This window comes from Bombyx mori, chromosome 21, assembly GCF_030269925.1.
Source record: "Bombyx mori chromosome 21, ASM3026992v2".
Classification (NCBI taxonomy): domain Eukaryota; kingdom Metazoa; phylum Arthropoda; class Insecta; order Lepidoptera; family Bombycidae; genus Bombyx; species Bombyx mori.
The window spans coordinates 15,096,944-15,380,000 of NC_085127.1; the positions used below are offsets into that span (position 1 = coordinate 15,096,944).

At 42.5% G+C, this 283,057-nt stretch overlaps 3 protein-coding genes, 2 long non-coding RNA genes and 1 other non-coding gene across 7 annotated transcripts; 2 read left to right on the forward strand and 4 right to left on the reverse strand.

Moving 5' to 3' along the window:
* The first annotated feature begins 60,399 nt into the window (after window positions 1–60,399).
* LOC101745031 (lachesin) lies at window positions 60,400–221,403 on the forward strand. Its single transcript, XM_012689479.4, has 9 exons — window positions 60,400–60,716; window positions 96,535–96,623; window positions 209,309–209,448; window positions 210,001–210,141; window positions 216,732–216,825; window positions 218,061–218,254; window positions 218,339–218,444; window positions 219,693–219,795; window positions 220,266–221,403. The coding sequence occupies exons 2-9, from the start codon at window positions 96,554–96,556 to the stop codon at window positions 220,297–220,299; spliced, it is 882 nt and encodes a 293-aa protein (XP_012544933.1). The 5' UTR covers window positions 60,400–60,716; window positions 96,535–96,553; the 3' UTR covers window positions 220,300–221,403.
* Window positions 69,966–72,485, reverse strand: LOC134200902 (uncharacterized). Its single transcript, XR_009976012.1, has 2 exons — window positions 72,276–72,485; window positions 69,966–71,048 (listed from the first exon to the last, which is right to left on the reverse strand). It is a non-coding gene; the product is annotated as an uncharacterized LOC134200902 (long non-coding RNA).
* Window positions 83,895–84,805, reverse strand: LOC134200909 (uncharacterized). Its single transcript, XR_009976021.1, has 2 exons — window positions 84,599–84,805; window positions 83,895–84,302 (listed from the first exon to the last, which is right to left on the reverse strand). It is a non-coding gene; the product is annotated as an uncharacterized LOC134200909 (long non-coding RNA).
* Window positions 172,171–180,583, reverse strand: LOC119630131 (uncharacterized). Of its 2 annotated transcripts, none has more exons than XM_062674787.1 (2): window positions 179,657–180,583; window positions 172,171–178,870 (listed from the first exon to the last, which is right to left on the reverse strand). In XM_062674787.1, the coding sequence occupies exons 1-2, from the start codon at window positions 180,003–180,005 to the stop codon at window positions 174,963–174,965; spliced, it is 4,257 nt and encodes a 1,418-aa protein (XP_062530771.1). In that variant the 5' UTR covers window positions 180,006–180,583; the 3' UTR covers window positions 172,171–174,962. The 2 variants fall into 2 exon arrangements, with proteins under 2 accessions (XP_062530771.1, XP_062530772.1); XM_062674788.1 differs by having other exon boundaries at window positions 172,171–173,639; window positions 178,677–180,583.
* Window positions 221,404–221,490: 87 nt separating the features above from the next.
* LOC101745180 (WD repeat, SAM and U-box domain-containing protein 1) lies at window positions 221,491–234,978 on the reverse strand. The gene is made up of 13 exons (XM_038018617.2): window positions 234,453–234,978; window positions 233,994–234,374; window positions 231,474–231,583; window positions 230,874–231,031; window positions 230,410–230,578; window positions 227,277–227,458; window positions 227,024–227,178; window positions 226,810–226,931; window positions 225,768–226,128; window positions 225,575–225,694; window positions 225,292–225,410; window positions 224,571–224,694; window positions 221,491–222,121 (listed from the first exon to the last, which is right to left on the reverse strand). Exons 1-13 carry the CDS (start codon window positions 234,976–234,978, stop codon window positions 222,009–222,011), a joined length of 2,640 nt encoding a protein of 879 aa, XP_037874545.1. The 3' UTR covers window positions 221,491–222,008.
* Window positions 234,979–238,218: 3,240 nt separating this feature from the next.
* Window positions 238,219–238,383, forward strand: LOC119630139 (U1 spliceosomal RNA). Its single transcript, XR_005245937.1, has one exon. It is a non-coding gene; the product is annotated as a U1 spliceosomal RNA (small nuclear RNA).
* Window positions 238,384–283,057: the final 44,674 nt, after the last annotated feature.

The following is a 283,057-nucleotide window of genomic DNA, read 5'->3' on the forward strand; positions in this document are numbered from 1 at the left end:
ATTTGCGTAATCACTGGTTATAGGACCTCTTGTGAGTCCGCACGGGTAGGTACCACCACCCCGCCTACTTCTGCCGTGACGCAGTAATGCGTTTCGATTTGAAGGGTGGGGCAGCCGTTGTGACTATACTGAGACCTTAGAACTATATCTCAAGTGGGTGGCGCATTTACGTTGTAGATGGGCTCCAGTATCCACTTAACACCGGGTGGGCTGTGAGGTCCTCCACCCATCTAAGCAATAAAAAAAAGACCAAGAAGAAAAATAGTGCATCCTCATTATTTAAAACGACGTAATGCGTCCACAGTGTCTTTCCTGCGACAGTGGGATTCTTCATTAAATGAGATTTGAAAAGCGTCCTTAGTTGTAGACAGACGGTGGCTGAGCGGCCCTCGTTCAGGGTTGCTGTTTACACGTCTTGACTTCAAAGGTTTGTTCGCTTCTCGTTGCGATGTCACACACACTATGTACCTACAGTAAATATTTTTAAATTACATATAACGATTATTATTATTATTAGTAAATCTTAGCATGTAAATTTTGTAATTCGGAAAAATGTTAGTGACTTACTATCCGAGGAGTGACCGGGTTATTAAATGAGTATTGTTAGTACAATAGTCGTGATTTTAATATATTTATAAATAATTATGCAGTTTACAATTATATCATTATCTATACTAATATTATAAAGCTAAAGAGTTTGTTTGTTTGAACGTGCTAATCTCAGGAAGTACTTTGAAAAAATTTTTCAGTGTTAGATACCCCATTTATCGAGGTAGGCTATGGGCTATATAAAATCACGCTAAGACCAATGCAAGCGGAGCACCAATAAAGAATGTTTCAAAATCGGGGTTTTTCCCTTTTGAGAGCTTCCACTGCATGCGCTGCAGAAGCAGTTAAAGTTTCGCTAAAGTAATGTATGAGAGAATTGTTCCCCTTTAAAAGATAAAAAAAAAAACTGCGACAACATATGCCTATATGCTAAGGTTGGCTCACTATAAAATATGTAAATGAAGTAAAATTTAGCGTTATGCCAAAGTAACTATTCCACGCGGACGAAGTCGCGGGCAAAAGCTAGTAATATAAGATATGTAGGTATCTATTTTCATTATTCTCGGTGTAAATGCCCCGAAGACCGTCTGCTCTCGAGCGCAGCCCGCCGGCTCGCGGCGACCGCACCGTAATACTGCGGCCGAACTTTTTACTTGTTTTTGATATAGCGGTTACCGAGCTTTACTCCACCTTTGTGCTGTAAATTAAAACTTAAAATACATTTTTATTTTAAAGTTTTTGTACGCGTTGTAGGTCTGTTTAGTTAATATAGAAAGTTAGTGTTAGTGTAGTTAGAGAAAAAATTTATTCATCATTATTCATATCCCATACATTTGTAGGATTTTAGAAATAGAACAATATTTAGTTTGTGGCATATTATTACAGATCTAATCTAGAAGCATGTATTGATTTTGTTATCCGACAAAATGTTAGTGGACACCTGTGAAACCAGAGTCGTGGTCAAACGACTGATGTCCACCTCTGAAGTGTTTGCTGGACGTGCTTTTAGCCCGCAAGGGTAGGTACAGCCGACCTGCCTTTTTCTGTTGCAAATCATATATGTATATATTAATAATACAGCATTCACAGGTTGGCTGCGTTCACGATCATATTCATGGGTTTCAATAACCGCTTCGTATCAGATGGACCATGGGCTCGATCACCCATCCATGCAATAAATAAATATAAAATAGTGTATATAAAACAGTTTTTATTCTTGTCTCTAGTCGTTATTTCACAAAGCATATATCTCGGAAAACAAAAAAATCTAGGAGGGTAACTATAAAGCCCGGCAGATGTTCAGTAGCGTCTGGTGTCCATGGACACCAGTATCCGATATCTGTCGTGAGTCTTGAGGTCGTCGTCTCAATTTTTTTGGAATATACTTCATGGTTGAAACAGGCAATAGGTTGATGTCAATAATCATGAGCCCACAACACGTCAGATCACGCGCCCGATCTGAATGCCTATAGTTCAACCTCCTGCTTGTTAGTAGTGTTATTGTAAGTTGTTGTTGTTGACATGCTAGTTGCATTTGTGAACTAATTACGGAGGTCGCAGCCTAAGGTCTTAAAAAAACGAAAATGAATCTAAAGTTTATTAAAAATTAAAAGGGTTACAATGAAACTTAAACTTAATTAATGCTACTGGTCTGTCTTCCGACGATGTGAGTTCAGAAGTGCGGGCCCCGTGGCTGGCTTCGAGGCTCCATGAGGTAAAGGTGCTGAATCGGCGTCTCCACAGTCATGTGCGTCAATGTGCCATTTACGTCAATGCACGGCTTCTAGGGTGTTGCAATGCTGTCTCAGCGTTCACAACAGTCACGTACGCCAATGTATAGGTATATAGGTATATGTGGTAAAATTCTTATTGCATATCGGCATATTACATAGAGCTAGGGCATATAACAATCTTAACAACGCATTTTGTTTTACGTTCATAAAACAATAAAATGACAACAGTAGGTACTCTAAATCTGGAATATAAATGTAGACAAAAGTTCAAAGTGCGTTTATTTACGTTTTCAACGTGATTAATGTGTGAACAGATGTACGTAACGTGAGCTTTGTTTGAGCTTTTACGTTACAATATAATTCCCTGTATTTGTGTAAATAACATACTGAGTTACGACCCCTTGTAGAGGTGCGGGTTTATATTGATCTCTACATTTCACTAAAATCAAATTAAATATTTGAACTAAATAAAAAACTTTGTTGTGTAAATGGTTAGTTTTTATAATTGCTTTTGTATTGATTTGAAAAAAACGTAATTGTCGGTAATACCAACAATTTCAACACATTTTAAATATGTTGCTAATTGTGAGCACTCATGAGTACACTATGCATACGTCAGGTACATAAGCTTACCATTTTAATCGAAATCTAGTGAAAGCTAGACGTACATTAATTAAGGACACTGGTGCGGGTCTCCGATTGGGGTCAATTGAATTTAGTTCCATTCACGTTCTTCATTTATACCATCTAGAACCGCTGCGTTTATCAACGGTGCGTTTCCAGAGACTATTTTTGCCACTTACCATCCGGAATCCATTCGGAATTAACTTTCCTTTGACATTCCCTGTTGACATCCATGAGTGACGGTAGCCACTTAGATGACCCACATGGTTGACCTGTCTACAAAGATAATAAAGGTATAATTAAAATAAGGACCCTTTTCCCATCTAGGGTGAATATGCGTTTCACTCGAAGGTAGCTGCAGTGGTAGCTTTGGCATTAAGAAGTCCAAAGAAAAACAGAATTATGCTAACGACATTTACAAAATAAGCTTGCATAATAAAAGTGTGGAAATTCTTTGGATAGGAGATCTTTCCCGTTCGTATTAGATTATATATATTATACCTATTGTGAGTCCGCGCGGCTAGGTACCACCGCCCTGCCTATTTCTGCCGTGAAGCAGTAATGCGTTTCGGTTTGAAGGGTAGGGCAGCCGTTACAACTATACTTAAGACCTTAGAACTTATATCTCAAGGTGGGTAGCGCATTTACGTCGTAGATGTCTATGGGCTCCAGTAACCACTTAACACCAGGTGGGCTGTGAGCTCGTCCACCCATATAGCAACAAAAAAAACGGTGTTGCAAGCCGTGAAGGTCTTGATTGCGAGAGGAGTAATCGTAACTAGGCGACAGTTAGATCATCTCAAGTAATTCACTCACGTTGTCAGGTCGCGCAATTACTGTTTGTCACGAAACTAGGAAGTAATGTCTCGGGTCGTTCAAGCCCGACTCACCAATTAACATGCCATAGGTCATCAACCCAAACATAGTTAAAGGTTAACACCGATCTCGCTATCTATCAGTACGTGCCTAGCATTGAGCCCAAGCTAGGGCGCTCAGGCCCGTTATGTCGCTGAGCAAGAAAATGACCTAATTAATTACAGGACTATGTTGTGACAATGCATAAAATTATCATTACAAAAAGTTCTCTTTTGTATACGAACGTGTTATGTTTTGTTTTGTCTTATGTCATAAACCGTGTCGAAATACGAATACAAAAACCGATTTTATTATTTTTATTATTTCGAAATTCATGTTTTAAATTGCTTTGATGGATTGCACTCACAGCCCATCCGTGATTAAGTGAATTCCTGAACCAGTAGATATCATAACGTGATGCTGCTACCCTCGATGAGAAATGGAGCGAAGTCCTAATTCTATTGAATAACCGCTATCTTTGAAATCGGTTCAATCAGCAGAAATAATCAGGTTAGTGCTATCTACCCATGCACACTTACCCTACGGACTTACCACCACCAAACATAATTACGTAATTTATGAATCTTGCTGGTCTAGAGTCTTCTTAAACGATGTTAGTTAACAAGCATTAGACATGTCGTATTATTGAAAACAACTATTAGATTCAAAACTCGCCGTAGTTACATCATTTGATACTAGGGCATCTGATGCTTTATCTTTAAGACCACGATGGCTTCTAGAGTGAAACGAACTCACAATAAAAGTTTATTTTAGAAAAACATTTAGAATACTATTGAAACCTTCACCAAGTGCTACTCATCTATCTAGAAACCAATCTAATATCTTTAATAATAAAACGCCTTAGTAAAGTTCATTAAACAGCTACAAATACACTTATTTAATTAACAATGCAATGTTATTTCTAAACACAATCCTTCAGTACACGTATGATAAATGTTTTCAATAATATTATTAAGCAAGCATTTATAGTCATGCATGTCTTCCTTATTTGGAAACAAAACATTTGAGTGAGCCATTCAAAGATTAGCAACAAAGTTGTCGACAAAACTTAAATGCCAGGTAATCCCATCACCTGAACGATAACTCGGGCCGGATCGGGTCATAACAGCGAACTGTTATGGACACTAAGCCGTAGTTTAGTTCAAATTATTATTATTGTCAGCCGTTACCGGAGACGATGCGATTGGCCTTTTGCTCTCCCGTAGAACCTTGATTAAAGCGTTCAATGTTATTGCGGCCCACACTCACTCAACATTTGATTTATAAGTTTTTGTGAGATTTCTTTTGATTTTGTACATGGGCTGTATACAAGTCTACGTTCTGTCACGTTATTTACTCGAGGGCTGAGTGCCTCTGAATCATCTTATATAATTTCAAATCGTTTCTAAGAATACGATCTATATAATTTATTACAACTGTATTTCTACTGATAGTAAAAACTATATTTCTTTATGCCGAACTATGTGCTAAAAACTCTATAACTGTCTGTTTGGTTGTATATGTTACAACAAACTTAGCCATTAGGGCTTCGGCCCATGCTCTGACTGAGATTATGTCACATTCAGTAGTACGTGAATAATAATATTCTAAGATACAGTACTCTACAATATATGCATGCACGTTACCTTCACATTCTCACCAAACAACAGAATCTATTGTTGATTGTGAAGGGTCGCAAGCGCGCGTCCTCACGTCTGAAGGCGAAGGTTTTTATTGATTTATAATACGCTAAAGTTATCAATCAATAGAAACTGTTTTTGATTCAAATGTAGATATGCGCATACATCGCAATTCTCTGGAACTCTTAATACATTCTGATATGCGAAAAATTCACTCATAAATTTTGAATGAAAGCAATAAAACTGTTTTAACACACGAACTTAAACCGAGATGTCGCAGTTAAACTAAAAATTTTCAAAAGTTTACAATCTTACTAAAACGTTGCTGAGGAAAATAAAATCTTACAAACATTCGTAAACTGAGAAATATAATAAAAGTAATCGACCAACTTCTGAGGAATTGTTGGAGATTTATAAGCAAATTTTTGTGTCAACAGAAAGTAGTCAGCAGTCGTTTTATGAATGCGGGGCTACATTAAGTGGAATATTAAAGTATAATATGTGAAATAGTAAGTCCCAATGAACCAACGGTATTATTAAATGACAGAGTCGCTCGTTTAAAATTGAATGTAAAATCTTATTTGAGTTTTTTTGAAAGCGTTTTTCATTATAATAAGGTAAGGTAAGGTAAAGCCCGACAATTTCTTTGCGGTTACAAAAGCAGATATGCAAGTGAATGCTGTCGCCCATCTTGCAACACTTACCGAAATCACAGCTACATTAAAATAACATTAAGCGCCTAACGGTATGTGTTGACGACTGACGGTAGCTTCTCAAATCAAGACGCACTACGAGTATTTAATATTTATTTATTACAGAAACTCCTCACTAGTAAATTACTTCTTATTCATTGCTTGCTTGCATATTTAATTGTATAATTACTTAATTAAAAATACTATTACGAAATATACGTAAAATTCGTTTCATAATTAAATCAATGGCTCGCGAAAACCAAAGAAAATTCTGTGTGATGTCTACTACATATATTTTCACTAATATATTATATTTTTAAATGAAATGGCAAATCCGTTTTTAGGCAGTAAAAACTATCTATATGCCATTGAACACTCTATAGGTGTACGTGTGTCCTGAACAAATAGCGAGTTCGTGGAGAGCAACAAACCGAGTGTCGCAGTGCGGCCTCCCACCGACACAGTGCCATCTACTCACAATACAACATACTCACTTCTTCAAGATTTTAAAATGAGACCCCTCCATACTCAGAGATAAAACATGGGATTCTCAAGTTTTAAATAACGTGAATTTATTAGTTGTTTTGAATCAAAATATCCATCCAAAAGAAACAATTTTTAATTAATTTTGTTTCTCTATTGTACACCATTTTTTCACATTTTCCATTAAAACATTCTTCTTCTTTATCTCCATCTTATCCCATTAAGTAGGGTCGCCACAAAAAAAATCTATTCCATTTTCCTCTATCAGCCCTCATCTCACTCACTCCTCTTTTTCTCATATCGTCATTCACACACTCCATCCATGTCATCTTCGGTCGACCTCTTCCACCTCTACCTTGCACTGCCATTTCCATACATCTCCTAGTCACATGCATCTCCTCTCTACGCATCATATGTCCATACCACGCTAACCGCCAAAAGCTATTTTCCTTTAAAACATTAATCCTCGTATTTTTATTAATATGTAACGTAGGCTTACTGTAGACTTACGGATGTATTTACTCTGTGCGCCGCGCGGTTCTATCTAATTGAAGCCGGGTGCAGCTGAGATGTTATTATCGCTTACTCGTAGACGGTCGTGATCTATCGATAGATTCAGAACTTAAGTCGGAGATTTGTTCCTGTTTGCAGAATTCATGATTGAGACCATTCGACGACTTAGTCAGCCTTGATCTAAAATCTATTAATCATTCAATGGCTTCACAGTTATAAAGTTGATACAAATAAAATAGAAGCATCTGTATATTCTTCAAAATTAAAAGTTTTGTTTTTAAGCTCCCAAGTTTATATGCACCTCATTGAAATAAAATAAAAATGAAATTCGATTCTCTAATCACTTTTATGGCATGTAAAGAATTTCTCCACAATTTTTTGGGCTTTTTTCCTAATTAAAAAAATATGTAGAATGTGATGTCATATCTATAAGATTTAATGTGGTGCTAGTGCTATTTATTACAATTCCTATGAGCACCGGTGATTATTTAACACTAAACGAACTGTAAGCGAATGTAGGTAGCTAAGGCTGCCCATTCAGGCAAAAAGACAACAAAAGTAAATATTAAATTTAATGTTATTCAAACAAAACGAATACAGAAAACAATGTTACAATTAAACTTACGAAATTATACCGCATTAGACTCGCAATACATCATACGTAAACTCACAAGACTTAGTGTAACACTAAGAACAAACGTAGCGCAGCGTATCAAGAACAATTGCGGTAACGTTACAAACAAAACGACGGAAAGCCGACAGACACCGAACAATAAAACAATCCGCAATCAAAAGATCTCGACAAACACTCAAACAATTACTTTGTAATATCAAACTTTTACTTTTGAGAAGTTTGAATGCCTCTTTCTGTCACTTGGAGCGTAGAACGAATATAGATGTGGCATTAATACGACTGGACTTTGTTTACCCGATTTGATGTATTTTATATTAAAATGTGTAGCAGATTAGTTTGTTCGCGTTCTAGGTATCTATAAATGTTTTGTGCAGCTGTTGTGGACAGTTCATGGTTACTAGTAGAGTAACATCAAAGAGCGTATCTTGTAATTTGGCTGCGCCCCTAGCCACACACATAGCACACACATCTCATCAGTTCTCGTTAAATAGATAATGTTAAAATCTTCGCAAATGAAAATAGAAAGTATAAATCAAAATATTAGGAAAATACGTTAACAAAAGTTATTTTAAAATAAACTCTACCGTTACACTTCTTCTTAAATTAGCTGCGATGTTCAAAGATGCATATCCATATTTTGTACATTGATATAATTGTACTCGAAAAGAACAGGAAGCAAAGGATTTTGCAATTAAGTAATTGCTCTTAAAATAAAGTTTGAGAACATGCGTTTGGGGTAACGGAATCTAATCGGATAAAATTTTTAGTAAAGAGCTTCAGACTACTTCTAGAATTTTGTCTATTAAAATTCTTCGAAAATAGTATACAGGATAAAATAATTTGTAATCAACTTTCCTATGAATATATATATATGTATATAAACTACATTCAATTGTTTCGCATCCTCTGACGTATGTACCTTACTTGCATATACCTTACCCGAGTAAATTACTAAGAAAACGCCGTAATGACCGCAACATATGGCTTCATTTCATTATAAATATATTTCTGGTGGAATAGAGCAATTTTGCGTCAGTAAGAAGCTAGTCTATGGACTGCTATGAATTAATGTGGTTTCAGCTATTACATGAGAATTAGCAGCTATTAAATTTTTCTCAGGAGTTGTATGGAACATATCCCCATCCGTATTTTCATCTACAATGCTCAATGCTCAGAAAAAAATAATTGTGGTGAAGAAGCTTAGGGCCCAGGGTAAAGTAGTTACCGGAGTTCAATGGAGACATCACAATATGAGGTAAAGCCACAATTATATTGCTCAATGGCTGCCCGAGTTTTGAAACCAGAACACATGAGTACTCCACCGCAAAAACATGCGTATGCATATATGCGTTTGAAATAGCACTACTCTGGTATAATACTGAGAGAGCGCTACTACCTATATTGCCATTGTTGCCTTTTACGAACCCCATGGGAAGATGTGCGTTGGAGCCATTCTAGGCCACACAGCTACATGTAATACAATATAATTTACGCGAAATTTAAGCATAAAACTTTGAATAATAAGTCTACGAATAAATCAGAAACACAAATAGTATCGTCGAGATGAAAGTGAGTCTCCTACAAAATAAAAAAAATATTTACAATTTCTATGACTTATCAATAAGTTATGTGTGTTATTTGAATGTATTTTTAGTTGTAAGTAACATAATATATAGAATTGTCATTTTTAAATCGTGTCGGATGCTAATCGTATGGTATAAACACTTGGCCCCCGTTAAGTACCGATCAATCAGCTCGACGGGCATTGATACGGGCCCTATTTCCTCTTATCACTAGAACCTGAAACGAATAATTTAAAAAGGCCTTGCGTAGAGGCTACGGCGTAGTGGGTCTACAGACGCGCTACGAAATTGTAAAGGTAAATTACGCTGACATTCACCAGTAATGACAACACATACCTGGTGTACAAATGAACTCAAGGTAAATACTATCACGATTATTTAAAAAAGAGGCCATAAATAGGAATAAGGAAGTTTTACGTTGTAGCTACCTTAGCTTAGGTAGATTTTTTCAATATATAATATTTTTTAGTGATGTATGTTCCGCAGGTAATCCTCTAAGGAAACGTATAAGATTCAATCATCTCCTTATTACTTTCGCATTGTAACTGCGTTTATCGTCAGTGTGTTTGAATTTTTGTAATGCATTATTCGGCTCTGCAACTAACTCCCCCCAATGAAGTTTCAGAGCGTCTGTAACATGTCGTTCTTCAGCGGAGGTTTCAAAAAGTCCTCAGCAGTGGGTAGCCTCGAAGCTATCGCTGTGTCTGGCTTTTTTAACCCCAGAATTTTATGTTCTCTATTAGTTCTATCTATGTTCTCTATTTCTTATAGATAATTATTATTTTAATTTGTACGAATCACACCAAAATCAAATGAATATATTAACTTGAAAAAAATATTCCCATATTGTTCCAATAAATGAACGCATTGAAAAAAATTGCATTAAAGTTTTATCTATTAAAAAACGAACATCCTAAAATAGCTACAGCATCAAGTTATGTCTAGTTTAATTTTACAAAACGCTGACCGACATAATGCAAATGCCGACATCGTTCAGTTGCCTCCGCCGGCCACTAGGCGGACCGGTCGGGTCGGGTTCTTGCCTCTAAAGCGGTAATGAGTTACGGTTTCAGAGACGGGATAGGCTTTTTAGGTGCTGATTATTTTGATGGCTCAAGGTCGCAAGGTCGCATTATTTTTAGCTGACCTAAAGAAAAGAGGTGTCAGCAAAAAAAAAAATACGGATTGATAGCATGCTAATTTAGAGGCTCGATTTAGTCGATTAAAAACAATGTTTTGTTTTTCAACGTGATTATTGTTTGTGGCCATCACCGGTATCTTTTCATAGGCTGTTAGCTCAACAATATATCAGAAAAAAATTGATGTATGACGTTTGTAGCATCACACCCAATAACATAACCTCACTATTAAAAACAATGCTAAAAATATTTACATAAATATGTAGCAATTACGTTAAAACTAATGAGTTAAATTCAAATTGTAATAACAAGCTTGCTAATATTATGCTTATTTTTAATTTACAAGTTCCTAAATTTGGTTTGAGGCATTAACCATTATACTTCTGAATCATATGCAATATCGATGACCCGCTACACTGCTACATTGCTGATGATCACTCACCATCAAATGGACCATACACTCGTCTACTTTTTTCGTTTAGTTCTGTAGGTGCAGAGCATTTTTAGTCGCCGCTTAACTTTAAGCGAACACTAATTTATGCAAGACTCGTCTCTCTTAATTAAACTCTTGCACTTTTCTCTACGAGAACTCTACGGGACTCTACTTAGAGATGTTGGCATTGCTATCTCTATTTCGTTATTGGACTTTTACTAAGGTTTCAGGAAGTTGTTGTTTGGGGATTGTACTTGACATTCTGTTTTCTTAGTACCTCCCAGCCTTCAACGCTTTCTACGTTATAATTTCATATCGCATTGTGGGTTCCAGAATAAAGGGTAGAATAGCGGCTATTCCTATAGAATTTGAACTCAAATTTCAGAGCAGACTTTGTGATATATTGTGTTTTATGAAGCTATCATGAAATGAATTAAATAACTAGATGGATTTTTGTTTTTATCAATTTTATTATTGGACCAAAACTTCTCAAAATTAATTTCACTCCGAAATTCTATTTTGAAATAAGGACGCTTCGCCGCATCCACTTTATTATTCGTTTAAAACTAATTCATAATTATCTGCTCGTTGAATAATCTAATTGATCTTTCGGTAACTCATTAAAATTCTTGCTTCGTGTCAACCTTTCGGGCGATTATTGACCTTAAAAAATGTTCATAACATTTATATACTATTTTTTCATGAAAATTGACTTTGAAAATTGAAACAGCTTAGCAGGCTCAGTAGATTAATAGCGATGTGTGACATGCTTATAAATGCTCCTTAATGTGTCTAGAGAAAATATAACTTCAAAAGTGTCAAATATTTTCTACTGAATTTGTGAACGTGAAAGAAAGAGATAAAAACTAGAAAACCCCACGAGTTCGAAGTATAATAATTACACCCGGTAATAAAACGTGAATAATGAAGTTTAAGGCTATGCTCTATTACTTACGATGCTGTCAAAGTAGCCGAAGACAGGGCAAGAAGGCCCTCAGACATTAGGAGCACGATCGAAAGAAGAAAGGGAGCTTTTTGGCCCGCACGGGTAGATACCACCATCTTGCCTAAATAGGGAAGATGGTGGTACCTGGTATCTGGTATCTGGTACCTGGTATCCTGTCTATTTAGGCAGCTTCGCGGCAGAAATCTGTCGCGTATTGCGTTCTAGTTTAAAGGGTGGGACAGCTATTATACTATACAATTGAAACTTCACGTCTCGACGTGGATGACGCTGTGATCCATACGGGCTCTGGTAGCCACTTAGCGCCAGGTGGGCCGGGAGTTCGTTGACCCTTCTGTGAAATAAAAACATATATTGAGGACATTAATATAATTGAACAGTAAAAATATAACCATCATGTCACTAAGTTTCACAAACAAAAACATATACATATAATGTTTTTTTTACATAAAAAATAAAACATTTTTGAAGGTGCACATTAGTCGGTTCGTTAGTGAAAGAATATTCAGCGGCTGAGTCGCGCCGCACACTGATTTAATTTTATGTCCAATAAAACCTGATGATGCAAGAGCGTGCTTTGTTATACTTAACTACATCGTATTTACTATGTTGATTTACTTTACGAAAAATGTTTGTGCTTGTTGCCTTTGATCGTCGCCATCTCTTGGTACAAGTACACCGGGCATCTTAATCAAAAGCCCACGAATGTTCGATGATAATGGTGATGGTATAGACGTGTGTCTTAAGTTCTTAGTGGTGGTAAGGCGTCTTGTAAGCTTGCATGGATAGTATAGCATCACTTTGCCTATTTCTACCGCGAAGCTTCCGGCTTCAAGGACAGTAAGGTATACATCTGATACTTCAAATTCAAGTTTGTCCATGTGCTCCGGTAGCCACTTATAATCCGGTAATAATAATAATTAATGTAATATCCCAAGCTACTATACTATTCCTGGGGGCGAGCGCTCTGCCGCACTAATCTCACTTGGCCAGGGCGCTCGCAACTCGATTTTGTTAAAAGAAACTGTTTTATTACTGGAGCTACTACGGGGGCGAGCGATTTTATTTTTTTACACTTTTTTTATTTTTTTACTGCCTTTATTAATTCATTGTCATTTGATTAATTGTTTTTAGTTAATTAAGTTCCGAGTGATTTGATTGATTTCTGATTAGGTTCGTGCATAGTTGTTGTCAAGTACGACAATAGGTGTTAAGCGTTAGCCAGAGGCTCGGCTGCGTCGCTTGTATTGCTGATTCCCATAAGCGATAGTGACAACTTTCCATCAGATGGGCTATATTATGTTGTCTGCCCACAAAAGCAATAAAAAACGTAGTGTGGTAGTTATTTAGTTTTGATAATCATAACAAATATATCAATCTCATATTATATTTTACGACTGTCAATAGAAAACCAACAAATAGAAGCTAAGCTTAATAGGTTAGCTTAGTAGCTATATGTTACTTTAATAGAGTAACATATATAATTTTTGTAAGCTTGGATCTTGAAGACGATGAATCTTCAAAGATGTAATTACCTAAAGACTGACGTTTTAATAGAAATAAAAGTCACATCCAGTTGAAACTTAATAATTCACAAATCCCAAGGTCAGATATTGGGCAATCCTAAAAATACTGAACGTAAGTTATTCTATCAAACAGCCTTCTTATGGTCACAAGACAGAAATGAGTTCCCCAGGGAGCCTTAACGCGGTATATTTCTTTAACCCACTGAAAGCCCGTTTTGGAAGATTGTTCTTTTAGTTAATACTAGTTGCCAAAAATATATTTTAGGCTTTAAAACTCAGAGTCCTAAAGTTCTTTTTCGGCAGTCATTTAGGAGATCCATGAATCCATGAATAATCACCAGTATTGTCATTTGTTGGGTATCAGATACGCAAACTTGGCTATCTCCGGTTTCTACTACTTTGATCATTGAAATTGTCCATTTTATTAGTACCATTATTCAATTGAGCTCTTTTTTGTCGGGTGGGGATCGAGCCTTATACATGAGGTTGCGACCTCTAAGGGGCGCACGTGGTATATGGGAATTGACGGTCTGCAAATGTTGGCCCTACCGCACCAAATCTCCCTTTGCAGTCCCTAAACCGACGTTGGATCTCCGCGCGGGGTCAGAACCCGGTCAGAGTAGGAGGCTCCCACAGTACCAGGCTGAGGCGATAGTCGAGAACCGACGATGCCGGTTTCCGCGGTACGGCGGCCTCACCAAGCCACCCGGGCGATGCCGCTGGTGTTCCGGGATAAACCTAATCTGAGACGACCGGACGGAACGCCTCGACGGTAATAAGGTGACACTGTACAAAACTTGCATACGCCCCGTCATGACGTATTCAAGTGCAGTGTTCGCTCACGCGGCCCGCACCAACCTGAAACTCCTTCAAGTCATTCAGTCCCGTTTTTACAGGATAACCGTCGGAATACCATGGTTCCTAAGGAACGTGGATCTCCATGATGACCTGGAGCTTGACTCAATCAGTAAGTACCTATTTACAGTTGGCATCATTGCCACTTTGAGAAGGCGGCACGACATGAAAACCCTCTTGTCGTGGCCGCCGGTAATTACATACCCGATCCGGTGGACCAAATGGTAAACAGGCGTCATCGCCCTAAACATTTCAGATCCTCCCGATCCATTAACGATGCTGTTAAATTCCTCAAGCACCGGTTACCGTTCTCGTGGAACCCGTCGCTTGCGATGAAGGGCTCGACGAGTAAATTAACCCACAGACACAGCCCACTGAGTTTCTCGCCGGATCTTCTCAGTGGGTCGCTTTTCCGATCCGTTAGTAGATTCTGCGAAGCACGGCTCTTGCTAAGGCCAATATTAGCAACACTCCCGGTTTGAGCCCCGTGAGCTCACCCGTTAGCTCGGTTAACCTAGAGTAGCCCTCGAGGTTACTAGATTAGGTAGGTAAAAAAAAGCTGGCAGCGCATGTCATAAAACATGACAGAGCTAGTACTACTGACCTGACCATTTATATAAATATTTAATAATCATAATAATATAATAATAAATAATTAAATATCTATATTTTTATAATAATATTTTTATTTTATTTTATATTATTTATATTATATTTTTATTATCACATATTAAGATAATCACAAAAATGTTAAATGAGTGTCGACAAAACTCATACACACTATTTTGTTGCACTTTAAACTCGGAAGATGCCTATCTAGAGAAAACTATATTACGACATTTTAGCAAATTATTTTCAATAAAAATCATTTCCCTTTCTAGGTATAGGAGAAAATAGGTCAAAATGTCTGTTTGTTTCTTTTCACAGACCCTTGTCCTTGAGTTCTAGGTCACGGTAACGAACAACTAAGTAAGTAAACAATATGAAACATCCAGCGAAAATAAAACTAAGAGTACTAAAGATACGAACAAATCAATAATTGTAATGTATAAGTATAGTGTGCCTGACCCTTTTGAAAAAAACATTAAAATACTGTCCATACGTCGGAGAAGCATTGTATATTAAAAAAAAGCCTTGGAAAATTGGATTTATACCAGTATGACTTGAAGTTATGTAATTTAACAATATCGGACACCAGTGGTCGCGGGCGCGCATAATGTGAGTCGGACTAGCGCAATATTTAGTAGATCTGTAGGGCTGTCATACATTGCAGTTTAAAGGTGATCTAAATTCCAATGTAATTGAGTTTTCGTTCTGATACTGGTGAACCGACATCTCCTCTGCCATCTGCCAGCACACGTTACAACATACCTTTTTTTTTTCAGACCGGGTGCCGAACCTGCGGCCCCGAGGTCCCCGCGCCTAGGGGGTGCACGGTATGTGAGACTTGACGATCTGCAGGTGTTGGGAACAGACCGCGGGCTCAAAGAATTTTAGGGCTCTACCGCACTAAGCAACTCCCCTGCACTCTTACACCCGACGTCCGATCTCCGTCCGGGGTCAGAACCCGGTCAGAGTAGGGGGGTTCCCGCGGTCAACACTACAACCAGACACGCGGCGCCACCCCGAGGACGCCCGACCGACGGGTCGTCGAGGCGATAGTCGACGACCAACGACGCCGGTCTCCACTGCACGGCTGCGCTGCCAGGCCGCCCGGGCGATGCCGCTGGTGTTCCGGGATACCCCGCTGGGCCAGAACCAGCCTACTGGGTCGGAACGCGATACACCGCCGACCGGGTTGCTCTTCCACAGTATGTTCGGCGACGACAATGCGGACGGCAAAAAAGCAGGCAGAATTAGGCAAGGAGGTGGTACCTATCCAAGCGGACTCACAAGATATCCTACTACCAGTGATTTGCCATCGCCAACATTATGGAGAGGATTTATTCCAGGGCTGGATGGCACGTGTTAATCTATTTAAATGTAAAATTGTAGATGAATTTAGCGATCAAAGTATTGACTAAGAAGTATTATAATTACTGATGATCTTTACGAAAGAGAACCATAGGCGATTCTAGAATCGGTAAAAGTAAAGAGTCAAAATCACCTTCAATAATTCCTAAGTGCACTCTCTATGGAACGTGGTACAGCAGACAGAGCGAGACTGACATCTCCGCAAGCTGACCTCTTAACAATTCCCTGTACTTTTCGGTAGGCAGCAGCTTGGGTCTGCCCCTGGCATTGCTGAAGTCCATGAGCGACGGTAACCACTCACCATCAGGTGGGCCGTATGCTCATCTGCCTACACGGGCAATAAAATAATAACCGTCATCACGTAGAATATACATTAGGCACTGTATAGCCATCATACTAAGACTATACATATATAATAAAAATCTTACGTTACGGACGTTTTTTCCCGGTTAGGGTACCCCTGCGCATCGTCCCATAAGAAACTTCGTTCCAAACAAAAAAAAGTACTAACCCTCACCATTTCAAAATTATTAATCAACCCACATACATATAATATTGAAGTGCTCGTATTCGGATAGAAGCGTTTCGATTTCATTAGCTAGTCGCTAATCCATCTAATATTTCAAAGCTTATTAATTACCGCGCATAGATGCTGTAAGGCGAACCAATACCAACGATATATTCATTACGTTCTAGGGGCTACGAGTACTACACGCTTAACACACAATGGTAATATAATCGCTCAATTAATTGCTTATTGCCATGCGATACGTTGCTTACCACCTATATGAAATTATGTTCGTGGCCTAACGAATAGAGATTTGTTCGAATTGAATGATGCGAATATACAGAGGTTTAAATTCGGAAGGCATGTTCAAATTTTTGTAAGCTTTAACTACACCAAAATCTTCAAAATAAATAAGGAAACTTTCTCCAAAAGTTTTTCTAAAAATATTTCAAGATAATTTATTTTATAGTTACCGCACAATCCGATTTCGATGAATCACTAAAGTTACAACAGGGTTCTATTGAAATCAATACATAAAAGTAGATAAATCAGAAGCCATATACAAAATTAAAGATATCCTTTCATTAGTCAGGTCATCGGTACCTTAATTGTATGTCGACGTGATTGGATTGAATCAGGGACTCCTGAGGCTTCACTAATGATACAATTATATCTATCATTCGTTTATAGGGCTTCCGATTGTCATTCATGCGTGATCCAAATGAATTAGAGCTTTGTAACGCGATTATAGCTTACACTGATTTCTATGGCCCTATATGCATAGTCGAGCTCACGGTCTATCTGGTGCTAAGTGGTTACCAGTGCCTCTACTCGTGACAAGGTAATTTTGCACAACAGCTTAAAACAAAACATAATTTAGACGCGTCGAAAAGTTTTAATTTTAAGTGAACGAAAATCGTATAATTAAAAATAGTTTTGTTTAGTGTCATTGATTTTGTGTTATTTGTGTCTGTTTGTACACAATCTTGCAGGAGCAGATGGCGGAGACAAGACAGAGCGTTTTTTCTCTCTTTTAACCAACTCGCCCTTGTTGAGCTAGGGGCTGGCATAGGGATTTCTGAAGACTGGCGAAGCAGAGGGAGGGAGACTTAAAAACGACTTTGGCTTCGAGTGACCGCAGTACTTGCCTTCGTTTACCACCATTGAATACATTATCTATATCGATCGTATCTATCTAATCGTATTTAATCGATATAGATATAGATAATAGACTATTTGTATTTCGGAATACATTATACATACGTTTAACCAAAAAAAAATATTACTATTACTCCATTTTATTTATCTTATAGCTATTAAAGCTGGACAGAGTCGAATATTACATTCTGTACAAGAATTTCCCATATAACTACTATACTATACTATCCCATATACTATCTACCTATGTATCTGTCTACTAATCTATCAGTTGGTTTCTCTGAAGATAAATAAAAGAACATGTCTGAACTCAAGCCTACAACTCCTAATTGATGTTCATATCCAGCGGGTCAAATTCTGTACTGAGATTACTGTTAACATTTTCGCATCAACTGAACAATTGAATGGATTTGCATTACAATACGCTGGCACGTCTACGCGTCTGTTGGAAGCTATACGAACGCTTCCGGTTCACTGATTATTTGATTAACTCAATTTATTTGTTCTATAATTATTTTAATTTTAGATTGATACTTTTTAAAATTGCTCGAAAGTACTTTACGCCATTTTATATTTACGAAAAGAAATAGCGCAAAAACCGATTTTGTCCATATTTGGCATTTAAGATTAATGACATTAAAATATTCCTAGTAAGAGTACAAAATAAATATCTTAAAAACAAATGCTAGAAAGCTTTAGTAATTTATTTTACAAAAGCGTAATAAGTTGAAAACCCCAAAACAATGACGTCACAATTAACCGTCACAAACCATCCAATAAAAGAGAACACAATAAATTAGATTTGCATGATATACGAGGCGAAGAGAAGTTTTTGTAACGTCCTGAAATAATTCGGACAAAACAAAACAGGGAATGACGATGGACGCAGTAAATTGTGGTGCGAGAGAGAAAGTGCGCACCCACGGGACTGAGACACAGTATACAACCAGCAGTGGGTTCAGTTCGCTCTGCATCTTAGCTCATTTCTGCTTAGATGACCAAACGTGCTGCATAATCTAACAGATAGTCATCCTGAATGCTGCTCCCTACCTCGAGACATGATCTCAAAGTTACGTAGTTACTGAAATAACAAGTATCGTTACTCGAATATTTTACTGCATCGCGACAGAAACAAGCAGAATGATGCCAACTATGAGATTTTTGAACAAAGAAACTAGTGCTCTATCTCGTATTAAATGACCAGCATAACCTGAGGGCTGCCTAAATCAACACTAGCTATCGAAATGAGTCCAGTAAGTATACTTGAGACTGCATTAAGTTGATGATGATGATAAAGTATACTTTTGGTAAGAAGTGAGTGGCAGGCTGATAGCACTGTTAGAACTGTTCCTGTTCGGACAACATCAAACGTGGCAACTTGACTGACAGTAAGAGTTGTCGTTATTTCAGAGATTTTGGCAGTTTATTACCATTGTTGAAAACATTCACATGGCTTGCTATACTCTAAATTCTGCGTATGCTACCAGAGGCGATTAAGGAGTGAGTAGGTTAGAAACTTTTGGACATTCAAGCCAAACCCTTGAAGAAAAGAAAGTAAGAAAATTTTTAAGACACTATATTTGAATCAAACATGTTGATTTCATATAAACAAAAACGTTCAACGATTGAAAAAAATAAATGATTTGTAAGAATCTCCTGCACAAAGTGCTATACCCTAAAGAGATTGCTCGCCTAAAAACGAATGGTAAAATAATAAAAAATTGTATAACCGTTTAAGAAAAACTATGCCTTAACTAAGGGGCATCTCGATTATCGGGAGTTGTAAACAAAAGAGAGCCGGCGAGCGCCGTAAGAATGCCCAAAGTGGCCCTAACGCGCTGCGAGACCTTGTACCGACGCCACACAACCCTTTGTACAGTTCATTACTTGAACAAAGGAACGAAACGTTCTCAACACTAATGCCATTAAAGTTTTATTTATTCCGAAATAAATTACATATTTTCCTTTTCAAGATCTATACGACTGGAAAAGACACAAGTAAGTCACACACACCCTCGTTGAAGTAATGAAACCACCGGTGTTCATTTTTAATCTAGATAGATTAAAAATCTTCATTTATGAACTCTGCCCACCTAGGCAGATAAGCTCACGATCTACATGGTGCTGCATACGTCACAATGTGAATATCCCACCCACTTCGAGATACGAAGGCAAAGTTTTAATTTTCTACTTCTAATGTCTGCCGCTCCCTGCGAATCCAAATACATAACTGATTTGCGACAGAAATATGCGGTAATAAATATTGTGTCTCAGTAGCTATTATACTCGTAGAGCAACAGATATTTTACACACGCTTCAATCATACTAACGATATTGGCCTGTTCATGTGGACTCATCATGGATATCAATACCATTCGCAAAACTTGAAACAAGAACATCAGTCGCCGTCGATAAGGATCCTCTCGTCATTTATAGCAAACTAAAGGTAATTTAAACCCCTTTAATGAACAGACAGCTCTTTATTAATAAGATAATAAACTAGGGTCATTTTCTGAATGCTTAATGAAATCTCAAAGTCAAACGCCTTCGTAACTTAAGGTCAAAGGGCAAAATGTGACCTCAAAAGTGTTCTCAAAAGAATTCTCAAAAGAATTTAGAGTTGGAATAAATTCATCTGTGCACATTTGAATAAAAGGTTTTGCATGAAACTATGTTAGAGTATTCAATGAAAATAAAAAAGGTTTTGTTTACTTTCCATGTGATTTTGTTATAAAATGTATTTATAGCAGATATGGTACTATTGTGACTCAAGGCAACTGGAATTAGGTAGCTGCCTAGCAACAGATAATATTCCGGCTCGTGTGCAATCTACGTACCTTTTCAAAAATTTTTTGGTAAACAGGTTTAGTGATTAATCTGTAAATAATTTAACTCTTAGAAACTCAAAAACTGTAAGCTTTGTAAGCAAAATCGGGAAAGCTATGAACTCAGTCGTAAAAAAACCTAACAACCTATGATTTTACTGACAGCAGTAAACCTACAAAGTGTGTTACGATGGCCACTATCTACCGTCCGACTTTATCATCCGAAGATCGTGCTCCACTTTCTGGACTTGGTGTCGATTTTATTTAAATCTCTTTTATGTGACTTAGCAAAGTAGTAAGGCTGCCTTATATTATTATAACCAACTTCTATTAATAGAACCTCATATTTTTTTTCCAAGTAGCAAAGTGTAATGCGAACTCCCAAATAAATCCCACCAGGTCAACTGGTACAATGACGTCAATACTGTATCGACCTTGAGACGTGAAATCTAAAACTCAATATTGATAATCCTATTGTATAAAGCAAAAGCAGGAACGGTTCACAGGAGTAGACTGGAGGACAGATCAGGACATGGCAGTGGCTACTACTTCATGTCTTCGACATTAAAGTGTGATTTGTCCTCTTGTAGCCGACCGCCATACAGTTACATTTCAAAGAGCCCGCCGATTGGGAGGACAGATAGTCGCGATGATGGCCGCCGCAGCGAGATGGTTTTCACACCGAAACCACGCCACCTTACGATTGCTCCCCTCTAAGCTCTAAGCTCTGTCTTCATAGTAATTGGATGCCTGTATAACGATGACAATGAAGGAATTCTTGTAGGATAAGCAATGAAGGATTAGTCAGGGTTGGAATCGGGTGATGGTGATACGGTGTCTAAGCCTACTGATATAAAAATGAAACGGCAGACTTATCCCTGTGGACTTCACATAATTGGCAGCAACAGTTTATCTCGTTAGGAAAACATTTCACTAGTTTTAGACTCAAGTAAATATCTTGCAATTAACTCCACGAAGTCTGTAATTGTCGTCGCCTAATGAGCTGTACGGGACACAGCTAGAAAATGAATTAGCAGTAGTTAGTAAGTAATGTTAGTGCATTGTACGGTTTTTATGTAATATGATTTATTTATTTAATGAAAAGGAGAAAGAAGCCTGCAGTCATTCATGTAGCTATCAAAATTAGACAGCTTTTACATGCCCATGCCACGAATACAATCTAAGCTATAATTATTTCTCTCATTGCTGTCATATTCGCTAATAATAGTTGTATCGAAAAAATCATGTTTGAAAGCTCTATCCAAAATTCGGAGTGATGTCTATGAGCTCTGGTAACCACTTAGCACCAAGTGGAATGTGAGTTCGTTTAATTATTTAAGATAATTGACACCAAGAGAATCGAAACAATTCACTGTGTGTATGGAACCGAAATGCGTTAACTAAATCAAAATTCTAGTATTAAAGAAAAAGACAGATTTCAAACCTGTAACATTGAGTCACGAACCCCATAGTATTAAACATTTGATATATCAATGACGTGATCATTACAGATTTTGCAGGGTGCGACCCTACTGTTTGTATAAGTAGAAACTTGTTTTACAAATCTAGCTCGTATTATTAAAACGAACAAATACGATTTTCGCTTGAAGAAACTGCAAGTTAGTTTGGACATTGGAGTACTGCAGAATTAAGGATGTCATTCTCCAAACGCAGACATTTATTTAGAATTTTATACACTTGTACACTAATAATTATTAGTATACTATTATAGTAGTTTGTATTATAGTGTCTACGTTTACTAATTATATGTATATTAGACATTTTTGGGTAGTAAAGTAGCACCCGACATGATTGGCTAGATGTGTCCCGCGCTTTCAATCGCATTTAATTTGTAATTCAGAAGGAATGAAGCAAGTAGCATTTTCTCATGAAAATGAACTGCTTATAGCCCTCTCTGATTCGTAAGCTACCAGCCGTTTTGTAGATCCATTATTGCATAATATCTTGAACCAGCAACCGATTTACTACCACAGTTTATACTACAACAGATATAATCCAGATAGTCCCTGAATCATGTCAATAAGCTCTAATACTTTCTGTGAGAACTGTTGAGATACGTGTGTTTTAACATAGTATCTTATGCGATCTTAATAAAGTTTAATTCTCATCACCTGGAACCAGTGCGTTCATACATAATTCGTCTCTAGTGCTCATTCTCCTGCCTGCTATTTGGCTCTAAGATAAGCTCCTCCCTTGGTGCTTCTTATGACTTTTGACTTGGTCTTGTTAAAACAAACCCTGAAACCGATCTAAGGGGTGCTCCACTTTTGAATATCACACGGTTTTCCCTTTAAAACCAAGACAACCAAAAATCTCACGATTTCAATATAAGAGACACTTTGAACGTGTGTTTCATAATAGAAATAAGCTTGCAGTAACGCCGTTGTATCCAAAAAAATCTACTTGAAAATTAATTTAAGCGCACCAACCCTAACCTATTGGCCCCCTGACAAGTGCATCGCGCAGTGGGACATGCCACATCTGTCGCTACACCTCGTCTGATGTATAGCGATGTTCGCACGTAATCGCTCGCACTGTAGGGGTGGCCTAATGTGAAAATTGCCTTCTTATTTATAAAATACTTTAACTATTCCCGTATTTGATATTGGGGTGGACTATGTTTGGTTCGGAATACACGAGGCAATTATTTTATTTTTCATAAAAACAAACAACTTAATCAGTATCTTAATGAATTATACTTTAATTGGATCTTAAATTTGGTCTTTTGTGTCTAGAAATTTCATTCTTTTTAGCATTTCAGTAATTAATTGTATAAAGTCTTTTATAGTTAGTGTTTAATGTGCAAAAACGTATAATTATTCAAAGTTATTTGTTTACCGCTGGTAGGAGCTTCGTAGAGTAATCTTTTTTTTTACCCAAATAAAACTTATGCAGATAAAACTTATACAGATAAACAGATTGATGTCAAGCGTTTTGATTCTATATGTTATGCGACGGCAGCACAGCACCCGACCAAAAACGGCTAAGAACGCCGCGTCAGTGTCGATTGTTGCTATGCAAGATTTTTTTGTTTTTTTTATTGCTTAGATGTGTGGACGAGCTCACAGCCCACCTGGTGTTAAGTGGTTACTGGAGCCCATTGACATCTACAACGTAAATGCGCCACACACCTTGAGATATAAGTTCTAAGGTATCAGTATAATTACAACGGCTGCCCCACCCTTCAAACCGAAACGCATTACTGCTTCACGGCAGAAATAGGCAGGGCGGTGGTACCTACCCGTGCGGACTCACAAGAGGTCCTAACACCAGTAAAAATTAAAGCTACGCTAAACGATACGTGCCAAACACGAAACTTTCGCGCTAAAGAATTTCTGCTACATTTACGATATAACCTAACCTAGCCTAATCTGCTCTCCTGAATCTCACAGCAGTATTTATTATAAACAAAAGACGTTGTGTTTTGGCCGCCACATATTGTGGTGTTGTTTACCGGACACAACCTCGATTAACTCTGAATTTAGCTATTCCCATGAGTTATAGTTCATATGTAAAAGTTAATAAATCAGGCTTAAACAAGAATACATAATACTGTTTTTTTTTATTAATATCAATTCCAAATATTGCAGTAACCTCGACGCAACATGAAAAACAAAACGTTCAATAAAGCTCACTCATAGTATGTGTGGTGTGAATTATTTACAAAGCTTCCGACCCCCTATGGATTAACTTGATTGAGCCAATGTGAGGGTTGAAATTTTATTGAACCAATCGGGATATACCTATGTCTGTTTATTGTGCCCGGCGATGTTATTGCAAGTTTAAAACGGCTCGTGGACTACACACAAACACGCTGAGCTGTACTCACCACACAGCGGCATATCGAATACATCTATGTATGTATAATAATAATAATAAATATTTACTAACAATCACGCCATGTCAACTGGTCCCGACCAGATAACGGTAATAAACGTACAATTTTTATTGGACACATACATATATTTAATATACATCCATAACCCTGAAAAAGACATTTTATATTTATCAAACAAATATCTTCCATTGGCGGGATTCGTTCCCGCGACCCCTTGTGCAATGACCATGTCACTTACCACTACACCAGACGGCCGTTGTATGTACGTATGTCACTTCGTTTACTGTAAAACTATACATCTCGGTGAACATGCTATTACATGATATTCAAATAATATAATAATGTCGTGATAATATCCTTAAAAACTAGGCGAAATGAACGTCAAGTATTTATAAAATACATATTATAAATAGATAGTTCGAAAAGATATTTCTTGTTCTCAACAGTCGCAGCTTAGCCTCGTGATATAATGCTGTGAAGTATCTGTACCACACCACACATTTGCAGTCATGAAATTGCACAAGCCGCCTCACTAAGCTCTCCTACGAGCCTTTGCTCATTGACATCATATTGCAATTTCATTCCCGACCACACGTCTATTTCTATTCAAAAACTTTTTAGTACTTCGCCTTTAACCACAACTAGTGGTCCCCCGGTAGCCGGAATTCGACTATAATTAATTGAAATTATAAGTTTGAACATTATTATATGTAATTCTACTGTCAAAGACTATTATTATACATACTTCTATAATCACAGCTTTCGCCAAGACTACACTATAGACAAATAATATTAAGGATAAACAGTATTAATCTATTCTCAAATTGACCACAGACTTTAGGCAATAACAAAAGTTTGACAGTAAACAAAGAGTAAAGTAGTATAGTATAGTAGATATATACTTCTAACTAAACTATAACTATGTCTATACTATGAGTATGTCGATGTTCGAATCCCGCAGGCGGATACCAATTTTTCTAATGAAATACGTACTAAAGAAATGTTTGAGATTTACTTCCGTGGTGAAGGAATAACATCGTGTAATAAAAAAATAAAATCCACAAAAACTATAATTTGCGTAATCACTGGTGGTAGGACGTCTGAGCCCGCACGGGTAGGCACCATCGCTATATTTATTTTTGTCGGGAAGCAGTAATTCGTTTCGATTTGAAGGCATGGGGCAGCTCTTGTACTATAAACACTGAGACTTAGAACTCAATCTTAAGATGGGTGGTGGCATTTACGTAGTTGATGTCCATTATCGTTGTTGATCCTTTAATCACTTAACAGCAGATAGGTCGTGAACTAGGCCAGTCACATAAACATCAAAAAAGCTCTGCAAAAATTTAGTGTATTTATTAATCGTTTTAACCCTGATGGTGGACATTATTCGAGGTGTCTCTACCTGTACTATTCTCTCTGAAACAGAGTCATGAAGAGAACGATTTTCTAGAAGATTCGCAGCTTTTTATTTAAAAAAGGTATACTGGCATTACCCTCGTCTAGATCATCGAACGATATAAGCCATTATTTGGATGAACTGAGGGCAGAAACCTCATGTGTCCAAGTGAACCAACTTGATGAACTTGATATCAATGGGCCGTGAACGAATATATACGTGCAATAAAAAAGATATATGAACAGAGATTGAAAGCTTTTTATTTTTGCCTACTGCCATTGCCACACACTGTCAACCTTTCAAGTGATATATTAAGCCGATCACGTAGAGACATACATATGTAGCTCATTATAATCAGGGAAAATACGCTATCGCGTTCGCTACATTTTAAATAGCCCAATTTATGTAATGAATTGCCTAGCGCACCACTTTCAGTTTGCTAGTAACTATGTACTTCCAGAAATTCTTTGAATTGATACCAACAGCCGTACAAAGCTACAGCTCAGTCAGTTGTCAGTCGGATAAACGATATTTCGATAAGTAGAATACTTCTTCAATGCAAAAAAACCTTTAAATGTTATATTACACACACACATATATTCTAAGCTGCCTGCTGTCGGTGACTTTTATTTTCTTAACTATTCGTTAATAGCCTAAGAGGCTATTCCGCCTATGCGCGGACCGGTTGGTGAGCTCACAGGCTCAACCTGATATAATTTCTAACACTGGCCCTAGCAAGAGTATTGCATCGCTGAATTTACCATCGAATCGGAATCTTCACCAACTTAGAAGATCTAGCGAGAAACTCACTGGGTTGTGTCTATGAGTTAAAACTATATAGAACAGATAAGGCTGTATGGGCTTAGATCCCCTTGCTTTTCCTTATAAGGAAAAATTGTACCAAAAAAAAATGTCTATGGGTTACTTCGTACGTCAAACTCTTTGTCGCAATCCACGAGTCTGACAGGGATAGTGATCGGTGCTTGAAGAGTCCAAAAGCACCAAAAATGAATCCGACAAGAGATGCTTTCGGCGACGGTGACTTTGCTTTGCCCCGTCGCCTGGGTTGGATTTAACTAGCGGCGGCCACGAAAAGTGAGTTACCGTGTTCGCCGCTTTCTCAAAGTAGCGTTCTGACGCTTCCTTAAGGTACTTACGTCTCCATTCTAGCTTTAAGTCGTCGTGAAGATGAACTCGGTGACTTTGATCCCTTCACACTATTTAAAGTGTAGAAGCGTTAAATCGCCAATACCCAATTAATTCCAGTAAAAAGCCGAAGTGTTCATTGTGATTATCTTTACAAGTACACAAGATAATTTAGTTGTCTACATTTGTTTCTGTTCCATAAGTGACTGCCAGGTCCATACATTCCTCTCCATTAGGCAATGGGATGTGGTGTACGTGAAATAGGGATAGAATTATATAGAACCAATAGGTTGAGCAAGGACGAACGATGATATTTATCGGGGGTCAAATGTTCAAACAATATTATCTTATTCGCATTCCCTTTATGCTTGTGCTCTGTTTTTGCAAGTGATACAGTTTGATAGAAAACAATAGGTTAAGTCTGAAACAAAAAAAAAGCGTTTGAGAGATTCAACAATTTCAATTTGTTTTTTAAAATTGGTATTTACGGCCTTTACGCCGATGACAAGATATTACATTTAAACAATGATAATTATGTGCTTTTAAATGGCACAGAAAGGTAGACGAGCTCACAGACCACTTCGTATCGAATAAAATCTAGAAACACCTATTCCGTCAACAATAGCACAACTGTCATCTTACAAATTATCCAATTACATTGGTGATTTACCGCGAATTATCTGTTCGGCTTCACTCTGCACTGTACATAGCTCCGTCGTCTTCTTTGGCTTAACTGTTGATAAATGAACTGTGCACATCATAACCTACCCTACATCTAAACAGTATTTCACAATAACGTTCGCTTTATTGAGAAAATCTATTTTATGAAATCACGTGTCGTATTCTTTATATTTAGTATTGTCGGACCCCACGAATTCGAGACATAGTTCTTGTAGTGTCACAAAACCAACACATAAATAAATTTTAGGATAATGCTTATTTTGGACACCAGGATGTATGTTTGTTTATAAGTAGTATACTGTAATAGTACAATTATATAAATGGTCAATAGATTTTCCTGAGCAGTAAAATTGCACAGGAGTTTAAAAGAGAACAGAGATTTAAATTTCAAAACAACTCGACGAACAAGCCATTTAGGCGTATAAATAACGAAAACATTTTCAACTCTATAATTTTTTATATATAAAATTTCAATAATAAAGCATGTTTTTATTCTAGTTAGGGGCCTATAGACCACAATGTGAATGCCGTTCTTAATCTACAACTGACCCGCTCTTTAAGCCGATACGCATTTATACTTTGTGATAGAAATAGGCAGCGCGGTGGTAGCCGTGCAGGCTTATAATAATTGCTCCAAAGGGCAGATAATAGATCAATTCAATATCGATCAGATAGGTTAGTAGCTTAAGAGTGCTCTGTGACTTTAAATGCAATTATCACTACATAGTATAAAACAAAGTCGCTTTCTCTGTCCCTATATGTGTCCCTATGTATGCTTAAATCTTTAAAACTACGCAACGGACTTTGATGCGGTTTTGTTTGAGGAATGTTTATATGTATAATAACATCCATTAAATAGTGGAGAAATGAATAATAAATCACAGTTTCCGAAGCGAAGCGAGGGCGGGTCGCTAGTACTTATATAAAATGCGAATGTTTATATTTACTTATTCCACACTATTTTCAGGTTCCCAATTCTATAATATTTGATAACAGAACTTGGGTCAAAAGCTCCGGGGATTAATTCATAAATTAGACTAACGGAGAGACAAATATTAAAAAGTTTGTTTTTAAATAAATCAAAATCTGTAACTTATAAAAAGATACAATTTAAGATTAACTAGATGCGATGACTATAGCAATATCAAAATGCCTCGTCATATTAAAGTTCAGAAGCTGTGTATGTAGCAAGCTACAGACAAACAGTTATCGGAGCACAGAGATATCGCAGAGTGTATGCCGTCATCGACCTTGAAGCAAGGTTAGTCACCTTTCGAACAGGGACGCACGAATACTCCTCTATAGAATTAGAATGGACCATGGAACTCTATATTCGTTTCCCCATTTTTGTGGTCATCGAATTTTTATTTTCAAAATATAAGATTTAATGCGACTTTAATGGTAAACGACCCCATAATATGTTTTTTTTTAATAACGCCTTCGGCGAGGCGGATTCATTTGTAAAACCCAACGGTAGGCCGCTTATTGAGGTCATAAAGTAACAATAATTTTTTTTTTTATATTTTCCAGAATTTCTGTAAATTAAACGGTTGTCTGGAAGAGATCTCTTTTAGCAATAAAACCGCCTATTGTACAAATGAATCTGCTTTTTGACTGTTTTTTGAATGTAATTTGGTTTTTTGGTGTGCAATAAAGTGTATTCTGTCTTTCTCTCTCTCTCTCTCTCTCTCTAAAAAATTCCAGGTAAAAACAATAACCATAAATATATTAACAGCAACCAACGCGCTTCAACCGGCCCACGTCTGAATCCACAATAAATTTATTGGAGCACATAATTTTATAACAAAACGACTCTCCAGCGTCAAATACAAACGCATATCTTACAGCTCGAGCGAATGTGAGAAACTAAAATGAGATGAAGAATATTACAAACGTGAAATTTCACGAAAGTTAATTATGAAAATGTTTTTGAAGATCACTTTTATTTTAGAGCTTACAAAAATGTATACGCTTATTACCGTTTGCGCACGATGACTGCTTGATTACTGAAAGCTTATTCTGCTGTTTATCAGACGCACGAGATGCAGATGTGGCTATCTGTAGATGAATTAAATTGCCCATTGGCAAGAACAACGAGTGTATTTTACTAGTGTTTAGTTAACTAGATCATTATTTAGATCAAAGGAAAAAGAGTTTTTGAAGTGAAACTTCCTTATCGGCGTTGGAAAAAAATTTACCGTCACGTTTTTCGGTTACGCGTCACTTTTTTCCGTTACGCGCCATCTTTTAATTAACGGCTGTATGTTCTGAAGTATGGATGCGCATTTGAGAAACCGACCTCATGTCTCAAGGTGGGTCACGGAATACATTTTGTAATTGCAATAATCCCAGGTAACCCACTTAATATCACGTGGACCGTGCTATTATTGTTATTACGTAAAATAATAGGAAGAAAAGTACCAGGGTATTATGATATCAAAGAGATGTATTATTATAACTTTACTCTGACGTACAGCCTTCTTTATTAATTAACGGCTGTATGTTCTGAAGTATGGATTCCGATTTGAGAAATTGACCTCATGTCTCCAGGTGGATTACGGAAATCATTTTGTAATTCCAATAATCTCAGGGAGCCCACTTAATAATATCACGTGGACCGTGCTATTTATTACTGTTATTACGTAAAATAATAGGAAGAAAAGTACCAGGGTATTATGATAGCAAAGAGATTTATTAATAATTAACGGCGGTATGTTCTGAAGCATGGTTTCGGATTTGAGAAATCGACCTCATGTCTCAAGGTGGGTCAAACTTCACGAACCTCAGGAACCCCATTTAACACCACGTGGACCGTGCTATTATTATTAATTTATAGGAAGAAAAGTACCAGGGTATTATGATATCAAAGAGATGTATTATTAAAATGCTGTAATAATCTTAGTAGCAAAAAGGTAAAGTGAAATAATTGTATTATTTGTATTCATGTCTATGATAATAAAATCCTTTTGTTTAAACTTTATCTAATTTAACTTTATTTAACCAATTTCTAGAAAGTTGCATGTAGATCATTTTTCGAAAAATAAGGCCATAAACAAGTTTCACTTCTTACGTGTGTACACTAGTACACGCACACATTTTTTTAAATTAATGTAGATGAACAGACAAACTGATTTGAAATGGCTACGGAAGTCCACATCATGTCTTACAATAACGTGGCTGTTCTGCTGCTACTTTTAGTGGTGGTAGGACCTCTTGTGAGTCCGCGCGCGTGGGTACCACCACCCTGCCTATTGCTGCCGTGAAGCAGTAATGCGTTTCGGCTTGAAGGGTGGGGCAGCTGTTGTAACTATACTGAGATCTTAAAACTTATATCTCAAGGTAGGTCGCGCATTTACGTTGTAGACGTCTATGGGCTCCAGTAACCACCTAACACCAGGTGGCCTGTGAGCTCATCCACACATATAAGCACATAACATAACAAAATATTACTATTAAATTGTTTATCTAAAGGTTTTGATTTTCTGATATTATTTATTCATCACTTTTGGTAAGTTATTGAGGTACTTCGTGATCTTTCTTGTTTTATATTGTTTTCCTTAAAACTAGTTTTGCTGTATTAAATAGTTTTCAGGAAAACCAAAGATTTTGCCTTGAAATTTATAAACTTCTCCGAGTCTGTGTAAAGTTCTGGATATCAGTAATTTGGCTACGCCCACTTCATAACTTGGTTAACTACAAATTTCAATATTGAAATAAATGTGAACTGTGATGTATGGCTTAATTTTAATTTCGGATTTACACTTAGGACTGTAACGCGAGAATGCTTCCACGCGGCTGAAATGCGAACGAAAATAGTGCCATCGTATGACGTCTGATAACATGTTCCACGTCTGATAATATTTGTGAAGCGCTAGGGGGCTCAGGTAGGACTTTCACGGGAAAGAGAAGCTCACTCTGGACGCTAGAGATGGTCAAGGTCCTGGAAACGCATATCTTGATGAAAAACGCATTGACTGCTATAATTGCCGAGTCCTTAAACTTAACCCTAGTTATGAAAACTAACAAACTTACAAATATGCGCCGCTAAATACAGGAGGGTAACTTGGCAACATCTAGTTACAAAATAATCACGTTCCAGCAATAATGAAGCGATACCTTGTCTGAAACCCAAAACAAAACTCCAAATAAACCCATTACTGAAATACCGAAAACAGTAAAAAACGTGATAGTAAACCGCCATATCAAACTGCAATGTTTTTAAGTTGATGTCAGAACTTTGCAGTGCGAGAGCTTAAAATTTACAACGCGATTAAGAGCTCTGTACCTATACGTTCATATAAAAGAGCGTGTAATTGAATCTGCAGTTCAAAGGAGCCGACTAATAAGCTTTACACAACCGGAGAATTCAATTCCAGAGCTTCGTTGGAGCTTTGCGGCGCCTCGTTTCCTTCATTTATATCTGTTTCAGACGGAGCTGAATGTCTAAATTTTAGTTTGTTTTTGTTACCTTCTGTTGACTACCAACTAACTATTTGAACACAATCGTGGCCAATGACATTATTATTGAAATATATAGCTAGGTCTGGTCAGATGAGGACACACTAATTTATTAACTTAATTTTTTCACCTTCGAAATAACGAAAAGCTTAAATATTGTCAGCTTGTGCATGCAGTGAGAAAAAAAAGAATCCGAATCACCCGCGCTAATTTTCATGTGTCCAAATATCCATCGCAGTACTATGTTGTTGTGCTAGTTATACCGATACTGAGTACTGGGAATATTATATTATGCCCACTTGCGTATTTTTGGATTTTTAGGTAGGAACAAAATGCGTACTAGTGTACTTGTAGTAGAACATCCTTGCGTTCTGATTATAAGTCAAGTTATTATTGTAATCATAATGTAATTGAGATTTCGATCTCATACATTAGCATGTACGAATACAGTATGCACGATGTCGGATTATGCACTGTGAACTCGTTCATTAAAGTAAGCGTGGCGGGGTGCCACACGTCGCCCCGTGACCGTCACCGAAGGAAAGCAAACAAATCACTTAATTTTCAATTTTTTATTTATTTAGTACTTTATATTTTTTAATTCTTATCCAAGGTATATTACCAAGACAATGTTTTAAGAACAAACGGATAAACTAAAAGGAGACAAAACTGCTTGACGCACAACAATACGTTAGGTTTATATAGTAGACTGTGGTGCACAATTAAACCAAAATTTCCACAAACAGAGACGAAATAATGCATCTAAAAAAATATAGTTAAAGATGTCCATAGATCATAGCATGAATTACACCAGGACGAGAGCAGATAGCATAGCTTTTGGAATAAGAGCACTCGCTGCGTGGCACGAGTTCTGTCTCAATTCTGTTACGAACAGTCTAATTATGCCACCATTGGAATCACACCAATTGAACTGACTGTGCCCATACTCGTCAGTACAAACCCAATTAAGGCAAAGGACTGAGAAGGCGCAGCGTGGTCTAAGAATTAAGTTCTGCTACCCTGAGCTAGCCGGTGGAATCTCAAAATCCGCGTAAATGCTATCACGGCTTTACCGGGATACTTCACCGTGCTCCAAAATACTTAGAATAGCTATCAAACAGGTATTAAAATACCGAATGAACGCGACGTTAAATATTCATACGAAATTCTAAGAAAACCAATCAGCCTATTTGTATGAGGCTTTGTCACCTGAGATATTTACTTTATATTTGATTAAGGATTTTATTTTTTCATTTATTTGTAGATAATAATATGTACAAAACATCCATGTCTTGATTTGAACTCTGTTCCGCAGTTGTGTGCCAGTTATGTGTGTTTTTACTATTTTAATTAAACAGATTTAAGCACGGACTCAAGCGGTGCTACCCACTCTTAGTTAAAAGTACTATTCAGTAGAATTCAAAACGATTAATCAAAGTAACAGATTTTTTTTTTTTTTTTTCCTACCTAAGCTGATAGCCCTAGCGGCTATGTCAGCGTAACCCTAACTTTAGTAGGTGAGCTCACGGGGCTCAAACCTGACGATGTTGCTAACACGAACCCTAGGAAGAGTCGTGCTTCGCAGAATCTACCACCGGATCGGAAACGCGACCCACTGAGAAGATCCGGCGAGAAACTCAGTGGGCTGTGTCTGAGAGTTAATTTACTCGTCGAGCCCTTCGTCGCAAGCGACGGGTTCGACGAGAACGGTGACCGGTAAGTAACAGAATAATTTAACATCGATTATCAAAATAACAATATATATTATAACTCTCAAAATTAACTGATTTTCACCATTTAAAAACGTCAAGCGCCGTTATAAATTGACTAAGGTGGCAATCGTTGTACTTTCAAATGAATTGCTTCGATCACAAAAAGCAATTTCCTTTGATAAAGTTGGTTTCATACCATCAGCAGACAGAATAGTAATCCAAACATAGAACTGGCAGAGGATACCAAAGACTAGACAAAGGTAGCCTTTGAGTTAACTCTCGGAGCCGCCAGCGAACGTCTTGCATAAGCTTTATGCGGGCTTTTAGCGATACACCGGAGTTAGAATAGATGCCACAATTTATTTTAATTTTAAAAGTCCAAGCAAGCAGTTAGTTATTTGATGAATCTTACACATTTCATATTATTTACTTGTAGAGAATTTATCTTACTCTGAATGAGCCTATAGAGAGATTTTGCTTCTCTGTGGGATTTGTATCGTATATTCCACGGGGAGTCCTCCGAAAAATTATTCGAGATGATCCTCATTTTATTAATGCACCACCCGACATTTGAACACAGTTCGTACCTACCACTTAGAACCACTCGTCCCGAATCCACGAACTATCTAGCGCTGGAATCAACTCCCTCCACACTATTCCCTGAGCATTATGGTTAGTGACGTACATGAGCCATCATTCCGATAGAGGCACCCGTCACGTGCGGACGTGCTCATCGACCACTCGATCGCCCGGTCTTTGTTCGCCCGGCTTTTGTTAGCCCGGCCATTGTTCGCGCGGCCTGTGTTCGTGGTACATCTGCCGACTAAGTGCTCTTCCTGGAAGTTTTTATTTGTTTTGTTTCCTTTTGTTGTTTCTGTGTTCGTGGTACATCTGCCGACAAACTGTTTTCCTGGAAGTGGTTAATTGTTCTGTTTCTTTTTGTTATTTCCGTTTTGTTGTGTTTTTTCTTTGTCCTGTAGTAATCGTGCCGCATCGCCACCTGTGTTCAATAAAACCGCTCAGGTCCGAGAAGTTGGGGCCTCGCCGCAAGGCGAGTGTTTTCAAGACCCGGGGCCGCCCCACCTGGGCACTCAGCGATCATGGACGCTGTATTCGCGGAATTCCTCCGACTTCGCCACCCACAGCTCGCCTCAGAGTTTCTGGCCTTCAAGGCCGATCACACCGCGAGCCCTCTCGTGGACTCCGCCGAGCTCGCTGCTCCTGCGTCGCCTGTACCTGCGTGCAAAGCTTCTGCATCGAGCACCGCAGCCTCCGTCGTGCCTGCCGTTCCCGCGTCGCCTATACTGGCGAGTAAAACTGCTGCGTCGTCCGCCGTGGCCACCGTTCCAGCAGCGCGATCATCCGCAGCCTCCGTCGTGCCCTCCAAAACACCTGCTCGTAGGTCACCTGCGCCCGCCTCCTCGTCCTCCGACTCTGACTCGGAGATGGAGATCGACCTCGCTCCCGCCTCATCGACGGATGGATTCACCCTGGTACAAAAGGGTAAGAAGCGTGCCGCGGAGTCTCGAGCTCCCGCGGTCGCTAAAATTAGCAAAGCCGCGAACGCGTCGCGCCCCCGCCCTCAGACTCCCGTTGCGCCTCCAGCCCGTGCCACTCCGTCGCCGCGTCCGGTGGCACAAAATAAAACCCAGACCCCTCCCCCGGTAATCCTCCAAGAGAAGGCAGCTTGGGATCGAGTCTCCCTGGCCCTTAAGGCCAAAAATATCAACTTCACGAATGCCCGTAACCTCGCGAACGGCATTCAAATTAAGGTTCGAACACCCGACGACCATAGGGCCCTCTCATCTTACCTCCGTAAGGAGCGTATAAGTTTCCACACGTATACGCTCCAGGAGGAGCGCGAACTCCGTGTCGTCATACGTGGCATCCCTAAAGAGTTGGATGCCGAGCTAGTCAAGGCCGACCTTCTCGAACAAGGCCTACCGGTTAACTCCGTACACCGCATGCACACAGGTCGCGGAAGGGAGCCATATAAAATGGTTCTCGTTGCCCTCCAGCCTACTCCCGAGGGTAAGCAAATATTCAACATCCGAACGGTCTGTAGCCTTTCCGGAATCGCCGTCGAAACCCCACACAAGAAAGGCACACCTAGCCAGTGCCATAACTTCCAATTATACGGGAATTCTTCCCGTAACTGTCACGCGCGCCCCCGATGCATCAAGTGTTTAGGAGATCACGCCACGGCCCTCTGCACTCGCGATCAAAAAACCGCGACGGAACCGCCTAGCTGCGTCCTGTGTCGTACACAGGGTCACCCCGCAAATTACCGCGGATGCCCCCGAGCCCCGAAAATAAATCGCCGCGTCGCCCGCCAAAACCGCCTCCGAGCTTCCGGCCCTGACATCAAAGCCTCGGCACCCTCTGTGTCGCAGGCTAAGCCAGCGTTCGTTCCGGCGCCGGTGCCCAGTGTCTCGGCTTGGGCGAAACCGCTGCCGTACACGAACACGGTTACAACTCCCTCCTCCGCGATTCGTCCCGCCCCCGCAACTCGTCCCTCTCCCGCGACTTGCCCTCCGACCGCGTCCGACAATCTCGCTTTAGCGATCGACTTCTTTCAGTCGATCAACTTTGAGCGCGTTAACGCTTTGGGCGACGCCATTCGCGCTGCCTCCACTGCACAACACTTTATCGCCGTTGTGCAAGAATACGCCGACGTATACGCTTCATTAAATACGTACGTCCTCCACTCACTCCGCCGGTAATCAATGGCGTATATAAGTAGAATAAAGCCCCTATCCGTAACGATAGGATTTTTTAACGCTTACGGTCTCGCAAATCAACGTGATCAGGTTTCTGACTTTTTGCGTGACCATCAAATTGATATCTTTTTAGTGCAGGAGACCCTACTTAAGCCCGCGCGCCGTGACCCTAAAATCGCGAACTATAACATGGTCAGGAACGACAGGCTCTCTGCTCGTGGTGGTGGTACCGTCATTTACTATAGAAGAGCCCTGCATTGCGTCCCGCTCGATCCTCCCGCGCTCGCTAATATCGAAGCATCAGTGTGCCGAATCTCACTGACGGGACACGCGCCGATCGTTATCGCGTCCGTTTATCTTCCACCGGATAAGATCGTTCTAAGCAGTGATATCGAGGCGCTGCTCGGCATGGGGAGCTCTGTCATTCTGGCGGGCGACCTAAATTGTAAACACATCAGGTGGAACTCACACACCACAACCCCGAATGGCAGGCGGCTTGACGCGTTAGTCGATGATCTCGCCTTCGATATCGTCGCTCCGCTAACACCGACTCACTACCCGCTAAATATCGCGCATCGCCCGGATATACTCGACATAGCGTTATTAAAAAACGTAACTCTGAGCGTACACTCGATCGAAGTAGTTTCAGAGTTAGATTCAGACCACCGTCCCGTCGTTATGAAGCTCGTTCGCGCTCCCGACTCCGTTCCCGTCACGAGGACTGTGGTGGATTGGCACACGCTGGGCATCAGCCTGGCTGAATCTGATCCACCATCCCTCCCGTTTAACCCGGACTCTACCCCGTCTCCTCAGGATACCGCTGAAGCCATAGACATCTTAACGTCACACATCACCTCAACATTAGATAGATCATCGAAACAAGTTGTAGCGGAGGACTTCCTTCACCGCTTCAAATTGTCCGATGATATTAGGGAGCTCCTTAGAGCTAAGAACGCCTCGATACGCGCCTACGACAGGTATCCTACCGCGGAAAATCGTATTCGAATGCGTGCCCTACAACGCGACGTAAAGTCTCGCATCGCCGAAGTCCGAGATGCCAGATGGTCTGATTTCTTAGAAGGACTCGCGCCCTCCCAAAGGTCTTACTACCGCTTAGCCCGTACTCTCAAATCGGATACGGTAGTAACTATGCCCCCCCTCGTAGGCCCCTCAGGCCGACTCGCGGCGTTTGATGATGACGAAAAAGCAGAGTTGCTGGCCGATACATTGCAAACCCAGTGCACGCCCAGCACTCAATCCGTGGACCCTGTTCATGTAGAATTAGTAGACAGTGAGATAGAACGCAGAGTCTCCTTGCCACCCTCGGATGCGTTACCACCCGTCACCCCGATGGAAGTTAAAGACTTGATCAAAGACCTACGTCCTCGCAAGGCTCCCGGTTCCGATGGTATATCCAACCGCGTTATTAAACTTCTACCCGTCCAACTCATCGTGATGTTGGCATCTATTTTCATTGCCGCTATGGCGAACTATATCTTTCCCGCGGTGTGGAAAGAAGCGGACGTTATCGGCATACATAAACCCGGTAAACCAAAAAATCATCCGACGAGCTACCGCCCGATTAGCCTCCTCATGTCTCTAGGCAAACTGTATGAGCGTCTGCTCTACAAACGCCTCAGAGACTTCGTCTCATCCAAGGGCATTCTCATCGATGAACAATTCGGATTCCGTACAAATCACTCATGCGTTCAACAGGTGCACCGCCTCACGGAGCACATTCTTGTGGGGCTTAATCGACCAAAACCGTTATACACGGGAGCTCTCTTCTTCGACGTCGCAAAAGCGTTCGACAAAGTCTGGCACAACGGTTTGATTTTCAAACTATTCAACATGGGTGTGCCGGATAGTCTCGTGCTCATCATACGGGACTTCTTGTCGAACCGCTCTTTTCGATATCGAGTCGAGGGAACCCGCTCCTCCCCACGACCTCTCACAGCTGGAGTCCCGCAAGGCTCTGTCCTTTCACCCCTCCTATTTAGCTTATTCGTTAACGATATTCCCCGGTCGCCGCCGACCCATTTAGCTTTATTCGCCGACGACACGACTGCTTACTATTCCAGTAGAAACAAGTCCCTAATCGCGAAGAAGCTTCAGAGCGCAGCCCTAGCCCTAGGACAGTGGTTCCGAAAATGGCGCATAGACATCAACCCAGCGAAAAGTACTGCGGTGCTATTTCAGAGGGGAAGCTCCACACGGATTTCCTCCCGTATTAGGAGGAGGAATCTCACACCCCCGATTACTCTCTTTAGTCAATCCATACCCTGGGCCAGGAAGGTCAAGTACCTGGGCGTTACCCTGGATGCATCGATGACATTCCGCCCGCATATAAAATCAGTCCGTGACCGTGCCGCGTTTATTCTCGGTAGACTCTACCCCATGATCTGTAAGCGGAGTAAAATGTCCCTTCGGAACAAGGTGACACTTTACAAAACTTGCATAAGGCCCGTCATGACTTACGCGAGTGTGGTGTTCGCTCATGCGGCCCGCACACACATAGACACCCTTCAATCTCTACAATCCCGCTTTTGCAGGTTAGCCGTCGGAGCTCCGTGGTTCGTGAGGAACGATGACCTACACGACGACCTGGGCCTCGAATCTATACAGAAATACATGAAGTCAGCGTCGGAACGGTACTTCGATAAGGCTATGCGTAATGATAATCGCCTTATCGTAGCCGCCGCTGACTACTCCCCGAATCCTGATCATGCAGGAGCCAGTCACCGTCGACGCCCTAGACACGTCCTTACGGATCCATCAGATCCAATAACCTTTGCACTAAACGCCTTCAGCTCTAGGAGCAGGCTTAGGGACCTCGGTAACCGTACTCGTCGAACTCGACAAAGAGTTCGCCGTGCAACCTAACCCATGAATCAGCTCGCTGAGTTTCTCGCCGGATCTTCTCAGTTGGTCGCGATTCCGATCCGGTAGTAGATTCATTCGCGAAGCAGCTACTCTTGAGTTGTTAGGTCTCCTTCGGAGGCGCTCGGGCAGCTGTTAGCAAATCCCACCCCTCCTGGCTGAGCCTTTGCTCGCCCACCTGTCCTGGTGAAACTGGAAAGGCCTCCGGGCCACCAGTAATCCTTCAATCATAAAAAAAAAAAAAAAAAAAACATGAGCCATAGAAGCCACTTATCACCAGCTTTCACAGCTCATCATAGAAAAAACTAAATATAACTAAACAACAAAAATAAACACTTCGAACAATATTACAACACACTTTATCATACATATCATACATACATATCATAGAATATCAGACAGAATATCGTAGACCTTATAGTTTATGTCAAATATAAAAGCTAACACACAAAATCTAGGATCAACATAATCTGAATAAATGGCAAAATATACGAAATTCTAAATTGATTTAAAATATCGATACAGGCTCCAGAACACTGTTGTATCTTTAGGCACGCACACATATACGCCTTTCTTCAAATAAACAACAATTCTGAACATCACACCTACAGAATTATGTTTTTCTTTGTGTTTAGATCAATTCTGAAATCTCATCACATACAATAAAGAACAGCTTTCTTTCACCGATCAATCAGTTAATATTTCATTACAAGGTTGACTGGAAATCAACCGAAACACCACCATACGCACGAGATTAAAAAAAAGTGAAAAACATTTTACTAAATTAATATTTAAGTAATACAAAGTATATGTAGTATATGAGAATATATTAACAGTACATTACGGACATTCCCCGAATTAGTTACATGATATGTCCAAAAAGTACTTAAGATTAAAGTAAGGATTAGAGTGTGTAAGTGTGAAGGTGTTCAATGAACCGAGCGGAACATGATCAAGCCTAATGTAAGAGATTTATGTAGAAACAGAAGTGAGTACACGTCCTTTTTAGTAAGTTGACTGAGTTAGTTTAGCAAGGATCAGTGTCTCTATAATTAAGATATCACAGTCATTTATTGATTTCTTGTATGAAGTCAATTTGGCTAAAATTGGAAGTAAGTATTTAGGAAGAAGTCTAAAATTAGCGCCAGTGGCAGAAAATGAAGAGTGGAAGGTTTTACTGGTGGTAGGACCTCTTGTAACTCCGCGCGGGTAGGTACCACCGCCCTGCCTATTTCTGCCGTGAAGCAGTAATGCGTTTCGGTTTGAAGGGTAGGGCAGCCGTTGTAAGTATACTTGAGACCTTAGAACTTATATCTCAAGATGGGTGGCGCATTTACGTTGTAGATGTCTATGGGCTCCAGTAACCACTTAACAGCAGGTGGGCTGTGAGCTCGTCCACCCATCTAAGCAATAAAAAAAACAATATCTTCTATTCTTTAGTTCTATAGTTCTTAGTTCTATAGTCACTTGGAAAAAAAACATTAAGGTACTTGGAAATTCAATTTAAATTTGACAGTACATGAACGATGTGCTCTAACCCTTTCGGCCTCAACGCAGCACAGATAAATCTTACTGATAGCTGTATCAAACACAATAAATACAGGTGATAGCGCCAACCGACTCACCCGTAATAACCGCTTATCGCAACTTACCGCCTTTGTGTATCCGACTGATAGTCCACCAGACCGCTTGAGACCATTCCACGACATATTTCAATTGTGCTTTTGAGCTTTTGAACATTGTATTGAAATTTTGTAGCAGTTTTATTTTCTGGTTTGACTAATGTATCGTCCACAGTGCTATTAATCATATCAAAGCGTTTCTAGCAGGCCGACGTCATACTTTATTTCAAGCTTTTTTTTGGCAGACTTCGACTTCAATTGTCTTAAGGTAGGTGGAGGCGATCGCGTTCTGATGTCCATGGGCTTCAGTGAATATTACACGCCAGGCTAGTCTATATAGAGCACAAATTAATAATAATTTAATAAGTACGCAGCGAGGTGAATTGTAATTATATAGTGTAATTTGAAGATGACTTGTAATATCCAACAATGTCGCCTCTTATAAACCTGCTATTTTCTTTAAGTTTTCTCACAGGATAATTTCGTATTTTTACAAACATTCTTCTGGAAGATTTAGAACATGAGATGTAGTTTAAACAGCATCCCGTGTTTATAGTGCACGAGGTCCCCGGCTCGCAATTACTCTCATATATTTACAGCGGCATAACTGCGAGGCGCCTAACGATACCCACGGACTCGTGAAATAGGGAACACGGTATCACAAACACACTGTCAGCATGCTTGTCCGACATTTATGGTTAAAATATATCAACGTTTCGCTGATGCAGGGAGCGCAGAGCCTGTCGTTTTGAGGAACTTTAAGGACATCTTTCAGATTATGCTGATGCTTTGCCAAGATACAAAATAGATGAAATATAGTCTTGTGTTGAAAACACCCGTGCTACACTATCAAATATCAAGAAAAAAAGGATAGCTTTAAAAGAAATTAGGGCTTTAGACACTAGTCTCCACATACTATCTTCGGTAAAACAGACAAAGCATTGTGCCAGGAAATAAAAGATTGTATTTATTGACATTAAGAAGTTTTCAATTATTAACCACAAAAATTAATTAATTTCAATCATGTGTTCTAGCTCGATCGATACCAATGTCATACGATACAGCCAGAGTCCAGGCCCCAGTAGACAGTAGGAGTGCCGTGAGCTTGGCTACTCAGCAAAACTCGTACATATGCAAGAATCGGTTGTAATTTACCACTATTAGTCTTGTTGTACTTTCTGTTTATCTGTATGTCTTTGTACAAAGTGTGCAATACATCTCGCGTAGACAATTCAATTTTACGTGCATGAGGTTCCCGTGATCTCTGCCACCCCTAATTAATATACATCAGCTTTATCTGGGAAGTTAATGTGTTGCCTTTAATTTAGGTACGTTAAAAAATCCAGGATGTACTAATGCAGAATCTAAGAAAAGAAACATTTGTTGAATTAATCGTGTGGCCACACCCTAATCTAAGTGTATGACACTACTAAAAAACAAATCAACGTGTATAAATAATATTCATTTCTTTATGAACGAATATTTACAGTATGTTGACTGTCACTGTATTGTATTATTGTGATAATAAAATATCTTCTATATCTCTAACATTATGGTTATGGTTTGTATCTACCATACCTCTAACATTATGGTAGACACACATGCTTTAAGTATCTTATTTGTGTAAATAATATCCTAGAAAGCCGCGGTAGCTGCTTTCATACTGGTAAAGTTGTTGTGCCCTATAACTTTTTACTGGTGGTAGAGCGTCTTGTGAGTCCGCGCGGGTAGCTATAACCACCCTGCCCGTTACTGCTGTGAAGCAGTTATGCGGTTTGATAGAGGTAGGGGGGTAATTTGGCAGCCGCTACAAAATAAAATAGAGATCTCGACCTAATGATTCACGTGAGCTTCCTATAATGCGGAAAAACTACTTTTAATATTACATAAAGTGCTCTCGCGGGCCCTCGCTTCGGCCTAACTCCAGTCACTACTAACACTAGCGCGCTACTGAATGACGGTGGTCACGCGGAGCTGTGACTCTATTTTGCATAACCGGCATGCGTAAGTATTTGTGGATGAGCGAACGGATGGCGATGTACCGTGTTCCTAACCCAGCGGCCTGGGTCTGGTCCTGGGTAGCCCGGGATACCACTGCCGGGGTGCCACTGTACCTTGACGGCCGACGTTGAGTCGTTGATTGTCACCGTGTCGATTCTGTCGACCCGGTTTTCTTGGCAGAAGCCGCTTGTTTGGTTATTTTGTGGATCGCGGGATCCTCCCTACGTACCCCTGACTTAAGCTCCGTTTTGGGCGGGATCGGATATTGAGAGATAGTGATCAATTACGCTTAGTCGGTAGTCGTTGTGGTGCCCGATCTAATCCGGCTTGATTGCCCATTGACCAAGAATACATAAATTGGATTTATTATTGTAAAAAGGGTACTACTACAGTATTTATATAAATATTAAGGTATTATCTAAAACTAATTTCCATCGTTCAATTTTAACCCCAAATTTGAAGTTAATTTTAAGTAAGGTATTTGAAACTTTTAGCCGAGAGGTATTATAATATTAGGGAAACTTTATTGAAGTTTCAAAGTTTTAGTTAAGCTTAAAACCAATAATAATTCACCAATAAAAATCTTTTACCAATTCTGAATTAATAATAATTTTTTTTTTAATTACTTAGGTGGGTAAACGGATTAATTAAGTGACCACTATCAGCTTCTCCCATCTTGTCCGGGAAGCAAACGCGACATTGTCTCTGGTAAAATGCTACCATAGTCCTTCAGTTCAAAGGTAGCATCACATCACATTCCATTTTATACCGAAAAAAACCCAGTAGGCATCCGTTAGATCGTAGTTTCGACACCGGACGTGATCCTATGCAGTTTACATTTTTTTAGTCATTGTATAGGCATGTTTACACATGAGGTGTCGTGGGTCCCTGACGGTTGGCGCCCTGTTAGCGACATTGACATTATAAGTTAAAGAGAACTAAGCCCAACGCTGTATCCACAGTCCCTAGCTCCCCTACATATATTCCGAAGGTACATTTGTTCGGCAACACCCCTGGGTAATATGGACAGACAACATTACTATTCCGTACACAATCAAATCTGATTAAACGAAGCTCGCACTCGCACTGACTACACCCTCAGGCATTACATGATATATTTGTTTAATCATTCTTTTACTTACGATTCTAATTAGATTTTTGTTTACTTTTTCTAGTGCAGTCCGTATTTGGTAAGATATCTTTGAGTAAACTTTAATCACTTTTTATCCAAAATGGCCAGGAAAGCCTAACATGTTTTTTTTTTATTGCTTAGCTGGGTGGACGAGCTCACAGCCCACCTGGTGTTAAGTGGTTACTGGAGCCCATAGACATCTAAAACGTAAATGCGCCACCCACCTTGAGATATTAGTTCTAAAGTCTCAGTATAGTTACAACGGCTGCCCCACCCTACAAACCGAAACGCATTACTGCTTCACGGCAGAAATAGGCGGGGTGGTGGTACCTACCCGTGCGGCTCACAAGAGGTCCTACCACCAGTAATTACGCAATTTTGCGGGTTTGATTTTTATTACACGATGTTATTCCTTCACTATGGAAGTCAATCGTGAACATTTGTTGAGTACGTATCTCATTAGAAAAATTGGTACCCGCCTGAAATTCGAACACCGGTGCATCGCTCAACACGAATGCACCGGAAGTCTTATCCTTTAGGCCACGACGACATCAATATGAAGACATGAAGCGGGTGTGCTATCCTTCAAGCTGGAATCTGTTAGCTTCAAGGCAAAATGGGCAGGATGGTGGTATCACGATGCTCCCTACAACTAGTGAGACTGATGTAGCGGAGAAATATCTTCGTCTAATTTAAAAATATATGAAATTATTATTTTTGGTATAATTATTAGTTACCGGGTCCAGAGACATCAGAATAGAGAATATTATATATTACTAGCTGACCCGGCAAACGTTGTGTTGCCTTAAATAAGATATCTAGGGAAATTCTACTGTAGAAAAAAAACCTCATTTAACCACATAATACCTCATTATAAATAAATAAAAAATATCCAAAAAATTAAAATAAAAAATAAATGTTTGGGGTGGACAACCCTTTTCACTTAGGGGTATGAAAAATAGATAGTAGCCGATTCTCAAACCTACTGAACATACTATTGATACACAAATAAAACCAAAAAAATATGGCTGAAAAATGTATAGTATTGTATAGCTCTCAAATATATTAAGTATATAATCTATGACGTATAGTGAGTAAGTAAGACAGGAGACCGGCTTCGTCCTCATCCCTACTAAGTGATGTTTGCTGGATGAGTGGTGACACCTGGCGGGGAAAGCTGATCGATTGATAGTTGATCAATAGTCGACCGGCGAGGCCGGAAGATCAAATTCAATTTTAAAAAAATCATAATTAAAGGAACTTGAAATTATAAATTCTGAATAAGAATTTATCGTACTACAATTATAATATTTGATTGCCATCTTGCAACCTTATTGCGGATCTGTGCATAGAAAAAAATATATAATCGGATGGAAAAATAGGGGTTGATCGTATAAGAGTGAAAATTGAGAGTAATATGATTTTTTTATTTTAAGTCATGACAAAATAAAATAAAAAACTTGCGAAAAAATTAAAGTTTATAATTAACAAATAAAAAATAGGGGTTGATCATAGAGGGATGAAAAATTTAGAGTAACATCAGATTTTTTATTTTAATTCATGACAAAATAAAAATAAAAATGAAAATCTTACCAAAAAAATTAAAGTTTATAATTAACAAATAAAAAATAGGGGTTGATCGTAGAGGGGTGAAAATTTAGGGTTGTATGTATTTTTGTACGCTGTATTATAAAAAAATAGAAATTAAAAATTTTGTCTAAAAAATAAAATAAAAATTTTTGGGGTGGACTACATTTAGGGGGATGAAAAATAGATGTTGGCCGATTCTCATAGATACTGGATAAGCACAAAAAATTTCATCAAAATCGGTCAAGCCGTTTCGGAGGAGTATGGCAACGAAAACTGTGACACGAGAATTTTATATATTAGATGTAGAGGCTTACATACATATGCATACTTCTCTCTTTCCTACTATTTGTCGTATTTAGCCAAAATTAGTCGCAGGACATGCCATGAACCCGCTCTGGTTACTGTGACCGTCCTGAGATTTTCGTCTCGTCAATCATGATAGTTGAACAGAGTGGTTAGGAATATTAGACTCACTGTAATACTAATAAAGTTTCAACTTAGGCAGCGAAATTAGCTTGCTAATAGTGTTGTCCATACACTACCGTAAATGATTTTGAATAAATAAATTTATAAAGTAGTTAATAGGTGTCTTGTTTGTACGGATTGTTTTATTGTAACTATACTTGAGACCTTAGAACTTATATCTCAAGGTGGGTGGCGCATTTACGTTGTGGATGTCTATGGGCTCCAGTGACCACTTAACACCAGGTGGGCTGTGAGCTCGTCCACCTATCTAAGCAATAAATAATAGAATAAAAATATTGCGGACTGCCTGTATAAATGTGTCAGTTAAGATTAAGTTTTTCTGTCCGTGATAGCGTTTTTGTTCTCTTGCGAATATATACTAATGTCACTCGTGAGCAAACTTATTATATTGAGTTTAAAAAGAAATCTAATAAGAGTTTTATTAAAATAGTGCTTTATTCCAATAAATATTAATCTCGTGCTTCGGTAAGTTTACATGGCTGTAGATAATCAAAATAATAATACCAACCAGCATTGCCAATTAGACGTATTTTTACTAACCAAACCTTAACACACATTTAAGTAATTACAAGTGCCAGAGCTAAATGTGGTATCGAAACTTGATAGAATGATTCAAGGAACAAAGGTAGTTCATCGATGGTTCTGGAGGTATTGTCTCGCCGAACAAAGCCCTAACATTTCTAATGAGCTCTCTATATTACTCTAATGCTCGCTAATAGAGGTCAAATTGAATTTCTATTACTATACCTAATGTCACCTAGACCATTTATACCATCTGAACCAAAATGAATCTTAGAGTTTGAAGACAATGTTAATTTTACATTATTAAGGTTTTATTTTAATACTTAATTTAACGGCTTAAAGTGTTTTAAGAAAAATCTATTTAAATGCTTCTTTAAATTTAAATCTTCTACTACGACTCCTAGTTAAAATTTTAGTGTGATGTTCTTAAAGTTGGTACTAATTACGATAAGTAGCGTAGTATGACTATAGGAATTACACTAAGCTGTCCCGCCTCGTCAAGCTCCCTGATTATTCTGATAAGTTTATTTACAGAACCTACTGCATCCCTACCAGTGGAAACCAGTGCATTCGTTATTCATCAACAGTACATTTAAAGTAATGATTTGCCACGTACCATACGGCTCTAGGATTTGCTCAACTCCATGGTATTTCCTGAGCGCTATGACATATACTTCTTCGGATAAATTTAAAAAGAGTCCTCAATGGTAGCTAGTAAGTTGATTGTACCCCTAGCGTTGCTAGTGCTATTAATGAGCGATGGTGATCACAAGTTTGTGTATGTATTGTTACGCCTGGGCTTCGGGATAAATAAATATTCTACCGAAGTACAAATTAAAACTGTATTAACACTTAGAACATCTAAAACACTTAACGAGCACATGAAAATTTTCAATTCACTTCTTCCGCTTCGCTTCAGGTGATCCGTTTGCTGTTTCGCTTCGAGTAGTTCCGATTACTGACTGACTTCGTGCCATCTCTGCAACGCTTTTAAAGTCGATACGGCATCCCTAGATTTATCGATGACATTCTGGGAAAGTCGAGTAACTTCGATGTGTGTTCCCGCTATCTGACAATAGATGGCGTTGTACTTTTCGAGCGCTCTAGAAACATCTATCGCAGAAACGAGTATCGAAGGATCTACTAACAACTAGATTCTTTGATACTCGTTTCTGCTATTCGGCAATAGATGGCGTTAATCTTATTGGCGTAACAGTATTTTGGCAATAAGAAACTGTTTGAACGTCAAAACTCATTTCATTTGTATATTTTGACGAGTCACGTCTTATTTTTTTCTAAAATTTCTTACTAAAATGAATACCTTATTTCCGATGCCAAACAAAGCAAGCCCTCGTACTGAGAATAAGCTCAATGTCAGCTGCTGTCTTTTTAAGGATCATAGGTAAATTAAATAAAACCCTTCAATTTCCTCGCCTGTCCCAGTGTCCAGCCATTTTCTTTGACCTTTTTTATTTATTTATGCATAGTTGGGTGGACGAGCTCACAGCACATCTAGTGTTAAGTGGTTACTGGAGCCCATAGACATCTACAGCGTAAATGCCGCCATCCACCTTGAGTTATAACTTCTAACATCTCAGTATATTATGTTCAACGGCTGCCCCACCCTTCAAGCCGAAACGCATTACTACTTCACGGCAAAAATAGGCAGAGCGATGGTACCTACCCGTCCGGACTGACAAGACGTCCTACCACCCCTTATTATGCAAATTATATTTTTTGCAGATTTGATTTTTTTATTACACGATGCTATTCCTTCAGTAAATCGCGAACATGTCATTAATGCGTATTTCATTAGAAAAATTGGTATCCGCCTGCGGTATTCGAACTTATCCCTTAGGCTACGACGACTAGACCTATACCTAGACCTTCTGATCTTTCATCGATGTGGCCTCATATCTCACTGAATGTGTTAAAACTGTCCTACAACAATAAAATTAATCAAGACGGTGGTCCCGGCGGTGCTCGCGGGACATTCATATGCGCCACGAGGAAAGTATCACGTTCTATTGCAAGTATATCCAACCCTTGAGTGGATCTTGGAGATAATGGTCCAGCTTTTGCTGAAAGTTCATTAAAGAGCTTGCAAGAGATATTTTTATTATTATTTGTTGATGCTTTTGGTTTTCCTTTATTATCAGTTTTTTGTAGTCTTCATTATTTTATATTACATACATATATGTACATACATATGTGGGAAGATTGCAATTTTTAGTTTGTTCATACTGACCCACTGGATTTGTTTTAAAAGAACATGAATATCCATGTGAGTCATCTATTGACATTACGATGTTACGTGTGGTTTTTTGAAAATAAGATTTTAAAGAAAACCTCCACTAGATTTCACCTTACGATCCCACACATATTATTTTAGTTGAAAAAACCTAATCTCTGACGACTTTTAACACAATCTACCTTATCGAAATTGTGTTTATATACATAACTGCATTGCCCTTTTTCTATTTAGGTTGAACGGCAATGCGTGTATGTATGTATATGCTATCGAACTATGTGGACCTAAAATAAAAAAATATGTACTTTTGGTTCAGAATTCGTTTTGTTTAAGAATTTGAATAAATTTTCCAAAAAATAATAACTTGACCTATAGATTTCTTAAGGAGTTTTAGGGAACATTTACAGTTCAACAATATTTAGAGATTAGCAACTTATTGAATAGTCTACTGTAAAGAAATCGTCTACTGTTTTCATTTGAAATTTAAATACAGAACCCTTTGCTACGCCTGCAACTCGCACTTGCTTGTCATCAATTTCTATTGTAGAAGCTCGTTCAATATCATTATTTCCAAGACATATCATATAATCTATTGAATGACAGGTCCTTGGATCAGTTCATATTTTTACAAATAATACAAAATAAATGCTAAGTAATGAGATTGTGTTGTGTACTGTTGTATGTATGAAGAATACAGCAGACTAATCATATCAGAATTTTCGAGAAATTCCATTACTACTGCTAGGACGTATTGTAATGTGTGTAAGCTTGCGCGGACTGTTACCACAGTCCTAACTATTTCTCCCCCACAGTAGTCATGCGTTCTGATTTCGAGCGCCAGACGCCCGCTATACAACACAATAGAGATCCCGAACTTATATCTCGAGGCATGTGGCGGCTTTCACGATTTCATCTCTATGGGTTCCGGTATCCACTTAACACCAGATGGACTGTAATCGCGTTCACATAACTACGCAATAAAAATATGTTTATTAAACCAAACTATTTCGTTCAAACAGCGAATTTAACTTTATGATAATATTTTTTTATTGCTTTTATGGGTGAACGAGCTCACAGCCCACCTGGTGTTAAGTGGTTACTGGAGTCCATAGACATCTACAACGTAAATACGCCACCCACTTAGAAATATAAGTTCTAAGGTCTCTATAGTTACAACGGCTGCCCCATCCTTCAAACCCAAACGCATTACTGCTTCACGGCAGAAATAGGCGGGGTAGTGGTACCTACCCGTGCGGACTCACATTAGGTTCTACCACCAGTAATTATAATTACGCAAATTATAATTTTGCAGCTTTGATTTTTATTACACTTTTCTTAGTTGCATTTGTATTTAATTATGCACTAAGTACCCTTACTTTTAGTTAAATTGTATTAAAGCTAAGCTTATATGATATGTTCTGGAATTAAACTCAAAAGCCTTCCTATCGTGAGTAGTAGTTAGAACTCACGATTCCATTTCTGATTTGATGTGTGAAAGCGGCCGTGATTGCACTAGTAGATAAACAAACAACTCAACTTAAATTTTGCTATCTATTTCAAGAGGCTTTTGTATCCTTCACACCAAAATAAATTAATGCTTCGAAGCTTTAGACGTCCTTTAACTAGTAATGATCAAATTCTATAATTTAAATTTCTTTGTTTATAATTTATAAGGATTATCAGTAGTTACTCGTGAGTATTACAATTAAATAGGTCTCCGGATGACCAGCTGAGCTTATCTACCGATTTAATACGGGGCTCAATAATTAGCACAATCACTCGTACAAGAAAAAGAAATCCAAATTTATGCCATGAGTAGGAGGATAAGACTCATATCAATTCCAAGTTTCCGCACAGTTCGTATCCACGCGCAAGACTTGTACAGCAAGCAGCGAGGCTCAGAGCGACACCGACACGGATTAAATTCAATTTTATCTCTACAAAGCCCTCTCTCCACTCCCTCCGAGTAGGTGCTCTGTTATGTATGCGCTTGTAGCACATGCTGTACACTGTAATTCGAAATTTATTGGATCATACCCGTCCTCTAGGAACGAAAATTGAAGACAAGTAAATGCCTATATATGCCTTAGTATATGCTATACGAAAATTTATATATAAAAAATATTCCGTAGGGTAACCCACTCTAACCGGCGCCATCTAGGCGGGCTTCGGACAGTCTGCCGACCGAGAGGGCTGGTGGTCGTGGCGCCGACGATCGCCAGTCCGGCGTCCCGAGGGGGAGGGTGATGGGAGAGATGTGCTCCGCACTAAACGCTTCACTTCCCCCCTTTGCCTTGTCATGAGTTCTGTCTCATGCGAGGTTTGGACGTTGGTTGTTGAGCGACAGGAGGTTTTAGTCAGTTCGACTATGACATACCCCGCCCAGTATCCCCAGAAAAGGGCGGAAGTCCGGCGATTTACTCCTGACCAAAAAAAAAAAAATGTAAATGCGGCAATCGTAAACACTTCGGCAAGCACTTCTTCCAAGGTCGCTAAACTAAGTTGCTGTATATACATATTTCCCGCCTTTTGTGAATTAATTTCCCGAAGTTTTGACAGTTCATAATAAAACACGCGTCTCTTTGGTACCACCAAACATGCACCCGAATCTAATCATATTTATTTTTTTATTGCTTAGATGGATGGACGAATCCACCGCCCACCTGATGTTAAGTGGTTAACGAAGCCCATAGATATCTACAGCATTAATGGCGCAACCTACCTTGAGATATGACTTTTAAGGTCATAGTCAATAGTTACAACGGCTGCCCCATCCTTTAAACCGAAACGCATTGCTGCTTCACGGCAGAAATAGGGAAGGTAGTGGTACCTACCCGTGCGGACTCATAGACGTCGTACCAAGAGTAAATGCGCTTGGTATTCTCAAAATACATCCACTTTTCATTGTAGCTGGACAATGACATCAATACTTTTTTTGTTCCGATCGAGCATACAGTTGCCTTTGCGCTTTTTACCTGAAAATTGGTCTGTTGATAAACTCTCACTAGTACACATCTACCATCTTCTGAATCATTCGCATCTCTCAATGCCGATTGGAATCAGTTTGTTGATGAACGCCCCACTGCCCATCGAGCTGTTCTTATATTTGCGAATCTTCTTGTGCTACAGTTGTCGCAATTTCACTTCTGATACTTATTGATGATACAATAAAATTGTGCAGTGCCATATGGCACAGACTGCGCATCATACCATATTTTATCTGGAATCCATATTTCCTATCGGTACACTCACCCAAACTATTATATGTACATTAAAAAAGCAAATATATTTTACAAACATAATTTTAAAGTAAACCCAACCTAATTATGATTGTGTTTGAAATGCAAAACCAATGAAGCGATGTAGAAAAAGTCATTTGAACGACTTGTTTCATTGAAACGAGATGAATATTCATCTGGGAGTTATTCCGTTTGAATATGTAGATTGGTATTTAATCTACCTTTTTTATTATTACATCTCTCTGGGATCAGCCAATTCTGATTGGAAATTTACATCGGAAAATAAGTCTTAGGTAATAGATTATACAATGTGTTTTTGCTTGTTTTGCCTTTGTTTTATTAAGTGAACTATTTTTTTAAAGATGGCGAGTTTTTAACTTTATGAAAAATGCTAGTTTTTCTTTTTATATACATACATACATATGTTTTAGTGTAGTGTGAATCCATAATTAAATGACAACAACAATTCTAATCGCCATAGTACTATCAATGAACCTATTTTTTCTAGGTCTACGAAAGGACTTCGGAGCTTTTTGTGTTTTGTATTTTTTATCACGCGGAGTACTCTGAGGAATTTGTCGACCTGGTACCTTTGTACCAATTGACGATATAACACTGACCGATGTCGGAGTGTAACTCATTCAAACAACCTCAAAGCACTACATTAATATGAATTGTGTTTTGATTTTTTTCTATTTACCAATCTTTTCCGGAATAAGTTCCAGGAGGCTTCCTGAGTCCTATCACAATATATCTTTCTTCGAAAGAGCCATTCTGCTACCCTGAGGAATTGTTCGAGATGATGCCGTCATCTCGTTTTTACCATCACACCGCCCGCCACCGGAGTAGAGTTCATCCATACTATCTGGAGCCACTGCGGTCATCCACAGTGAGTTTCCAGAGGTCTTTTTTGCCACGTATCATCCGGCTATACAATGAGCTCCCCTCCACGGTGTTTTCCGAGCACTATGACATGACCTTCTTCAAACGAGACTTGTGGAGAGTATTAAGCGGTAGGCAGCGGCTTAGCTCTGCACCTGGCATTGCTGAAGTCCATGGGCGACGGTAACCACTCACCATCAGGTGGGCCGTATGCTCGTCTGCCTACAAGGACAATAAAAAATTAAAAAAAATATCCACTAGAGACCCTGATCACCACAATCAGGTCTGCATTCTCATTTACCTTCGAAGATAATAAAAATACATGAAGTTACTACTTCTTCGGTGTCTGTTAAATTTAATAATTTGTTAAACAGCTCGCAATCGCTATTCTTCAAATTGTTTCATTTATGTTCAGCACTGGAGCTGGGGCCCGGCTCCTCGGCGGTGTACGGACTGCCACAATTGAATAACTAATGAACATTCGTTGAGGATATTTTCGGTAGATTTTCGATAATCATGCTATGGAAGTGCGCGCTTTTGAATACAAATAGAAACTTTTGTCGACTAATGACTTGGAATTTTTCGTGATAGAAAAGCAAAAAATAATAATGTGCTTATCGCGGGTACCCACCATACAACGCAAGATATTTGATAGATACCTGAATCTCGCTTACGACATTTTCAAGATAACCTTGCATATACTAGACTGCACTAAAAGTATCGGGAATGGAATATTTCCACTGTTCCTGTCATATTAAAATCTTTTTAATTGAAAACTCCTTGGTTTTAAAAATCGAATACCATTTATTTATTTAAAAAAAGATTCTCGGTCTTGTCACGAGGTTTTGTCAAACTTGTTTAGTCGTTGAGAAAATGGAATTGACTCGAGAAAATTCAAGAGCGATGATTTATTATGACTTTCGAAGTGATTTAACACAAAAACAGTGTGTTGACCGGATGATTTCTGCATTTGGTGATGAAGCCCCATCCAAAACCACAATTTATCGCTGGTTTGCTGAGTTTCAACGTGGACGTGTCAAGCTCAGTGATGATCCCCGTCAAGGTCGTCCAAAAACTGCAGTCACCCAAGAAAATGTTGATGCTGTGCGTAAGCTGATTGAGGAAGATCGACATGTGACATACCGCGAAATTCAGGCAGCTTTAGACATTGGCATGAGGCAAATACAAATAATCTTGCATGAACAATTAGGTGTAAAAAAGTTGTTTTCCCGATGGATACCGCATTCGCTCTGTGAAGAGCAAAAAGCGGCTCGCGTTACTTGGTGCGTCAGAACTCTCGAAAGATTCCACGCAGGATCCTCAAATGCTGTATACAACATTGTATCAGGTGACGAATCTTGGATATACGCGTACGAACCCGAAACAAAAAACCAGTCACGAGTTTGAGTGTTCGAAAATGAGTTAAAGCCAACAAAAATTGTTCGTTCACGGAGTGTTGCAAAAAAATGGTGGCCACGTTTGTCTCCAAAACCGGCCATGTTACGACTATTCCTCTTGAGGGACAAAGAACGGTTAATGCAAAATGGTATGCTAGCATTTGTTTTCCACAGGTCGTTTCTGAACTCCGTAAAGAGAACTGCAACCGCCGCATCATCCTCAATCACGACAATGCGAGCTCTCACACCGCGCACAGAACAAAAGAGTTTTTAGAGCAAGAAAGCATAGAATTATTAGACCATCCGCCGTACAGCCCCGACCCAAGCCCTAATTATTTCTATACTTTCCCTAAAATAAAGAATAAATTGCGTGGACAGAGATTTTCATCACCTGAAGAAGCTGTGGACGCCTACAAAACGGCCATTTTGGAGACCCCAACTTCCAAATGGAATGGTTGCTTCAAGGATTGGTTCCATCGTATGGAAAAATGTGTCAAATTTCGCGGAAAATACTTTGAAAAGCAATAAATACATTTTTAAATAGTAATGTTGTGTCACTTCGTTAATTCCCGAAATTTTCAGTACCGCCCTTACTATATACAAGCTTCGGACCGTAGGTCTACCGAGCAAATATCACCCGCTCGGTGGAATATCTTTCTTTCATCGTCTAAGCCTTCCTACATGTTAATTGTTCCTGAATTTAATTTGTTTCCTTTTTGACTGGCACTCCATGTCCTTCAGAAAAATATACGACACAGCAGTAGCGCCTTGATACCGAATATGTGACTTTCTTGAGTGAGATGCCCAGATACGTAGATCATGTTGTTGGACCATCTTCTATACACCAATAGTTGTATAGCCATCGAAACCAGCAGTGAGGCGTCCTTACAATGAAAGTAAGATCATTTAAAATCTTCGAAACAAATTGAGCAATAAAACAAAAACTTAGAGAGTCTTGATTTCCTCCGAACTCCGAAGTTCTTCCACATCCAATTGCAGTACAATTGTTTTTTAAAGTATTCTCCCTCCGCTCTCGAGAACTCTCGAGACAATCTCCATTATTAGATAACGTTTTCTTTCTATAATCAAAACAACGTTAATGTGAAAATCGTCCAGATTTTCAGCAACTCCCTGATTAAGTATGTATCATTGAAACAATTGAAGTCAACTTATTGATCGGGATATTTTTTTTCAAATTAACAAAAAGTGAAAAATGCAAATATCTCACCTTGATTCCCATTGTAAGCACCGCGTTTGAAGTCATCATTATTTAGAATAAATAGAATAACCATAGCTTTTTCTAATTTGAAAGTATTAAGTAATTATTTTATATGCACAGTACAGATAAGTCCTAAATAAATAAGCTCCGATACATCGTAGAAATCTCGGGGTCTACGAAGGGACCTAGAGCTACTTCTAAGTTTGGTACCATACGATCCCTGGGGATTGATTCAAGTACTGGAGGTGACTAGAGAAGACGCAACCTACGAACAAAACCAAAAAGTACTCAGAGCAATAAATAATTAATTAATAGCAGCACATAGCTATCGAATCTTCGAAAAAACACATTCCTAAAAGTCACCGAAGATTTCACAGTAGCTTATTTATCCTTTAATCCGGAATCTGAGAAGCTAATCCTACGTGACGCGAAGCCGATATTTATTTTATTCCCTTTGAAGACTTTAAGGCAAAAGGAATCCTATATCGTTCAGTTCAAGTTTTTAATATAATTCCGTGTTTCAAATAAGTTTGTGTTATTGTTCGGATGCGCGTCGATACTGCTGATAATTTTGTTTATGGTTTGGTCGGGTGATGGATCCCGACCGGAATGCTCGGCCCTCCCGAACCGTTTGTTCTACAAGATCAATATTGTGAAACGAAGTTATTGGCCTGTTTTATGTTTATCATTATTATACTCGTAAACAGGGCTTGCTTTTTGAAAATTTGATGTTGCGTGGTTTTTATGTTACTGTGGAAATCAAATATAAGGATGCGTATGTGTCTGTTGCTATGCTTAGTTTTTTTTTTGATCCCATATACATCTACAACGTAAATGCGCTACCCACCTTGAGATATAAGTTCTAAGGTCTCAGTATAGTTACAACGGCTGCCCCATCCTTCAAACTGAAACGCATTACTGCTTCACGGCAGAAATAGGCAGGGTGGTGGTACCTACCTGCGCGGACTCACAACAGGTCCTACCACCAGTAAGAAGTAGTCTCCGGATTATTTATTATTATACATAACAAGCAGTATTCAAGCTATTTTTCTACACACAGACGAAAATTGAGTGCGAGAGTGACGAGACAGTAGATGTCTGACAACATCTCCCTCGAGTTTTTTCTTTATTTCTTCTTTGATAGTACGAACAGTTCACACTTTGCTACTTAATTTGCACTTTCTCCTAATTCATAAGCAGACTTTGTCTCCAACAAGTACGGATCGTATCACCGAACTAGCCATCACAGTATTTGAAAAACGAGCACATCTATATATTTGGTAAGCGGTGGATTGGCTCTGCCTCTGGCATTGCTGACGTCCATGAGGAACGATAGCCGCTTACCATCAAGTGGGCCGTATGCTCATCTGCCTACAAAGGCAATAAAAAAATCTATCAGTCACGAACGTGAAACGTAATGTAATGTAATGAGTAAAATAAATAAACATAAAAGAATACTAATAAAATAGAGTAATGAGCTTAGCTGAAGCATTCAATAAAATTTCAATTTTGCCAACACTCAACCCGGAATGCATTATTGTGGCGGAAATAAGAAAACGTAACAGAACTTTATTGAGATTTTAAGTTGCGTAGTATAATACACGAATGCCTTGGAGGAAAACGGAAGCATTTGTAACTTTTGTTCTTTTGAATTATTATATTACATCACTACTATGTTTACTTAATTAAATAGCTTGAAAGTTGCTAAAGACGTCGTTATTTATTAAATTTTACGAAGGTCTACGGTAAAGTTAACTTACATTGAAAGTTAACTACAAGAAAAAGAAAAATATTCTGTTTAAGCAACTCTAAATTTGGACTGGAGACTCATAAGGTTTAGCTTCTGTGAACTTGTGTTATCAGATGATACCCATAATGTTGTGCGACCTAGATTAGACAGAAATGATTTTTTAGAATATTTGAACTTATTAACCGCGTGGGTCAGTAATATCGTTGGGCTGGTTATCGCCCTACGCCGAGCTAAATACATGCCTGTCTTCTCTTTTACACTAATAAAATAGAGTCAAACTGAAAACTTCCCTCATGTTGAAATAAGATAAAATGCTACGAATAATTAAAGCTCCTCTGCACTATTTGTGTTGTACTCGATACTCGAGAACGGTAGATCGCACTCGCCTTTATAAGCCTTTCATTTAAAAAGCGCTCATATCTCTTGTGAAGTGTTTGCGCTTGTTGTGTTCACGGGGAAAGCTTTCTAGAAAGCCAATTTACGTTTTGTAGCTTGCGGTAGTAATGCGGATTTACTATTGAATCGTTATTGTTTCGAGGAACTTTTTAAGTAGCATACAAGTGGACGTCGAAAAAGGCAAAGTGCCCTGTCAATTCGTAGTCATTTAAATCTGCAGGGTTTCGATCTACTATGCTTATATGATTTTTTACTCATCTTTTTGAGGACTAGTGACATCAGTTCTGGGGGAGTCTGAAACAAGTATCCACATAATATGGTATATGATTTCGTATAGGTATCATAGGAGGTACTTAGCATCAATAAAAATGAAAATAAAAAATAACAATATTTTTTTTAATCGTCAAAATCAGCGATGCTGTTTTCAATGCAGTGTCGATTAGCTTCGGTATCCGCTTAACATTAGGTGGGCTGTGAGCTCGTCTGCCCCTACGGCGGTACAAAAAAGATCTCAGAACCCATGAACACTCATCTACATCACTCTCATTACTAAACCATAACGACTTATTTAACGGCAAAATACCTCCTTCGTATTTTACAATAAGAAATAACATCTGAACAAATAAAAGCGTGCGCCGTAAATCCTTACAATATCTCGTGGCGTAAAAGAAATTCGTGAAATTAAATTCCGTAACGGCGACGTAAGCGTAACGTAAGCGGAGCGGGTTGGCTTGTTTGTCAAAGGAAGGCTTTAGCAAGACTCTTCCAGGCGCAGCCCAGTGGGGACACTGGAGTAGGAACCTTCAGAACAACAGGTTCAAAGCTTTACCAAAGCATCGAACAGTTGTTTATTCGCATCATGCCCATTTGTGTGGTAATACATCCCGCTATAGCTTCATTGTCCTCTAAATTTATTTTTTATTGAAGTGAAACTTCCTTATCGGCGTTGGAAAAAAATTTACCGTCACATTTTTCGGTTACGCGTCACATTTTTCCGTTACGCGCCATCTTTTTTGTATTCATGTCTATGATAATAAAATCCTTTTGTTTAAACTTTATCTAATTTAACTTTTTTGTATTCATGTCTATGATAATAAAATCCTTTTGTTTAAACTTTATCTAATTTAACTTTATTTAACCAATTTCTAGAAAGTTGCATGTAGATCATTTTTCGAAAAATAAGGCCATAAACAAGTTTCACTTCTTACGTGTGTACACTAGTACACGCACACATTTTTTTTCATTCCTTTACTTTTTAGGCTTCAGTCAAATCATTATGCTATGACATATATTATTAGTCTAGTAGTATTGTTATGGTTTTAATTTCGTTTTTATTGGCGACATGTTTGTAAGGCTTTATAGTATTTGTAGCTATTTTATCTACCTACTCGACTCTAACGGTAATGTTCTTTCATGTCGCTACAGATACACTTTGATGATCGAATTTGTAGTATACATACTATATACATGTAGCATACATATTGATTACAAGCTTTAGGCGAAAATTTAAATCGCGCTGACAATATTTACAAGAGCATTCAAAACGAGCAGATAAACCGTCTCAGTGAAAGGTATTTTCCTTCGTATTTGTGTATATGAACGAATCTGAAATGGTGCGACGGAATCTAGCATTTATGATATTAACAATCAGTAGCTCTGTGTAAACTTTGAAATACGAGGTGAAGGCTCAATTGTACCTATCGTATAACGATTGTTCCACCCTTCACACCGACACGCATGACTGCTTCATCAGAGAGAGACATTTTTATTAGCAGGATGTTGCATTATAAAATTTACAAATTTATTGCAGGAGAGACTATGTAAACACATCTTTCAAATCAAAACTGTTAAAGAAGTAACAATAACAGATCACAAAAAGCCCGTTCTGAAAGTCTACTGGGAAATTCGCCAGAATATTTATTCCGGGAAACTTTTACGATTGAACGTTACAATGTATTCGAAAGTGACATTCAGCCACTCGATAATCGGCCCGTAAAAAGAGTTGGGAGCTACGAGCGCGCGCTAACTCGACGCTGGCCCTCGACACGCGCGCTCCGAACGTAATCAAACTCGTCTCAGCCGAAGAGTTCGGCGCGTATCAATTTTCCCCGGAATAATTACGGGGCGCCAACAAAGGAAGCTCGGACTGGAATAATTTACAAAAAAATACCGCTCCTCAAAACACGACACCGGAACCGAGCCGGAACTCGTTCGGAGGCCGCTCGATCCAAAATTGAATTTCAATGTCACAACAGTGCAGATGTAAAAATCGCTCGACTCGCAGGCGATCGTTGTGCGTTGCGCGCGCAGGGGGTGGGTGCGGGGGAGGCGGGGGCGGGGGGGTGCGCGCGCTGTGCGGCGCCCCCGGCAGTGTCCCGGGCCGGCCGCGCCGTCCGCCCGCGTCGCGCCATGCCACCTCCTCGTGCGTCCGTGCTCCGATGCGACACGCGACTACTCGCGCTAGTGGCTACGCGCTGCGACAGCACTCCGACCCTCCTCGCTGCCCAGTAACCCCAGTGTGCTACGAGTTTTACGCCGGATTCAGTGCTACAAAGTGTCAGTGACAGTTCAAAAAAAGTTTGCTTTATCTTGCATCTCGGCGCGAGTTATCTGGCTACGACGGATCGAGGCCATCGGAACTGCCCTGAAAGCCTCCGATTGGGAGGCATTTCTTATATTTATCAAGGTATTATGTGAAAAAATGCTAGTGATTAATGATCTTTATTAAATATGTTTAAAATAAAGTTTAAAAGAAGAAAAACAAACTTGAAGAGCCTTAATAACTTTTGACGCTACTTCTATAACTCGATATTATGATCGAAATTCTTGGAACTCTCTAACTTTTAATGTAAATAAATTTATTGAGGATTATGCAAATTAAGATAAATTTGCATGTTCACCGCTGTCAGTGTTGGGCGCGGGTCGGAGTTCGCGGGAAACGCATTAATGAAGTAAGACGTCGGCCGGCGACCGTCGCGCGCCGCCTCAAACTTTACGATCTTTTTAAAACGAACATTATCCGCGCGGACACTCGCCACAGACAGCGCTGACTCCTGAATAAAACATTCAATCTCTGGGAAGAGCCACTCTACTTGATTGACGCCGTAATTACTCATATAACTCGCCGGGGCCCGATACTCGATAGATTTCAAGCGTTTATCTCGTCCGAACTTCTTGCTATTCGAAAACAACGAAGCAACCGTCGCGATAAAACAATAAACGAATACGAAATCTCATCTTGCTAGTGAAAATTGCGCCCTCACCGTCGGGAGGCTCTAAGAATGGAAATGATAAGCAATGGCTGAGTGGGATCTCTTTGAATCCGAACGCTGAGTCTGAATATGACGCGCGAGAATAGTTGTGGCCCGAGAGCAGGTCGGGGCCATTCAGCGGACGTCCGAGCCAACGTCGCCGGGATCGCTTTACCGAGGGTTGAATGGGATTAGCCCTTTCTAAGGGACGCGATAAACTAATATGCGGACTCGAATTGGCTTCGAATAACCCTGCTTAATGCGCAGTCCGATCCGAGCGAGCCCTATAATGTACCTCTCTGCTCCTTTATCCGTTATATGGCACACTCGGTCAAGTGAGAAACCAAAGGCGATTGATCTCGTTCGTTGCTTAGTCCGTATGTTGTGAATTCATTCAAATGCTTAGCTTTTTACCTCTCACTGCGGAAAATATAAAGGACAACTCTGCTTTCGTTACCCATGCTTGCCGAAAATACATTCGATGATTTTGTCACAACTCAATAGTTTTAGCAAAATATAAAATTAAAATTAATATATCATAAAAAGTTAGATCATATGAAATATAAGTTCGCAAACAGCCCAGGTTAACCCGCACCAATGATAAGAAGAAAGAAGCAGTCGCGTGCCCCGCTTCGACCGCCTTTGTACAATACAAATTGAGACATTGCTGAGCATCATTTTATGATTTCGGAGAAACCAGTTAATACCAGCTAGACTGTGAGCTTGTTCATCTATCTAAGGCATTATACATGAACAAGCTTAATTGCTTAGAGTCTAAGCAATTAAAAACTGTGGCGGCGCTTGAACTTTGATTAAAGTTCGACTAATAACATTAGCCGTCTTCGATACCACATTTATTTAATTTCAAGTAAAACTCACATCGGATCTTATTAAGTAATATAATATTTAAACTTAAATACTTAAAATGAATTAAGTGAAGCGTTCCGAAAATTATATGAAATTATCGCTAACTTCGTTTTAACGCTGGAGTGCTTAAGTATTTCGGTTTAGTAAATAATTGATGAACATTCAAAACGTTGGAAAGGCTATGCGGGTAAATAAAAAAATATATTATGCGAGAATATGTACGCGGTAAAGTTTACACGCTTCCGAGAACTTCGCAGCGTATTCCTTTTTTGGAATTTCATTCGCCAGCATTCTTCGATATCACAACCGAACAAAAATTACACAGTATTCAAAGCGTTTTCATTTTCGTGTCCATGGTCCATAGGAGCTTGAGCAGCTAGTAACGGCATCAATGAAGCGGACCGGCCGCAACCGTAAAAGATCACCTTTACTTGATCAAATGTATTTACGTTTCGTAATGTGTTTACTGATGTAAACAATGGATTTAAAATGAAATCATCATGTTATACAAAACATAACAACATGCCGATTCGTTACGCTTATTAATCATTTCGGTCCTTCTTCAAATAAATTACTAGTAATTGTGACGTCGAAATGACATGGATCTAAATTTTGAATAAAGTTCCACAAATGACTCTACCAACAATTTCGATAATTACTGAATATTTTAGTTTTCCTTCCTAAGTTCTTGAATAATAACTTCTGTTAAATATGTTCTGTTAATACAATAAGCTTGATATTCGCTTAAACACTTCTGTAATAAATCGCAAAGTGAATTTTGCGGGTGAACGAGCTGTCGACCCAGCTTGTGTTAAGGGATTCCGAAGCTTGTACACTGCCACCAGTCCAGCGTCATGACCTACTGGTATAATGCATTTTGTATTAAACAACATTGAAAGACAACTGGTTTTTCAAAATACGTTGAATTCCGTTGAAGCTGTTACAAAACGTAAAGTGATATCTGTCTGTTCGCCCCGTACATAAGACAATTTCACACGAATGCAATCCAACCTTACCTCGGATATGTCATAGCTGAGTAAACATACTGCAAGCCCAACTTTTATTTCCAAAATGTAAAGCTGATTGAATGAAGTTTTAGTTTCACTATGCCAAATCTGTCGATTTAGTGACAAAAAGATGTGTGATGTCGTGGGACACCGGATAGGAATGAAGTTCCTTATTATAATATAAAAATATTAATTTTAAGTTATATTCGAGGTATAAAGAATATAAAACTGGAAGTTTCGCAACAACCCACGGTCATTCGGTAACGTGCAAACTTATTGTGGTACACTTCATTCACGGTTGTTTGCATAAGACTTAGTGTATTGCGCAAACGAACGCTCTGAGATCGTGGTCAATGAATGATAAAAAAATGTTACTTTGGACGTTATTACAAAGTTAAGTCGTACACTGTGTGCATTACTTATAAAAATCTTACGTTACGGACGTTTTTTCCCAGTTAGGGTACCTCTCCGCATCGTCCCATACGGAACTTCGTTCCAATTAATTGAAGCTTTAATCCACGATTGTAAATCGCAAGACACCCGAAGAGAGCGATGTGCGTTTGAAACAGCAGCCATGAGCGCGGAACACATTTAGCCGGGGCCTGTCGAGTCGATCGCGGATCGGTCCCGAGGGAGCAGATAACGCCAATCCGCTACGTTCCGTGAGCCCTCACCGTTTTATGACGCGATCCAACGCCAACCGAAAGGTTACGGATAAAGTTATGTTTGTTGTTTTGCTCTGCACTATCTTAGTTTCGTAAAATACGATAAGAACGGTTCTTCGGTAAATATTAGAGGAGATAGCGTCGGTTCTATTGATTGGATATTCGCTTCTGTGCTCGGGCTGTAGTTTGGATTATGGCGCGCTTAACGTGTTGCCGAACGGATAACGTAATCAAACAAATACTCACGTGAGAACGAGGTTTTAGGGCAGCGAACATTTTCGATAGAAGTTATGGTGTTAGGCATCTCGATTTATAGTTCGACGCTACTCGATTGAGAGTCTCCTGTTCGGAGTTACAACGTATGCTATCTGAATGGGTGGTCTCGAAGTAACGAGATGAGGAAGAAGGCTAACAAAGTGAATAATGTTTATCTTTTCAAATCTGAAACAAAAGTAAGTTTTCATTAACGTTTACATTGTTCCGGAAAACAATGTAATTGTATTGTTTTAATTTTGTGTTGTTCGAACGGAACACATTTCGGGATTCGTGACTCCGTCGATTGCGGCCCCGCGCTAAAAGGAGTCGTTCATTTATTAACAATAACCGCAAGCGGACACAATGGCCACTCCGGTCGAATTGCGGTCGAAAGTAATCAATTTGTGTAATTAAATAATTGTCGTGTCATCCATCCGACACGGCCCGTTACGAAATCAGAATCATCAACTTATTACATCTCATGAATAGTTCACGTCAACGTGACGAGATCGTAACTCAATTATTAAACTGGAGATAATTTCCCTTACGATGTTTACCTCTGTTATTAACGTTTCATTCAGTGCAGATTATGATTGACATCTGTATAATTAATAAATTAATATTGTATTTATTTAAAGGGAATACAGATGTCTTAAATCTGTTCAATTAGTGATCATACTCAGTTATAGTTTGAAATAATGGGGGAACGAACATGTCAATCGACATTTTACTAAAAATGTATTGCTATAAAAATGTTGGTAAATATGTACTGAGTAATATACTAAATCACAATGTTTGAGAATTGATTGTTAGCTTCAAGAAATAATTATAGTGGCCATTAGTTAGCGTCGAGTAAATCTATAACCATATACATATGTATATAGAGTGGTCTTGCAACTTTCTACGTTCTATTTCTTGATTCCGTTGAGGGTCAGCCCGTAGATACCAGAAGGTTTAGACACCACACGCCTTAGAGGTCGAAATTGATTGATGTGTGAAAATGAGTGTTTGATCGTGTCTGTAAATCCAGGTTGGTGTGACCGAGCCGAGCGGGCTCACAGCACGCCCCGTCAATAAACATTTATTATTGTCATCCGCGAGCACAGACGACAACTGTAAAGTATTTGAAACGTCAGAAGTATTATGATGACAATAGAAACCGTGGGATTAAACCATAGCACTGGGTTCAATAATTATTTGGACGAGTCGCGAAAACCGGAAGAAATACTAAGTATGTAATTATCGATCAATCAATTGTGTAAAGGTTTTAAACGATAGCCGAGGTTCGAAAGTGCACCTTAAAAAAATGTATTCAACTTATATTTCTTTCCTACTTTAATTTCATTTTAAGTAAATATAGTAGGTACATTGATTTATATTAATTAAGAAATCAGTAAATTATTCATAATGTTCCTATAAAGCTTGCAAAAATAATTAAGGTAAAAGCTTCAATAAATTAATACTTTAATGAAAGCTTACGGGATAAATCGTTATGGGCTCTCCAGCGGTGCGAGATCCGCACCTCATATAAACGTTACATGCTTTAATGAGTTTCGAAAGTTTATTTTAATATTCATGATAATTATTCGATATAAATTTGCATCGCGCTATGAAGCTTAAATCACAACTTTGATTTTAAGAGTCTTATTCACATTGGCAGTTATTTAAACAATAACGCGTTTAATAACAACATGTAATGTTTATTGGCGTCGTGTTAAGACACGTCATATTAAGCTATTACATAAGTCGAGTGATGAGAACTAGGGAGGTAAGTGCTAATGCACTTGAGACGGGGAACCTTCCTCTTCAAGCCGGAATGTATGATGCAGTGAAATAAAGATGCAGGTCAAATAAAGAAGCAATATCCTTAATAACCTAATATAAGATAAACATCATATTCTTACTGGTGGTAGGACGTCTTTTTTGGCCGCACAGGTAGGTACCGCTACCTTGCCTATTTCTGCCGTGAAGGAGTAATGCGTTTCGGTTGTAAGGGTGGGACAGCCGTTGTACTGTTAAAACTTAGATTTTAGAATCCATGTCTCAAGATGTTACACTACGCCTACGTATAGTTTGTATGTATTTTTGTGTATACATAATAATATGTATTCTATGTGTTTATGCCAGTTAATATTGCAGTTTAATGCACCTACAATTTTTTGTGTGCACTATCGTTAGTTGACTGGTAGAGAACGCCTTAGTCACTATGTCCGCCGATGTAGATAAATACATGAAGTGTAATAAATAAATAAATTATGACGTGTGTATACTTTCATTCTGGAGAGTATTCACAAGCCATTATGATCAAACTTTTACTAGGTGTTAGGATTATCAACAGAAGGTGATCGCGATGACTTGCGTTAGAATAATTATTTTACTCCCTTAGTAGGTCGGTGTGCGGAACTATCGGATCACAATGACACCGACCGGTACGTATACATAACGTATACATAATACTACCCGTAACAACATTAACAATTAACATTATAACATTTGAGTTTAATAGCTCGAGAAAATTTAGCATACTGTGCACTAAAATCTGAGCTTTCACTTTATGATTAAACGATTCTCTGAATATTGTCTATAAAAATAGCAATAAAAGCTCCGTAAGTTTATTAAATAAAAATATTGATAACGAGTGGCAAGGAGTCGAGGTTCATCTGCTCTGTAAGATGACACGGGGGCGCCCGCCAACCTTCTCTATTTGTAATCGGGGTTTTTTCCTTAAGCTTTCCATGACCGCTCATTCCGAACGTCAAAATAATTGAATTTCTCAGTGTGTTTTTCTATTTTAACAATAACTCACCACGGCCACCCCGCGAGTTACGTGTATTGTTATGTACAAAGGATTAGTTGTGAAAATAAAATAAAAAAATGTGTGCGTGTACTAGTGTACACACGTAAGAAGTGAAACTTCTTTATGGCCTTATTTTTCGAAAAATGATCTACATGCAACTTTCTAGAAATTGGTTAAATAAAGTTAAATTAGATAAAGTTTAAACAAAAGGATTTTATTATCATAGACATGAATACAAATAATACAATTATTTCACTTTACCTTTTTGCTACTAAGATTATTACAGCATTTCATTAATTGTAATAGAATTATTACTATCATTGTCATTGTCATTATATATTTTTGTAATTAATGGCTTATGGTAACTGAAATATGAAATATATGGTTTACATTCCACGAAATTTAGTGACCGAGTAAAAACTCCATCAATTGTAGTGCCAGATCTTGTTGTTGACGTTTGAGGACTGTTTTTCATGGATAAATTCAATTTATCTTTCAGAAATTCAACTAGCTTCAAAGAATTTTCCGATGCAAAATTTACATTAAAATCTCCACTTAAAATCATCGGTATTTTATAATTATTGTTACCGAGTAAAGAGGCACCTTCACTTGTGTACGGCAACAATGAATGGTGAAGAAAATTAATAATATCGTCCAACTTCTGATTAGGAGATATATACAGTGCAACAATCAAAATTTTCATCCCATTTTCCATTTGGCATTGAGCCATACATAAATCACCAACTGCTGATGCTAGTGACCCATGAAAGTCAGGAGAAAAAACAGAAAAATCTATCGATGAAGTCACAACATTAACAACATCATTAGAATTATGATATATTCCTACACCTCCTGCTCTCGTGCTCAGCCGTTTAAATTTTGCAATGCATTTGAAATTAGTGATATTTACTTGACTGTCATTGTTCAGCCATGTTTCAGATAGAACTAAAACATTTGAATTTTTCACAATTGAATCATCCAGGTCATCTATATGAGCTCTAAGACTTTGACAATTGAAAATAAAAAGTGACAAACCTCTTCTTTTGTTCATGAACTTAATCAAATGTTCATTTATAGTTTCTACTTTATTCAGAGACAATCGTTTAAATTCCGCTTGTAAATCGATGGTGGACGTTGACGTTCTTCGACCATGATAAAATGTTTTGTCATTATTTGGAGTCGTTATATACAATCCTTCAATACTCGTAACACGGGATAAAGCAACATATAACAACGATTGGCTGTGATGTTTCTCATATTCATAAACAATTTCCGGAAATGTGCTGCCTTGTGATTTATGAATGGTAGTAGCACAAGCACAATTATATAACACACAACACACAAGCACAATTATAAAGCAAAAATTATATAACATATTTCAGAATTTATACTTTATGCCAATTAATTGATGTTCATTAAATTAGCAGTCGTATTAATTAATAAATACTATTTTAATGAAATCATATACATTGACCGATAGTTACAATCAGAAACTGAGGTTAACCTTAAATATCTTAAATTTAAAAAAATAAATACCACAATCCCACCCAAGTATTAGAAAAAGAGATATAATTACTTACTTTTGTTAAAAATCCACTGGAATTAGAATTAAAATAAAGCCTTTGATTTTGTTGATCACTTTAGTATTGATATATTATTTATCACGTCGCTATTGTGTTTCAGAAATAAATAAGGGTGCAAGAAAAAAACGTGGCTTGACCCTCTCACGATTCTAGGTGACTGGAAGGGGAGTGCACGTGTATTTTTGAACGGTAAAGTCTGGTGGTGGGAGTGAGTCCGCTTAAGCGACATGCTATCCCTACTCCGTTGGAGAAAGTGAAAGTACTCTTCGTCTGAACCAACCGTGGTAGGGGCAAGAAAAAGATGGCGCGTAACGGAAAAATGTGACGCGTAACCGAAAAATGTGACGGTAAATTTTTTTCCAACGCCGATAAAGAAGTTTCACTTCAAAATTCTCAACTGACGGCGTGAGAAGTCGGTTTCTTGGTAATTTCATTCAAAACGTTCTTCGTTGCTTCCATACTTTTTCTGAAAAAAGCAATCTGAGTTTTTTGTTACAAAAACAAAATTAAGACGCTCGACGTTTCCAAGCGACCCAGCCTAATCATAGAAAGATATCCTCGTACATTCAACATTACAAAATGTATATTTGTTCGAACTCCGCGAAGGCTACGCACGGCCTGAAATGTATGAGACAGTTAAACTTAAATCGGACGCTAATTTCCATGACGTTGATGAATCGCGGGCTCTTAATGTGTGTTAATTGACACAAACGATGGTAATACAATCCGGTAGAGAGTACGGCCCGTGACCGGCGGACCCGTGTCGGAGCGATGACAAACTGATAGATCGTCTTGCCTCATTGGACGCTAATAGTCCGCGTCTCGCAGGATCATATAACATCTGTTTGTTCGAGTAATTGTTCTTAGGGCAGGATCTAGATTGGACAATTCAACATTTTTTAGAGAACTAGTGGCCCCGCAGTAGTCGAGATTCGACTATAATTAATTGGAATTGTAAGTTTGTACACTATTATGATTGTATTTTATACTTCTATAATCACAAATTTCGCCAAGACTACACTATAAAAATATTAACAAAGACAAACAATATTTAATCTATTCTCAATTTGACAACAGACGTCAAGAACAAAAGTTGACAATAAATAGTATGCATGCGTGTGTGCGTCAAATACACGGTATGTAGTGTGTGTAATGTTTTCTTTATTGATTTAATGTATCTTTTATGCATTATTTAAAATAAATATTAGCATTGTGCACTTCTTCTCTATATTCTCTATAAGTGTGGAAAATTTCATACTCCTCCGGCCGCGCAAATTTCGTAAAAAGGGATACAAAGTTTTTGCTTCACGTATTAATATATAGATAAGTTATAATTAACGTTAAAACAAAATAACTTCCGATAATGGTTCTATTTTTATAGGATTGTCTTGGAATGAAGTGTTTTCTTGTGGTAGATCAAAAACAGTGGCCATTAACAAAGTTGATATACTGCTGCTGCAAAGATGATATACGGCTCTGCTCATTTAGGAAAGTTGTGAGAACTTGTAGATACTTGGGTGTAATAAGTTTATTGACAAATAATTACACTCAAAAGACTTTGTAAATGTTAAACTGAAAGTAAATTGATAAGTGATCAGGAACAAAGACAAAGCATTATTTAATAGTTTTGTACTTATAATGACAATAGTTAGGCGATAGGATCGGGGCTGATCGCCGCGCTGTGCTCTACATGTGTACCGACTCTATTTGTTAGACAAACATGGAATATAAACGTGACATGACGAGGTTAATTCATTAATAATGGACTCGTACTTAAATTGTGGATTCATTACATATTTTTAAAGCTCATCTAGTATTGATCGGTCACCAAAGACTTTGGAAAATGGACATTGGGTGATGCGACCACGTGGAGCTAGAGATCATACTACCCCTTAATACTAGTAGCAAACAATGATATCATACATAACACTACTAATAAACACTATATTTATAATATATATATATATGACACACTTGTAAACATAAAGGGTTTCCAAAGCTCCTTAGAAGCTAAACATAATAATAACACGAAGGGGCTTATAATGAGATCATATAAGTGTTACAAGCTTTAATCTAAATACAGTTTCGCTTTTACAAAGCTCAATTCGATTTAACTTGCTAAGTTATATCTAAGAACACCAAATTCTACTTCTAGTGGTTTAGTTTGCTCATTTAAAATCCTGACACCTTCACTGGTAGCAAAGCGAAGTGCGAGTGGGTAGTAAGTACGGATAGGTTACCGCTGCAAAGTCATTGTAAGTCACAATCGGAAAAAGAAGTATGTCTATAGAGTCCGTAGCTGCTCGACTCCAGCTGGTGTCTGCTGCGTACGATCCGGCTCTCTCTGTTTTCTGGCGCCATGGTAAATCGTTCTCGTATTTTATACTTTAATAAAGGAAGGTTTAGATTCGCGAATGTCTCTGTGCGTGAATATAAAGATGTAATTCCCTATTTCGATTCGTTTCATTCGACTTGGCAGCGAGTAATAATGGATGTAGTTTCCGCTCGTCTCGGACCCTATTTTCCGTCGGTTAGTGGTGGTCCTTACTATTCTTGGAGCGTTTGTCCCTTACTTATACGTTTTGATATTGATCTGAAAATATTTTATTAGAACGCTGTACCTTTGGCGGTTTCCATTATACTGTGGCAATTCCCTTTCAGGATATTGCTTTTATTCGGGTTGCTAACTTATTGAGATTGTGCTTTTAGAATTTCGTTCTTAGGTCGGTTTTTTTATATATTCTCATTGGCTGAAGAAATGTATAGTGCGGATGTCCTTTATACGACTCTGTATGATAGTTTGCATTAAGAGTTATTTATTACATTTCGCACAGTGCCTTTTTACATATTTAAATTATAAAATAAAACATTTATTCCATTTGAATTTCAAGTACAGTTAATACGGGCAACAGTGACCACAAATAAGACGGTTTCTACATATTTTGCGTAGATATATGTCATTTTTTTTCCCTGCTTTTGCTCATCGCCTTATAAATGTAAATGTTTACTGAAATATTTAGAATTACAGCTCAAGTGCCCCCGTCCCGCGCCCCCACCCCGCGCCCCTGTTCAGACATGAAGTCGAAGTCACAGTTGTATTGTATAACGGCCATCCCTCCCCACAAACAGGGGGTGACTGCTCGTACATGTTATAATCAGTAAGTGCTGGTTAGGGATCGCAATACGTTGATATAATACTTAATTCCCCGGTAAATTCTGTAATTGTCTCTTACGTCACTCCCGGGAAGGTGGTATTCTGACCTCTATCAAGATTTATACCTATTTTTTTTATGTTTAGAAGTTGCTCGATTGAGTTGGTCCATTTGCCGGACAAAACAAATAAACTTTTGAAGGTCAGATATCGGATAACAAAATAAGTACAAAATAAACCTCATACTATTATTTGAACATCGATGTCGGTGCTGTCTCATGCAAGGCGCGTTTAAAATGTACAGAATAGCTCGTTGGAATAATATTATCGAATCTCTGGGAGTCACGTACAGACACTTTTTCCCCTGACGGCGGAGGACGAGGGCCCTCGTTGACATCCCTCACAAAGAGTTCAAACCCTCAGTTGTCAAAAAGTGTGCAGGTGCGAGCGAATAATTAGCGAGCACTCGATGGAGTTCGAGAGGTGCTCCAAGGAATGTTCGAGATGCTTTTAATTGTATTTAATTTATTCGAGATCTTTCGGTTCAAAATCTTCGTTCAACGTGTTTTTGTAGAGATGTTTAAGCGCAACGGACAAATTTACTGTTTTCGAATTAAGTTGAAATGTTTTATTTTTACTGCGGAGTATGAGAAAGTGAATGAATTATACCTCAATGTGCCAAATTAAAAATAAGATCCTGGAATAGCATCACTCGAACTCTTCTCGTAGGTAGTATAACTAGTGACCAATAATGTCACCGCAGAACGCACAGCAGGGCTCTCTGAGTACTGCACGAGTACACTTCGACCGCCGGCCGGTATTTACTGGTGGTAAAAACCTACTGTAAGACCGCACGGGTAGCGACCACCATCCTCTGTGACAGCGAAAACTGTAAAGTACTGAAAACGTCATAAATATATGTCACTATATGACAGCAAAAAGGCGAGATTAAGTCGTATTTTCACTATACGGGGCGGTTAGTCACATTTGTGTCGGGATATCTATATGGATTCCAGCAACCGCTTTACACCAGATGTGACAATTGTAAACGATTTGTGCCCGTTCATTTCGTTTTGCGGTGCCGGCACACCGCCGCCCCGGTACTCAGGGCCCAGTCCGATGCTATCAGCTCGAAGAAAAGCAGTACTCGAGTACAGAGATAATCTACTGAAAAAGCAACACAAGCACTCGACCCTAACTAGCTCCTTCAATGAGACCATTAAAGCAATAGTCGAGCTCTCGGCACCTAGTCAGCCAAGTATTTATTGAGCTATAATATTCTTAAAGGTGAGACATGAATAAGAACATTAACATGGCTGTCAGTCTTCAATTAATTCATCTTTCAGTCATCTTGAAAATTTCACATGCCCTTCTGCCAGTCTAATTGCGACATCAACACTTATATACTCACGAAAAATACAAATATTTCACGTTCTGACAATTTACGAGAGCGAATTAAAGAAAATACGGAAGGAAAATACAGCCACGTTTTTTTCCTGCAGCAAAAGGCAGCTTAACCGTGAAACCGTAATAACAGACTATTCATGAAACATGAACCTGAAATTGGTGTGTAAACGAAAACAAGCCTTCTTATTAAGCTCCGAGCAAGCTCTGTTAAACCTAAAGCGAAATATCAAAGTTCGCGGTAAAAAGTTAATGTGTAAGTTAAAGAGCTTTTCAGGCAGTGTTAGTATTTCTTGCAAACTGTATGTATTTTTGTTGACAATTTTCTTCCAGCGGAACCTTCTGCGGAATTTACAGGGCGTGCGGCAAATGTGGAACACGGTGGCCAAATATGTTGAAGGCTCATCCACTAAAAGTCTCCCCTGCACTATTACTTGACTCCTGATCCCCGCGCGAGGTAGAGCCCCGGCATAGTAGGGGGTTATTGCAGTCTACATTTTACAAATGGACTCGTCGCGGCGATCAACAACTCTGCGTCGTCGCGATACGGCAGCCTGTTAGATACATCCAAGCGATGCCGTTAGTGTTTTGGAATCGGAATAGTCTTACTCTTCGTTTTTAGCTCGGTTAAATATTAGAGAACTAAATTGTTATTGTGCATCTGCATGTAAATTCACTCAGGAATTGGTAGCATCAGCTGATGTCGACCTTCATGTCGATCTGCAGTGAGTAAGCAGGCTATGATCAAACTGAACAACTAATTAATACTCGTAATGTCTTAACTCGTAGTACTTCAAATGTAAAATGGCGCTATTTTTCTTAACTCTACATACATTTTTCAATAACACGTTACAAGCTACTTTTCTTAATAGATTGAGCGTGTCGTAACTGGAATTGGCTGGTTAATTTGTCAGATAATCTGCGCCGTGCACTAAGCTGTGTAATTGACTTGTTTAGTACTTAACCCTGGAAACATTAATACAACTACACACAGGCTATTTATAGGCTGCACTGAGCAACAGTAGAACGTTATTCTTAGTGATTTTTGCGATTTTATATTGCTGAAAGAGCTGAGCTTACGTCCACTAAATGGCAGATGGTTACCGTTCCCGATTGATAAGTTTGAAGAAGGAAATTTAAAAATGACAACAAAGTATTGTGCGTAAATCTGCTATGAGCTTTTCCGATCGTGAGCTTAATTGAAATTGACCAGCAAATTAGAAACAAATAGGATAATGTCACCGAAACGTGTCTGCTTGTATACACTACGTAACATGCTTTACTATCCGCTGTCTCCTCTCAAAGTAAGCAGCTACGAGACAAGAGGTTACTACGGAGAGTAAAATAACACCGAATTTCACTATTTATAACTTCTATTTATAATCGAGTACTAATTAAGCACGGTCGTTACTGTCGCTTCACTTCCCCTGTCTTTGTAATGACTTCAAAATAGATTTTGATTCTGAATTTAAAAATAAATAGAGTATTTTTGTCCACTTCCTTTTCTATGTTTTCATAATATTGAATATTTTATAGTATGAATTTTAATCTTGTGATATAGTTCACGGTAGCTAAATGTAAAAGGGAGTAAAAAGTAAAAAAGCCTATTGGAGTCGCGAAGCGAAACGCATCACTCATCTTGAAAGAGATAGAAGTATAAGAATAGCAGTGAATAGTTTTAAACTGAAATACATGACCACTTCGCATGACCTGTACAGCTACACACTGCTCTACTACCGGGAATTGTGGAAACAAATGAACCACGACGGTTCGTCTTACGTATAGTTCAAGCAAGTATTTATTTGGTAAACCTAGAACAAAACCGTCACACTTGAAAATAAGCTGAAATATTTGCTAGATTACGGGTTAATTAATTTGTATTCGTTTATAGTTGTCAGTATATATGTATAGCTATCAGTAAATCTGTTTTTCATCAAATTTACCCTTGTACACCAGCTACCTGCCTTACTGCGACGATCGCCCATGCCCTTAATAATGCCTCATTATTAATGGGCTCATTATGATAGTCTTGAGCACTCCGGACTTTCATATATTTTTTTTATTTTTTACTTCTGTAATGGGTGGACGAGCTCACAGTCCATCTGGTGTTAAGTGGTTATTGGAGCCCATAGACATCTACAACGTAAATGCCGCCACCCACCTTGAGATATGAGTTCTAATGTCTCAGTATAGTTACAATGGCTACCCCACCCTTAAAATCGAAACGCATTACTGCTTCTCAGCAGAAATAGGCAGAGTGGTGGTACCTACCCATACGGACACGCACGAGGTCCTACCACCTGTAAAATTAAAAAAACAATATATCAACTGCAAACTGAAAAAAGACAGAGGAAGATAGGTGTAACTTGTTATAAATATATATAAATAGATGTACGGCGACGTCATCACCGGTGATACATCAAAGCGACTATTTGCAGAGCGGCCGAGTGTACCGAACCTCTACAGAGCACTAAGGGGCGCCACTTTAAACAAAAATAGCGCACACCCCGCGACTTTCCCCGTTGTTAATTTGGAATAAATAACGAGAGTTTTAACAACCAATTTTTGTTATATTTTCGTCTCTTCTCAATTTCAATCATGACGATGGAAGCTTTCAGAGCTACTGGCGAAGTCACAACCGGCTTATCGGAAGTTGCTAGAGTCGTTAATGACTGTAGACAACGCAGAGGACTTTAAGCGGCCCAAAGAGAACACTCAAGTGTCTCATAAACATCTCTAAGTAATTGCTAGCTGATTGAAGTTTATAATACGAGTATTTACGTTAAAGAAAAATTCAGTCTCGTTGAATCTGTGGCTTCACGTGTGAAAAACAGGTTGATACCTTGACTTCTGTGCGCTGCATTATGCTACGAACATAATATTATACTAATTAAAACAAGACCTTATATTAATTAAAATAACTAAATAAAATATATTAGAGAGAGAGAGAGAGAATTTGGTTTATGTAGGTGTACAATAGGCACTTGAGCAATTAAAATTATGGATTACCAAATTTCTGGAATCAATTAATTTAATATTTGCGCTTATTGGAGCTTATATTCCGCTATTATTGGTATTCACTGAAATTAGTTTTATAAGGTATTGTGTGTAATTTTAGATAAATTATTATATTATTGTGGGTGTAGTTATTAATACGAGCCATGATTTTTTACAATAAATCTGAAACTATGTTCGTTTACATAGAATATGCTTATCACGTCTGAGGGAACCCGTAACCTATTTTTTTCTGAGGCACTCCAGGTTGCCTCTGAAATTAGAGCCAGCGCGAGGTATGGGGGTTACCGCAGTCAACACTGCAACCAGACTCGCAGCTCACCCCCAAGGACACCCAGCCGATGGAACTTTTGAGGTGGAGCGAAGGTTCTGGAAGTCAGCCGTTTCAACCAAGTGGTGCCACTGGTGTCCCGGGATAGTCCGCTGGGTCACAACCAAGCTGCCGGGTCGGGATACGATACTTCACTAACCAGTCGCTCTTACGATATCACTCCTGAGCAGCACGATTTCAGGATGCGTGGCTGCCGAAGATCGTGGCGATAACGGTCTACAGCGACAGGTTCTCTCCGATGACCGCAACGAGGGCAGCGCGCTGTATCGAACGAAATAGCCGTAGACGGTGAGCACCTGCGTCCACTGGAAGGTAAGGCGTCCTCGGTCTCTGTCCATCCAGTCGAAAACGAGTAGACCACCTCGAAGGTTCGTAAGCCGTAGGACAGGTTCGTCAAACGGCGAGACTACGCCTTCAGGCTGGATCGTCGAGATTAGAGACTCCGCTCTCGAATCACCAGTTTTCCGGGGCGCCGTTTCCCTCTAGAGTTGAACACGCATCGTTTAGCAACACGATGCCTTTTTCGCAGCGAGTGCATTCGCTTCCAAGATCCAAGATGGCACCGCACTGTCTCCTTCGAGACAGTGTGGTATCCACGAAGCACCTTGACCACGATTGCCATATTTTTGCGGGACAGGGCGCGATACTAGACCGGTGCTACGTACAGTTTCTTGGACCGCAACACCCCCATGTAGAGGTGACACAACACAGGACGTCGGGAAGAAGTCGGCTTAATGAGCCGGTCGTCGCTATCAGAAGGGAACTAGTACCTTTTTTTTTTTTTTTTTTTTTTTTTTTCGGGTAGAGGGCCGAACCTCCTACGAGGTCCCCGCGCAAAAGGGGCGCGCGGGGTATGTGAGACTCAACGATCTGCATGGTGTTGTGAGCAGACCGCGGGCCCAAGGATTTTAGAGCCCACCCACTAAACGACTCCCCTGCACTCTTACACCCGACGTCCGATCCCCTCCGAGGTCAGAACCCCGATGAGGTAGGGGGGCTACCGCGGTCAACACTACAACCAGACGGCGCGGCTCACCCCAAGGACGCCCAGCCGACGGAGCCTTCGAGGCGAATCGAAGGCTCTGAAACGTCGGCCGTCTCGGTACGGCAGCCCGTCGGGCCGCCCAGACGGTGCCGCTGGTGTCCCGGAATACCCCGCTGGACCAGAACCAGCCTGCCGGGTCGGGACGCGATACACCGTCGACCGGTCGCTCTATTCACTCCACGGCAGCGCGCTAGAGTGCTGGTAGCGCGCCGCGCGGCCTCACCCCCTCAGGTCGCCCCTTGACCTTCACCGGGGGGAGGCCGCCACCTACAGGGGCCGGGACGTACGGGCGTATTCCCGCCTCCGGCCCCCGGCTCGACGGCGACGGATCGGTGCGGAAAGGGAAGAGCTCTCCCTCTCTCGCTCCGCCGCCTCCTTCTGCGAGATGGTGGACTCGCAGAAGTCGAGCATCGCCTTCCAGGACGCGTCGCTGCCGAGCATCGTAGCCACGACGCGCGGCAGCGAGAGGTCCTCTCCTATGACCGCGACGAGGGCGGCGCGTTGCTCGTCGAATCCAGAGCAACGCGCCAGCGTGTGTTCCGCTGTGTCTTCCTCGTCGCGGTCCGCGCAGTGGTGGCACTGCGCCGTCGGTTCCCTTCCGGCTATCTTGTGCAAGTACCGGCCGAAACAACCATGGCCGGTAAGCATCTGCGTTAGCCGGAAGGTGAGGCATCCGCGGTCGCGGCCCACCCAGTCCGCGAGAACCGGGCGGACCGCCTCGACGGTTCGGAGGCCGGCCGACGGGTCCGCCAAGCGGCGAGACCACGCCTCCAGCACGGACCGCCGAGAGTGGAGCCTCCGCGCTCGAACTACACCTTCGCCGGGGCGCCCTTCCCCCCTAGAGCGGAGGTCGCTACGCCACCTGTAATCGGCAGCGAGCGCCTCCGCCTCCAGGTCCCAGGGTGGCGCCCCGGCGAGCAAGCACGCCGCCTCGAAGGAGACGGTGCGGTATCCTCGGATCGCCCTGACCGCGATCGCACGCTGCGGACGTCGCAGAGCCGCGACGTTCTTGCGGGTCAGGGCGCGGCACCATACGGGAGCCCCGTATAGTGCCATCGACCGCACCACCCCCATGTAGAGGCGGCGCGCCACCTGATCGGGACCCCCGACGTTTGGAAGCAGCCGGCTCAGAGAGCCGGCCGTCGCCATCAGTCGAGGGCCCAACTTCTCAAAGTGAGCGCGGAAGTTCCACCGACTATCCAGTTCGAGGCCGAGGTACCGAAGACAGGGAACTAGTACCTACAAATGGTTGTTTTTTTTTTTAGATTTCAACCAGAGAATGCGATCTGTTCCCGTTATTTAAAATTGTAAACTTTATACCCTACAACTGATAGATTAAAAAACTGGTACAGTACAAATTTAACACTTTACCAACTAAGCGTAATTTGCGCTGATAATGGAAGTAAATATTGCTAGTGGTAGTGGTGGTGGCAGGGTATGAGCCGGCATTGGTGGTCTGCTTATCCTCTGCCTCGAAGCAGGCCACTGTTTGGTGTCATAATTTAGTTGGAACCTTGCATGATTGTGGCTGTAGCCACAAACTCCGCAACTACCTTAATACCTACCTTTATTTAAAACTTTGAAAAAAAAATCAAAGCAAGCGAGTCGTGTAGCTATTTTTGGTGTACGGTTTGACGACGTCCACCACACGTTCACATATCGTCTAGAATGAAAGTGGATACTAACACGAGTACGCCCGGGTACGTATTATTATTATGTGTATTTCGAGAAGGAGAGAGTAATTTTAACTTCAGTTGAGGGTCTCTCTTTGAAGATGTCACTGTGTGTTAATTATGTACAATTAATGTTCGTTTAATTAAAAAAGGCTAGCTATTCATTTGGTTAGAAATAATTTACTTGGTCCTTTATTAGTCGCAATAAGATGACACAGTTGGTTTAAGTTACTGCACTCGAATTTACTTGTCGTGTTGAATTGGCTTGTTTAGTTGACCTGGTGTTAAGTGTTACTGGAGCCCATAAACATTTACAACGTAAATGCGCTACCCACCTTGAGATATAAGTTCTAAGGTCTCAATATAGATACAACGGCTGCCCTACCCTTTAAGCCAAAACGCATTACTGCTTCACGGCAGAAATAGGCGGGGTGGTGGTACCTATCAGCGCGAACTCACAAGACGTCCTACCATCAGTATTCAGCATGACAGCCCTGGTGACAGGTGCGACACAGTGGCTGTTTTATGAGTGGGTACTCATCGAAATAATATTGCAATACCGTACAAGCCCTTGTAGTGAAGGGACGATACACTGTAGATTAATCCTGCACACTGTCTGATATATTTTATATTGGGTAGTAAGAAAATGAGTAAATGCGAAATTTATCTCTATATTTTCACATGATATTACTCAACCCACACTCTATTGTTGGTGGATCAAGCTGTGACGAGCCCAGAATGTAATAATGGTAATAAAATATTAATATTAAATCGAGACAGCTAAGCCCTCGTATGTCACATGGAAGCTAACATCAAACGAGCTATTGATGTCGACGTAGCGTTTTACATGTGTGTATTATATTTATGTAAATATTTCATTATTTTTATCACATATTCACATAAGCTCATTTATTGAGAAAAAGACTATCTAAACACTAGTGATAGCAAGTAGCGGAGGTAACAGAAGACACTAGGTTATGCTGCCAGCAATACACATCCAGGTTTTAGTTTAATGAGGAGATTATTTTTTCTTATCGCGATATTCGTTCATCAACCAATTTAAGTGTAAGATATAAATGTAAGATTTTTATTATACACATACATATATTTAATAGACATCCATAACCCTGGAAAAGACATTTATATTTATCATACAAATATCTTCCCTTGGCGGGATTCGAACCCGCGACGCCCTTGTGTAGTGACCATGTCACTTACCACTACACCAGACGGCCATAAAGATTTCAGAGCACCACATCAGATACACTTAGTTTACCAAGTCATAAAATAGTTTATCTTAAAAGCGAGAGTCGTTTTGTGGAGTGTGAATACCGCGACGCCGTCAGATGCACTTTATTCTTGCCATTACACTAATGAACTGTGAAATAGCGACTTCGCAGTGCGCGAGATGAAAAATATGGCGCAATTATTTCTTTTTTGCAAAGTGCCGCGATTGCGCCGTGACGTGACTCTACATCACATTCAACGACAGTGCTGTCTGTAGAGTCGATCTCACACTTAAGTACTCAGATTTTCAAAGCTGCATAGTGTTGGAAATTATTTTTAAATATGCAATCCAATTATGTCATACAACGCAATTTAATTTGGCCGAAAATAATCATGTTTCGGTTTTAATGTAATAAGTAACTGAAGGATTGCTCAATTTGATTTAACATGAAAACATTGTCCTATATAACCAACCATGTTCTTTATCCTATAAAAATAATGAAATTATGAGTATTGGTTACGACTATATTTTAAATATTATAAACCTATTTTATACCCTTATAAACTATTTCCTTAATAATATACCTTCCAAAAAATATTCTTATAAATATTTTTTTATGTTTGAGAACCACTGTCCCTATTTGTATAGTACTCACGCAAATGTATCGTTTTAGGACGCATTCTATTGTCTCCGCACGACTTTTGTACATAGTGTCGCACGTGCGCCTCTCAATTTAATGTTATGTTTGTGTGTACATATCTCTATATAGCTCCAACAAAAAGCACATGGTCCGAAATGCTCATAACTCTTCAACAGCAAAATATATCATCTAATACAAATAAGAATTACTGTAGGAATGTTTGTAGGAATATACGACAAAGGGAAGATCTTCCACCGAGCTGGTGATATTGCTCGGTAGACCGACGGTCCGAATGTTGTTGTTCGGAACTTGTATATATGCGTTTTATCTTGAAAATGTCGTAAGCGAGATTCAGGCATCTGTCAATTATCTTGCGTTGTATGATGGCTACCCGCCACATCACTCCCCTCCGAGACTGGAGGTCGTGTCATTTTTTAGTTAACGTTGTCCGTGCTGAGATTAGCTTGCAAGGGCCAGTGCTGCTCGAAGCCTGCGGTGAGTCGAGGCTGAGCTTGAATGCTGCGTGCGAGTCGCCAGTGCTGCTCGAAGTTTGCAGTGAGTCGAAACTGAGCTGAATGCTGCGTGATTGTCGCCAATGCTGCTCTGTCTGCGGTGAGTCGAGACTGAGCTTGAATGTTGCGTGCGTGTCGTGCGTAGTCCATGTGATACAGAGCTGCCACGCCGGAGATGTGTGACCCCAAGCGTTGATGATCCGGTCGTGGGCTGCGATGAACTGTAGCGGCGTGATGAGGCAGTGAAGTTGCGTGCCGTAGGACCAGGAAGCGCGGTGAGTCGGCTGCGATGGTCCTGTTGAGGCTGCGATGCTGGCTTGCTGTGGGACGACTGTCAATGACGTGCTTTTATCTGCGAGAATGCGGGGATTGTGGTAGCCGAAGTTCTTGATGCGCTGAAGATGAATCAGAAGGTTGTGCGTGTTCAAATCACGTCGGGGTCACCAGTTTGTAGGAATATACGACAAAGGGAAGATCTTCCACCGAGCTGGTGATATTGCTCGGTAGACCGACGGTCCGAATGTTGTTGTTCGGAACTTGTATATATGCGTTTTATCTTGAAAATGTCGTAAGCGAGATTCAGGCATCTGTCAATTATCTTGCGTTGTATGATGGCTACCCGCCACATTGGGCATCAATAAAACTCATAATTAGACAGTCAAAACTTACGTAAAATTAGGACCCATACAGATTTTTTTTTAAATTGGACAGCTATCCTCCGAGGATACTAACTGCAAATGCAATGTTTTACTGGTGGTAAGACCTCTTATGAGTCTGCGCGGGTAGGTACCACCACCGTGCCTATTTTTGCCTTGAAGGAGTAATGCATTTCGGTTTGAAAGGTGGGGCAGTCATTGTAGCTATACTGAGACCTTAGAACTTATATCTCATGGTGGGTGGCGTATTTAAGTTGTAGATATCTATAGGCTCCAGTAACCACTTCACACCAGGTCGGCTGTGAGCTCGTCCACCCATCTAAGAAAAAAAAATCGATGTTTAGATCTCATTTTTTAGATAAAATTTCAAGTAAACGAAAACACAAATAATACAAAAAAGAAATCAAGCAATAGGATTTTACATCTTATGAAGTTATCGTTATACAATACCGGCCATTTGAAATGTAATTTATGTATATCTTGCAATACATTCTACGCAATAATTTTTATGGAATTCTACATATTTTCAAAGTCAGTAATTTATCTGTTTATTAAGCGATAGTGAAGCTGACAATAATTAAATCTACCGCTGAGTTAACAGTAACTTTGAACGTTAGCATCAAAATAATATTGATCCATTTGCATCATATTGACAACGTAACAGAACTTAATAAGTGGGTGCCGCGCGAATCGTGTTGGTTAAACGCTGTCAATTCCTCAAAAGAAAACTTACCACTAAATAAGTCATAGTTGCTGTTTGGTAGTCTATTACAGGGAAATTCATCACAGCTTCTTACCAAATGACACCAAAATATCTAACCAGTTTTGGTTAATAGGTCGTCCTTGATGCTCCTACGCCATAACGCTCAATCTCATACGGCATAATAGACGGTTGAGAGTTGGAAATTTTGCGTCATTTACCGCACGCACCAGACCTTCCCCCGACAGACTTTTAACTATCCAAAGCTTGGACAACTTCTTCTCAGAGAAAAAATTCAATACCCAAGAGGCAGCACAAAATGCTTTGAAGAGTTAGGGAATAGAGATATTACCACTGCGCTGCCTGAGATGCATCGATATCGTATATTCATTATATATTATTAGAGGCGACTCCCTCTTAAGTCAAAGTCGATGGGCGGAGCCATTGACGACGAGCACTCACGTGGACTCGTGACGTCATCTGGAGGGGCAACCGACCGACCAGCGGGGACATCACACCACCTCGGATCACTTTTGCTGGAAGCGCGCACAGCGTTCACTTGTCTTAGATTTAATATTCTGTGTCGATCGTTCCTACCCACTTTTGTATTTTTTTATTTATTTAAATTATTAAGCCGTTGCTAAAAATATTATATTTTCAGTAAGAGAATTAAAAAAACATTTATACAAAATTACTTTCTGTTTATCTTCGATCAACAATAGTAACTAGATAAAGGGATACGTACAAAATTAAAGCAAAAACTGTCCGCGTGAATATATACTTATATAGCTACATTCGTTTACTAACAAACGGAGAAAAAAGTTTTGAAACACTTATACTTTCAAACTAATAACAACTATGGCACCGAGTAATAAAGTCACAAATCTCCAAAACATTATCTAATACTTACGATCATTCGTCACATAAAACGAGCAAAGCAATAAATTACTCCTGTCACTTACCAATAGAAAGACATATTTTAAACAACTTTTAATGTTAAATCAATCTTAAGGTGCAACAAATAAAGTAACTTTTCCCTTAATTGCTCTGAGAACTAACATCGTTCTGCTTTATTTATTTTTGCTTCTTGAAATGCCGATTTCTATTTACTACAGGAGGTAAGGGAGTCGCGCTTAACACTAAAATAATTTATTAATGAATTAAAGTAAAAGTTTAGTTGTTTACTTTTTATGTTTTGGAAATGTATGTTTGTTAGTATCTATACATTACTTATTATTTTATTAGCGTTACGTTTTTGTGTAATATATATTTTTAAGTTTTCGCGACCAGTGCACATAATAAAACAACGTTTAAACGGTTTCAAGCGTGGTATTTTTATTACAATGTTTCGGCCACATTTCAGTAGCCGTGAGCTCGGAAGGCAATGATGTCCAATGTCAATAAGCGGAGTTCTTAGCTGGCTTATTAAAGTCATCTCTTTTTTCTCTGGCGACAATCGAGATCCATTCTGCACACGTGATTGCTAGGAAAGCTAAAATAAAAATGGAAAGCTAAGTATCTAATGAGAGTCCAACAAACAGACACAAAAGCAGCATTAACCAATTTTAACCAACTAATTTTGAAGTGCTGCTAACAAATTTTAAAAAATTATTACAACACAAATCTACTCCATGCATTTACTGTTCTGTTAAGCAAAAGTTTGTCCATGTGTTGGCCGAGCCTTGGCCAACATTTGTAGCGGTGGTTAAAAATCGGTAATTTTGTTCAAAATTTAATATTATTTATAAGTTTAAAGCTTACAATATAGTTTATACTTCATGTACTTACCGAAAGTAAGATACTCCGGCCGTTAAATTGCTTTTTCGGGCCTTATTTTTGCAACTTTTGAATACACACTGCGGTATTGTGAGACGGGTTGACATTGGCTGTGTTTGAAGTGAACTAAACAAAATAAGAGCTCACATTTCAAGTGCGCTGTTATTTGACGAGACGGATTTTATGCACCGACCCGAAATCTAGTTACTATTGTTGATCGAAGCTGTTTATTAAACATCAGTGTCATTTGCAAAGCCGTAATATAACATAGTATTTCTATAGTGCGGTCTCACAGATCATGTTATTATATCGCTAATGTTAGTTCAACATTTATACAAAAATGATATACGCAAAAATACCAGCATACTTAATATGAGCTCACACATGTCACTGTGAGGATCACTTGTCGCACGTCTTATCTGTTTCAGCCAGCTTAAAAAAATTTTTTTTTTTTCGAAATCGTCGTGGCCTAAAGGATAAGACGTCCGGTGCATTCGTGCAATATAAATCAAACCCGCAAAATTATAATTTGCGTAATCACTGGTGGTAGGACCTCTTGGGAGTCCGCACGGGTGGGTACCACCACCCCACCTATTTCCGCCGTGAAGCAGTAATGCGTTTCGGTTCGAAGGGTAAGGTAGCCGTTGTAACTATACTGAGACCTTAGATCTCAAGGTGGGTGGCGCATTTACGTGGTAGGTGTCTATGGGCTCCAGTAACCACTTAACACCAGGTGGGCTGTGAGCTCGTCCACCCATCTAAGAAATAAAAAAAAAAGCTTAGAAAATAAATTTAGACTTCGATAATAGATAGACAGATAAACTTTCCACCACATGTTGTTGAAAGTTCAACCACATGTCTCAAAGTGGGTGCGGAATTTACCTCGTGGTATTTATTGTAACCAATACCAAATTACCAAAATACCAAAAAAACAGGTTGTAACCAAAACCAATGTTCACCACAGAGCTGTAGACTAAGCCTTTACAATTTTCTTCTGTAAACAGATATGACATTGTTTTCGCTAATGGGCTCTAACTTTGAGTGGGTTTATTGTGAGAAATTTATATTTTCGTGAAACTGATACCCGACTGCACTAACTATTCTCCCTAGAGCAACAGCTCTTATTTTCAATAATATTTACGTTTCATTCAAGTGAATTCACCTCATAATATTATTTAGACTTATACATATCAAGAGATACATAGCATAACTTATACATTTTACTAACAAGAGGAAAAACAAAATGGTTCAAAAAAACGATTACGACTCTCGACCTTATTTCCCCATCCTAAGAGCCATTGTTAGCTCCGTAAAAATACACGAGCTATCTAAGTTCAATATTCAATTTCCTGCTTTATAATAGCTGTTTTCGTCAGCTAAAAACATTCATTTCCTGCTACTAAGGTATTTGTTTCCGAGTCGGAGACGATCCCGAGGGACCTAAATAAATTGTTCCAAGTACATCGATCGTTTTGTCATGGAGAAAACGATTTTTAGGGTATAAATACGTAATGGACTGAGTAATTTTTCAGGTAGAGGGTTTTTTCGTTTGTCGTATACGTTTGAAGGCTTTTTTGTAATCGCATTAAGCAATTTACTGAATAAATATAATCAGAAATAAAATTCTAACAAAAACCTACTTTGTATGGAATCACCAATCTTTAATCATTAACGTTCAATATAAAGTACACCCGTTAAAGTATTCATATTTCTGGGGCTTACGTAAGATGATTAAATTAAAATACTTTTAGAGCTTAGTCCCGGATTCAAAATATTAATTCAACTATTAGCAAAGTTCGGTCGTGACGTAACAACCATTACTGTAAGCTAATGGAAATTGATCAGATTCCACAATTTCACGCTTCGATTTTGCGCTGGGGCCTTGGATCCATGTTTTTTTTTCTATACCGTATTGGGTGAACGAGCTGATGGTCCACCTGATGTTAAATGGTTACCGGAGCTCATAGACATCACAACTTGAATCCCGCGCTAATTTTGTGTCTCAAACAATGACGTCTAACTTTCATTTGTCAAATATGTATGAAATATATAAGGTGGTTGAAGCTTCCCTTACGGCCTCATAGGACGCTCTACAGAACAATATAGCGGTACCGTAAAAAATGTATACGTAAAGAAAAACCTTTATCATTTAAAGCCTTTAAAACTCTTTAGTTTTAAAAAAATATTTTTCTTAGACGTTATCGTTCATCTGTCTGACATTCAGTGAATAGAGAGCTCCGTTTTGTATAGTATAATAATACTGTGCACAATATTAATTTCAAAAGAGATTAAGGGCTTTAAATATTTTCTTGTTATAGCACACGCAATTAAATCTTTTATTGTTTATTTATTCTAAAGTATTCCATATCATTATACTATATTATATTTTAGTTTTTTTAAGGACATGATAATAGGACTCCATGTATGTATATCGTTAATGCCAGCGACAGTAATAGCACCGTCGCAAGTATAATATAATACTATCCTCAAATAGAAAATCGTGAAGATTAACCAGTAGTCTGTAAGTTCTCCGGACAGTAAAGTATGGTATAAACACGCGGCTCCCCTCAACTCTGCTGGAGTCACGTTCGCTCAAGTTTTGTATGCTGCTTGTACGCGAGGAAGCGCTTCCTGGCCCCTATATTGGATTTGTACTCTTTTTTTTGTAGACTGTACTTTGTTTAGGTTTTATTGTGACCCCGCATGAAGTGAAATTGTAGCTTAAGGTAAAAATGTTCTGTTCAGCGCTGCAGTTCTGCGTGTTTATGCCAAAAAGCCGGCTCACACTTTTTTCAATCCCACGTATGCTTTTACCGCATGTCTCAACGGAGTGATTACTAGTATTTTTGCCAATCACTTGATATGAGCATAGCATTCTACATCCTACATGGGTAACGGCATGAACATACCGTATTCTAAATTCCAACCGTGTAAAATTTTGATATTTCCGGAATAGGGTACAACGTGACAGCTCTACAAATTTATTGGAGTTTCTCAAATAAATTACTTAGAAATATTTCTCATACCAAAAGTCGCCATGAGTTATTTAAGCTCCAACAGAATCTTCACGATGAACGATTTATTGGAGCTTTGAACATTTACCTAAACTTTGAATGGGGCCATTTGTTTTGTTAAAGAAAATATTTAAGTTTACTAGATTATTGGAATTTGAAGAGCTTAATATTATGTTGGAGTGGCTTAAATATATAGTTTATATAGTATATAATAAATATATAATAGTTTTATGGTACATAGTTTTCAATTTGGACAAGAATTCAGCTCGTGACTTGTAAGTAACAATTAGATTAAGAACACGAGATTATTTTTTGTTAGAGCTACGAGTATGTACCTAAGCACAGTTATTGAAGACTTCACTCATTCAAGATACATTCATAATTTCCTTACAGTGTGTGTGTGTGCTCGTGTGTGTGGGAGACAGCGTGAGGCCGTGGATTTTGTATGTATTAATCGATATATTATTATGCGTAAATACGCGTGTACACAAATGTGTCCACAACACTATCAAGAAATTCCAATAAAAAGCTTTCTACCTGCTCGTAGGGCCCTACCTATCGTACGTATCGAATATACATAATATGTACGTTGAGAATGAGATTTATTAGGTTGTAAATAAATGAAGACTGACAAACGATATTCCGTTGGAAAAGCGATATACATAACCTTTATGAGATGTCTATGGACCAGGTAGGCCGTGAGCTCGTTCTCCCATCTATCCAATATAAAACTCCTAGTAACTCGTTAACAAAAAGCGCCAGATTAGGCAGACTACAATCTGCATTTCCGAAATTAGGTCGAGGAAGCTTTTTTTTTTTTTTTTTGTCAGGAGGAAATCACCGGACTTCCGCCCTCCACTGGGGATGGAGGGCGGGACATGTCGGAGTTGAACCGACTAAAACCTCCTGTCGCTCAACAACCAGCATCCAAACCTCGCATGAGACAGAACTCATGAAAAGGCAAAGGGGGGAAAGTGAAGCGTTTAGTGCGGAGCACATCTCTCCCATCACCCTCCCTCTCGGGACGCCGGACTGGCGGTCGTCGGCGCCACGACCACCAGTCCTCTCGGTCGGCAGGCTATCCGAAGCCCGCCTAGATGGCGCCGGTTAGATTGGTCTACCCTCGGAATACCCCGCTGGGTCAGAACCAGCGTGGGTTGAGGATAGCCGGCCTTCCATCACCCGGACGCTCTTGCATAAAACGCGTGCAGAGCAGCTTGCACGTCGTCTTCTTAGGTACCCTTCGCCGGTCCCCAGGCCGACATGTGAGAGAGACCCGAAACACTTAGAGGGCCAGGGCTTGGGCGAAATCCGCCTCCCTGGCCCCCGCTCGACGGCGGCGGGCCTGCGCGTCCCGCACGCGCCCCGCCGCCTCCTTCTGCGAGATGGTGCACTCGCAGAAGTCGAGCATCGCCTTCCACGACTCGTCGTCACCGAGCATTGATGCCACAACACCCGGCAACGACAAGTCGTTTCCTATTTTTGCGACAAGGACACGGCGCCACCCCTCCCATGCGGGGCAGGCGACGAGCGTGTGCTCCGCCGTGTCCAAGTCGCAACCACAATGGTGGCACTCTGCCGTCAGCTCGGCTCCGATCCGGTGCAGGAACTCACCGAAGCAACCATTCCCAGTGAGCACCTGCGTGAGCCGGAAAGTGAGGCGTCCTCTGTCACGATTCACCCAATTCACAAGAACCGGGCGAATCGCCTCGACGGTCCAGCCGAAGGATCAGCCAGCCGTCTGGACCATGACTCCAGCACGAACCGCCGAGATTGGGCCCTCCGCGCTCTGACCACACTGGGGCTGGGACGTGCCACGCCCTGTGCACGAAGGTCAGCCCGCCACTGATAGTCAGCGGCGAGCGCCTCCGCCTCCAGAACCCAAGGCGGCGTCCCAGCCAGTACACACGCCGCCTCGAAGGAGATGGTGCGATAGCCGCGGATGACCCTGACCGCGATGGTGCGTTGCGGCCGTTGCAGCAGCTTCGCTACCCCCACGGCCAGGGACTGGCCCCACACGGGCGCCCCGTATCGCACCACCCCTGTATAGAGACGGCGCGTCACCTGGTCAGGCCCCCCAACGTTGGGAAGAAGCCGGCTTAACACGCCAGCCACCCCCACCAGACGAGGGACCAGATTTTGAAAGTGAGCACGGAAGGTCCAACGACTGTCCAGAATGAGGCCGAGGTACTTCAACTGCACCCCGACCCCGATACGGACGCCTCCAACCACGATATGGGCATCGACAGGTGGCACTCTCCGGGGCCTGTGGAACCACATGGCCTCGGATTTACTGAGCGCCACGTCGAGGCCCAATCTCCTGATTTTGCCGACGACATGCGCTACCCCAGCGGTAGCAAGACGGGCAGACTCAGAAAAACTCCCCCCCCGGGCCACGACCAACGTGTCGTCTGCGTAACAGATTACGCTTAGGCCCGGGAGGAGGGCACCCCTCAGTACCCAGTCATACCCGATATTCCACAAAAGAGGGCCGAGCACCGACCCCTGTGGAACACCGCGCACGACCGGGAACCGGTGCACGATCCCACCGTGTCCGGTACACGTGACTAATCTGTCCTCCAAGTAGGAACCCACCAGCCGGCGAAGGTAGGGGGGCACTCCGTGTCGTTCCAGCGCCCCCCCTATCACGGACCAGGGCAAGGTCGAGGCAGCTGGCAGCATCGTGAACTGAAAGAGCCATGACGTGAAGCAGTGAAGAAGTTGTGAGGATTTTTGGAAGCTTTTGTCTCTAATAATACTGGTTTTACACTGACTAGTAAAATAATAGAAGCTCATTAGTTATGAGTAATGTTTTGAATTTAAGTTCTGTTACAAAAATGTTTTTTTTTTTTTAAATTAAGGAAAACTCTTGTCATTAACTAGGCAGCTGATTCAAGACCGCGTCGCATCGCGGTTTCCTGTACTGTCTGTTTTACCAGCTCCATAATTACGCTTTAACAAATTAAATATGTACTGTCACTTACCCACCCTCGAACAACCCCGAAGTCGTCGTGGCCTAAAGGATAAGACGTCCGGTGCATTCGTATGGAGCGATGCACTGGTGTTCGAATCTCGCTGGCGGGTACCAATTTTTCTAATGAAATACGTACTCAACAAATGTTCACGATTGACTTCCACGGTGAAGGAATAGCATCGTGCAATAAAAATCAAACCTGCAAAATTATAATTTGCGTAATTACTGGTGGTGGGACCTCTTGTGAGTCCGCACGGGTAGGTACCACCGCCCCGCCTATTTCTGCCGTGAAGCAGTAATGCGTTTCGGTTTGAAGGGTGGGGCAGCCGTTGTGACTATACTGAGACCTTAGAACTATATCTCAAGGTGTGTGGCGCATTTACGTTGTAGATGTCTATGGGCTCCAGTAACCACTTAACACCAGGTGGGCTGTGAGCTCGTCCACACATCTAATCAAAAAAAAAAAAAAAATGCCAATGCAAGGACAACAGTTCCCGGAGGCGGGAATACGCCCGTACGTCCCGGCCCCTGTAGGTGGCGGCCTCCCCCCGGTGAAGGTCAAGGGGCGACCTGAGGGGGTGAGGTCGCGCGGCGCGCTACCAGCACTCTAGCGCGCTGCCGTGGAGTGATTAGAGCGACCGGTCGACGGTGTATCGCGTCCCGAACCGGCAGGCTGGTTCTGGTCCAGCGGGGTATTCCGGGACACCAGCGGCACCGTCTGGGCGGCCCAACGGGCTGCCGTACCGAGACGGCCGACGTTTCAGAGCCTTCGATTCGCCTCGAAGGCTCCGTCGGCTGGGCGTCCTTGGGGTGAGCCGCGCCGTCTGGTTGTAGTGTTGACCGCGGTAGCCCCCCTACCTCATCCGGGTTCTGACCTCGGAGGGGATCGGACGTCGGATGTAAGAGTGCAGGGGAGTCGTTTAGTGGGTGGGTCCTAAAATCCTTGGGCCCGCGGTCTGCTCACAACACCATGCAGATCGTTGAGTCTCACATACCCCGCGCGCCCCTTTTGCGCGGGGACCTCGTAGGAGGTTCGGCCCTATACCCGAAAAAAACAAAAAAAAAAAAAAGGACAACAGTTCCCACAAGAATTAGAAAAGTAGTTTGAATGACAAAAAGTCAGCTGTAATCTGTCCGTTTACAGAACATAAAACATTCATGCAAACGTTTGTGAGTGTCCCGAATTAGCGAATTCCGCGAGGGCCCGCAATGTCCCGTAAAGTGGGTTATTATTTACGTTGGGGCCGGTTACACGAGGCAATTAACGACTGGTTAACAGCGTTTTAACCGCGCGATTGCGTGTCTTGTGATTAGCTCTACGTTATGGTGCCGCCTTAGGGTGTGTACTTTTGAAATTGCAAAAAAATGTTAAATGACCTTTAATATTGCGTAAGTTTTGGTAGATAATTAGTAATACTTTAAACACGTAAGATAAGAAACAATATTGAATTCTTATATACAACATAGGTCTTGTCTCGTAACATGTATTAGAGTTTAAAAACTTGTGGTAAGTCGTTTTGTGAGTGCGCACGAGTAGGTACCATCATCCTGTCTGTTCTGCCGTGAAACAGTCTGTTCTGCGTTTTATGATTTCAAGGGTGGAGCAGTCGTAGTAATATAAAAACTGAGATTTAGAACTCATTTTTCAAATCAGGTGGCGGCATTTATGTTGTTGATATCTACGGGTTGCGCTGATCACTTAGCACCAGGTAGACTGTGAGCCCGCCCACCCATCTAAGGAATAAAAAAGACAATGTTCATGTGTTCGCTACATATTCAATCATACACGAAGTCTTCGAGCTGCTATTCTCAATATAGTCATTATTTCAAAGCAACTGAAATTTAGTCTCAATTCTGAAGATTAGCGACTTGCATGTTGGGATAATATTTGGTTCCTTAACGATAGGAGGGCTATGATCTTCCTGGCATCTATAGTCGCAAACTTCCCTCGTGACCAAGATTAGTTATGCTTATTGTATAATATTGGAGAACTTCAGTGACTCGATACTTGACTGAATCATTAAAAATAATAATTATAAAAATCTGTAATAGTAAATGGAAACAATAGGACCAAAATGGCTCTGTATTTCTTTAAGCTTGTATTGGATAGGTTTGGTTGAAAGCATCCTTAGGGTTCAGGAGCACTGTGGCTGCCATCTTATCCGAACTGTCACAGGCTCTAAGCGGTGCACACATGTGTAACCGTATATTCATCGCAAGTGACAAGGTAATCAAATTGTTAATTACTCAAAATCCACATAAAAGTCTTCAAAGCACACACTTCAAGCCACATCATTTTACATTTGGTTAACACAAATTGAAATAAACTGCAACAGCCACAACAAGTTATTTGCAACACGATTTAACGGAAGTAGGCTTGTTAGTAATAAGGCAGCGCCCACCGGACACTGGAGCCCGCCCTCGACGACACTCTCAGCTTTTTATTCCCAAGTGTGGATTGTCGATACAGAAATTCTTATGGAGTAACAGTTAGACTTTTCTAACATTACGATAGCAGTTCATCGTTATGATTATTTTCAATTGTTTTTCCTTTAACGTTGTTGTTTATACAGAGCGAGACTCTCTCTCTCTCTCTCTCTCGAAAGAGAAATTTCGTTATTTTATTGCTTAGACGGGTGGTCGAGCTCACAGCCCACCTGATGTTAAGTGCCTACTAGAGCCCACTGACATTTACGATGTAAATGCGCCACCCACCTTGTGATATAAGTTCTTAGGTCTCAGTATAATTACAACGGCTGCCCCACCCTTCAAACTGAAACGCATTACTGCTTCACGGCAGAAATAGGCAGGTCTCACAAGAAGTCCTACCACCAGTAAAAGTTATCATGAAATAAAATTGAATGAAATTTGAAAGAAAATTGAAATGAGAAATTTAGATCATCAAAGACGAACAGACACCATTGCGGACTCCGCAATTATTTTGTTTTTATTACTATAACTCACAAATAGACTCAGCTCTTATAATAAATATTTTAATTTTACATTGTTGTGGCCTAGTATACAAACTCGTATATAGTGTGTTCACGCGCATGCCGCAAGATGATGACGTTGTACCAGCGCGTGGTGCCAAAGTCTGGGTCTGCGGAGGGACTTCGGTTCCCTCTGTATTTTGTACCGTATGTTCCATGGGGAGTGCTCTGAGGAATTGTTCGAGATGATACCAGCATCTCGTTTTTACCATCGCACCGCCCGCCACCGGAGTAGAGTTCATCCATACTACCTGGAGCCACTGCGATCATCCACAGTGCGTTTCCAGAGATCTTTTTTGCCACGTACCATCCGGCTATGGAATGAGCTCCCCTCCACGGTGTTTCCCGAGCGCTATGACATGTCCTTCTTCAAACGAGGCTTGTGGAGAGTATTAAGCGGTAGGCAGCGGCTTGGCTCTGCCCCTGGCATTGCTGAAGTCCATGGGCGACGGTAACCACTCACCATCAGGTGGGCCGTATGCCCGTCTGCCTACAAAGGCAATAAAAAAAAAAAAAAAAAAAAAGTCAGCCTCACGACGACGGCGAATGCTCGCGCAAGTGCCTCTGTCCATTTTCATACTATTTAATTTTGAATATTATCAAAAAACCATTGTAAAGCAATCAAAGTTGCTTAACTAACATAGTGCTAGTCTAGTACTGAGCTTTATATAGAAATACTAGCGACCCGCCTTCGCTTCGCTTAGGGGACTGTACTTTATTATTGATTTTATTGAATATTCTTTAACACAAATCTGGTCCTGACAGTAACAAAAATAGAACAAACAAAAAATCGAATCTTTCCTCTTCTTATATTAGTGGTTCACTATTTTGTCAAGGGATTTTTTGTAAGACTATTTGAGATAAGCATTTCCATTTTAGATTATAACGGTTTTTGCGGCGCACGCAAAAATAGCTCGCAGATAGCAGATTTTTTCCTTCTTACTTGACACTTATCGTTATATTTTGGGTAATTCACACTATATTTGTATAGATGTATTATTTTGATGAGTAAGCTTAGTGTCATATTTATTTATATCGAATCCACAGCCTATAAAATAACTTTCAAGCTGTTAGCTCTAAAAATGACCATACTTCCTCACAGCTCTTTATCCCTCCCTTTCAAACCTTTACAACCCTTTTTTCGTTTTAAAAAGTCCTATGTCGTTTCTCAGGCTCTGACTACCAAAATTCATTTAAATCGGTTCCGTAATTCTGGCGTGAAAGCGAGACAGACAGACAGAGTTACTTTCGCATTTATAATGTTAGTATGGATCATACTATTACATCAATAGCCTAGATAGGCAGATACGCTGAGGGCACAGAAGAGGTTATGCGATTATTGGAGCCAACTAACTCGATCCTGTCGCGAAACCTACACCTCGTAGTTCTAATTCCAACTGCACTTAATGTAGTAGTAAAATTATACAGGAAAACGGTACCATACAGGTTTATAACAAGTCTTTAACATAGGAATTAAGAGGTGGGAAAACAAACAAATGGGTTGACTAATAGCGCTCAAGCTCTGATTGCCCTAGAGGGCAGCTATACTGTGTACGTGTGTGTTTCTTTCCCTGAATTCAAATAATAGATCCCAATCCAAAATGACCGTCAGCGATGTGCCAAGTGAGTGCGCTAGCCGCGATGATCAGATATCTCACGGCCTCGATCCAAGTGTGACCTTCAGTTGCAGAAACCGCTCAATGAGGCTGCAAACCTTTTTGCATTTTATTGCACTAATTTAGTAAGCGAGCTCACGGCCCATCGGATGTTGAGTGGCTACAAGAGATCTAGACATGACAAAATGACGCCATCCTCCTGAAGACATGATGTGAAAGTCTCTATTTTATTGTATGTCGATCATCTCAATGTTTAAGTCGGAATGCATTACTGCTTCATGGCAGGAACAGGCAGGATGGCGGTGCCTACCCGTGCGAACTCACTCTCAACTCAACTATACTCCTTTTCACTGATTTCATTTATCATTTAAGTAATGTGTGTTTAAGTAATGACTCTACTAATGACTACAATATTTTTCAAAACATTACTCGTATAGCGTTCGTCCAACAAAGCTTCAATTCAATTGAATAATGAAACTGAATTTACATTCCATTGCCTAACTAAAAGCTCTGAACAAAAAGCTATTACAAATGTTGAAAAGTTAAATTTTTATTACAGTCAATATTCGGAGCTTCTAAAAGTATTTAGTGGAAACCGATTCAACGAACGAGTCCCATTTTTAGTAAAGCTCAACGAGAAAATTCATTTTATTTTTATTATAACACGAATTCGAGTGAAGAGCTTTCAGTTTTAAGCTATCACTATTTACCGAAATTATAAACGCACTTTAAATTATTTTAATTATCATCTTTGAAATTTGAACAAACTCCTTTGTGGTTATTTAACGATAAGTCCTCGCTCACTGCTGAGGCAGGTACGATTTTACAACGGATGTGACCCCCCTACTTGCTGACGAACAATGAAGAAAAACTATCATAATTTGTATGTTAGCATACACAATTGATGTGGTGATTATTGTGAACCACTATCTTGAATCTTTGAAGGAGTCGCATTTCGGCTTGAGAAGTGAGATAGCCAATGTAATTGACACTCTATCCTCACAACTCGAAGTAGGCCACCGCGTTGTTGTGGGGCTCCGACAACCTTCAATACAAGAAGTGCCACGATCGTGCACGAATGAAAAACATTTTTTTTTATTGCTTAGATGGGTGGACGATCTCACAGCCCACCTGGTGTTAAGTGGTTATTGAAGCCTATAGACATTTACAATGTAAATGCGCCACCCGCCTTGAGATATAAGTTCTAAGGTCTCAGTATAGTTAAAACGGCTGCCCCACCCTTCAAGCCGAAACGCATTACTGCTTCACGGCAGAAGTAGGCGCGGTGGTGGTACCTACCCGCGCGGACTCACAGAGGTCCTGCCACCAGTAAACATTGTTTGTATTATTCCAGGTGCGGTGCGCGGCGCAGGATGTGCGCTCGCTCGTGGCGGCTGCACGCCTTCACCGCCGCCCTAGTCCTCGCCGCACACCTCATCAAAGGTCAGTCGCGCGCTATACTATTACACCCTCTATGTCATGTCAGCATCCTATGCATCCGGTCTGCTGTAAAACAAACATCCGTTCTGGTTCGATCGCCTTTATGTTAATAAAATGTGAACTGTGAACTGGTGTCCTCTTAGACAGACACTGGCACTCACCGCATTGTGTCTACGAGCTCCAGTAGACATTCTACATAAAGCGTAAGCTACTTAATAAATGGCAAGCTTCCAGAAGCTGTTAAAAACAAGAAGAATAAGTTTGGTATTGTGAATGTAATTGAAATCAGTACTGATGTGTGTATTCTATATGAATGAATGATCGATCAAGCAGCTAGCGCTGCCATAAATATTGGAATGTGCATGTGTAAGCCTCACATTTCACGTAGGTACAGTGTAGAGTGTATGTATGACACCGCACGCGACACTGCGATCGGTTGCAGGTGTTCGGTGACGTGTCCCGGACATAAATAGCCCCGCGTCGGTAATGTTGTACCGCCTCATTCTTGATTTGTTCATTCCACTGTCTTTGTGACATACTGTATTTATTTGTATTTATTATTATTTCTACTATGACAAAACTTTCTTTAAAGGACGATTCAGCAGAATTTTTACCAATAAACAGCAGTAGCCCATCGACTACCTCGAACAGAGCTCGACCGCATGTTATGATTATTCAAACACTAATCGTATGATTGCAAAGTAAGTAAAAGGCAATTCAGTAACATTGTATAATACCACTGAAAAAAGTATGACTCACTTTATCGTCAGTGCGTTAGATATATTATATCTTATAAATTATATATATTAATATAATATAAATTATAATTTATAAATGATATTATATAAGTGAATGAATCGGTATCTCGTAATCATTTCAGATAATGAATATCCTTGGCACATATACAATTCATAGGGAAATCGAGTTCCCAACTGCAGGAGCGCTTCAAATGCTAATTTTAATTACAACGATTAATTAACATACAAATCGATTCGAAGGACCCGGTTTGTAGCCGGAATTAATTCGCCTATTGGAGTACATTGCGGGGCCGAAGATAATCTCGTAACATTCGACACTCAACTTCTGCTACGATATAACTTCATGGAACAGAATATTATCTATAACTCAAATTGATGTCGTCTGAACATTTAAATATTCATTAAGTGTAGTGCTTCTGGAATGTTCTCGAATAATCTGGAACGTTCTAGTGTTTACTGCGGTCATATATTACGAGGTAATATATGGCATTGCTGAAGTCCATGGGCGACGGTAACCACTCACCATCAGGTGGGCCGTATGCCCGTCTGCCTACAAAGGCAATAAAAAAAAAAAAAAAAAAAAACTTGAATTTATTTGAGTGCCTCTGTGCGATTTAATCGTGAAAAAGTTGAAATTAAATATCGATTACTTTCATCGAATCTTTCACTTTTTATTATAATACGCTTGCGCCCCGACATGTCTATAAGAAATCCTCAATAATTGAAGCTTATATCAATCTACACGGTTTGGACGGCAACTATTGCTCCCCAACCCAATATATAGGCTTTTTACATTACCTGACATTGCTGAAGTCCACGGGTGACAGTAACCCATGACCATCGTGTGGGCCGTACGCTCGTCTGCCTACAAGGGCAATATATAAAACAAAACTTAGCTGGCCTCGTTGGTGTGCTTATTCGAGATCCGTGTTAGATATCTTTTAGTATTTATTTGAGGATCTGGAAATATGTATTTGTTATTGTATCGTATGAATTAAGCATACCTTTTTTTATTGCCCTTGTAGGCAGACGAAGCATATGGCCCACCTGATGGTGAGTGGTTACCGTCGCCCATGGACTTCAGCAACGCCAGGGGCAGAGCCAAGCCGCTGCCTACCGCTTAATACTCTACACAAGCCTCGTTTGAAGAAAGACATGTCATAGCGCTCGGGAAACACCGTGGAGGGGAGCTCATTCCATAGCCGGATGGTACGTGACAAAAAAATATTCTGAAAACGCACTGTGGATGACCGCAGTGGCTCCAGGTAGTATGGATGAACTCTACTCCGGTGGCGGGCGGTGCGATGGTAAACCTATACCAATTGGGAAAAACTTAGCTCGACACCATTAAATGTAGGTTAAAATATTTCAATAAAGTAACGCTTTTTGACACAGTCTTCACTTACAAAGGCTTCCCCTTTTCAGTTTTTACGGACACAGAATATTTCACGTTTCACACGAGAGCCTAGGCCGGGAATCTATGAATTCTAAATTAGTTTTTGAATTTTTAAATACGCACTAGAATATTCAGTGCATATTTGGTAATTTTTTGTAGCACTATAATATTATATAGCATAATATGTACCTACATTCATATGTATATCTTGACTACATACTAAGAACTTGTTAGGAAGATTGCGACTCGCTCTTCGTGGAATGTTTTGTTTTGTTCTTCAATAGAATATTAATTCCAGGCTATTCTTTAATCGTAGAAGTTTTACTACATGTGCAGCGGCACAGATCCGTAATGTAGGTCAATCTCGGAAACCTAATATAATAAGACTAGCTTTTGCCCGTGACTCCGTCCGCGTGGAATAGTTACTTTGGTAGGTATTTACGTAGAAAGTAAAGATATGTTTGAATTATAGAATGTTACGGAGCTATTTAAACCCCTATTTTGAAACCTTCTTTATTGGTGCTCCACTTGTATTGGTCTTAACATGATGTTATAGCTTCCTCAATAAATGGGCTATCTAAAACTGAAAGAGTTTTTCAAATCGGACCTGTAGTTCTGAAAACGTGCGCCCCTGAGCTGACACCTGCGCTAACGCGTTTGTATCGCCTCTCTTATTACGCTAACAGGGTTCCGTCTTCATGGAAAACCGCCCACGTCCACCCTATCCCCAAGAAGGGTGACCGGTCGGACCCGTCGAGCTATAGGCCTATCGCGATAACTTCCTTGCTTTCCAAGGTGATGGAGCGAATAATAAATACACAACTCCTGAAGTATCTTGAGGATCACCAGCTGATCAGTGACCGACAGTACGGTTTCCGTCACGGTCGCTCAGCTGGCGATCTTCTTGTATACCTTACTCACAGGTGGGCTGAAGCCTTGGAGAGCAAGGGCGAGGCTCTTGCTGTGAGCCTTGATATCGCGAAGGCCTTCGACAGGGTCTGGCATAGGGCACTTCTATCGAAGCTACCATCTTACGGAATCCCCGAGGGTCTCTGCAAGTGGATCGCTAGCTTTTTGGATGGGCGGAGCATCACGGTCGTTGTAGACGGTGACTGTTCTGATACCATGACCATTAACGCTGGCGTTCCACAAGGTTCGGTGCTCTCTCCCACGCTTTTCATCCTGTATATCAATGACATGCTGTCTATTGATGGCATGCATTGCTATGCGGATGACAGCACGGGGGATGCGCGATATATCGGCCATCAGAGTCTCTCTCGGAGCGCGGTGCAAGAGAGACGATCAAAACTTGTGTCTGAAGTGGAGAACTCTCTGGGGCGAGTCTCCGAATGGGGTGAATTGAACTTGGTTCAATTCAACCCGATAAAGACACAAGTTTGCGCGTTCACTGCGAAGAAGGACCCCTTTGTCATGGCGCCGCAATTCCAAGGAGTATCCCTGCAACCTTCCGAGAGTATAGGGATACTTGGGGTCGACATTTCGAGCGATGTCCAGTTTCGGAGTCATTTGGAAGGCAAAGCCAAGTTGGCGTCCAAAATGCTGGGAGTCCTCAACAGAGCGAAGCGGTACTTCACGCCTGGACAAAGGCTTTTGCTTTATAAAGCACAAGTCCGGCCTCGCGTGGAGTACTGCTCCCATCTCTGGGCCGGGGCTCCCAAATACCAGCTTCTTCCATTTGACTCCATACAGAGGAGGGCCGTTCGGATTGTCGATAATCCCATTCTCACGGATCGTTTGGAGCCTCTGGGTCTGCGGAGGGACTTCGGTTCCCTCTGTATTTTGTACCGTATGTTCCATGGGGAGTGCTCTGAGGAGTTGTTCGAGATGATACCGGCATCTCGTTTTTACCATCGCACCGCCCGCCACCGGAGTAGAGTTCATCCATACTACCTGGAGCCACTGCGGTCATCCACAGTGCGTTTCCAGAGATCTTTTTTGCCACGTACCATCCGGCTATGGAATGAGCTCCCCTCCACGGTGTTTCCCGAGCACTATGACATGTCCTTCTTCAAACGAGGCTTGTGGAGAGTATTAAGCGGTAGGCAGCGGCTTGGCTCTGCCCCTGGCATTGCTGAAGTCCATGGGCGACGGTAACCACTCACCATCAGGTGGGCCGCATGCTCGTCTGCCTACAAGGGCAATAAAAAAAAAAAAAAAAAAAAAAAGTGTGTGTGTCCGCTCCGACGCACGACTGGAGTTTACTGGATATAAAAAATTAAACGAAACAATACGAGAAATAGTTCTATATTACGACAACACGATACACTACAGATTATTAACAAATTAACGAGACACAAAACAAACGACTAACAAATATATGAAAATACAATAATGAGAGAAACGCGCGATCAGTACGAGGCTTTGTGGCGGACTGCCGGCGCAGCAGCCCGGCGCGCATTTCGTGTGACATGCGCAATCAGGCGCATAACGCATTTCGTGTGACATGCTAGTACGATTTTGGTCCCCATAATTTTCATACCCCGGGCCTATATATGTAAATCGATTCTAAAGGAGTAAACTCCAAAAGTTCTTGAGATAAGCACGTTCAAACAAACAAACTCTTCAGCTTTATAATATTAGTATAGATGCTGAAATATACACAAATTAATTAAAAAGTACTTACAAATTGTTATTCTGAGTCCATGGCCCCGAGCGAGCAGCTACGAACACGAGCTGCGGATACGGCGCGGATATTTGCACAGTGTACTTACTTACCTGTCTAGTGATGTCATGTGCGGACATCGTCACAACTAAGTCAAAATATTATATTGAACTTTATTTAGTTCAAATATTCCTTGCGATTATGGTTCCTTATAATTGCCATTGTATACAGGGGAGCATATGGCCCACCTGATGGTCAGTGGTTAATGTTAATCAAGAACATCACCAATGCCGGGGACATAACCATATAGCTGTCTAAGAAAACTACGAACATATTTCCTTAGGCATTCACAGGTTGTAACTATCAGTGCAATCTTTACAATTTAGACATTCCCCAGTACTCCGCATCTTAGATACTGAACATTCTCGTGTGTTATGGACGAATACGAGTCTCTCACGAAAAATCTGAGAGAATACTGCACGATATTTATAACGAACTCATTTTACTGTTCCCCATCTAAAAAGTACATTAGACCGTAAAGTATTATATCGCGTGTGGATGTTCGCTAGCTAGTGAGTTCCTTACGCGACCGATCCACGGAACTGATTACCTTCATTCACGTCTCATTACGTCACTATGTTACCGCCCGTCGCCACGCCGCGGCGCCGCCACGTCACGCCAGCACGCCACGCCGCTGCCACGCCACGCCAGCACGCCACGCCGTCCGCAAATGCGACTGTTCGGGCAACAAGGCGCGCTGGTGACGGACGATATTGATATTATTATTAAAAAGTTTATGTCGCCATAGATAGATAGATAAATAGACAAATTTGATTGAAATATAATTCATCTCAAGGAGACTGACGTCAGGCATATTTTGCTACACCAGTAACCATGTCAGGTGGACGGGCATCTCGTCTGTTTGTCGACATGGGTTGAACTCTTAAATGCGTTTAAAATGACTATAAATGGGAACAAACCGATGAACAAAGCGTCACGTCAGGCCCCGCTCAAACACCCTCAGATCGTGCGTAACGCGAGCGCGGCGCCGCACCTTCAATTAACGATAATTGCGTTTGATTTGACACGCTTAATACATAATACACAGGTAGCCGTTGCTTTTTTTTACCTTAAATTTGGCGCTTTTTGAACAAAACCAATAGGAATATTTGCAAAAATATAAATGTAATATATACTTTCAGCGAAAATTTTACAAATATTCCTAACATATCCAATCAAAAAAATTTATTCAACATAAATGAAAGTAAATACTTGTTGAACCTCAAAAGAACTACCGCCAATTCACAAAATTGTGTAAAGGCCTATTTGTTTCGAAGGTACCCTATTAAAATTTCACTAATATTAGAAAGTTTATTCCCATTCGTGGTTCCAGCCGCATCATGCCTCCTGTTTAGAGGACATACATACAATACTACCACACTACACATACATTAGTAAGTTTCAGTTTCCCTGAACCGAAGCTCTTTCTTGCAAAATGTATTTTAATATGAGAAGCGTTTCTTATTGATTCCGAACTTAAGCAAAGAAATATGTTGTTAAAACTTAGTAACATATGAGCTGCATATGCATGGACCGCGCAGTCCACAGTGGACGGGCTTGAGACGTTCACTAGACACAAGATGGGACGTGAGTGATAGATTTGATTATATTAGCTTAAAGGCTGTGTAGGTCGAAAAATATGTATTTTGTGATTTTCAATATTATTTTTAAACTTACGTACTCGCAAAAGTTTTGTTTTACAAAGGATTTATCATGCAAGAATGGGTCGTTACAAAGGAAACATCAGTGAATTGTGATCAAAAGCTCCGTGTTTGGCCAGCCGGCCCCCGGGGTGATTACAGGGGACAAAGCTTACAGGTAAATTTACGCGAATTCAATATTACGTGAGCTTTTTAATTATGTTTTGGGGCCAAATAAACGTTTGAGTTTGTACCGGGAGAATGTAGGATCATCATCAAAGGATGAAAGCTCCAATATTTTCACTAACAACTTACTAATTTTGATTGGTTTATTTATTATTTTATTTTGTCAAGGGAGCAATTATCAATTTCTATTCTTATAGATTCATTAGTTAGCCGCGCTTAGTAATTCTGGCTACTGTACCTCACAGTCCGGGACCAATAGAGCTGGCAGCTTTAAAAAAAAAATTGACAGCTCGTGTTTGTATATACATAATATATTATTATGTATGTAGTTGTTCTTTGTTTTTGTTCGTTGTTTTTACCTTTATTTGTTTCCGGAACATTTGTGAAGCACAAGATTCTCCTAGATTGGAGAAATTCGCTGTCGAATACGGAGCGTAACATCGGGTAATCAAAATGAAACCTGCAAAAAAATTTTATTTTCGTAATTACTCATTTCATAATGTTTTCTGAACCGGTACGGATAGGTTCACCGTTTCTGCCGCAGTTTAAACGGTGAGAAAATCATTGAATCATGCAATTAACGTTGGCATTCACGTGTTGTTGTCTATGTAGCTTTTAGAAATTAGAAATCCGTTCATAAGCTTTTCAAAAAAATTGTTCAATTCTTTTCTGTATTGCCACGTAAAAATGTACCAACCAACAAGACCGCTCTCGCATTCAGAATTATTTTATGTTACAATTATCTTTTTTGCCACGTACCATCCGGCTATGGAATGAGCTCCCCTCTACGGTGTTTCCCGAGCGCTATGACATGTCCTTCTTCAAACGAGGCTTATGGAGAGTATTAAGCGGTAGGCAGCGGCTTGTCTCTGCCCCTGGCATTGCTGAAGTCCATGGGCGACGGTAACCACTCACCATCAGGTGGGCCATATGCTCGTCTACCCAGAAGGGCAATAAAAAAAAAATATAGAAAAAATGTTCAACAGAACAGTGGGTCTCGCTGTAAAATTAAAAAGAACAAAGACAATACAGACTTAATAAAACTAAAACATTTAATAAAATCTGTAAAACATTGTTAGTTAGTTCATTGTGAACTCGTAAAAGTTACAACCGCGAGTGCTACGCTTCAGCTACGCGGCTACGAGATTATTGCTCCGGTGCTACAAGTTCGCATTACTGTGGGATTAAGTAGAGCTGTAAGAGCAAAAATAGACTCAGCCGTTGTTGAAATTAGAATGATTTGATAGTGCGCTTCATTTACGCTAAACAATAACCGTTTCATGTAAAAATCACTACAACATAGTATAAAACAAAGTCGCTTTCTCTGTCCCTGTATCTGTCTGTCCCTATGTATGCTTAAATTATTAAAACTACGCAACGGATTTTGATGCGGTTTTTTTTAATAGATAGAGTGTTTAAAGAGGAAGGTTTATATGTATAATAATTAATAAATTAAATTTATTTATTATTATTTATTTATATGTATAATAATAAATAAATTTAATTTATTAACTATTATACATATAAACTCCATTGAATAGTGGAGAAATCAATAATAAATTACAGTTTCCGAAGCGAAACGAGGGCGGGTCGCTAGTATTATAATAAACAGATACAGTTTGAAAACTAATATGCTTTATCTCTATATGCTAATAGCCACCTCGGGGCCGGGGCTCCCAAATACCAGCTTTTTCTTTATTGCTTAGATGGGTCGACGAGCTCACGGCCCACCTTATGTTAAGTGGTTACCCGAGCCCATAGACATCTACAACGTAAATGCTTTTGAGATATGAGTTCTAAGGTCTCAGAATAGTACAAGGACTGCCCCGCCCGAAATGCATTACTGCTTCACGGCAGAAATAGACAGGTCGGACTCACTAGACGTCCTAGGACCAATAACACTTCCTACTACAGCTCTATTTGACTCCGTGCAGAAGAGGGCCGCTAGGATTATCGATAATCCCATTCTCACGGATCGTTGGAACCTCTCGGTCTACGGAGGGCCTTCGGTTCTCTCTGTGTTTTGTACCGTAAGTTCTATGGGGAGTGCTCTGAGGACCAATATGTCGTTTTTACCACTGGACCATTACTTGCGTTAACCTACAATGCGTTTCCAAAATCTCTTCTACCACGCACCATCCGGCTTTGGGATGTTCTCTCCTCCACGATGATTTCCGAGAGCTGTGGTATGTCGTTCTTCAAACGAGGCTCACGGAAAGTACCCAGCGGTAGGCAACGGCTTAGCTCTGCCCCTGGCATTGCGGTCGTCCATGAGCGAAGGTAACCACTCACCATCGAGTGGGCCGTATTCTCGTTTACACACAAGGGCACCAATAGAAATTTAAAAGCAAGCCGAGTTAAAACCTAATTATTTTTTTATTCTAGTGATTCTGGTCAGGATATTATGCCAAATTGATAAACTTTGTGCATTGTCATCTTTGATACGTCTTGAAGCTCGGTAAACATATGTTAAAAGATTTCGTGATATAAATAAATAGATCAAGCTAATAAATTACTATACAACTTAGTAAAGAATGCTATGTGGACTATTAAAAAGATGTCAAATAAGTGAACCATACATTATTTACATCGATGTTTGCACTTTCATCGATCACTGAAATATATTATGTAGGTAAGTAATGTTTTAAATAATTGATTCGTTAAGAGCGTTTTAATATTTTAAGATCAGAACATGAATGTATTAGATTTTATAAAAAGCCCCAGATTAAACCATAAAATTAATATTAAATAAGTGTCCAGCTCGCTAAAACCGAAGAAAATACTACATATAAGCACTGCCTTGTAGTAGGTATATACTTCGCTCAAGTCTCAATCGTTTCATTTTTAGCACTAGATGTGTATACGAGCTGTCGGCTCAGCTGATTTTAATGCTAATTTACATTGTACTACTACAACTCTCCTTAGCCGATTTCGGCCGTAGCGACCACTCCAAACTCCGTTTTTAATTGTCTAATTGTAAATATGCACAATGCGCGCTCGCACCAGTACCATTACTATTGTGATTTCATGTGCTACTAGGCTTGGACCGTCTGTTTATTTACAATCGTTAGCGAATAAAATATCAAACATTAGAAATGAATAAAAAACAAAAGTCTCGTTTATTACGACATGCCGCATCCATACACGCGATACACGACATCGTCAGCTATATCAATAAACCGTCAGTACAAGAGACCGCCGCCGACGAGCATAACAAACATTATCTCAAACAAAGAATTGAATCGACGGAGACCTTGGAGAGGCATTTATCGACAGCAAATATAAATAACTCGACGAACTAATCTTTATAATGGCTTCCAGTTTATTGTTCGGCCATAACTCAAGTTTTACGAGACCAAAGGTCATCTCATTGTTTGTGTCTATAATAAAAGGACATTTGGTTTAGTCCACAACCCACGCTAACATCACCCTCAAGAGCTTCGACGTATTTTACTGGGTCTGGTTTCACGAGTGCTTTTAGAAACTACTTTTTCTTTGTATATTATATTATAGAAAAGGATTATAGAAAAAATGCGCCAATAGTGAAGTAATTCAAAAAGTAGTTATGAAGACCTTTATTAAATATACTAATAATCAGTAAGATTAAGATAAATTTTAAATTTAAAAATAAAATCTACTAATTATTATTTTTCAACACTAACTTTCTTTTCAATGGTAATATGGCTAAATATACATACTACTAATATTACTCTTGGTTTTACAAAGGATTGCAGAGTAAGTCACAAAGGATGCTTGGTGGTCGACAGAAGCAATGCAAAATACAATTTAAAGAAAGAAAATTTAGAATTAGAAGAATATAAAATAATAAAGAAGGAGAACAAGAAAATAATAGTAGTGGAGTACGCAAATGACCAAGACAATGACAATGATGAATAATTAGAAAGCAAAGAAAGTAAAAATAGTATATACGTTTAAATAAATAAGCTTACTAAACAACGTTGTTAGAGCACAAAAGATACCGCTAGATGTAAAGCCGTTAAAGGTCCAAATGGAGAATGTCCTATTAGCCTGGCATCAATATTATCATCAGCTACTCAACCACTTTAGCTGCTACATAGTGTTAAAACATCAGTAGGAACATTTCAATACAACTTTAGCGGTAGCGATCATAGAACACAAGATATTTGATAGATGCCTAAATCTCGCTGACAACATTTTCAAGATAAGCTTGCGTACATATAATATTATACAAGTTCCGTACAACCGTAACATTCAGACCGTCGCGTCGGTCTTCCAAGCAATATCACCCGCTCGGTGGAGGATCTTCCCTTTGCCGTATACCTCCATACAACCAATACATCCCAGTGTGGTCCAAATAGCAGTGATTCAGAAAAATAAGAGTTGTCCTGTTTCCTATGGGTATGGTTCCTGTTTATCCTTCCTTATATGCATGACGTAGGAACATCAGTTGCTTACTTTCTTATTACGAACTAACTAACCTAACCTGTGCCCAAACGCACTCCCACTAAATATTTCTGTGAAAAATTTAGCAAAGTTACTTGACCAAACACGATACATGTATACAATATGATCAACATGGCTCCATCGCTAAAAATACAACTCTTAACTTTAGTTCATCTTATCTAACACTAAAAACATAATCCGGTCTGATAAATAAATAAGTGTATTGTTCTTGCAGAGCCCCTCGAGACTGAGACTCGATTTTCTAAACAAAGTTTTCGTGCCTAAAGCACTGAGCATTACACAGAATACGAAATGAGTAATCCTTTATTTTTCCCTCGAAAAATATACATACGCTTCGCCGATATATTCTGAGGCTGAATTAAAAGAACCCGAACAATACAAATAGGTTGGGTTTTTGTTCCGGCCCCCGAACGACCGCTGTCCTTTTTTGCGAGTTCGCATAATGCACGTAAATGTTTCAAGCTATTTCAGATAATTGTTGAAACAAAAGGTTTTTGTGTGTCGGAGCACTCGCGGCAGGATTACGGCGCCTTTGTGTGCGGGATGCGCCTTGTTGTAGCTAATTAATCAGCCGCCCCCGGGAGACTCAGAGTATTCTTTTTGTTTCTTTGTAAACTACCACATATGGGTCTGTGCTCTTTGGTTTGGACTTGACTCAGCTCTTTGTAATATTAAATAATGATTAGTATAACAAGTATTGTTACATATTATATAATAGTTTATAAACATTTACATTTCATTTCGAAATCGTATAATGACTACAAAAACGCGATATTAAACTGTAAAAATAGTTTTAATTATCTTCAGGAATTCGACTCGCGAAACCGAAGAACATAGAATGACATTTGTTTCCTGAAATGTTGTACCATAATATGAGTTGTAAGATAATAAATATAATAAAGAAAGAACACTCATTTATATAATTTTGATTAAGAAGAATCTTAAATGTACATCGCTAAGTATCTTCCCGATTGCTTGCTGCACTACTCGACTTTTAATTCGACAAGTATCGAACATTTGGTTCTAACCGAGATTTTATATATTTATGGTCCGATACTTTTATTTGATCCCAACAACGACGTTTTTTTTGGCTGAAATTTATTTAAGAGATATTCTTCACGCCTGCCTCCTATAGCATATTGTCTCGCCATTGCGTAGACTGTAAGCACGTTTGCTGCAGATGCTAATCAACAATAATGTTCAAGACCAATTTAAAAAGAGCCCATTACTACGCTTACTCCAGCATTAATTACAGGGCCCATTATGTGCTAGGTAGAATACTCGTGTCCATTGAACAAAGTGTAAACTGAAGCGGGAAAGTAGCCCAAGCAAAAGGCGGACGCGTAATGAGATCTCGTACGTTAACTTATTCAAGGGCCCTTCGTATTACATGTTTAACTTTGTTGTTTCTTCGTCATTCGCTCGATCTTTATGTGTTCAGTTCAGGCCCTAATATTAAATTAGTGGCGCAATACAGCTGTGTAACAATTACTGAAACAATTGTTTTGACAAAACCGTATTTGAGAGCAAGCTCTTCATGGATTATCCTAGCCGCTTATTTATGTGTGTACAAGTGCTCGTTATTAGCAAAATGAAAACAACCAGATAAAATATGTGTAATAGACTCTCCTGGACCATCAAGCCCATCCTTATAGTATATATAAATTTCCGGCAGATATTCGTCATAATTACTTCACCCATAAATGCAAACATGAGACCTTCAGTGTTCCCGAAAAGGTTACTAAAACCAAAGCTAATTCGTGTACGTCAGGCCCTGTGAGAGGCCAGTAGTATCTACCGTGTAATAAATACTCCGTTCGGGATATTCAACACCTTCCGCATCAGCCAATTCTCATTAGCCCAGGATAGTGGTGAGAGTCCTTTATCGATTGCAATACAAATACTTGAGACTTCACATCTAAAAATGGGAGACGTCGTTCACGTTTTGTTGAACCATGTCACTAATCAGTTGAGCTCATAACTCGCTCTCTGAGCTAAAAATTTAAAAAATGAATAGTGATTTAAAATAAATAATTAGTATCTACGTTTCTCCGCACTCATTGGAGACGTCAAAATGACAAAGTTCACGTTGTGATATCAACTACCGAGTGTTTCTGCTAACGGAGGGCTGATTACGATTAAAAACAGCTCATCGAACAAATTTAGCTTTTATGAGAAATGACTAAACACAAATTATTGCTCTTGGACAAAACGTATGAGATTATGGAATCAATAAACTAATATACACGATCCTAATTAAACTATTTATTTTTTGAAATCATATATTTTAGTTGAAACTTACGACATAATATACTCGTAATATAGATTATCCGTTATTGAAGATACAACAATGTAGCTGTCCATGCAGCTGGTTCTGATCTTACGTTATTGTTTCCTAAAGTCTTAATTAGTATAACATTATTCATCTAAACATTTATGTGTCCACAGCAGCAGTAGATTATGTAGTGTCCATAGCAACGACGTTGAAATAGATGTAATGTAATTAGTATTTACTGCATAGCCGCTGCAATGCTGAATTCATGTTAATTGTTTAGTTTAATTGTTAATGTTGATAGTTATTCGGTCAAGTGAGCATTACGAAGCTGTAAAATACATAGCATTACAAATAAAATATTCAAATACTTATTTAAAGTGAAAAAACGAGCTAATCGTTTCTACAGAGGTACTTCTTTTAGATTTGCTTTCGTAGAAATACCCTTAATTCAATGCTACAAATAAACCACCTTTACAAGCAAACTCTACGAAACATTCACCTTAATAAGACAGTTATTAAACCAAAGTCACCTACGAGCGCAGGATTTACTTTCCAAATACATTTAGAAACTTTTCCTGACCTCCTCCGAACGATCTACAAACGATTTTCGACTGTATACCTAAAGCATAAGGTGTGTTATCATCTTGTAAGTGGGTCTCGGAATTGTTAACATGTTGCTATCTTGTAGGACGTGATGGAATACTGATATAACTAGTTTTAAAGGAGAGGAGAGAGTTCGGGGAAGGTATTAGCGTCTAATAACTAGATTAAGACTAGCGGGAGTATCTCCAACCTTCCGGACTTGAGCGAGCCTCATGATTCTTTTATTCGGAATCAGCGGGAAATTTCTTGCGCAGGTTTATCTGACAGTTTTGTTTGAGGACTACTGTTATATTTGACTCACATTTACCTTCTGATACTTTGTGTAATGTGATCAATTACGCGACATCTGTAGTGTGCTCATGAGTTCTGACAGTCACTGTGACCTAGGAATATTATAGGGTGCGAAACCTTGTTAAATTATGGCTGTTGAGGGGCAGTCTGTAATATACACGACCAGCTGCGCATCTTGAGAAACGACATTGAAGTTTTCACAACGGAGCGATGGCCGTGCGGCCGCATAATGTTGTGTCACGGTGCATCCCCGGTCGCGCCAGGCCCGCGCCTCCCCACTGTGTGCTCAGCACACGCGGGGACGTGGCAGTCCATTACTGTAACCGGCTTGCGTCTCGGGGTCCTCAAATTAATTAACTGTTTGAACGGCTCCTAGTTTATTTTCACAATTAGTATTTTAATGCATGGATAATTAACTCACTGCCTAACTACTGTTAACTTATTATTATGTTTATTTTCGCTCAAAGTTCTAGTAAAATGAATACCTAATTATCTTGAAGCGTGAGGTCCGGAACGCATAGCTACTTCGTACCAACGATGGCCTCGAAATTTGCAAATTCCAACAAACAGATTTCGAGAAATTATTAAAGTAAATTAAGACATAATATACTATTTTGTACAACAGATCTTGATAATGTAGAGTTCTCTACCATTAGGTATTAAGGGAGCCCATGAAATCTAGTGAACGTAAATCACGCTATCGCGCCGTATTTACTGTGTTTATAGTCGAAATATGCAAAGTTCTAGCCCGATACATCGGTCCGCTGATCGTAAACTGACTTCATTAATAACTTGTAACGTGCCGCTCAAAACGCTGCTTTAAACGTGGATCATAGAGTCTGATATAGTTTGGCTGTAATGGCGAATTTGTGTTGGCATGTGTGCCAGTAACTTGATAAGGAAAATGTATGGAGTCTAACTTAACAGTCCGGTCGGCGGTTCGACTCGGCTCTGTGCTTGTTCTCTTTATAATTTAAGTAATTTTGGGTTGCGGTAGAATAGTTTAGTTATTCGTGTGCTGCTACTTCGATACGAGCGGTACATTGCTTCTTGTGTGTTTGCTTTATGGATGAATTACCACTATTATAATTTAGTACTGGACTACTTACAGTGTATGAAACATTAATAAAGTAAATATAAATTTGGAAATAAACAACGGATTGGAAGTTGACACAAAATTGGAATTTCTAAAGGAATAAGGAAAAAAGACAAAGATAGTGTTATTTCGTAAAGATGATTTGTAGTATATCTTAAATCGAAGTGGTCGTGGCTTAAAAGATAAGACATCCGGTGCATTCATGTTGAGCGATGCACCGGTGTTCGAATCCCAGGCGGGTACCAATTTTTCTAAAGAAATACGTACTTAACAAATTTTAATGTTCACGATTGACTTCCACGGTGAAGGAATCGTGTAAACATCGTGAAATAAACCTCAAACTCGCAAATCTATAATTTGCATAATTACTGGTGGTAAAACGTCTTGCGAGTCCGCACGGGTAGATACCACTACCCTGCCTATTTATGCTGTGAAGCAGTAATGCGTTCCGGTTTGAAAGGTGAAGCAGCCGTTGTAACTATACTAATACCTTAGAACTGATAACTCAAGGTGAGGGGCGGCATTTACGTTGTTGATATGTTTGGCTTTGGTAACCACTTAACATCAGGTGGGCTGTGAGCTCGTCATCTCAACTATGCAATGAAAAAAATAAAAAAGCTTTTTCCAAAGTTTGGATAACTTCTAAGTAGGGAAAAATATCAATACCCAAGAGGCAGTACAAAATGCCTTTGAAGAGTTTATTTCCTTTCGCACACCTGACTTCTTCAGGAAGGGCATTGAGATATTACCACTGGCAGAACTGCGTCGATACCGTATTTTTATTGACAAAAATAAAAGACATTTATAAAAAAAAAAACTTTTATATACTAAACAGCAATTTCGTAGGTAAAGACTTAAACATATTTCTACAGAAGAGTATCACAAAACTTCCTCACTTGAAAGACATGTAATAATAGAGTTCACGGGATGCTTTCCAAGTTCATTAACCCCTGTTACAACTGTCATATGAGTAACTAATCATCAACTCGACCCAATATTCTGTGCACAATTTACACTCACCTAATTACTAAAAGACATTCTACACAATAATCGTTAGGCGCAAAATACAGCCGTAGATTCTCACGGCAGAGGACTCATGCCTCTATCAATACCAAAACCTCTCGACAAAACCTGTACTACCTACCTTTCTACTTTAAGCAACTGACCGTAAAAATTACGTAATTTCCAGCGAGTTGTCAACTTCATTTAAAGAAGATAAAAAAACCTACATTTATTTAGTAGAGTCGCGTGCCGTTGGCTTGATTAACGCATAATTAGTTCATTACGGCGCAACAACGAGTTTACTTATTAAGTGGGCTGCGACGTCGCGACGCCCGAATTTAATCACGACCCATTCATTTGGCTTAAGGTTTTTATCAGTAAAAATAGGCTTTAGGAGTAACCTGATTCTTTGTGGGGCGTTTTAATTAGCAAATTCTGTGACGTGAAAATATCAGTTACGCCTTAAGGTGAAAATGAAGAAGTTCTCAAATGAAGAACTCAATTTTGTTGTAACATCGGTGTTGCATTTGTTTAGTGTCATCCCGTGGTTCAATGACTAGGTAGTCAGAGCCAATTATATTGAGTTCAACATTATAAGAACATAATAAGAAAAGATATAAAGTTTACATATTGGCCACAGACTATTATCATTCTCTCAACAGGCAATTAGGGGTTCAATGTTTGTTATAGCTTTGTCGGGCAATTGAATTAGCTGTTGTTGAACCATAGCACCTGGAAGATGCAGGCGGCGTATACCGAAGGCTGTTGCTGGCGCGTGGAAACAGGCGGCTGATTAAATAAAAACAAAAAGGAACAAAGGCTCGCAAACACGCGTGCGGTTATCTGGGGCTTATGTATTTTATTGGATTTGGTATATCATCCTGTGTGAAAAGGGTTCTATATTTAATGCCTTACAATATGCAGATAATATTAATGGAAACACAAGAATTTAATCAACATTATTCTCATATTCTATTATTTAAAAAGAAATTAAAGAAGTAGCCATTGTCCGTGCCCTCGTAGTGACTTCGTTAACAAGAACCAAACGCTTTACGTATTGTTAAACATAGTTATTTAATAATTATGTAATCACGCCTATCATTAAGTCCTAAGTAACTAGTTGAGAAACATGTATCCAGTGATGGGCAAATGATTAGGCTGATGTTAATGTTAGAATTACAGTAAAGTTTTACATCGCCAATCGGTTGTTGAGAAGCTACGGTTTTCCAGAACTGATTTTAAGCCAAGAGTACTAAAATTCGCTCGATTGTGATTATGGGCAATTTAGTGTTCTTGAATTTGTTTGTCAAATGTTTTGTAAGCAACAAAGAGCAGGAAAGATGGAATCATCTCAAGCAATTCTTCAGAGCACTGCCTTTTGAACTTAAGGTACAAAACAGCCACAGAGGGAGCCGAAATGCCTCCGTAGGATGCGTGGAACACGCGATGATAGATTTAATAGCAATGACAACAGTAGACGAACTATTTCAATCCTTCAATGCGCGTAGAAATGAAGTGACTACGGATTATGATTTCAAAATGATGTACGTACGAGATTTCTTTCATCAATCTACTAGTTATCTGGACTCTTTACCTCTTATTCTGATCTGGGTGATGCTCTGTGGCATGAAGCTGCTTTCAAAACTGTAGTATCGACTGACAGACTGTAGCAGCTCTACATCAGGTGGGGTGTAGTTTCGTCGGCTCTTCTATAAATATACCTAGACAATGACTCAAGAGGACTTTACAATTTACTTCATTAATTAAAGTAATTGGAGGATAAAATAGTCATCGTACTTTTTTTGAAATTGTTAAAAAATAAAGGGACAAAATTACATTGTACCAAATAGTATTCTATACAATTATCAAACACACATGTGACGTCAGAGAGGCCACGTTCATTTCGAAATAAATTTCTCGTGTTTTTCTGTTAAATTTTACAATGTTTCAGCGAGTTCATCGGACTGCGTTGCTCTCTTTGTTCTACTTTACTCACATTTTTTACTTTGTAGAGTCTGAACGAAAACGTAGCAGGGCTTCAGAAGGACGAAATATACCAACATTATTAATGGAGCGCGTAATCGTTTGTAATTAATTAATTAACTACAAACTCTTGCGAGGAACTTAATATTAAATTTTCAATAATTTAACTATCCTTGCTATAAATATAAATTATTACGAATTTTGTAAACTGTTTTAAAATGAAAATTAATATTCGTTCAAACTCTACAAAGTAAAAAATGTGAGTGAAGTAGAACAAAGAGAGCAACATACATTGGCAGGAATCAATTGAACTGTCTCTGGTATAAAACAGTGATGCGTATTTAATAGTAGTTCATGTTGTGTTTTCACATACTGCTTGCCTGTTTCTCGTTATTATCTTATACTCAAGCAAAATACTGAAAGAAGCACATAAATTAATGAAGAAGTCATCGTCGTAATGGTCCATCGCAGTAACGCAACAATCTCAGAGCTGGATGAGCGCGAACAATCTAGGATCCTGCCGTCTCATTCACTTCATTTGGATCTCGGCCAACAATCCTTATCAATTGAATATCATAAAATCGCTTATCTAAAAACGTTACATAACAAGCGTGTAGGTACCGGTGATTTATTATACTCAAATGGAACTCAACTTATATTGGTAATACTTGTTATAATAATATTCTCCCTTTGACTCTCGTCGTTTGTATCTAAATAAATCACATTCTTTTAAAAACGTCACGAAAAGTTGTTGTTGTGAATCCGTTGGCAGCCATTCCAACAATAAAACACACTGAATTTTCAGACGGTAGATCTGGAGTTGGGCTCATCCTCCCGTTTCGTAATAATTTTTTAATCATTTTTGAGGTAGAAGTTTTGAAGAATAATGAAATTTATGAAGAACACACTCTCTTAGGTCGTATGTATGTTTTTACATTCTTATCTCATTGAACAGATCCTAAAAGTTCCGTCCCTAAAAATTCCCCTTAAGCATTTCTGCTGTTATAAATCATTATATTTTCGTTTCAAACTTTAAAAGAATTAAGAAAAAAACTCCAATAATATGAAATAAAATGTTTGTTTTATTAAGGATATTATGTACCTACCTTTGAATATGAATTAACTTGGTTCCCCTTGAACACCCTATATTAATACATCACACAATATTCAAGGACTCGAATCCGTTTACTGCCATGCTGACAGCAACACATCAGTATACATTTGGACCTCAGTAGACTTCGATTCAGTTTTCGAAGGTCAGCACAAATCAATTTTCAACATTACTTTCTCAATTAGGATTTAATTATAATAACCCGGTCCTCGTAATACATACTATGTACATACTCGTAGAAGGATCTACATAATTAGTAGTGAAGGGCGAGTGCGGCGCAGGACGTAGGACGTCGGAATAGATAAAGTTTTAATTGAACAATTTGCGACTTGCGACGCTCAACGTAATTGAGATTTAATCTGTGGTCGTTCCAATTAATTGCTAACCAGTTATAAATATTCAATTAATTGGCCACAATGAAAACACTTTCAATTAATTGGACAGTCTGTATTCAGATGAACGTAGACTGCTACACATCATTTGAACGAACAATTCACCTGTCCGTTGCTACCGGAGAGACAGATACCTTTTTTTTTTTTTTTTTTTTTTTTTTTCGGGCCGGGGGCCGAACCTCCTCCGTGGTCCCCGCGCCTAGGGGGCGCGCGGGGTATGTGAGACTCAACGATCTGCAGGTGTTGAGAGCAGATCGCGGGCCCAAGGATTTTAGGGCCCACCCACTAAACGACTCCCCTGCACTCTTACACCCGACGTCCGATCTCCGTCCGGGGTCAGAACCCGTTCAGAGTAGGGGGGTTCCCGCGGTCAACACTACAACCAGACACGCGGCGCCACCCCGAGGACGCCCGACCGACGGGTCGTCGAGGCGATAGTCGACGACCAACGACGTCGGTCTCCGCGGTACGGCGGCCCTACCAGGCCGCCCGGGCGGTGCCGCTGGTGTTCCGGGATACCCCGCTGGGCCAGAACCAGCCTGCCGGGTCGGAACGCGATACACCGCCGACCGGGTTGCTCTTCAACAGTATGTTCGGCGACGACAGCGACGACGAAAATGCGGACCGCATCGCGGTCCGCAGCCGCCGACGCGCCGTCCCGTCCTCCTGGTGCCAGCGCGCTAGAGTGACGGTAGCGTGCGGCGCAGCCTCAACCCCCTTAGGTCGCCCCGTGACCATCACCGGGAGGAGACTGCCTCCTCATAGGGGCTGGAGCTGGACAAACGCCCTCCTCCGAACCCCGGCTCGACGGCGGCGGCAAGGCGCCGAGAGGGAAGAAGAGCTCTCCCTCTCCCGTTCCGCCGCCTCCTTCTGCGAGATGGTGGACTCGCAGAAGTCGAGCATCGCCTGCCAGGACTCGTCGCTGCCGAGCATCGTAGCCACGACGGTCGGAAGCGACAAGTCCGGTCCTATTTTTGCAACGAGGACGCGGCGCTGCTCCGCGAAAGCGGTGCAGTACGCGAGCGTGTGCTCCGCCGTGTCCTCGTTGCAGCCACTGCAGTGGTGGCACTTCGGCGTCGGCTCCCTCCGGGCGACGAGGTGCAGGTAGCGACCGAAACAGCCGTGTCCCGTGAGCACCTGCGTCGCTCGGAAGGTGAGACGTCCTCGGTCGCGATTCACCCAGTCCGAGAGGACCGGGCGGATCGCCTCGACAGTCCGTCGCCCGTAGGCGGGGTCCGCCAGGCGGCGAGACCACGCCTCGAGCACGGCACGCCGAGATTGAAGTTTCCGCGCTCGAACTTCCGCCGCGCCGGGACGCGGCTCCCCCCTGGAGCGGAGATCGCATCGCCACGCGTAATCCGCAGCGAGCGCCTCCGCTTCCAGGTCCCAGGGAGGCGTCCCAGCTAGCACGCACGCCGCCTCAAACGAGACGGTGCGGTATCCACGAACCGCCCTGACCGCAATCGCGCGCTGCGGACGTCGCAACGCCGCAACGTTGTCACGGGTCAGGGCGTGGCACCACACGGGAGCCCCGTACAGTGCCATCGACCGCACCACCCCCGTGTAGAGGCGGCGCACTACCACGTCAGGCCCCCCGACGTTCGGCAACAGCCGACTCAGCGAGCCGGCAGCCGCCATCAGTCGGGGACCTAATCTTTCAAAGTGAGCGCGGAAGCTCCAACGACCGTCCAGTACGAGACCGAGGTACCGCAACCCGGTTGCCTCGATCTCGACGCGAACGCCTCCGATCACGAGGTGGGCCCCCTGAGGCGGCGCTCTCCGGGCCCCGTGAAACAACAGGGCCTGGGATTTATCAAGCGCCACCTCCAGACCCAACCGTCGGATCCTGCCGATGACGAAGGCCACCCCCGCGCAGGAAAGACGAGCAGACTCGCGCAAATCCTTCCCCCGGGCCACGACCAAAGTGTCGTCCGCGTAGCAAACTATGCTTAGACCCGGGAGAGGAGCGCTAAGGGCGCTCCGCAGGACCCAATCATAGCCGATGTTCCACAAGAGAGGGCCAAGGACCGACCCTTGTGGAACACCGCGCTCAACGGGGAAGCGGAGCACCGTCCCACCGTGCCCGGTGCACACGACCGACCTATCCTCGAGGTAGGACCCGATCAGCCGACGGAGATACGCAGGGACGCCATGATACTGCAGCGCCCCCGCGATTACCGACCAGGGCAGGGTGTTGAACGCATTGGCGATGTCCAGGGACACCGCCAGTGCAACCCCACCCCGGCCGACAGCCTCATCAGAGAGGGCGCGCACGCGCATCACCGCGTCGATGGTCGAGCGGCCCTCCCTGAATCCGAACTGCTCCGCTGACAGATCAGGACCCACTCCCGTCAGGTGCTGGACGATGCGGGCGGCCACCACCCGCTCGAGCAGTTTTCCCGCTTCGTCCAGCAACACGATGGGACGATACCCCGCAGGTGAGTCCGCAGGGCGTCCCTCCTTCCTTAGCAGAACAAGTCTGCCCGTCTTCCACTGCTTTGGAAACCGCCCCGACTCGAGGCAGGCTTCAAAGAGCCGCACGAGCCGGTCCCCAAGGGCACCGAAGGCCAAATCCCAAACCCGACCGTGAACACCGTCAGGGCCGGGGGCCGCGTCTTTCCTCCGCATCCTCGACACGGCCGCACGAATCTCCTGCTCCGATATGCTCGGAGGAACCACCTCAGCAGGGGCATCACCGCTCACGTCAAGGCGTGGCGGCACGCCCATGAAGGGGGGCTCAAAGTCCCTCTCCATCCGCGGGAATAGCCCGGAGACAATATCCCGCAGCTGCTGAGGCTGGAGACGCTCCGTCACCGGGAGCGCCCACGGTCGCAATTTCTTGCGTACCGTCTGGTACGGGCGCCCCCAGGGATCCTGATCGAGCGTCTCCAGGAGCGTCTTCATGCTCTGAGACTTGGCCTCGCCGATGGCCCGCCGCAGAACCTCCTGCTTTTCACGGCAGTCGGCATGTAAGCGGGCCGCCACCTCCGCGAAATCCATACCGCGGAGACGGCGACGGCGGTGGCGGGCGCTTCGGCGGCGTGCCCGCACGCACTCCTCTCTGAGGAGTGCGATCTCGGGCGTCCACCAATACGCACCGCCACGTGGAGCGCGGCCGCTGACCCGGGGCATCGCAGCATCGCAGACGCGACGCATCGTACCCCGGAACCAATCGGCCTCCGACTCCACGTCCACTAGACGCGCGGGCATCGGCGCCCACGCGGCCACTGTGGCCGCCTCCACCGCGAGCACCTTATTCAGGCGCTTCAGTGCCCATCGTGGGAATGATCGGGGAGCGCTACGCGGGAGCTCCTCCTCGCCGCGGGCGTCTTCGGCCGGCGTATTCAACGAAGTGGAAACGGAGAGCTCAAATCGGACAAACCGATGGTCCGAGAGCGTCTCCGCCCCCTCGAGAACACGCCAGCCACGGACACGGCGTGCGGCGGACGGAGACGCGAACGACACGTCCACGTGTGATTCCCCGTTCCACCGCACGCAGGTCGCGACCGGACCTCTGTTCAGAAGACAGAGACCGGTCGCGAAAGCCCACTCCGACAGGAACTCGCCGCGCGAGTCCGTGCGGGGGGAGCCCCACGCTGTACATTTAGCGTTGAGGTCCCCCGCCAGTATCACCGGGCGAGACTCGAAGCGATGAACCAACGCCTCGAGCCCACCCAGGAACCGTTCGAACTCAGCGAGACTCCTGTTCGGAGAGAAGTACACCCCGATCACGACGGTTTCGTTGACCCTAACTACGACGTACCCGGATCCCCTGGCCACCATTCCAAGGGGGGGTAACGCCGCTGATTGTCGCATCACGATCGCCACGGAGCCATCAACATCTCCGGCCCAGGAATCCTCCCGGTCGGGAGGTACGAAGTATGGCTCCGCAACGATCGCGATGTCGATGAACCACTCCGCCATGGTGTGGACGAGGAGATCCTGCGCCCTGGCGGAGTGGTTCACGTTCGCTTGGAGGAAGCGATGGACGTGATCCATTATTGAGGTGTCACGTCCATCGCTCCCTCGTCTTCCGTCCCACCTTGCGGCCCGACGGCCGCGGTGGGAACTGACTGGCCGGCTGCTTTACACGCAGCCGGTTCTTCCTCTGTTATTTTCTTCTTTTTCCCGCCACGCCTCCTCTTTGTGGAGGAGGGGGCGGAAAGACAGGCCGGGCCCCCAGCCCGATGATCGGCCCGCCGCTTCGCCGCGTCGCATAGCACGCAGTGTGGCGCGGCGGCTGTGCAGGAGACCGCTTTGTGTCCGGGCTGGCCGCAGCGGAAACAAAGCCCGCTGCGGTCCACGGCCGATGGGCACCTGGCGAGGCCGTGCCCGGTGCCGAAGCACCGGAGGCATCGCCAGGGGCGGGCCTTCTGTAACTGCACGTGGGCCATCACCCAGCCCACGCGCAGCCTCCCTGGTGAGTCGGCGGGCCGACCTTGTGGAGGCGTAGCCAGGAGCGTGGCCGCCTGCATAGGGCAACGCGCCCACGCAGTGAAGGCTCCAGAGTAAGAGCTTCGCAGCTCTCCCACTCTGACCTGCGTGAGGGCGCAATTGCCCTGCGATGCAATGGCGGCGGCCACTTCCTCCTTTGTGGCGCATTCATCCAGGCCCGTCACTTTGACTTCTGCCATTTTGACGGGCCTGTCTATACGCACCACTTCTGGGTCCGGCAGGATTTCACGGAGCCGGGTTGCTAGCTTGTCCGCGGCCGCACTGGTGTTGGCACCAGGACACTCCAGCAACCGGGCCCCGCTGGCGGTGTGCCGGACTCGGAGGCCACCCTCCACGCCCATGGCATCCACGTCGACGCTAGCGCGCGCCCGGGCCATCACCTCCCCATAGGTGAGGCCCTTTTCCTTGGCAGCCGGCAGCAGCTCCAATACGACAGCCGCCGACCGCGGGGCGCGCGGTTTTCTTGCCTTGCGCCCTCCCTTTCTTTTCCCTTCAGTTGCTGCTCGACCCACTACCTGGGGAGCATTGACTGTCGGAACGGGACGGGGGTTAGGTACGTCTTGCGCCCTCCTTCGACCCCGCTTCACTACCGTCGTCCAGGCTGCGTCCATGTTGGACGGGGCGGGAGGCAATGGACGGGTCTGGGGGTGTTGCGCTGGCTGGGCGGCATTCACACACCCCTTTGGATTGTTGCGGCTTCTGCCAGGCCCCGCCTTCGCAGGCTGGGGCGGGGCAGAAGCAGCAGCCTGAGGCCTCTCAGGTTGGGCAGGTGTTCGTCGCCCAGCAGTCTTGGACCGTGTAGTCAGTTTGGCTGCAGTGGCGTTCGCGGGCGCCGGTGCAGCCGCGGTCTTAGGCGTTAGTGATGCTTGCGCTGGCCGCTCGTGTGCCAGCGGTGGCCTCGCGCGCACTACTGTAGAGGTGCGAGCCTCAAGAATGGCTAGGCGTCTCTTGAGGTCTTCGATCTCCTTATCTTTTTCCGCCACTATGGCCTCTTGCACTTGGGATGGTGGTGGTGGGGAAACTGAACTGCCCCGCTGTCTCCTTACACCATCAATGGCCACACGCATGGCGGCCATCTCTTCCCGCAACTTTACACTTTCCGCCCGAAGCTCTGCATTCTCACTCTGAACGCAGGCGTACAAAGCCTGTAGACTCTCCAGCTGCGACCGCAGGCCAGCTGTTTCCTCCGTGGCAGTGCGCTGGAGAAATGCCTCTAAGAGTCTACCCATGGCAGTGACCACGCAATTCAGGGCATGCACGTACGTGCCCTTTAAGGAGCCTGATTTGCTCGCCACCTTGGAGACAATATCCAGAGAGGTTTCAAAAGTTTTGTGGAGGTCAGTGGGTTCAGTCTCCATAAGGGAGCGGCACAACCGCTCAACCTCTCCCTCCCTGATTCGTTCGGCCTTCCCACAACGGGTTCTCCCGCCTCGCAGCGAGCCGGCTGCCAATCCGCCGCAGGTTATCCGAACATCCTGTTCTTTGGCAGACGACGCCGCAATAGTTGCCGTTCTTTCCTCGACCGCCAAAAACTTGGCGGGCGCGGGTTCAATTTCCGAGGAGTCGGAGGGAGCGGAAGTCACCGGTCTCTTGACCGTCTTCCGCTTCCTCCGAGTTTTCGCATCAGCGTTGGCTCTGCTGGCGAGCCGTCCGGTAGTATTCCGAAGCAAAAGCGGCGACTCTCGACCACTCGACGCGTAGCCCCTCGCAGAGCTTCGCGTCGAGCGCAGTGAGAGTGCACTGTCACAACGCTCAGGATGCACGAATAGATCTTTTTCGCGGCTCGTGCTGCCGCCTCCTTCCTCTAGGCAATTGTTGCCCCCCCCAGAATACGAGGGGCAGCGTGCCTCCGATTGCTCGGAGGCACGGAGGGATTCTCCTCCCGCTGAGCGGGAGGTACCCTCCTGGGGTAATACTGTTTCACAATTGTCCATATTCATTTTTTTTTTCCTTTCTTATTTAACCAGGGGTGAGGTCCCCTGGGATCAGGTGATGCCCTCGGGACTGGACTCCCTCCAGCCATTCATCCCTTCACCGGGCATCGGAGCTTGGGATTGGGGTATTTTTTATAGAGGTTTACGTCCTCGCGACCCCGTGCCTTGCGGCAGCGGCCACCGCCCCCCACTCAGTGAGGATTACGGGTTGGTCGGCAGCCCACCGGGTGCACAGGGCAACTCGGCAGACCACCGCCCCACGCTCGAAACGAGCAACCACGAAGCCACGCCGGCGAACCGGTACCCCCCATATCTGGGGGGCGTTCCCCTGTAGCCGAAGCCGGGGACATAGCAACCAGCGGTCAGCAGCTGCGAAAATGCAGCGCTGACTCACTTCCACGACTACGGGGCACAGGGTGCCACCGCTCACGGCAGGCCGGCGAACCAGTGCCGTCGGAAGCTGCGATCTCCAGAAGGAGCACTCTTCACTTAGTGAAGAGTGTGGAGAGCGCAGTCCTTCCGCTCCTCCTAGTGCTGATTTTGGTCCGCGTCATCCGATCTCTTTCGTTGCAAAGCCTATCTAAGCTATCCTAAGCCTAACCCTAAACCTAGGACCTTAACCTACATCTAAACCTAACCCTATACCTAGGACCTTAACCTACATCTAACCTAACCCTATACCTAGGACCTTAATCTACATCTAAACCTAACCCTAGACCTAGGACCTAAACCTAAGAATCCTTGCAACGAAAAAGATCGGACGATACCTCTGGGAATGTCGCCCAGAGGATCCCGTTATCCGCCACCTACGGACGCGCCACGGTGGAAGTCCAGCAAAACTCCCCCACAGACGGAGCCCCCGGCCACGCAGAGTGCGCACCGGGGGGCCCGCCCAGGTCCCGGGAGAGACAGATACCTAAGCCAACAAATATTCATTAACGCTTATTCGTAAAAGAAAATAGTGGTCGTGATTACTTGAAATTTCACTTTCGTTGCTTCAAAAATAAGCATACACTGGGTATCTTGATCTTCTGAACGATTACATTATCGACAACATGTCACTGCTCTCACTAGTACAAATGTATGTACATGCATGGGTACGCAGTTTACGAGATAAATACTTTGATCTAGAATAAAACTAAATATTCGTTTTGCAGCATCCGCACCATCGATACAACCACAACCACCCTGATAAGGGTCAGAGATAAAGTCCAAGAACACGTATGGATATGAGAACTTCTACTCATATACCTGAACCGGATCAATCTTCTATGTCACACTAATCAAATTCATACATCAGTTTCAGATAATTACGGAAAAAAAAAAGAAATAATCGATAAATAATTAACAATCGATTAAGTTTCAGTGAGCTCAATGTAAGTTCACTTAAAGCTCACGTAATGTAGAATCGGTCATGAAGTCACCGTTTAAAGTAATTCGATAGACGGGCTTAACAACCTAGGGCCAAGCGGCTATCAGAGCCAACAGACATACGTACATACATACATACAAACATACAATTCGAATACGCAAATAAACTTTGAGGCATAAGACCAAGTTGCTCAGTATAATAACTGCCCCTTCCTCCAAATCGGACCACATTACTGCTTCACGCTAGAAATCAGTACAGCATCACTAGAAGCGTTACCTCCAGTAAAGTATGAATGAACCATCATATGAAAACATGAAGTAAAAGTAAAGAATAACATGACGCTTTTTCGGAAGAAATTAATCTAATTTAATAATTGATTTTTGTCTCTCTTGGCGGGACCTGCCTCCCCGCAAGACACACCGGGCTAGACTGTGTTGAATATTATTGAATATTAATTTTATTTGTAAAGGGGCAGTTTCATCATCATCAGCCTTTATCTGCCCACTGCTGGACATAGGCCTTCCCCAATGCCTTCCACATAATGCGGTCCTCCGCCTTCCGCATCCAACGACTTCCCGCCGTGCGCACTAAGTCGTCAGTCCACCTGGTTGGAGGACGCCCCACGCTCCTTGTACCCATCCGTGGCCTCCATTCGAGGACAGTTTGAATGATGTAAATTATAAAATACAAGTGGCCCGCTCCGGCTTCGCTCGGAATTTTTAACAAAATTTTCAACGATAATTGACGTTTTTTTTATTTTTTTAAATAAAATAACACTTATTGCGGCATAACTATAATAGTTAATCATATTATGCTGTCGCGAAATTTTTTGTAAATAATAATGTGTTCTACAAACTTGTAGTACATTATTTTATTCTATCATCAATAGTTTTCGCAGGACACGCGATGTAAAGATTTTTTAGGTAATTTAGAACGAAGTTCCTTATGGGACGATGCGGAGGGGTACCCTAACCGTGAAAAATTGTCCGTAACGTAAGTTTTTTATTAGTAGTGCACACAGTGTACGACTTAACTTTGTAATAACGTACAAAAAATAACATATTTTTTTATCATTCATTGACCACGATCTCAGAGCGTTCGTTTGCGCAATACACTAACTCTCAAGCAAACAACCGTGAATGAAGTGTACCACAATAAGTTCGCACGTTACCGAATGACCGTGGGTTGTTGCGAAACCTCCAGTTTTATTTTCTTTATACCTCGAATAGAACTTTGAATTAATATTTTTATAATAAGGAACTTCGTTCCTATCCGGTGTCCCATGACACCACACTTTTTTTTTTACACCTTGGGTTACATTATTGGAGTTTTAGTAAGGATCCCTATTTTTTTTCAAAAAAGATTATAGCCTATGTCACTTGGGAATAGTGTAGCTTCCAAACAGTGAAAGAATTTTTCAAATCGGTTCAGTAGCTTCGGAGCGTATTCAATACAAACAAACAAACAAATCTTTCCTCTTTATAATATTAGTATAGATAATTGTAGGCCATCTGAACTTTTAGCTTATAACAATTATGAATAGATGCTAGCGTCGTGGGCGACGACCCCTTTGAAGCATGTAGTTTTTTTTCTGTAGCCGTCCAGTCTACTGGTTATTGAATCTCACAGGCACTAAGCTTTGAGCATAATCTTGATCTTACATTGCGGCAGCGACTGTCCTATCTTTCACACAGAAACCAGTGACTACCTCGACTGGGTGACACTGAGAAGGTGTGCGCACGGAACCAGTCGCACGAACTCACAATAAGTTCTATTGTGTTTCTCTTCAAACAACATTTTGAGACTAACATAACATAACACTTGCTCGCGGTCCCTAAACCTACTGGTGGTAGGACCTCTTATGAGTCCGCGCAGGTAGGTACCACCGCCCTGCCTGTTTCGTCCGTGAAGCAGTAATGCGTTTCAGCTTGAAGGGCGGGGCAGCCGTTGTAAATATACTGAGATCTTAAAACTTTTATCTCAAGGTGGGTGGCGCATTTACGTTGTAGATGACTATGGGCTCCAGTAACCTCTTAACACCAGGTAGGCTGTGAGCTCGTCCACCCATCTAAGCAATAAATAAATAAAAATAAACACGCTTAATTAAATTAGTAAAAGCTCATTAACGAAGCTCTAAGCGTACAACTAAAAATATACAGACTTTCCGTTTTTCCATAATAAGGGAAAAGCTGTGAAAATAGCGAACTCGTCTAGGAATTATTACGTTTTCCAATTATTGCGTAAAAGGAAAACGTGATGTTATTAATCCAAGTGGAAACAAGGATAATTCTATCCCGTCGTGTTAGACGGCAGCCCCGCCCTCCGAGGATTGTTCACTCAGTTATAAACTATTTACGGTTTCTCTTTAGCGGCTTTTAGTTAGCCATATTAATTTTAGTTACGTACATATTAATTATATACTTTTGTATTTATGTATTGCATTTTACTTTACTTTACCAAAGTTCATTATGCATTGTTTCTTTACTTTCATACCATCCTTGAAGCGTAGATCATAGGTAGAGCTGTATATTACCCGAGCCCATAGACTTTACTCCGTGGAGGTTGTCCCCATCCTGAAACCTTAAATCTCGCATCTTGTGTTAAGCCGTAAGATTTTTTCGGTAAAAACACTCGACATTAAGAATAATAAATGTAACATTTTCACATTTTTTTAAACCTACTCAATATCTTATCTCTATAAGCCGCGGTAGACCAGCTCATCAAACCGCAAAAAATTAAAATGTGGAAGAATAAAATGCGTCGAGTAAGGTTCGCTTCGGGCTCAACCCACTGAGTTTCTCACCAGACCTTCTCAGTGGGTCGCGATTCCGATCCGGTAGTAGATTCTGCGCAGCAGTGCTCTTACTAAGGCTATTGTTAGCAATCTCTCTCAGGCTGAGCCCGTGAGCTCACCCATCCGTCCGCGCGAAACTGGAACAGTCCCATAGATGACCAGCGTCTAGGTAGAGTAGAAAAAAACAGTTACTCGTAGCAGTCTAACTGGTCCCCATTTTGCAGAAGGCGATTTTTAGGGCTGGCCTTTGTACTAGCTCACTGATGTGTGACGGATTGTATGTGTGTGTTAAAGCGGAAGAGTCGCACGACGCCCGTTTAACTGTCATTACTTCAATCGAGGTCTCAGCCCACTGAGTTTCTCGCCGGATCTTCTCAGTAGGTCGCGTTTCCGATCCGGTGGTAGATGATAGAAGCTGCTAGGGTCAGTGTTAGCAACTCTCCAGCTTGAGCCCCACGAGCTCACCAGGTTACGCTGAAATAGCCTCTCAAGGCTATCAGATTAGGTAGGGAAAAAAAAAAGTCAATCGATTCCCTAATGACCACAGCTCTGTGTTACGTTAATACGATAGCTCTACAATTATCGAGAGCATTCTCGGTAAGGAAAGTAGCTTCGACATGTGTTTCTGCTATTTGGTAATAGATGGCGTTGCACTTCCCGAGCGTTCTCGATTTGACTAATTCTTTTGATATTCGTTTTTGCTATTCGATGACAGGTAGCGTCACTCTTACCGGTGTAAAACTATTATACTAAAACGTCAAAACTTTTATGGTTCTCGTTGTTGAAAACAAACGCCCCACAAACAAATATGTAGTAGATAACCATAGAATCTTCCTAATATACTCGCATGGTTTCTTTGAACACCTCGTGTCATACGATTCGCAATACCTAAGTTACTGAATGGGTCAAATTACCATGGGTACAAACCATTTTAAAACCAAAAAAGATAATTTTAATTTCGAGCCAGCAAATCCGCCCCGTCATCCCTGGCGCGGTAATTCACTCGGAAAATATATCTCATGAATATCCGCGTGAGCTCCATCATTCCGACTGTAACAAGGCATAAGATTAAATTATAAAAAACATCGCTCCGAAGAATCCGGTGCGTGATACGAATTCCGGAAAATTCTAGAATGTTCTTTGTCAGTGGGGTCGTCGCACGCGACTGACGACCTTGTGGTGTAGCCCCCGGGTGACGTCATGTGAAATATTGATGGATGTTCTGAGTATTAAACTAGGTAGTTACCGTTCGCTTGTTGGTGATTGGCTTGAGTTTGATATTGTGTTTACATTTGAATCATACAATATGCTAGAACTTTTCAATGTAGACTTCATCTCAGGTTTCCCAGGCAACAGTAAGTAACATGAAACTAAAAAACTTGTAACAGAGGTATAAGAAAGATGAAAAACACACAGTTAACGGCCAAACACATACTGCTAAGGTTCCCCAGAGATACTGTTGACTTGGCGACAGCTATGGTACTATGGTGCTATGGTACGCAAAGGAAGCACGAGGAGAGAACAGCTCTGTCGGCAACACTGTAGCTGGTGCTGTTAATGACCAAGAGTGGGGCCACACCACGAGCTCAGGCTCTTCTGTTTTCAACTGGGTTGCATTCAAACGCATAGATCATCCCGTACGATACGTATTATATCATTGAAAACTCAATATGCACATACATAATATATGTATATGGATAAATTGCTGATACGACTTGCTGATTAGTAGAGCGAGAGATAGAACGATACATTCTTGGAAGCTTAACTAAAAAGTTACATCAGAGAGTTTAATTTTCCTGATATCCTGTGTTGTGTACAATCGTGCGTGTACAATCAATCAGCTTCTGTTCGCTTTGATCTGCGAGCTTCGACCTCGCTGTCACACGCACTCATCAGAAATCTTATGTTCGCGGCAATAACAACTAAATGAAATTTGCGTTGAACGGTAAAGGATACAGGAGAGAAAATGTCGCACTCAAGGAAAGTGCGCAAACATGATAAAACGAGGTACGTATTGTTACTGAGAATTCAAACTACAGACGGAATATTTATTGTGGTACGTAGTTGACTTATCTGCATTATGTAGTGATGTCGATGCCTTGGTCGACCGGGAGGCTGAGTCTGTGCGGACCGAAACTTTCAATGAAGCTTCTGTTTCAGTTCCTTTGATTTATAAAATATTTATTTTCATACTTTTCGTACAGTTTTTACTGTTGCTTTTTGTTGTAATTTTTGTATTTTTGCTCTGTATAGATTTTAGTTTATTTTATTTCATTAGATTTAATTGAATTGTTATTTATTTGTTGCGATACTTCAATTCTGACTGCTGTAAATGCTTGTAATGGTGTCTCCCTCGACGTTTTACGACATCCGTATATTCCGTATATCCGTATATCCGTATATATATTTCTTTGTAAAAATGCTGATGGTGTACCTGTTAAGAAAATAAATAAGCGACCCATGGCGTATTAAACAATCCCTGGAGTCCCAGAACCACTTAGATATCTAACAACTTAGATCAAAACTTCAAATACATATCTGCATAATAGTTTTTCATCAATCCATGAAATTCGAAACATAAATATGAATATGACCAGCGCTACCCGCCCGTGTCCTAAAATCACAAACATTTTCAATTTGAAGTTGACTATTAAAATATCATTACCCTTTTTCCCTAAACACAACATCGGTCGCTTAAAAAACTAATCTCGAACAATGATTAATAGTGCGTTGGTGTGCGTGCTATAGTGGGTCAGGGCAGCGCGCGTCACTCCGCGTCACGACCGCGTCACTAGCGCGTGACCTGTCGCGACTGCTCTCTTATTTTCACGAAATAATTTCTTTTGTCATACAAAGTTATAGTTTTGAAATGATGACAACTATAATTTGTAAACTGATTCTGATTTATGCGAAATATGCCACATTGACTGCTGTAGGTATCGACGGCTAGTCTACGTTGGAGCTATTATGGTGACTTGTTACTGTCTCATATTTATGTTTCCGGAGAATCCTAGTTTAGTGCGGCTGGGTGTAGAGGTTTTTTTTGGGGTTAATATAATTAATCTGGGCATTACTGATACAAAATAGCTTCCTTCCTGGAAAAAGCGTCGAAGTCGAAGCTATACTCAAATAATGCGTGATAATTTGGCATCACAAACCGGTAGAACAATGGTAAAGGGCAGGGCAGATGTGAGCCGCTGTCCGATAGTGCCAGTAACTGTTGGGTTATGAAAGAATTACATTCCAAAACATTTTGAATTTCACACTCAGTTAACTTTTCAAATAGAAACTGTATTTTGCACATAAACTTGTCAACTAATGACCTCGTAAACCGTACAACCTTCGCAAGCCAATAAAAAACCTAATAAAAGTCAAGTCAAAAATCTTCTATCGCCAAAATATGCATAAAGTAAGTTGTAAGAGCCATTGACGCAGACAGACAGACGGCAAAGTGAAATTAATGGACCATTAGGGAGCACGCCTTCCGGACCGAGAGCCAGGTACAACGATTTCACAGAATCGTGACCCGAAATCTTATCGTGCTATTAAACGTCCCAGTGTCTTTGTCTACAATTTTTCATAAATTAAAATATAGGACGAGATGAACTGCGGTACTGAAACGGCTCGTAATAAAGTATGATATAATACGTCGATGAGAATGGTCCTTGTCGGTGGCACCGGACCTCGCCAGCGCCGCCGCTCTTGCCGAACAGCTCTTTACTAGTGTTGTTAAAGGAAATATATAAGTATTGTTATTCTGTTAAAATAATACTGACCCATTACTCACAACCAAAGTCACAAAAGTAAAATATAGGTATTTATAACTAGCGGCCCGCTCCGGCTGCGCTCGAGTCTTTAACAATTAATTTCAACGATATTTGACATTGTTTTATTTTTTGGAACGAAGTTCCTTACGGCTGGCTTGGAGGAGATAGGGATTTTGCTGCGCGACCGAACTGAAAAAAATGTTATAGTAAACCGTAAGAAAAAGTCCGTGGAATAAAACCGTTAAATGAGACGTGCACAGGCGCGACAGTCGTATACACGAGCGAGTAGTGTATAATACCTTTCTCCTTCTCCTTCTTTCTTTTCGTTCTCTCATCCCTTCTATCTCTATTACAACTCCACCCCGCCAATGCATAGTATATACTCATGAATTCATGGACAAGCACGTGGCGAACACTCACATTATAGATACATTTTACTCGTGAGTAGCCACGTTTATTATCATATAATTTCAAATCGTCAAAACAATAGTAAATATAGTAACAATGGCAAGTGAACTAACAGGTGACTTGAATGCAATTGACAGTGATAATATTTATTAGTAATGCACACAGTGTACGACTTAACTTTGTAATAACGTACAAAAAAAAAACATTATTTGTATCTATAAAAAAATAATTATAAAAAATGTATACCCGAATAATTATTTTCTTTATACCTCGAATATAACTTAAAATTAATATTGTTATAATAAGGAACTTCGTTCCTATCCGGTGTCCCACGACACCAAACATTTTATTTATATAAAAAAACACTTGCGGCATGTCTATAATAGTTTGACATATGATGTCGCGACACTTTTTGTAAATAATAAAGTATTCTACAAAGTCGTAGTACATTATTTTATTCTATTATCAATAGTTTTCGCAGGGCACGCGATGTAAATAATATTTTAGGTATTTTTTTTACATCTTGGGTTACATTATTGGAGTTTTAGTAAGGTTCCCTAATTTTTTTTAAAAAAGATTATAGCCTATGTCACTCGGGAATAGTGTAGCTTCCAAACAGTCAAATAATTTTTAAAATCGGTTCAGTATTTTCGGAGCCTATTCAATACAAACAAACATACAAATCTTTCCTCTTTATAATATTAGTATAGATTAGTATAGAAGTATAGATAATAATAACTCGGAACAAATAACGCACGGTCACGCGGCCTCAAATTAGGATTCTTTGGGTTATGGGTAAATATACACATATAATATAGATAACTAACACTCAGACGAAGAACGAACAAACCTGGACACGAATGTTTGTCCGATGCGGGAATCGAACCTGCGACCCTTTGCACAACGGTCAGGGCCGCTCTGAGAATGCGTTTGAGGTGATCCCATCACTTTCTACCATTGCATCGGCCGAAACCAATGCAAAGCTTATTCGAGCACAGTGTCTGGAGCCGTGGCGCTGCAGTGCGATTTCAGAAGTCCCGATTGTATTCATCGTTGAACGAATTTAGTGAAATGTCCTTACTTAGCAGTAAACAGCTCAAACAGGTTATACTCGTAACTGCCTCTAGTAGTGTCGATATTATTAAACGACGACAATTGCGACGTCATCAGACTACGTTAGATGGGCCGTGCTAGGCTGGACACCCTGTCAAGTCACTAAGCAAATCCAATACAGTTGAGATTTCAATCGTACAGCTTCTTCCATTTGACTCCATACAGAGGAGGGCCGTTCGGATTGTCGATAATCCCATTCTCTCGGATCGTTTGGAGCCTCTGGGTCTGCGGAGGGACTTCGGTTCCCTCTGTATTTTGTACCGTATGTTCCATGGGGAGTGCTCTGAGGAATTGTTCGAGATGATACCAGCATCTCGTTTTTACCATCGCACCGCCCGCCACCGGAGTAGAGTTCATCCATACTACCTGGAGCCACTGCGGTCATCCACAGTGCGTTTCCAGAGATCTTTTTTGCCACGTACCGTCCGGCTATGGAATGAGCTCCCCTCCACGGTGTTTCCCGAGCGCTATGACATGTCCTTCTTCAAACGAGGCTTATGGAGAGTATTAAGCGGTAGGCAGCGGCTTGGCTCTGCCCCTGGCATTGCTGAAGTCCATGGGCGACGGTAACCACTCACCATCAGGTGGGCCGTATGCCCGTCTGCCTACAAAGGCTATTAAAAAAAAAAAAAAAAATTTACATATTATGTCCCGAGATGAACAATATCAGGTTGTGATGCTCACGGGCTTAATAGCTTAACAATGAATGGGTCGTGAGCTCATTCGTCCACTCACAGCAGTCAACCAAATAATATTTTCGCGAGTCAACAACGTACTCGTAATTTGTTAAAACGTATTGTAAGTCATCTTGCATCTGTAAGTAGTCGGTCGAATCATTACTTTTCTTCAAATTACATGAAAGAAATAAGAACGCGTTTAAAATTGTTTCAATTAATTTGACACCTCATTATTATTTGTGAAGTCGCTAACGACCGACTTCAATTTAAGGCAAAATAAGTTAAGGTTTTTTTTTTTGGTGAATTCATAACATGAACCTGTAACCAGACACAAAGCCTCCCCGACAACGTTGCCCATTGTGTAACGCGTCATTATAACCAGAGAACAATAACCTTCATCGTCGTGTCGTTAATTAACGTAGCGAAATTACATAATTACAGGAGCTCCGCATACGCACCACCTAATACTCGTATTATCGACGCTCATTACATTTATAGGTCGTGGAAAGTGTTAAGGAAAAATTTATACTGAAATATTTGAAGATAAAGGCTAGGGTTACGGACTGAACTTATACGGTACCTCAACGAGAAGCTGCAAGCAAGCCAAACTTTAAATTTTCAGTAATTTGTGTAATTACTTAGTGGCAGCGCGTCGTGTGAACCCCCGAGAGTAGGTACCACCATCCGTCTATAATTGAACCTAGCAGTAATACCTTTTAACTGTAAACCCGTTATATAGTACAATTAAGAGTCATGTCTCGAGGCGAATAGCGACAGTCACATCGTAAAGTCCACGGACGCCGGTAACAGTTAAAATAAGATGGGCCCTAAGCCGTGGTTACGGATCATCTAGTTAAGGCTCTCAGAAATTATTTGAGATAATCCCGTCAACTAGCATTCATCGCCGCGACGCTCGACACCGGAGCGAGGTTTACCCATATTAGTTAAAACTGCTACTTGTGTTCTACTACAGGTATCTTTTTTTACCTCTACCACTCGGCTGCGGAACAAACTACCCCGAACGATGTTTTCTGAACGCTATCATACGCTCCTTTTCAGACGAAGTTTGTAAACAGTGCTCAACGGTAGACGCTAGCTTGGCTGTGCCCCTGGCATTGCTGACGTCCATGAGCGACAGTAACCACTAATCGTCAGATGGGCCTTATGCTCATCTACCTACAAAAGATAATAAAATTAAAATACTCATTCCCCGCTTCATATTTCTTAGAACACAGTGAGTCCACGATTGAGAAACAACAAATTCTATGTCAATAGTGCGATCCTCGTAGTATGTACCAACACGCTACATGAGCACCCGCTAAGTTCAATAGAAGAGTCCTAAAGAGAGACGACGATTTATCTCTGTCTCACGAAATTAAAGTACAAAATAAAGTACGAAGCAGAATTGTTTATTTAACACGTTAGCGCCGGGCTCGTGTCTAATGACAATTATACAGACAAAGAAAATAGAGCACCGACAGGAAATTGCCTTCTTCCACGAGCGCGGGGGTCATCGACGGAGAAGGGGGGGAAGCAGGGAATGTGACACAAACTATATTGTATAGAAGGGTTTCTATTAAGTTAAAATTTATGTTTGATGATTTAAGAATGAGCTTTAATTTAATTAAAGCTACTACTTTCATTTCGTCTCACAGATCTTGCTTGATGATGAGATTGAACTTAAAATGTAATTATTCAAACGTGAATGCCTTGAACATGTTCTTGTTCAAATGATGTTTGAAGGAAATCCTCAGCATTAGACAGCGGCTGGCCTGCACCGCGGACACCTTTACGACCACAACTATTATGTCAGAATAAGAAGTACAGATATACAGATCTCTGTCACAACAGGCAGTCTTGTCGCTGTTGAGAGACAATGAGCTTTGTGTACAAACGAGCTGTTACAGTTCGCTTCCTTACTCGTACTTAAAAGTAAGGCTGTGTTTGTCTCGCTCGCCGACAGTAACTGCACAATGTACTCAGCTCATCCAGATCTCTGATGTACGTACTGTGGCGGGTAGCCATCATACAACGCAAGATAATTGACAGATGCCTGAATCTCGCTTACGACATTTTCAAGATAAAGCGCATATATACAAGTTCCGAACAACAACATTTGGACCGTCGGTCTACCGAGCAATATCACCCGCTCGGTGGAAGATCTTCCCTTTGTCGTATACCCTACACGTACCACATTCAACGTATTTATTCGTCTCACAGCCTGATGGTTGCCAAATATCTACCGTTTTCTGCAATCCGTAATCATGTTTTTGTGTAACCTGAAGCTTCTTCATGGGAAGATAATACAAATATACAGGATTTGTATAGAGCCCTGACAGTCGCTTCGACTTTCTGCACGTTGTACATATTATATTGGCCACGGAATATTATGCTCATGTCCGCAACTCTCTTGGTCAAATGAAATTTCTATAAAAATTTCAACACATTCATTGGTGGTAGGACCTCTTGTGAGTCCACGCGGTTGGGTACCACCGCCCTGCCTTTTTCTGCCGTGAAGCAGTAATGCGTTTCTGCCTGAAGGGTGGGGCAGCCGTTGTAACTATACTTGAGATCTTAGAACTTATATCTCAAGGTAGGTGGCGCATTTACGTTGTAGATGTCTATGGGCTCCAGTAACCACTTAACACCAGGTGGGCTGTGAGCTCGTCCACCCAACTAAGCCATAAAAAAAACTGTAATTGCATAAGAATTTTAGGAAATCACAATTTAAAAACATCTTATCTATGCCATATCAGAAGTAAAATTACATTGTAATCGTGCTCTCTTAGTAACATGATGGTATTTTGTAAGCAAACACATCAAACAAGGTATTTGAACATTTTTTTCTTTATGCTCAGGTTTCAAAAAACTGTAAATTTAGAGACCAGTGCCGCATTATGATGCCGAAGTTACACAATATATGTACCTAACTACACAGCTCCTGTCGAATGTACTGACAGTTGGTCACTGGAGATCACCAACATCGGTGAAATTCAATGACCACTTAAAAGCAGGTGGGCTGTCTATAATGTTATCTATAAAGTCAAAAAATTTTTATTGATGTACTGTATTGACATGACAACACCTCAAACTCTTATTAGTAGTGAAGATGCAGACGAGCTGGCGCCCCACTTACTGATGCCGGACTCACAACGTGGCTGCCGCGCGCTTGAGACAGACGCGCTCCTCTCCTCCTCCCGTGTCTACAAGTGTATATATGAGTAGATATAGTATATTTGTGAAGCGTGTACAGCCGCGTCGGCTTCCTGCCTCGTTTGAACCGCGCCGGAACACACGAGATGATTGGAGCCTTCACAATACAAAGGATACTTTTGCACATTCTCTGTCCAATGTACGATTTTGTACAAACGATGTACATACGGGTTGAATTTGATTCTTTTATTTACGCAATTAAAACTATGCTTACTCGATATGAATAATTTAAATCAATTTACATTTCTTTGCACACAGAAAAAAAATACGAGTATCTTGAAACTTTTTTTTTTTTTTTTTTTTTTATGATTGAAAGTTTACTGGTGGCCCGAAGGCCTTTCCAGTTTCACCAGGACAGGTGGGCGAGCAAAGGCTCAGCCAAGAGGGGTGGGATTTGCTAACAACTGCCCGAGCGCCTCCGAAGGAGACCTAACAACTCAAGAGCAATTGTTTCGCGAATGAATCTACTACCGGATCGGAATCGCGACCCGCTGAGAAGATCCGGCGAGAAACTCAGCGGGCTGATGCATGAGTTAGGTTGCACGTCGATCTCTTTGTCGAGTTCGACGAGTACGGTTACCGGGGTCCCTAAGCCTGCCCCTAGTATTAGAGCTGAAGGCATCTAATGCAAAGGTTATTGGATCTGATGGATCCGTAAGGACGTGTCTAGGGCGTCGACGGTGACTGGCTCCTGCATGATCAGGATTCGGGGAGTAGTCAGCGGCGGCAACGATAAGGCGATTATCATGACGCATAGCCTTATCGAAGTATCGTTCCGACGCTGACTTCATGTATTTCCGAATTGATTCGAGGCCCAGGTCGTCGTGTAGGTCAACGTTCCTCACGAACCACGGAGCCCCGACAGCTAACCTGCAAAAGCGGGATTGTAGGGATTGGAGGGTGTCTATGTGTGTGCGGGCCGCGTGAGCGAACACCACACTCGCGTAAGTCATGACGGGCCTTATGCAAGTTTTGTAAAGTGTCACCTTGTTCCGAAGGGACATTTTACTCCGCTTACAGATCATGGGGTAGAGTCTACCGAGAATAAACGCGGCACGGTCACGGACTGATTTTATATGCGGGCGGAATGTCATCGATGCATCCAGGGTAACGCCTAGGTACTTGACCTTCCTGGCCCAGGGTATGGGTTGTCTAAAGAGAGTAATCGGGGGTGTGAGATTCCTCCTCCTAATCCGGGAGGAAATCCGTGTGGAGCTTCCCCTCTGAAATAGCACCGCAGTACTTTTCGCTGGGTTGATGTCTATGCGCCATTTTCGGAACCACTGTCCTAGGGCTAGGGCTGCGCTCTGAAGCTTCTTCGCGATTAGGGACTTATTTCTACTAGAATAGTAAACAGTCGTGTCGTCGGCGAATAAAGCTAAATGGGTCGGCGGCGACCGGGGAATATCGTTGACGAATAAGCTAAATAGGAGGGGTGAGAGGACAGAGCCTTGCGGGACTCCAGCTGTGAGAGGTCGTGGGGAGGAGCGGGTTCCCTCGACTCGATATCGAAAAGAGCGGTTCGACAAGAAGTCCCGTATGATGAGCACGAGACTATCCGGCACGCCCATGTTGAATAGTTTGAAAATCAAACCATTGTGCCAGACTTTGTCGAACGCTTTTGCGACGTCGAAGAAGAGAGCTCCCGTGTATAACGGTTTTGGTCGATTAAGCCCCACAAGAATGTGCTCCGTGAGGCGGTGCACCTGTTGAACGCATGAGTGATTTGTACGGAATCCGAATTGTTCATCGATAAGAATGCCCTTGGATGAGACGAAGTCTCTGAGGCGTTTGTAGAGCAGACGCTCATACAGTTTGCCTAGAGACATGAGGAGGCTAATCGGGCGGTAGCTCGTCGGATGATTTTTTGGTTTACCGGGTTTATGTATGCCGATAACGTCCGCTTCTTTCCACACCGCGGGAAAGATACAGTTCGCCATAGCGGCATTGAAAATAGATGCCAACATCACGATGAGTTGGACGGGTAGAAGTTTAATAACGCGGTTAGATATACAGTCGGAACCGGGAGCCTTGCGAGGACGTAGGTCTTTGATCAAGTCTTTAACTTCTATCGGGGTGACGGGTGGTAACGCATCCGATGGTGGCAAGGAGGCTCTGCGTTCTACCTCACTGTCTACTAATTCTACATGAACAGGGTCCACGGATTGAGTGCTGGGCGTGCACTGGGTTTGCAATGTATCGGCCAGCAGCTCTGCTTTTTCGTCATCATCGAACGCCGCGAGTCGACCTGAGGGGCCTACGAGGGGGGGCATAGTTACTACCGTATCCGATTTGAGAGTACGAGCTAAGCGGTAGTAAGACCTTTGGGAGGGCGCGAGTCCTTCTAAGAAATCAGACCATCTGGCATCTCGGACTTCGGCGATGCGAGACTTTACGTCGCGTTGTAGGGCACGCATTCGAATACGATTTTCCGCGGTAGGATACCTGTCGTAGGCGCGTATCGAGGCGTTCTTAGCTCTAAAGAGTTCCCTAATATCGTCGGACAATTTGAAGCGGTGAAGGAAGTCCTCCGCTACAACTTGTTTCGATGACCTATCTAATGTCGAGGTGATGTGTGACGTTAAGATGTCTATGGCTTCAGCGGTATCCTGAGGAGACGGGATAGAGTCCGGGTTAAACGGGAGCGATGGTGGATCAGATTCAGCCAGGCTGATGCCCAGCGTGTGCCAATCCACCACAGTCCTCGTGACGGGAACGGAATCGGGAGCGCGACCGAGCTTCATAACGACGGGACGGTGGTCTGAATCTAACTCTGAAACTACTTCGATCGAGTGTAAGCGCAGAGTTACGTTTTTTAATAACGCTATGTCGAGTATATCCGGGCGATGCGCGATATTTAGCGGGTAATGAGTCGGGGTTAGCGGAGCGACGATATCGAAGGCGAGATCATCGACTAACGCGTCAAGCCGCCTGCCATTCGGGGTTGTGGTGTGTGAGTTCCACCTGATGTGTTTACAATTTAGGTCGCCCGCCAGAATGACAGAGCTCCCCATACCGAGCAGCGCCTCGATATCACTGCTTAGAACGATCTTATCCGGTGGAAGATAAACGGACGCGATAACGATCGGCGCGTGTCCCGTCAGTGAGATTCGGCACACTGATGCTTCGATATTAGCGAGCGCGGGAGGATCGAGCGGGACGCAATGCAGGGCTCTTCTATAGTAAATGACGGTACCACCACCACGGGCAGAGAGCCTGTCGTTCCTGACCATGTTATAGTTCGCGATTTTAGGGTCACGGCGCGCGGGCTTAAGTAGGGTCTCCTGCACTAAAAAGATATCAATTTGGTGGTCACGCAAAAAGTCAGAAACCTGATCACGTTGATTTGCGAGACCGTAAGCGTTAAAAAATCCTATCGTTACGGATAGGGGCTTTATTCTACTTATAAACGCCATTGATTACCGGCGGAGTGAGGGGAGGACGTACGTATTTAATGACGCGTATACGTCGGCGTATTCCTGCACAACGGCGATAAAGTGTTGTGCAGTGGAGGCAGCGCGAATGGCGTCGCCCAAAGCGTTAACGCGCTCAAAGTTGATCGACTGAAAGAAGTCGATCGCTAAAGCGAGATTGTCGGACGCGGTCGGAGGGCAAGTCGCGGGAGAGGGACGAGTCGCGGGGGCGGGACGAATCGCGGAGGAGGGAGTTGTAGCCGTGTTCGTGTACGGCAGCGGTTTTGCCCAGGCCGAGACACTGGGCACCGCCGCCGGAACGAACGCTGGCTTAGCCTGCGACGCAGAGGGTGCCGAGGCTTTGATGTCTGGGCCGGAAGCTCGGAGGCGGTTTTGGCGGGCGACGCGGCGATTTATTTTAGGGGCTCGGGGGCAACCACGGTAATTCGCGGGGTGACCCTGTGTTCGACACAGGACGCAGCTAGGCGGTTCCGTCGCGGTTTTTTGGTCGCGAGCGCAGAGGGCCGTGGCGTGATCGCCCAAACACTTAACACATCGGGGGCGCGCGTGACAGTTACGGGAAGAGTGCCCGTACAATTGACAGTTATGGCACTGGCTAGGAGTGCCTTTTTTATGGGGGGCTTCGACAGCGATACCAGAGAGCCTACAGACGGTCTGTGTGTTAAAGATTTTCTTACCCTCGGGGGTAGGCTGGAGAGCGACTAGAACCATATTATATGGCTCCCTACCGCGACCGGTGTGCATACGGTGCACAGAATTCACTGGTAGGCCTTGTTCTAACAGGTCGGCTTTTACGAGCTCTACATCTAACTCTTTAGGGATTCCGCGTATTACAACGCGGAGTTCGCGCTCCTCCTGGAGCGTATACGTATGGAAACTTATACGCTCCTTACGGAGGTAAGAAGAGAGGGCCCTATGGTCGTCGGGTGTTTGAACCTTAATTTGAATGCCGTTCGCGAGGTTACGGGCATTCGTGAAATTTATATTTTTGGCCTTAAGGGCCAGGCAAACTCGATCCCAAGCTGCCTTCTCCTGAAGGATAACCGGGGGAGGGGTCTGGGTTTTATTTTGTGCCACCGGACGCGGCGACGGAGTGGCACGGGCTGGGGGCGCAACGGGAGTCTGAGGGCGGGGGCGCGACGCGTTCACGGCTTTGCTAATTTTAGCGGCCGCGGGAGCTCGAGACTCCGCGGCACGCTTCTTACCCTTCTGTACCAGGGTGAATCCATCCGTCGATGAGGCGGGGGCGAGGTCGACCTCCATGTCCGAGTCAGAGTCGGAGCACGAGGAGGCGGGTGCAGGCGACCTACGAGCAAGTGTAGGTGTTTTAGAGGGCGCGACGGAGGCCGCGGATAATCGCTCAGCTGAAACGATGGTCACGGCGGACGACGCAGCAGCTTTTCTCGCCAGTATAGGCGACACGGGAGCGGCAGGCACGACAGAGGCTGCGGTGCTCAATGCAGAAGCTCTGCACGCAGGTACAGGCGACGCAGGAGCAGCGAGCGCGGCGGAGTCCTCGAGAGGGCTCGCAGTGTGATTGGCTTTGAAGGCCAAAAACTCCGAGGCGAGCTGTGGGTGGCGAAGTCAGAGGAATTCCGCGAATACAGCGTCCATGATCGCTGAGTACCCAGGTGGGGCGGCCCCGGGTCTTGAAAACACTCGCCTTGCGGCGAGGCCCCAACTTCTCGGACCTGAGCGGTTCTATTGAACACAGGTGGCAATGCGGCGCGATTACTACAGGACAAAGAAAAAGCACAACAAAACAGAAATTACGAAAAGAAACAAAACAAATAAATACTTGCAGGAAACCACTTTGTCGGCAGATGTACCACGAACACAGAAACAACAAAAGGAAACAAAACAAATAAAAACTTCCAGAAAGAGCACTTAGTCGGCAGATGTACCACGAACACAGGCCGCGCGAACAATGGCCGGGCTAACAAAAGCCGGGCGAACAAAGACCGGGCGATCGAGTGGACGATGAGCACGTCCGCACGTGACGGGTGCCTCTATCGGAATGGATCTTGAAACTACAATATGACTGATCTATATTTACATTATGTACTGCTTACTGCTTTAATATTAATTTGTAAATTTAGTATGTTACATGTGCACTGTATGTATATTTCATTTGAAAATAGACAAACCCTTATTGACTCGATTATTTTTCTCACTGGCAAAAGAGCGTTCCGAACGGGAGGAAAAGTCACAGTGATTTAACAAGCGCATTTAGAGACCTACACGAATAAAACGGTTTTCGAAGTGTTAATATTTTGTTTGAGTTCTCTTTTTAACAATAAAATATTGCAAAGGTCATACAGTCGATTGAATTAATCTCCCGATTTAGCTTCACGTTAATTTACATAACGCGCTGGCATAGACTGTTTATCTTACTTATCGGAACGCGGCAAACCGTTTAACATAGTTGTAAACGCGCGATAAAGGCCCTTCAAGTGTTATTCATTATCGACATCTATGAACGAAGGAAAGAAAAGTAAGTACAGAAAATGAAAGTCGCTATTTGAGGACGACGCGACGCTTACCGACAATAGTCTATAAAAAGAAAATGCTCAGTATATTTCCAGTAATACGCGCACACATACAACGCACGTGGGGATACGAAAGCGTTCCCACGATTTCCAAGGAAAATAGTGTTTTGATGGAGTGCGAATGGGAGAAACAATATTACGTAGAATCATATACACATGTATTTATGTATGTAACGTATATATATTTATAATGGAAATAACGGTTGGTGGAAGAGATGACGGGACGCCAGCTTTCACGAGCTTTATCTTCATATTCTGCAAATTTCTCAGAAAGATTGGCACAAAAAACAGTTGGATAATATCGGGGATGTTATTTGTTAACATCGCAAATTGTATTTTGGGTTTCGATGTGTGTGTTTCAAGTTTATTTATTACGGTCAGTTATTTTCATCCTGTGTTATCAAAGGTGGAATTAATTTTGAATGAATGACATCATACGTAATAAATAGTACTCGTCGAATGTCCTGGTCAGCGCGCAGTGTCGTGATGCAGCCACACTCACTGAGTCTCACGTTCGTCGACGTGGTGAACGGTGAACGGTGAACAGTGAATGCAATCTCAGGGACCTATTTGAGCACTAAGCTGTTCACTTGATCTGTTGGTTGATTTTTACTCATAAACCCTGACTGTGTCTCATAAATTCACAAACCCGACGAACACAAAGATTTTCTCATCCAACTCCTCGGATGCGACGAAGGGTTTATCGAATGAATTAACGCTCAGATACAGCTCGGCAAGCACTGCTCTAGTCCAGGTCTAGTGTTAGCATTTTCGCCAGGCTGATTCTCGTGAGCTCGCCTACTGAACCTTGTTTTTTTTTCTCTTGACCTTGTAGGCAGACGAGCATACTGCCCACCTGATGGTGGGTGGTTACCGTCACCCATGGACTTCAGCAATGCCAGATGCAGAACCAAGTCGCTGCCGACCGCTAGCGGCTTAATACTCTCCACAATCCTCGTTTGAAGAAGGACATGTTATAGCGCTCGGGAAACACCGTGGAGGGGAGCTCATTCCATAGCCGGATGGTACGTGGCAAAAAAGACCTCTGGAAACGCACTGTGGATGACCGCAGTGGCTCCAGGTAGTATGGATGAACTCTACTCCGGTGGCGGGCGGTGCGATGGTAAAAACGAGATGCCGGTATCATCTCGAACAATTCCTCAGAGCACTCCAAAAAGCTGGTATAATCAACGCACCAGAAGCAGCGAAAGGGTCAAAAAGCTCCTCCGAAGTGTCAAACACAAAGTACAAAGTTTCAATTGAGTTTATCACTCCACATTACACTACCCTATAACTCACTTAAATTATTGACTATGTTCAAAGTGTTCGATGATACTCAGATAGTAAGTGTTACAATAATGTTAAATAAAACCGTTGCCCACCGTTGACGATACATATTAAGCTTCATGTGAATAATATATAGCGCGAGCTCCGCGGAGTAGGAGATGCTATAGCTTAAGTCTCCGTGTCTATGAACGGAGCCGCTTCCAGTGGGGGGCTAGCTGTGCTTCTGCAGTGAGGGGGCGGTGGCAACAGAGCACTTTATCGCGCATTATTTATGCTTTGCTTGATAAATAAATACTAATAAGCTTTTATTAGCTTCAGACGTATCTATGTTAGTATGTAACGGAATCTCTGAACATAATTTTGACCCCGATAACTTGATTAACTCGATATTTAGTATACTTATTAACAACCGTTAACTATTTAATATTCAAAAAATTTTTAAAAAAATTAATTTCAAACCAAATATGAATAATAAATAATAGTTTAAAAGAAATAACTAAATACGCTTTTATAGAAAATCCAACTAAAAAATAGAAAATAAATTTTAATAAATTTCAAAAATAGTGTAAGCAAAAATTATTTTATTGTAAAAAAAGCGCGGGGTGCTTTTCAGGATATTATCAAAATAACCCTTCTACTCATATCTAACTATCTAAATGCACTTAAACTGTAAATATAAATAAATGTATTGGTGTATATGTATTATGTACAACATATATTATAATCTCCAACAAAAAAAACTGACGAACATCTGTGCGCTACGAACGTCATAATTTTGTTTTCCAAATTTATTTAACAAGATTACTAACATGCGGATACGGCTCGATCCGGACCCCTTAAGGCGATGTAATTCAATAAGCAAACACCGCTCCTATATTATATCGTTGCCGCCTCTTACTCTCAGTAAAAATCAAATATTTAATGAGACGGCGCGATGTATGACAACTGCCGGCTCGAAGCCACACACTTGAGATATTTATATCAGCCGAGAAACTCGGTAATCAAATTACTGCGATAAATTTCAAAGCAGTCACTCGGAAGTTATTTAACATTACTTCAGATGTTATGGCGAAATGTAAATATTTTAAGGATTTCATGTGGTCACAGAGTAAAGAGTGTAGAAGAAGAACCCTTGTAGTCTTAACTTTTTACTAGCTAGAGTACTTTTTAGTTTCTTGCTTTTTTTTGTTGTTTTAGTAGGTCGACGAGTGCACAATCCACCTGATGTTAAGTGATTACGGGATCCCTTAGACATCAACAACATAAATGCCGTCATTTATCTTGAGATATGAATAAGTCTGAGTTTTACAATACACAGCTCCCTACCCTTCAAACCAAAACGGAATACTGCTTCACAGTAGAAATAAGCAGGGTGGTGATACCTACCCTTGCGAGCTCGCAAGACACTCTACCACCGATAATTAAGCAAATTATAATTTTGCGGGTTCGATTTTCGCTACACATCATGTTGTTCCTTCACCGTTGAAATAAATTGTGAACATCTGTTAAGTCCGTATTTTACTAGAAAAATTGGTACTCGCCTGCGGGATTCGAACACCGGCACAATCGCCAATGCACCGGACGTCTTATTCTTTAGGCCAGGACGGTTTGCAAAATAACGACTTACGAATAGTAATGAGTATAAGATGGAGTACACATTATGAACTACCTAGCTTGCTTAACTAGCTAGCGAGCTCGCTTAGACATAACGCAATGAATCCGTCATTTTACGTACATTAGGTAAATAATCAACAGCAGTAACATAAAATGCTATCCTTAAGGAGTTTATCTTCTTTAATAAAAAATATAATTATTTCGACTCACGACCCTCGGCGAAACAGTCAGGGCCGATAACTGCTAGTCAAAATAAACTATTACACAGAGTCAATTTCGACTTTATAAAAATTATAATATAAATTAATTTAACTTAATGACTTTTTGATCATATAACTTAATTAACTTAAGGGAGTCACAAAATGTTAATTGTTCAAAAAACCGTACGTTTTCTATACGAAAATAATTATTAGGGCTGCTAATAAATCGTAATGTGAAATTTTCCGTCAGTAACAAATACAATAACATAAAGTCGACGTTGTGTCACTGAGCTTTACCTGCACTGCTTCACTAAGCGGTAAGCTCCATTTATTACATCCTTTACAAAATACATAATAATGCTTCTCTCGTCTCCCGGAACAATATCTTAGGCCGGCTATACGGCTAACGCTATTGCGCTTACATTACAATTTAATACATAATTTCAATGTCCTCGGCTGACTGACGCCACAGTTTACACAGTTTATATTCTGAATTAAAAGTTACGGTTCTGGCGCAAGAAAAATATCGATAGTTTTATGTTTATAGCATTCAGCGTCAGATAAGTTTTATAAAAATATATATTCGCTTACGATCGTGTGGTTCAACTAAGACAGGTGGAGATCACGGCTAAGAGTAAGTCTGCAAGTCATTCATTTCACACATAGTTGTCCTATTTGGCACACTTCATTGATCAGTCTCGTTGAGGATACAAGTGTACCGGCATGATAGAGTCTGTACGGGCTCACTCTGCACCCTGCACACCGGTACGCCGCATATTCGGTGCTCTTAAAGGTAATAAACGATTACTAGTTGATGGTCACTGCTTAATAGCAGTAGCTCGAGGATAACAGACAGAAGACTATTGTCTTTTTTATGATCCTCCGATTTTATTTTAATTCTATTCACTGAAGCCCAAAGTGATCGCACCGTGTATTGAAACATGAGGTTAGTCTCAATTGTCCTGTATGACGGCTATCCTATCCGTACAACCGCAATGCATGGCTGCTTTGTGTCAGTAGGGGGAAGTAATGCTCCTGTGTGCACTTGGCCGCCGCTACGCAGCCACCGAACGTTCCTTTGTTTTTGACGTTTTAGACAGTCGAGTGTGTGACCGGCTTGTTACAACTCTGCATGTGCCTCGATCTCGGTTCGGTTTACTTTGTATTTAGCTCTATATCTTCTTCTCTCTGTTATAGTTCCTATACTGTACTAATTCTCTTAAGATATTCCTCCATACGGTCCCGCTGAGGCTTCTTTGATCGGCCTCTTGGTTTATTTAAAAAACCACTTGAAGACGAACTTTCCCTGGTGTTGCTAAGGAAACCAAAGATTTTGCAGAACAGTTTCTTTGAACGTACTTTAATTTCGACAAATATTTGTCTTTCTTTTTACTGAAAGAATAATACAACATTTCCCTATAAAATCTTTCATAATATAATACTTTAATTAAAATCACGTAACATCTGGTAGTGCTCTGTCGGACACAACGCGTGTGATCGGATCCCGCGGGACACAAAGCCTATTACGCGGCATCCACAATCCGATACTGAACTCGCATCGATTCCTAGTAGAGTCCGGTACGAGGGGTACTGATTCGTAATAACTATCTTTCTATCTTTTTCTGAACTATTATAAGTGTTCTGTGGTCGGTTCAACTTTGAAATAGCTTTGATTTTAATGTTAAGGCTATTTTCAATACCAAGTTTTGATTCGTGTTTGTCCCAGCAGTGTCGCTTCTACATAACGGTTATCAATCTACTTTCACTTCTTTATTGGCTGCTTAACATCCCGCAAGTTGCACGAGGAGGCGGCCTGCACCGACGTCCGGTCCAGGCTTGCAAGAAATAAATGATGCGTTTCAGTTTGAGGGGCCTTCTGAACCATCAATAAATAGAAACGGATTATAGCTATACTGCCTTTATTTTACTTTATCATACCATAAATAGCCGTAAAATTCATTAGTCTAGTCCTGATTGCTTTTAACTACTTTCATTCGAATAGTAATAACTCAATTAAATATTATTCATCATGAAATTTGATAGTCCGTATTCACGAACGAGTCCCACAATTAAGAAACATATTTTGTAATAAAATACAATCCCCGATATTGATTAAATTCTGTAGTTAATTTATATTATTAGCACCATCCTTTCGCTGTTGGTAGGTTGTGTTGTGAGCCCGCCCAGGCCGGTACAACCGTCCAGTCTGTTCCTGCCGCGAAGCAGTGAGCCGCCTTCCAGTTTGAAATGCGAGACAATGAAATTAAGCTTCTGCTTTGATCGCTCCGGGGGCTAGTACAGATTTTAAAACGAGCTAATACCAACATAACAAAATTGTATTTTTGTTTAACTTTCCCTTAACAAATAAATTTAATTTAATTCAAACCGCTTCTTAATTTCATTCTGTCCTTGTACATTCAGCAGAGAAAATTGTAATTAACTGAACTACCAAGCGATTTTATGCCTTACTGCAACGCTTTAAAGAGAAAATTGTAAATCTGATATCATTAAGTCGTTACCCGGCAAAGATTTGTATAGGGTTGTCATTTAACTGAGATAATATTGTGATTGTGAATGTTCGTACACTCGTTAATTATAAATATATTCACAGAGGACGGGTTCGTTATGACGAGTATTACAATGTGACCACTACAAAGAAGGAGCCGTAGATTGAAGTCTGAATATTAGAAAAATGTTTCCTAATCTATACATATAAATAAAATTGGAGTGTCTGTTTGTAATATTGAAATAACCGCTTTTTACTACATGCATATGAACATATATATGGTACATACACCAAAATAACATTTTTTCCAATTTTTGTCTGTCTGTCTGTTTGTACCGGCTAATCTCTGGAACGGCTAGACCGATTTTGACGGGACTTTCACTGATAGATAGCTCATGATATAAGGAGTAACTTAAGCTACTTTTTTTAGACTAGCTTCGCCCCGCGGCATTTCCCGCGATACGACAATAACCGCGGGTAACATCACGGGACTCAACTATCAATAATAAAATTTAATGTTTCCGCAGCGAAGCAAGGGCGGGTCGCTAGTTGAAAATAAAAGTATAGTATGGTATGGTATATACATATTTACATCTACATATTATATGTATATACTACATACTGTATAAGTGTGCTACTCTATAATATTTATATAGTTTGTCTTGGGTTAGCTCATTTATCAATAATCTTGCTAGGGTGTCTAAATTATGAAGCATAAGAAAATAAGTCTCTTATTTCGATTACTCAATCTTTTAAATATCCTCTCCCACGAGGTAGGCTCTTCTATCCAGAAGAAAATTCTTAAAAAAGATCGGAACGAATCCTCAATATTCTTAGTAATGATTACGAAGTTAATTTGTGCAATAACAGTGTGAGGCTATAGATGAGGTCCGTCGGTAATGCGTTTACGAAGGCGGGCGGTACCGCGGCAGTAATTGGAACGATAACACTCGCCGCCGCCGACCGCCGACCGCCATTACCGTCTTTACGCACCGATTCCGAAAGCGTCATCTCTGTACTCTCTCTCATTAGTGTTGCTAGCTTTTAGGATTATAGGCAGCTTCCGAACTTTTATTTCACGGGTTAAGGAAAGATTTTACGCTTCTGCTGGTACCTGAAGTATGCATGTAAATATGTCGGCTATTACGGATGTGTACGAGGAGTCCCTAGGGGACCTGTGGGCTCAGCTGGTGAGTGTGGCTGGTCGACGCCTCACGCGTGATGTGCAGTGCAGTGCTGACTTAGGATATATTACCAGGTTGTTCTCAAATACACAGTACGTTTTGAAAAGAGCAAGCCTTGAGGTTCGGCTCTTCACAGAAGCGAGGATGCATTCAGAATTAACGCTAAGCTTAGAACTTGTATAAAAATGCCTGCTTGAATAGAATAGGGGTTTTGTATTTTTCACTGTTTATTTTCTCTCCGAATTTGGAAAATCACTGATAGTAAAGGATGAACTGAACACTGACAGTGGTTGTCTTCTTGACAGGGCTAATACACATTCCCAAACTTTATTTCAGCAAATAAATTCTTCAATAAGCTAATATTTCAAACACGGTGCTTTTGTTCAAACGATTACCTTATTAAAAACTCCTCACTAACCAACTATGCAAATGTCATACAAGTAAGTGATATAATAAATATAATAAAATAATAAGTTAATGTTTAATATAATATATAAAATAAAATTAATAAAATTCCTCTAAACCTTGCGGTATCAGTGATTGTCGTCGATTTTAGACGAGTGCGCGAACATCGGTGATCATAAAAACTCAAAATAAAACCGAACTTTAGAGCTGACAGTGTGTAGCTCGCGGACTACATAGGCGCCCTGTAGCTTCTTTTTCGAAGTCTAATTATTTATATCGATGGTCATTCAAAAAAATGATGTGTGGTGTCGTGGGACACCGGATAGGAACGAAGTTCCTTATTATATAAATATTATTAATTTTAAGTTCTATTCGTTATTATTATTTTTTTATTGATATAAAAAATACTTTACAAAGTTATCAACTTTAGTTTATTTACAATGATTTATAAAAAATATATAATATTAATATACCAAGAAATAGCTATTTATATGAATAATAATAAAAAGAAAGAGAAAGAGAAAGGTATTATACACTACTCGCTTGTGTATGCGACTGTCGCGCCTGCGCACGTCTCATTTAACGGTTTTATTCCACGCACTTTTTTCCACGGATTTTTTCTTACGGTTTTACTATCACATTTTTTTCAGTTCGGTCGCGCAGCAAAATCCCTATCCCCTCCAAGCCTGCCGTAAGGAACTTCGTTCCAATTAATTTTACTTATCATAAATATAAATAATGTTGATTAGTAAATAATAATAAAAGTTCAACGTTAACCAATTAAGCGTATCAAACCATCAGCCAGCAAGCTTGCCGCCGCAGCATGACTGACGTTGTGTGAGGTTGGTAGTGTTTGCTGTGTACTTGACCTTGTGAACGCACGTCCAGTCGCCGAGTCCTGGGTATAGTCTGGATAACTACAGTACAGTAACCCCGTGATGGCTTGAATCAGCTTTAATAGAAATGAACTGAATGACTTATGTTGTTGTATTCATTACACGCGAGTTACAACACGTTACAAGCCGACATTAATCTGGGTACGTTTTCACCTAACTACTGTGCTATACAATATAATGTTTACAATACCTATACAAAGTGTACTTCTCATATAAATTAAATGTATACTACATATTTACACAATACTATACATGTTTTATCATAGTCATAGTAGATGGAAATGTTAATATTTACAGTGATCGTCCATTTGTCGTTTAAGCCGTGACCCAAAAGGACACGTTGGCAAAGCTCGTGCTCTGTCACTGAACATTCGTTCTACTACGAAGGAAGTTCATTTATTTTTCATCCTGGCAACCCCATTACCACTATTAGAGTACCAGATACCCATTACCGAGTTACTGAAGTGAATTCATTTTCCGTGACCGGCCTAATGTACAAGCCCTCGGGAATGTAGCGCTATTGTACTACGAATTTCATATGTTTTTCATTTACCTCGGGAACTATCGACAAATAGTATTAAAAGTGAATGAACCAATTATATTATTTCGTGCGTGTGTTTGGGAGTACGTATTCGTGCTAGACATAACCTTGTTCCGATGTATAAGATCGAATGTAAATAAAATTATTAACATTATCGCGTATTAACATATTTAGCTCTTTTTTTCATCTTATCTTATTTTAGCTTTGATAGGCTATACCAGCGTAACCGAGCGTATAAAAATTATACAGAAAATCAAAGAATTTTATTTCTGTCTATCAAAATATGCACCCATAGCTTCGACGCGCCTCTGCAAGCGCGCTGGTGATTGTTCAATACCAGTTTTGAAGAAGGCAGGTGTGCATAAGTCAACAAATTCATCAAAGGCACTTTGGTGCTACCTCTCGGTACAAAAGCTATCCAAACTTTGGGAAAAGTAGATGTCTCTCAGCACAAGGTCTGATGAGTATGAGTACGTTATATGACGCAAAACTTCCAACTCTAACTCTTGTAGCTTAGAGACCGTCTGCCGTGCTGTAGAAGGTTGTCAATTTGGCGCAAATGGATCAATATTGTTTTTATGCTAATATTGAAAACAGCTGCTCGCTCATCAGTAGATTGAGTATCGAGTTTTGAGTTGTTGACATTTTTCAGATCAAAAATTTAATGTCGGAAGTGTTCAAGCCAATAACGGGTCGCGCGTTGGTTCGTAGCGTTCACTCCGCACACGTCACTAATGTTGTGAGCCGTTTGTGCGGCATTGCTACCGCATACGAACTCGCCTTCTATAATTACTCGTATTTTTATCATGTATATATGGAAAAAAGATACAAGTGTAATGAAAACAAAACAGTAATCAGTAAACAAGTGATTAAATTTTAAAATAGAATCCCTTTTTTGACGTGACAACGTCTTATAATTCAATGGAGCCTGCTGCACGCACGAAAAAACATGAATCATTGAGGCGTTCCATTTAAGGCTTGAAGTGCAAGCGAGAGCGCGCAACGAGCGACAAAGAGGCACAATCGGCCTCCGCGTTCGGCAGCGTTCGACATCTGTCTCTCTCCTACTTGAGTGAGCGATGCATCCGCGTGGACAGCTGCTATACAATAATACATTTACATGTTTTCGTCAAGTATGAAGTTCAGTGAAAAGTGAATGTGGTGTCAATTGTCCATACAAAATATCTATCAAACAAATAAAATTAAAATTTTCTTTTGAAAAATGAAACCATTCCATCAGTATTTTCTTATGACGTTGTCACGTTCAACTATCGTCAGTAAGCCGACTTTACAGACAACCGATTTTTTTTATTTTATTCATTCGTTCATTTCAGTTAGATTTTTTTCCAGCCCTACACAAATAACGTTTTGTATGGCTAGGATTGCAAAACGGCAACTTCGTATGTAAAGATCTATTATTACATACACACATGAACTAATCTCAAAAAATATGCGAACACGATCACTAAAACCGACTGCAAGTAAGGTTCTAGTTTTTATTTGGTTAACGTTGGTCAACTAGACATTGATTCGGTACAACGGATGCATTAAGCATTGACAAAAACAAACAAAATAGCGTGGAGCACTGGCACAAATGAGTAATAGTCTATACACTACACGGTCAGCTGCTGCGAACTATAGGCGCCGCCATATTGACTGCTCTGACGAGCGCTTTTCATTTTATCCCTACTCCGCAGCCGACCGTCACGCAACATGCAACATACAGACGAAAAAGTTTGAGACGATGTAATAAAAGTTTCACTTAGACGAGCTGTTCTGGCTTTATCTCGAATCTGCGTCTTATTGGTTGCATGAGAAAGGTACTGCTGTACACACAGATTTAAGTGTAGATCTCTATTGAGACCGGCTAGTATAAAACAGAGACACTTCTCTTTTCAGACTGAAGTGCAATATCCGTGTATGCGAGTGGTCTGAGTTGCGCGGCGACGCGATGCTCTGCGCCCGATGTCGGGTCGACAGCTCCGATTGTGCTTCCGTAACAAACATCTAGTGTAATCGAAGGGAGCGTTATTAATGATCAGCTTCTTCCCCCTTTATCCGCTGCTCTTCCCCTTGCCCGCCCCCACCCCCCGCCCCTCTGAATATTAATTCTCTCGGAGGATGAATATTACATTGCTGTACCGAATCATATTTTCTCGACATCAACCTCACCGGGCTTCGATTGATTTATTTCGTTGCGGTGGAATCGCTTTAAAAGTTTTCCAATTCGGTTTTCAAGGTTCTAATATTGTAAATTGGCAGGAGCGCCTATTGTTATGAATTCGCCATTCACTACCGCTTGCACCACTGTCGTGGCTATTTCTATGAAAAAATAATTTAATATTATTTGTGGTCTGAAATAATTCGAGGGCAATTAAATCCTGGATCTAAGAGAACGACAGTACGTATTCCTAATAGCATAACTCATACAATTGGAACGTGTCAAGCTGAACTGTGACAAACACTCCGTGATGTTTGTGTGCATCGGAAAGCCTTACATAGGATGTGTGCCGTGCCCATGCGCTCACCCTTCTACTATAGTAGGATATAACTTGGACGTACTAGTATATGGCCCTTCAAACCGAAAGGCATTACTGCTTCACGCCAGAAATATGCATGGTAGTGGTGCCGACCCGGCCGGGCTCACACGCCCCTACTACTACTAGTATAGTGATTGTCGATCACAGCACCTGTTCTCCGAGTGAATCCTTTAGTCGTCTTTTAGGACACCCCCGGAAAGAGTTGGGATAGTATCCTTCTAGACACAGTCGAGTTGCGTATCATAATGTTGAGTTATTACATGGCTGTAACTCTTTCTATTCTCAATAAATTAACTCCTTTACCTTTGTAGCTTAGAGTAGCTGGAGCAGAGTCGATGCGTGTAATACTCGTATAGTCACTGGAGGCTCTGGGATTCATAGTTAAAATGTAATCACTTCTGAAATGTTATGTATATTATTAATCGATTTCGTCAATGTATTTATCTTTTTTTTATTGCTTTGATGAGTGAAAGAGCTCACAGCCCACCTGGTGTTAAGTGGCTACTGGAGCCCATAGACATCTACAACGTAAATGCGCCACCCACCTTCGGATATAAGTTCTAATGGTCTCAGTATAGTTACAACGGCTGCCCCACCCTTCAAACCGAAACGCATTACTGCTTCACGGCAGAAATAGGCGGGGTGGTGGTACCTACCCGCGCGGACTCACAAGAGGTCCTACCACCAATAATTACGCAAATTATAATTTTGCGGGTTTGATTTTTATTACACGATGTTATTCCTTCACCGTGGAAGTCAATCGTGAACAATTGTTAAGTACGTATTTCATTAGAAAAATTGGTACCCGCCTGGGATTCGAACACCGGTGCATCGCTCAACACGAATGCACCGGACGTCTTATCCATTAGTTAGTCCACGACGACGACTAAATCCGACTGGTCTAGCGCCGGCTGTCATGAATATAATACATCGCAGCTTTCTACCAACTGACACCGACCTTACTCTGGATATGTATGTGAGGAACTGGACACAATGATGAACAAGCTCTCGGATCTCCGGACAGCTTTGATGATTGAAAAATTATCACTCCGCTGACAGAGATGCATTTATTTTTTGATTGATAGACATAAAAAATTTATGTAAAAAAATACTTTATGTTTCTTCCTCTTGAACGAAACGGCAACATCGTAGGTAAAGAACTAATATATGGTTATGTTGTTATTACAAATTCTATACCAGTAGGAAAATAGTCGCCGTTCACTTTATGTTTGAAATGAACTTTGAACACGTGATTGATAGCCGATATACATGATGCATTATGTTGTGCCAAGAGACACATAACACATCCTAACTGTACCGACAGGGACTCAAACCGAGAACCCGCAACGAGCGCGGCGCCCGCACCAATTTACAATATACGTATTTTACAACCCATGAAAAAAACAAGGGAACAACCGACAAAATTGGCAGGGCCCCTAGATCGGTCTCCAGTGAACGTAAGACTGGTATTCCGTAATTTAGCCGGCTGTCCCGCCGGTCGAAGGGGAAACATGGCGATTTAGGAATTTATTCGCAAAATTTTTATATTTATGACGCACACTCCGCCCGTAAACGTGTTCACTAGAGATTGTATTTCTTTTTGAATCGATCTTCTCACAGTTCATTCCGTTATTGAATATTGCCTCAGTTTTATAGCCCGAAACAGAAAATCTAACTTTTGATGTGCTCAAACACTTTTCGAAGAAAATGGACGCGGCTTACTGGACGCAATGAAGGCATTCAATTCATTATTTGACTGGATTTTATCGTTTTACGACGAAGGTCTTGTCTCTGTCACGGACGGTGGCCGACGAGCCTCTCTGTTGCCTCAATTACTTAGAAAGATATCTCACTTCTCTAAAGTTGCATGTTTTTTGAAACTTTTATCAAGTATATAATTAGAACTTGAAAGAAAACCTCTAATATGGAAGTGAAGAGTTACTAAAACAGGTTTTGAGAGATGAGTTCAACTGATCACATACAAACCGTACATTCAGGCTTATCTGAGCTAGCCTCCAAATTCGAACGTAAGATGGTTTTGTGTTATGTACAACACGTAGTCTGCCTTTTTGTAAATAATAAATTATATGGCATGAGTATAAGTGAAGCGCACATACCCACGCCGTCCTATAATGTTTCACCAAATGTAGATGAGGAAATTTTATACTGTACATTATATTTATCCGGTAATTAGTGAAGTCGACACGAAGGCATACGAGTCGGATTCGAGTTTGAGGTCACTTCCAATAACAGTATGAATAATTACCGTCAATTAAGGCTAATGATCTGACTCCGGCCGCCATTTTTCTTCCAACTTGAAATTAATTCCGACGTCTTAGTTGCGAAGGGCTCCAACTGAAGCATCGACGCCGAGCAAGGACTATGAGTTTTATGGGCGGTCCTCCCTATTGGCGCACTCAAATATGTCATCACACACATTTCGTAGAGCTATTATTTAGACGTTGTATTCTATTAATATTTCAACCTCTTACTTCTGGCACGCTTCATAGATTCTTTTGTCATTCATGGATTATAGTAAAGTATATACTTGTAGAGTATAGTTTAGTATTCCTGTACAGAAATGTATATTTTATATTCCTGTACAGCAATCTTACTTATAGTATATATTATTGGAGTTTACTCCTTTAGAATCGATTTACATATATAGGCCCGGGGTATGAAAATTATGGGGACCAAAATCGTACTAGCATGTCACACGAAATGCGTTATGCGCATTTCGTGTGACATGCTAGTACATGCGCCGGCAGTCCGCCACAAAGCCTCGTACTGATCGCGCGTTTCTCTCATTATTGTATTTTCATATATTTGTTAGTCGTTTGTTTTGTGTCTCGTTAATTTGTTAATAATCTGTAGTGTATCGTGTTGTCGTAATATAGAACTATTTCTCGTATTGTTTCGTTTAATTTTTTATATCCAGTAAACTCCAGTCGTGCGTCGGAGCGGACACACACACTTTTTTTATTTTTATTTTTATTATACCTTTACACGAGCAATTCTCGGATACATATAATCAGAATCTCGGAAATGGCTCCAACAATTTTCATAAAATTTAGTATACATGGGATTACGGGGCCGATAAATCGATCTAGCTACGATTTATTTTCCGATAATGTTGTTTTATTCGTGTTTTCAATAATCAACTTTATCGATAATCAACTTTATGACTCTTCCCGACATCCGTTGGCGAATAATAATACTAATTTTCATATTTGAGAGCAACTAACTGCTTTAAAGACACAATAACACTTAAGCTATTTCAGCAGATGGCGTTGTTGAGCCACCCGAAGCCAATGAGTGTTTGGTTTAAGGTTAGACCAAGAAAATGAATTGTTTATTTATATTATTTGTGTCTTTTTAACTCACGTGTTCACTTAAAAATGCCTAAACGACCTTGGAACATTTCATCATTTTATCAATATGTAATTCGTATTTAAAAATAATTTCTAAAAAACAAAATAATAAAAAATAAAAAATGCCGAGCAAAGCTCGGTCATCATCTACTGTATACTTTATTGCACACCGACACATGATTTATGTACATTGAAACTTACTTTTTGTAACAAATAATATGTATTTACTGGTGGTAGGACCTCTTGTGAGTCCGCGCGGGTAGGTACCACCGCCCTGCCTATTTCTGCCGTGAAGCAGTAATGCGTTTCGGTTTGAAGGGTGGGGCAGCCGTTGTGACTATACTAAGACCTTAGAACTATATCTCAAGGTGTGTGGCGCATTTACGTTGTAGATGTCTATGGGCTCCAGTAACCACTTAACACCAGGTGTCCACACATCTAAGAAATAAATAAATAAATATATGTACGTATTGTCTTATATAAAATTCACAGTACTCTTTTTTGTTTGCTAATAAAGTTGTATTTATTATAACCATTATTGTAATATTCCAACTACATGTATAATTCTACTTTAAATAGAATGTTTTTTTAATAGAAAACTGTCTAATCAGAAATGATTTGCAGCCTACCACAGAGTAATCAACTTTTCTGTGTACAATCTTGATATTGGTCAACTATATCATCTCGATATCAAGTGGAAGCCTCGGTCATTTTACTGGGTAGGTTGGTGGGTGGGTGACTGAATTGTATTGCTTAGCGTCTGGGTTGGGCGAGAGTACCACTTACCACCGGATAGCTGGAATCGAACTGCTAAAATATGTTAGAGATGTACAAGCATAAAGTTTGTTAAATACAATGACATTACTGGTACATCTGGGCCGAGTGACGTCAGCGGGCCGCGCCACTAACTATAAGCTGAGCCCGAGACCGTCTCTCGAACTATTCCAAGGCAGTGCTGAGCCTCACGACGCGACGACGGGTCGCTTCACGGCCGTTTATTTGACTGCACTTTATCGCTTTCACTGGTTCGTCTCGACTTCAACTTTACTTTTTTCAACTTTACGTCAAAATTTGAGTCCCGGTCCCAGTTTAATTAAGTTCCAGTAGAATTGTCTCCGATCGTGAAAATAGAAATTTGTTTGAACCGATTACTCTTTGAAATAGTTCTGGAGAGACAAAACGAAATTCTGAACTTCTTAAATATTAAGGACTGAATTAAAGACACTCTTGAATTTAACTTGAAGTAATTTATTTGAATTATACAAGTTCTAAAGGGTTTTGTTGAATTATTTGTGCTATTTTAGGTACCGTTGGAAGCTTTTCGAACACAGATCCAAACTAGATGAGACAAAGTTCTCAGTAGCAGTTCTGAGAAAGTTGTTATTTTTCTTTTTCAAATACTTATCTTGGTATATAAAATGCAATGCAACCCTCAACATCGTACGTGTTTCTTTCACGAAGCTTAGTGTAATTATAAACGGGACGGTCGTCTGCTTCTAAGCCTCGACATGATTTTTGCATGAGCTATGAGACCCGCGATCTGTGTCTCGATCGGTTTGTACCAGAACGAGACCGTGAATGTGATCGTGATTCATCGCTTACATTAATTAAACGTTAAAATGAAACGAACCAAATCATATTGATAAGCTCATAAATGATTTTCTGCTGACTTTCATGACGGTCATTCGTTTTTTGTTAGCAAATGTCTGAAAAGACATGAAGCCGCAACAGTAAAGTAATCGTAACGTGAAAAATTGCACGTTGATATTAAATGATTCATCATCATTATCCTGCGCTTCTCCCAGTCACCTGGAGTCGGCGCAACATGTTTTCTTCTTCCATACTCTTCTATCATATACCATTTCTTCACTCACTCCCCTATTACCCATATCGTATTTCACGCAATCCATCCATTTCTTCTTAGATCTACCTCTTCCTCTATATTCTTAAATGATTATTGAATATAAAAATTGACCCGTAAAAGAGTTGCTGTCTGTATCTCGCGATTGCAACAGAAACACTGTAAGTATGTACCGTCGACCAGCTTTTAAAATAAGTATTTTTTCTCAAAGTCACAACGCGGTGACTTAGAATGAAGGAGTCCCGCAGCGCCGCCACCACAATATTACACACAGGTCGCCGACATTCGGCTGAGAGTTTTTCATCTCCTTTAATTACAATCTTCAGCTTCAGATCTTCGTTTCAGGTACTCTCGAGTGCTGTTTTTAACGTCTAATTTAAAATTAAAAACACTTAGTATTTGTTTTTTGTAATCTGGCATGCTACAATACGCAATAAAAATGTGAACACAGCTACTAATTGGACAGCGCCGTGGTCTTGCTTGGACGCGAATACTTATTGTAACTTGTGACAACTAGAGGTTGACACAGATTTGAAAGCCATTTTGTTGAACAGTTCCAAGTTAATTCATGAACCAACTGTGAGCGCTTACACAATGCAACAATGCTAGTGTTGGCGCACAATACTGTGCTTCTTCGTCGTAAAGGAAGGTTTCAAGGCGCCAGATGCATCTCCCTTCTTATGAGTATAGTAAAGTATTTGCAAGTTTTTGACAGTTCCCGGTGTTATTGCTCTGCTCAGTGGACAACTGCTGGGCGACCTGATGTGTGCCACGGAGAAACTCACTAGGCTTACTAACTTTAACACAGATGATTAGACACACATTTTTGAAACAAAAGTTAATGAAAAAACTGCATTGACAAGAAGATTATTTTTTGAAAATGAAATTTTTTTTTTTTATTGCTTGGATGTGTGGACGAGCTCACAGCCCACCTGGTGTTAAGTGGTTACTAGAGCCCATAGACATCTACAACGTAAATGCGCCACACACCTTGAGATATAGTTCTAAGGTCTCAGTATAGTCACAACGGCTACCCCACCCTTCAAACCGAAACGCATTACTGCTTCACGGCAGAAATAGGCGGGGCGGTGGCACCTACCCGTGTGGACTCACAAGAGGTCCTACCACCAGTAATTACGCAAATTATAATTTTGCGGGTTTGATTTTTACTGCACGATGTTATTCCTTCACCGTGGAAGTCAATCGTGAACATTTGTTGAGTACGTATTTCATTAGAAAAATTGGTACCCGCCAGCGAGATTCGAACACCGGTGCATCGCTCGATACGAATGCACCGGACGTCTTATCCTTTAGGCCACGACGACTTCAAATTCATGCACAAGCGGAATAAAATGTTTAGTTTGCAACGGTATTAATTGAAATATTTACCAACACATAGCACGGCGTGGTGTGTTGTAGTGTGGCATTGCACATGGCGAGGATAGCAACACGCACACATACACACCGATGATATAAATGTTAAAGAGTTTTATTTTTGATTAGAAATTGATTATCTCACCTACATTAGGCTATCGAGGACAATATAGAACAGCGACCCACCTCCGCCTCACGAGAGTAAGCCCCGACCGAACCAGTAATTGTAAATCAATTGCTTGATCTCCTAGTGTCTCCGCAAGCGACCATTAGCGCTCGGACACTGGCTGACACATTGCCGAGATTAGACACCGGTGTCCCGTCGCTTGGCGAGAGCGCACTGAGCTCAGCCGCTGTCAAAACCTAATTTGCAGCACATTGCTGTCCTGTCTGATCTAACCTTACATCGCTAGAATACAGTTCGGTCATAAATACTGGTGCAGTATTACACTTTAATCTGGAACAGGCTATCATCCTCATATTATGAATATTAATGATGTCTTTTCACCATTGATGGCATCGGTGGGTAGACGTGTTCTGCTGTTGACATGAGCAGATCTGTTTATCCACGTAGTGTTTATATATTACTAAAATTGCAATCACCGCGTTAAAGGGGGATTCAAAAAGATCCTATCCTAAAGCACAAGATTTGACTAGAGAGAGCTAAAGACTTGAATACAGTACCAAGAAACATGTCGCTTGTTTTAAAAGATATCTCAGGACGTGCAATTTATATGAGACTGAGAAAATTAAATAGCTTCTAAACACCATGATAATTTGGAGGCTCTAAAATATGCTGTAAGTTATAATATAGAGTGGCAAATTGTTCAAACGGAGACTTCATTGGATGACGCAATGCACACTTTTATTTTAAACTCGTACGAATTTTCGTAGAGCTGCGGCCCCCTAGAACTATTGCCAAGCAGCGCGCGCGTGTGTGCGTGTGTGCCCTTCCTTGTGCATTACGTTTCATTAACTAATTAATGACAATTGTTTTTAAGAGTCACTTAACACTAGATGGGTAAGGTCATGAAAATTATAAGAATTTAATTTAGCGAATAACTTAACTCCACCGAAGACTCTTCGAGACAAACAGACGATTACAAACATTTAATAATTTAATTTCAATATAAATTATAAATCTTACGTCGACTAATAATATTCGTCATTCTATTAGCTTATAAATATGGGTATTATTTAATCAATAAAATTGAATTGTAGCAAGAAGACAGCCTTCGTGACACGGTCGAGTGCCGCCCCCCGCGCCCCGCGCAGCACACGTCACGTCCGGCTCGAGTTGAACAATGCCTTCACTCTGGCGTGCTTCTGTTTCGTTTTTGTTTGAATGGGTGCTCTTGTGGGCGTACACAGGTACTCACTCCAAAGCAAGAGCAGTGCTCAGACAACTACAGCATCACTGCTTTTTGAGTTTAACTTGCCATACGATGTATTCACTTTTGGTCGTCTGGTGTCGGAGTGTCGGACAGTTGGAAAAGCGACTTGAAGATGGACACTAAGCAGTTGGTGGCGGTGACGATCTGTGTAAATACAAAACTGCGTTTTACTGGTGGTAGGACCTCTTGTGAGTCCGCACGGGTAGGTACCACCGCCCCGCCTATTTCTGCCGTGAAGCAGTAATGCGTTTCGGTTCGAAGGGCGGGGCAGCCGTTGTAACTATACTGAGAACTCCGAACTTATATCTCCAGGTGGGTGGCGCATTTACGTTGTAGATGTTTATGGGCTCCAGTAACCACTTAACACCAGGCGGGCTGCGAGCTCGCTAACTCATACAAGCAATAAATAAGAAATTAAAACTAAAACAATCAATTGTACCGATAATCGAGGTAGCATTTAATTTCGTACATTCTCGTCCGTTTACCGATCTTCTGAATTAATAATCACTTTGTTGATTCAACTAATAAAATAACATAAATAAATGCAACCAAACTCAAAATGGTTGGACGGCGATGCTCAAATGGGGTCTGGCTGGGAAAAAAACTGCATTGTACTATGGAAGGCTGTCCCTAAGTAATCGATGTAAAGACTCACGCTCAGCTGAATGATTGAGTCGAGTGAAGCTCAGTGAGTAGTTGATTGTGCCTCCTTGTCGCACCTTCTTTTAAAGAGTACTGTAGCTCTTGTCTGATGTTGACTTCGATCCTATGCCACAAGGCAACAGGACTCAAGAAACAAAACTCTGAGTCGAGTTCGTAGATGGAGCTCTGCGGCACACCTACATAGGCTGCAGTACAGGCTGGTGGACAAATTAGTGGCTTCAATAACGATCACCCGTATCGATACCCAATATAAATGCAGGCCGCTAACCCTGAATATAGTTTCTAACCAGCAGCTCCAGCACCGAGCCACGCACGGCTCCGCTAGATTGCCAGAGCGACTCAGGCTATGCTCTCAACCACCATAATGACTTTACCGACAGAAATATTTCCGTCTTCCTAATTATAAAGTTACTACAACAAATTTAGTAAATTGTATCAAATTAACAAAACACTTGAGAGCAGAGCTCGGTATAAATACGTAACGCTACAGTGCAAGCTAGAACAGACAATCAAGTCAGTTGGGTGCCGGCCCGGTGTGGTCTGGCCAACTGTAACGGTACTTCTCCGCGACATGCTGCACTACGTACCACTACGTACTAACATTATTGTAATACTTTCACAACGCGGCTCGAAGCTCGAACTTGTACTCGTAACTATATTTGATTTTGATTTTTTATGAAAGTTACTGAAACCTCGCAATAGTTGAATGTGTGTGTAAGAGACAGAATTGACCTGAAATAATGTAGGCATGTACATATGTACATACATGGGCGCGCGATTATCAACAAACATGACCACTTGTCTGCATATTTAGCGTTACAAGTGAATTATATATTTGTACCAAGTATCGAACCAACTACTTTCAACTTCAAGAAGCGCTAATAACCACCACGCTTTCATCATATTTATAATTTTCCTGCGCACAGAGACTCTTCACAAGCGAAGTTTCCAAACTATTTAGATTATTTGCATACCGCAACGTCTACATAATTTATGGCAGCTCTCTTTACAAAACGCTTCCTTTGGTGACAGCTTTATTATAACTGAAATTCAATATCTCTCTCTGGACATAAACAGAGTGAGGTGTACATCCTCTAACGCTCATTAACAAGTAAATGGAGTGTGCAATATGCACACCCCGTATTCCTGTTTAACTAAGTAGTTAATTCACTTAATGGACTCCCTCTGGACTCCCCTGGGTCCTCTGAGCTATATCCCAAATACCCAATCCAGGTGTACAGTGACTTAAAATAAAATGGGCAATCGGTACCATTAGAATCCGCTATTTTAATTTTTTTTTCATACTAACAACTTAAAGATTATAATCTAAATAAGTTTATGTTGCATCTAAATGTTTGCGGGTCAATAACAAAGGAATTTTAGTTCCCTGTGAACATATTATTATTAATATTAATGTGTTCACAAGTACCCAGGCCGGGTGCCTTGTGACAATGCCACTAACATCAACCAGTGGTCCAGGCAGCAGGTGGCGGATGTACAGATGCGACCCGTTGTTGGCTTCTTATCTCTTTTACTCTTTCAGTGGAATCTTGCATACAGACAGTAACACCTCTTAATCTAGTCTCGGAATGATTACTCGCGACACATCAGTCCTCCCGGGGTACAGAGGCGTGATCTCTCTTCTCCCAAACATAATCACGTTTGACAGTATACATCTCACGGATGCAACATGATCACTGATAATATCCGTGTAGTGTACTTGCTCTCTTAGATCGCACCGCATCACACACATCTTGATACACAGCAATGCAATCGATGCAATCTAGTTTTAATGATTGGATAAAACACATTCTAATTCACCGAAAGCTGGACGTGTTGCGACGTGTATTCATTTACATACATCACCTGTGCGGAGCGATGCATATGTAATTTTTAGAGGCACTCTCTCACACCCCGTCCCGCGCTCCCCCCGTCCGTCCCCCGCCTGTCCCCGGGGTGGCGAGTGCCGCTTGAAATGCACAAGCGTGGTTTTTCCGCAAATGCAACGGAGCACGGCGCACCAGAATATGTACGAGAAGGTACCACTTTTTCTTTTCAACTAATTTTTGGTAGTTTATAATATTTACGTTAGAGCCTTACGGTTAGGCGTGTGAACGTTCAGAATTAACAACCTGAGATTTTAGTTCTGTATTTCTTAATTAAACCATTGTGAACTTTTACAAAGTTACAGTTTTACAAGAGCAGATGGGTCCCTGGGGTGGACGAGTTTGCCGAAAATTATGGATAAATAATGTGAAGACAACTTAAGAATTCAAACATTAGGAATTTATTAGATGAGGAAGTCAGATGGTAAAAAATGTGTATATGTGTATGTGTCGTGAGACGCCAGGTAGGAACGAAGTTCCTTCGGCTAATGTAGAATCGACACAATTTGCAAAAAAAAACAGCAAGAAAGATAACCTAGAAAACCTTACATAGATTTTAGTATGTACACACAATATTAACCAATGTAAAATATTTTGTATTTATAAATAAAGTAATACTTACGTATTTAATTCTTTTGCACTGAATAATTTCCCACCATTATCACTGTCAATTGCATTCAAGTCACTTGTTAGTTCACTTGCCATTGTTACTATATTTATTATTGTTTTCACGATTTAAAATTATATGAAAATAAACGTGGCTACTCATGAGTAAAATGTATCTATAATGTGAGTATTCGCCACGTGCTTGTCCATGAATTCATGAGTATATACTATGCATTGGCGGGGTGGAGTGGTAATAGAGAGAGAAGGGATGAGAGAACGAAAAGAAAGAAAGAGAAAGGTATTATACACTACTCGCTTGTGTATACGACTGTCGCGCCTGCGCACGTCTCATTTAACGGTTTTATTCCTCGGACTTTTTCTTACGGTTTACTATCACATTTTTGGAACGAAGTTCCTTACGGTAGGCTTGGAGGAGATAGGGATTTTGCTGCGCGACCGAACTGAAAAAAATGTGATAGTAAAACCGTAAGAAAAAATCCGTCGAAAAAAGTGCGTGGGAAAAATCCGTGGAAAAAGTGCGTGGAATAAAACCGCTAAATGAGACGTGCGCAGGCGCGACGGTCGCATACACAAGCGAGTAGTGTATAATACCTTTCTCTTTCTCCTTCTTTCTTTTCGTTCTCTCATCCCTTCTCTCTCTATTTTGTAATTATTTCTATTTCTATGTAATTTTATGTTGTCAAACAAAAATAAAGAGACATATTTTGTTATTTTAATTGATAATTTGAATTACGATTTTATTTTTATTTTACGTAATTTATTATTTCCTAAAATACTGAATTTCCTAAATACTTTCCTGTACTTAAATAAAAACTAATCAGCAAAATTTAAGAGAAAAATCAAGAAAACCAACATAAAATTGAGCACGATTTTTTTTTTGCAAATTGTATCGATTCTACGTTAGCCGAAGGAACTTCGTTCCTACCTGGTGTCCCACGACACCACATTTTAATTTTTTTTCAGTTCGGTCGCGATGCAAAATCCCTATCTCCTCCAAGCCTGCCGTAAGGAACTTCGTTCCAAAAAGAAAAATATTTAAATATCTAACGAGACAGATGAAATAATATTAATTGCATTGACGGGCTAACGACCTATGACCCTTTTGTTAAGCAGTAGCTTGTTTAAAATGCAAAACATATACATAATATGCACTACATATACATAATATACACGCATAAAAAATATTCACAAAAATATTTTAGGCTGAGCCTACGCAATTATGAGAGTTCAGTTCTTTATTCTGAGATGCTAACTCATTATACATAGAACACTATTGACGTTTGCATAAGTGATATTAAAGTCAAAATGTAGCGCTGGATATTCGCTAAATTTAATCTATCAATGTATAATATGTTACATCGTTGTAAAGAATTAAGATGTACAATTACTAACCAATCACATCACATAGCTCAACAATTTAATGATAGCACATACTATAAGACATCTCGATTTAGTGCACCTTTACACAAATACCTGGTGCAGCCTGGGCCACGTTGTGTACAGAATATAATTACTAACACATAATGAGGCAGATCACTATGAAATATTCGTAGGTGTTCAATCTCGTCCGTATGTATACTAGTCGAGAAATTCATCGTAACCCACACATGACACTATATAATGAATTAGTACCTACATATGCATGTATGTATGTATGTATGTGTGTATATAGGAGTGTGTACGGGTGGGTACTGAACAGCACGTGTTTGAGCGTCGTTAGGTTAAGGTCACATTAGGGAGTGACGGCGCGGGCTCGAGCCCACATCCGCTGTTATCGGCCGCGCAGCTCATCAAGGGCTAGACCTCACTCGGGAGGCACTCGTCGAAAGGACGACCCTACGTTACGCAACTTTACTGCTGATGTTCAATTAACTCTGTGTGAGCTATAGACTAACAGACCTTTTGATCAACTTAAGGAACTTTCAAAGAAAAAGATTTATAGGTTTTCATATTTGGAATATGTGAGAATCTGTGAAAATTTGTAGATTTTGCGGTATTTGTACGTTTTATCTTGGATTTTAGTCGAACACATTCATTATTTTTGAAATAATTTTAGTGTATACGGTATGGCACCTACCGAAATTGATATCGACACTTCAAGCTACCTACTGTTATAATGTGCTTAAGAAAAATTTGTAAAGAAATAAAAGTTGCACTCTAGTAAAGTTCACGACACCAGTCGGCTACACGACGTTATCTCGTGCGAAGAAAATGTATGTACATAGGGACAGCCGGGGGCCGCCGCTAACGAGGCTGCTCACGTAAGGATTATCTGAGTAAACTTTAGTGAAGTCCATCTATAAACGGACTGACTTGTCAACTTTATCTACTAATATTATTTTTCGATGCCTCGTATCACAGATACATTAATGGGGCTTGTTTCTTGAGGAAATTTAGTTGTGCGTGAATACTTATCATGGTGGACCTAAAGAATAAGGTGAAACAATATTAATGTGCATTATTACTGGTGGTTAGGTTCGGCGCGGGTGTGAGCCGCTGTCGTGTCTATTTCTACTTCGAAGCAGTTATATATCTCAGTTTGAAGAGTTGATAAACTGGGTCTCGGAGCTCATGTCCACGAGAGCTTGGCGTCCTACCACTTCATTTCACGTGATTCCAACCCTTATCTCGTCTGCCAGTCCAAAGCAACTACAATAGTATGCAGAGACGATGCAGGCTGAACGTCCCTGCTTGTATCTACGTGCGGAATCTTTCTATATGTTTTCACCAATTTTCTTCTAACCGCCACTGAGACTGCACTCACACTGTATCTCTTACTTCCATTCCTTAACTATGCCGATGCCAACTATCTAGATCCAACCGAAATACAATTGGATAAACATCAGCGGCAACAAAATTTCTATATGAGATGCATATTTGGTTTACATAAATATTATCTTGTATCTGAATTCCGTGCCAAACTCAAGTTACCAATTCGCCTTCACCGTAATTTTCATGTCCTTTCTTTGCTATATTGTATTCTCTTTTATCCACATACCCCACTTGGAGTCGTCGTGGCCTAGAGGATAAGACGCCCGGTGCATTCGTGTCTAGCGACGCGACTGTGCCGGTGTTCGAATCCCGCAGGCGGGTACCATTTTTTCTAATGAAATACGTACTTAACAAATGTTCACCGTTGACTTCCACGGTGAACGAATAACATCATGTAACAAAAATCAAACCCAAAAAATTATAATTTTCGTAATTATTAGTGGTAGGACCTCTTGTGAGTCCGCACGGGCAGGTCCCACCACCGCAAGCAGTAATGCGTTTCGGTTTGAAGGGCGGGGCGGCCGTTGTAAATATACTGAGAGCTTAAAACTTATAACTCAAGGTAGGTGGCGCATTTACGTTGTAGATGTCTATGGGCTCCAGTAACCACTTAACACCAGGTGGGCTGTGGGCTCGTCCACCAATCTAAGCAATAAAAAAAAAAAAAAAGTTGTTTATGCTGCTGGCTACAGGAGCCTCTATATATTTTTTGTCTGCCGCTGTAGCACACTAGCCCACAGTCCCACTGACGGTAGGTAGTCTTCCTCGCTGATGGAGCTCAGCAATGCCAGGAGAACAGCAAAGCCACTGCCTAAATATCCAATCCACTTTGTCTCGACAAAGCAGACATGTATTTTAGTCTAAATATTACGAAAACTACATCTGTACACTCTACCACCGGGTAGGAAATACCGCTGCGGTGTCTTCTGAACTCTTTCTTGAAGAAGGTCATGTCACAGCGCTCTGAAGGATGCTGTGGAAAGCATTCTTGTCGTGACTCGAATGATACATAGACAGACAAACATTAACGACGTGACGAATAACGCATGTAAGAGAGTGTACGACGCGAGTAGCTCCGGTTTATAATTTGTATTTGTGGCCGAAGACAAGTGGAAACTTTACAAAAATAAAACTCCGCGCAAACACCATATTGGAAGTTTTTAACAAGAAAAAGCTTCGTAATCTCTATAGCTCCATAAAAATTATAACTCCTTAACATTAACCAAACAAAAAATTACAATAATTTCCATACGGACCTTACTGCCAGCAAATGTTCCATCGACATGCTACGGTCTACGATCGTCCGCTCCACACATCATTCAATTATCGCCATCACTACTATTGTTACAAGCTTTAAATTACTGTGGCATCAGCTTATTTGCAGCCCAGTAATGCGATATGTTTTAATGGCAGTAAATTGTTCTTTGTTTGCGTTATTTTGATGTGTTCGCAAATTAGCAGGGTTTTAGCATCGCGTGCGAAATATTTACATTGAAGAAGGAACAACTCTTTCGTAAAGTTCAGTTTTTATATTTATTTCAGTATACTTGTAATTATGTATTTAACGAAAATCCTTTCTTTAGTGGCTTTTGATAAAATAAAAAAATAAAAAAATTCCTTGTCTTCGTAGCTTAGGTTTATTTCGGTCTGTAGTTTGTAAACTTTGTGCTTACCTTGAAACATAGCCGTAAAAATAAACATATTTTATTTTGCTAATTCAAAAATGGTCATGCCACAGTAGGGGTAACACTTATGTGCCGAAATATTTACAAGGAATATAAAACTCAATCTGATTGATACCTGTTTTGTAGATAAGAAATTACTTTATTTTTATAAAACAACATATTAATTAAGTCTAAATCCCACTCAACTTCATTAAAATGATTAAGAATGATTAACAGTGACGTCGCCGAACAATTAATTGAGTGCACCTAGCTCTAGTCCCCGGGAAATTGACAAAGTTGCCGTAACTCCCGAGCTGAGTGTCCGCAAGACTGACTTCAGCTGGCTTCTGGCACTCGACAGCTTCACAGACAGTTGCACGTAGCTAATGTCACCCTTGTAAAGTACATACGTAGAATCTTACAAAGGAAGGTTTCCTCAAAACTGTATATTCAGAAGCGCGAAGGGCCAGTGAAAGCGCAGTGAAAGCGCAGTGATTGATTTCCACAAATTACTATCCTACTATATTATTTATTTTATATATTAATATATAATTATAATTATTATAATTATATATTAATATATACCTTATAATTTATTTTATATAATATAAAATAAATATTATAAGGTTAATTTCCATTTGTATTTGTACTATACCTTTAAGAGAGAAATACACACGTCGACGAGTTCCTGTTACTATAAAGTTGTTCGTCTTAAATGCAAGAGAGAATAAGAGTCTTAGTTAATGAACCTTGATTCCTTGACTCGAAAAATATTCTGCAGAACGATGTCTAAGTAGTTTTTTGTTGTAAATCTACGTATTTACTGTACAACGGCTGCCCCACCCTTCAAACCGAAACGCATTACTGCTTCACGACAGAAATAGGCAGGGTGGTGGCACCTACCCGTGCGGACTCACAAGACCCCTTACCACTAGTAATTACGCAAGTTAATGTATTTTCGGAATATTTTTTATTACACGACGTTATTCCTTCACCGTTCTGACACCTGGAACCCTCTTGTACTGAAGATGAAATTTCAAGTCAAACAAACTGCCGGACCTCAAAATAATATTAGTTTGCTCTGTGTGAGATGAAATATAAAACTTATAAATATTTAAAAAAAATTGACGGCAGTTAGCACAATCTTCCTTCTACGTTGTATACATATTTTTTTTTAATAAATATGTACATATATAAAGTACCTAACTGTGAATACTCAAATAATAACAAAAAAAAATGTTTCTTAGAAAAATCATAAAAACGTTTAACACAAAACGAGCGCCAAATTGTATTTCTTCTCAAAATATGTATGTGTGTATATTGTAATGTACGAGCGGATAAGTTCGTTAGGTCTGCGAGTGCGGATGCATCGAGATTTAGCCAGCCTTAATTACATCGTCGAAGCAGCGTCTAGTTTTTAAAATAACACCTCCGTCGCCGCCTTAATTAAGATGTAGTTGAAACAAATCCACACTATACTGGAGGTAAGTTGTCTACACGTAGGTAGGTATCACGCGCCGTCTACATGGTGTATTAGTATTCCATTTGCGACCGTTCTTTTCATTTTGTAGAACTCTAAAAATACCTTATAAAAACCAGAGATTTGACGAGTTCAATGAAGCACACTGTGGGATAATCTTGATAGAAAATTACAATTGCTAATGTTCGTATAAAATATAATCTTCTTATCAAAACACAACTGAGGTTTGTACAAAAAGACACCGAACATAATGTTAAGCGCACTCGTATATAATGTAAAGGGTCTTCGCAATGTATTAGGGAACTAAGTCCGGTGTTTCGATCCGAGTAAACCCTTTTTATAGGGGTCGAAATAAAACTGTTAGGGGCGGGAACGTAAACAATATTTTTATAGTCCGCCCTTGTACCTTGATCACCTCCACCTCGGCCGCTCAGAAACCTTCGAAGCCTTTTGTCTTATTGTTTATTGTACTCACCCGAAATACTTGGTAATGTATTTACATTAATGTATCAATTGTATTGTACATATAACAGCTGTCCCATGCTGGATTTGAAACTGAAATGCACGACAGCTTGACGACCGAAACAGCCAAGCCAGCACCCGCCCGCGCACTCTCACGGCACGCCATACCGGTGGATGCCGGCTTGTGATCACAGTATGCTTGAGGAGCACCGCTATCCGTTCACTGGTCGTGAGTCGGTCATCAGGCGCCTTCTCCGACGCCGATGGGAGCAAATGGAGTAGAGCAATTCTAGACCGACACCGCGGGGCCAATTCAATACCAACACAATTTAAGTATGTAACATTTATTTTAATCTCCTTATTCTTATTTAAGAGCTCAAATTAATTAAATATATAGTCCGAAATTCCGGCTATCTGAGATGTGTCTGAAGCTTTTTCTCTTTATATAATATGTATATCTGTATTGACGGAACAATTCTCTTAGTTCCGAGTACTATAGCTATGTATTGTTGAAGAGTTCAGTAGAGCTTCTGAGAAAGATTTCTACTTCGGTAATACGAGCAAACATTAAAGCTGCAGCTACTGCTATTAAACTTCTTTACGAACTTTTCATTAAAGTTTACTAAGAGAATGAAATGTATCACACAGATAACACAGTATTCTTGTTGTTACTTGTTAAGAATTCAGTAAACTTGGCACTTCATTAATTATTACGAAGCCAAATCATAATTTGAACAAGTACGGAGCTCACTCTAGGCAAGTCTATGCGGTGACCACATCTCAGATAGATAGTTTCGTTTAACGATCAGATGATCATACGCTTCGGTTCTCAATCCAAAACTAGAGTAGATACAATAGTAAAATAGGTATAATATCCCATTAATTCCTATTGTATTCTAGGCTTAAACAATAAAAATTTTAGTAGGTAAAAGCAGAACTTTTACAGTTTTGTTATATTATCACTGTAAGCAGTATAAGGCCCACCTGATAGTGAGTGGCTACCGCTCGTGGACCTCACCAATACTATAAATAAATATTTTCATCTACATTTTCTTTTATTATACTACGTGGTTAGACAATAAACTTAAATATATATTGAAAGGGGACCATCTGTAAGTGAATTATTTAAAGCCAACAGGTACCATTATTTAATATAGTCTTCAGCTTAGTAAATTTAACCTGAAACTAAATTCCTATAAGCGGGGATCCTCTCAACTTTCACAATGGTAGAGAAAAACAAAGATATTTCTTCCAAAACTAATTAAAATTTGTTAAAAGATAAGTGACGCTTAAATTGTGGTGACAAAGTGACCAGATCAGGTTAATAATAAATAACAAATCAGTATTTTCTTCGCTCCTTGCGAATCGTAAACTTAATTAAAACTACATATATGCTTCTCGCAGTCACGGACTACCAAAGCTGCAATTTCTAAACGTTGGAAATTATAAAATTAAAACAGTAAACGCGCGAAGCTTTTCGATTTTCATATAGACTAGTATTGTAACAGTACTCACTCTTCTAACTCTACAATATTTCTTATATAATATTGTTAAATATAAAAAACATTCTACCTTAAGTATTCTGTCAATAAATATTGTATAAATTGTCGCTCGCCGCAATTTATATAACAATGATAAATTGTTATTCAATATCTTTATAGAATGCAGCATCCCGAGTCAAACAGATGAGCGGGAAGAGCAATTGGTAGAGCAGTGGTAGAGCGCTTGATAAACTCTGTGCGGTTTATATTTTAATGAAAGCTTTGATTGCGACCTGATGCTATCGGCTATACCTCCTGACACTATCTTTTAAATTAAGACAAACTCTGTAAAAATATTAATTTATCAAATTATTTACGTAAATGGGAGAAATGAGTTTTATAAACAGCATAAATTTTGGCAGTCGGCGCCAAACAAGAACACTTATTGTGAATTTGTTGAATTGAATCGTCAAATCATGTCACATCACGACAACCTCGGCGCCTTGTCTCAAAATAACATTTAACATCTTCCATCAAAAGCTCCAAGTGTAGGTGTCGAATTCATAGCGGTTTGGTGAATTTGCCTGACCTCCAGAGTACGTTAAGAGCTTGTTGTGTCTTCATTATTTCTTACAAAGCTTACTCTAGTTATTATAAAAAGATACAGTTAAACTTATTTTTTCTCCCTGTCTAATCGCTACTAGCCTACGGATTTATTCCAGCTACGCTCGGACAGGATATATTATATTAACTACTGTTAACGAGGCTTCTTGATGTAACACGCGGCAGCAACTTGTGATGGCCGCGCGTGTTTTCTTGAATCACGGAGGCTCCTTTGTAATGGACGCTCCAACAAAAATTGTGTGCAGCGGGCGCGCGCGATCGCACGGCCGGTCGGTGGCGGAATGGGATGGCGGCGGCGCGCGCGCGTCCCGCAGCACGTAGAGGGGGGGCACCGCTTCGTTCGTTAACAGACTGGCCCTCTTGGAGCAGATGCATCTTTCTGGTCCAACATAACTGGTAATGGACAGAGCCTATTCCAAGCTCTGCGTAAGGTTCCTGAAGTAGTTTTTACGTCTGCCACCCGGTTGACGCCGTCAGCGCCTGGGTAAACTGTGGTGACACGTCCCAGCAGCCATCTATTGGGGGGCAGCCGATCATCTTTAATGAGAACCATCTCTCCTGGCTGTGGTTGTCCTCTATTTGTGCGCCATTTGTTTCGGATCTGCAATTCTGAAACGTACTCCTTGTAGTATCGATTCCAAAAATGTGTTTTTAATAATTGTATCCTTTTATATCTGGAAAGCATATGAACTGGAGTATCATCGACCTGGGGAGCAGGTAACATAGTGAGCGTTCGTCCAATCAAGAAATGCGCTGGTGTAAGAGGAACTAAATCTGATGGATCAGATGAAATTGGAGTGAGAGGTCTAGAATTCAGTATTGCCTCAATTTGAACCAATACAGTGTTCATCTCTTCATAATCCAAATGAGCCATTGACAATACATGAGTTAAATGTTTTTTAATTGATTTAACTGACCCTTCTGCTACGCCGTTAAAATGTGGACTGTAGGCTGGACTAAATTTGAAATTAATTTCGTTTTCAGCACCGTATGAAATAATATCGTTAGATTGATTTTTTAGAAACCTAACTATTTCGTTGCAAGCACCCACGAAATTAGTTCCGTTGTCGGAGTAGATCACAGCTGGCTTACCTCTGCGGGCAATAAATCTATTTAAGGCTGCAATGAAACCTTTAGAACTTAAGTCGGTGACGAGTTCTATGTGCATCGCTCTCACTGCCAGGCAAACAAAAACGGCAATATATGCCTTCTTCAACCGACAGCCACGACCTTTTCTGTTTGCCATCATGATGGGACCAGCATAGTCCACAGCTGTATTACTGAAAGGGTAGTCTGCTTGCAATCTTTGTAGAGGTAGGTTGCCCATGATAGGCTGATAAGTTTTGCCTGCAAATCTAAGGCAGGATATGCAATTTCGAGTAACATTTCTACAAAGATTACGACCATTGACTATCCAGTATTTATGTCGCAACGTTGATAACAACAGCTGTGGTCCAGCATGTAAAAGAATTTTGTGATAGTGTGTGACTAATATTTTAGTTATGTGATGTGATGCGTCTAGTAAGATAGGGTGCTTTGTGTTGTAATCATAGTGAGAGTTTGACAGTCTACCTCCTACTCGTATTATACCTGCATGGTCAATAAAAGGGTTTAATTTGAGAAGTTTGTCCTTAGGAGACAGCGGGCCTTTATTAAGTAATTGTGAGTATTGTTTACAGTATGAATCACATTGTACTTGTTTGCACAATAATTCTAATGCAGTATTTAGTTCTGTGACAGTCAAGGGACCTGATGTTTTATTGCGAGAATATTGACAGTTGGAAATGAATCTTTTTACATAAGCTATGATACGTTGTAATTTACTAAATTCAGAAAAATTGTTAAAATATTGAGAAATATTGAAATTCTGACAATGAAAGTCATCAGTTGACAGATGGCATTGATGTTTCATTTCTGGCAAACTAGCAATATTCACATCTTGTGGCTGTGTGGGCCACTGCACATCTGTTTGATGTAAGAAGTGCGGACCTCCCCACCACAAAGTGAAGATTGAAGTTGCGCTGCATTAAGACCGCGAGAACCAATGTCAGCCGGGTTCATATCTGTGGGAACGTAGTTCCATGAATTAGGATCAGAATTATTAGTGATCTCATTAATTCTATTGTATACAAATTGTTTTAGTTTTAACTTGCATGTTTTGATCCAGCCCAGCACAATAGTTGAGTCACACCAAAAAAATGTTGAGTCAATGTTTAAACGTAATGAATTTACTACCTTTTTTGTTAACCTTGTAGCGAGAAGGGCGCCGCAAAGCTCCAACCTTGGCATAGTCAGCCTTTGCTTCAATGGTGCCACTCTGCCCTTTGCAAGTATCAAATGTACTTGTACATTCCCAGTTTCAGACACTGAGCGTAGATATATACAAGCTGAATAGGCCTTAATGGAGGCATCAGAAAACGCGTGCAATTCGACCTTAACATACGAATTGCATAACACTCTACGAGGGATTTCTATTTTTGTAATTTCTGGTAAGTATTTAATAAAGTCGTGCCATTGTGACTCAACATCAGCAGGTAGCTGGTCATCCCATGTGATATTCTTAGCCCATAGTGTTTGTAATATGAGTTTTGCCTGTAACATGCAAGGATTAATTAAACCAAGTGGATCAAACACTTGAGCAATTGTGGATAAAATTGTACGTTTATTTGTGTTAGGCTGATTTGATATTTTATTTACTGCAAATAATAATGTGTCCTTTTTACAGGCCCAGAGTAAACCTAATGTTTTTGTGTAATCATGTTTGTTTAAGTTTAATAACTCGTCTGTATTATTTTCGCTAACAATATCATCCAGGATAGACGGTTGATTGGACAGCCATTTACGTAAATGAAAACGTGCGCCTTCTAACGTCTGAATGACGCCTTTACATATTTGTATTAAAGTTTTTTCATCATCATGCCCAGATATATAATCATCTACATAAAAATCGTGTAAAATTGCTTCCCGAACATCCTCATTGGTGCATTCTTGTCCCAGCTGTACCAGACATCTAGTTGCTAAATACGGTGCTGATGCGGTCCCATATGTGACTGTGTTTAATTTATATTGTTTAATTGGCTGGCTGGGGTGTGATCGCCAAAATATTTGTTGCAAACATCGTTGTTTATTGTTAACATAAATTTGTCTATACATTTTTTCTATATCTGACGTTACTACAAACTTATGCTGTCTAAATCGAATCAATATGCTAAGTAAATCATCTTGTACAGTGGGCCCAATATGTTGAATATCATTGAATGATAAACCCGTGCTTGTTACAGCTGAACAATCAAAGACTGTACGTAATTTTGTAGTGAGGCTGTTTTCCCGCAAAACGCCATGATGAGGCATGAAGTATGAAATGCAGTCGTTTTGTATTGTTTCATTTTCTGACATGTGACCTAAAGCCAAATATTCTTCAAGAAAATTTGTGTATTTTTCTTTGAACTCTGCGTTGCGTTTAAATTTACGTTCCAAAGATTGAAACCTAATTAGAGCTTGTTGTTTGGAATCCCCTAAAGATTCAGGTGATCCTTTTAATTGTTTTAGTTTTAACTTGCATGTTTTGATCCAGCCCAGCACAATAGTTGAGTCACACCAAAAAAATGTTGAGTCAATGTTTAAACGTAATGAATTTACTACCTTTTTTGTTAACCTTGTAGCGAGAAGGGCGCCGCAAAGCTCCAACCTTGGCATAGTCAGCCTTTGCTTCAATGGTGCCACTCTGCCCTTTGCAAGTATCAAATGTACTTGTACATTCCCAGTTTCAGACACTGAGCGTAGATATATACAAGCTGAATAGGCCTTAATGGAGGCATCAGAAAACGCGTGCAATTCGACCTTAACATACGAATTGCATAACACTCTACGAGGGATTTCTATTTTTGTAATTTCTGGTAAGTATTTAATAAAGTCGTGCCATTGTGACTCAACATCAGCAGGTAGCTGGTCATCCCATGTGATATTCTTAGCCCATAGTGTTTGTAATATGAGTTTTGCCTGTAACATGCAAGGATTAATTAAACCAAGTGGATCAAACACTTGAGCAATTGTGGATAAAATTGTACGTTTATTTGTGTTAGGCTGATTTGATATTTTATTTACTGCAAATAATAATGTGTCCTTTTTACAGGCCCAGAGTAAACCTAATGTTTTTGTATAATCATGTTTGTTTAAGTTTAATAACTCGTCTGTATTATTTTCGCTAACAATATCATCCAGGATAGACGGTTGATTGGACAGCCATTTACGTAAATGAAAACGTGCGCCTTCTAACGTCTGAATGACGCCTTTACATATTTGTATTAAAGTTTTTTCATCATCATGCCCAGATATATAATCATCTACATAAAAATCGTGTAAAATTGCTTCCCGAACATCCTCATTGGTGCATTCTTGTCCCAGCTGTACCAGACATCTAGTTGCTAAATACGGTGCTGATGCGGTCCCATATGTGACTGTGTTTAATTTATATTGTTTAATTGGCTGGCTGGGGTGTGATCGCCAAAATATTTGTTGCAAACATCGTTGTTTATTGTTAACATAAATTTGTCTATACATTTTTTCTATATCTGACGTTACTACAAACTTATGCTGTCTAAATCGAATCAATATGCTAAGTAAATCATCTTGTACAGTGGGCCCAATATGTTGAATATCATTGAATGATAAACCCGTGCTTGTTACAGCTGAACAATCAAAGACTGTACGTAATTTTGTAGTGAGGCTGTTTTCCCGCAAAACGCCATGATGAGGCATGAAGTATGAAATGCAGTCGTTTTGTATTGTTTCATTTTCTGACATGTGACCTAAAGCCAAATATTCTTCAAGAAAATTTGTGTATTTTTCTTTGAACTCTGCGTTGCGTTTAAATTTACGTTCCAAAGATTGAAACCTAATTAGAGCTTGTTGTTTGGAATCCCCTAAAGATTCAGGTGATCCTTTTAATGGAATGGTAACAATAAATTTGCCATCTGGGTGGCGCTTTGTTGTTTGTGTAAATATTTGTTCACACTCACTCTCACCTTTAGTATGGATTTGTTGAGCAGAGGGAACTGATTCTAGTTCGAAAAATTTGTCTAACTTCTCATCAAGCTCATTGTTGTTTAGAAAATGGCAATGGACTGTATTGTTGGTGTTAAATTTTGTGTTTGATCGTATAGAGCCGGTGACAAGCCACCCTAATGTTGTTTCAATCAGAGTTGGCTTGTTCTTTCCCAGGACAATATGATTGTTTTGAAGGACATCCCAAAAGATGTCCGCCCCCAGCAACATCTGCACCTCAGACGGCGTGGAGAAGGTTGGATCCGCGAGGTGGATGCGAGAGGGAATGAAAAAGAAATTGCAATTAATTTGTGAAGTAGGTATCAACTGAGTGATATGTGGTACAACAAAACAATTGACGTCAGTTGTATAACCACTGCTTGTGAGTGACGATATGGTGACGTCACATCTTTTTGTAATTTTTGAGGACTGATTGTTCAACCCTTGTACTAGTAGTGAAGTAGAATAACTGCGTATTCCTAATTTCGCTCGTAAAGTTTCTGTGACAAAACTAGATGTACTTCCATTGTCGAGTAGTACACGAACTTTATGTGTTTGACCATCACAGCCTTGTATATTGACCATAGCAGTGGATAGAAGTACCTGACTGTGATGTGTGGATGAGAGTGTGACACCACTCGATTCCTTTTGAGTCTGTTCCTGCACAGTGGGCAAGACTACACAGCCCGCTGATGAAGTTGAAGCTTCCGGAACAGTGTTTTTATTGTGTAACAGAGTGTTGTGGCGCTGTGTGCACAGCTTACAGGAACTGAGCCTACAGCGCTGTTCATCATGACCTGCACGCAAACAGTTTGTGCATAGATTTAATTGTTTAACTCGGTCAAGACGCATCTCAATCGGCATTGATTTGAATTTCATACATTGGTAAATTGCATGATTATTCTTGCACACAGGACATCTAAACAGCGCTTGTTTTTGTGTTTGGTTAACTACAAACGTCTTTGGACGGTTGTGAGTAATATCGCTGTGTCTGCGTTGTGATGGTTGCTGTTTTGTATATGTTGATGATTCTTCCACTGTCTCTAGTAAGTCAGCACGATTTTTTAGAAATGTGTGAAAATCTTGTAACGTAGGTAATCTCGTTAAATTATTGCGTTTCTCTTCCCAGTCACGTAGTGTGCCTGGGTCTAACTTACCAGACACCATGTGTATTATGATAATGTCCCAGTGCTCTGTAGGTAGATTCAGTGTTTTTAAAGCTCTTAAATTTCGATTAACTGAATCTATTGTACTTCTTAAAGCCTTGGACGATTCTTGAACTATTGTTGGTATGTTAAATATTGCTTGTATGTGATTATTGACCAAAATTCGATCGTTATTATATCGATCGCATAACAGATCCCATGCGATGTCATAATTTTCAGCGGAGAACTCTAGGGATTTAATAATATATGAAGCGCTCTCTTTTAATGTATTTCGTAAGTAGTGAAACTTATGGATTTTGGGAATGGTTGTGTTGTCGTGTATAAGGGATTTGTAAGTGTCGTGATATTCTAGCCATTCCTGATAGCGTCCAGAAAAGATCGGCAAATTTATAGTAGGTAATTTAATGTTTGGCCTACCAGACGGTCCAGTGTTAATATTAGAACCCGTCACCGACCCGGCATCCTGATCCGCAGAGGCAGCGCTGAGCATCTTCTGCGCAAAAGCCACGCAGCCGAAGTAGCTGTTCTCGAAAATCTCTCTTTCCTTGTGTTCATCATCTGAAATTTCCACAAGACTTTCTAAATCAGTCTGAACTGAATCGAACTCATTGTATAAATCTAGAATTTTATCTAAGCGAGCCTTTAATTCAAAAGCTTGTACCTCATTGACCCTTTTACTAGGCAAAAGTGAATCTATATATGTTTTAAATATGGTAAGCTTCGCCTTATGGCTAGATCTAGTTTTCTTTAATGATTTAATATCCATCGTGCAAATAAATAAGCAAATGACACCAACCGAAATCAATTTCAAATTTTTCAACTGAAAGCAATTAATAATTAGAAATAATTAGCGTGAGAGAAAAAAGGGAAGAATACAAAACAATACTTAAAGCAGAGAAGTTGCGACAGAAGCAATGCGAAGCAGAAAGGACAGGCGCGACTGCAGCTAGCCACGCGGCCGCGCGGCGTGGTCTAGCGTCGGATCGCTGGAATTTATAAAATCAAAATGATTTGCACTGTATTCGTAAAAACTGGCACAACACAGCAATATTTCTTGATTTGTTGTAGTCTTGTCTTGAATTTGTATGATTCACGCCGACGCGCCGCGAAGCAATCCGTGTCTCGATGTTTCTCGAATGACCTCGCCAATGTCGATATACTCCTTTGTTCCGTTTTGTCTTGAAACGATGTTCAAAGTTGTATCCGGCTCGAATCTTGGTAACGAGGCTTCTTGATGTAACACACGGCAGCAACTTGTGATGGCCGCGCGTGTTTTCTTGAATCACGGAGGCTCCTTTGTAATGGACGCGCCAACAAAAATTGTGTGCAGCGGGCGCGCGCGATCGCACGGCCGGTCGCTGGCGGAATGGGATGGCTGCGGCGCGCGCGCGTCCCGCAGCACGTAGAGGGGGGGCACCGCTTCGTTCGTTAACAACTACTATATATGTACATACATATCTACTGGTGGTAGGACCTCTTATTATTGGTGGAGGGACCTATTGTGAGTCCGCACGGCTAGGTACCACCACCCTGCCTATTTCTGCCGTGAAGCAGTAATGCGTTTCGGTTTGAAGGGTGGGGCAACCGTTGTAACTATACTGAGACCTTACAACTTATATATCAAGGTGGGTGGTGAATTTACGTTGTAGATGTGTATGGACTTCAGTAACCATTAAACATCAGGTGAGCTGTGAACTCGTTCACACATATAAGCAATAAAAAAACAATGTAGAGAGAACACAGATTTCAGCTGACAGACAGATAGAGGCCAAGAAAATTATGTATTATTTTAGAGAAAAAAATTAAAAAATATATCTTACATTATTCTATGAGTTTTTCATGTTGCAATCATTCGTTGAATAAGGTTGAAATCAACTAACCGAATATCAAGTTTAACCTCAGCGAGCGGTATAAGCCGCGTCCCTAAATATTATCTTAAGCTTATATAGTCATCGCCTACAATATTAATTTCAGAATGTCATTAAACACGCACAATAAGCTAATGAAATTCCTATTGGTTATCAAAATATGCTATGTTGACCATGCTCATTAGAAAATACATTAACAAACATATAGGACTTAAGAATTTCAAAGCTTAGTTATCTACGTACTCATTACACATATAAGATTTAAGACATGACGCATCACAAAGACCTAGTGACCCCGTGCGTACACAGGCACGCACACAGCACCAGTACTACAGGACACGAGGCGGACCACAGTACGTAGTGTAGCGGACCGTGATTCTTGCGATGGCCACTCTCTCCCCTCCCCTACGGTGGAATCCTCTCCCCAACGGTCACTATATTTGTTTCTACTTCGAGTGATCAAAGCTGCCTGTTTCTCTGGTTCATATTTTATCAAATTGTATAACATTACAATTACAACAAGTCTCTTCAAGTAGATAAGCATGTCCTGCTTCCATATTCTCGGAACTCTTCAAAACTGCCTGTGCTATCGACAATACTATTTAGATCTCATGTTCCAAGATAGACAGTAGCATTCACTTTGTGTTTCCCATGGACTCCAATAACCATTTAGTAAGCATTAGAATCGTGAGCTTATCTACCAAAAAACCTCATTCTGTAGTCTCATTATAAGAGTAGAGTTACATAAGTTGTAACGTACAGACATATGCATGTAAGGAAGGAATGAGAGGGTAAGGGTTGCGAGGTGCGGAGAGGGTGCGCCGTGATTTACATGCGGATACCGATTGACCTCGATCAGAATGGATCGCCGCCAAAACTGTTGAGAGCAGCTGTGCACCGCGACACGACGGACACCTCCTGCCAGGCTACAGACCATGTCTCATTCGACAATCAACGTTTACATTTTGTACAAACCTTTTAATACTGATTTTCTTACCTCGCTGAATTGGCTTAGCGGGGACTATGTAGACCCAGGCTAGGACTTATTGTTAGTAACTTATCTGGGTGAATGAACTCATGCAACTACTAATGAGAAATGATTATCGGATCCTTAATTAAAAGTCCGCTCACTTCGGAAGATGACGTAGAGTTTCAATTGAATCAAAATCACCGTCGTCCTTGCTTGGTCGGTAAACTCGCGGAGCTTACACCGCGTCCCTAATACGAGGACTAGTTGTTTATTACGTTCAGCTCCAAAAGTCTTTGCTTTAGACATATCGTAGTCAATACTTGCATCGTTGCCTTGAAAAGTAATTCAGCTATGGGTGTCCCGCAACTACGTGTCTGTTTTTAAATATACGCGATATTGTCTGCTTGTATTGGCTGTAAAAACTCATAATAGTAAGATTAAAGAACAACGAAAAATTAAATTTGGCAATCTCCATCGTCGACACAACCCATTGTACATATTTACATACCTACTCTTTGTACAATACACTTTCCGAGATCCTTTTATTGAAACAGTGCGTCCTATTACATAATACATTTAGAATTATATTTGTGAGTAGAATGCGTGTTGTGTTCAAGGCAATGCGTCCCACGATCATTATCAGAGTGTAATGGAGCTGTCATGCCGTACAACACGACGTGAAACAAAATACCAGACGCCAAAGTCTCTCAGACGACAGATCATGTTATAAACGTAATAAATTTATTATATACGACTATACGCACGACCTTGTTATAGAGAAGCTCAGTCGAAGAAAATATAAGTATACGACTATACTTAGTCTGGCCATAAATACTGTTACAATTAAAAATAAACAAAATATTACATTTGAATTTGGAATCTGTCATTTTTATATGATTGCTCATTGAGTTTTCTCATTTTGGCGCTAATACATTGTACAATATTTGCGATATTAAAATGGAGTAGGGTGATAAAGAAAACCGAATCGCTGTGATTGCATTACACAAAGTAGGTATAGAGCCAAATGCAATTTTCAAAACTCTCCATACGCTTGGTATTAGTAAAATGTTTGGGTACCGGGCTATTAATAGGTGCAATGAGACCTCCTCTGTTTGTGACAGAAAAAGATCTGGCCGTCCACGTAGTGTTCGTACGAAAAAGGTGGTCAAAGCAGTAAGGGAAAGAATTCGAAGAAATCCTGTCCGAAAGCAAAATATTTTATCTCGAGAGATGAAGATAGCACCTAGAACCATGTCGCGTATTTTAAAAGGTGACTTAGGACTTGCAGCCTATAAGAGACGTACTGGTCATTTCTTAACTGATAATTTAAAAGAGAATAGGGTGGTAAAATCGAAACAACTACTGAAGCGGTACGCAAAGGGAGGTCATAGAAAAAAATTGTTTACGGATGAGAAAATTTTTACAATTGAGCAACATTTGAACAAAAAAAATGACCGTATTTACGCTCAAAGCTCTAAAGAAGCGTCCCAATTAGTCGACAGAGTGCAGCATGGGCACTATCCGACTTCAGTGATGGTTTGGTGGGGTATTAGCTATGAAAGAGTGACTGGGCCATACTTTTGTGAAAAAGGTATCAAAACATCGGCACAAGTATATCAAGATACCATTCTTGAGAAGATAGTGAAGCCCCTTAACAACACCATGTTCAATAATCAAGAATGGTCTTTCCAGCAAGACTCTGCGCTAGGTGATAAAGCTCGGTCTGCGCAGTCTTGGTTGGAAACGAACGTTTCGGACTTCATCAGAGCTGAAGACTGGCCGTCGTCTAGTCCCGATCTTAATCCGTTGGATTATGATTTATGGTCAGTTTTAGAGAGTACGGCTTGCTCTAAACGCCATGATAATTTAGAGTTCCTAAAACAATCTGTACGATTGGCAGTGAAAAATGTTCCCATGGAAAGAGTGCGTGCTTCTATTGATAATTATTATTGGCCTCAACGTTTAAAGGACTGTATTGCAGCCAATGGAGACCACTTCGAATAACCATTTTATACCTTAAATTGTTTTATATTTATGTATTAAACTAACACACTGTAAAACTAATAAATGTTATTTGCAATAGATTTTTTTTTTCTTTTGTCTCAGTATTTATGGCAAGACTAGGTACATATACTTAGTATACTACGGGGCTATAGGTGTTTTGAAAACATTACGATACGGTCGGCCTCTTGTATGAAGCGCACACGATACGCTGCACGACTGTGTGACTTCAACAGCGTTCGAAGTCATTCAAAATATAATTGCATTACTTCAACCAAGTTAAGTAATCCTTCTCTATCTCAACACATTTTGAACGTCATGCTCGATGTTGGACCTAAATACATATGTATGTAGGATTATTAATTACAAAGCTCCTCCTTGTGTGTATAAAAGGTACATATATTCATAGTATTTTCTAGCATTTACTATACTGGTACCATAAGACTTACACCTTGTATATATAAGTTCCCTAAAAGTGAAAAACTATGTCTATATATTAGAGTTACGTTGATTAAAAAGCTCAAATTTTTTATAACTTTCTTCCGCCGTGGACTGTATTGGTTGAAACTAAGACCTACTTACGCCTTTACTTGATCCAACCTGCTGACCTGATGATGAGTGATAAGTGCTCCGTCTAAAAGCTGCCATCGCTACCAACTCATTATCACATCACGCTCAATGACTTCAAGTACATCAATTTTATTTTTGAAAGTGTTAGAAATAAAAAAAAACATTATTTAAAAATTATACAATCAATGTGAGCTATCTATTTCGCTTACATATTGTTGTAGCTACAATTACTTGCGGAGAACGGCTGTAATAAAGTTCGGTATGCCGATTATTTAAGTCTTTCGGAGGATATAAACCGGATAATGTCGAAAGTGAGCTGCGGAGAGAACACTGACTCCGACACGACTCCGACACGACTCCGCACGGACTCAAGTCGCTTTAATTGTCGATACTAAAATATGGACGGCTGATTCTTTTCGGATCCGGGAAATCGAAGCGGGAGTACGGAAATTTATGAAACCAAATTCGATTAGGAAAATAATTTTTCCCTTACTTGTGGGCACATACTCGGCTGTGGCATGGAATACCAAAAAATGCTACTGATCTTATTATGAAAGAAGTCTCGGGACAATCACTAATGCTGACATCGCTCGGCACTAGATACCACTTCCTTATAACATTATTATTTCCTCCCTCGTTGTACATCTCCAAAAAGGACACGTTTCGTACAAAATAAACGAAGACAATTTGTATTGTTAGAAGTGCGAGGTGTCGCGGAGATGTGCCCCTCCCCGCGCCCCGTGCCCCGCGCCCCGTGCCCCGCGCCCCGCGTCCCGCCTAGTCCCGTCGATACGTAATACATTACGTGCGTTATACCATATTTCATATCGGCGAATACACGCCTTTATGTCGCAGATACCATATTTTCTACGAGAGATTTATGTCGGGAAGCCGGCGCGGCGGAGCAGCAGGAGGAAGCGAGAGGGTGACACCTCACGAGCTTTGTCAAATTAATTTCTGCGAAAATTATTGTCATCATAATAAGCCTATACGGGAATATCGTGAATAATTGACGCTAGTCATGTACCCTTCATTACATTTCGTGATATTCTAAGAAATGTGTTCAGACGCGTGTGTAAGTCGGGCGACTTACGTACCCACGACACGTGTCGGATGTGAGAACAGCGTAAATATTAAGAAGCAAGTCTCCCTTCAAATATGAAGTTAAAAACGATGTCAACATTTGAGCGTGAATTGAACACTGATGTTTGTCTGGAGTACGTAATGGCTGATAATTATTCTTTTGGGCTCAAAGTATCGAGGCGGAGATACCCAGCCCTGGAGCTCCCAGCCACGACACAAGTGAGCCCCCGCGGCGCCGGTGCAGGATGCCGTGCTGTGCTATTTTCCCAAAACCAGTATTGATGCTTCGAAAATATTTTCAAAAATAACATCACTATGTAATGTAAACATTTATTGGCGCCCCCTGGAAATAATATCGTGCCGTATGTCGTGGCGGCAGACAGCATGCCGTCAGCGGTGCCATGCGGGGGAGACGGCACCGCTCTCGACGTCTGTCCGTGTGCGTGCGCACACCAACAGTGCGACGCGTGTACTGCGGGTAGCTTCGTCGTGGCCTAAAGGATAAGACGTCCAGGTGCATTCGTATCGAGCGATGCACCGGTGTTCGAATCTCGCTGGCGGGTACCAATTTTTCTAATGAAATACGTACTCAACAAATGTTCACGATTGACTTCCACGGTGAAGGAATAACATCGTGCAATAAAAATCAAACTCGCAAAATTATAATTTGCGTAATTACTGGTGGTAGGATCTCTTGTGAGACCGCACGGGTAGGTACCACCGCCCCGCCTATTTCTGCCGTGAAGCAGTAATGCGTTTCGGTTTGAAGGGTGGGGCAGCCGTTGTGACTATACTGAGACCTTAGAACTATATCTCAAAGTGTGTGGCGCATTTACGTTGTAGATGTCTATGGGCTCCAGTAACCACTTAACACCAAGTGGGCTGCGAGCTCGTCCACACATCTAAGCAATAAAAAAATAAAAATAAAGCTTTTGAACATCCCACACGTATTTGTTAAATCAAATCAAATCAAAAAAATATTCTACATAAATGAAAGTACATACTTGTTGAACGACAAAAAGAAGTACCGCGTGTACAACGTGCTTTAACGGATGCTTTCGGTTACTTGTTTACATTGCATTTGTTAAATAATGATATATAATAATATGCATTTGATAATGTCAAAAATAAATCTAGTAGCGGATACAGTGGCACTACCTTAAATTATGAGTTTCTGTTTAAAATATTTCTAAATCGATCTGTGAATGCGGTCGGTGGGGCTGCACCCGCCCGCGGCTCCTTTTTGCGATTTATTACTTTATATTCTTTTCGTTAATTGCATCTACGGGCGTTTAATGCCATAGCCTCAGTTCAGATCCTGATTTAGAGGGTTCCCTCCCGCAGTCAACCCCACCCACCCCTCTTCCTCTTTGCTCAACGCTTGCAGCGCGAGGTTTTCATAAAAATATTTTAAATTACTGTCGACGGTGCTAAATAGATTATCTAGGGAAGTGAACGATGCTAGTGTTAACGAAGTGAGCATTTTAATTTTTGTAATAAGATTAACTTGCGAACTGCCCATTAATATGTTAGTAAGATGTAGTACCTAGTGTAGCGAGGCCACAAACCTCTACAAAACTCAGATCGAACAATTCGTACAATAAAATAGTATTAGATCCCCTTGTTCTCTCGAAACGCATTGAATGTTATGTGGCTGGCTCACTACACAACCATATCTCGTTACTGTCAGCTCAGTGGGACAGCCCGCGCCGCCATGAGATGCGATCCGCACTCAATCCTGTTACAGACGACGCGACACTTACACAGTAACACTTGCACTTTGATCTCAGTCTCGACTTGCTTTCGTCCGCCCTCACCTGCCCCTCTCCTGCCCCTCGCTTGCCCCTGCGAGCTCCTACACGGCACTGCTGGAGTGTTCAGAGCAATCACTGATACACGTAAATGTTTTCCTTTGATGTACCGCTTCGCTTCTGAATACAGAGCAGCGATGCGACCCTGAGAATTGCATAAAGAACTCATTGACGCCGAACAGTGCTTTGATATTGAACTTGAACCTTTGAACTTGGTAAAAGCCTCACGGAGTCGGTACAGGACTCTGCAAGTGGGGGTCGTGATAATAATATATGTATATGCAAGCCTTCGCTATGTATACTTCATATATGAAAAATCTGTATATTTATCAAATTATATTCACACATTGTTACGGAAAAGCTCAAAGAAAGCTCCCACTGCGTAAAATCTGCTCACACACATTTATCATGTCAAACATGTAGGTAAAAGTTTATACCTATGAATCTAGGTCAAGCTTAATTATTTAAGCATTACCTAAATTCATTTTCAATAAATGACGTTGAATCATTGATTGCATCTCTTACAGGTATAGGTATAGGTATAGGTATAGGTATAGGTATAGGTATAGGTATAGGTATAGGTATAGGTATAGGTATAGGTATAGGTATAGGTATAGGTATAGGTATAGGTATAGGTATAGGTATAGGTATAGGTATAGGTATAGGTATAGGGTATAGGTATAGGTATAGGTATAGGTATAGGTATAGGTATAGGTATAGGTATAGGTATAGGTATAGGTATAGGTATAGGTATAGGTATAGGTATAGGTATAGGTATAGGTATAGGTATAGGTATAGGTATAGGTATAGGTATAGGTATAGGTATAGGTATAGGTATAGGTATAGGTATAGGTATACGACTACAAAACATAGAAATGAGTCGTTCAGATAGTCGATAACCCCATTCTCAGGGGACTTCGGTTCTCTCTGTATATTGTACTGTATGTTCTAAGTGGAGTGATCTAAATGGATGATCTCTTTATCTCGTTTTTACCATCGCGCCGGAGCAGAGTTCACCCATGCTACCTGGAACCGCTACGTTCATCGACAGTGCACTTTCAGAGATCTTTTTTCCACATGCCAAATGGCTCTGGAAAGAGCTCCCTTCCACGTCGTTTCCAGAGCGCTATCATGTGTCTTTAACGAGGCGAACTGCCCAGCACTGCGCGACGGCGCTGCGGGGCTGTACGTGCGGCAACGTGTCGTAGCATGCGTTCCTTGCATGTGGCTTGCAGTGTTGTCTATGCATCTATTTCCAAATCCAGCTCTTCTGCGTAAGCCTCACAACTTTTTATTTTAAGCCGAGATTAGACAGAGACTTGGCTGAATCTCTGTTAAAAGCGTACGTAAAGGGTAATAAACAGCAGTAAACGGGGACCCCGTAGCCTTCGTTTGTGAATCAAGCACGGGTGAGAACACCAGCTTTGGTTTTAAAAACTGTCAAATCTGAAAAGAAATGTACTCTTTGATTGTTACACTGACGATACATCTGCCATGATGGAGTTTCACCACTATCTCAAAAGCAATACTACCATACGATACTTTAGAAATATAAAATTTAACTGAACTACACTACATTGTCACAAGTACGCTACAGTATGATATTATAAAGTAGATTGTGACATAAGCAAACGTGAAATATATAAAGAGTGCGTTAAATAAACGATGTCTCATCTCTGCTCATCGCGGAGGAGAGTAATGCGCGACTGAACTCGATATAAAGACGCTAGAAGTGATGGCGCTCCCACTCTACACAGAGACTGTCTAACTAGAATATTTCTTCCTCTTAAATTGATTTATATGACCCACAATTAAGTCCTAACTTCGCCATCATATACCGGCTCATATAGTGAAGTCACATCAGTTTTGATTGTGAAAATTATCATTTATGGTGAATTTATAAACACTTTTTTTTACGTAATAAAGAGTAGTATAAAAAACAACGTGCATAATAATAAATAATGTAGCAACTCGCTTTGAAAAGAACTCATTTAGTAGATAGCTGTGTGCTGAGATCACTGATGCTAAATAGGACTTACGCTTTTTCATTTTAAGATAATGGAACAAGATAAAATCGAGGCGTACTTCCAGTAGATGTTTGTATATGGATGTAGAGAGCGGGATCATTACAAGTCGCTTTGTTACCACGGGAGACGACACCTGCCCTCTATTGGAGGAGCCACTCGCTCTGTTTGTTATCAGATCCACTGTCGGCACTCTGTCTGCCGTCAACGAGGACACGCTGCTCGCTCAAGCACCACAATCACGATCAATTTATTTCAAAATCATTTAAATAGAATAAAAAATAAAAAATAATCATAGAGACTGCCAATATTATTATTTTTCTACCTAACCCCTGGTAGTCTAATCTCGTCTGAGCGTAGCTAGAATGGGGACTATTCTAGCTACGCTCGGACGAGATTGACTTGTTATCTAACTCTCTGCAACATAAAGCACAGCTCTTCTATAATCTCTCGAAAACGAATGTCAAATTCGGCAACGGTTAAGAAACGACGAGACGAAGACGAATCAATCAAGTGTACAACATTCACTAAACTCAAACTCTAACGAAACAAACTAACAACATTGTTATCACAAGGGTAAAACGGAACAACGGCGCTAAGGCCAAACTCCTTCGTATAGCCAGCGCCAGCCCCACCCCTCGCTCGAGAACTGAGCGAGGCTCTAGCCAGCAACGTGAACATGGCGGATGGAACGACTTCATTAACTAACGCCAACAACAATAGAAATATTTTGATTACCCAACAGTATATCTGAAGAATTCAAGTAATAAATTTTCAAGGGGAGTAATTCATTATTAATGGCATCAAAGCAAGAGGGAGGAGAGAGGTAAGATGTAGTGCGGAGGCGTGGAAGGCAGGGAGGGAGGTAATGAATACTAGGCATTTGTTACAGCCGCAAAATCTAGGCCTTCGCAGCACCTAGAGATTCGTAATCCTTGTTTTGTCTGTATGTTTCTGCGCGAGGGACGCGCCCCGCTTCCTCTCGCCCTCACCGCTCGCGTGCGGAGACAGTTTGTTAATGTTCAACCAAAAGAATAATGTCTGTCATTATCTTTTCTCGCGCCGTTTCTTTCGGCTCGAAAATACTTGTGTTGCCCTTAATCGGCCGCGCCTCGGGTGCCTTTTATTTGGCTGAGTGGTCGAGTACAATGGTGTTGTGGAAGGAAGAGGGGTTGCACAGTATGAACGGAGAGGGGGTTGCACTGAGCGGATGACATTTGGCCAGCGACCCGGTGCCTCCCCCCCCAACTATACTTTCACGTTTAATAACTTCCAGATGCTGGGTCACAGATGGGCCGCCGTCTCGAAAGATGAGCTCAATCTTATCATTATTCCTGCAGCTCATTGTAGTTTTATTGTGATACATTTGATTGATCGTTGGAGTGTCGTGCGACGCGGTCATGTCGCGCGCGGCCGCCGCGCCACGCGTGCGCTATACGTTTCGTTAATGTTTCTATTGTAGTTCTACTCCACGCAGTTTCTCTAATGTCGGAGCTAGTGGGATTGACACCTATATCACTGTTTTCTATTAAGAGCCACGCTACCCGACGACCCGGTCTATAATACGCATTGACTGGCTCCGTTGCGTTAGTTGTAGAGCAGCTGGGCTGTCGCCGGTGGATCAAGATGACGCAACCAGCCATTAAATATTTACATAATATGCCGAGATGCAAACTATCCGAGAACGAGCTTGATGTTCCGGAACATCTAAAGGCCGGAGACAAGTGGTGCTGCCCTCTGACCTCGTATACTGTTGACATATCGCTAATGGTTCTCACGCTCCTGTTTATTTCCAACGGGAACACGGTAAAGGGAAGAGCTTCCACTGAACGAGCATGTTTGGTCCCGCCTTGTGTAGACCGGCAGCCCAAATATTGTATTAAGCGGTAGGCAGCGGCTTGACTCTGCCCCTGGCATTGTCGACGTCCATGGGCGACGGTAATCACTCACCATCAGGTGTGCCATGTGCTCGTTTGCCTACACGGGCAATAAAAAATAAAAAAGTTGAGGTTCCCAACTCATCTCTCAAGTCATACACCAGAGGACTTATGAAATCAACCGATGCTTCTGGACGCGCACGCTAATTTGCTGTCAGCTGTCAATCAGAATAGAGTACTGTCAGTGGAGTCTAATAATAACTGACTTTGTACAAGATGTCACTTAATCAAAAGATTAAAGCGAATTAAAATGAATTTAGATTGTGACTCCTTTTGCTCGCAACACGAGAGACAGTGTAGTCTTAAAGTCTGGCACCTAGACGGAAACTGAGAAGATCTGCAGCCCGGAGCAGCTTAATTACCTTGCACTGCGCGTTCTTGTGAGATGTATTCAACTCGCTGATAGGTTTGAAGTCCGGTGAGGCAACTATGGCAATGTTCAAATCCGCTAAGCAGGTAATTTTTTATTTAATGAAATACATGTTCACTCGTTTTCATGAATGACTTCCACGTAACATGTACCAACTCATGTAAAAACTCAAATCATGTAACAACAATCAAACCCATAAAAGATATAGTTTGCATATTCATTGCGATATATGCATTGTATTATTTGTGATATAGACCTCAAGTCTCAAGATGGGCGGCGACATCACGTTGTGATATCTATGAGTGGTATTAGCGTTTCACCAGATGGGCCGTGGGCTTGTTCACCTGTGTGCTATAATAAAGACAAATAGCCAGCTACTGCTACAGCACACACTATGTACTGGATCACGCGAAGATCACTTGTATCATGAATACCTATTTGAAAATAAAGGAAGCGGCGCACGCAACTTGATGTGGGCCTTATAAAGTTAATTTACAATTGATATAAAACATATCGAAATGACTGGTTAAATGTCACATTTTGCTCGAAAACTCAAATGAATTCAAAGAAAACACTTCATTTAATTAATTTAGACCCGAATCCTGTGTACCTTCATTTCCATTACACACCTCCCCTCCCCCTGCTGTCCCTCCTCGTCCTCCTCTATCCGCACTCAATCAGATAAAGCGGCATTCAACACTAACTCGTTTCCTTCCGTCGAGAAGCATAATTTATTAATGTTCCCTTTTGAATTTAAAACGTAATATGTAATTGTGATTCCAGGACGACATTCTGTTTCTCAAATATTTGTATTACATGAGCTCATTATGACTTCTACATTTTTACATAGTATATAAAATGAATAAATTTTTACTGGTGATAGGACCTCTTGTAAGTCCGCACGGGTAGGTACCACCATCCTGCCTTTTTCTGCCGTGAAGCAGTAATGCATTTCGGTTTGAAGGGTGCCGCTACCGTTGTAACTATACTGATACCTTAGAACTCATATCTCAAGGTGGGTGGCGACATTTACGTTGTAGATGTCTATGGGCTCCAGTAACCACTTAACACTAGGTGGGCTGTGAGCTCATTCACCCATTACAGCAATAAATAAAAAAATTAAAAAAATTCAATAAATGTTGTTTTATTACCACATTTTTAATTTATAATTATATTTAAACCTTCTTGAAAAGATAACAACTGATTTGCGTGATTTTGTTTTATTGCTTAAACGGATGGACGACCTCATGGCCCACTTCCTGTTAAGTGGTTACCGGAGCCCATAGACATCTACAACGTAAATACCGCCATCCACCTTGAAAGACGAGTTCTAAGGTTTCAATTTTGACAGTACAACGGCTGCCCCGTCTGCCCCGTCCTAATACTGAAACGCATTACTGCTTTATGGAAGAAATAGGCAGGGTGATGGTACCTACCTGCGTGGATCCACAAGAGGTCCTACCACCAGTAATTACTCAAATTATAATGTTGTCGATTTCATTTTTATGACACATTATTATTTCTTCACCGTGCAAGTAAATCGTGAATGTTTTTAAGCACATATTTGATTAAAATGATCGGTACCCGCCTGCGGGATTCGAACACCGGTGCATCGCTCGACACGTATGCACCGGACGTCTTTAGGCCACGACTCCGCGGCTTAATGAAAACGACTAAACTGAACCGCGCCCACGAGGTGGCTTCGGCTTTGATACAATATTATTCTATACTGCTTGTCCAATCAAATATTAAAGTAATAGAACCACAACCAAAACAACAATGCACCCATTTTCAATTAATTATTTAATATAAAATATTTGTTGAACTATGTATCAGCAACGGTGGATAACCATCATCCTGTGGGCCGTAAGCTTTTGAAGGACACGAGCGGCTTTAGTATTGGCTCTCTTTGTGTACAAGTACTATAAGGATACCAGTTGTATTTCAGCTGCTTCAAAACTACATTTCATCACAAGTCGAGTAATTTACCGGTGAAGCTCTCTACATTGCGGAGTCATCTAAGTCAATCTAAGAGAACGGACACCCCTTACTCTTGACATCGCTACAATGTAACTCTTCCAAATCTGTTTTATTTAACAAGTTCGTGTATAAACGTTGTGAAGAAATCTAACGTGAAGCTCCGCTCTACTGAGCAAGCAGCCTCTACACCGAACACAATGAGCATTCCATCATTGTGCATCAACTGCGGCACTGTGTGGTCGACGTGGGAGCGGAGCGCTCGCGATGACCGGCTGCTCTTTAGCGGAAACGCTAAATAATAATTTATTGTGGCTTTATCAAGTGGTCGTAGCAATACGTGTCGCTTTGTGTGTTGCTCGATAAGTGAAGGCGCATCACTTATTGATTAATGATTGAAGAGTTCCGCGGCCCGCGCCCTCAGCCCGATATCGAACTACAACTGCCTTTGTACAACAGGATCCATATTTATACAAATTGTTTCCTGCTAGATCTTTATCTAATTCCAATATGAGCGCTTTTAATGCTCTGTGGAGCTTAAAAAAAAGCGGCCAGTACATTGTTGTTGTACCGCGACAACAGATCTGGTTTGATGGTGCACTCCTAGACCGCGGCCGCGACCCCTTATCCCAGGGAGGGGGGAGGGTGGACGGCGTAGGGCGGTTGTATTCACGTTGAGCTATCTGCGAGCTATCTACGAGCTATGATAGCAGTTTACTGTTGATAGCAGGCGAACCGTGAGCTCACCTGACACTACGTCTGTGACCTTATACAAATGTAATTATATAATATATATAATACTATAACAGCTTTCTTGATGTATTCATGTCATGTTGACAGAGTGAATTGTGTCTTCAGAATAATATTTTGCAGTGACAGAATCCAGTGATTGGGGATTAAATATGAAGGGAAGTAACCAAATTAAACATATTCTTTTCACGAGATGCACCAGTAATACTGAAATAATTTCTCAGTGTAGGGTATACGACAAAGGAAGATCTTCCACCGAGCAGGTGATGTTGCTCGGTAGATCGACGCGACGATCCGATAGTTACTGTTGTACGGAATTTGTTTATTATTATATATATCGGCGCGATGGATGATTCACGCATTTAAAAGAATCTCTTTTAGTTACATAAGTCAAATAATCAATCAAGAAAACATCTTTTAACTGTTTAGAATCAATTGTGATGTAATGACACTCATTGTAATGTAAAACAACACGTGATTTATAATCACCACGTGTTATTTCATTATTTAACCTAAAAACTCAAACACGTGTTGATTTGCAAAAATCACTATAAATACCGGCCGCTCTGCCGACGACGATTCATTCGTGTTCGAGCCGTAGGACAGTACGGATCTCTCCGGAAAGTTGTTACGCTTGTAGCGAAATATAAACAGTGTTCGTAAAGTTCTCGTGAAGTTTTCGTTCAGAAGCCCGACATGAGTCATCATCATGAAAGTAATAACTGTGACGTCAGCAATGCTGACGTCACACTTTTTAAAAACAATACGGAGGTTAATGTTCCGTCATCAGAAGTGGGATCACATGCTGCCTCCGCTCAGCAACAACCTGAAGCTACATCACAAATAGAACCACACCATGGATTAAATACTACAGGCAATGCTGGGAGTTCCTTGGAACAGGAACAGGAACAGCCACAATCAGCATTGCTTAACGCACCGATGAGCAGCGTACCGCCAATTCATCATGCAGATGATGCATGTGATGCAGCAAATGTCGGAACGCTTAAGTACACCAGCAGAAACTAAGATACGTATAAATGATATTTACCTACCATCATTTGACCCCGATACTAGTGTGGGAGTACGTGAGTGGTGTCAACATATCGACAAAGCCATTGAGACTTATCGACTCAACGACTTTGACATACGCATGAAAGTTGGCAGCCTCCTAAAGGGAAGAGCGAAGATGTGGGTTGACGATTGGATGGTCACTGCAGCTTCGTGGGCTGAGCTGCGCAACAATCTTATCACGACATTCGAGCCAGAAAATCGCTATTCTCGAGACATAGCTCGATTTAGAGAACATATGTACGACTCTTCAAAGGACATCTCGGAGTTCTTGTCACGAGCTTGGGTCTTGTGGAGGAGGATCACCAAAGACAAACTACCTAATGAAGATGCAGTTGAAGCAGTTATTGGTTGCGTGAATGACGAGAAACTTAGGATCGAGCTACTGAACACAAGAGCCACAACAGTACCAGAATTGATATCTGTTGCATCATCAGTAAGAGCCATGAAGCGTTTTCACCAGGGCTCAAATAAGCTGAGTACAAATAAGCGTCCCCGTTTTTTGAATTCTACTTCATCAAATTCATCTTGCCATATCTGTAAAAGAACTAATCACACCACCAACGAATGCTACTACAAAATGGTTACCGAATCAAAGCCCGAACAAAGAAACAAAACAAAAACTGAGACAACGAAGGAAGTAACCTCCTACCAGAACGATAAAACAACAATCTGTTCATTCTGCAAAATACCAGGACACAGTTTTGAAACATGCTTCAAACGTGAACGAGCATTGACATCAAACGTAAATTACGTTGCTGGATCAAAACTAGCTCCGATTCAGGTGAAGTTTGGATCAAAGAGTTTTCAGGCAATCTTTGATAGTGGCGCAGAATGCTCACTTATGCGGGAATCCGTAGCAGCTCAAATACCCGGAAAAAGACTACAAACGGCAGATTACTTGAAAGGAATTGGACAATTTCCTGTACTATCAATAGCTACACTCGTAACGGTAGGTGTCATCGATAACATCAACGTTGAATTACAGTTTCACATAGTGGCAGATTACGAGATGACTACAGATATTTTAGTGGGTATGAACTTGATAAACAATACGAACCTAACTATGACGATCACTTCGGGCGGGACGAGGCTAGCACGTCAGCCACATGTTAATCAAGTTCAGTGTATAAATCCAATTTTCGATAAACTGGATTGTGATCTCACAAATGAAGAAGATATCGCAAAATTACGCACCCTTCTAAACAAATATCAGCACCTGTTTATCAGAGGGTATCCAACAACTCGTGTCAAGACAGGTGAACTGGAAATCCGCCTGAAGAATCCAAACAAATATGTAGAACGAAGACCTTACAGGCTCAGTCCAATCGAACGAGAAAGGGTGCGAGCCATTGTGAAAGAGTTGATGGAGCATGGCATTGTACGCGAAAGCAAGTCTCCATACTCCAGTCCCATCATCTTGGTGAAGAAGAAGAATGGTGACGATCGCATGTGCGTGGATTTCAGAGAACTTAACTCTAATACCTTACGGGACCATTACCCGCTGCCACTAATTTCAGACCAAATTGACCAATTGGCCAAGGGGCAATTCTTTACAACCTTTGACATGGCCGCAGGGTTTCACCAAATACCTATTGCAGAATCATCAATTGAAAAGACAGCCTTTGTCACACCGGATGGACTGTATGAATATACGACTATGCCATTTGGATTGAGTAATGCATGTTCAGTCTATCAACGATGCATCAACAGAGCTCTGAGCTCGTTAATAGGGAATGCAGCTCAAGTCTACGTCGATGACGTATTAAGCAGATGTGAAAATATCGCAGAAGGGCTGTCAAACATAGAACGTATTCTAATAGCACTACAAGATGCGGGTTTTTCCATTAATGCAGATAAATGCAGTTTTTTTAAGCGTTCAATCGAATATTTGGGTAACGTAGTATCTAATGGACAAGTCTGGCCAAGCCCACGGAAAATAGATGCTCTGGTAAAATCGCCGGTACCAACAACACCCAGACAAGTAAGACAATTTTGTGGATTGGCTGGCTACTTTAGAAAATTTATAGCAGACTTCTCACGCATAATGATACCACTATACGAGTTGACCAAATCAGGGGCTAAATGGGAGTGGGACGAGCGCCATGAGAAAGCAAGAGAGAATGTCATTCAGTGCTTAACATCAACTCCAGTACTTACACTATTCCAGGAGGAAGCACCTATTCAATTGTACACAGATGCAAGTAGTTTGGGATTCGGAGCAGTACTGGTACAAGTAATTGCGGGACGACAACATGCAGTTGCCTTTATGAGCATGAGAACTACTGAAACAGAAAGTCGCTATCACTCTTATGAATTAGAGACCTTGGCAGTAGTCCGAGCGATAAAACACTTTCGGCAGTATCTTTATGGACGTAAGTTTACAGTTATCACAGACTGTAATGCACTAAAAGCATCCAAACACAAAAAGGACTTACTCCCTAGAATCCACCGTTGGTGGGCATTTTTACAAAATTATAATTTTGAGGTTGAATACCGCAAGGGTCAACAGCTTCAACACGCAGACTACTTCAGTAGGAACCCAGTCGAACTCACAGTGAATATAATGACCAGAGATCTAGACTGGCTGAAAATTGAACAGCGACGTGATGAAACACTACGAGCTATAATGGATGGTATGAATAATAACAATCCAAGTAACGGCTATATGCTAGAAAACAATGTCCTCAAGCATATCGTACAAGATCCAACCTTCGGACACCGATACTGCACAGTGGTGCCCAGGTCCTTTCAGTGGAGTTTAATAAACTCCTTCCACACCGCACTGAAGCACCCTGGCTGGGAAAAGACGTTGCAGAAAATTAAGGACAGCCACTGGTTTGACAACATGAGCACGAAGGTACGAAAATTTGTTGATAATTGCGTGGTCTGCAGGACATCGAAAGGAGCATCTGGTGCGGTACAAGCTCAAATGCACCCGATTCAGAAACCGTCTGCTGCTTTTCAAGTAATACACATGGATATAACAGGCAAGATGGGAACATCCAACGACCAACAGTATGTGATTATCACCATAGATGCTTTTACGAAATACGTGCTATTCTATTATGCAACTAACAAAAATCCACCCAGCACATTAGCTGCCTTAAAGCGTACGGTTCATCTATTCGGTACTCCTGTCCAAATAATAGTCGACGGTGGAAGAGAGTTCCTCGGTGAATTCAAGACCTACTGCGATAGGGTAGGTATTGACATTCATGCTATAGCACCAGGAGTCAGCCGAGCAAATGGACAAGTAGAACGCGTCGTAGCTACACTAAAAAATGCTCTTACTATGATCAAGAATTACGAAACAGAAGAGTGGCACACAACGATTGCAGAACTTCAGCTAGCAATAAATTGCACTCCGCATCGTGTGACAGGCGTAGCTCCACTTACATTACTCACTCAGCGAAAGCATTGTGTTCCTCCAGAGCTACTTAAATTAGTAAATATTGACGAGCAGACTATTGATATTGAAGCACTCACTAACCATGTTCAACACAAGATGTCACAAAATGCAGAACAGGACAGGCAACGTTTCAATTCAAAAAAAGCTAGGATCCATCATTTCCAGCGTGGTGATTATGTGCTCATAAAAAATAATACTCGTAATCAAACTTCGTTGGATCTCAAATTCAGCGAGCCATATGAGATAACAAGAATCCTGGACAACGACCGCTATTTAGTAAAAAAGGTGGTTGGTTCAGAGCGTTCAAGAAAAGTAGCTCATCATCAACTCCGTCGGGCACCGCAACCTGGAGACCAGATAGCCGTATCGGCGGAAGAAGACGACCCTCCAGCATCAGCCGATGAACCTATATGAGCATGTTCGACAATCAACTGATTAATTAATACAAAGGTAAAAGTTTTTATTTTTGATTACCAAAATTACACCCCGACAAAAGTACCACAGTGTACGCCTCGACAAAAGTACCACAGTGTACGCCTCGACAAAAGTACCACAGTGTACGCCTCGACAAAAGTACCACAGTGTACGCCTCGACAAAAGTACCACAGTGTACGCCTCGACAAAAGTACCACAGTGTACGCCTCGGCAAAAGTACCACAGTGTACGCCTCGACAAAAGTACCACAGTGTACGCCTCGACAAAAGTACCACAGTGTACGCCTCGACAAAAGTACCACAGTGTACGCCTCGACAAAAGTACCACAGTGTACGCCTCGACAAAAGTACCACAGTGTACGCCACAATAAAACACTACACAAAATAAGTTACTTTCAAAGTAACCTAAAAAGGTACACAGATACCAATCTCAGAAAAAGAACATTCTACTATTTCAGATAGACTCCAAGAACTCTCTGGTGATTCACCATACATGAGCGGCTGGTGCAGAGCGCGCACCGCCTGTCAGTATGGCCGTATCGGCGCGATGGATGATTCACGCATTTAAAAGAATCTCTTTTAGTTACATAAGTCAAATAATCAATCAAGAAAACATCTTTTAACTGTTTAGAATCAATTGTGATGTAATGACACTCATTGTAATGTAAAACAACACGTGATTTATAATCACCACGTGTTATTTCATTATTTAACCTAAAAACTCAAACACGTGTTGATTTGCAAAAATCACTATAAATACCGGCCGCTCTGCCGACGACGATTCATTCGTGTTCGAGCCGTAGGACAGTACGGATCTCTCCGGAAAGTTGTTACGCTTGTAGCGAAATATAAACAGTGTTCGTAAAGTTCTCGTGAAGTTTTCGTTCAGAAGCCCGACATGAGTCATCATCATGAAAGTAATAACTGTGACGTCAGCAATGCTGACGTCACACTTTTTAAAAACAATACGGAGGTTAATGTTCCGTCATATATAATATGTATGCGAGCTTATCGTGAAAATGTCGTAAGTGAGATCCAGGCATCTGTCAAATATCTTGTGTTTGTATGATGGCTACCCGCCGCGCCCAGTATTATGTTGTTCTAAACGTCACGCTTACTGAAATAACATTGGCTTGTTATTTAAAATCGTAGTGTTCAATAACTTTTGTCTGTATTGGTCGAAAGTACCAGACAATAACGACTAAATCAATGTACAGACGAGTCGAAACAATCCATATCTCAATGAAATTATCAGCTCAGTGACGAGCAGAAGGAGAGAGCGAGCGACCTAAGTAAGCTGCACGGTTTGCATATTATTACGTTCCACAAGCATGTTATGCTTTCATTAATTAACTACGTTTCCTGCAAGTAAGGTTCTCCTAAATCCACACCACAGTACTACAGTCCCTCGTAGCACTCGTAGCAGACGCTGACACACTGAATGAAGCTACGACGTAGCGCATGCTCTACGACTGGAGCATCCATGTGTATTAATATCACATGTACGAGTACGTACATCTATCAATACCTATTCATTTATTACCACAGTGATCTCAAGGATAAAGACTAGTGAAGAATTCTTGTAGACTGTATCTACAGCCAAAATTTATACTAACTGTATTTATTTAACTGAACTGTCAGGTAATTATTTACATACATATACATATACCTAGTCGGGTCATAAGTATTGTCACACAGTAAAAACTTTTCTTTTAGAATGCTGGCCACAAAAAAGTTTATTGAATTCGAATTTCGAATTGTTCATGAAAATAAAAATGTATACTTTTAGAATTTTACTCATTTTTAAATATGGAGTGGACGCTTAAATAAGACCGTGTTGCAGTTATTGCGTTGCATCGTTGCGGTTACGCGCCAATTCAAATTTTTAACATACTGAAAAATTTGAATATAACCAAAAGATTCGTTTATCGTACGATACAATGAAGACTCTAGTGTAGATGACAGGTCAAGAAGTGGTCGCCCTCGATCTGTTAGGACTCCAGCAGTGATAAAAGCTGTGAAGGCGCGAATTCAAAGAAATCCCAAACGTAAGCAGAAACTGTTGGCCCTTCAGATGGGGTGAAGCAGAACCACGGTGAAAAGGGTGTTAAATGAAGACTTAGAGCTTCGGGCATATCGAAGAAAAACAGGACATCGTTTGAATGCTCGTCTAATGGACCTGAGACTGAAAAGATGACGCGCTTTGTTGAAGTGGTACGCGGGAAAAAAATATCGGGAAATTCTTTTTTCGGATGAAAAAATTTTTACCGTAGAAAAGAGCTACAACAAACAAAATGATAAGGTGTACGCACACAGTAGTGAAGAAGCAAGCAACCGTATTCCGCGTGTCCAACGAGGTCATTTTCCATCCTCGTTCATGGTATGGTTGGGAGTTTCTTATTGGGGCTTAACAGAGGTACATTTTTGTGAGAAAGGTGTAAAAACGAATGCAGTTGTGTATCAAAATACAGTCCTGACGAACCTTGTGGAACCTGTTTCTCATACCATGTTCAATAACAGGCACTGGGTATTCCAACAAGATTCGGCGCCAGCTCATAGAGCGAAGAGCATACAAGACTGGCTGGCGGTGCGTGAAATCGACTTCATCCGGCACGAAGACTAGCCCTCCTCCAGTCCAGATTTGAATCCGTTAGATTACAAGATATGGCAACACTTGGAGGAAAAGGCGTGCTCAAAGCCTCATCCCAATTTGGAGTCACTCAAGACATTCTTGATTAAGGCAGCCGCCGATATTGACATGGACCTCGTTCGTGCTGCGATAGACGACTGGCCGCGCAGATTGAAGGCCTGTATTCAAAATCGCGGAGGTCATTTTGAATAAACTTTAGTGTCATAAGAATCTATGTTTTGTTAAGTTTATTTTGGTATATGAATGGTCACATAATGAATAAACTTGTTTCAATTATTTTACATTAAACATATGACAGAATTTATGACCTGACTAGGTATACTTGCATGTAATCACAAACAGTCTTCACAATTGAACAAAAGCAAACTCTAGATCAAATTAGAGTCACAAAATTGAAAAGTATTCGTATTTAATGAATTCGTGTACCTCGCGTGCGTGTAGGTATGAGCGCGTGCGTGCGTGCGTGCATGCGTGCGTGCATGCTGTCACATGATCTGTGTCACCGACACGCGCCGCCACACACAGCCACGGAGTAGTATTCGACACCAGGCGGACTATGAGCACGTCTGTTCAATAATAATTATCTACTATTATAAGTATACTACTTGCAGTGACATCATGTCTTTCTGTTCGTTGAAACACCACTCATTGCTCAGTCATGTGTTCGTCCTGAGTCGCCATCACTTGTTTTACTGAATTATTTATTAAACTGGACCACGAAGTTCAGGAACTAGACCGAACAATGTCCATTTCAAGCTGACATAGAATCGTCGTTAAATTGTTCGTAAGCGGAGATCCCTACAAAGTAGATGCCTCAGCGTCCCGTAAAATGAACTCGCGTTAGTATTAAGAAATTCGCAGATACGGGCCAAGATATAGTGGACGTATTGTTGGAGGCAGACGTCAGACCCTCGATAAGTAGAGAGCCGACGGCGGCACGATCAAAGAACACTAGCGAACTGCGAACTGCGGACTGCGGTGTATTGATTTACTTGTTATTGCTTTTATGAGTTTCTTCATTAACAAGTATTTTGTGTACTTTCTCTAGGTTCCCTTTCTTCAATAGTTGTATGCTAGCCCCCTGAGTCATGGCCGTGCTCTATTGTGGTAGGTTTCAAAAACATACAATCATTTCTTGGTTCCCTTTTACTATGATGGATTTGTTTTGTTTGTTTTTGTTTGCTTAAATTTAAAGTTTATTGCCGCAGTAGCTTCGACTCTGTGTTGGTCTGTCACTCTATCCGTCAGACAGATAGACAGTCAGACAGATCAGTAATAAATATGAATAGATCTACGGACTTTCACATAAAATTACAAACAACAATGACAACTTTTAAAAACTAATTGTTTTCACAAATTCAAACTTGAAGTTGTCGTGGCGTAGAGGATAAAACGTCCTAACGACATTGTTACATTGACGTTGTAGATGTCTATGGGATCCGATAACTACTTAACACCGTGGGTGGGCCGTGAACTAAATTCAGAATATAAAATTGTACAAGTACAGTAGTAGAAGTCGCGTAACATACAGAACCTTTAAACATATTGTGAGATGCGTGTAGTTGATAGCCAAGCGTCTATAGTCCGTTACCTCTCAGGGTGAGCTTTACTCCGGAGCGAGCCAGCTGGCGCCCTCCCTGTGCCGTGGTGAGCACTCGCCGCCACTTACACTGCTCGTCGCTGTCCACTCTCAGTCGTGTATAAAAGACATTAACCATATTATTCTATAAATTGCATCAAGTGAATGTAACGGTGACGAACTGTGGATAAGCTTAGCTCCGGTGAGGAGTCGTCCAGCTGACGAGAACAGAAACAACATTTCGTTTCGTTGATTGTGTCATTACAGCCGCTACACAGTACAGAGAGATCCAAACTACCTAAATAATATACATACATATGAACATTCAGGCTGCAAACGATCTGTTAGTTCGTGACTCTATATGGAGTCAAATGTAAATAGCTGCTGTGTGTTTGCCACCAGTCCGCAGACAGGAACAGTCCCGGGACACGACGAGACCGGATCTGTGCTTTGTAAAGCAAACAGCTTTGTACAATCGTTATATTTGTTTGTGCTGTGCACTCGTAGACGGATCACTCGTTGGACTAAACAATTACTTATTGTTGCACAATTGCACGGTGCGCTAAATGTGGCCGTGTGCTAACACACACTCACACAGAGCGGAGTGTATTGGATATTAATTGTGTGCCGCGGACACTGTCACACAAATCAAGGTTGCGTTCCAGAGCACATTATAGTACGAACGATCAGTATCGCCTACGTTACATGAAGAAATACTTTGATTTTATTTTATTAATCTCTCTAATATTTAAGACGAAGTTCTGTTTATCTCCGACAATGTACCGTGACGATATTACACGCGTGGCTAACGCTGGCCAAATCTTCAGAGAAAAGAGATGAAGCTGCAAGCAGAAAACTTATATAGTATAGTATGTATAGTATGTATAGCTTTATACTGATATAATAATTGCTTATTTATTTCATAGATTCGTAAACGGGCTTTCGATAGTTCTGGCGCTAAGTGGTCTAACATCATGTGTGATCTAAGCCCCAGTTGCCTTATTGCAATATAATATAGATAAATTATTATAATCCATTTACAATAACATAGACTAGAAATAAATAATACTGTCTTTCGTTCTCAGAAAGATCTTCCTTGCACTTTTATCATAACTTCAATCTTAATATTGAAGCAAATGATATTAAAACCGTTGGAGGTGATTAATTTGCATATTTATTGGTGTGCGGAGTGCGCCCGCATTACTTGACAACATCGTGCCGATTGATATTAACTGACTAAGTACTGACGTACTTGAATAAGTGCCTCGCGGAGGGGAAGTGGGGGCAGCAGCGGGGAATGAGTTATATATTATAATGCAACAAATTATACTAATACAAATTATAAAATTCTTACAAACCTAAAACAAGACTCTTAGATTTAAATGTTATACCACAGAACTAAGGTTACCGTATCCATAAATCCATATATTCTATTCAAGTTTGTACTTACCAAGTGTATACAAAGATAAGCATTTAGAGCACACCGACCATTTTAGAGTAAAGACAATTAGTACGAGAAATTAAGAGTTGACATACCGTTCATCCGCATGCGACGCCGCGCGCCGAGCTTGTGCATAACCTATAAATAATTGCAAACCAATCCACATAAGAAACAGCTACCATACCAAATATGCTCCATATCTCTTCACAAAAATTCACTTTCGGAGAAATAAACAGAACAAATAGCCGATTACTCTATAAAAATAATAGTTGTCGGTCCTCGGCTGGCTGCGAGCCAACTCGAACGAACCGCGCTGCCTTACTCGTTCCCCAAACGACAATACCGTACTGACAAATTATTAAAACTATTGAAATTACATGTATCAGCAGAATATCAAACAGAAAGACTGGGAAGAGAAAACAAAAATGCATTCCATATCCGAACGCTGACGCTTTTCAAATATTCATAATGACGCCTGCGCTGGGTCGTGCATTGTGAGACGCGTTGCTTTAATTACTGAAGATGACAATAGACTTCTGACCTAAGTAATCCCAATTCTACGACTCGTTTGGAACCTCTAAATTTATTGAAAACTTCAATTCCTATTATTTATACCGTACGTTCCATGAGGAGTGCTTTAAAGGATCTTGGTTTTTTTTTTTATTCCGTAGATGGGTGGACAAGCTCACAGCCCACCTGGAGTTATATGGTTACCGGAAGACATAGACATCTATAACGTAAATACCGCCAGCCACCTTGAGATATGAGTTCTAAGGTCTCTGTATAATTACAACGCCTGCTCCACCCTTCAAACCGAAACTCGTCACTACTTCATGGCTGAAATAGGAAGGGTGGTGGCACCTACCCTTGTGGACTCACAAGAGGTCATTTCACGAGTAAAGATAGTGTCTACAAACAGGCCTGTGACTGTGGGCTTTCATACATAAGGCAGACCAAGAGATAGATTTCGGTAAGAGCTCAGGTGCACATTGCGGACGTGAAGATAACCAGTACACAAACCCGCAGCTTGTCAACATGCGCGCACCGTCATACCAGTCTCTGACATTTGACAAACCCCAACTAGTCACTAGACAAGCTATTTCCATCTTATGACGAGTGCGTAGGACCATTGAAATTAATAAAGCACCCAAATTAACTGCCAGACCTCAAGGTACTGTTAATTCTTTTTTTATGTGAAGAAACTCAAATGTCAAGAAATCCTTTATAGAAAATTTGACGGTAGTCTGCGTAATATTGAAATGTTGACATCAGATGGCAGCGCGCATCCGCGACCACGCAAACTGTACATTATTCGATACTTCGGAAATAATACGATTAAAGTAATGAACGGGGCATGCGCGCTCTCGTGTTATTATAACAATTATGAGATACAACACGAACATCAGAGTCAATTAATATGAATGGTCCGGCAAGGCTTTGGGATTCAATTACAAGTCGGCGCGTGAAGGTCTCGCACAATGAACGCCTTCATTTATATCTGTCGCCCAGCATTGAACGCGCACAGTTCATTAACTGCAGGCGCCGGATTAATGAGAAATAACTTATTCATTACAGATAACGAGATATTAACGATACTAGTGGTCGTCGACCGAAGAAATACGTAGCACCTACAGAGGCGGGTCGCGTCCTCATCCGTTAATTAATTAGATACGGATCTGCGGCCGTTCCCTCCACCCCAGCCCCCACTCGCCCGGGCCCTATGTATAGAGCCGCGAGGGAGCAGCGAGTTGGCCTAACATAAATCTCGTTTTTATTAGAGCCCGACTCCGGAAATCGAAAATGGAAATGAAGGTAACCGATCACCGGACACATGCTGCGGATACTCCCTCGGGCGAACTCTACGATATACTCACTACGTCGTAGCCGCTACGCCGTAGTCGCTACGGCGTAACTGCTTCAAGCTATTTATTCCTTGCCTTCGGTTGAAGTTGTGAACACACATTTTATATTTATGATGTTTCACTTTAAAGTTTTGTTTAAAATTAATTTAGTATTAGGTCATCAATCTAGTTATTGCTGGAAACTATTTAATTTTGACATGAATACAAATAACACAACATGACGTGCTGAAAGTAAATGAGGAAAAAAGAAATTCAATCAATTTAATCTAAGACTGTTCGTATTTGTAAATTCAAATATTAATAACTGTATCTATCGATCTTGTTAGATTCGTTTCGTTTTATACGAAATGCCGAACTAAGTACTTGATGTTAAACATTAAGTATCAAGCCTCTATGGCACGGGAGAAGTAACGAAAATTTATGATACAAAAAGCTATCAAAATTTCTGTTCCACCTGAGTAGAGAGGACCACACTCAACACGGATAATTAACTCATAGAAGAACTAGCAGGAAAACGATAAAAAGGGTAGTCACACTCATCCTCAGAACGAAGATGCAATCTACCCGAATGTCTCCTGAACCAAAAATATTGTTATCTCCCTTGCTCGACCGTTCATTCGTCTTCTCCCCCGGCAACTCCTGCGGCTTATCAAACAACTGATACTTTATGTACACGAGAGATATTAAATGCGCCGCAGAGAGAAGTAATCCCTCTTTACGACTCAGCTATTCATATTTTTTACGCACTAAATCTCACGTAAATTTCTTTGAATATCGCGCGGTGCTCTGACTCGACCTCACAGATCCTTCACCTCATTTGTTTTATTTTATTTCCACGATTCACTTTGAGTTGTTATGCTCAATGAATTACAACCACGATACATCATCATCACTTCGTGTTGACGATCTAACGCAAGATAACGTTAACCAAGATACACACAGTCATATCAACATGAGCTCACATTAAGCTGTAAAATGTATATTTAGAAGTCGTCGTCGGCTACAGGATAACAAGGCCGATGTACTCGTATATTATTATATCGTATATTCCCTATACTCTGAGAACTAGAAACCGATATACGTTTGAATCTATACACATACAGTTAATAACCCAAACAAAGAGCAAACAAACCTAATCATCACATGAGTATTTGCCCCATTTAAGGACCAAACGGGCCAGCAATCAGGAGCACTAATTACTGCACTACCAAGCCAATCGTCTGTCAGTCCGTCTGACTTACACGACGAAGTAATAGCATCACTAATTTAATAAAAACGAAACATGCTTAAATTACATGTTGCGTACTTACAAGTGGTAGACCGTCTTGGGAGTCAGCGCGAGTAGGTACCACCGCCAACTGCTTTTGCCTAGATTGGAATGTATTCCTGTTTGAAGGACTCTCCCGTCACACAACCGTTGTACTATAACATACGGTATGCTAAACTTATACCTCAGGCCTCAAGGTACATGGCCGCATTCATGTTGTGTTATCATAGGCTCCGTAACCACTTAACAACTTTGTGTGGCTCAGGGGCTCGACCAACTATTGTTGAAGTCTTCATATACCGGCTCTACTATATCGCTCAACAAACCAGAACGCATGACTACTCAACAGGATAGACTCCCTGCAGCTACTAGTTATCAGTCAAAACCAATTTGAGAATTCAATTTTCGCTAATAATTATGAAATTGGCAAAAAGCGTCTAGCGCAGGCCTGTGAAATATCATTTGTTTCTTTTCACTTAAAGTCCTGTTCTCACTACTATTCTCGTCCTTGTAGTAAATATTATCTGTTTCCCGGCTGTTACCTGGCTGTGTTTCTTCTCTGTGGGCAAGCTAAGTGACATTCCAGCCTAAGGAGGTTGGAATGTCACTTAGTTGAGTGACGCAGCACAGTTGATTACTCACTTTGTAACAAACGCCCGCTCCACGCAGACAATGTAATAGCATTCCACGATTACAATCATAATAACCGGTTCAATCCCTGAATACTACTGCAGCACCACATCTGCCTTTGGTCAGAGAGCTCACAGAACCTAGATATGATTATGTGGTACCGACACCGCCGTTCGGGGACTAGTACCACCGCTCTGCTCAAATCAGTTGTGAGTTGTTGTGAGGCGCTTTGAGGCGGCGTCAGAACTATCTCGTACTATAAATAAACGTTCAACGCAATGTAATCCGCGACTTCGAGTCCTACTATGATCTATATTATTTTTAATTCGTATAGATAATAGTAGTGTGTTGTTTGGTTGTTGCAGTGTTGTCGTGTGGCGAGGCCGGCGGCGGCGGGCGGCTCGTGAAGCGCTACGTGGGGCTCTACACGGGACCCTACTTCGACCCCTCGGCGCCCAACAACATAACCACGCAGCTCGGCACGCACGCCTATCTGCCCTGCAAGGTACCACTCGCTTACTTCACCGACACTCATCGGCAGCTGACATACCGCGGCGTCGGGAGGCCGGCCCGTATATAGTCGTCGGCCTACAAAGACAATTAAAAAAACCTTACCGCGTTGAACAAGCAATTGTTTGAGGAAGTGGCAGTACCCTCGCTGAGTTAATATGAAGAATATGTGGGACTCTACAAACTATTATTCGTTCAAACACCTAGCCTTTTTTTTTCAAATGAGCAATTTAATAAGAAAAAGTCGACTCATCAATAACGCGTTGAGACACCTTGTATTATTTATTATTGAATCTCTCGATATCGACTAAAATATTAACATCACTAGTCCACTTCGCTTCAAGGCGGTCGTAGTACTGATGTCACTGTAACACGGCGGCAGCGCTCCTAGAGCAGAGTCAGCCACGGCGGAGGAACCGTCACATCACGTGCTCTGCTTCAAAGTAGACACACTTGTCACTCCAAGCTCGATCAGTAACACAACACCCCCCAACACGCACAGTGCGCGCACGACGTAATGAGTAATGTGGCGAGGCGCTGGTCGCAGGTCCGTCAGCTGAGCAACAAGTCGGTGTCGTGGATCCGGCGCCGGGACGCACACATCCTCACCGTGGACCGGTTCACGTTCATCGCCGACGAGCGCTTCCAAGCCTTCCTGGTCGAGGCGACCGACACCTGGACCTTGCAGGTCAGTCACCGCCCCACCGTCGCCCTACCGCCGCCCTACCATCGCTCTGTACTGCATTCCAACGCAAGTCGCGGTACCCTATCGGTAGAATGACTATACTTATATAGTACTTGAGTACGATTCCTTAATGAACGTCCGATGCCCTGTTAAATATGTACTTTAATGTTCATGAGTGTTTCGTGGGTTACTTTGGAATAAAACGTCGAATAATCGTTCGAGAGGTTTAATGATTATGATTAACTTTAAAACAAACACTTTAAATCAATCTTACTATAAGCGCACGCGCACACACAAGGCGCAACAACAATAATACTTATAATACAAAAAATGGAGAACGTTTCAGCGCGTCGGCGTCAGTCCATCATGCGCAAGCGCAGTGGCGGCTTGCGATGGCGGCGCGGTCGCGGACCAATCACGGCCGGTTGAGGCGCGTTCCGAGGAACGCGCTGATGGGAATTAAGGGTGCGTTCGGAAATGTCCCGTCGCGTTATAGGCTCCCCCTCCAAGTTGGTAGCACGTCCCGGGTCCAACTTGGTATCTGACGGTTTAATACGCGGCCTACCCCTACCTTTCTTTGGAACAATGGGTGTGGTATCAGACGTTTGAGTAAAGGGGGTCAAGTCCGAACTGTGGTATTTTCCTATGACAGTGTCGTCGTCAGTCAAATTAGCGAGTATAAAGGTAGTGGGAGTTATAACACGTTTAACGCGATATGGGCCATCTCGTTTTGGCATGAATTTGCTGGTAGTTCCTTTCGAGGCATTGCTCAGTGCGTGGGTTTTGACCAAGACCAAATCATTTTCTTTATAAGGAGGCATAGGACGGCGTGCAGTATCACCTATCTCCTTACGCTGATCTTGCTTCTTCTCAACACGATCACGAATATCCTGTAGGGTACGTATGAAGGAGCGCAAATATGGAGTGGCCGAAGGAACGAAGTTCTCTTTATCTAATATTGCACGTAAATCATGGTGCATCTCATAAGGTGTGCGAAGCTCGCGTGCGAACGTTAAAAAGGCTGGAGTCTTCCCAGTGGTGGAACAGACGGCGCTGTTCATAGCGAACCGAACATGGGCAAGATATTTAGGCCAGTTCCGGTGCTCGGTTTTTACTAATAAAGACAGTTGTACTTTGAGATCCCGATTCTTGCGCTCGACGGGATTAGCCTCAGGGTGGTAAACTGGGATGAGCTCTTGTTTAATACCTAAAATAAACATTGAAAGTTGCATCACTGAGGATATGAATTGAGTCCCGTTGTCGGACACAACTCGGCGTGGCAATCCATATCTGAGGAAGTATTCCTCTATAAGAAGCTTGGCGCAATTTTCTGCTGTGGCCTCCACAAGCGAGAACAGCTCCACCCACCTGGTAGCTACGTCTTCAACAATAAGGACCCAACGTTGTCCTTGATCTCCTTCAGGCAGGGGGCCGAAAAGATCCATCGCCAGGACTTCAGATCTTTGTTGGAGGACGGGTGTCTGGAGGAGACCAGCTGGTTTCTGGTTTGCGGCTTTATACCTGAGACAGTCCACACAGTTCTTTAGGTACTCTGTGACGTAACGACGCATTCCGGGAAAAAAGAAGTGCTCACGGATGCGTTGTAGAGTCCGCTCAATACCCTGGTGGCCTGCAGTTGGCGAATCGTGAAACGACTTTAAAATTTCTTTCCTTTTTGAAATTGGCACTACCATCTGCGCTTCTTCAGAGTCGTTATCTGGATCATAACGGTATAGCACGCCCTGCTGCAGTACATATCCACGTTCCAGCCACCGAGTAGAGGTAAGTTCGTCTACGCTTTCTAGGTCTTGTATAATTTTAGCCACTTCTGGATCTTCAAGCTGCTCGGCTCGTAGCTGGCTCGGCAGTGCTTGAGGGTAGTCGACGGTCACGGAGCACACTTCGCAATCGTTGGTACCGTCACAGGTAGGTCGACTCAAAGTATCAGCCAAGGTATTAACTTTACCTGGAGAGTATTCTATCTTGAGATCAAACGCCTGGAGTTTTAGTGCCCATCGGATGAGACGACCACTTGGGGACTTGAGTGTAAGCAACCACTTAAGTGGCTGGTGGTCACTTTTGACTATGCATAGATGGCCATCAATGTATCCCCTGAACTTTTCCACTGCCCAGACGACTGCGAGCGCTTCCCGCTCGGTGGTAGAGTAATTCCTCTCGGCTGACGTCAGAAGTCTGCTGGCGTATTCGATTGGTTTTTCATTGTTATTGTTACCTTGTAACAGTGCAGCCCCTATAGCATAATTGCTGGCGTCGGTGCGCAGCAAGAAGGGCTGAGTGTAGTCGGCCTGTATCAAAATAGGAGCGCTAGTAAGCTTACTCTTTAGCAGGTCGAAGGCGCGTTGTTGTGCTTCACCCCAGGTCCACGCTTCGTTTTTGCGGGTAAGTTTCGTCAGAGGTTCAGCAATACGCGAGAAGTCAGGAATGAATTTCCTAAACCAGGAACAGGTCTGTAAAAATGATTTCAAATGTTTGAGATTGTGCGGTTCCTTCATTTTCAGGACGGCGTCGACTTTGGTGCTATCCGGCTTGATTCCTTTGGGTGTGATCACATGGCCTAAGTATGTTACCTCTTGGCGAGCAAAGTGACATTTGGCGCGGTTCGCGTGGAGTCCAAAGTGACGCAGTCTGTCAAACACCTTGTCGAGGTCCTGAAGGTGGTCTTGAAAGCTTCCCTGTGTAATCAATAAGAGGTCGTCCAAATAAGCCAGCAGAAAGATGTCCTGCAGCGACGAGCTTGAGCGGAAACGATCGATGAGTCGCTGGAAGGTAGACGGTGCGTTCTTTAAGCCGAACGGCATGCGCTTGAACCTATACGTACCAAAAGGACTTATAAAAGCGGTTTTGTCTCTGTCTTTTTCAGCTACATTGACCTGCCAATATCCGGCGCGCAGGTCAATGGTGGACATGTGACAGTCCCGTCTAGTCATCTGCAATAAATCATCGATTAAGGGAATTGGATAACTGTCGGTCTTAGTAATCGCATTAAGACGACGGTAGTCGACGCAAAATCTGAAAGATCCGTCCTTCTTCGGGACAAGAAGAGCAGGCGCAGACCACGCAGACTCACACTCTTCGATCACGTCGTCAGCTAACATTTTCTCCAACTCTGCCTTCATCACCTCTCTTTTTGCTGGAGTGAGCCTATACGGTGGAACGGCAATAGGAGCGTTATCGCCGGTGTCGATGTGATGCTCTGCGTACGGAGTCGGCCCTCCCCCTGGTTCGAACAGGTCTTCGTTCTGTTTCAGAAAGTCGGACAACAGCAGTCTCTCCTTAGGATGCAGCATAACTCCTTCCTCTTCACGTAGGAAATCTGCAGAGGATACGGACACGCATGGTCTGGAAAGTTCAAATTCCAATGGGTAAGTCACCTCATCCCCAGAGAAATACCAAATTGAAGCAGCGAAATCAATCACCATACCCGCTGAGGCAATAAAATCCATACCAAGAATAGTATCATTGGATTTGGTCTCTGGAAAAATAATGAACTCCAAACATAGCAGTTTATTTTTCATTTTCACATGCAGGTTAGTAACCAACAACTCACGAATCTGCACGGAGCCATCAGCGAGACGAACGCGTTTAGTGGTTTCTTGGCAGGGATGATTATGTTTAAGCAACACCTGATATAAGGAAGCACCCGCAATACACCCTTTAGCACCTGTATCCAATAGTGCGGTACCCCTTACTCCTAGAATTTCCACTCCTAGAATCGGTCTCCGTTGTGATTGACAAGTGTCTGGCACTTGTGGATGAGCGTCTAAATTAGTTGAGTCAAGAGTCGACAGAGAAATGTTCGAACATGTGGTCGTTCTATTTAAAAAAAATTGTGACTCGACATTAGAAAATAATTTTTGATTACTATTACAATCGTCCTGCATGGTCAACCTAGTAGACTTAGTAAGTTTCTTTTTCAAATTATTTATATTTCCGGATTGTCCACGAAAAACATTCGTCATGGTCACCCTAACATCAGTGTTCAGTTTCCGCGGATGTTCGGAAAAAATCATAGTCACCCTACTCTTATCATCAGATGTTGAAAATGATTTTGATTTGGTTGTGGTCAAATTGCACTTACTTATAGAACAATCACCAAGCACGTTAGTGAGCTTAGAAGCCGGAGGAGGCACATAGTGTGACATGCACTCAAACCTATTGGTATCACGACTTAAATTAAAGACACACCCATTATCACAAAGAAAGTATTGATATGGCAAAAATGCAGTAAAATCAATAGGCAAAAACTCTATGTGATCAATGTTAGCATAAAATAACTCAGGTAACACAGATGTAAATTGGTTAGGTAAATACTCTGTGTGATTATTTTTAGTATGAAACAATTCAGGTAAAGCAGATTTGAATTGAGCAGGCAAAAAAATATCAGAGCATTCCCGTGCAATATTATTTACTAATAACAGCTTATGGTTTAATGAATCAAAATTGGACTCTGGTAGTGATAGCATGCTCGAGGGGGAACCTTTATGAGACACACTGTTATAAGATGAAGTGGAGCTCACCTGGGTCTCATCCTTATTACAAGATGATTTGATAACAGTGGTGGAGTACCTTGTACCGTAAATTCCCATCAGCGCGCCTTTCGGACCGTCGTATTCACACGCAGAGAAGTCCGAATTGCATTTAGCACACTGTGATCGAGTGACACCTTTCTCGTTGCATCCGTAACACGACGGGACGGGGTCGGCGGCGTTATCGATGTCCTGTCTGCCTTTAGCTGCTAACCTACGACACTCTTCACGTGTATGTCCATAGTTCTTGCAATAGAAACAATATCGACGTCTGGCGTTCACGAACTGAGTAGAAGAGCCGTGGGGTTGTGGAGACGACGGTGGGGGCGGCACCACGGAGCAGCGAAGAGAACGGCGATAGGTGCCGTGGGCGCTGGACTCAACGGCGGGCGCAGGCGGCTTAGGCGCGCTCTGCGGTGGTAGTGGTGGCGCGGTCGTTGACCCCTGGACAGCGGCGATGCTTGCGGCGTGACGAGGCGGTGGAAACTGGCGTTGGCGCAGTTTGCTCTGAAGGCCACTAGTTGATAGACTCTCGTCACAAGATTCTTCTATCTCTCTAGACTTTCTGAGTAGCGTGTCAAATGTGTCAATCTCCTCTCTTCTCAAACGCTCGCGTATTTTACTATGTAGTAGTCCATACACCATGTCCATCTGTACTTTGGTTGTCAGATCGTCCTTTGGCAGACGTGATAGTAGCGCTCGAGTTTTAGAGATGAAGAGTTCTGTTTTCTCACTTGCTTTTTGTGGGTTGGCGAACAGCTCCTTGTATATACGATGTGGAGGTCGGCTATCACCAAACGCACCTCTTAGGGATGTGAGGGCGTGGTCCCACTTGTTCATGGTGGTCTTAACTCCTTGCCACCATGTCGCGGCTTCATGAGTTAACAACATTGACAACCCACGTAGTGCATTAGTTTCGCTTACGTTTGCACATTCCTTGTAGGCCTCTACGGCGTCTATAAATCCGTCAAGTGATTCGTCTGGCGCTCCGCTGTAGCGAGCCTTGCACGAGGCGAAGTTTCCAAGTGCAGGTTGAGCGGGCGGCGGCGATGACCGGTGCGATTGGTTGAGAACTGTATGTAGAAGTTTCTCAAACGTTTCCTCTTGGTTGCGTTGCCACGTAGACATCATGGCAACCATGTCGTTGACGGAAATGTTTCCCGATGCAGTCGGCGGCGGGGAAGAATCGTCCTCTGTCGGTTCGAAATACTCGGATTGTCGACGAGACTGACGACGTGTGCGCGGCTTTGTCATTTTGTACGATAGTCACTTCTCACAGTTCGATTCACAAAGAGTTCACACTTCGTTTATTCCAAAGCCACTAGTTGGGCGTCCATTTTTAATGTTCATGAGTGTTTCGTGGGTTACTTTGGAATAAAACGTCGAATAATCGTTCGAGAGGTTTAATGATTATGATTAACTTTAAAACAAACACTTTAAATCAATCTTACTATAAGCGCACGCGCACACACAAGTCGCAACAACAATAATACTTATAATACAAAAAATGGAGAACGTTTCAGCGCGTCGGCGTCAGTCCATCATGCGCAAGCGCAGTGGCGGCTTGCGATGGCGGCGCGGTCGCGGACCAATCACGGCCGGTTGAGGCGCGTTCCGAGGAACGCGCTGATGGGAATTAAGGGTGCGTTCGGAAATGTCCCGTCGCGTTATAGTACTTGTTATATCAGTCGCACACGTAGAATTTGTGAGAGATACATATGTGTATTTACTCTTAAACAGACATCTACACACTATATTTGTAAGAATATAGAGAATAAGACGCCGGTACACTGTAATGTACAAGTGACAAGCAATCACCGGGAGTATCAACCGAACACCATTTCTTTGAAAACAAGTATTTCACGTGTTCTTGAATTGACTCAAACGATTTCCACGATGAAGGAACAGCGTCGTGTAATAATTTATTAACATTAAACCCATCTCTTCAGACTAAAACAAGAAGTCTGGCTACAATGATAAGATCGTATCGATCGTATCTGTGTGCGATAGAATAATGCGAGTGAGTGTAAGTGTCGCGTGTTCCAGGTGAAGTACGTGCAGGCGCGCGACGCCGGGCTCTACGAGTGCCAGGTCGGCACCGAGCCCAAGATGAGCCACTTCGTGCAGCTCAACGTTGTAGGTGCGTGTTGTGGTCCGTGGGCCGCACGTGTAGACCGCAGGCGTAGTGACGTAGTTAGTGATAACGAGCAGTCGCAAACATGTGCTTTTAGCATTGTAGACAGGCAGACAACATGGAGAGTCTGTGAGCAAATAATGTTATTAATGGTTGACGATCAAGAAATGATTTCATAGTCTGATGCCACCGTAAGTTTTGAAGTGCCTGTTGTTTTAATATATTAAATACATATAAAATTATATTTATTATACTATATTTGATTTCGTTTATAAAGTACTTTGCTGCTGGTAGAACGTCTTGTGAATCAGTATACTTTCTATTTAGTTTATTTCTGCCGAGAAGCAGCTTTGCATTTCGGTTTACAAGTTTGTACAATTGTTATACAATTCAACTGAGAGAGATTTCATGCCTCAAGGTAGTTATTTTGTATTGCTGTCATAGACCGAGCAGCTGACAACGTACCTGATTTATTTATTTATTTAGTCTACTTACAAATTAACAGTATAAACCAAAACATTTGTAAGGTATTCATAATTAGCTTAAGTAATTTCTAACAACAACAATAAATCGCTGCAAACCATCATGGAATATATCCATTTCCGGAGCATAGGCTAGCAAGCCATTGAGTAGCGAGACAGCACGATGCGTCGGAGAGTTAGCGGCGTGCTGCGTACGCGCGTGCGTAGTACTAAGTAGCTGCCGCTGGCGACGCGCCCCTCCACACATACATCCGCGCATGTAGCCATCAGGCACATATAACGACACTGATTCCAGTGCAGTCGAGTTATCAATTTTGTTATGCAATAGCTGATAATAATGTACCATAAGAGTCATCTTCCGTCTCAGTCATGCTCCTGGCCGTCCTCAACACCAGCGGAAGTGCAAAGGCGCTATCTGGGGCTGACCTTCTGGTCAAACTTTCGCATCATCGTAGAGTTGACGTGACTTTGCGCGTTCCCTCTATGATATACACTTGCCTGAGCTCCGCGTGACATAGCGTGCGATCCGGTGAGAGCTATAAATACCCAGCTCTTTAACTGTCTTGAGAATCGCCAGCTGATCAGTGACAGCACACATTGGTTCACAATATAGTTTACATCACGGTTACTCAGCTTGAAATCTTTATATATATGTACAGTTTTCAAACGCAACAAAATAAATGCGTGCGTACGTGCTATTTAAAATCTTGTGTAGGACAGAGAAAATGTACCTAATGGATTGCATGTGTTTGTTTACAGTGCCAAAGATAGAGATAGTGGGAGAGTCAGACCTGTACGTGAAAGCGGGCAGCACGGTGAGCCTGAAGTGTGTGATCACGCAGGCGCTGGAGGAGCCCGCCTACATCTTCTGGTACCACAACGACGAGCGGGTGCTCAACTACGACCGCTCGCTCGTCGAGATCCGCATGGACCGCGTCGCCCCCGACACCACGGTCAGTCCCTCCGTCGCTCCCTGCCTCGACCTCGACGACAGACGAGCTTACAGGCGAACTCAACAGTGACACGTTACGTTTCAGATCGGGAACCTCATCATCTACAGCTCCCGGCGCGAGGACTCCGGTAACTACTCGTGCGCGCCCTCCAACCTCGACTCCGCGTCCGTCGTGCTGCACGTGCTCAGTGGTCTGTGCAATATGCTTTGTCTCTTCGACAAGTCTTCTTGCACCTCACTAGTTTAATATAAGACCGAAATACTTAACGTGACGGATACGAACGGACGTGTAACGGAATCATTCAAAGTGGTTTTTTTTACACTTCGAGATGTCCCATTAATTTTACTATTTATTTAATTAAAAACTCTTATGTTTGGGGTGGGTGACTTTACTATTAGAATAGAGTTTTATTGAGCTTTAAACATAATATATTTCCTTATGTCACTCGTTTTTCTTTTTCTTTCTGTTCCGTTATCGTCACCTCTTCTATAACTTTCTACAAACAGGTTAAATTTGTTCTACGTACTGGACGATGATTTTTGGAGCTGATACCTAGTTTTAATTCAGTTTCATATCAGAGCCTGTTTAAAACAAAACAAAAATATTTTTATCACATGAAATATTTATGATATTTTATCTTATTAATATGCATTTCGTTCAAAATAATCCGTATTGGCCGTAACACAATCACTTGAAACTTGTGAGCAATTAATCGATTGAAAAAACGCTGTATCAATTCGCTCAAAAATGACCACTGTTCATCTTATCTTATGGAATCCTAATTATTGTGCCGTTTAGAGGATACATACAGCACATACTTTCCAAAACAAACGATAAGGCAAATACAAAGAGTTTCAGATCTGGAATGATGAAATCAAAAATTACCCTTATCAGCCGCGTTTGTGTGGATCATTTTTGTTTATCTACACGTGGTGTGGGTGGACTTGCTCATGACCTATCTAGTTTTAAGTGACTACCGGAGCCCATAAGTCCCATTATGTATTGTTACGGTAACGGTTACCCACCCTTCTAATAGGAACGCATGTTTACTTTGCGGCAGAATAAGCAGGATGGTGCACCCACCCGTGCAGGCTTACAATTCGCCCTTCTGCAATAAAAGAAACGCGCTTTGTGAGCCAATTCTGAGTCTTGCTGAGAGAGGACCATTCTTGATTATAGATATTGTTTTGTTAAGAGTTTGTTATGCTCCTCTGCCTACAAGGGCAATAAAGGCTATAAAAATTAGATTAAATGCGAGATTAAATAACAACTTCACAAGAGCTCATTGTTCAATGTATGGACATTAAATACCTGATGTCGTACCGTATTGAATTGTCTTGGAAGCTACGAGATATTAAGACGTCGCACGATGGTCACGTGTGTAACAGTAAAAAATGTTTTTATTTTTATGTTAACATAGCGGTGTTTGTGTGTCCAGGAGAGCAGCCGGCCGCGATGCAGCACGGGAACGGAGCCGCCCTGCCCCCCGCGCCGCGCCTCCTCACCCTCCTGCTGGCGCTCGCACTCGCGCTTCTGCTCACGTCAGTCGCCACCACGGCATTTGCCTTTATATTTTTAGCCGTCGAAGGCATAATAACTTACCGCCCCCTGACGACCAATGCTCGCTCGGGGACATCGGCAATGCCACGAGCACATCTATGGCGCTGTCTAACGCTGAAGACACATACATCTTCTCTCGTGGTGCTTGGGAAATATTTTCGCCCTAAATCTAGTTGCAGTCATACAGGTTAACCAAGAGAGAGCGGCAGGAGTCTAGGAGAACGTTACTAACGACATCTCAGACGAGAAACCGGGGAGCACGGCTCTTAAAGTCGACACGTTATTAGTACATGACACGTGCAGGTGTCAGCGCGGACCCGCGCCCCCACCACACGGGGACCAGTAGACGTTCACTGCGAAGCGTAACGTGAAAGCATTTCAAATGAAATATGGAAACATATTTTCTAAGCTTTGCTGTACCTGTTCCTAAAGTGCACGTTTATAATTCCAGATTATTGTGCCACGACGAGGACGAAGGCAAATAGCGGAGCGAGGTCGCGGCGGGGGGGTCGCGCGGGGGGACCGCGGGGGCGCCCCCCTCTGTGCTCGTGTTCATACAAGACGCTGTTTGTATCGGTTCTAAAGTTTATATTGCGGGAAACAAACCTGTGTAAATATTGCGGCGCCGCCGAACTTGTAAAGATGTAAATACTAAGCTAATATAGTTATAATTGATTAAAATATTATTAAATTAATTAAACTGTGAATTAATCTGCCGCGTGCGTGACGCGATGCCCCTCGCGTCACGCACGCACGCACACAGTCATGTTGTGTGTACCGTTACGTTAGTGCCAGTACACACTCGCACGTGCGCTGCGTGACGCTGCGTGACGCTGCGACGCGACGGTGTGACGCTGCGTGCGTGACGACTCGGAGCGTCGCTCTGCTGCTAGTTCAACAGTACAAACCTATTAACGAACTAATGGAATTGTGAACCGTCACTTGTAAAGAATATTATTAATGACATTACGTGTGTTGTATATTTTTATCGAATTTTAATTACCTACATGTGTACGACGTGAGCCGCGACAGTTCGATCCCTTCGCGCTGAGGGCGATGACTTCTAGCTGCGGAGTATTACTGAACCCCACCGAACCATAGCCGATCATTCGTTGTGTGTATTAGAAACCTGAGCGATGTATAAAGCTCCAATCGCTCCCTATTCATTTTGAAACGTTCTGTGGACAAATCTATGAAACTGCCTAATGGTTCAACCATTACGTCTTTATCATTTCCTTATTAAATAAATGTGGTGTTTCGAAACGAAATAAAGGTAATCAGATATTGTCCACAACAAGGTCCGCTGTACCCTAGCACTGTATACAACTGTATTGTACTGAACGCGAGTATTATGTAACGCAGGCATGTCTAAAGGCTTCGTCAGCGTTCTGAACTATCAGCACGCGTCGCGTCTGAAGGCAAGTCTATCTGGTGTCGAATGTCGCGGCTGATCTCAGACACGCGCTACACTCGTCTCCTAGAGGCGACTGGACCGCGTGGCGGGTTATGTTCTGTTGACACTGTTACTGCCTCACTTGTACATACATTACTTTAAGGATAAAAATAAAGATGAGATCGTTGAAACATTATACCGTCTCTCATTTAACTCCCTCGTCCACTCTTCCCTCATGCTTCCGCCGCTCACAGTGGGGTTATCAATTAACAACAAAGTCATGTAACGACACAAATATTTTTATTTAATAATTGCAGATGCACATTAAGGTTTTTCAATGAGATCACACTAACAATGTGAATGAATAAAACTCACAAAATTGAAACGCCATCATTCATCGAATACTTGATTCAAACGTATCGGTGCTACAAATTTAATATTCAGTCAATCGAACAACGGACAGAATACATTCCAAAAATAAGGCACTTACAATAAAGTTAGCAGGACGATAAAAATACAATAATACACGCTCATAATTACATTCATTTAGTCGAGTAAACAGCGCGACCGCATTCATTTGATGAGATGCGCATAGCATTAGAAATAATGTTTAGAGCCTGCATACCGACATACTTTTACCTGTCAAATATTATAATATAGAACGTTCGATAGGTATGTATATTTAGGTCGATCAACAGTAGATTGTGCTACTTTAAAACCATACAAATAAATAAAAACTGCAAAAGAGAGATTCGTGCAAGTCCAATGTCACTGGATGTATTATACAATACTAAGCAAGGGTTACACTGATGAGTTCTCCTGTATGAAGGTCCGGAGTTGGTCGCGCAGAGAGTAGTTGGGCGACACGAGGACACTGCGCATGCGCCGACCAGACACCGGAGACACAGCGCCTTCTGACACACAGGATACATCTCTTTACTTCGATAACAACAGCAACAACAACTCAACTGACTAACTACTGAGTGTCGACACTTCCCGGCTACACTAATCAGTCAATTCAAAGTCGTTCCGTGTGTTTGTTCGCCGCAACATCACGAAGCCTGTCTAGGCTATTTCAAAAAGTCTGTTATTTCATCAAATATTAATAAAATATGTCGTCGCAACTCACTATTTGGTTAACTAAGATTAGTTAAAGTTTGCTGTTTCCTTAATATTACGCATCTAGCAACTGTTGGAGACGGTATTCAAGAGAATTCATGACTAAGCTACTCCCACTATTCTAATACAAATACGAGTGACCATTGTCGCACAAAACGTCATCGTTCTCATCGAACCCGTCGCTTGCGACGAAGGGCTCGACGAGGTAATTAACCGATAGACACTGCCCACTGAGTTTCTCGCCGGATCTTCTCAGTGGGTCGCGTTTCCGATCCAGTAGTAAATTCTGGGAAGCTCTGCTCTTGCTAGGGCTAGTGTTAGCAACGTCGTCGTCAGGTTTGAGCCCGTGAGCTCACCTACTTGTTAGGGTTAGGTAGGCAAAAAAAACGCACAAAGCATTCCGGCTCGAGCAGTCGAACGGCTCTCTGCAGCTCTCTGCTGTTATCGCTGTACACTTGAATATAATGTGTAATAAACCGAATTCATTGGAAAAGTGAGTCTTAATTACTGTCACTATGGAAGGCAATTATAATGATGAAGAGAATAGTGGCAACAGCGCTGACGTTATCATTTTAAAAACCATGGAACCAGCCTCTCCGTCATACATATATATATATAATATATTAAAATATAATAATACAATTATAATAATATATAAGTATAATACTATCACTTAAGTGAGTACGTAAGTAGTAAGAATGATTTTTTGGCAGCGTTTCAATTTCTTAATACATATATATGTACATTTTTTATTTGATATTTTTTTCCCTGTAGACAGACGGGTATACGGCCCACCTGATGCCACATCATCAATGCCAGGGGCAGAGCTAAGCCACTCGTCATGATAATCGCCTTATCGTTGCCGCCGCTGATTACTCCCCGAACCCTGATCACGCAGGAGCCAGTCACCGTCGACGCCCTAGACACGTCCTTACGGATCCATCAGATCCAATAACCTTTGCATTAGACGTCTTCAGCTCTAACACTAGGAGCAGGCTTAGGGATCCCGGTAACCGAGCTCGATAAGGAGGTCGACGTGCAACCTAACCCATGAATCAGCCCACTGAGTTACTTGCCGGATCTTCTCAGCGGGTCGCGATTCCGATCCGGTAGTAGATTCATTCGCGATGCAGCTGCCCTTGAGTTGTTAGGTCTTCTTTGGAGGCGCTCCGGCAGCTGTTACCAAATCCCACCCTCCTGGCTGAGCCTATGCTTGCTCACCTGTCCTGGTGAAACTGGAAAGGCCTCCGGGCCACCAGTAATCTTTCAATCATAAAAAAAGCTAAGTCACTGTCTACCTTCCTATTTTCAAGTAATGTAATTCTAATCCAATTGAAAGATAACAAACTTATGTACATTGAGTACAGTGAGTTTGATATTAAGCACGCTCTTCATTCCCAGCAATACTACACGAGACTAGCCGAGCACGGGAGTGTAGAGACCCTGTTCGCCTCCTCCTCGCCTACATCCGTGTACATCCGTGTCGGTGTCATGTCGGTACTATTGCGCGATACGGAGCCCAACACCCCCCCCCCCACTCCCGTCTCGATTATTCCACCGGCAATAAACGAAGTGCGCGCACGTCGTTTTTGTTATCAACGGCGCTTTTTTTTCTTTTGCTAACATATAATTGTAGTAGGCTGGAGTACATAAAGCTACAGCGGCAGACTTTTTTTTTTTTTTTTTTATGGCTTAGATGGGTGGACGAGCTCACAGCCCACCTGGTCTTAAGTGGTTACTGGAGCCCATAGACATCCACAACGTAAATGCGCCACCCACCTTGAGATACAAGTTCTAAGGTCTCAGTATAGTTACAACGGCTACCCGACCCTTCAAACCGAAACGCATTACTGCTTCACGGTAGAAATAGGCAGGGCGGTGGTACCCACCCGCGCGGACTCACAAGAGGTCCTACCACCAGTAATTACGCAAATTATAATTTTGCGGGTTTCATTTTTATTACACGATGTTATTCCTTCACCGTGGAAGTCAATCGTGAACATTTGTTGAGTACGTATTTCATTAGAAAAATTGGTACCCGCCTGAGATTCGAACATCGGTGCATCGCTCAACACGAATGCATCGGACGTCTTATCCGTTAGGCCACGACGACTTCTAATAAGTCAATCCTGTACGAGTTCTGAACGGGCATTGCGTGAGTGGGAATGTCGTCATGTCCCGGCAGGAGTGTAGAGCGCGCTTTAGTAGCGTCGCGGGGTGGTGCAAGGGGCTGGTTGTAGTTACCGGCTGCGATGAACCACTGCACGATGGCGGCGCGCTCGTAGGTGAAGCCGTCGGGCGCACGGGCCGGCTCACGCAGCACGCGGTGCGTCAGCGGACAGCGCAGCCGGTGCGGAGCCGCCGCGCTCTGCGCACACACACGCACCGACGTGCCGCGTTACTTAAGGGAAGCGTATGTCGACTCACTCGTCGGGCAAAACATATAATTTTAAAATAAACATTTCGAGGAGACAGGAAACACATCACTGTATGTTAAAAAGACTTGTAAGAATGATACAGGCTGTCCCAAAAGCTGTATGTCGAGCAGTAAGCTGTAGAAGGTATTTTACAATTCAATTTTACAATTTCGTTTAGTATACAGAGAGTTCAAATAATTTGTTATAAAAAAAATTCAATCATTCAAAATATGCACCCATGGTATCGATTCCTCTCTGCCTGTGGAGTATATGTTCAAAGCCCTTCTTGAAGAGCTTAGGGTGTACGAGAGCTAACAAACTGAAGAGCTCTTCAAAGGTTTTTGTACTGCCTCTCGGGTAATAATTATTTTTTCCTGCCAAGAAGTTATCCAAATATTGAAAAAAGTATAAATCTGTCAGCGTAAAGTCTAGGATGTACGATTGATGATGCAAAGCCTGCAACACGAGCTCTCATAGCTTGTAGGCCGGCTGATGTGACGTACAATGTTGTACGTAACGTAACGTAACGTGATGTCGAACATTCTGACCGGCAAAAGAGTAGTATCGGTCCTCAACCAGTCGAGCTCAGCGCGCAGCCTCGGGCGGGTCTCCGCTCGCTCCAGCTCCTGCTTGCTGCACTCCTGTCCGTCTTCCGGCGCCGCTTCACCTGTAAACCAACCACAAAACTTATCGAATAAATCTGTATCATTTCATATCATGGTTTACCTGTTACTTTGCAAGAAGACTAATAAATCAATAAATCCATCAACGACGTTATCCCGACGTTGCCTTTCATTCGGTGTATGATCGAATTGTGCGAGTGTGACTTACCATACCCGAGGTCGTCGAGGAGTTCATCGACCGGCACATCGAGCAGCTGAGCTCCGGTGAGCGCAAGGTCCTGGGCTCTTCTCATCAACACGGTTTTCTCTTCGTGCGTCATAAGCGCGCCTAAGACATAATTTAATTAGTTTTAAACAGAAGCGATCAAAATAATGAAACTCAATAAATATATAATTCTAACCGGGCGGATGTATGATGTACTCATGAAGCCATCGCGTTACCCCGGCGAGTCCCCAGAACCTGGGCGCAGTGCAGTCGTCTTCGGCGCGGGCAGCGGGCGGCGGCACCCGCCACACCGCCAGCGCGCCGCCCAGCGAGCCCACCGCCAGCAGGTCGGCGAACAGCGCGGCCGCCAGCGCGCCCCCCGCGCCGCTCCCCTCCGCCGCCGCGTGCGCCTCCAGCCCCGCGCCGCGCCACACGCGCGCCCACCGGTCCGCGCCCGCCGACACCAGCGCGCCCGCGCCCCCCCACCGCACGCACGACACGCCGCCGCCGTGCGCCTCCACCTGCCGCACCAGCCGCACCTCCGCCCGGTCCCCATCCTAAACAAATCATTTAACTTCACTTTATTTCGATTGTTCAAGCTAGACTCATAATAACTGGTGGTAGGACATCTCATGAACACGCACGGGTAGGTATCACCCACCCTGCCTATTTCTGCCGTAAAGCAGTAATGCGTTTCGGTTTGAAGGGCGGAACAGCCACAGTACTGTAAAAAGTGATACTTTATAAGTTATATCTCAGGAAGGGTCATTTACGTTGTTAATGTCAACAGGACGGGCCATGAACTCGTACAGAAAAGATGTGTGGTGTCCGGGGACACCGGATACGAAGGAAGTTCCTTATTATAAAAATATTAATTTTAAGTTCTATTCGAGGTATAAAGAAAATAATGATTCGGGTAAACATTTTTATTATGATTTTCTTATTGATAAATATAATGCAAAATTACTTTACAAAGTTATCAACTTTATTTTATTCACAATGATTTATAAAGAATATATAATAATAATATACAAAGAAACAGCTATTTATATGAATAATAATAATAACCGTCATCACGTAGACTATACATTAGATACTGTATAGCCATCATACTAAGACTATTACATAAATAATAAAAATCTTACGTTACGGGCGTTTTTTCCCGGTTACGGTAACCCTCCGCATCGTCCCATAAGGAATTTCGTTCCAAAACAATACAAAAAACCATGATTGCTTACCTCATTTAGCCGAATGAGCCAAAGTTTGAGTAGGGAATCGTTACCACCCGTTGCGAGAAAATAACCATCTTGTGGCAGCTCCAGTATGGCTGCCGGAGATGCGAAATCACAACTCTGAACCCCTGTAAAGTACGATGTAGTTCTATTTGAATACAGTTCCTATCTGTAGTAGCACTTAGAAACTGGCATGACATTGTGAAGTACGGAGAGGTACCAAGATCGTGCGCGTGCGAGTCATGGTGCAGGGTGAGGGCGGCGGGGGGCGGGGTGTGCAGGCGCAGCTCCCCGCTGGCCGCGCCCGTCGCCAGCAGCCGCCCGTCCGCCGACCACGCGCAGCACGTCACCGCCTCGCTGTGACCCGTGTACACACTGACAACGACAACATACAAGTATCATTTAAATATTTTCCCGTGCCCCACATTTACATTATATTATTTATACATATATGTGGTATGTAAGTAGGTAACTGTCTGGGTGCAGGGTCCGAGGAGGCGAGACTCCAGAGTGGAGCGAGGCCGTCGTCGGTGGCGAGCAAGAGGAGAGGGGGCCGGTGCGGAGACACGCGCGCCCCCCTCACCCCGCCGCCCCCCGTCTCTCCGCCCTCCCCGCTTCCGCTCGGCACACACAACGAACGCAGCATCACTCCGGTCTGTAACGGTAACGAGATAATCGTCTTCTTGATATTTACAGAAAATAGACTTAAATTAGTTTTATAGTGTTGCTAAAGGGATGGCGCCGCACAGGAGTGCCCACGCAACTAGTGGTGGCTTGGCGTGCCGTATTACATTTAGAAGAGTGACTCACTCCTCGTGCAACACAACTGAGACTTGGACCTTACGTCTCAAGGGGGTGACGGTGTCTACTCTGGTAACCACTCAACAGCAAGCGGGCCGTGGTCTCATTCACCCATTTCTATACGGTACTTGACACAATATGTCCTTAGAAAGAAAGAAAGAAAATCTTTATTCGCCAGAAATATAGTTTACAAGATATAGGACATAGCTTCATATATTTCGCCTGTTTAGGCATGCGAAAATTTAATTTATTTTTATATTAATTATAACACAAAATTTACTAAATCTATCTATTTTTACATTCTATCACTTCTTATTCTAATATTTTATTATGTACAACACTTATCATTTAAAAATTCTTGCACACTATAATAAGCCTTGTCTATTAGCCATAAATATAATTTTCTTTTAAATTGAGTTAGTGGAAGATCTCTTATGCTGTTTGGTATCTTATTAAATATTCTGATAGTCATAGGATAACAGTTTGTATGGTAGTAACGAGTATTTATACTTGGTAACATTAGTTTAGTAGGGTATCTTGTATTAAATTGACAGTACTCGCCACACGATTTATATAATTGTGGGTGCTTTTTAACAAACAAACAACATTCTTGTATATATATGGATGGTACAGTTAAAATATTATGTTTTTGGAAGAATGGTTTACAAGAAGTCAGAGGATGAATATTGCACATGGCACGAACACATTGCTTTTGTGCAATGAACACTCTATTTATGTGACTAGAATTTCCCCAGAGGGGTATACAGTATCTGATATTTGAGGCGACATATCCATGATAGGCCTGTAATGCAGTTTTTAAATTACATATTTTTGTAAGTCGCCAAAGTGCATATGAGAATCGATTAATTTTACTACAAGTAATATCTATGTGAAGATTCCAGCTACATTGATTATCCACATTTAATCCTAAAAATGTTATGCTATTACATTCATTTAGTGTGTTATTATTATAAGTTATATTTAAGTTATTAATAAATTTGTGTCTATTATAGAATTGTATATATCTCGTTTTGTCTAAATTAGCTTTTAAGTTATTCTTATTCATCCAATCTATGACCTTACTAACAGTAGCATTTATCTCATCATTTAAATCTAGTGTGGCATCTTTGGTGATTACAACGGCTATATCATCAGCAAATAAGCTGCATGGGTAATGTATGTGTTCTGGGAGATCATTTATATAAATGATAAAGAGTAGCGGTCCTAAAATGCTCCCTTGTGGGACACCTACTTTATTATACGCTAATGAAGATTTAAAAGCCACTTCTTCATTGTTATTATCAATATCCCTAATTTCAACATATTGTTGTCTGTTGCTTGGATAACTACTAAGCCATTTTTCAGCTATCCCTCTAATGCCATAATTATTACACTTCCGTAAAAGAATGTTATGGTCAACAAAGTCAAAGGCTTTGGTCATGTCAAAGAAAACTCCAACCGTGGGTATTTTTCTGTCTACATTTTCAGTAATTTTACTAATGAGTTTAAAAGCTGCTAGTGTAGTAGATTTGCCTTTTTGAAAACCGTGTTGTTCAGATTTTATAACTTCAGATTTATTAAGAAAAGTTGTGAGTCTAGAATGCATGATTTTTTCGAATATTTTTGCAAGTATAGGTATTAAAGTAATCGGTCGGTAGTTATTGATGCATTCCTTATGTCCTTTTTTGTATATAGGTTTCACTATTGAGATTTTCAATTTATCAGGAAATGTACCTTCAGTTAATGAAAGATTGATAATATGACAGAGTATAGGTGTAATGGCTATTGCACATTGTTTTAGTATAAAGGTGGGCAGTTCATCATAACCTGTTGATTTAGTATTATTGAGAGAATGAATTGTTTTATAAATTTCCTCACATGTAGCTGGCATTAAAAATATACTTGAGCTAGATATATTTGTGTTTTGTGTATTTATTGCTTGTATATTATTATAGTTTTTGTTACATATTTTACATATTTTAAAACTTTTATTTATTAGTTGCGATTTAAAATTTCATTATAATTTATTATATTTATTTATTTTTGCTAATGTGGGTGGTTAGCTCACGATCTACCTGATTAAGTGCTCACCGGAGACATCAACAACGTAAATGACTAATCTTGAGACATAAGTTCTAAAGTCTCAATTTTAAGAGTACCTCGGCTGCCCCACCCTGCCAACCGAAACGCATTACAGCTCCACGGCAGAACTGGGCAGGGTGGTAGTGCCTACCCGCGCGGACTCACAAGGCGCGCTACCATCAGTAATTACGCTATTTATAATTTTTGCGGTTTTGATTTTTATTACACGATGTTTTCCTTCACCGTGGAACTCAATCGTGAATATTTGTTCAACATGTATTATGTACATATTATGTATTTCGTCTGAACAATGTGTAGGTACCTGCCTGTGGGATTCGACTACCGTTCACATGGTGGTAGGACCTCTTGTGAGTCCGCGCGGGTAGGTACCACCACCCCGCCTATTTCTGCCGTGAAGCAGTAATTCGTTTCGGTTTGAAGGGTGTGGCAGCCGTTGTAACTATACTGAGACCTTAGAACTTATATCTCAAGGTGGGAGGCGCATTTACGTTGTAGATGTCTATGGGCACCAGTGACCACTTAACATCAGGTGGGCTATGAGATCGTCCACCCATCTAAGCAATAAAAAAATATAAAAACGCTCGACACGAATGTTTTATCCTTTAGGCCAGGACGACGACGAAAATTTTTCTTTTTCTTTAACTCTCATAACTTGATATCAAACAACATGACGTGCGTCGTGTGGGTTGTCCCTTGTGTTACCTCGACGTCCCAAACGTAGGCGCAGCCGTCCAGGCCGGCGGAGAGGAGCAGCTGTCCCGCGGCGCCGAAGTCGACCGCGAGCACCGGGTACTGGTGGCCCTCCAGGACGTGCTCCTCCACCAACTCGCTCGTCTCTTCCTCCCAGCGAAATATTTTAACTGAACCATCACTGCAACACAGCCACTACAACTATCATTTCTACGAGTAGTATTGCGACACGAATTCCTTACAGTGCTGTAGGCTAATGTGTATCACAGAATTACTAGGAATAGCATTACAAACAAGATATGGAGTCAAGTGCAGTTTCTGAAAAACTCCACCCGCTCGGCAAGAGGTAGGAAGGGGTAGCTGCGGCGTGTTTAGATATTTAAATTATTGAAAGCAAATGAAGCACTTTGAATATGCGTTTAAATTCCGTGTTAATTATTGAAGGTATGGATGTAGAGATGGATGTAGAGAGCGACCTGGAGGCGGTGGCGAGGCGGCGCCCGCTGACGGCGATGCAGTTGACGGCCCCGGCGTGCGCGAGCGGCACCGTCGCCACGAGCTGCGCGTCCCCGCACTCCTCGGCGCGCGCCGGCGACTCCTCCTCCGGACCCTCCTCCTCGACTGGCCCGATACCCTACACACAATGTCACTTACCTACTGGCAGCAGGACGATCAATAATTCTAAGATTTTTCATGTCAAAATTATTATTAGACGTATTTAGACTTATTTAACACCAAAGGGAACCCCTCACTAACCTAATGAGGAAATTATAAGATTTCATCATCATCACACGCTGTCGGAGCGAGAGCGAGGTCCATCCCTGCTGCCCGGTGGCCGGTGCCCGGTGGCCGGTGCCCGGTGCCCGGTGGCCGGTGGCCGGTGGCGCCGCGTTCATCCACAGTGTGTTCTCAAACATACATTGTCACACACCGACCGGCCCATTAATGTAATCCACGGCGCAGACATCTATTTGTCTGTGATATCATTGATGATGACCACGCGTGACGGTGACAACCCTCAATGAGGTTGGATGCTGCTGGTAGTCTTCTATAATCAAACTAGATAGGTGAGGTACCTCGAGGTCTCCCAGTGCAAAATGCGAGAGGGTTTCACAGGCCGGCTCCAGTTCGTCGCTCAACGAGAACGAGCCCAGAGACCACATGCGTATTGACTTGTCGTTAGAACCTGGAATTACGATTTAACTATTTCAACAAGCTCCTACTAGCTTCGCTTCATAACATCAAATTAAACTGAGGGCCCGAAGTCAAAACAATAATCAAAGAAGTTCGTCGATTCTTAAAATGACTATATATTATTAGCTTCGATCAATAGTAGTATTATTGATCGAAGATTATTACTATGTAATTTGAAGACATTGAAGACATTTGCACCAAAGCAAAGAAAAATAAATAATTTGAAAAAAAGCATTGGTGTGCACGCGTTTGTAGTTAGGCGAAATAAAAACAATAGTAAACATTTTTAAATAATAATAATATGGGAAATTTCGTTCTACGAGTATAGCGATGTAAGCTCAGTCGGTTAATGATAATAATTTTAAAATAAGAATTCAAGTACACAATGCACTTGCATTGCACTTGCAATGTACACAAGCACACAATGAAATAGATAGTCATTTGACAGTAAGTGATGAACTCTGAACCAACGAGCCAGTCGCGGGGCGGCGCCGTCCGCTCGTCCTCACCTCTCGGCTTCGTGTCTTTTTAAACAACTTCATTATCATCAGTGGGCAATACAAATCCTTGACGGATTCAAATCAGATCTTGTAGAGATCATGTATATACGGGCAAGCGCGCACATTATATTGCAGCGGATGCATTTTATATCGAAGTCATTCATTTTCCAATCGATTCGTGTCCCGCCGTCCGCAAGGCGTCGCGTACTCGCATAATATCATTTGTATCATGTAAACATCAATCAATTACTATAAGCTTATCAATAAACAATTACTGAAACATTGGAGTTGTTATCATTATCGTAACAGAGGGTTCTTTGGACAAACCGTACAGATCATTTAAGTTTTCACGGACACGCGAAGATCTCTTACTCCGTCAATTGTTAGAAATCTTTCTGATAAATAAGATCTAATAAGCTGCAACAGGACGCGTCCTGACGCCTAAGCTCTAAAAGCTCAAATAAATAGTGCAAGTCACACACGGTACAAGTGAAACTAATAAAAAAACAAGAATAATCGCAAGGGTCAACCACTCCGCAGTGCAACGGAGCAGCCTCACCCTAGGGGAACCGCCTAATCACGGTATCCCTACGCCAGGTAAGTATGATTTAGCAAGAGAAATACGAGAACGTCTATCAACTGTGTAACACTCGTCACCGTGATTCAGGAATTGTTGAAAATACGTGCAGCGACATCTGTTGATAACAAACTAAATACAAATAAAAGTATCTCAGAGCGCTCCGAGAGCCACGACAGCGTGCACGAACGTCAAAAACACAGTGAACTAGTCGCGGACGCGAGACCATGTGGAGCGCTTCGTGATTTGTCGGCGCCGCTCGGAGCCGCTTCGGCAAGCCAATCGCGGTACACTTATTTTTTCGTTTCGTTTCATCGAGTTTGAAATCCCAACGATGACAACGATTCTAAAGAAGTTTCACTTCAAAAATATATTATGAGCCCGCACAGTTGTGTACCTATATCTGCGACAACGCACTCGTGCATAATGCCTCACAGTTGTAGGACAGTTTCTATAGAATACTGTTGCATGGCAGCTGGGGTTCGGGATAAATAAAAATTCTACCGAAGTATAAATTAACACTGCATGCAACAATTAGAACGCTTAAAGCACTGAACGAACACTTTAAAACCCTCAATTCACTTCTTCCGCTTCACTGCAGGTGGTCCGTTTGCTGTTTCGCTTCGAGTATTACTTTACTTTCGTGCCATCTCTGCAACGCCTTTATAGTCGATATGACATCTCTAGATTTATCGAGAAAATTCTGAGCAAGTTGAGTAACTTCGATGTGTGTTTCCGCTATCTGACAATAGATGACGTTGTACTTCTCGATTTTACTAGTACCTTCGATATTCATTTCTGCTATTCGGCGATAGGTGGCGTTACTTTTACCGGCGTAACAATACTATGTACCTACTGTGTGTACTCTACGAGTCAAAGCACCACACACACTCACCATGTGCCATAAAGATACGACAGTGAATGTGACGTGGAGCAACAGAATAAATAATGGCAATACTTGCACAGTATGAAGGGATTCAAGGGACGCTTCATGGTAGATCAACCGTTATATCAATCTGATGTTTGATATAACGGATAAGCGGGCTGCAGTACCCCGACTGTAAATAGTATCCATGGGCTCCGGTTGCCGTTTCACATCGGGTACTATCTAGATTCTGTCTCTTGTCTTATGTAGATGAAAATCGAACATTATAGGCAAACATTTCCTACGTAATTACATACCTATGTACACAAGTATTATGTCATTGTGTAATGTACACAGAGATTATTTGCACATGCATAGATTGGTGAAAGAAAAGTGCATTTTATATTTACATTAGCTTTTAAAATATTACGGTAAATATAATAAATATGTATATCCTGACCGGTGATCAGGTAAGCGTTATCTGGTGCGAGGACCACGCTAGTGAGGTAGCGCGGGTGAGCGTGCACCACGCGGAGACACGCGCCCTCCGCCGATGACCAGAGCCGAGCTGTGCGGTCCAGCGAGCCAGAGGCCAGCAGCGGGCTCGCCCACCGCAGTGACGTCACCGCCGCCGTGTGACCCTCCAGCACTCCCGCGCCCCGCACCGACCACACGCCCCCCTCGCGGACCGCGCGCCACACGCACACGCGCGCGTCGTGCCCGCCCGTCGCACACAGCGCGCCGTCCTCGGTCGCGTCGGCACACAGCGCGCCCAGGTCGTGCACTCCGTCCCTCCACTCCAAGGCCACCATCGACCCGTCTAGTCCGCTCGTGCACACCTCTGAAAATATTATTGTAGTAACTCAACGATCGTCGCAGTGAAAACGACACCGAAATAGCTAATAACGCGATGGAGAACCTGCTAGGTCGAACACTTTGAGCACACCGTGCGTGCATGTCGTCAGCAAGAGGGCCCCTCTCGCCAAGACTGACACGGCGTGCAGGGCGCCCTCGTGCGCGGTGAGTCGCGACAGCAGCGCGCCCCGAGACACGTTCCAAACGCACAGCGAGCCATCGTCGTGGCCGGCCAGCAGCCGCGCGCCCTCGGCCGCCCAGCACAGCGCACGCACCGCCACGGCGCTCGGCGCGGACAGCAGGCGGCGCGCGGCCAGCGAGCGCCCGCACCACACCCGCAGGTTACCGTCCACGCCACCCGATGCGATCAGCACGCCCGTGGGAGCGAACCGTGCCGCGGTGATACCGTACCGATGAGCTGCAGGAGCAGCGGCGGCCTCCTCCCAGCCGGCCCCGGCCCGCCACCGCCAGAGTCGGATGGTTCGGTCGCCCCCTCCGGTCACCATTCTCGCGATGCTGGCGTCGACGCAGGTCACTTCGCCCCGATGAGAGCGCAAGGCCTGCACCAGGGTGGGCTCGGCGACGTCCATCCTTTCACTGGAGCGCACCGCTCAGTGTGTCGTGCGGGCGTCACGTCCACTCGCGGCCGCTACTGAACAGTACTCCCGCGTGGGATTCGGACAGCTCTATGTGTGACACACACAGCTGACCTTCAACATCATCATTGATTATTCACTCAACTTGAGAATGTCGCAACATTTTATTTACTAACTATACGAAATATAATCTTATTCTGAAAAGCAGTCACCATCTAGATCCACAGTATATCACGATAGTGCTATTAGAAATAAAGAATCGAAGCGGTACAATAAATTACTGTAATCGTGGCAGGCGTCCGTGACATGTCCGTCGCGTGATACCTAATATCGATCGCAGTCTTCAGTAATTAATAAAGACCTTTGATACATATGTATGTACGTCGACATGCTAATGGATAGGAAATAATTGTATTATTTTACCACAAATGTCCCAAGTGCATTTTTTTTCTATTTTTTTTCTTTTCAAGTTAATAAATAAATGAGGCAATAAGTGTAGATATACTTCTAATTGACATCAAACTTATCCACGTTGATTTGAAACAAAAGACCAAACCACTAAGAACAGAGCTTTTTTTTTTCTCTATCTTATTTCTATTCACCTCGAGGGGCCATTTCAGTTTCAGCGATTTGGTATTCGATCTCACGCGGCTCAGTCCAGGAGAGCTTGCCAACACTTACTTTAGCAGGAGCTGTACTTCGCGAAATGACCCGCCGAGTATTCTGTCTTCAGAGATCTTTCTCGCGAGAAATTAAGTGGATATTTCTATAAATATCGACGACGACGAAATATCTGTGGCATTGGACGAGTGCGAAGAGAATTGTGACCGGTTGTTGGAATACCTACAAGTATCGATAGTGGATCGGGATGATCCGACATAGCATGTCTAGAGCGACGGCCGGGCGTTATTCCGTCGTCTGGGTCGGGTATGTAGTCGAGGCGGCTACGATGGCTTGTTCGCGGCACATCTTGTGCCCTTCATTTTGTTTTATTTTTGGAACGAAGTTCCTTATGGGACGATGCGGAGGGGTACTCTAACCGGAAAAAAAAGTCCGTAACGAAAGTTTTATCTATTTAGTTTGTTATCAACAGATGTCGCTGCACGTAAATTCAATAATTCCTGAATCGCGGTGACGATATGTTACACAGTTTATAGACGCTCTCGTATTTCTCTTGCTAAATCATCGTTCCTCTCGATACTCCCTCGCTCTGGCATATCGAGGCGTCGGTGTGCCGTATCGCGCTGACGGGACACCAGCCGATCGTCATCGCATCCGTTTACCTCCCCCCCCGACAAACCCCTCCTGAGCAGTGACCTCGAGACACTGCTCGGTATGGGTGACGCAGTCATTCTGGCAGGCGATCTAAATTGCCACCACACTAGGTAGAACCTGCCATCAGACGAATGTGAACGGTAGGCGTTTCGACGCGTTCATAGACGTGAGTCACATTCGAAATAGTCAGCCCCCCGACCCCAACGTGCTATCCGTAGAGCACCGCGCGTCGTCCGAGCACAATAGATCTGGCACTGCTTAGGAACGTAACTCTGGGCTTGCGCTCCATCGAGGCAATATCAGAACTCGACTCAGACCACCGACCTGTCGTCATGCAGCTCGGTCGCCCGCTCAACCATGAACCAGTCACGAGGACCATGGTGGATTGGAAGAAGCTAGGCACGTGCTTAGCTAATGCCGCTCCACCAATCCTCCCCTGCGGCCCGGATTCAACTCCATCCCCCGAGGACACAGTCGAATCCATAAACATCTTTACCAAACACATCTCGACCGCGATCATAAGATCTTCTAAACAAGTCGATGTGCGCCAAACACTCGTCCATGAAGTGCACCGCCTCACGGAGCACATCTTATTAGGGCTGAATAGGCGGAAACCCATCCCGACAGGAGCCCTCTTCTTCGATATAGCGAAGGCGTTCGACAAAGTCTAGCACAACGGTTTGATATACAAACTGTATAACATGGGAGTGCCAGACAGACTCGTGCTCATCATTCGAGACTATTTGTCGAACCGTTCGTTCCGATATCGAGTCGAGGGAACGCGCTCTCGCCCCCGTCACGTTACAGCCGGAGTCCCGCAAGGCTCCGCCCTCTCTCCGTTACTGTTCAGTTTGTATATCAACGATATACCCCGGTCTTCGGAGACCCATCTGGCGCTCTTCGCCGATGACACGGTTATCTACTACTCGTGTAGGAAGAAGTCGTTGTTACATCGGCGACTCTAGACCGCAGCTACCACCATGGGACAGTGGTTCCGGAAGTGGCGCATGGACATCAACCCCACGAAAAGCACAGCGGTGCTCTTCAAAAGGGGTCGCCCTCCGAGCACCACTTTGAGCATCCCACTCCCGACTAGGCGCGTCAACACCTCGGCCTCCGCCATTCGCCCAATCATCATGTACGACCAACCCATACCGTGGGCCCCGAAGGTCTAATACTTAGGCGTCACCCTCGACAGAGGGATGACATTCCGCCCCCACATAAAGACGGTACACGACCGTGCCGCCTTCATACAAGGACGTCTCTACCCGATGATTTGCAGGCGAAGTAAATTGTCCCTTAAAAATAAGGTGACACTCTATAAAACTTGCATACGCCCCGTCATGACCTATGCAAGCGTAGTGTTCGCTCACGCGGCCCGCACTAACTTAAAATCATTCCAAGTTATTCAATCTCGTTTGTGCAGGATAGCCGTCGGAGCTCCGTGGTTCGTCAGAAACGTCGACCTCCATGACGACCTGGACTTAGAGTCCATCAATAAGTATCTTCAGTCGGCGTCGATGCGCCACTTCGATAAAGCGGCACGACATGAGAACCCTCTTATCGTGGCCGCCGGTAACTACATTCCCGATCCTGCGGACAGAATGGAAAGCAGTCGACGTCGCCCCAAACACGTCATTTCGTATCCTCCCGATCCACTAACGGTGCTTTTAGGTACCTCAAGCACCGGTCATCACTCTCGTCGAACCCGTCGCTTGCGACGAAGGGCTCGACGAATAAATTAACCCTCAGACACAGCCCACTGAGTTTCTCGCCGGATCTTCTCAGTGGGTCGCGTTTCCGATCCGGTGGTAGATTCTGCGGAGCACGGCTCTTGCTAGGGTTCGTGTTAGCAACGTCATCCGGCTTGAGCCCCGTGAGCTCATCTACTAGTTAAGGCGACGCTGATATAGCCTCTCAAGGCTATCAGCTTAGGTAGGAAAAAAAAGAAGCTAATTCATACTTAGCTGGCGTAGAGGGATGCCGTGATCATGCAGGCGATTCCTCCAGGGCGAGGCTGCTCCATTGCACTACCCTTGCACTGGTTGACCCTTGCGATTATCCTTAATGCGGATAACTCTGACGCGTATTTTTTGTTTGTATAGCCTTAGTATAATGGCTATAGTATACAGTGTCTAATGGGAAGTCTACGTGATGACGGTTATTATTATTATTCATATAAATAGCTGTTTCTTTGTATATTGTTATTAAATATTTTTGATAAATCATTGTGAATAAAATAAAGTTGATAACTTTGTAAAGTAGTTTTTTTTTATCAATAAGAAAATCATAATAAAAATGTTTACCCGAATAATTATTTTCTTTATACCTGGAATAGAACTTAAAATTAATATTTTTATAATAAGGAACTTCATTCCTATCCGGTGTCCCAGGACACCACACATTTTTTAATTTTTTTATTTCCTAATCGGTGGACGAGCTCGTGGTGTTAAGTGGTTATCCGAGCCCATAAACATCTACAATATAAATGCGCCACCCACCTTATTATGTTCTAAAGTCTCAGTATAATTACAACGGCTGCCCCATCCTTCAAGCCGAAACGTATAATATTACTGCTTCACGGCAGAAATAGGCGTGGTGGTCGTACCTAATTACCATCATTTATTTGCAATGCATTGTGATAAGTGGTTTTTTTTTACGAAATATTCTCCTCCCGGTTTCACGGTAAGTCACTTTGACTGAAATCTGCACGCTGTCAATCAGCTTAAATCAGTTCAAAAGATTTTCTTCCGGAGCCGCTGTAGTTTTCACTACAAATCATCCTAGTTAGGTTTAGGTTAGTTTTATTTATTTATTTATTTAGACACACCAACAGCAATGCACACAAAACATTCAGCTTAAAATTAACATGTTGTAGCAAACCGACCGGTACGTCACTCTCGCGGCCGTATGCCCGCTCGCTATACATAGTTAGCATCTATGTCGATCTTTTCAACAGTGTATAATCTATGTTCCGGGCGCTTCCGTTTTGAGTGTGAATAGCGTGCGCCCGCGTCTAAATGTAATTATTGTTTAAAATTGAAAATTGTTTGTGATAAAGGAAGATTAAAATTCGAAATTCGATATTGGTGACTAACCCCTAGTTTTAAATACCCCTGAGATCTACCCCTCACTATATCTGGCTGCCCAACGTTTCCTAATTTTTTTCTTGCTTGGACTAACAAAATGGCGCGCACGCTTTTGTGAAAAATTTGCTAACTATTGTATGCTGTTGGTGCTTAATTGTAAAGAATGCCTTTAACTAGAAATCAAGATCGCCAGCAACGTCGCGAAGACGACGTTATTCCTGCTGCAGATGCAAATGCCAACGAAAATCACGAGGAGCATGATAGCCCCCATGATCGCCCCCACGCCGAATCACGTAGCAACAATTCTACGTTCAACCTGGATGATGTTTCAGCGTTGATGGCCTCGCTGCAACGTTCGCAGGCCGAAACATTTAAGAACATTATGTCGTACGTGATGGAACAAAGATCGTCGACTCCGGCACCTCCGCCGATGCCCCCAGTGAACGTAGATGGTACCTTGGCGCGTTGCAGAGCTTCTTTCAGCGGTGCACCTGGTGAATCTGTTGAGGCCTTTATAGATGCAATTGAAAGTTATACAGAATGCGTTCAAGTATCTGACGCTAACATCATACGAGGCCTAGCCATGCTTTTGTCTGCTGACGCAGCTACGTGGTGGCTAGGATTAAAGCATCACATCTCCACTTGGAACGAAGCCAAAGAAAATTTAATATATGCATATGGCACCCGCCTTCCACCACATAGAATATATTTGGAAATATTTGCTTCCCCGCAGGATAACGAAAACACAGACAAGTTTGTTGCTCGTATTCGTGCGCTTATGGCAAAGCTACCGCGGGATGATATTACTGAAAAAGTACAACTTGATATGATATACGGGTTGCTTCATAATAGAATACGCACAAGATTGCGCCGTGAAGAAATCACATCTTTCAATTCATTATTAAACCATGCTCGGAATATAGAAGATTCGATAGAGGAGACTCAATCGAGACCAGTGTCGTCCACTAGTGGTGTGCGTTCGATCCGTGCCCAGCCGGCCCAGGCTGCGAGTCGGCCTGAACCGTGCGCCGCTCGTGCGAGTGCCCCGGCGCCGCGCGCGCGCTTTCCAAACTCCGCCGCGGCCGTCGTGCCCGCCACCGCTGTGCCTGTCGCTGTCGCCCAGCCTACCGTTGCCACGCCTGCCGCTGCTGTGCCAGGTTCTGCAGAGCAATTCGTGACCACGAAGAAACAGCGTCCAGTGTGCTCCTACTGCAAACGGTTTGGACATGCACGGGAACAGTGCCGTAAGTTAAACAACCGAGGTGAGCAAAGTCAATCTAACTTTTCCGAGGGTGTGCAAAATGACAATAATGCGTTTTATAGTGTTCAGTGTAATGTTAATAATACTAACACAATTAGTTCTAATTTACCTGTTCAGAATCTAATGTATGATGTTAAGCAGCATGACAAAAATAATTTTCTGAGTAATTTTGAATGTCAAAATTTTTGTAACCGGGATGCAAATATTAATTATGCTACCATTAACAGAGGCCCTACTTCCAGAAAATCTTATTTTCATGCCTGTAATGATTCTGTGTCAAAGAATATTAACTGTAATTGCACTAGTAATAATGAGATGCCAACCTTTTGTGATTCTCATGTTTTATATAATCAGGATGTTCGGACAAAGTGTAAAAATTTAAATATTTGTTATAACCAGGGAACTAGACCTAAATGTAAGAACTCATTTTTACCTTATAATCAAATAATTGAACCAAATTGTAATAATTTAAAATTTTCAACTAACCATGACTGTGACACAAAAGGCAGTAAGTGTAATTTTGGAAAAATTAACGAATGTGTGGAAATTGATAAATGTTTGAATTTTAATTATTGTACATGTGAGGGAAGTGTTGTAGCGTCCGTGTACGACCGTGAGAGTGATGATAGGTATTCGCATTTACGGCCTATTTTCAAAATTCAAGTTCTCGGTAAACATGGTACTGCACTTATAGATACAGCAGCTAAGCATTGTATTGCTGGTCACACGCTGTATGCTCTCCTTCTGCATAAGGGTCACCCTCTTACTCCCTCCACTAGGCGAGTCAAACTTGCTGATGGGCATGTTCGGAATATGGATGTATTGACAACCATATTACCAGTGAGGTTAGAACACATAGTGATTAACATTCCATTTATAATCTTCCCTGATTCTAATGATAATGAAACTCTATTGGGTATTGATTTTATTAATGCTGCCAAAGTTATTATTGATTTTCATCGTCATGAATGGTATTTTAGTACTGATGCTAAGGTGCATTATAAATTACTTTTTGAACCTATGTCTCGTGGTGTGTGCATAGCTTCTGCTAACATGCTTCGGGATGATGAAGGTATGCACTTGCAACCAGCTGAGCGCCAAGCATTATCTGAGTTCCTTATTCGGCATGAAAGTATTTTTACAGCAGGGGGAGGTCCGACACCATCCATAGAACATTGCATAGACACCGGAGATCACCCCCCTATAGCTGTGCCGCCCTATCGCCTTAACCCTTCCAAGAAGGAGACGATGAAGAATGAAATAGAGAAGATGCTGGCAGATGACATCATTGAAGAGTGCGAATCCGCCTGGTGCTCTCCTGCATTGATGATACCGAAGTCCAATGGTAATGTAAGATTCTGCGTGGATTACAGGCGCTTAAATGAAGTAACCAAATCGGATACTTACCCACTCCCACGCATTGATGATCTTCTCCAGAGTACGAAGAAGAATTGTTACATGACCACAATAGACCTTCGTTCTTCATATTGGCAAGTTATGGTCCGAGAAGCAGACAGAGACAAAACAGCTTTTGTCTGCCCCCTAGGCACTTACCGTTTTAAAAGAATGCCGTTCGGCTTGAAGAAGGCGCCGGCGACTTTCCAAAGGCTTATTGATCGTCTACGCTCCTGTGCTGCTTTGAAGGATGTTACAGTACTTGCTTATCTAGACGATTTGTTAATTATTTCAGAAGGATTCCAGCAACACCTACAAGATCTGGAAGCTGTTTTTGGACGTTTGTCTGAATTTAAACTTCACGTAAACAGAGAGAAGTGCACTTTTGCCAAAGAAAGGGTCCGTTATCTGGGCCACGTCATCACTCCAGACGGTGTGTCTCCTGACCCTGAGAAGGTCAGTGCTGTCCTTAATATGCTGGAACCATCTAACCTAAAACATTTAAGAACTTTTCTCCAAACATGCTCTTGGTTCAGGAAGTTTATTCCAAACTTTTCAAAGATAGCAGAACCGCTTACTCGACTGACCAAGAAGAATTACACATGGAGCTGGGGACCTGAACAAACACAGGCATTCAAAGAATTGAAGCGTCTGCTGACCACGGCGCCCGTACTTGTTCAAGCGAATTTTAAACAACCCTTAGTACTGCGTACCGACGCGAGCAACTATGCACTTGGCGCAGTTTTAGCTCAAGGGGAAGGCAAGGACGAAAGGCCTATCGAGTATGCTAGCCGCCTACTCACCGCAGCGGAGCGCAACTACTCTACTACAGAACGGGAAGCGCTTGCTGTAGTCTGGGCCGTGGAGCGTTTCAGGCCATACCTCGACGGCCAACCAATTATTATAGGCAGTGACCACCAACCCTTGCGTTGGTTGCTTTCTTTAAAGTCTCCTGCTGGTAGGTTGGTCCGTTGGGCGCTTAAACTCCAAGAATTTGACATCAGATTCGAGTACACCCCAGGAAAAGCTAACGTTGTCGCTGACACGTTAAGTAGACCGATCTGTTCCAACGAAACACAAAATAACTGCGGCATCTGTTCTGTCATTTGCGACCTGCCCACCAAGTCACCTACCCAGTTACGTCAAGACCAGTTGACTGATCCGGAAATACAGAAGATCGTCACAGAACTGGAAGGAGTGGATGAACTTGCTGCTAAAAGATGGTCAGAAAGAGGATTTCTAATGGAACAAGGTGTTTTATATCGACTTAATCCGGATTCTGATGCCGAGGCCCCACAATTAGTCATTCCTGCCCATCAAGTGACCGACGTTCTCAAAGAGCTTCACGATGCCCCTACCGCTGGACATGCAGGAATTGACCGGACTTACCAACAAGTCTCACGTCTGTTCTACTTCACAGGAATGAGAAGAATCATAACCGACTATGTAAAGGCATGTATCCATTGTCAACGCTATAAGGCTGCTAATACCAAGCCTCCAGGTCTATTGCAGACGCCGGTGATGAACCAGCGCAACGAGGTCTTGGCAGTTGATCTTTTCGGCCCGTTGCCACCTGGAAAACAGGGGGAGCGTTGGATCTTGCTAATAGAAGATACTGCTACGAGGTGGACAGAACTTTTCCCATTGAAGGAAGCTACTGCTGAGGCGTGTGCACATGTCCTCATAGAGGAGTATTTTATGAGATTTGGTCTTCCACGCCGACTAGTTTCTGATAATGGCGTACAATTTATTTCGGCAGTCATGCGTCAATGCATGTCCATCCTGGGGATAAAGCAAAACCTTATCCCTCTCTATCACCCAGAAGCAAACCCCGCCGAACGTAAAAACAGAGATCTTAAGACTTTATTAGCACAACTCGTGGAATGTGACCACACTTCCTGGCCAAACATGTTACCAGTGATTCGGTTCGCTCTTAATAACGCTAAATGTCGCACCACAGGTATGTCACCTGCTTACTTGTCATTTGGCAGAGAGATGAGGTCCCCCACAGAAGTCACTCATGACCTTCGTGCTGTTCTAGACAAAGATAACTTTGTTCCCCAAATAACTCCCTATCTCAGGAAATTTGTTAACTCCTTTTCAGCGGTGCGCGAATGTGTAGAGACGCTTCAAGATAAAGCTAAAGGGTATGCTGATCGTTCGAGACGGCCCATTGAAACATTCAACGAAGGTGACATGGTTCTCATCAAATCACACGTCCTCAGTAAGAGCGCTAAGAGCCTTACTTCTAAGTTTGTTCCAAAACGCGATGGTCCGTATCGCATCGTTAAAAAGGTCAGCCCTACTACTTACCACGTCGCGCATGTTGACAAACCTGATGAAGTTTTAGGGAAATATCATGTGAACGATCTCACTCTATACCGTGAGAATCAGAGTGATGCTCTTCCGCGGCCGGTGATGCCTAAAAAGAAACGTGGTCGTCCCCCAAATAATGTTAAAACAGATTCTCGAGTTCCAGGGCATATGACGACACGGCATGCTGAACCATGTGCTGAAGCTCCACGTCTTTCTCCCGCAGCTGGTGGTATGGTTGGTCTTGCGCCTGTCCCTCAGCCCAGTAGTAATGAGATGCTAGTCCAGGAGCGAGGGCGTCCTCCAGGACTAGAGGGGGAGTATGTAGCAAACCGACCGGTACGTCACTCTCGCGGCCGTATGCCCGCTCGCTATACATAGTTAGCATCTATGTCGATCTTTTCAACAGTGTATAATCTATGTTCCGGGCGCTTCCGTTTTGAGTGTGAATAGCGTGCGCCCGCGTCTAAATGTAATTATTGTTTAAAATTGAAAATTGTTTGTGATAAAGGAAGATTAAAATTCGAAATTCGATATTGGTGACTAACCCCTAGTTTTAAATACCCCTGAGATCTACCCCTCACTATAATGTATAAAATTAAGTACTGGTATATAAGCCAGTTACAGGCATGTACAGCAATCTCTTATAACACAATATGACATGTTACAGCTATTTTACAAACAGCGGGAAAATAGGCTAGATTTAAATGTTAAAAGGAAGACAAAAAACTAGACAAGAGTTAACTACTTAACATTCTGTCATAAATTATAGACAAAGGAACTTGGACAAGTGACTCGAAGAGCTTTGAAATGCATGAAAGTATGGAAATTGGTCTGTAGTTACTAACATTGCTTGTGGCGACTTTCTTAAATACTGGGACTACTTTAGAGCTCTTCCACATGTCTGGAAATACACCATCATTCAAGAATCTGTTAAAGATAATTGACAAAGGTAAAGCCAAAGCAGAGCCGTGGTCCAGCACCATGTCTAGCTTTTTAATTGCGCGTTGGATGTCACGTTCTGAAATGTTAATACGACTTAAAGGAATTGTATTAAAAGAAAAGTCCACAACTCTAACAGTCTAAAAAGCCTAAATTTAGGGAATCTCTGTAAATACTGACGAAAAGCAACAGTAACTTGCGAACATCTGTGCGATCTGCGGTCCGGTATATCATTCCGATAGAGGCACCCGTCACGTGCGGACGTGCTCATCGACCACTCGATCGCCCGGCCTTTGTTCGCCCGGCTTTTGTTAGCCCGGCCAATGTTCGCGCGGCCTGTGTTTGTGGTACATCTGCCGACCAAGTGTTTTTCCTGGAAGTTTTTATTTGTTTTGTTTCCTTTTGTTATTTCTGTGTTCGTGGTACATCTGCCGACAAACTGTTTTCGTGGAAGTGTTTATTTGTTTTGTTTCTTTTTGTTATTTCTGTTTTGTTGTGTTTTCTTTGTCCTGTAGTAATCGCGCCGCATCGCCACCTGTGTTCAATAGAACCGCTCAGTTCCGAGAAGTTGGGGCCTCGCCGCAAGGTGAGTGTTTTCTAAGACCCGGGGTAGCCCCACCTGGGCACGTAGACATCATGGACGCTGTATTTGCGGAGTTTCTCCGGCTTCGCTACCCAAAGCTCACTTCCGAGTTTCTGGCCTTCAAGGCCGATCACACCGCGAGCCCTCTCGTGGACTCCGCCGAGCTCGCTGCTCCTGCGTCGCCTGTACCTGCGTGCAAAGCTTCTGCATCGAGCACCGCAGCCTCCGTCGTGCCTGCCGTTCCCGCGTCGCCTATACTGGCGAGTAAAACTACTGCGTCGTCCGCCGTGGCCACCATTCCAGCAGAGCGATCATCCGCGGCCTCCGTCGCGCCCTCCAAAACTCCTGCTCGTAGGTCACCTGCGCCCGCCTGCTCGTCCTCCGACTCTGACTCGGAGATGGAGGTCGACCTCGCCCCCGCCTCATCGACGGATGGATTCACCCTGGTACAAAAGGGTAAGAAGCGTGCCGCGGAGTCTCGAGCTCCCGTGGCCGCTAAAATTAGCAAAGCCGCGAACGCGTCGCGCCCCCGCCCTCAGACTCCCGTTGCGCCTCCAGCCCGTGCCACTCCGTCGCCGCGTCCGGTGGCACAAAATAAAACCCAGACCCCTCCCCCGGTAATCCTTCAAGAGAAGGCAGCTTGGGATCGAATTTCCCTAGCCCTTAAGGCCAACAATATCAATTTCACGAATGCCCGTAACCTCGCGAACGGCATTCAAATTAAGGTTCGAACACCCGACGACCATAGGGCCCTCTCTTCTTACCTCCGTAAGGAGCGTATAAGTTTCCACACGTATACGCTCCAGGAGGAGCGTGAACTCCGTGCCGTCATACGTGGCATCCCTAAAGAGTTGGATGCCGAACTCGTCAAGGCCGACCTTCTCGAACAAGGCCTACCGGTTAACTCCGTACACCGCATGCACACAGGCCGCGGAAGGGAGCCATATAACATGGTTCTCGTCGCCCTCCAGCCTACCCCCGAGGGTAAGCAAATATTCAACATCTTAACGGACTGTAGCCTTTCCGGAATCGCCGTCGAAGCCCCACACAAGAAAGGCACACCTAGCCAATACCATAACTGCCAATTATACGGGCATTCTTCCCGTAACTGTCACGCGCGCCCCCGATGCGTCAAGTGTTTAGGCGATCACGCCACGGCCCTATGCACTCGCGATCAAAAAACCGTGACGGAACCGCCTAGCTGCGTCCTGTGTCGAACACAGGGTCACCCCGCAAATTACCGCGGATGCCCCCGAGCCCCGAAAATAAATCGCCGCGTCGCCCGCCAAAACCGCCTCCGAGCTTCCGGCCCAGACATCAAAGCCTCGGCGCCCTCTGTGTCGCAGGCTAAGCCAGCGTTCGTTCCGGCGCCGGTGCCCAGTGTCTCGGCCTGGGCGAAACCGCTGCCGTACATGAACACGGCTACAACTCCCTTCTCCGCGATTCGTCTCGCCCCCGCGACTCGTCCCTCTCCCGCGACTTGCCCTCCGACCGCGTCCGACAATCTCGCTTTAGCGATCGACTTCTTTCAGTCGATGAACTTTGAGCGCGTTAACGCTTTGGGCGACGCCATTCGCGCTGCCTCCACTGCACAACACTTTATCGCCGTTGTGCAAGAATACGCCGACGTATACGCGTCATTAAATACATACGTCCTCCTCTCACTCCGCCGGTAATCAATGGCGTATATAAGTAGAATAAAGCCCCTATCCGTAACGATAGGATTTTTTAACGCTTACGGTCTCGCAAATCAACGTGATCAGGTTTCTGACTTTTTGCGTGACCATCAAATTGATATCTTTTTAGTGCAGGAGACCCTACTTAAGCCCGCGCGCCGTGACCCTAAAATCGCGAACTATAACATGGTCAGGAACGACAGGCTCTCTGCTCGTGGTGGTGGTACCGTTATTTACTATAGAAGAGCCCTGCATTGCGTCCCGCTCGATCCTCCCGCGCTCGCTAATATCGAAGCATCAGTGTGCCGAATCTCACTGACGGGACACGCGCCGATCGTTATCGCGTCCGTTTATCTTCCACCGGATAAGATCGTTCTAAGCAGTGATATCGAGGCGCTGCTCGGCATGGGGAGCTCTGTCATTCTGGCGGGCGACCTAAATTGTAAACACATCAGGTGGAACTCACACACCACAACCCCGAATGGCAGGCGGCTTGACGCGTTAGTCGATGATCTTGCCTTCGATATCGTCGCTCCGGTAACCCCGACTCACTACCCGCTAAATATCGTGCATCGCCCGGATATACTCGCCATAGCGTTATTAAAAAACGTAACTCTGCGCTTACACTCGATCGAAGTAGTTTCAGAGTTAGATTCAGACCACCGTCCCGTCGTTATGAAGCTCGGTCGCGCTCCCGATTCCGTTCCCATCACGAGGACTGTGGTGGATTGGCACACGCTGAACATCAGCCTGGCTGAATCTGATCCACCATCGCTCCCGTTTAGCCCGGACTCTACCCGTCTCCTCAGAATACCGCTGAAGCCATAGACATCTTAACGTCACACATCACCTCGACATTAGATAGGTCATCGAAACAAGTTGTAGCGGAGGACTTCCTTCACCGCTTCAAATTGTCGGACGATATTAGGGAACTGTCAGGTTTTGTTGTACTCTTTGCTCGAGTTTAAATCTCTCCAGTACATGGATTGGACACTCCAAAAGCAAGTGTTGTATTGTTTCTGCTTGCACTGGGTCGCAGACGCACGATGGATTCTCCTTGCATTTAAAACGACTAAGATACTCGGAAAATCCACCGTGCCCTGTCAGGATTTGTGTTGTCAGGTATGTTGGTACGAATTTTCGCCCAACTTTGTAGGCCGTCTTCGCGTCCGGGAAGAAAAGTTTTGTGATCGACGCCGTTTCTCCCGCTTTGTACCTACGGTTCCATTCATCAAGCGTGGCCGTACGAATACCACGCTTGATGTATGCAATCGGGCATCGGTCATAATCCGGTTTGCGTTTGGTGTCTATAACTGCTCCTTTGGCAAGTTCATCTGCTCTTTCGTTGCCTTCCAAGCCTGTGTGAGCCTTAATCCAGTGCAAGCATATGGTTTTTCCTTCACGAGATATGTGTTTAATGTTTTCTTTGGCCTGCACTGCAAGGAGATGGAGGCAACTGTAATTTTGTATGGTTTGAAGAGCTGCCATGGAGTCGCTGTAGACACCAAACGTTCTGGCTCTGATAGTCGGGGCTTCTTTAGTTGCTACGCAAAGCGCCAGGAGTTCCGCCTGGTAAACCGTGCAGAAACTTGGCAGAACGAGTTTACGAGCTTTTATTTCAGCCTCACTGTTCCAGACTGAGAGTGCGGCCCCAACTCTGCCGTCGATTTTACTGCCATCTGTGAAGATTCGAATGTCTAATACACTGTACATTTCGACATCATCTTGGTTCACCAAGCGGGTAACCCCTATCCCAGTGTGCTCTGCAGGATGTGGCATCCCGGCCGCCCACGTCATCTTCTCCACCTCACGGCCACACAGTTCCGGAACTGGTGAGCCCCTTCTGGCCTCGTATAATGCAGCCACTTCTCGCAATCTGAGGTCGAGGGAGAGCACACCCGCCAGGATAAGTGCTGAGTGGAGAGAGACTTTGCGATATGCTCTGCAGATCTTCTGCGCTATGCCTCTCTGTACAATTCCCAGCTGTTTCTAGGTACCCACCTTGTTTACTGCGGGTGCCCACACGCTGGCCGCATACAGGATAACTGGATCTATGACGGCTGTATAAATTGTACGAATTACATCTGGGTGGAGCCCCCAGCTGGCCCTAGCGGCCCTGGATAGCTTCTTATAAATATTTATGGCCTTGCGGCAGACATTCGAGACGTGGCTCGTGGTTGAAAGTCAGCTTATCGTCAACTGTGACACCCAGTATTTTTATTTCTTTTGCCATTTCGATGCTGACTCCCCCCACGCTCAGTCTTGGGGTGTCGTACTTAAGTTTCCTTGTTATGGTAATGGCGTTGGTCTTGTGTGCCGCGCATTTAAGCTTGTTTCTGAAACCCCACTCCTGAGCATGCCCAAGTGCTGCATTAGCTTTCATTTCTATCTCTAGTGCGGTGTCTCCATCGACCACAAGCACGGCATCATCCGCGAATGCCTGGCAGTAATCCTCTCTCCGTTCGAAGCTGGTTAACAGTGGATCTATTAGCAGGTTCCACAGAATGGGCCCCGCCACGGATCCCTGTACACAGCCTTTACTGGTTTTGGTTAGGTTTTTTTTTTTTTATTGCGCGTTCCCCTGACGAGTAATTGTCAGGGACATTTTTTAGGCTATTTTGCTATTTTTCCAATTATCTTTTTTTACTATTTGTAATGTTGGGTTCATGTTTCGTTTTCCATAATTATATAATATTCGTTTCTGTTCCCTTCTTATACTTATACTTTAATTCCCTTATATTTTACTTATATGCTTATTATTATACATTTTATTTCTTCACTTTTTTCCGATATATCAAAAAAATCATCGAATCACTACAATGCCAAAGCAAATTCCTCGTATTCCTCGTCGCTACCTATAGTTTTAAAATAGAAAAAGAAATGTTGTAAGAAAAATGGAAATATTAAAAAAATATGTAATTTTAAGATATTATAATATATTGTAATTTATTAATGTAAATTTTTAAATTGGTAATGTAATCATTAGATAACGTAAAGAAAATGTAAACATAATTATATAAAATGTACAATTGGGGCACGCCCTCCCGAGGGGGGTACCGGTATACCGGCGTGGCTTCGTGGATTATTGTCCACTCGAGCGTCGGGCGGTGGTCTGTCGTGCTCATAGACCTATATAGTAGGGACACGACATATTGTTCTATACGTACAATTGCTTATATAAATAGCACCCATTTTGAAGGTACATACATAAACATATATCTATCTCGTTCTTACTCAGCACTTTAACTCGCAGGAAAACAATATAACAGTATTTCAGTGCGTACATAAAATGAAACATGAATATACGTAAATGTCTCCGTCTCCGTCTAATGAGGCCGAAAATCCGCCATGTTTAGCGCGCCAAATGTCATTGTCACGTCCGTTCGGCCGTCTGTTTTGGGTTGTACATTATTTATTGACTTTGAAATCGATTTAATATGATTGCTTATATAAAATTTCTTATTTTATCATGCTCAAAACATACAAAAATAATAATTAAAACATATTTTATAGGATCTCAAGAAAGTCGTCGGAGCTATTTAAATAAAATAGTTTTATAACACTAATGTCAACTCGTTAAATATTTAATAATTAAGTGATTTTAGAGAGGAAGTCACAAGGAATGACGTTTCTAATTTTATTAACGAGTAAATGTTCTGTTGGTTTTTGGTTTTTTATCAGGCGGTCCCTTGATAAGTTTAAAATTTGAATCACTCTCAAGTGAGAGTGATTCAAATGGTGCGGCGTACCTTCCTTGAGGTGCGCTGCGATAGTCTGTTACGGACTTTAGAGTCAGCAAAACAATTAAAATAGATTGTAATAGTCTAAGAAAAACACGTACTCAAAATACGATAACATTCAGCATGCTAGAAATGGGCAGATGGCACTGTACTACGCCATTACTTTATGTTTTGCGGCAAACGACAACTATATAAAATCAGTGTAGCAAATTTTAAAAATCGTCATATCGTTTACTTGGCTTTGAAGCACGAACTCGTCTTAGATTTCACATAATATCTAAATCACATCATCTTTGCACATAACAATATACTTACTTCCTATTAAAGTATAAATTCTACAAATACATTCGCTCAACAATATTTAAAATAAAATGAGCCAATAACGTTTATCGATAAAACCTACTAACATTAAAATCTTCTGGGCAGCACTAAAACCGCCATGTTTTGTGGCCAGATGACGTCACAGTGGCACGAATTTTCTGTTGACGTTTCATTTCCATAGGTTTCCTACTTCAGTGGTCGTGCTGCTCGTTGCACTCGATGGACTGCCGGCCAACCCGTAATCCTCACCGTGTGGGGGACGGGGGCCGCTGCCGCGAGGTACGGGGCCGCGAGGACGTAAACCTCTATAAAAAATACCCCAATCTTAAGCTCTGGCGCCCGGTGATGGGATGCATGGCTGGTGGGAGACCAGTCGCGAGGGCGTCCCAGGGGACCGTACCCCTGGCTAATAAAAACAGGAAAACCAAAAATGAAATGATCAGTTATGAAGATAATCTACCCCAGGAGGGTACCTCCCGCTCTGCGGGGGGAGAATCCCTCCGTGCGGTCGAGAGATCGGCCGCACGCTGCCCCACCGTTTCTGGGGGGGGCAATAACTGCTCTAAGGGGTCCGAGAAGGACGGCGGTAGTGTGTCCGTGAAGGACGGAGGAAACGGTGTAAGTAGAGGAGGGTCCATGAAGGACATTGAAGTGATTAGTATCCTGTCAGACGACGGCATGGCCACTGCCAGCTCAACCCGTTCGTCCCCGACCAGGAACAGAAGAAAAAGGAACAAAGCATACAGTCCGGACAGAACTGGGAGCAGTTCAGGTGAAGATACGGTGCGCTCGCCCAACAGAGCCACAACATCCAAGACATCGTTTAAAAGGGGTCGAGGAAGACCGTCCACAATAGGGCAATACGTTGGCCTCACGGCCGCCAAGGAAGCGCACCTGAACGCCCAACGCGAAGAGATGGCGCTGCTCGCCGAAAAGGAGATTATGGAGAGCGTCCGGAACCTCAGGGTGAAGGAGAACTCCGTCGCGGGCAGTACCGGGGAACCCAGACCCGATCCTGAAAATAGACTGGAGGAGACCGCAAAATTGGCCGTCAACATTGCGGCAAAGTCAGGAAACCTGAAGGGCACATACGTACGTGCCCTGAAGGAGATGGCTTTCGCCATTCGGGAGGCCAAGGAAGAGATGGCAGCGAGGACTACCGACGGTGAAAATAAGAGGCTGCAGGAGCTCTGCAGGAGGCAGGAGGCCGAGATCCTGCACATGAAGAAGGCGATCGCCGACATGAGGTCGGAGATGGCGCGCCTGGCCCATGCAGTGGGATCACCGGCAGCCATACCCGCCCCCGCCCCGATCCAACGGAGCGACGATGAGGAGGAGCGGCGCCTCCAGCGCATCATGCGTGCCGACGGAACGATGCTAGACGCGCGCCTCGCAGTGATGGAAGCACGGCTGCCGCCGGAGCCAAGGCTGAGGCCACCGCTGGCCGCAGACCACAGGAGGAGCCGCGCTCAGGAAAAGACGCCGACACCTCCAACGGCAGCAGAATCAATGCCGACGCCCGAACCAACAGCTGCGGTCGCGACCGCGGCACCCAACGGTGGCGGCCCACAGAAAAAGAAGGCGCCGAAAAACAGGCAGCAGCCGGCTCCCACAGAACCACGGACATTCCCCCCCCGCCCCAGCTGCTCTGACGGAAGCGTGGACGACGGTAGCCCGAAGAGGCGCCAAGCCGAGGACGGCAACGGCGACTGGCACCGTGCCCGCTCCACCGCCCCTGAAGGAAACTTTGCGAAGTTGGGCCCTCGACGGCTTCCAAACGTCGGGGGTCCCGATCAGGTGGCGCGCCGCCTCTACATGGGGGTGGTGCGGTCGATGGCACTATACGGGGCTCCCGTATGGTGCCACGCCCTGACCCGCAAGAACGTCGCGGCGCTGCGACGTCCGCAGCGCGCGATCGCGGTCAGGGCGATCCGAGGATACCGCACCGTCTCCTTCGAGGCGGCGTGCTTGCTCGCCGGGGCGCCACCCTGGGACCTGGAGGCGGAGGCGCTCGCTGCCGATTACCGGTGGCGTTGCGACCTTCGCTCTAGGGGGGAAGGGCGCCCCGGCGAAGGAGTAGTTCGAGCGCGGAGGCTCCAATCTCGGCGGTCCGTGCTGGAGGCGTGGTCTCGCCGCTTGGCGGACCCGTCGGCCGGCCTCCGTACCGTCGAGGCGGTCCGTCCGGTCCTCGCGGACTGGGTGGGCCGAGACCGCGGATGCCTCACCTTCCGGCTGACGCAGATGTTGACCGGCCATGGGTGTTTTGGCCGGTTCCTCTTTAAGATAGCCGGAAGGGAACCGACGGCGCAGTGCCACCACTGCGCGGACCGCGACGAGGAAGACACAGCGGAACACACACTGGCGCGTTGCTCTGGATTCGACGAGCAACGCGCCGCCCTCGTCGCGGTCATAGGAGAGGACCTCTCGCTGCCGCGCGTCGTGGCTACGATGCTCGGCAGCGACGCGTCCTGGAAGGCGATGCTCGACTTCTGCGAGTCCACCATCTCGCAAAAGGAGGCGGCGGAGCGAGAGAGGGAGAGCTCTTCCCTTTCCGCACCGATCCGTCGCCGTAGAGCCGGGGGCCGGAGGCGGGAATACGCCCGTACGTCCCGGCCCCTGTAGGTGGCGGCCTCCCCCCGGTGAAGGTCAAGGGGCGACCTGAGGGGGTGAGGCCGCGCGGCGCGCTACCAGCACTCTAGCGCGCTGCCGTGGATTGAATAGAGCGACCGGTCGACGGTGTATCGCGTCCCGACCCGGCAGGCTGGTTCTGGTCCAGCGGGGTATTCCGGGACACCAGCGGCACCGTCTGGGCGGCCCGACGGGCTGCCGTACCGAGACGGCCGACGTTTCAGAGCCTTCGATTCGCCTCGAAGGCTCCGTCGGCTGGGCGTCCTTGGGGTGAGCCGCGCCGTCTGGTTGTAGTGTTGACCGCGGTAGCCCCCCTACCTCATCCGGGTTCTGACCTCGGAGGGGATCGGACGTCGGGTGTAAGAGTGCAGAGGAGTCGTTTAGTGGGTGGGCTCTAAAATCCTTGGGCCCGCGGTCTGCTCACAACACCATGCAGATCGTTGAGTCTCACATACCCCGCGCGCCCCTTTTGCGCGGGGACCTCGTAGGAGGTTCGGCCCTCTACCCGAAAAAAAAAAAAAAAAAAAAAAAAAAAGGTTTTTTTTTTTTTTTTTTTATATCTAATCTCTCCTCCAAATTAATTGGAGACCTGTTGTACCTCATTCATTCTATTTCAATCAGTCGTCCTTCCGCATCTATACCCATACGTCACATCCACGCACTTCTTTCACATTATTGCCGCTGGGATTACGGCCTATTTTATCTAAACTATATTTTTTATATTTTTTACAGGTTCAATAATTTTAAGTTCTTTTGTTTTATTATGTCACTTATAACTATCAGTTTATCTTTAAACATTTATTATTTACACTATTACTATTATCTAAGTTGCTTATTATCTATTTTCGTTTCTTATATACTATTACAATTGTTAATATCTAATTTTTACAGTTTATTTACATTCTTATTTGCATATCTTATCTAACTTACATTATATTACTATTTCTTATCATATGTTAATATATACTTATGATATACGTAATCATATGTTTGTCTATTATTTATTTTTACTTATGACTTTACTAACAATATCTTTACAGTACGTTATAAAACTGTCTCTTACTTTTTAATTTTTCATAATATTTTTTATTTCTACTGTACAAATTTGGATTTTTATCTTAGTTTCTAGGTCTTGCCTCTCCCGGCTAAATATGGCACATTCTGTTATAATGTGTAAGGGCGTTTCGTCATATATTGAGTCGCATGGGCATGCCGGACTGTCTCTCAGCTTAAACCGATACAGATAAGACAGAAACCCCCCGTGTCCAGTCATAAGTTGTGTCAATGTTTGGTCAAATTCCAGTTTCCTCACAATAGGGTACGCCGTCTCCACCCGTGGAAAGAAGGCCTTCGTGACCGATGCTGTTTCCCCGTCGTCATATCTACGGTGCCATTCTTTTATAGAGATTCCCCTTATTTGCGTTTTAATATAGGACACCGGGCACGCGCTGTAGTCCGCTTTAGTTTTTAGTTTAAGGGCCGCTTCCTTTGCCAATTTGTCAGCTCTTTCATTTCCTTTAACTCCCACGTGGGCCTTGATCCACAATATTTTTATTATTTTGCCTATTCTTTGTAGTGCTATAATGTTCTCTCTCGCTTCCACGGCCAACGGGTGATAGCAATCATTGTTTATTATCGAGTCTAGCGCCGCTCTTGAGTCACAAAAAACACAGAACTCACTCGCCCCTGATCCCATTATCACACTAGTGGCCCTCGCCAGCGCCAACAACTCCGCCTGGTAGACTGTGCAGTAGGGTTCGAGCCTATATCTTTTTGAGCTAACCTCGACTCCATCTTTCCATATGGACAGTGCTGCCCCGACTTTGCCTTCCATCTTACTCCCATCCGTGTAAATGTGTAAGGCATTTTGGTCGTTCCTTTTTTTTTTTTTTTTTTTTTATTGCCCTTGTAGGCAGACGAGCATACGGCCCACCTGATGGTGAGTGGTTACCGTCGCCCATGGACTTCAGCAATGCCAGGGGCAGAGCCAAGCCGCTGCCTACCGTTTAATACTCTCCACAAGCCTCGTTTGAAGAAGGACATGTCATAGCGCTCGGGAAACACCGTGGAGGGGAGCTCATTCCATAGCCGGATGGTACGTGGCAAAAAAGACCTCTGGAAACGCACTGTGGATGACCGCAACGGCTCCAGGTAGTATGGATGAACTCTACTCCGGTGGCGGGCGGTGCGATGGTAAAAACGAGATGCCGGTATCATCTCGAACAATTCCTCAGAGCACTCCCCATGGAACATACGGTACAAAATGCAGAGGGAACCGAAGTCCCTCCGCAGACCCAGAGGCTCCAAACGATCCGTGAGAATGGGATTATCGACAATCCGAACGGCCCTCCTCTGTATGGAGTCAAATGGAAGAAGCTGGTATTTGGGAGCCCCGGCCCAGAGATGGGAGCAGTACTCCACGCGAGGCCGGACTTGTGCTTTATAAAGCAAAAGCCTTTGTCCAGGCGTGAAGTACCGCTTCGCTCTGTTGAGGACTCCCAGCATTTTGGACGCCAACTTGGCTTTGCCTTCCAGATGACTCCGAAACTGGACATCGCTCGAAATCTCGACCCCAAGTATCCCAATACTCCCGGAAGGTTGCAGGGATACTCCTTGGAATTGCGGTGCCATGACAAAGGGGTCCTTCTTCGCAGTGAACGCGCAAACTTGTGTCTTTATCGGGTTGAATTGAACCAAGTTCAATTCACCCCATTCGGAGACTCGCCCCAGAGAGTTCTCCACTTCAGACACAAGTTTTGATCGTCTCTCCTGCACCACGCTCCGAGAGAGACTCTGATGGCCGATATATCGCGCATCCCCCGTGCTGTCATCCGCATAGCAATGCATGCCATCAATAGACAGCATGTCATTGATATACAGGATGAAAAGCGTGGGGGAGAGCACCGAACCTTGTGGAACGCCAGCGTTAATGGTCATGGTATCAGAGCAATCGCCGTCTACAACGACCGTGATGCTCCGCCCATCCAAAAAGCTAGCGATCCACTTGCAGAGACCCTCGGGGATTCCGTAAGATGGTAGCTTCGACAGAAGTGCCCTATGCCAGACCCTGTCGAAGGCCTTCGCGATATCAAGGCTCACAGCAAGAGCCTCGCCCTTGCTCTCCAAGGCTTCAGCCCACCTGTGAGTAAGGTATACGAGAAGATCGCCAGCTGAGCGACCGTGACGGAAACCGTACTGTCGGTCACTGATCAGCTGGCGATCTTCAAGATACTTCAGGAGTTGTATATTTATTATTCGCTCCATCACCTTGGAAAGCAAGGAAGTTATCGCGATAGGCCTATAGCTCGATGGGTCCGACCGGTCACCCTTCCTGGGGATAGGGTGGACGTGGGCGGTCTTCCATGAAGACGGAACCCTGTTAGCGCAATAAGAGAGGCGATACAGACGCGTTAGCGCAGGCGTCAGCTCAGGGGCGCACGTTTTCAGAACCACTGCGGGGATGCCGTCTGGCCCACTCGACTTATGGACGTCCAGGAGTCGGAGTTCCCGCCTGACTGCACACTGTGTAAAGCAGATCTCCGGCAGGGAACTATCACACCGGGGGATGTTCGGTGGTGTGGCACCCCCGTCGTCCACGGTCGAGTTCGAGGCGAAGAGTTTGACCAGAAGGTCAGCCTTCTCTTTCGCACTATGGGCCAGACTGTCATCGGACTTTCGCAGTGGTGGGAGACTAGACCTGCAAAAGTTTCCTTCTGCGGCTTTGGCGAGCGACCAAAAAGCACGGCTCCCAGAGGGATAGCTCTTTAGTCGCTCGCCAACTCTAGCAACGTGCTCCGACTTCGCCTTGGCAATAACCTTCTTGTAGGACCTGGAAGCGGCGTTATATTTCCGCCTTTCCTCTGAGATGTTAGGGTCTTGACGTCTCCTGGCATTATCCCATGCCACGTATGCGGACCGCTTGAGGTGTGCAGCATCCCTGCTGGCATTATTATACCAGGGTCTGCTGCGACCCCCAACGGGCACTTCAGAGGAGGGGACAAACAATTCCATCCCCTGGAGCACCACGTCTTTAAGACGGTCCGCACAGACGTCAGGATCAGCAGAGGAAAAGCAGAACCGCCTCCATGGGTAGGATGCGTAAAATTCACGCAATCCATCCCAATCTGCTGACAAATACTGCCAAACTCTTCGATACCTGGTCGTCGTTCGACGACTAGGACGAGAGAGTGGTGTGGCAGCACGGATAAGGCAGTGATCAGACGATCCAAGCGGAGCGTCGACCACTACACTGTATCCGGCTGGATCGGTGGTCAGCAGAAGGTCCAACAGAGAAGGCTCGTGCCCCTCAATATCTGGGACACGGGTGGGCTGTGTCACCAGCTGGGAGAGGCCGTAGGCCAGGGCGAAATCGTAGGCAGCCCGACCCGGGAGGTCAGTGGTTCTGGACCCCAACCACTCTTGGTGGTGAGCGTTAAAATCTCCAAGAACCACCACCTCCGCAGATGGGTACTGCTCAAGCACGCGGCTAGTCCCCTCTTGCACATGCTCTATCAGAGCTGAACCTGCATCACTGCTCTGGGACCTGTACAGGCACGCGTAGATTCGGCTACGGCCCCCGTGATCTACGCGCAGCCACAAGAGGGACAGGTCCCGTTGTTCGAGGCCCCGAAGACGGCGACAACAGACATCAGCCCGGACGAATACGCACACCCCGGCTTTACGCAGGAAGTTGTGCTCCAATACGTAGCCGGGGTATTCAAGGTATGAGGTATCATCCGGAGCAGATATCTGCGTCTCCGTTAAAAAAAGCAGGGCAGGCTGCGCCGTCTCAAGGTGGTGGTGTACGGCGTCAAGGTTGCTATGTAGGCCCCTGACATTGCTGAAATCCACATTAAATGTGGAATGGGGGACCGCCTGTGAAACCCTTTTCTTTTTTTTTGTCGTCTTCATGATGTTTATGTTTTCGGAGAGTAGGATTAGGAGAGGTAGGATGTTGGAGGTGAGATCGAGGCAACACCTGAATGAAGCGCGGAACATAGTACGTGCTCGACCACGGGTTGCGTGAGAGACTGACGCAGGGCATGGAAGGGCCCCCAGTCCACCCTGCGTGCGATCGCCGGGATCCACTCCGGTCTCCGACTCCGGCACGACGACCGCACGGCAGGATTTTACACCGGTTGGCGGGACAGCTTCCCGGGGCGGAGTTTAGTAGAGACACCCGGGTTCAGGTCCCCAACTGACCGGCGGGCGGCGGCGAACACCGTTTCACTGGGTCTCCCTATACCCCCGTCAAACAATCACGTCCCGCGAGCTCGCACGCACGTCTGCTCCGCGTGTTCCAGGCATCATCAAGATTCACCCCGAACAAGGAAGAGGAAAGGGAAGGAATAAAACTGGCTCTCCAACCCACACGCCGGAACACAGCTAGGCTATTTGGCGGCGGACTCTAGTTGGAGGGTGGTCGCCAGCCAGTCGGACAAGTCCTACCACCGATTATGTGTTCGGCTCCCGTTTTGCACCACCCAGGGGTCACTTGTAGGGAATCGCGGGTTAAACCTACGGAAGCGGGAAGCAATCAACCCCCTGGCTTCTAGTTCTGCACTATCCATAATGATTCCGTATTTAAGGTCGAGGTTTGCTGCCGGGTGCGCCATCCGATTTACAGGCACCGGTCTCTCAACCTCCCGATCGCCCACCACGCGCCGGAAGTGCCCCTTCCTTTCCTCATACAGCAAGGCTGCCTCCCGGATACGGATATCCAGAGGAAGCAGTCCGGCCAGCAGCAGGGCCGAGTTGAGTGAGACGGTCCTGTGTGCCTTAATAATTTTTTGCGCAAAGTCTCTCTGCAACGTCCATAGGCGCCTCTGAACGCCCACCTTCTCCGCCGCCCGAGCCCAAGCGCTAGCCGCGTAGAGGACTATGGGCTCCACCACTGCAGAGTATATCGCTCGGATAACCTCGGGGTGGAGTCCCCAACTGACCCTGGCAGCTCTGGATAATTGCTTATATATTTGCGCCACTCTCACCCTAGTGTTGTCGACATGAGTGTTGAAAGTCAATTTGCGGTCTATGGTCAACCCCAGGATCTTAATCTCGTCAACACTTTCAATAGAGATTCCCCCCATTTCCAGCCTTGGGACGTCATATTTGATTTTATTAGTAATTACCATAGACCGCGTCTTCTGCGGCGCAAATAGCAGCTTGTTTTTTCTGCCCCATGCTCCGACGAGCTCCAGGATCAGATTTGCCCGTCGCTCAATATGCAACGCGTCGTCACCATCGAAGACAATGACTACGTCGTCTGCATAGGCTTGGCAGAACTCCCCACGACCCTTTAGAGTCCTCAAAAGGGGATCGAGCAGGAGGTTCCAGAGGGTCGGACCCGCAATGGACCCTTGGACACAACCTTTTTCGGTTTTCTTATGGTGCTGTCCACCGGCGTAGCTCAAAGTTACCATTCTGTCTCTCAGGTAATCGTTCAACATCCTGCGGATGCCTATTGGCCAATCTTCCTCCGCCAGCCTTGTTTTAATCATCGGCCACCACGCCGAGTCGAATGCACCCTGTATGTCCAGTGAGACGACCACGATCAGCTTCTTTAGCTCCAACATGTTCCGTATGTGTCCCATCAGGTCATACAGGGCATCCTCGGTTCCTTTTTGTGGCGTGAAACCATACTGCGCCGCACTAGCTGTAGGGAGCAGGTGCCATCTCAACCGTCTCACTAGTATTCTCTCCAAAATCTTTCCTAAGACCGGGAGCAGACCGATTGGTCTATATGACTTCGGCGATGCGTAATCGGGCCTTCCCGGTTTCCGCAGTGCGACTACGGTTGCCCGTTTCCACACTCTCGGGAAACTACCCAGCTCTAGGCACTTGTTGGTCAGCGCCAGTAGGAGACCCTCGTCCTGCCGGAAAGCCTGTGAGCAGATATCCGACGTCAGCCCGTCGGACCCCGGGGCCTTCTTCGGGTTGAAACTCCTCACCGAGTTTCGAAGCTCTGCCATCGTAAACGGTGGGTCATTGACTTCAGAATGAACCACATCGTTTAGTTGTTCTACCCTTCTCCTGATATCTCGGTGTTCGGAAGTATCTTCCTCCTCGGAGTCCTCGGGGTAAAAAGTGTCGGTCAAATACCTGGCCGATTCCTCCGGCCCCAACTGCCTCCCAGATACCATCAGCGGAATGTCTTCCGGGCGCTTCTTGGTCCGTCCTATTACCCTATATATTCCCTCCCAGAGACTGTCCCTATCCTGTTTCCCACAGAAGTCCTTCCAACTGTTTATCTTTGCCTTTTGAGCTTGTTCCTCATAATTTTGCTTCTCTTTCAGGTATTCGGCAATGACGTATCCCCTGCGGACAGGCGCAGCACAGCGAATACGTCGCCTCATGGTCGTGACTTTCTTCTTCAAGACTTCCAGTTCCCCAGTCCACCACGGCAAGGTAAGTAATTCTGTCCTTTTTAGTTTCGGTATAGTTTCTTCGGCAGCCTCCACTATTATGTCATTATACTTCTTAGATATTTCCTCCAGTTCACTTTTGTTATTTATTTTCCTTACTTTATCCTCGTTAATTGTAAATTTTATTTGTAGTTCTGCTAGTTTTGTCGTAAATTTATCCCAGTCTGCTTTTTTAGTGTTAAATTTTCTGGTTGTCCTAATACACTTTTGCCCTACCTTTTTCTGTAAGTCCACCTCGAAAATGATCGTTCCGTGGTCAGATCCTATAAAGTCATCGACCGACCAGCTGTGTATTTTATCCATCATGTTTTCGGTGGAGACAGTAACGTCAATGTGGCTCTTAAGAGTCTTGTCTCCTCTTATCGTTCTGAAAGTAGGCTCGTCTCCCTCATTTAATATGTGCATTCCCATTTCTATGAAGGAGGATGCCATGAGTCTGCCCCTTTCGTCTTCTCTTTGGCTGTTCCACCACACACTCTTTGCGTTACAGTCCCCCCCCATGATGATACCACAACCACCGAAACTTTCGCGGATGTTCCTCAGTTGTTCCAGGTACGGCTCTATGGGCTTCCCAGGCTCGAAGTAGAAGGACACCAGGATGAGTTCAGAGGTCAGATTTCTGATTTTTACCACTGAGATGTTGTTTGTAGTATGTTCCAAGCATTGATAGACCTCAAGGTCATCGTCAAACACTGCTATCGCAGCTTTGACGATTTCCCCGGTATCGAAGACACTCTGCAGAATCTTTACCCCCCTGTAGTCCCTCATCCTTCTCGCACCACCCACATACGGCTCCTTTTTTTTTTTTTTTTTTTTTTTTTCGGGTAGAGGGCCGAACCTCCTACGAGGTCCCCGCGCAAAAGGGGCGCGCGGGGTATGTGAGACTCAACGATCTGCATGGTGTTGTGAGCAGACCGCGGGCCCAAGGATTTTAGGACCCACCCACTAAACGACTCCCCTGCACTCTTACACCCGACGCCCGATCCCCTCCGAGGTCAGAACTCGGATGAGGTAGGGGGGCTACCGCGGTCAACACTACAACCAGACGGCGCGGCTCACCCCAAGGACGCCCAGCCGACGGAGCCTTCGAGGCGAATCGAAGGCTCTGAAACGTCGGCCGTCTCGGTACGGCAGCCCGTCGGGCCGCCCAGACGGTGCCGCTGGTGTCCCGGAATACCCCGCTGGACCAGAACCAGCCTGCCGGGTCGGGACGCGATACACCGTCGACCGGTCGCTCTATTCACTCCACGGCAGCGCGCTAGAGTGCTGGTAGCGCGCCGCGCGGCCTCACCCCCTCAGGTCGCCCCTTGACCTTCACCGGGGGGAGGCCGCCACCTACAGGGGCCGGGACGTGCGGGCGTATTCCCGCCTCTGGCCCCCGGCTCGACGGCGACGGATCGGTGCGGAAAGGGAAGAGCTCTCCCTCTCTCGCTCCGCCGCCTCCTTCTGCGAGATGGTGGACTCGCAGAAGTCGAGCATCGCCTTCCAGGACGCGTCGCTGCCGAGCATCGTAGCCACGACGCGCGGCAGCGAGAGGTCCTCACCTATGACCGCGACGAGGGCGGCGCGTTGCTCGTCGAATCCAGAGCAACGCGCCAGCGTGTGTTCCGCTGTGTCATCCTCGTCGCGGTCCGCGCAGTGATGGCACTGCGCCGTCGGTTCCCTTCCGGCTATCTTGTGCAAGTACCGGCCAAAACAACCATGGCCGGTCAACATTTGCGTCAGCCGGAAGGTGAGGCATCCGCGGTCGCGGCCCACCCAGTCCGCGAGGACCGGACGGACCGCCTCGACGGTACGGAGGCCGGCCGACGGGTCCGCCAAGCGGCGAGACCACGCCTCCAGCACGGACCGCCGAGATTGGAGCCTCCGCGCTCGAACTACTCCTTCGCCGGGGCGCCCTTCCCCCCTAGAGCGGAGGTCGCTACGCCACCGGTAATCGGCAGCGAGCGCCTCCGCCTCCAGGTCCCAGGGTGGCGCCCCGGCGAGCAAGCACGCCGCCTCGAAGGAGACGGTGCGGTATCCTCGGATCGCCCTGACCGCGATCGCGCGCTGTGGACGTCGCAGCGCGGCGACGTTCTCGCGGGTCAGGGCGTGGCACCATACGGGAGCGCCGTATAGTGCCATCGACCGCACCACCCCCATGTAGAGGCGGCGCGCCACCTGATCGGGACCCCCGACGTTTGGAAGGAGCCGGCTCAAAGAGCCGGCCGTTGCCATCAGCCGAGGGCCCAACTTCTCAAAGTGAGCGCGGAAGTTCCACCGACCGTCCAGTTCGAGGCCGAGGTACCGAAGACCGGTCACCCCGACCCCGACGCAGACGCCTCCGATCACGAGGTGGGCACCCACAGGCGGCGCTCGTCCCGGCCCGTGAAAGAGCAGGGCCTGGGTTTTGTCGAGCGCCACCTCGAGCCCCAACCGTCGGATCCTAGTGACGACGTGTGCCACGCCTGCGCACGCCAGACGGGCAGACTCCCGGTAGTCCCTCCCCGGAGCCACGACCAACGTGTCGTCAGCGTAACAAATTACGCTGAGCCCGGGGAGGGGTCCCCGAATGACGCCCCGCAGGACCCAGTCGTAGCCGATGTTCCACAGCAGGGGGCCCAGGACGGACCCCTGCGGAACACCGCGCTCGACGGGGAAGCGGTACATCGCCCCACCGTGTCCGATGCACTGGATCGACCTGCCCTCGAGGTAGGAGCCGATCAGTCGGCGGAGGTATGCGGGGACGCCGTGATACTCCAGCGCCCCCGCGATCACCGACCAGGGCAGGGTGTTGAAGGCGTTCCTTACATCTAAGGATAACGCCATCGCCACCCCGCCCCGGGATACGGCTTCGTCGGAGAGGGCCCTCACGCGCAGAATCGCGTCGATAGTCGAGCGGCCCTCTCTGAAGCCGTACTGCTCCGCCGAAAGATCGGGACCCGTCTCGGTCAGGTGCCGGACGATGCGGGCCGCGACGATCCTCTCGAGCATCTTGCCCGCTTCGTCCAGCAACACGATGGGGCGATAGCCCGCGGGTGAGTCCGCGGGGCGCCCGTCCTTCCGCAGAAGGACCAGTCTGCCCGTCTTCCATTTCGACGGGAACCGTCCCGACTCGAGGCACGCTTCGAAAAGCCCCCCGAGCCGGTCCCCTAGGGCCTCGAAGGCCAAGCTCCAGACCCGGCCGTGAACGCCGTCAGGGCCGGGGGCCGCGTCCTTCGCTCTCATTCTGGACACGGCCGCATGGATCTCCGCCCCCGTGATAGGGGGAGGGGGCTCCTCGGCAGCGGGAACGCTGGGGCGACGCGGTGGCGTGCCCCACGTGGCGTCCATCTGGGGGGGCTCAAAGTCCCCCCCTGCTGCCGGCGGGAAGAGTGCCGCAACAATTTCCCGCAGCTGCCGAGGCTGGAGCCGCTCGGTCACGGGGAGCGCCCACGGCTGCAGTTTCCTGCGAACCATCTTGTATGGGCGCCCCCAGGGATCTTCGTCGAGCGACTCCAGGAGAGTCTTCATGCTCTGCTTCTTGGCCTCGCCGATGGCCAGCTGCAGCGCCGTCTGCTTTTGACGACAGTCAGCGTGCAGCTGGGCCGCCGTCTCCGCGAACGCAGCGTCGCGACGACGGCGGCGGCGGTGGCGTGCGCTCCGGCGGCGCGCCCTCACGCACTCCTCGCGGAGTCTTGCGATCTCGGGCGACCACCAGAACGCACCCCCACGTGGTGCTCGGGGGCCGACCCGGGGCATGGCGGCATCGCAAATGTTTGCCATGGTGCCCCGGAACCAGTCGACCTCCGCATCCACGTCCGCGAGCCGCGCGGGTTTTGGCGCCCACGCAGCAACAGCGGCCGCCTCCATCACATACGGCTCCTGGATTAACGCTATTTTAATTTTTCGGCGTTGTGCCTCAACCATCAATTCTTCCGTTGCCAACAACTTGCGCTGGAGATTCACCTGGGTCACTCTATACCTTAGCATGCCCTCAGCAATACGCAACCTTGGATCTTGCCAGGGTGTCCCACTTCCTTCTTACTGGACACTCCTGACTATATACACTATGACTGGTCTTTATTGCCTCTCTGGCAGTTCACGCAGCTGGGTTCCTCCGCATCTTGCCATTTAGTGCACTGGGCTCTGAGATGGTTTCCACCACAATGACCGCACACGACCTCCTGTTCCTGGCAAAAACGGCGACCATGTCCATATCCCAGGCATCGCGAACACTGCACTAAGGGGGACTGATCAGCGACCCTGACGCGCTGCATATCCACATGCACAGCCCCGGCCTCTGTGAGCCGGTTCCACACCTGTGGCGATACCCTCAGGACCACATGTGCCGTCAGTGGGTTCCTCGCTCTTCGCCTATATAACATTTCAGTCCTATATTCGTCATTTCCTAAGCCCTGGAAGAGGTGTCTATTTTGGTTTTTTATAGACTTCATTATATCCTCGTCCGAGTTTGACTGCAAGACTCCATATAGAATTACTAGTGGGTCTTTGGCTTTTATGTCCTCGATGGTTAGCCCTTCCTGCTCTCTTATCTTGTCTTTAACTCTATCCATTTCCTTTCCATCCTTGCATCCCACTATAATTTTCCTATCTTTAACTTTCCTTATTTTATCTACCTTTATCTCTTCGTCCCTCGCATTAACAGTTTTCCTGATTTTTTCCAGGACTTGATCTCCCGTGTCTGTCTCGTCGGTCGAGGCTATCATCACGGTATGAAGTGTTCTTTTAGGTGAATTTGTCTTTTGTGTTCCTCCCGCCACCACACCAGCGTAGGTCATCTTCTCCATCGTTTCCCTGTGCAGTGTCAGCTGGTCCTGCAGTTGTTTAATTTTCCCATTACTGTCCGCCAATAGCTCACCATGCTCCTTCAGCATGTCTCTGAGTTCCTTCTGTTCTGAAAGGGGGTGCTGCGTAGACACAGGTTGAGGGAGTTTCTCTCCTCCCTGCACGCCACTACCCTTTTTTCTATCGGATTCGGCTTCCTTAACCAGAGCAAAAAGTCGCTCCACCGATTTCTTTACCGCCTCCTTTATTTCGGTTTTTATATTTTTCGAATTGCTGAGGCCGATCATCACCCTAGTCAGGCAACCCCTGGCCTCAGCAACCCGGTCCAGTTTGTCATATGGGCTCCTGGTCTCCAACTGTGCTGTCGCTGTGTCCGTCATAGAGGTCCTTTTAGCGTTTCCGGGGGGAACTGTCTCATCTGTACTCCTCTTGGGAGGGGTTCTTGATGCGGCGTACATCTTGTTTGAGAGATTAGAGTCAATTATTATAAAACAAAGTGATCCCCAATGACTGTCACTAGCTGTGTTACTTCAAAGTTTGTATAAGTTGTATATTTATCAGTTTAACAGCAGCCAGTAATCAGAAATCACATACAGTCTAAGTAATAATAACTTAAATTAGCATTGACAAAATATGTCAATTATATTAAAGTCAACTTATATCTAATATCACTAACTATATAGTATCCTATAATATCAATAAATTTTTTATACTAAGCTTAAAACTATCTATATAAATAAGTCTGCTGTTTTTCACGTCGTCGATATATCCCACTTATATACACTTTCCTAATTTTGTCTATTTTAGAGGTTATAAACACATTTTATGTAATAACTTTTTTTATATGTGTTCCTGGGTGATGCGGTTTTTACTATTGTAAATGTCTCGACGAGGCGCGTCTTTTGGTATATCGCACTCCCGCCGCACTGCCCCAGAACTGGGACCACGTGTCCACGTGGGTTTAAGAAAAAACACTGTAACTCCGGAAAATCTTACCGGAAAAATCGGCGAGTGGTGTCGTTGTATAGCCCGTCGAAGCGCCGTTCTCGACGCACCAAAAAACTCACAGGTCGTCACTCTAAATCCAGAGAAAAATGCACTTTTGTGTCCCGAGCACGTGGTCACAAAATGTTTTTCACTCTATCTCTTTTCACAGCTTATTCCGGATGATGCTGTTTACACGTCCGTGTTTGTCTCGTCAAGGCGCTTCTGTTGGTATATCACACTCCTGTCGGACTGCCCTATTTCTAGGACCACGTGGCCACGTGGTTTCGAGAAAAAGTGTTGTATCTCCGAATACTTTCACTGAAAAAATCTGAAATTGGGGTGAAAGGTATGCGGCACCGTGTGCTATAGAAATACACTTGAAAAACCACACGTCGTCGATCAATATCGAGCGGCGCACGCCACTTTGTGTTCCAAGCACGTGGTTTTTTCAGGTTTTCCGGAATAACTCCTGAACCCGTTGTCTCCGAAGCACGCGGTTTTCAGCGTCGGCTTCCTTGTCACTGTCCGCTTCTTTTAAGACCACTTTCACTGCAATCCATGCACTTGACACTATTTTTCGGATTTTTTTAAACGCGGAACGATGTATTTTCGTGGCGCTCGCGGTTGTGGCTGCCAGCAGGGTTGGGTTGGGTTGGGTTAGGATAGGTTAGGTTAGGTTAGGTTAGGTTAGGTTAGGTTAGGTTAGGTTAGGTTAGGTTAGGTTAGGTTAGGTTAGGTTAGGTTAGGTTAGGTTAGGTTAGGTTAGGTTAGGTTAGGTTAGGTTAGGTTAGGTTAGGTTAGGTTAGGTTAGGTTAGGTTAGGTTAGGTTAGGTTAGGTTAGGTTAGGTTAGGTTAGGTTAGGTTAGGTTAGGTTAGGTTAGGTTAGGTTAGGTTAGGTTAGGTTAGGTTAGGTTAGGTTAGGTTAGGTTAGGTTAGGTTAGGTTAGGTTAGGTTAGGTTAGGTTAGGTTAGGTTAGGTTAGGTTAGGTTAGGTTAGGTTAGGTTAGGTTAGGTTAGGTTAGGTTAGGTTAGGTTAGGTTAGGTTAGGTTAGGTTAGGTTAGGTTAGGTTAGGTTAGGTTAGGTTAGGTTTTTTTTTTTTTTTTTTTTTTTTTTTTTTTTTTGTCCGGGCGCTTTAGGCCCGGCCCGCGAATACTCCTCTGACATAATCAGAGCCCTTGTTTATTTATTGTAGGATTAATAACGGAACCAGGAATTTTTTATTTATTTTGTATAAAGTTCTACAATACCATATAACCTAGTATAACAGTTATACCAGTAATTATATACCTATTTTAACTTTTTCTAACTTTTATATACTTATCTAATTCTAGCTAATATTTTTAACCTATTTTCATCATTATTTGATATTCTACTTATTGTATATCTTTTAGATCGTATTAATGTCTTACTATTTCCTTTCCATTACTTCTATATTACGGTTTTATTCTTCTTCTATTTACTATTTACAGTTTTCATAATTATTGTATAGTTATTTTACATAGATGTTCTTAAAAGAAAATACATTTTGTAAGCTCCACAGAGTTTTACTTAATAACTAAATAGATTTTACATCAAAATTCTATGGTCATCAGCCATCCTATGGAGTTTACAAAACTCATCTTTTTTTATTTTTATTTATATTTTTCAGCCGTGAGTAACCCCGAGGTTCAAAAGTTCGAGCCGAGTAGGGTTAACGACGTTTCGGACCGCCACACTATCGGGTCCGGCGGGCCACCAGCCAGAGCAGCCCTAGCCATAGACTATTGCCGCCCTGGCCAGCGCATCCCACTTTCTCCTAACAGGGCAGCAGTCACCAAATGCCGTATGGGCAGTTTCAGTCAGCTTGGCCCTGGTGCAGTTAATACACTTCGGTGCCTGGGCGGCCGCCAGTTGCGTGCACGAACTTTTGAGATGCGGACCGCCACAGTAATTGCAGAGATCCACATCGTCCGCGCACTGCTTCCGGCCGTGGCCGTACGCCAGGCATCTGGTGCACTGCACCAGTGGTGACTGGTCCTGCACCCTCACATGCTGGAGGTCAATGTATACTCTTCCAGCCGACGTTAGCCTTTGCCATAATTCGGGCGATACCTGGAGGACGGCGTGGCACTCCTGTTGATTCCTCGCCCTCCTCCGGTACCTTACCTCCACGGCGGTTTCGTCGGCTGAAAGATCCTCCAGCAGGTGCCGGTTTTGCTCAGCGAGTGCCGTTCGGATGTCGTCATCCGTATTGTACGCCATGAGATTTTTAAGCACGACGAGTGGCTTTTTGTTCTTAGCCACCTCGGCAGTAAGGTTCTTATCGTTCTTTAGCTGCTCGGACAACTTTTCCATCTCCTCTTTACTCGCGCAGCTCAAAACCACCTTCGCATCGCGTACCCTACGGAGACGCTCTATCTTTAGACCGCTGCGCCGTGCATCTAACGCCCCTCTCAGCTTTTCTATGACATCAGCACTAGTATCGATGACGTTTTTTGAACCCACGATGACGGAGAACTTCGGCTTGTCCACTCTAGCGGCTGGTGGCCGAGACAGGACCTCCGCGTACGAGGGAATTACCCCCTGCGCCTCGTCGGTCCGTACCCGGGTCTCTTGTGTAAGTCGCTTGAGCTCACGGATTTCCGCCAGAAACTCTCCACCGCTATGTCCCCCATCTCGTTTTTCGGCGTTTTGTGCCGTGTCATCCATTTTCTCCTCGTGTCTCCTAATAACCGTGCGTAGTCGGTCCATTTCTTTCACAGTCTCTCCCAAAACCTTACTATGCTCCTCAATAATATTTTTCAGGTTGCTCGTGCCCATTTCTGTCTTGCTATTTTCGCGGTACATCTGCTTCATGACCTCCTTCTCTACCTTTGTTTTCGAGGGCATTTCCAACTTTTTCACAATTTCGAGTAACCTATCCAGCATTTTAAAGGCTTCAATTTTTAACTCCCCTTTCAAGTTGCGTGCGGCGTTGAGCTGTTGTTTTGCTCTGCCCGCGCATGCTGTTGCTTCGTCCAATTTGCATGTATATGAAGCCTTCTCCCATTCCCCGATGCTCCTCCTAACCGAAATCGTTTGGGGGGGCACCGAAAACTTTTTCGCGTCGCCTTGTTTCGGTTTGGGTTTAGGAGAGACTGTGGAAGCTCTGGCTGTGGTTTTTGGTCCATGACCCTCGGGATGACTCATCGCTGAAGTAAGAGGAGCCGCGGGTTGTCTTAAAACTAACTCAGTGCTGTATAGAGGCACTTTAAAATATACAACTTAGGTCAAATCAACTTTCCAGTAAGCTATTTCAGATTCAGCAAGAGGAATTTTTGAGTGATATTGGAATACAATATCACGGCAAGAATCCCTAGAACCAAAATTCTATGTTGAAAGACAATTTTACACAGATCAAATAATTTTTCATTAAAAAAGTTTTTCATCAAATAATAGTTAGTATAGTTTCTCTAGGACTACAAAATTAACCTATTAATTAACCTAAAATTACCTATTGTGGGTGTACAGAGTCCTACAATATTATGTCAAAATAATTGCGCAGCAAAGTCAATTTTGTGTCAGTAAAAGATTTGACAAGATTGTCAATGTCAAAATATGCAAAAAATTTACTATAGAATTATACTCAGCACCACATGCCTCGCGGACTACACACAAAATGAATGGTTGTCAGTACAACCTACAATTGTCGTGCAGTATCATCACGCGGGGGATGCGGTCAGAATTTGTTTCAGAATAACAGATCAGATGGGAAACAGCTAAATAAATAAAATATTGCTACTGCAGAGCCCAATATGTTTTGTCAGACCCTGTAAAGGGGGGTCTGTGTCAAAAATATTTAAAAATTTAGCTTATAATATATGCAGTCCAATCATAACATTTGACTAAGTCTAAATACTAACTATCTAATCTTACTACTACTAAAAATGTTTTTCATAATATCAATAAAAATGCATTTTCTACCAGGATTCTGGATATTTTCTCCTATTTTTTCTGGCACTGTATGCAGACTTCAATCCTTTATTTGGTCCCAGTCCCAAAAAGTGCCTCCCCCGGCTGGAACTGCAACCACGTGGTAGTGCCGATTCAGATTTTCCTGATTTACTCCGTGAATATTGGTAGCAAAAATCTAAATAGTATATAAAAATGAGCCCCTTGTGAAGGTCGATCCAGGGGCACCAAGAAATAATGTGGTCGTCGTTCGTTTTCCGAATTTACATGTAAAAATATTTTTCGATTTTTACATAATCAACATTATCTTCCAAAGTTCTTAATATTTTTAACTACTTTTTTCGGCGATGTCGGTAACGTTTGGTCCTTTATCCGTACAAAGTCCTGGAAAGTGCCTCCCACAGCTGGAACCTCGACCACGTGGTAGTGCCGATTTAGATTTTCCTGATTTACTCAGTGAACATTGGTAGCAGAAATCTAAATAGTATATTAAAATGAGCCCCTCGTGAAGGTCGATCCAGAGGCACCAAGAAATAATGGGGTCGTCGTTCGTTTTCTGAATTTACATGTAAAAATATTTTTCGATTTTTACATAATCAGCTATATCTTCTAAAGTTATTAATATTTTAAATTACTTTTTTGGCAATGTCGGTTACGTTTGGTCTTTTATCCGTACGAAGTCCTGGAAAGTGCCTCCCACAGCTGGAACCTCGACCACGTGGGTTTGCTTACGTTGGTTTTTGCTAATTTTCTCCTTTTTCTTCAATCGGAAAAATCAAATTGAGGTGTCCACGGAAGCGCCTTTCCAGGGCCTATACACTAACACTATAAAAATATAGGGTCATCGATCGCTTTAAAGCAGCGCACGCCGAAAAGTAAAAAATGTTTAGAAAAATTTTAGTTTTTTGGTAATTTTTAATAGTTCTCACTGTCCAATTTTCAGTTTCGAGACAAATTTAAGAAGAGCTTTCGAACGCGCACCGAAAGACACTTTTCACTATGTTTTCACTACAAAAATGCCATTTTTATGAATTTTTAACACTTCAAATTTTGATTTTTAGCAGTTTTTTCTTATTTTTTCGCTTGATTTAAGTCCAAAATTTTCACCAGAAATGGTAATAGATGCGGAATTTTAGCGCGTATCCAACGGTGTATAACACTGATTTTTATCAGTAAAAACTGATTTTATATTCACAATTTGGTAAAAACACTATTTAACTCAACGATTTTTGGTGTGGCGTGACCGTTCTCGCCTGCGGATCGAACGCGACTCGGTTAGGTTAGGTTAGGTTAGGTTAGGTTAGGTTAGGTTAGGTTAGGTTAGGTTAGGTTAGGTTAGGTTAGGTTAGGTTAGGTTAGGTTAGGTTAGGTTAGGTTAGGTTAGGTTAGGTTAGGTTAGGTTAGGTTAGGTTAGGTTAGGTTAGGTTAGGTTAGGTTAGGTTAGGTTAGGTTAGGTTAGGTTAGGTTAGGTTAGGTTAGGTTAGGTTAGGTTAGGTTAGGTTAGGTTAGGTTAGGTTAGGTTAGGTTAGGTTAGGTTAGGTTAGGTTAGGTTAGGTTAGGTTAGGTTAGGTTAGGTTAGGTTAGGTTAGGTTAGGTTAGGTTAGGTTAGGTTAGGTTAGGTTAGGTTAGGTTAGGTTAGGTTAGGTTAGGTTAGGTTAGGTTAGGTTAGGTTAGGTTAGGTTAGGTTAGGTTAGGTTAGGTTAGGTTAGGTTAGGTTAGGTTAGGTTAGGTTAGGTTAGGTTAGGTTAGGTTAGGTTAGGTTAGGTTAGGTTAGGTTAGGTTAGGTTAGGTTAGGTTAGGTTAGGTTAGGTTAGGTTAGGTTAGGTTAGGTTAGGTTAGGTTAGGTTAGGTTAGGTTAGGTTAGGTTAGGTTAGGTTAGGTTAGGTTAGGTTAGGTTAGGTTAGGTTAGGTTAGGTTAGGTTAGGTTAGGTTAGGTTAGGTTAGGTTAGGTTAGGTTAGGTTAGGTTAGGTTAGGTTAGGTTAGGTTAGGTTAGGTTAGGTTAGGTTAGGTTAGGTTAGGTTAGGTTAGGTTAGGTTAGGTTAGGTTAGGTTAGGTTAGGTTAGGTTAGGTTAGGTTAGGTTAGGTTAGGTTAGGTTAGGTTAGGTTAGGTTAGGTTAGGTTAGGTTAGGTTAGGTTAGGTTAGGTTAGGTTAGGTTAGGTTAGGTTAGGTTAGGTTAGGTTAGGTTAGGTTAGGTTAGGTTAGGTTAGGTTAGGTTAGGTTAGGTTAGGTTAGGTTAGGTTAGGTTAGGTTAGGTTAGGTTAGGTTAGGTTAGGTTAGGTTAGGTTAGGTTAGGTTAGGTTAGGTTAGGTTAGGTTAGGTTAGGTTAGGTTAGGTTAGGTTAGGTTAGGTTAGGTTAGGTTAGGTTAGGTTAGGTTAGGTTAGGTTAGGTTAGGTTAGGTTAGGTTAGGTTAGGTTAGGTTAGGTTAGGTTAGGTTAGGTTAGGTTAGGTTAGGTTAGGTTAGGTTAGGTTAGGTTAGGTTAGGTTAGGTTAGGTTAGGTTAGGTTAGGTTAGGTTAGGTTAGGTTAGGTTAGGTTAGGTTAGGTTAGGTTAGGTTAGGTTAGGTTAGGTTAGGTTAGGTTAGGTTAGGTTAGGTTAGGTTAGGTTAGGTTAGGTTAGGTTAGGTTAGGTTAGGTTAGGTTAGGTTAGGTTAGGTTAGGTTAGGTTAGGTTAGGTTAGGTTAGGTTAGGTTAGGTTAGGTTAGGTTAGGTTAGGTTAGGTTAGGTTAGGTTAGGTTAGGTTAGGTTAGGTTAGGTTAGGTTAGGTTAGGTTAGGTTAGGTTAGGTTAGGTTAGGTTAGGTTAGGTTAGGTTAGGTTAGGTTAGGTTAGGTTAGGTTAGGTTAGGTTAGGTTAGGTTAGGTTAGGTTAGGTTAGGTTAGGTTAGGTTAGGTTAGGTTAGGTTAGGTTAGGTTAGGTTAGGTTAGGTTAGGTTAGGTTAGGTTAGGTTAGGTTAGGTTAGGTTAGGTTAGGTTAGGTTAGGTTAGGTTAGGTTAGGTTAGGTTAGGTTAGGTTAGGTTAGGTTAGGTTAGGTTAGGTTAGGTTAGGTTAGGTTAGGTTAGGTTAGGTTAGGTTAGGTTAGGTTAGGTTAGGTTAGGTTAGGTTAGGTTAGGTTAGGTTAGGTTAGGTTAGGTTAGGTTAGGTTAGGTTAGGTTAGGTTAGGTTAGGTTAGGTTAGGTTAGGTTAGGTTAGGTTAGGTTAGGTTAGGTTAGGTTAGGTTAGGTTAGGTTAGGTTAGGTTAGGTTAGGTTAGGTTAGGTTAGGTTAGGTTAGGTTAGGTTAGGTTAGGTTAGGTTAGGTTAGGTTAGGTTAGGTTAGGTTAGGTTAGGTTAGGTTAGGTTAGGTTAGGTTAGGTTAGGTTAGGTTAGGTTAGGTTAGGTTAGGTTAGGTTAGGTTAGGTTAGGTTAGGTTAGGTTAGGTTAGGTTAGGTTAGGTTAGGTTAGGTTAGGTTAGGTTAGGTTAGGTTAGGTTAGGTTAGGTTAGGTTAGGTTAGGTTAGGTTAGGTTAGGTTAGGTTAGGTTAGGTTAGGTTAGGTTAGGTTAGGTTAGGTTAGGTTAGGTTAGGTTAGGTTAGGTTAGGTTAGGTTAGGTTAGGTTAGGTTAGGTTAGGTTAGGTTAGGTTAGGTTAGGTTAGGTTAGGTTAGGTTAGGTTAGGTTAGGTTAGGTTAGGTTAGGTTAGGTTAGGTTAGGTTAGGTTAGGTTAGGTTAGGTTAGGTTAGGTTAGGTTAGGTTAGGTTAGGTTAGGTTAGGTTAGGTTAGGTTAGGTTAGGTTAGGTTAGGTTAGGTTAGGTTAGGTTAGGTTAGGTTAGGTTAGGTTAGGTTAGGTTAGGTTAGGTTAGGTTAGGTTAGGTTAGGTTAGGTTAGGTTAGGTTAGGTTAGGTTAGGTTAGGTTAGGTTAGGTTAGGTTAGGTTAGGTTAGGTTAGGTTAGGTTAGGTTAGGTTAGGTTAGGTTAGGTTAGGTTAGGTTAGGTTAGGTTAGGTTAGGTTAGGTTAGGTTAGGTTAGGTTAGGTTAGGTTAGGTTAGGTTAGGTTAGGTTAGGTTAGGTTAGGTTAGGTTAGGTTAGGTTAGGTTAGGTTAGGTTAGGTTAGGTTAGGTTAGGTTAGGTTAGGTTAGGTTAGGTTAGGTTAGGTTAGGTTAGGTTAGGTTAGGTTAGGTTAGGTTAGGTTAGGTTAGGTTAGGTTAGGTTAGGTTAGGTTAGGTTAGGTTAGGTTAGGTTAGGTTAGGTTAGGTTAGGTTAGGTTAGGTTAGGTTAGGTTAGGTTAGGTTAGGTTAGGTTAGGTTAGGTTAGGTTAGGTTAGGTTAGGTTAGGTTAGGTTAGGTTAGGTTAGGTTAGGTTAGGTTAGGTTAGGTTAGGTTAGGTTAGGTTAGGTTAGGTTAGGTTAGGTTAGGTTAGGTTAGGTTAGGTTAGGTTAGGTTAGGTTAGGTTAGGTTAGGTTAGGTTAGGTTAGGTTAGGTTAGGTTAGGTTAGGTTAGGTTAGGTTAGGTTAGGTTAGGTTAGGTTAGGTTAGGTTAGGTTAGGTTAGGTTAGGTTAGGTTAGGTTAGGTTAGGTTAGGTTAGGTTAGGTTAGGTTAGGTTAGGTTAGGTTAGGTTAGGTTAGGTTAGGTTAGGTTAGGTTAGGTTAGGTTAGGTTAGGTTAGGTTAGGTTAGGTTAGGTTAGGTTAGGTTAGGTTAGGTTAGGTTAGGTTAGGTTAGGTTAGGTTAGGTTAGGTTAGGTTAGGTTAGGTTAGGTTAGGTTAGGTTAGGTTAGGTTAGGTTAGGTTAGGTTAGGTTAGGTTAGGTTAGGTTAGGTTAGGTTAGGTTAGGTTAGGTTAGGTTAGGTTAGGTTAGGTTAGGTTAGGTTAGGTTAGGTTAGGTTAGGTTAGGTTAGGTTAGGTTAGGTTAGGTTAGGTTAGGTTAGGTTAGGTTAGGTTAGGTTAGGTTAGGTTAGGTTAGGTTAGGTTAGGTTAGGTTAGGTTAGGTTAGGTTAGGTTAGGTTAGGTTAGGTTAGGTTAGGTTAGGTTAGGTTAGGTTAGGTTAGGTTAGGTTAGGTTAGGTTAGGTTAGGTTAGGTTAGGTTAGGTTAGGTTAGGTTAGGTTAGGTTAGGTTAGGTTAGGTTAGGTTAGGTTAGGTTAGGTTAGGTTAGGTTAGGTTAGGTTAGGTTAGGTTAGGTTAGGTTAGGTTAGGTTAGGTTAGGTTAGGTTAGGTTAGGTTAGGTTAGGTTAGGTTAGGTTAGGTTAGGTTAGGTTAGGTTAGGTTAGGTTAGGTTAGGTTAGGTTAGGTTAGGTTAGGTTAGGTTAGGTTAGGTTAGGTTAGGTTAGGTTAGGTTAGGTTAGGTTAGGTTAGGTTAGGTTAGGTTAGGTTAGGTTAGGTTAGGTTAGGTTAGGTTAGGTTAGGTTAGGTTAGGTTAGGTTAGGTTAGGTTAGGTTAGGTTAGGTTAGGTTAGGTTAGGTTAGGTTAGGTTAGGTTAGGTTAGGTTAGGTTAGGTTAGGTTAGGTTAGGTTAGGTTAGGTTAGGTTAGGTTAGGTTAGGTTAGGTTAGGTTAGGTTAGGTTAGGTTAGGTTAGGTTAGGTTAGGTTAGGTTAGGTTAGGTTAGGTTAGGTTAGGTTAGGTTAGGTTAGGTTAGGTTAGGTTAGGTTAGGTTAGGTTAGGTTAGGTTAGGTTAGGTTAGGTTAGGTTAGGTTAGGTTAGGTTAGGTTAGGTTAGGTTAGGTTAGGTTAGGTTAGGTTAGGTTAGGTTAGGTTAGGTTAGGTTAGGTTAGGTTAGGTTAGGTTAGGTTAGGTTAGGTTAGGTTAGGTTAGGTTAGGTTAGGTTAGGTTAGGTTAGGTTAGGTTAGGTTAGGTTAGGTTAGGTTAGGTTAGGTTAGGTTAGGTTAGGTTAGGTTAGGTTAGGTTAGGTTAGGTTAGGTTAGGTTAGGTTAGGTTAGGTTAGGTTAGGTTAGGTTAGGTTAGGTTAGGTTAGGTTAGGTTAGGTTAGGTTAGGTTAGGTTAGGTTAGGTTAGGTTAGGTTAGGTTAGGTTAGGTTAGGTTAGGTTAGGTTAGGTTAGGTTAGGTTAGGTTAGGTTAGGTTAGGTTAGGTTAGGTTAGGTTAGGTTAGGTTAGGTTAGGTTAGGTTAGGTTAGGTTAGGTTAGGTTAGGTTAGGTTAGGTTAGGTTAGGTTAGGTTAGGTTAGGTTAGGTTAGGTTAGGTTAGGTTAGGTTAGGTTAGGTTAGGTTAGGTTAGGTTAGGTTAGGTTAGGTTAGGTTAGGTTAGGTTAGGTTAGGTTAGGTTAGGTTAGGTTAGGTTAGGTTAGGTTAGGTTAGGTTAGGTTAGGTTAGGTTAGGTTAGGTTAGGTTAGGTTAGGTTAGGTTAGGTTAGGTTAGGTTAGGTTAGGTTAGGTTAGGTTAGGTTAGGTTAGGTTAGGTTAGGTTAGGTTAGGTTAGGTTAGGTTAGGTTAGGTTAGGTTAGGTTAGGTTAGGTTAGGTTAGGTTAGGTTAGGTTAGGTTAGGTTAGGTTAGGTTAGGTTAGGTTAGGTTAGGTTAGGTTAGGTTAGGTTAGGTTAGGTTAGGTTAGGTTAGGTTAGGTTAGGTTAGGTTAGGTTAGGTTAGGTTAGGTTAGGTTAGGTTAGGTTAGGTTAGGTTAGGTTAGGTTAGGTTAGGTTAGGTTAGGTTAGGTTAGGTTAGGTTAGGTTAGGTTAGGTTAGGTTAGGTTAGGTTAGGTTAGGTTAGGTTAGGTTAGGTTAGGTTAGGTTAGGTTAGGTTAGGTTAGGTTAGGTTAGGTTAGGTTAGGTTAGGTTAGGTTAGGTTAGGTTAGGTTAGGTTAGGTTAGGTTAGGTTAGGTTAGGTTAGGTTAGGTTAGGTTAGGTTAGGTTAGGTTAGGTTAGGTTAGGTTAGGTTAGGTTAGGTTAGGTTAGGTTAGGTTAGGTTAGGTTAGGTTAGGTTAGGTTAGGTTAGGTTAGGTTAGGTTAGGTTAGGTTAGGTTAGGTTAGGTTAGGTTAGGTTAGGTTAGGTTAGGTTAGGTTAGGTTAGGTTAGGTTAGGTTAGGTTAGGTTAGGTTAGGTTAGGTTAGGTTAGGTTAGGTTAGGTTAGGTTAGGTTAGGTTAGGTTAGGTTAGGTTAGGTTAGGTTAGGTTAGGTTAGGTTAGGTTAGGTTAGGTTAGGTTAGGTTAGGTTAGGTTAGGTTAGGTTAGGTTAGGTTAGGTTAGGTTAGGTTAGGTTAGGTTAGGTTAGGTTAGGTTAGGTTAGGTTAGGTTAGGTTAGGTTAGGTTAGGTTAGGTTAGGTTAGGTTAGGTTAGGTTAGGTTAGGTTAGGTTAGGTTAGGTTAGGTTAGGTTAGGTTAGGTTAGGTTAGGTTAGGTTAGGTTAGGTTAGGTTAGGTTAGGTTAGGTTAGGTTAGGTTAGGTTAGGTTAGGTTAGGTTAGGTTAGGTTAGGTTAGGTTAGGTTAGGTTAGGTTAGGTTAGGTTAGGTTAGGTTAGGTTAGGTTAGGTTAGGTTAGGTTAGGTTAGGTTAGGTTAGGTTAGGTTAGGTTAGGTTAGGTTAGGTTAGGTTAGGTTAGGTTAGGTTAGGTTAGGTTAGGTTAGGTTAGGTTAGGTTAGGTTAGGTTAGGTTAGGTTAGGTTAGGTTAGGTTAGGTTAGGTTAGGTTAGGTTAGGTTAGGTTAGGTTAGGTTAGGTTAGGTTAGGTTAGGTTAGGTTAGGTTAGGTTAGGTTAGGTTAGGTTAGGTTAGGTTAGGTTAGGTTAGGTTAGGTTAGGTTAGGTTAGGTTAGGTTAGGTTAGGTTAGGTTAGGTTAGGTTAGGTTAGGTTAGGTTAGGTTAGGTTAGGTTAGGTTAGGTTAGGTTAGGTTAGGTTAGGTTAGGTTAGGTTAGGTTAGGTTAGGTTAGGTTAGGTTAGGTTAGGTTAGGTTAGGTTAGGTTAGGTTAGGTTAGGTTAGGTTAGGTTAGGTTAGGTTAGGTTAGGTTAGGTTAGGTTAGGTTAGGTTAGGTTAGGTTAGGTTAGGTTAGGTTAGGTTAGGTTAGGTTAGGTTAGGTTAGGTTAGGTTAGGTTAGGTTAGGTTAGGTTAGGTTAGGTTAGGTTAGGTTAGGTTAGGTTAGGTTAGGTTAGGTTAGGTTAGGTTAGGTTAGGTTAGGTTAGGTTAGGTTAGGTTAGGTTAGGTTAGGTTAGGTTAGGTTAGGTTAGGTTAGGTTAGGTTAGGTTAGGTTAGGTTAGGTTAGGTTAGGTTAGGTTAGGTTAGGTTAGGTTAGGTTAGGTTAGGTTAGGTTAGGTTAGGTTAGGTTAGGTTAGGTTAGGTTAGGTTAGGTTAGGTTAGGTTAGGTTAGGTTAGGTTAGGTTAGGTTAGGTTAGGTTAGGTTAGGTTAGGTTAGGTTAGGTTAGGTTAGGTTAGGTTAGGTTAGGTTAGGTTAGGTTAGGTTAGGTTAGGTTAGGTTAGGTTAGGTTAGGTTAGGTTAGGTTAGGTTAGGTTAGGTTAGGTTAGGTTAGGTTAGGTTAGGTTAGGTTAGGTTAGGTTAGGTTAGGTTAGGTTAGGTTAGGTTAGGTTAGGTTAGGTTAGGTTAGGTTAGGTTAGGTTAGGTTAGGTTAGGTTAGGTTAGGTTAGGTTAGGTTAGGTTAGGTTAGGTTAGGTTAGGTTAGGTTAGGTTAGGTTAGGTTAGGTTAGGTTAGGTTAGGTTAGGTTAGGTTAGGTTAGGTTAGGTTAGGTTAGGTTAGGTTAGGTTAGGTTAGGTTAGGTTAGGTTAGGTTAGGTTAGGTTAGGTTAGGTTAGGTTAGGTTAGGTTAGGTTAGGTTAGGTTAGGTTAGGTTAGGTTAGGTTAGGTTAGGTTAGGTTAGGTTAGGTTAGGTTAGGTTAGGTTAGGTTAGGTTAGGTTAGGTTAGGTTAGGTTAGGTTAGGTTAGGTTAGGTTAGGTTAGGTTAGGTTAGGTTAGGTTAGGTTAGGTTAGGTTAGGTTAGGTTAGGTTAGGTTAGGTTAGGTTAGGTTAGGTTAGGTTAGGTTAGGTTAGGTTAGGTTAGGTTAGGTTAGGTTAGGTTAGGTTAGGTTAGGTTAGGTTAGGTTAGGTTAGGTTAGGTTAGGTTAGGTTAGGTTAGGTTAGGTTAGGTTAGGTTAGGTTAGGTTAGGTTAGGTTAGGTTAGGTTAGGTTAGGTTAGGTTAGGTTAGGTTAGGTTAGGTTAGGTTAGGTTAGGTTAGGTTAGGTTAGGTTAGGTTAGGTTAGGTTAGGTTAGGTTAGGTTAGGTTAGGTTAGGTTAGGTTAGGTTAGGTTAGGTTAGGTTAGGTTAGGTTAGGTTAGGTTAGGTTAGGTTAGGTTAGGTTAGGTTAGGTTAGGTTAGGTTAGGTTAGGTTAGGTTAGGTTAGGTTAGGTTAGGTTAGGTTAGGTTAGGTTAGGTTAGGTTAGGTTAGGTTAGGTTAGGTTAGGTTAGGTTAGGTTAGGTTAGGTTAGGTTAGGTTAGGTTAGGTTAGGTTAGGTTAGGTTAGGTTAGGTTAGGTTAGGTTAGGTTAGGTTAGGTTAGGTTAGGTTAGGTTAGGTTAGGTTAGGTTAGGTTAGGTTAGGTTAGGTTAGGTTAGGTTAGGTTAGGTTAGGTTAGGTTAGGTTAGGTTAGGTTAGGTTAGGTTAGGTTAGGTTAGGTTAGGTTAGGTTAGGTTAGGTTAGGTTAGGTTAGGTTAGGTTAGGTTAGGTTAGGTTAGGTTAGGTTAGGTTAGGTTAGGTTAGGTTAGGTTAGGTTAGGTTAGGTTAGGTTAGGTTAGGTTAGGTTAGGTTAGGTTAGGTTAGGTTAGGTTAGGTTAGGTTAGGTTAGGTTAGGTTAGGTTAGGTTAGGTTAGGTTAGGTTAGGTTAGGTTAGGTTAGGTTAGGTTAGGTTAGGTTAGGTTAGGTTAGGTTAGGTTAGGTTAGGTTAGGTTAGGTTAGGTTAGGTTAGGTTAGGTTAGGTTAGGTTAGGTTAGGTTAGGTTAGGTTAGGTTAGGTTAGGTTAGGTTAGGTTAGGTTAGGTTAGGTTAGGTTAGGTTAGGTTAGGTTAGGTTAGGTTAGGTTAGGTTAGGTTAGGTTAGGTTAGGTTAGGTTAGGTTAGGTTAGGTTAGGTTAGGTTAGGTTAGGTTAGGTTAGGTTAGGTTAGGTTAGGTTAGGTTAGGTTAGGTTAGGTTAGGTTAGGTTAGGTTAGGTTAGGTTAGGTTAGGTTAGGTTAGGTTAGGTTAGGTTAGGTTAGGTTAGGTTAGGTTAGGTTAGGTTAGGTTAGGTTAGGTTAGGTTAGGTTAGGTTAGGTTAGGTTAGGTTAGGTTAGGTTAGGTTAGGTTAGGTTAGGTTAGGTTAGGTTAGGTTAGGTTAGGTTAGGTTAGGTTAGGTTAGGTTAGGTTAGGTTAGGTTAGGTTAGGTTAGGTTAGGTTAGGTTAGGTTAGGTTAGGTTAGGTTAGGTTAGGTTAGGTTAGGTTAGGTTAGGTTAGGTTAGGTTAGGTTAGGTTAGGTTAGGTTAGGTTAGGTTAGGTTAGGTTAGGTTAGGTTAGGTTAGGTTAGGTTAGGTTAGGTTAGGTTAGGTTAGGTTAGGTTAGGTTAGGTTAGGTTAGGTTAGGTTAGGTTAGGTTAGGTTAGGTTAGGTTAGGTTAGGTTAGGTTAGGTTAGGTTAGGTTAGGTTAGGTTAGGTTAGGTTAGGTTAGGTTAGGTTAGGTTAGGTTAGGTTAGGTTAGGTTAGGTTAGGTTAGGTTAGGTTAGGTTAGGTTAGGTTAGGTTAGGTTAGGTTAGGTTAGGTTAGGTTAGGTTAGGTTAGGTTAGGTTAGGTTAGGTTAGGTTAGGTTAGGTTAGGTTAGGTTAGGTTAGGTTAGGTTAGGTTAGGTTAGGTTAGGTTAGGTTAGGTTAGGTTAGGTTAGGTTAGGTTAGGTTAGGTTAGGTTAGGTTAGGTTAGGTTAGGTTAGGTTAGGTTAGGTTAGGTTAGGTTAGGTTAGGTTAGGTTAGGTTAGGTTAGGTTAGGTTAGGTTAGGTTAGGTTAGGTTAGGTTAGGTTAGGTTAGGTTAGGTTAGGTTAGGTTAGGTTAGGTTAGGTTAGGTTAGGTTAGGTTAGGTTAGGTTAGGTTAGGTTAGGTTAGGTTAGGTTAGGTTAGGTTAGGTTAGGTTAGGTTAGGTTAGGTTAGGTTAGGTTAGGTTAGGTTAGGTTAGGTTAGGTTAGGTTAGGTTAGGTTAGGTTAGGTTAGGTTAGGTTAGGTTAGGTTAGGTTAGGTTAGGTTAGGTTAGGTTAGGTTAGGTTAGGTTAGGTTAGGTTAGGTTAGGTTAGGTTAGGTTAGGTTAGGTTAGGTTAGGTTAGGTTAGGTTAGGTTAGGTTAGGTTAGGTTAGGTTAGGTTAGGTTAGGTTAGGTTAGGTTAGGTTAGGTTAGGTTAGGTTAGGTTAGGTTAGGTTAGGTTAGGTTAGGTTAGGTTAGGTTAGGTTAGGTTAGGTTAGGTTAGGTTAGGTTAGGTTAGGTTAGGTTAGGTTAGGTTAGGTTAGGTTAGGTTAGGTTAGGTTAGGTTAGGTTAGGTTAGGTTAGGTTAGGTTAGGTTAGGTTAGGTTAGGTTAGGTTAGGTTAGGTTAGGTTAGGTTAGGTTAGGTTAGGTTAGGTTAGGTTAGGTTAGGTTAGGTTAGGTTAGGTTAGGTTAGGTTAGGTTAGGTTAGGTTAGGTTAGGTTAGGTTAGGTTAGGTTAGGTTAGGTTAGGTTAGGTTAGGTTAGGTTAGGTTAGGTTAGGTTAGGTTAGGTTAGGTTAGGTTAGGTTAGGTTAGGTTAGGTTAGGTTAGGTTAGGTTAGGTTAGGTTAGGTTAGGTTAGGTTAGGTTAGGTTAGGTTAGGTTAGGTTAGG

Bases quoted from the DNA above. Each gene is read 5' to 3' on its own strand.
- LOC101745031 (XM_012689479.4), top strand. From the start codon at position 96,554: ATGTGCGCTCGCTCGTGGCGGCTGCACGCCTTCACCGCCGCCCTAGTC. The intron at 210,142-216,731 runs GTCAGTCACCGC...CGCGTGTTCCAG, and splicing joins CCGACACCTGGACCTTGCAG to GTGAAGTACGTGCAGGCGCG. The intron at 218,445-219,692 runs GTCTGTGCAATA...TTGTGTGTCCAG, and splicing joins CGTGCTGCACGTGCTCAGTG to GAGAGCAGCCGGCCGCGATG.
- LOC119630131 (XM_062674787.1), bottom strand. From the start codon at position 180,005: ATGGATATTAAATCATTAAAGAAAACTAGATCTAGCCATAAGGCGAAG. The intron at 178,871-179,656 runs GTAGGCCAAACA...GTTTGCGTGCAG, and splicing joins TATTAACACTGGACCGTCTG to GTCATGATGAACAGCGCTGT.
- LOC101745180 (XM_038018617.2), bottom strand. From the start codon at position 234,978: ATGGACGTCGCCGAGCCCACCCTGGTGCAGGCCTTGCGCTCTCATCGG. The intron at 224,695-225,291 runs GTCAGAATGTTC...GTGTGTGCGCAG, and splicing joins CCGATACTACTCTTTTGCCG to AGCGCGGCGGCTCCGCACCG. The intron at 222,122-224,570 runs GTAACTACAACC...CCTGTGTGTCAG, and splicing joins GCAGTGGTTCATCGCAGCCG to AAGGCGCTGTGTCTCCGGTG.